At 39.1% G+C, this 237,285-nt stretch overlaps 1 long non-coding RNA gene and 1 pseudogene across 1 annotated transcript; both read right to left on the minus strand.

Moving 5' to 3' along the window:
* Positions 1 to 2,510: 2,510 nt before the first annotated feature.
* On the minus strand, positions 2,511 to 107,907 carry LOC116575525 (annotated as a pseudogene).
* Positions 107,908 to 193,524: 85,617 nt separating this feature from the next.
* LOC116575392 lies at positions 193,525 to 198,791 on the minus strand. The gene is made up of 3 exons (XR_004279752.1): positions 198,757 to 198,791; positions 196,324 to 196,446; positions 193,525 to 194,262 (listed from the first exon to the last, which is right to left on the minus strand). It is a non-coding gene; the product is annotated as an uncharacterized LOC116575392 (long non-coding RNA).
* Between the last annotated feature and the right edge of the window lie 38,494 nt (positions 198,792 to 237,285).

Genomic DNA, 237,285 nt, shown 5'->3' on the forward strand with positions numbered 1-237,285 from the left:
CCTATGAATGGGGGAGAACCTTGAGTACTCTGAAGTATCTATAATGAGAAATATACACAAATTAAGAAATAATCAATAAGATACTAACACAAAAGCATGGTGCTTGCTAGAGACTCTCCCCATTGCAAATGCAAGAATCTTTTAATATTGAAACATGAGCTATGTGACTGTAGTATTGACTCTCCTCAAATATTTAAAAGGGTAAACCATGAGTGTATCTTAGATTAATACTTTAGAAAGAACTTTCTTTTATTTAAGAACTGGCTTAAGAAAAAAGAAAAAGAAAGGATTGGCTCCATATCTGAAAAGTCAAGACCTTCACTCACATGGTCTGATCCAAGGACTCAAATGATGTCAGTAAGGTTATCTTTCTTTCTTGGCTCTGCTTCTGTGTATTGGCCCCAGTTTTTGAGCAGGCGCCTCCCTCATGGTGATAAAATAGCTATCAGTAGTTCTAGGTTGAGGTCCTATTGTGCCAACAATTCAAGTGTAAGAGATTTTTTTTTTTTCCCGGTAGTTCCAATCAAAGTGTAAGGATTGAGTTTCAGTGGCTCTGGTTTATCTGTCTTGGGTCACATGCCCATCCATGGAGCTGGTTAGTGTCAGTCTCATCCAAACTACATGAGGATGAGGAATATCAGACTTCTATTACTAGAAGGAGAAGGCAGTAAGACCATGTCCATTATCTTATTTTTAGCAATATGTAGTATCTAGAAAGAGCCTATCTGTTCTCTGCCTTACATCACAGCAGAGGATTCCACGGTCAGCTGCCTCTCTCTCACCCCAGTGCATTAATATTTCGCTATCTTACACATTTGGGTTTGCTCATTAGTCTCTTTATGAGACCATGGTTTACAACCAGGGATTTTCAGGACTGTGAAATCCTTAAGTAGAGAATGTTTCCATTTATAGAAGAAAAATTGGTCTGTGCTATTTGGCCATATGGACTGCCTTAGTGAAAGACATGTATTATGTCATCAAAATCCCTTGATATTGATATAAAATCAACTTATATAGAGCAGGATATATATTTTGCATCCTCTTTATAAAGAACATTTAATACTATGTATCCTCAAAGAAAAAGCATCATGAAGTTGTATAAACTACATTAGAAATCATTTTTCATTTGGAAATTAAATTTCGGGTCCAACTGGGTGGTTATACTTAATCTAAAGATTTCTGAGTGTTTAAAATAGTAACATCTGCCAGTAGACTCATAAAGGAATCTATACATCATAAGAATCAGAGCAGTATGAAACTTTTAAATTTAACTTCCCATGAGGATGCAAGATTGGTATACTCCATTAAATAATATATATAAGGAATTATTCAATGAAGTTTCATTATATTGGTGACCACCCACTACTATTTTATTTTTGCATGAGTTTCTGCAGTCTGAAAGATTAAAACTCTTTATTTAAACTAGCCCTTGTTATAATGTGAGACCCTCAGGATTAAAAAAACCCATTATTTAATATTAACTATAAAATGCTTATTGGGGGTAGTAGAAACTAAGCTAGATTCCTAGTATATCAATAAACCATTAACATACAGGAAGAAAAACTCAGGAGGACTTAAATAGAGCATAGGAAGCACAAAAACACCTCAAAATATATAACACAGGAATAGTTACAACACAATATAAAAGTAATACTCTTAGAGTGGTATGAATTCCATACTCTGAAATAAAGCTAAATTATCTGAAAGCATTCATACTACCTGAACTTTTAGAATTACTGGGGAGTATACTAGGGCTTGGAAGTAGGAGCCTCAGAAAGTTTACTATTGTTTATCAGAATATTTATTCTTAGCAAGCGGGTGGGTGGGTAAGTACCCTTTTTTTTGATTCTCACGTAGATTTGGGTTTTAGTTTAATCTCTCTAGCATGAAAAATGCTTTGAAGTAATCTGGACAACCTTACTATAAAAACTCCCTAAAACAAAGAAATTCTTTAAGCAACACAAATTCCAGAAGACTGCTTGGAACTTTCAGGAATGAGAACTGTGATTTAAGAAAAGCCATGAGTAACAACTTCACTAGGAAACTTAGATTTCATGAGTCTGAAGCTATGTCTTGCATTGGATTGTCTTACAGGGACAACTTTGTCAGCAGAATTTGTCTCAAATTCATTGTGATGTTTTCCATTTTGTTTTTCAATGGAGTTGATTTTAGGAAGTGACTGCTAGTTCTCATTATCATAAAGAATGATCAGTCATAGGATATTATTTCCATTTTCCAGTTTTATTTCCTATTTGTTTGACTTTTTAAAAATTATCTTGTGCTTTTTACAATGTGTGCTCTGTGTGTGTGTGTGTAGTGTGTGGTAATACTGCAGATATTCTGAGTTCTGGACTACGCAGCATTCCAACCAATAATGCAGAATTGATATATGATGAATATAAATTTTATTATTATTACATATGTAATAATTATTATTTTCACCATTTTTTCAGTATGAAAGTAGTCATTTATTAAATGACCATATTATAAAAATAATCATGGTAGATACTTTAGTTCATCCCTCTAATATGCCTATTGATCTGGTCTTCCCTGTTACCAGCATGTCTACCTTCTGTAAAAGGGGTGGTCTTTTTCCTTCATTCCCTTTTGAGGAGAAGATAACTTGAAGGTCAATAAAAAGTTGTTTGCTTCTTTGAAATATTTTCCAACAGTACAGATCTGCTGAATCAGATCCTCCATGCAGATGATGCCATACTTACCAAGATATTGAGCAATCACTGTGTCACCTGTCAGGGCAATTCACTTGTTGATTTTTGCCTTCACCACACTCTTAGATCAATTCATTTACCACTTCAGGCATGGGTCCCCCCATGCTATATATGGTTCCACAGTTCCGAGCATGTTAACCGAAGCTTTGTTGAGCTTAACAAAGGTGCCATTGAAGAAGCTGCAACACCTCTGGAACCTTTGGGCTCACACCACTGCTACCTCTGATCCTGATGACAAGCACCAATATGAGTTCTGTAGGTACATAGGAGTTGCCAACTTTTCTTGCCATCCTGACCCTTTGAATCTCAGTTCTCTAGATCTGCCTATATTCTTTGTGGTAATGCTTAGCTTTTTGATAAATAGGTTTTCTCCTTGCTTTTCTTTTCTTTTTTTCTCCTTTTCTCTCTCTCTGTCTCTCTCTCTCTTTCTTTTTCTTTTTCTTTTCTTTTTTTTTTTAAGATTTTGTTTATTTATTTGACAGAGAGAGAGACAGCGAGAGAGAGAACACAAGCACAGGGAGTGTGAAGGTGAAACAGGCTTCTTGATGAGCTGGAAGCCCAATGTGGGGCTATATCCCGGGACCCCAGGACCATGACCTGAGCCGAAGGCAGACACTTAACAATGGAGCCACCCAGGTGCCCCTCTCCTTGCTTTTCGAAGCATTTTTTGCGCAAACTATTTTCTCAGACATTTGATCTTCAACTCTGAGAAATTCCTTTGCTTTTTTCTTAAGGATTTCTGGCACCATAGAAATCTTCTTTTTCTTCTCTTCTGCATCCTCTGTGGTTCCAGCTGGAAAAGACTATTTTCACCATTTTAAAAAAGATTTTATTTATTTATTTAATTTTCAGAGAGAGAGAGAGAGAGAGCACACAAGCAGGCAGAGTGTCAGGCAGAGGCAGAGAGAGAAACAGGCTCCCTGCCAAGCAAGGAACCTCATGCGGGACTCGATCCCAGGACCCTGGGATCAGGACCTGAGCCGAAAGCAGCAGCTTAACCGACTGAGCCACCCAGGCATCCCTATTTTCACCATTCTTAATGCACTATGCTAATAACTTTAACTTTCATAATAAATCCAAAAGGCAAATATTTATATCCTCATTTTACAGACTAGATAATTAAGACTTGGATAATTTGGATTAAAACTTGGGTAAGTATTATGTTAGCTACAGATTTTTTGTAGATGTCCTTTATCAGGTAGAGGACATTCTCTTCTGTTCCCACTTTGCAGAGAATTTTTATCATGAGTGGATTTGACTCCTGTAAAAGTCTTCCTTTTTTCACTGAGATTATCTATGTTTAAAAAAATTCTTAATAATGAATTACATTGATTGATTTTAAATATTGAACCAGCTTTCTATTCCTTGAATAAATCCCAGTTTGTTTATAATGTATTATATTTTTATATGTTACTGAATATAATTTGTTAGAATTTTGTTGATGATTTAGGCATTTGTAGTCACATGGATATTGGTCTGTAGTTTCTTATAATGTCTTATTTCTAGTTTTGGTATCATTGTGATGCCAGCTCTTAAAATAAGTTGGGAAGTGTTTTCTCAATTCATTTTCTGGAAGAGATAACATAAAATTGATATTTTTTCCTAAAAATGTTTGATAAATATGTTAGGTAGAAATCTCCAGTGAAACCATCTGGGCCAGGAGTTTTCTTTGTGGGAAGGTTTTCAATTTATTTAATAATATAAGAATATTCAGGTTATTTATTTCTTTTTCAGTGATTTCTGTTCATTAAAGTCCTGGCCCATTTGATTTAAGCTCTTGAAATCACGAGCATAGAATTGTTTGTTGTATTTCCTTATTATCCTTTTAATGTCTGTAAGATCTCTTATGCCTGCTACTGGTCATTTATATCGTCTCTTTTTTCTTGGTCAGTCTGCCTAGAGGTTTACAAATATTATTGATCTTTTCAAAGAACCATGTTTTAGTTTCATCAAATTTCTTATTAAAATTTTGTTGATTTTTGTTCTCAGATTTGGCTTTTCCTAGTCTCTATTTGGTTTGGGTTTACTTTTTTCTTCCTTTTCCACTTTCATTATCGAGACCTTTTTGTTTCTTTCTTTTCAAAGACTTTATTTGGAAGAGAGAGATCACAAGCAGGCAGAGCGGCAGGCAGAGGGAGAGCGAGAAGCGGGTCCCCGCTCAGCTGGGAGCAGGTTCAATCCTAGGACCCCAGGATCATGACCTGAACAGAAGGCAGATGCTTAACCAACTAGACCACCCAGGTGCCCTGAGACCTTTTTTTTCTAACATAAGATTTAATGTTATAAATATCCCTTTAAGAACTTTTAGCTGCATGCTGTAAGTTTTGATATTTTATCTTTTCATTTTCATTCAGTCAAAATATTTTCTAATTTCCCCTGAGACTTCCTCTTTCACCCATCGTTTATTTAGAAGTGTGTTGTCTACATTTCACAAATTGAGGATTTTCTGTTTTTTAAAATTAAAATCCTATTTACTTATTTGTTGGAGGGGTGGGGAACAATCAGGGGGAGCCCCAGGCAGAGGAATAAGCAGGCTCCCCACTAAGTAAGGACTTCAGTGCAGGACTTTAATGTTAGAACCCTGTGATCACAACCTGAGCTGAATTCAGGCAGATGCTTAACGGACTGAACCACCCAGGAATTCCTATTTCTCTTTAGATTATACAGTTTAATATCTAGTTAATTATAGTTCAAGAACATACTTTGTAAGATTTCTATCCTTTTAAAGTTGTTATTGTTTTAGATTATCTTATTTTTTCTTTAGCTGAGAATGTACTTATTTTGTCATCATTCGTGAAGGGTATTTTTGCTGGATGTAGAACTCAACAGTTCTTTTCTTTCTATGCTTTAAAGATGTCCTGCTTTAAGGATGTCTTACTTCTTTGTCTTTTAAGGAGAATTCTGCAGTCAAAATTTTGTTCTCCCATATGTAATATGTCATTTTTCTGTGGCTGCTTTCAAGATTTTAAAATTTATCTTTGTCATACAGTTACTTGGTTGCTATTTGTGCAAGCTTTTCTTTGAGTTTATGCTGTTTAGGGTCTGCTGAGTTTCATGAATCTCTAAATTTATGGCTTTCAACAAATTTCTTCAAATTTTTTTTTCTGCATCAATCTCTTTCTTCTCTCCTCCACAGAGTTTAATGACATAAAACAAGAGAACAACAAGTAAGAATAAATGGGCGTCTCTCATACTCTTCAACTCACTGTGATCCCTTTTCTCAGTCTTCTCCCCAGAAAGATAGGTTTTCTCAGAGGTTTTGCTGCCTGTATCCAACCTCAGTTTTGCATTGGGGGTCACTCTTGGGTCAAAGCTGGATGATAAAGGAGGAAATAAGATGGCAAAACTTACTCCTATTATAGATCATTCTTTAAGCCTTGGTTCCCTTGTATAATTTTTCACAGTTCCCTTGTAGTTGCTTTTTAATTCGTATAGAGTTTTTAGTTACACTAGTGGGAGAGAGAGCTGTAGTAGGGTTACTCCATTTTGGCTGGAGTTGTCATCTTTGATTTCTAAAAATGTACATCTTGCAGATGCTTCTATATCAACACATACCAGTTTGCTTATTTATTTTAAAGTGACAGAATACTCCAGTTTATAAATGTGTCATAGTTTATTTTTTATAAATGTGTCATAGTTTATTTAAGAAGTTGTTTATATATATTTTTTGTTATTAACAAAAATGAGACAACCTTTTATCCATGTGTTTTGGAATATTTTGGGGAGTATATCTGTAAGGTAAATTGCTAGTTAGGGAATACCTTCACCTTGACAAACAGCTGGAGAATGCCCATTTCTGCACAGTCATGCTCAACTAGAAACCTAAAAATTTTTGCAGTTTGATAAGTGAAAAAGCTATCTTGTTTTGATTTACATTTCTTTGTATAATGGTCCAAGTTGAACATTCTTTCATAAGAACAATAAAGCCACTGTGTACCTTTTTCTGATAACTGCTTGAGGTTTGTGTTTAGTTAGAAGGGTCAGTTCCTCCCCACCCTCAACCCCACCCAGATTTTAAATAAAGTCACTCAGACCTTCCCCTGGTTTATTTATGATTTTATTTAGTCTACATTCTTCACCATTGGCAGCCAATGCAAAAATGGTGTATTAAGGGTGTATTGGCTCATGTACCCTTCAGTAGAGTATTCCTACCTGTCTGACAGGACTAAGTATAATTCTGGAATAGAAAGAACTTGATTATGTAATTCCCAGACTTGAGCATGTTATTAAACTGTATAGAATATTCCATGAGGACTGACAAAGTGAGATGAAAAAAAAAAATCCCACATCACCTTAATTTCTGTGCATGCATGTAGTCACCTTTCAGTTCTGGGACTAAAAGAAGGGACACTGGGGGGTGTATTCTCAAGGCCATGCTGCTCTCTCCATTTGCTGACCTGAGGTGATTTCTGAACCTACTTGATGGCTACAGTGAATATTGGCTACACAAGCCATAGGTTGAAAAGTAAACTCTTATCTACATAAATTATCTACCATTAACCTTGAATGGTGAATTGAGGAAAGTAGAGAAGATGGGTTGTTTCTCCTTTCTGGTTCCTTCTGAAATGTTGGCTCAAGAGAAATGGGGAGAATAAATGTGTTCCCTTTAATAGACATGATTTTCTGTAGTGATGTCTATATAAAGGGTATATCCCTTTCTCTGATGAATGTAAGAAAACTTAGAAAGTTTTCTAAGATATTAGATTTATAAGTATACAGTATTTAACATTTCTTATTTTAAAATTTACATACAGTAGGTTGGTTTATTTACCTTAGACTTTTTGAGTGATTGCAGAATCTTGGCATTAAATATTCTTAACTGAAACTGAAGTCTCAGCCTCCAACAGAACTGCATTTCTTAGTTAACTTTTTATAGCAAAGATTTTTTTTGTTTGATTACTTTTGCCATCAAAATTGTCTTCAAAACTTGCTTCCTTTTGTATACTTCATTTTGATATTACCTATTTTTTCTTTTACCTTATATATTCTCTGTGTCAGGTATTCTTAATTTTTACTTCTTCTAAGAGTCCTATTTAGCTTTCATTTGTACATTTAATCAAAAAGAGTGCATTTCATTTGGCAGTTAGAGATTTGAGTTAACAATTAGAAAACAACATGGATTATCTTTATGTAATATTAGTAAGTTACTACTGATCTAACCAAGTCTTATCTTCTTGTCAGTTCTGTATGTCAACCCAGTTTATTCTAAAAATGATTAACTATTAATATTTTAGAAGTTTTACATACAATAAAATGAGCTCTTTTTGGTGCACAGCTCAAAGAGTTTGACAAATGTATGATTTGCATAACTATACATAGCTATAAGGTCAGCACTCCCTGACCTTATCACTTTCTCTTCTTTTACTCTGCTTTACTTTTTCTCATGGTATTAATAATCACCCAAAAAAGTATGTTCTATTCATTTGTTCATGTTTAGTTTCAGATTTCCCACATATGATATACACTCCATGACAGCAATGTGTCTTATTTCACCATTGTATTTCAATAACCTAGAAGAGTCCCTAACACATAAGTCTTAGATAAATATGTGATAGACAAACAAAAGTATGTGTCCTTTGTATGTAAAATTTCCAACTTTTACATCACTGTGTCCTCAGCACTCAGAACTAGTGTTACTGGCACAATGTATATATCTAATAAACATATGATGAATTAACAGAGATGGCCCTAATAACTCTTCTACCAAAAAGATATGTTAAATATGTATTATCTCATATATGAGGTGTGTGTGTGGTATGTCTGTAAGTTATGTAAAAAAGGGATGTGTTAAAAATTACTTAATACCAAGAAAAACAAACTTGTATTAGGAAATAAATAATGATGACTAGCACTTTTGTTTAAAAATCAGGTAATTTGGGCTTTAGGTAGGCACAATTCTAAAGATGTTCCTCAAGATTCTCATTCCCTGGCTATTCAATCACATACTATTCAAGGCACTGTTGTGAAAAGACACTGCAGATGTTACTTCAAGAAGCAAGAAAAACCTCAAATAAACAACCTAACCTTAAACCAAAAAAAAAAAAAAAAAAAAGCTAGAAAAAGAATAACAAATGAAGCCTAAAGCCAGCAGAAGGAAAGAAATAATAAAGATCAGCACAGAAATAAGTGATAATAGAAACTAAAAAACAGAACAACAGAACAGATTGAGGAAACCAGGAGCTGGTTCTTTGAAAAAAATAATAAAATTGATAAACTTCTAATCAGACTTATCAAAAAAAAAAAAGAGAAAGTACCTAAATAAATGAAGTCACAAATGAGAGAGGAGAAATAACAACCAATGCCACAGAAATATAAACTGTGGAAATATAAATATGAAAATATAAAATATGAAAACTATATGCCAACATAGTTGGACTTAGACAACCTGGAAGAAATGGACAAATTCTTAAACATGTGTACACTACCAAAACTGAAACAGGAAGAAATAGAAATTTTGAACAGACCAATAACCACCAAAGAAATTGAATCAGTAATCAAAAAATTCCCAAAAACTGTAAGTCCAAGGACACATAGCTTCACAGATGAAGTCTACCAAACATTTAAAGCTAACTATTCTTCTCAAACTATTCTAAAAAATAGAAAAGGATGGAAAACTTCCAAACTTATTCTGAGGCCTACATTAGCCTGATACCAAAACCAGATTAAGACTCTACCAAGAATGAGAACTATAAGCCAATATCCCTGATAAACATGGATGCAGAAACTATCAATAAAATACTAGTAAACCAAATCTAACAATACATTAAAAAAAATCACTCACCACAACAGCCTGGATTTATTCCTGGATTGCAAAAAGCAGTTCAATATTTACAAATCAATCAATGTGATATACCATATTACTAAAAGAAAGTGTTAAGAACCATATGATCATTTCAATAGATGCAGAGAAAATTTAACCAAATACAATATCATTCATGATAGAAACCCTTAACAAAATAGGTTTAGAAGGAATATACCTCAACATAATATAGGCCAGCTATGAAGAGCCCACAGCAAATATCATCCTGAATGGTCAAAAACTGAGGGCTTTTCCTCTACAATCAGGAACAAGACAGGGATGTCCAATCCCACCACTGTTATTTAACATAGTATTTACTGTAAGTCCTAACCTCAGCAATCACACAACAAAAAGAAATAAAAGGCATCCAAATGGTTAAGAAAGAAGTCAAATTTTCACTCTTTGTAGAAGACATGACACGCTATATAAAATATCCAAAAACTACTAAGAAGCTGCTAGAACCGATAAACAAATTCAGTAAAGGCTCAGGATTCAAAATTAACGTACAGAAATCTGCAGAATTTTTGTACAAGATAATGAAGAAGCAAAAAGAATTAAGAAAACAATCCTATTTATAGTCTCACCAAAAGCAGTAAGATACCTAGGAATAAACCTAACCAAAGAGGTGAGAAACCTGTACTCTAAAAACTATAAAATATTGATGATAGAAATTAAAGATGACACAAAGAGATGGAAAGACATTCCATGCTCATGAATTGGAAAAACAAATATTGTTAAAATGTCTATACTACCCAAAGCAGTCTACAGATTTAATGCAACCCCTATCAAAATATGAACAGCATTTTTTACACACCTAGAACAAGCAATCCTGAAGTTTGTTTGGAACCACAGAAGATCTCAAATAGTCAAAGCAAACTTGAGAATGAACAAGACTAAAAGTATTACAATCCTAGATTTCAAGATATACTACAAAGCTGTAGTAACCAAAATAGTATGATACTAACACAAAGGTAAACACACAGCTCAACACAACAGAATAGAAAACCCAGAAATGAACCCTCCAACCTATGTTGGAGGTTAAATGGTCAATTAACCTCCAACATAGCATGGAAGAGTACACAATAGGAAAAAGGCAATCTCTTCAACAAATGGTGTTGGAAAACCTGGACAGAAACATGCAAAAGAATGAAACTGGACCAAACACAAAACACTTTTTTACACTAAACACAAATTAGAAATTTAAGACGGATTAAAGATCTGAATGAACCCATAAAAATCCTAGAACAGAACACAGGCAGTAACCACTTTGATATGGGCCATAACAAATTCCTTCTATATACATCTCCAGAGGCAAGGGAAACAAAAGCAAAAATAAACTATTGGGACATTTAGGTGTGATTGGTGAAGGAAAGAAAGATTATATGGATTTAAAAACACAGATTTTAGAATTGTTATTATTATGAACTCCTTGAAGGCAATGAATGAAATCTTTCCATATCCCCAGTACCTAGTATTAAACCTGATGCCATAAAGATATTCAGTAACAGTTTACTGTATAAATGCATGACTAAGTACTCATTGAAGCAGTCTCCATACAAGGTACTTGAGAAATAGTTTATGTTCATTTCAGTGCCACAGAAAACTTTTGAAAAATGGGCCTCATCTACTTGCACCAAAATGTAGGTTTCACTTCAACTGGACCTCCAGAGATTAATAATATTACAAAAAATTAAGAGAAAATTATAAATAAATTACAAGACAATTGCCATTAAAAGTCAATTTTTAGTTATGCAATTTTCTGAAATAATAGCTTCCTTTTAACTCTGGCAGAAATTATTTTATAAATCTATTTTTAGCATTTAAGCTAATTCAAATAGTCAAATAAGATGAAGTTATATCAGAATATTATATTTTTGGCTAAGGGTCTGCAAAACTTACAAAGCAAAGAATAAATATGATATGATCTTTTAAATAAGTGATAAAGATCAAAACAGACTTAAGTTAGAGGTCGTGTTTACATATAAGAAAAAGCAACAACCATTCACAAATTATTACTGTGGTGCCTAAAGTAGATCTAGATATCAGTCACAGACAAGTAACTATTTCTATACTGTTCAAGAGTTGATACTAATGAGATTATGTCCCCCTCCCAACTTTGCTATGCTCATCAATATTTTCTACCTTTCTTCAGGGTACGTATGCTGCTGTGGAGACAAGAAGAGAAAGGGAAAGTGGAGAAAATGGGAGGAATTCTCCATATATGGGTACATTACTCTATAGAAAATCCTTAGTCATGGCAATGGGTATGGTGTCAGCCTAGACTGCCATAAAGGTATATCTGATTTTGGAAAAGCAATGTAAAATAGGAAGTGCAACCTATTCTATTAATGGTTTTTAACTGCTTCAACTTTTATACAAAACAGCATGATGACAATGCTTTGATCAAAGATCCAACATGGCTGACTTCTTGAGAAAGCATTTGAGTCCACAGAGATTGGCCAGAGATGAAACAATCTGTGGAACTCCAACTAGAAACCTTATAGGTCTCAGGTAGAGCATAGTGACTTTGATGGGAAATGGTGACTGAAACATGTTAGCATACTTCACATCTTAGTTTTTAAATGTTGCACATGATTCTGACAAAGGCAAAGCTGTAAGACAACAGATTATCAGTTGTTTAGGTTGAAAATGCGGAAAGGGTTGACAACTAAGGGACAGCACAGGGAAACTTGAGGGGGGTGACAGAACTACATCTTGATCGGTAGGATAGGTAGATAGGTAGATAGGATAGGTAGGATAGCAAGGGAAGATTTTTAAAGGTAGAGACTTGAGTCAAGTTAGAAAATTTTAGTGAAGACAGAAAATAGGCCAATGGGTGACCACACAGTGAGATAAATGCTAGGAGAGAAGTGAAGATATATATGAGAGAGTAGGGGCATGCAGGGCGCTAGCATCTACATCAGAGGCCAGGGAAGCCTGAAGGAGGAGTTGATACCTAGGTCAACAACTGAAAGATGGGTGTGAATTAGTAAGACTCTTGGATAGAGGAAAAGCATTTTCAAGGCAAGTGAGCAGCACATGGGAAAACATATATGTTAGAAGAGGCAGAAAGAAAATTGTATATGGTTCAGAATGACTGTGCTTGTAGAGGTTTTATAAGATTACTGGAAGCAGTGTGAAATATGAATATGCAAATGGAAAGACTAAAGGAAGGGGGAAGAACTACAGCCACACTATATGAAGACTAGACCAAGGTGGCTCTGATGGGGATAGAAGGAGGGGCAGAATCTTGAGATAATATGGGCATGCAATCAATAGGATTTAAAAGTCTTCTGGATGTGGACACTGAAAGGAATGGAATCAGTTGTCTGTCATGGGTGACTTGTTATAGTAATTCATGGAGATAGGAAATATTGGAGGAAGAATAGACTTGGGGTAAAAGTTAAGGAGTTTGGTTTTTGACATCTTGAATCTGGGTTCTCAAGGAATAAAATTTTTAAAAGATTTTATTTATTTATTTAATAGAGCAAGAGAGTGAGTGCACAAACAGGGTGGGTGGCAGAGGGAGAGGGAGAAGCAGATTCTCTGCTAAGTGAGGAGCCTGACATGGGACTCCATCCCAGGGGCCTGGGTTCATGACCTAAGCTGAAGGCAAACACTTAACCAACTGAGTCACCCAGGTGGCCCTCTCGAGGACTAATTTAATGAACATTTTCAACAGGCAATTGGATATTCTTGTTTGGAGCTCAGACTAAAAAATTAGAGATTGTCATCATATTAATGGTAGTTGAAACCACAGGCATAAATGAGATCACCCAGGGAAAATGAACAGAACAGGGAGAGAAAATGGGTTAAAAAGAGGGGTGAGGGATGAGACCCTGAAACGGAAGCTAAGAATTGACTTAAGAGGTAAGTAGTATCACAGAAGCCAAGAAAATTTCACTAATTCTTTCCTTTTAATACCTTAAAAAATCTACTATATCTTCTGACATGACAAAATACTTAAACAACAAAGATTAAGCAATTAAATGCAAGTAACAAAGAATACCATTCTTGCCCTGACTTCTCACTCCACTGTCCCAAAATAATATAGATCAGTGGAAAGTTTTGTAGCACACACAAAAAGTAAGAACTCATGGAAAATTAAAAATCACCAAAATGAATGTATCATGAGTGTTTTCTTAAGAGTGATAGAAGATCAATTGCATTACAACCAGTTGAGGTATCTGTGAAAGTGAACATTCCCAATATTTATCCCAAGTCTGCTGAGCCAGAATTTTTGCTGTGAACAAGAAGCATGCATTTTAATCAAGTTTCTCATGTGATGTTTATGTACATTTTTGTTTTTCAATTGAGAACCAATGGTCTTCAAGAAACAACTTTTCAAATGTTGAAAACCTTCTGGGGCACCTGAGTAGCTCAGTTGTTTAAACCTCCATCTCTTGATTTAGGTTCAGGTAATGAATTCAAGGTGATGAGATAAATCCCCTTGTGGGGCTCTGGGCTGTGTGCAGTCTGCTGGGGATTTTCTCTCTCCCTCTACCCTTCCCCCTCTCATGATCTGTCTCTGTCTCTCTCTCTAAATAAATAAAATCTTAAAAAAAAAAAAAATCTCAGAGAATAGAGGGAAAAACAAAATACATATTAAGGTCAGCTGCAATTGGTAATTATTAGAAGTAAGAACATCACTGAAGTGGAATATAAATCTGATATATAATTATATACCTAATAGGTTTATATAACAATGCATAATAATAACACATATTTTAGAAGAAGAAAAATCACATGGAATTTATGAAAAATGTAGGAGAGAAAAATTTCCAGTAATCAAAAAACTAATAACTACAGATAGAAGGGTCGTAGAATCTTTGTTCATACTATTTTTTTGCATTTTTTATTGAGTTCAGCATACATGAAAAACACTAATAACAAAGACACAACTCAATGAATTGTTACAAAGTGATACACCTGTTGTCAGATCATGAAAGAAAGATCAGGAAAGAAAATATTACCAGCTCCCAAATCTTCTACATAGGGTCATCCCTAGTCCCAAGTTTTTCTCCTCCACAAAGGTAACTACTTTGACTTCTAAAACCATGGGCTATTTTGCTTATTTTGCAACTGCATATAGATGGTATCATATAGTATGCATTCTTTTATTCTACATATTCTCTTATGTCTGTTTTCTGACATTCATCATTATTTTTGAATTTTATCTATGTTGTGTATAATAATAGTTTCATAGCTGATAGTATTACTTGTATCAGTATACTATAATTTATTATGCCGTTGGTAGACACATGAGTTTTTTTCAGTTTTCGATAACTATTACACTCTGACATTTAACAACATATTTTGGTGATCATATGTACATGTTTTTCTTGACATGTAAGAGGCAGTAGGAGTAGTGAATCATAGAATATACATGTATTTAGTTTTAGTAGATACTGACAATTTTTCAAAGTGGCTATACCAATTTATACTTCTATTAGTAATATATATAAATTCCAGTTGTTTTGGATACTAGTTAATATTTACAGGGGCGCCTGGGTGGCTCAGTGAGTTAAAGCCTCTGCCTTCAGCTCAGGTCATGATCTCGGGGTCCTAGGATCAAGCCCCGCATCAGGCTCTCTGCTCAGTGGGGGGCCTGCTTCCTCCCCTCTCTCTGCCTGCCTCTCTGCCTACTTGTGATCTCTGTCAAATAAATAAATAAAATCTTTAAGAAATTTTTTTTACATTGTCAGCCTTTTTTTTTTTTTTTAAGTGAGTGAGATGGAGGAGTGTGGGGAGAGGCAGAAAGAGGTGGACAGAGAATCTTAAGCCGACTTCATGCCTAATGTAGAACCTGATGCGGGGATTTGATCTCACAACCCTGAAATCATGAGCTGAGCCAAAGTCAAAAGTCAGACACTTAAACTACTGAGGCACCTAGGTGCCCCTACATTGTCAGTTTTTAATTTTAAGATCTGGTGGGTGGTATCTGTTCGGTTGGTATCTTATTGTGGCTTTGATTTTTGTTTCCCTTTTGATTTATGAGGTTTATTGGCCATTTGGATATCCTGTTTTGTGAAGTGGATTACACAAATCTTTTGCCCACTTTCTGTTGGATTGTTTTGCTTCTACTGATTTTTAGGAACTCTTTCTATGTTAGGAATATCTACCTTTGATTGGAAACATGTATTACAAATGTCTTATCTCATTTACTAGCTTGCCTTTTTACTATCTTAATGGTGTCTTTTAAGAAATCCTGGGGCACCTGGGTGGCTCACTGGTTTAAAGCCTCTGTCTTCGGCTCAGGTCATGATCCCAGGGTCCTGGGATAGAGCCCTGAATCAGGCTCTCTGCTCAGTGGGGAGTCGGCTTCCTCCTCTCTCTCTCTGCCTGCCTCTCTGCCTACTTGTTATCTGTCAAATAAATAAATAATAAAAAAATAAATAAAAAGAAATCCCAATTTCAATTAAGTCAAATTTATCAATCTTTTCTCTCATGGTTACTGTTTCTGTAACTAGTATAAAAAGTGTTTTCCTGTCTTGAGGACATGAAGGTATTTTCTAGTATTACCTTTTAAAAGACTGATTTTTATTGTCTTTTACACTATTCTACATTCCATTTAGAATTGGTTTTTCTGTATAGTGTGATGTAGGGATACTCATTTCTTTTTAAATGAATATTTAATTGATTTAGTGTCATTCACCATCCATTCTTTATTGCACCACAGCACCAGTTTAGAAAAATCAAGTGATTACATAGTTATGAGCTTTTTCTGTATTCTTTATTCTGTTCCCTTGATTTATTTTTTGAGCATGGATGGGAAACTGCCTGGGAATACCAAGTAGTGTAGGTTTAAAAATTGACTCTATTTTAATTATTGTAGCTTTATAATAAGCCTTGATATATGATAGTATAAATCCTCCAACATCATTTTCCTTCTTCAAGATTATCTTGGTTATCCTTGGCTTTTGGAATTTCTATAAAAATTTTAGAATCATTTCCACAAAATATCTTGTTGGATTTTGAATTGGCATTGTAGTCATTTAATAGATAAATTTGTTAACTAACCTTTTTTTTTTTTTAATAACATTGAGACTTCCAATCCATGAATGGGATATATCCTTCAATTTATTTAGATCTTTTTATTTCTTTCCTTCTTTCTTCCTTGCTTTCCTTCCTTTCTCCTTCTTTCCCTCCCTCTTCTCTTTCTTTTTATTTCTTTTTTAATTTAAGTATAATTAACTTTCGGAGTTACATTAGTTTCAGGTACAGAGTATAATGATTCAACAATCCTACACATTTCTCAAGGCTCAGCAAGATGAATGTACTCGTAACCCTCTTTTATTTCTTTCACTTATCCTCTCACCCACCTGCCCTCTGGCGAACACCAGTTTGTTCTCTGTAATTAAGTCTGTTTTTTTGTTTGTTCTCTCTTTTTTTTCATTTTTGTTTCTTAAAATTCCATATATGAGGGAAATCATATGTTATTTGTCTTTCTCAGACTGGCTTGTTTTCCTGAGCATTATACCCTGTAGCTCCATCCACTTTGTTGTAAATGGCATGATCTCATTCATTTTTATGGCTGAGTAATATTCCATTATATATTTATACAAATAAATCACATCTTGTTCATCCTTTCATCGATGGATAGGCACTTGTGTTTCTTCCACACCTTGGCTAATGTAAATAATGCTGCAATAAATATAGGGGTCCACATAACCTTTTTTTCAATTAGTCTTATTGTTTTCTTCGAGTAAATACTAGATAGTAGAATTTACTTGATCATATGGTAATTCTATGTTTAAGTTTTTGAGAAATATTTATGCTATTTGCTATGGTGATGTACCAATTTGCATTCACACCAGTCATGTATGAAGGTTCCTTTCTCTCTACATCCTTACCAACATTTGTTATTTCTTGTGTTTTTTTTTTTAATTTTAGCTATTCTGACAAGCATAAATTAATATCTCATTGTGCTTTCAATTTGCATTTCCCTGATGGCTAGTGATATTGAGCATCTTTCCAGATTTCTGTTGACCATCTGTATATCATTTTTGGAGAAATATCCTTTCAGGTCTTCTGCACAAGACCTGTGCAGATAAATAAATAATCTGGTTATTTATTTATTAAAATACTTTTTATTATTTATTTATTTTTATCTTTGCCATTTTGAGTAGTGTAAGTTATTTATATTTTGATGTTAACTTTAATTGTATATATCATTTGCCCACATCTTCTCCCATCCAGTAGATAGTCTTTTTTTTTTTCCTACACCGTACAAAAGCTTTATTTTGGTGTAGTCCTAATAGTTTAATTTTACTTTTTTTTTCCTTGCTAGAGGAGACATATCTAGAGAAAATGTTTCTATGGGTGATGTCAAAGAAGTTACGTTTTCTCCTAGGACTCATGGTTTCAGGTCTCATGTGTGGGTCTTTAATCCATTTTAAGTTTATTTTTGCATGTAGTGTAAGAAAGTGGTCCAGTTTCACTTTTTGCCTATAGCTGCCCAGTTTCCCCAGCACTACTTACTGAAGAGACTGTCATTTTCCCATTGTATATTCTTGCTTCCTTTGTCATAGATAAATTGACCATAAAAGTATGAGGTCATTTCTGGACTCTCTATTCTGTTCCATTGATCTATGTATCTATTTTTTTGTGCTAGTACCATACTGTTTTTTTTTTTTTAAAGATTTTATTTATTTATTTGACAGAGATCACAAGTAGGGAGAGAGGCAGGCAGAGAGAGACAGAGAAGCAGGCTCCCTGCCAAGCAGAGAGCCCGATGCGGGGCTCGATCCCAGGACCCCGGGATCATGACCTGAGCCGAAGGCAGAGGCTTTAACCCACTGAGCCACCCAGGCGCCCCAGTACCATACTGTTTTGATTACTACAGCTTTGTAGTGCATCTTGAAATCTGGGATTGTGATACCTCCAGCTTTGTTTTTCTTAAGATTTCTTTTGTTATTTGGGGTCTTTTGTGGTTGCATACAAATTTTAGTGTTATTCTAGTTTTATGAAAAATGTTGGTATTTTGATAGGGATTGCATTAAACTTGTAGATTGTTTTGGGTAGTATGGACTTTTTAACAATACTCGTTCTTCTAATCCATGAGAATGGAATATCTTTCCATTTATTAGTGTCATCTTTAGTTTCTTTCATCAATGTTTTATAGTTCTCAGAGTACAGATCTTTCACCTCTTTGCTTAAGTTTATTACTAGGTGTTTTATTATTTTTGGTGCAGTTGTAAGTGGGATTGTTTTCTTAATTTCCCTTTCTGCTACTTCATTATTAATGTATAGAAGTGTAACAAATATCTCTATATTAATTTTGTATCCTATGACTTTACTGAATTTATTTTTCAGTTTTGGTAATTTTTTGTTTCCTGTCTTGCTAATTTTGACCATTCTAACTGGTGTAAGGTGATATCTCAATGTGGTTTTTTAAAAATTTTTTTATTTTTATAAACATATATTTTTATCCCCAGGGGTACAGGTCTGTGAATTGCCAGGTTTACACACTTCACAGCACTCACCAAAGCACATACCCTCCCCAATGTCCATAATCCCACCCCCTTCTCCCAACCCCCCTCCCCCCAGCAACCCTCAGTTTGTTTTGTGAGATTAAGAGTCACTTAGGGTTTGTCTCCCTCCCAATTCCATCTTGTTTCATTGATTCTTCTTCTACCCACTTAAGCCCCCATGTTGCATCACCACTTCCTCATATCAGGGAGATCATATGATAGTTGTCTTTCTCTGCTTGACTTATTTCGCTAAGCATGATACGCTCTAGTTCCATCCATGTCGTCGCAAATGACAAGATTTCATTTCTTTTGATGGCTGCATAGTATTCCATTGTGTATATATACCACATCTTCTTGATCCATTCATCTGTTGATGGGCATCTAGGTTCTTTCCATAGTTTGGCTATTGTGGACATTGCTGCTATAAACATTCAGGTGCACGTGCCCCTTTGGATCACTACGTTTGTATCTTTAGGGTAAATACCCAATAGTGCAATTGCTGGGTCATAGGGCAGTTCTATTTTCAACATTTTGAGGAACCTCCATGCTGTTTTCCAGAGTGGCTGCACCAGCTTGCATTCCCACCAACAGTGTAGGAGGGTTCCCCTTTCTCCGCATCCTCGCCAGCATCTGTCATTTCCTGACTTGTTGATTTTAGCCATTCTGACTGGTGTGAGGTGATATCTCATTGTGGTTTTGAGTTGTATTTCCCTGATGCCGAGTGATATGGAGCACTTTTTCATGTGTCTGTTGGCCATCTGGATGTCTTCTTTGCAGAAATGTCTGTTCATGTCCTCTGCCCATTTCTTGATTGGATTATTTGTTCTTTGGGTGTTGAGTTTGCTAAGTTCTTTATAGATTCTGGACACTAGTCCTTTATCTGATATGTCGTTTGCAAATATCTTCTCCCATTCTGTCAGTTGTCTTTTGATTTTGTTAACTGTTTCCTTTGCTGTGCAAAAGCTTTTGATCTTGATGAAATCCCAATAGTTCATTTTTGCTCTTGCTTCCCTTGCCTTTGGCGTTGTTCCTAGGAAGATGTTGCTGCGGCTGAGGTCGAAGAGGTTGCTGCCTGTGTTCTCCTCAAGAATTTTGATGAATTCCTTTCGCACATTGAGGTCCTTCATCCATTTTGAGTCTATTTTTGTGTGTGGTGTAAGGAAATGGTCCAATTTCATTTTTCTGCACGTGGCTGTCCAATTTTCCCAACACCATTTATTGAAGAGGCTGTCTTTTTTCCATTGGACATTCTTTCCTGCTTTGTCGAAGATTAGTTGACTGTAGAGTTGAGGGTCTATTTCTGGGCTCTCTATTCTGTTCCATTGATCTATGTGTTTTTTTTGTGCCAGTACCATGCTGTCTTGATGATGACAGCTTTGTAATAGAGCTTGAAGTCCGGAATTGTGATGCCACCAACGTTGGCTTTCTTTTTCAATATTCCTTTGGCTATTCGAGGTCTTTTCTGGTTCCATATAAATTTTAGAATTATTTGTTCCATTTCTTTGAAAAAGATGGATGGTACTTTGATAGGAATTGCATTAAATGTGTAGATTGCTTTAGGTAGCATAGACATTTTCACAATATTTATTCTTCCAATCCAGGAGCATGGAACATTTTTTGATTTCTTTGTGTCTTCCTCAATTTCTTTCATGAGTACTTTATATTTTTCTGAGTATAGATTCTGTGCCTCTTTGGTTAGGTTTATTCCTAGGTATCTTATGGTTTTGGGTGCAATTGTAAATGGGATTGACTCCTTAATTTCTCTTTCTTCTGTCTTGCTGTTGGTGTAGAGAAATGCAACTGATTTCTGTGCATTGATTTTATATCCTGACACTTTACTGAATTCCTGTACAAGTTCTAGCAGTTTTGGAGTGGAGTCTTTTGGGTTTTCCACATATAGTATCATATCATCTGCGAAGAGTGATAATTTGACTTCTTCTTTGCCGATTTGGATGCCTTTAATTTCCTTTTGTTGTCTGATTGCTGAGGCTAGGACCTCTAGTACTATGTTGAATAGCAGTGGTGATAATGGTCATCCCTGCCGTGTTCCTGACCTTAGCGGAAAAGCTTTCAGTTTTTCTCCATTGAGAATGATATTTGCGGTGGGTTTTTCATAGATGGCTTTGATGATATTGAGGTACGTGCCCTCAATCCCTACACTTTGAAGAGTTTTGATCAGGAAGGGATGCTGTACTTTGTCAAATGCTTTTTCAGCATCTATGGAGAGTATCATATGGTTCTTGTTCTTTCTTTTATTGATGTGTTGTATCACATTGACTGATTTGCGGATGTTGAACCAACCTTGCAACCCTGGAATAAATCCCACTTGGTTGTGGTGAATAATCCTTTTAATGTACTGTTGAATCCTATTGGCTAGTATTTTGTTGAGTATTTTCGCATCTGTATTCATCAAGGATATTGGTCTATAGCTCTCTTTTTTGATGGGATCCCTGTCTGGTTTTGGGATCAAGGTGATGCTGGCCTCATAAAATGAGTCTGGAAGTTTTCCTTCCATGTCTATTTTTTGGAACAGTTTCAGGAGAATAGAAATTAGTTCTTCTTTAAATGTTTGGTAGAATTCCCCCGGGAAGCCGTCTGGCCCTGGGCTTTTGTTTGTTTGGAGATTTTTAATGACTGTTTCAATCTCCTTACTGGTTATGGGTCTGTTCAGGCTTTCTATTTCTTCCTGGTTCCGTGGTGGTAGTTTATATGTTTCTAGGAATGCATCCATTTCTTCCAGATTGTCTAGTTTATTGGCGTAGAGTGGCTCATAGTATGTTCTTATAATAGTTTGTATTTCTTTGGTGTTAGTTGTGATCTCTCCTCTTTCATTCATGATTTTATTTATTTGGGTCTTTTCTCTTTTCTTTTTGATAAGTCTAGCCAGGGGTTTATCAATTTTATTAATTCTTTCAAAGAACCAGCTCCTAGTTTCGTTGATTTGTTCTATTGTTTTTTTGGTTTCTATTTCATTGATTTCTGCTCTGATCTTTATTATTTCTCTTCTCCTGCTGGGCTTAGGGTTTCTTTCTTGTTCTTTCTCCAGCTCCTTTAGGTGTAGGGTTAGGTTGTGTACCTGAGACCTTTCTTGTTTCTTGAGAAAGGTTTGTACCGCTATATATTTTCCTCTCAGGACTGCCTTTGTTGTGTCCCACAGATTTTGAACCGTTGTATTTTCATTATCATTTGTTTCCATGATTTTTTTCAATTTTTCTTTAATTTCCCGGTTGACCCATTCATTCTTTAGAAGGATTCTGTTTAGTCTCCATGTATTTGGGTTCTTTCCAAACTTCCTTTTGTGGTTGAGTTCTAGCTTTAGAGCATTGTGGTCTGAAAATATGCAGGGAATGATCCCAATCTTTTGATACCGGTTGAGTCCTGATTTAGGACCGAGGATGTGATCTATTCTGGAGAATGTTCCATGTGCACTAGAGAAGAATGTGTATTCTGTTGCTTTGGGATGAAATGTTCTGAATATATCTGTGATGTCCATCTGGTCCAGTGTGTCGTTTAAGGCCTTTATTTCCTTGCTGATCTTTTGCTTGGATGATCTGTCCATTTCAGTGAGGGGAGTGTTAAAGTCCCCTACTATTATTGTATTATTGTTGATGTGTTTCTTTGATTTTGCTATTAATTGGTTTATATAGTTGGCTGCTCCCACGTTGGGGGCATAGATATTTAAAATTGTTAAATCTTCTTGTTGGACAGACCCTTTGAGTATGATATAGTGTCCTTCCTCATCTCTTATTATAGTCTTTGGCTTGAAATCTTATTGATCTGATATAAGGATTGCCACTCCTGCTTTCTTCTGATGTCTATTAGCATGGTAAATTGTTTTCCATCCCCTCACTTTAAATCTGGAGGTGTCTTCGGGCTTAATATGAGTTTCTTGAAGGCAACATATAGATGGGTTTTGTTTTTTTATCCATTCTGATACCCTGTGTCTTTTGACAGGGGCATTTAGCCCATTAACATTCAGGGTAACTATTGAGAGATATGAATTTAGTGCCATTGTATTGCCTGTAAGGTGACTGTTACTGTATATGGTCTCTGTTCCTTTCTGATCTACCACTTGTAGGCTCTCTCTTTGCTTAGAGGACCCCTTTCAATATTTCCTGTAGAGCTGGTTTGGTGTTTGCATATTCTTTCAGTTTTTGTTTGTCCTGGAAGCTTTTAATCTCTCCTTCTATTTTCAATGATAGCCTAGCTGGATATAGTATTCTTGGCTGCATGTTTTTCTTGTTTAGTGCTCTGAAAATATCATGCCAGCTCTTTCTGGCCTGCCAGGTCTCTGTGGATAAGTCAGCTGCCAATCTAATATTTTTACCATTGTATGTTACAGACTTCTTTTCCCGGGCTGCTTTCAGGATTTTCTCTTTGTCACTGAGACTTGTAAATTTTACTATTAGGTGACGGGGTGTGGGCCTATTCTTATTGATTTTGAGGGGCGTTCTCTGAACCTCCTGAATTTTGATGCTCGTTCCCTTTGCCATATTGGGGAAATTCTCCCCAATAATTCTCTCCAGTATACCTTCTGCTCCCCTCTCTCTTTCTTCTTCTTCTGGAATCCCAATTATTCTAATGTTGTTTCATCTTATGGTGTCACTTATCTCTCGAATTCTCCCCTCGTGGTCCAGTAGCTGTTTGTCCCTCTTTTGCTCAGCTTCTTTATTCTCTGTCATTTGGTCTTCTATATCACTAATTCTTTCTTCTGCCTCATTTATCCTAGCAGTGAGAGCCTCCATTTTTGATTGCACCTCATTAATAGCTTTTTTGATTTCAACTTGGTTAGATTTTAGTTCTTTTATTTCTCCAGAAAGGGCTTTTATATCTCCCGAAAGGGTTTCTCTAATATCTTCCATGCATTTTTCGAGCCCGGCTAGAACCTTGAGAATTGTCATTCTGAACTCTAGATCTGACATATTACCAATGTCTGTATTGATTAGGTCCCTAGCCTTCGGTACTGCCTCTTGTTCTTTTTTTTTGTGTTGAATTTTTCCTTCTTGTCATTTTGTGCAGATAAGAGTATATGAAGGAGCAAGTAAAATACGAAAAGGGTGGCAACAACCCCAGGAAAATATGCTTTAACCAAATTAGAAGAGATCCCAAATCGTGAGGGGGGAGAAAGGGGATAAAGAGGTTCAAAAAGGAAGGAAGAAAAAAAAAAAAGAAAAAAGAAAAGAAAAGATAAGAATTAAAAAAAAAGAAAACGAATGAAGAAAAATATAAAAAAGAAAAAATATATTTATTAGATAAACTAGTTCAAAAACGTTAAAAAAGAAAAGGGTAAAAGTTAAAAAAAAATTTTACCAGAAGGGAAGAAAAAAAAACAAAAAATGAAAAAGAAAAAAAAATTAAATTAACTGCAAGACTAAAAAAAAAAGTCACAGGGAGAAAGCCATGAGTTCCGTGCTTTGCTTTCTCCTCCTCTGGAATTCTGCTGCTCTCCTTGGTATTGAAACCGCACTCCTCAGTAGGTGAACTTGGTCTCAGCTGGATTTCTTGTTGATCTTCTGGGGGAGGGGCCTGGTGTAGTGATTCTCAAGTGTCTTTGCCCCAGGCGGAATTGCACTGCCCTAATCAGGGGCCGGGGTGAGTAATCCGCTCGGGTTTGCTTTCCGGAGCTTTTGTTTCCTGAGCGCTTTCCATAGAGTTCCGGAGGACGGGAATACAAATGGCGACCTCCTGGTCTCCGGCCCGGAGGAGCCGAGAGCCCGGGGCCCCACTCCTCAGTGCGCCCTCAGAGAACAGCGCCCAGTTACTCCCGTCTGCCTGACCTCCGGCCGCGCTCCGAGCTCACCGAGCCTGTGGCTGGTTCAAGGTAACACCGAGCTGTGAGCTTACTGTCGGCTCTGTCTCTGTAGCCGGCTTTCCTGTTCCAATACCTGCAAGCTCTGCGACACTCGGACACCCCCGATCCTTCTGTGACCCTGCGGGACCTGAGGCCACGCTGACCCTGCGTGGGCTTCGCCCCGGTTTAGCCCCTGGAGTGATGTCCCTCAGCGGAACAGACTTTTAAAAGTCCTGATTTTGTGCGCCGTTGCTCCGCCGCTTGCCGGGAGCTGGCCCCTCCCCCCGGGGTCTATCTTCCCGTCGCTTTGGATTCACTTCTCCGCTGGTCCTACCTTTCAGAAAGTGGTTGTTTTTCTGTTTCCAGAATTGCTGTTCTTCTTCTCTTCGATCTCCGATGGATTTTCAGGTGTTTGCAATCTTTAGATAAGCTATCTAGCTGTTCTCCTGCTAGCTGACGTAGTCTCAGCCTGCTACTTCTCCGCCATCTTGACTCCTCTTCCTGTTTCAATTTTTGAAAGTTCTATGTTTCTAGGAATGTATCCATTTCTTCTAGGTTATCCAATTTTTTTTGTATATAATTTTTCATAATATTATCTTATAATTCTTTGTATATCTATGGTGTCAGTTATTATCTCTCTTCCTTCACTTCTGATTTTATTTATTTTAGTCCTCTCTTTAATATTGGTTTATCAATTTTGTTGATCTTTCAAAGAACCAACTTCTGGTTTCATTGATCAGTTCTCTTGTTTTTTATGAGTCTGTATTTCATTTATTTCTGTTCTAATCTCTATTATTTCCTTTTTTCTGCTGGTTTTGGTTTTGTTTGTTCTTCTTTTTCTAGGTCCTTTAGGTGTAAAGTTAGGTTGTTCATTTGAGATTTTTCTTGCTTCTTGAGGTAGGCCTGCATTGTTACAATCTTCCTTCTTAGAACAGCTTTTGCTGCATCCCAAAATTTTTGGACCATTGTATTTTAATTTCAATTTGTTGCTATGTATTTTTTATTCCTCTTTGATTCTTTGGTTGAACTATTCATTGTTTAGTAGCATGTTATTTAACCTCCATGTATTTGTGTCCTTTCCAGATTTTTTCTTGTGACTATTTCCAGTTTCATACCCATTCTAAAAGCATTATATTTCCCCCCACCATGTTTCAGGTATATGATAGCATATTTTACAACTTTTAATTTTGTGAATCCCTTTACTGATTCAATAGGTATAATTGATTTTGCTGCTTTTGTGCTTTAATCTCCATACTGGTTTTATATCTACTATTTTTATTATGTTTGTATTTACCCGTGAAATTTTTGCCTTCCATAATTTTCTTACTGCTGATAATAGCCTTTTCTTTCCAGTCCAGGAATGCCCTTTAATGTTCTTTGTAAGACTGGTTTAGTGTTGATGAACTACTTAGATTTTATTTATCTGGGAAACTCTTTATCTTTTCTTCTATTCCTAATGATAGACTTGCTGGATAGAGTATTCTCAGTTATAGGTTTTTTTCCTTTCAGCATTTTGAATACGTCACGCCACTCTCTCCTGGCTTACAAAATTTCTGCTAAAAATGAGCTGATATCACTTCTATGTAACTATTTTCTTTTCTATCATGCCTTTAAAAATTCTTTCATTACTTTTTGCCATTTTAATTATTATGTGTCTTGGTGTGGACCTCTTTGGGTTGATTTTATTGGGAGCTGTCTGTGCATCCTGGATTTGGATGACTGTTTCCTTCCCTGAATTAGGGAAGTTTTCAGCTGTTTTTCTTTTTTTTTTTTTTTAATTTTTAACTTAATTCTTAATTTTTTTTAAAGATTTTATTTATTTATTTGACATAGATCACAGGTAGGCAGAGAGGCAGGCAGAGAGAGGGAGAAGCAGGCAGAAAGCCCAGTGTGGGGCTTGATCCCAGGACCCTGAGATCATGATCTGAGCTGAAGGCAGAGGCTTAACCCACTGAGCCACCCAGGCCTCTCTGTTTTTTTTTTTTTTAAATAAACTTTCTATCCCTTTTTCTCTCTCTTCTTCTGGGATCTCTATAATGTGAATGTTATTATGTTTGATGATGTCACTGAGTTCCTCTAACCTATTTTCATTTCTTATTATTCTTTTTTAGTTTTGCTGTTCAGCTCTGTCTTCCAGGTCTTTAGCTTCCTCTAAACTACTATTGATTCCCCCTAGTGCATTTTTAATTTTAATTTTAAATTGAATTCTTTATCACTGATTTGTTCTTTTTTATATTTTCTGTGTCTTTGTTGAAGGTCTCACTGAGATCCTCCAATCTTTTCTCAAGTCCAGTAAATATCTTTATGACCATTACTTTGGATTCTTTATCAGGCATATAGTTTATCTTCATTTCATTTAAATTTTATGCTATGGTTTTGTCCTGTTCTTTCATTTGAGATATATTCCTTTGTCTCCTCATTTTGTCTAAGATGCTATGTTTATTTCTACTTATTATGAAAGTCAGCTATGTCTCCTGTTCTTGAAAGTAGTGGCCTTATGAATAAGAAGTCCTGTGCTGCCTTGCAGTGCAATGTCTCCTCTTCACCAGAACCAGGTGCTTCAGGGGTATCTCCCCTATGTGGGTTGTGTGCACCCCAGTGTTGTGGCTGAGCCTTGTTGCCTTCAGTTCAGTCAGCTGCAGTGGCCCACTTTGCATTTTGTGGGTGCACCAGGCAGAATTTGGTCCCTGTGCTGTTAAAGGGCTAGTCTGGGGCTGTGTGGGCTTATATTTGAGTGGTATCAGCAGTCAGATCAGATGCCTACTCTTAGCCATGGTCACACACATCAATCTACAGATATTCTCCCTGTGCGCCCCCTGAGAGATTTTTGTTGGTGGGCAGGGCCAGCAGTCAGATCGTATGTTTGCTCCCAGTTTGTCTTCTGGGACTTCAGTGGAACTGGTATGTGTGGTTATCTTTCCTCTCTCAGGACAAGGTTTCTTTGGAGTAGGTGCTTGTCCCTAAGGGGCTGCTTATAGAATGTGACATGGCAGGAACCCCTTTGGGGGGGGGACTCACTCCTGCTAAGTGGTTGGATCTGCAGGAGAATGTGAGTACAGATAATGCAGTGTTAGCAAGGTAGGTGGAGGGTCTTCATACTGGTTCCAGCAAGTGTTCCACTATCTAGGCTAGGGGTAGGGAAGAGATATGCTAATAACTCCATTTTTTGGGAGAAGTTTCCTAAAGGTTCCAGCCTCTGCAGCACATGTTCTGAAATTAATAAATAAATCTTCTCATATATCCCAGGCACTTTTTAAACTTTTGTTTCTATACATATCTCTGGCAGGGTTATTTGTTATACTGCTTTGTTAAGGACATGGACTCAGTTTCCTGTCACCCTCTGGTTCTCCTAGAATGAAGACTGTTGATTTTTAAAGTACCCAGAGTTAAACCCTGCTGATTGGAAAACCTCCTGAAGTTAAGACCCACTCATTTTAAAAGCAAAATGCTAAGGCACTCATCTTCCCAGTGTAGGTCCCCCATGTCTGGGATGCCTGGCATAGATTCTGCTCCTCTCCCTTCTCTGTGCTTGTGGTATCCCTCCTGTTTGTGGTTAGTCTCTCCGTGAGTTTGGTTCTGACCACATCTCCACCCCTCCTACCCTTTGCTATGTGGCTTCCTCTTTACAATTAACTGCGGAAATCCGTTCTGCAAGTCCTTGGGTATTTTCTGGGTTGGTTGCACTAATGTGGCTGTTACCTAGTTGTGTCTGCGGGATGGGGGGAGCTTAGGGTCCTTCTTTTCCACCATCTTCCCAGAAATCCAGGCCTATTTAGGTCTTTCTTAATTTCCTTCAGTAACAGTTTACAGTTTCCTGTGAAGGAATTTGTTCATCTTTCATGAGACTTGTTCTTAGGTATTTGATGTTTTGGTATTACTAAACATTTTTATTTTATTTTATTTTAATTATATATAACATATTTATATATACATTTATTTACACGTATATTATATAAATATATAATATATAATATTATATGATATATAAATAATATGTAATATATAAATAGAGTAGATATATTTATATATCTATGTTCATTTTTGTGTGTGTGTTACCCTTATGTCCAGAAGTCTTGCTAAATCCATTTAACTCTGACCATTAATTTGTAACTTCTCTGGGATTTTTTATTTCTGCAATAGTATCATCTGTAAATAATGACAGTTTTATTTCTCTTTTTTCCCATATAAACTTTAATTTCTTTACCTTGTCCTATTTGCTTTGGTTAAGATTTAAATATACTGTTAAATGATGCTAGAGGGTCTTCTTATTTTGATGTAGATCTCAGGAGGTTTCCAACATTTCACCATTAAAGGTGATGCTTGTTACAAATTTTTTTGTAGATATACTTTATCAGATTAAGGTAATTTTATTTTAATTTTAGTTTGCTGAGAGGTTTGGAATTTTATCAGATTTCCTCTTCTTCATCTATACAAGAATTATATTTTTTTCTTCTTTTCTTCTTTTAATATAAGAAATTACATTGATTGATTTTCAAATGTTAGGCTATCTTTGAATTCCTGAAATGTAACCAGTTTTATTATGATATAATTGTCTATTTACACAATACTGGCTTCAGTTTTCATATACATACATACATATATATTTTACCATATATACATTTAGGATTGTTTATGAAAGAGATTAGATCATAAATTTTAAAATTTCAGTTATGATATTAAGGTTATAGTGGTCTCTTTGCTTGGCTTTGTGTCTTTTTTGTGTCATATTATTCCCCTTTTTGAAACTCTCTGACCTGTATTTCGCTGTCATTTTTACTTAGATGCATAAGAAGAGAGATAGTAGAGCATTCTTTGATGTTCTGATTAAGCATCAGTTTTATGCAGACACTGAGAACATAGGTTTTAGGGGTATGGCCTTCACTGGTATTCTACAACTTCTGTAGATGTGGTATTGGATGGAATCCTCTCCCCACTCCCAGGCATAGAGCTTCTTAGCCCCCACTCTCCTTGTTTCTGTCTCTTAGATGCAGTGGGTTTCTACCAATGGTCTCTGGCCAGTGTTTATGCTCTTTCCCTTGATGTTTAAAGCTTCTGTTCTATAGGGGAGAACAGGGAGATCTGGGAGGTCTGGATGTTTTGGCAGTAGCTGTTATTCCCTTCTCCAGAAATGAATATGAAGAATCAAAGGTCTCTCTCTCTCTCTCCTTCCCTCTCTCCCATGTAAGGATAAAGTGAGAAGGCAAGCTGTTTGCAAGGACCCAGCCATGCTGGCAACTTGATGTTGGATTTCTAGCTTCCAGAACTGTGAGAAAATAAGTTTCTGTTCATCAAACCACTCAGGCTATGGCATTTTGTTATTGAAATCCAAGATGACTAATACAGTGGCTCATATGATTATTACTTGTGTCTGCTCCAGATAAGCAAATGCTCAGCTCCAGGTACTCCCTGCAGGTGCCAGTTCTCTTACTTTGAAATTAGTTGTTCTCTGACCTCAGTTCTAGGACAGGTTCAAGAAAAATAATTAATTTTCAACTTGTCCGTCTTTTTTTCTTCTTTTAGGTGTAGGAGTGATGCTCTTTCAAGCTTCTTACTCTCTGAGCTAAACCATTAATGTTAATTAATGACCTCCCTGCCATGTTGCCCTAACCCAGTTCAGCAAGAGGCTACAATAGAAATTTATTTCAGATACAGTACTCAAATAGTAGCATTCTGCTCAAGAGATCTGCACAAGGGCAACCCATAACAGGAAGATAAAAGAAAGTAAATAGAGACTGAACTGGTCTTCTCTCTCCTCTTCAATTATATGCATCACAAACATCTTTCTTTCTTTTTTTCTTTGTTTCTATTTTGGGAGAGAGAGAAAAAGAAAGAGCATGAATGGGAGGAGAGAAGGAGGGGGAGAGACAGAATCTTAACCAGGCTCCACACCCTAACAAGGGGCTCTATCTCAGGATCCTGAGATCATAATCTGAGCCCAAATCAAGAGTCAGCCACTTAACTGACTGAGCCACCCAGATGCCCCCCTGAACTAATAATGGGAATCTATTTTCTGATACATGGTATATAATGTCACCAAATATTTGTAAAGGGGCTGTCTTGGAAAATTTGTGAGGTATACGAGACATAAAGTAGAATTGTGGAGGATACTTTGCTTAAGTGCCCCTTTAAGGATGGACTTGATGCTTAGCTGTGGAGAATGTCATCAGTAGGTTGCACTCAGACATCAGTTTTTAAAGAATCTGCTTCAACTACTGAGGGCTGCCTTGCTACAAGTCACATCCTTCCCAGGCACCTTGTGTCCTATGACTAAGAGTTGGAGGTTATTTCTGAGCAGTACTCATTCCAGGGTTCCCTACCAGGTTGGCCAAAGATTAGTCATCTTGAAATTGAAGTTCAAATTCTTCATCTTCCCAGTCCTGCTTCCTCCTCTTTTCTTTCATGGTGTGGATCCTTAATAAATATCTAGCCCTCCAAATTCCTCATCAGTATCTGCTTCCGGAGAATCTAACCTGAAAAAGTGATGCATTTTAATTTTTTCCTTTGTAGTTTTGCATCTTCATATCATTCACAGAACTTAACACACTGTAATGCCCCAAAATGTGTTCATTTTTGTTAACTAATTTGGTTGGTTAGAATCAATAAAAAATGGGATAGATGTCAGAAACTTATTTTGTTGTAGGATGCAGTGCACCATAGTGTTTTTTTTTTTAATCCTTGATTCCATCCTTGATACTCCCTTTTCCCTTATTCCCCACATCTAATCCATCCTGATGTATTTTGAAGTCCTACCTTCATATATCTAACTATTTTTTTACATATTGTGTTCAGCACCTTAGTCCAAGTCATTGTTATCATTTGCCTGGACAACAGCTGGAGACTCCCTACTGTTCTCCCTGCTTCCATTCTTTCCTATCACCAACCAATCCTTTATTAAATTTGTCTTATCGAGATATAATTGAATCTTTTAAAATATTTTCCCAGTCTATCCACTTTTTACAAAGAAACCAAAGAGATCCTTTAAGATCCCTTACACAAAACTCTTTGATGGTTTTTCATTGCTATTTGAATAAAGTCCAGACTTTAATGTGGCCAGCCACACTTTTGCATGAATTATCTAGGCTCACTTCTTTGGTTTTACCTTCTATTCTTTTTCCCTTCACTTCATGTTTTTCTGTTCCTTAACCCGACCTGTTCTGCTGCTGGACATTATCCTTACAAGCCTCTAACTAGAATGTTTCACGAGACCTTTGGCTGGGTCAGGGTTAACTTTCAGTTCAAATAACACCTTTTCTGAAGGACTTTCCCTGATCATTCTATCAAAAATAGATTTCCTCCTTTAATCATATTTCCCTTATATCATTTTTTATTATTTGAAATTTCCTGATTTGTTATTTGCCTATGTAGTATATCAGCTATAGGAGGTCAGAGCCCTTATCTATCTTGTTCACTTCTTGTCTATTTCCTAGAATATTATAGTTCTTTTTTTTCTTTAAAAGATTTTATTTATTTATTTGACAGAGAGAGATCACAAGTAGACAGGCAGGCAGAGAGATAGAGGGAAGCAGGCTCCCTGCTGATCAGAGAGCGTGATGTGGACCTCAATCCCAGGACCCTGAGATCATGACCTGAGCCGAAGGTAGTGGCTTAACCCACTGAGCTACCCAGGCGCCCAGAATATTATACTTCTTATTTTTAAATTTTATTATCATTATTTTAAAAGATTTTTTAAAATTTATTTGAGAGTGAGAGAGAGAGAGAGCATGAGCAGGGGTTTGGGGAGCAAAAAGAGAGGGAGAAGCAGACTCTCTTCTGAGCAGGGAGCTTCATGTGGGGCTTGATCCCAGGACTCTGAGATCATTACCTGAGCCAAAGGCAGACACTTAACTGACTGAGCCATCCAGGCACCCCTATAATTTCTGGCTTTATACATATTTATTCAAAGAATGAACAAATGGCATAGTTGAATCTGTCACATTTTTCCAAATGTTAGCATCTTGTAAATTTAGATTATCATAATCTTTAAAAGCATAGCAGTTTAACATATGGGCTTTTAAGCTAGATTGCTTGGATTCAAATACTAGCTTTATGGTGTGATATTGAGCAAGTTACACATCTCTCTATAAGCCTCTTTCCTCACCCTCCTCCCCTCATGGGGATAATAGTAGCTACTATCTACCTCAAGGTTTATGACTAGGATTATATCAGATAATCCCTGCAACATACTTAGAGCAAAGCCAAGTATGTAGTAAGTGTTTTACTTGTGATCTCTCTCTGTCAAATAAATAAATAAAATCTTTAAAAAAAAAGTTTAAAAACATTAGTTATTAATTGTAGTATAGGGAGTTACATGGAGATCTTGCCTTAAATGTAAGTAGAACCAGCAGTCTTCTTAGGGACGGTGGGAAAGTTTTCTTGCTTCAGAATCTTCTAGATGCCTGCTAAATTGCTTGACACTTCACCTTTGGGAAGTTTTTCCTTTGGATTTAGTCAGTTTGTCCCTACCAAGCAGTTAGGCAGATTGGGCAAGAAATGATTGAGAGAAGACAGAGTACCCAGAGACTGGGAGAGAACAGTGTAGAAGGAAACCAAAAAAGATGGGTGCAGGTAGTAGATAGACTGTATTAGGGAGATTCAGGGAAGGTGAGAACATAGGTGAAGGACTGTACATAAGAAGGAGGGCTCCTGTCCTTGGAAAGACTTGGAGGAAATAAAGCCCTCAGATACAAAGGAACTGAATCTAAGAACCAAGTCAGAGATTAAGGCATAGATGATCTCTAGTTTCCAGACTGGAGTATATAAGATACTTAACACAACCAGGGAACAACTGAGTCCCAACCAAAAGGTCTTAGAGACCTCTTGTAAAAAGAGCAGTACTGGTCTCAGATTTAGTCATTCTATTATAATAAAAGTAGAAGTATGTAAGGGCCAGCATCCAAATAGAGCATGGGATCTTTAGGGTGGAAGCATGGTTGGTACAGTAACAAGGCCTTAGGCTAGAGTCAGACACTTACATTTCAGCTCTGCTGTTTACACCATCTGTCTTAATTTGAGTGGGTTACTGAACTCTTCTGAGCCTCATATTCTTTACCTAATGAAAAAGAATGTAATATGTTTCTAATAGAAGCTTTTGGGGAGGATTAAGTTAGCTAACATGTGAAAACATTCTTCAGAGTTCCAGGTACAGCATAGAAGTTCAATAAATGATAATTTCTCTTCCACTTACTGGTCATCTATGTGTTGGGATATTTTTACATTTGGTCTATTAATAATAGTTCTTTTTGTCTGCCAAAGGCAAAACATTTGTAGCATGAATGATTTGATTAGGGGAAGGTGGGGGAAAAGAAAGGAAGAAGAAATAATATTAAATGTCAGGCCTGGATGGAGTATCCAGTGGGGTATCACTTATAGGCTTTAGGGTAATTCCAGGGCAGTCCTTTAGCAACGTGGGAAGAATGGATTGCATATGCTTCAGTTAATTCTGCTCATTTTACCCTTTGCTTCCACAAGGAAGTATTCTCTCTTTTTATTTCCTTCCTATATTAACAGTGATTACAGAGTATACCTTTATTCTTGCAATTGCTTGCCAGCTGTCTTCCTCACTGAGCTGTTTCCTTCATGCGGTCCAGCAAAGCATTTGTATGGAGTGTGCCCACAGTATGCAAAATAACCATGATAGAACTTAGCAGGTAGGCGGGAGGGGGATACTGGGATTAGGAAGAGGAACATTCAAATACTGAAAGTGTTGAGATAATGGAACTTTTCTTTCTTTATGGTTTTTTTCTAGGACTTTCAGAATTGTTAAAATGCTGTATGGATATTATGATTCACTTGAGAGATGTTGGAGATTTACAAACTCTTATTATTATCCACATCATGGGTACCACTTTCTTTCTGGAAGATCTTGATATAGTTACTTATAAAATGTCTGCTGGTATCGACAAGAATCCCATCAAAAAAGAGAATTACAGACCAATACCTCTGATCAACACAGATGTGAAAATTCTCACCAAAATACTAACCAATAAGATCCAACAATACATTAAAAGGATTATTCACCACGAAAAAGTGGGATTTATTCCAGGGCTGCAATGTTGGTTCAATATCCGCATATCAATCAATGTGATACAATACACTAATAAAAGAAAGAAAGAAAAACCATATGATACTCTCAGTAGATGCTGAAAAAGCATTTGACAAAGTACAGCATCCCTTCCTGATCAAAACTCTTCAAAGTGTAGGGATAGAGGGCAGATACCTCAATATCATCAAAGCCATCTATGAAAAACCCACCGCAAATATCATTCTCAATGGAGAAAAACAGAGCTTTTCCGCTAAGGTCAGGAACATGACAAGGATGTCCGTTATCACCACTGCTATTCAACATAGTACTAGAAGTCCTAGCCTCATCAATCAGACAACAAAAAGAAATTAAAGGCATCCAAATCAGCAAAGAAGAAGTCAAACTATCACTCTTTGCAGATGATATGATACTATATGTGGAAAACCCAAAAAGCTCCACTCCATATCTGCTAGAACTTGCACAGGAATTCAGTAAAGTGTCAGGATATAAAATCAATGCACAGAAATCAGTTGCATTTCTTTATACCAACAACAAGACAGAAGAAAGAGAAATTAAGGAGTCAATCCCATTTACAATTGTACCCAAAACCATAAGATACCTAGGAATAAACCTTACCAAAGAGGCAAATAATCTATACTCAGAAAACTATAAAGTACTCATGACAGAAATTGAGGAAGTCACAAAGAAATGGAAAAATGTTCCATGCTCTTGGACTGAAAAAACAAATATTGTGAAAACGTCTATGCTACCTAAAGCTTTCTACACATTTAATGCAATCCCTATCAAAATCCCATCCATTTTTTCAAAGAAATGGAACAAATAATCCTAAAATTTATATGGAACCAGAAAAGACCTTGAATAGCCAAAAGAATATTGAAAAAGAAAGCCAAAGTTGGTGGCATCACAATTCTGGACTCTATTACAAAGCTGTCATCATCAAGACAGCATGGTACTGGCACAAAAACAGACACATAGATCAATGGAACAGAATAGAGAGCCCAGAAATAGACCCTCAACTCTATGGTCAACTAATCTTTGACAAAGCAGGAAAGAATGTCCAATGGAAAAAAGACAGCCTCTTCAATAAATGGTGTTGGGAAAATTGGACAGCCACATGCAGAAAAATGAAATTGGACCATTTCCTTACACCACACACAAAAATAGACTCAAAATGGATGAAGGACCTCAATGTGAGAAAGGAATCCATCAAAATCCTTGAGGAGAACACAGGCAGCAACCTCATCGACCTCAGCCACAGCAACATCTTCCTAGGAACATCGCCAAAGCCAAGGGAAGCAAGGGCAAAAATGAACTATTGGGATTTCATCAAGATCAAAAGCTTTTGCACAGCAAAGGAAACAGTTCTAACAAAACCAAAAGACAACTGACAGAATGGGAGAAGATATTTGCAAATGACATATCAGATAAAGGGCTAGTATCCAAAATCTATAAAGAACTTAGCAAACTCAACACCCAAAGAACAAATAATCCAATCAAGAAATGGGCAGAAGACATGAACAGACATTTCTGCAAAGAAGACATCCAGGGGCGCCTGGGTGGCTCAGTGGGTTAAGCCTCTGCCTTCGGCTCAGGTCATGATCTCGGGGTCCTGGGATCGAGTCCCGCATCCGGCTCTCTGCTTGGCAGGGAGCCTGCTTCCTCCTCTCTCTCTCTCTCTGCCTGCTTCTCTGCCTACTTGTGATCTCTCTCTGTCAAATAAATAAATAAAATCTTAAAAAAAAAAAAAATCCAGATGGCCAACAGACACATGGAAAAGTGCTCCATATCACTTGGCATCAGGAAAATACAAATGAAAACCACCTCACACCAGTCAGAATGGCTAAAATTAACAAGTCAGGAAATGACAGATGCTTGCAAGGGTTCAGAGAAAGGGGAACCCTCCTACACTATTGGTGGGAATGCAAGCTGGTGCAACTACTCTGGAAAACAGCATGGAGGTTCCTCAAAATGTTGAAAATAGAGCTACCCAATGACCCAGCAATTGCACTACTGGGTGTTTACCCTAAAGATACAAACATAGTGATCTAAAGGGGCACATGCACTCGAATGTTTATTGCAGCAATGTCTACAATAGCCAAACTATGGAAAGAACCTAGATGTCCATCAACAGATGAATGGATCAAGAAGATGTGGTATATATACACAATGGAATACTATGCAGCCATCAAAATAAATGAAATCTTGTCATTTGCGACGACATGGATGGAACTAGAAGGTATCATGCTTAGCGAAATAAGTCAATCGGAGGAAGACAACTATCATATGATCTCCCTGATATGAGGAAGTGGAGATGCAACATGGGGGTGTGAAGGGGGTAGGAGAAGAATAAATGAAACAAGATGGGATTGGGAGGGAGGCAAACCATAAGTGACTCGTAATCTCACAAAACAAACTGAGGGGGAGGAGGGTTGGGAGAGGGTGGTGGGGTTATGGACATTGGGGAGGGTATGTGCTCTGGTGAGTGCTGTGAAGTGTATAAACCTGGTGATTCAAAGACCTGTACCCCTGGGGATAAAAATATATTATATGTTTATAAAAAATAAATATTTAAAAAAAAAGAAATTACATTGAACCTTAAAAAAAAAAAAGAAATGAAATTCCGCCATTTGTGACGACATGTATGGAATTAGAGGGTATTATGCTTAGTGAAATAAGTCAATCGGAGAAAGACAACTATCATATGATCTCCCTGATATGAGGAAGTGGAGATGCAACGTGGGGGGTTTGGGGGGTAGGAAAAGAATAAATGAAATAAGATGGGATCGGGAGGGAGACAAACCATAATAGACTCTTAATGTCACAAAACAAACTGAGGGTTGCTGGGGGGAGGGCATACGGGAGAGGGTGGTGGGGATATGGACATTGGGGAGGGTATGTGCTCTGGTGAGTGCTGTGAAGTGGGTAAACCTGGCGATTCACAGGTCTGTACCCCTGGGGCTAATAATACATTATATGTTTATAAAAAAGTAAAAAAAATTATTTAAAAAAATGTCTGCTGGTATCAGCATCAGTGCGTGTAATGCCTATGAGGCAACAACTATTTATTATGGCTGTTTCAGGTGTTTCAAAGAAGAGAATTAATTATTAAGATTATTTATTTATTATATTTATTTATTATGTATTTGTAAATTTTTGGAAAATATATATTAATAATAATTATTTTCCCCACCTATTTTTAGGAATACATGTGGATTTTTTCCCCATTAATGAAAAAATGTTCATTACAGTAAGTAAGAGTGGAATTTCATTGTGAAATTACATTAATGTTAAATATTACACTAATGGTGGATATTACATTAATGATAAAATTTTGTCTTAAAATATTAAGTATGAGACATTGAAAAATGAAAAGATAAATTCCCACATAAAAAGTATACTGACAATAAATTATGTTCCCATATTAAATTTTATTAATTTATTTGATCATGAAAAATAATCTGAATGTTAAACAACACTTTACATACCAGAACTTTTTTTTTGGCATTTGCACAAAAATGAAGGTTGTTAAACTTGAATAGCTGAAGGTTTTTCTTGGAGAGTGGATATGAAATATGACATCTTCTTTTTTGGTAGAACACCAAAAATAATGATGTGGAATTAAATGAGTTCACTAGTTTTCAAATGAAAATAATTTAGAGAAAAGAATGCATGAGAGGTTGTCACTTAAGGAAAATTTTTGCACCTATCTTTCTCAATTGTTAGGATATGATTGTGATGTTTTCCTAGTAAGCTGTCTACATTTTTGAGTAATTGTTTCCATTATTTTGAAGAGAAGCAAGCAAGAAAAAATATTTAACTTCTCTTACCAGATTAAATGAAATAAGCATTTTCTACGTGCTTTCCTTAGCTACCATTTCTTGACCCTCTACTGTGCATCAGGCATTGGCCAAGTCCTTTAAATACGTTCCCACTGTCTTCACAACAGTTCCAGATATTATTATTCCTATTTTTATATTGCAAAAAATGATGCTTGCCCAAGCTCACCAACTGAGTAGGAACAGCCTGAATTTTTCACTCAGATCTAAGTTTCCATTAAAATACATTATATCCTCCAAATAAAGATTCTAAAAATGTTAACATGAAAAATACAACTTTCATTACTAAACAGAAATCAAAGAATCCAATAAAACCAAGCAACTTCTTTTCAAAGCTGTTCAATTAGTAATAGTGGCTTATATGAAAAGATTTTTATATAAATCTTTTTATATCAATCTCAGATAATGAGTCAGTATAGATAATATTACAGATTTCTAATCCCCTTATTGGGAATAATTACCTATTGAGGAAATCATAGTGATGACATTTTTTCTTGAATAGAAAGGAGAATGAATACATTTATCAATGTAAACCTTTATCCATTTAAAATCTTTCCCCAGTGGATTATGGGGTATTATTTTTGTCGATGTAATAAAGAGGCCGAGTTAAATACATTCCCCCCACCACCACCACTATGCAGGCTGCTAGGTGAATAAATATCTTATGTGTCAGAGAGAGGATATGCAGTCCCTCAAACCAACAATGACTGGATACTCTCAGGGACAGCAGGCTCTCTCTCTCCCCTCTTGCCTTGCGTTGCACATGACAAACAGTAGTGAAAAATTAGCAATTATTGGCATTTGTCAAGTCTGGTTCTGTGGCAGGAAAACGGAAACAGCAGCAATCATGCTCAATTTAATTCTCCCGTGATGTCAGGCTTTTCACGGACTCACATGGACATCTGAAGAGACTCGAAAAGGTTTACAGATGTGCAGTCAGCTATGACAGTGATGCTGCCAACGTGGCTCATGGATCAACTAACGATTAAGATATCAAAAGCGATCCCTGTAGCTTGCTGACAGCTAGTTCAATTGTTTGCACCTGTTTCCCCTGCATTACACATGTGTCTGGAATGGATTATTCTGGTTTGTGTTAGAAACATTTCACCTTTCCTCACTGTGACTGTCTTCCAGGACCATCACTGCTGGAGACCAGGTGTCTCTCTACAAGGGTCCACAGAGGGAAGAAATCTGTGTACTTCTGAAAAGGGCTCTGAGATGTTGGGCCTGACAAGGTTATCAGTTAAGGTTAGTCCTTGTTAACAGTTAACAATGATAATATAAACAATTTTTGTTTCCAACAGGAATAAAGGAGAGAGCTCTGTGATCTCACAGGGATAGACAACCCCCATCTCTTCAGATAATAGCGTCACCATCCATCCAGCCATCTTGAATCTGTGGTAGAACCAGGCAGGAGAACAAGTAAGTAAATCAATGAGCCATTCCCCAGGTCCCCTGGTCTTCCTGTTGCCCAGGATACCTCCTTCACTCTCAGAGCCAAACTTTCCGTGAAGCTGAGGAAGCTCCGGCTTCAAATTCTTGCAGTTGCATGGGCTCTTTTCCAGGTTCTGAGAGGTGCCCTCACAAGGGGTTCACATGGTTACATATTTTTGTAAAATGTGCAAAAGTAAGACATTTTAACCACAGTGGGTTCAGACTGCTATTTGTTTCCACTTTGACTTCTCCTCTGACATACTTCCCATCATGTGATGTGGTGTTGGGATGGTTGTGGGCACTTTTAGTGTCTGGCTAAGGGGAAGCTGAGTTGGGGACACATTTAGTTTGGGTTTAGTGGGATATTTTTATGTGGTTTGCAGTCACTTCCATGTATACTTAAGTTATTGCTGACTTCCAGGAATACTCCTATTGTCCATTATTTATGCCTAATTTTGAATTCATAATTCTATATTCATAAGGAGGATCCTCTATATTATAAAAGTTGCTAGCCCCCCAAACCCTGATATCTCCCACTTGCTCCTCATATCTAGTCACTAAGTCCTGTCTGTTCCATCTAGCGGTATGCTGGTCTACTGGTTCTCAAAAAATAAAAAGCCCTGATCTATAGGGTGTGCTAATTTCTGTGGCCAATGTCTATCACAGCTACCAAGCTGCCAATGGTTTAACAATCAGCTCATGGTATTTCTTTTCTTTTCTTCTTTTAGATTTTAGATTTATTTATTTATTTATTTATTTATTTTCAGAAAGAGAGAGAGAATGTGTGAGTGAACAGGGCAGGGGAGGGGCAGAGGCAGCTGGAGAGAGAATCCTCAAGCAGATTCCCCACTGAGAAGAGCTTGTTGTGAGTATCCATCTAAGGCCCTGAAATCATAACCTGAGCCAAATTCAAGAGCAGGATGTTTACCCACAGAGCCACCCAGGTGCCTCACGGTATTTCTGAATGTGTAACTACTGACCATTGCAAGCTGGTACAACATGGCTCCAAGTGCCTCTTATACTCCCTCAGAAATAATTTTATGAACTGGACTCTCTTCTTCATTTTGAATTACTTTAGTTCAGACTTTCATCTTTCCTCAACCTCATCATCCCAAGACCATGCTTAACAGCTTCTTATCCTGTTTTCACTTACCTGGCTATTGTGAATGCAGTCTACCTTCTAGAATACTACAGATTTACTTCTTAAAATGCAAATTTGACCATGTGACCCTCTCACTTTAATCCTCTTCTGGCTTCTCCATTATCGACAGGGGAAAAATTTAAATTCCCAAGCTTGTTTACAAGTTCCTTCATGTTCTGGCTCTTACACATCATCTGGCCTCATCTCCCACCATAGCACTGGAGCTTCCTGAGTGAACTCAACAATTCCCAAACATGCTGAAACCATCACTTTTCTGGGCTTTTGTTCACGCTGTGTCTCTGCTTGGATTCTGCTTCTTTCCTTTCTCTGCTTGGCAAATTCTTATGCATGCACACGTCTATCCACTGGTCTGTTTTTCAGACTGTGCGAAAGTCTGTCTGCATGATGGCTACCTCAAGAATGTCCTCTGCAGAGACTTGTTAAATTCACAAAAGTTCACTTGAAGACCCGGGACAGAAGGAGGAAAAAAAGAATGAAATATCTCCCTATCAGAAGTTACATTTTCCCAAATTCCCTATGTATCTCACCAAACAATACCAAACATAGCATTGTCCCACTAAATGAGACCACTCTTTCATTGTTGACTCTAAAACATACCATTTACTATTTTAGGGTCAAAGAAAAGGAATTTGGATTTAGGAATCCCAGACCAGGAGTGTGAAAAGCTAACTTTGGGTTTTCTGCCCACGCCAGCTTCCAGAGATAGTCATTAAAATAATATTCTCTGCCTGTTGAACTGATAACCTGTATCATATTGTCACATTCCAAAACCATTCTGTATCTCTTGTACTTCCAGTTGCATTCCCTGTGAAGGTTACTCAACTTCATAAGGTTCTTGGGTCCTCCAGCAGGATTCTTTCCATACTTTTTATAGCACTCATGAGGATATACATAACCATCTGTTTATATGCCTATCTCCTATGGCTTGACTACACACCCTTCAAGAATAGGAACCAGATCTTGTTAAACCTGATATCCTCAATGCCTGACAAAATGGACCCTCAACAGCATGTGGAAATTCTCAAAAAGTATGTGCTGAATAAAAAAATGGATGGATGGATATTTGAATGAAAGGATGAAGTAGGCGAGGCAGTGGTCAACGTAGGAGAGATAAATTTTTCCATGTTCATATGAGTGGCATCTGGGGAAATTGAAATACACCCAACATGATAGAATCAAATGCCAACTCTGGAAATAAATATTGGAAGCTCTTGATTTTGTGGCTATTAATGTTTACAAGTATAATGTTTTTATGAAATTAATCCTTCTTCTTGATATAATAATTCCTTTTAAATGTTTTATTTATTTATTTGAGAAAAAGAGTATGTGGAAAAGAGTGAGCATGAGTGGGGGTGAAGGGCAGAGGGAGAAGGAGAAGCAGGCTCCCTGCTGAGCAGGAAGTCCAACTCTGCTCAATCCCAGGGCCCTGAGATCGTGATCTGAGCCAAAGGCAGACGTTGAATGGACTGAGCCACCCAAGAACCCCTTGATATGATAAATTTTAAGCATTAAAAAAAGATATTTAATTAGGGGGGCCCTGGATGGCTCTGTCAATTGAATGTTCAACTCTTGATTTCAGCTCAGGTCATGATCTCAGGGTCATGAGGTTGGGTTCCATGCTAAGAGCAGAGTCTGGCTTGAAATTCTCTCTCCCTCCAACTCTGTTCCTCCCCCTGCTCACACACACTCTCTCTCAAATAAATAAATAAATAAATAAATAAATAAATAAATAAAATCTATTAAAAATTAGAAAAAAAAAGATATATAGTTGGGATAATAAGAGAAACTACTAGACTTAAAGCTCAGCTCATGCCTGTAGTGAGTACATGATGAACACTTAATGAATACGAGTGTTGTTTAAGAAAAGGGGATACACAGGACCAACAGGGGGAAGAGATGGTAAGCCAAGAGAGGAGAGACCAAAAAGCAGCATGGAAAAGAAATGCAGAGGAAGCTATCATGATAATAAAGAAACTTGCTATTGGCTTTCTAGGAGGAATATAGGAAGGAACAAATACCTTAGACAGAACAGTATCTACTACACTAAGTGAAAAAAAAATGATAGGAATTTCTGAAGTGGGAGAGTAGATGGCTTCAGACACCAATTTCAATAGAGCACTTTCTCATACATTATAAATACACATCATATAATTGATGTTTCTAAACTTTATGACAGCGTTTCCCAAACTATGTTTTGTGGAACACTAATGTGTTCCACAACAGAGATCATTGTTGTCTCATTGGAAAAATACTCCACATAGCTTATAATCAATCTTTGCTCTCTTCGATATTAAAGGCTCTGGGAATTAAACAAAAAAAATTTATCAGCCCCCTTGTTTGTTTTAATTTATCTCCTTTGTAACCCAACTTTTCCCAAATAGTTCTAACCACTAAACACTTCTTTCATAAAACATCCACTGAGACAGCAAAGGATGAGTTTTCTTCAGAACATAGTTTAATAAATATACATGTTTCATCTAATTCACTTTAAGGAGGCCCCGGAGTATGACATTGAGGGAAATTGTTTATTTCAACCAATCTTAATTTTTAGTAACCACAGCAATAAAATATGCACAAGTAACTTATTATTTGAAGCTCAGTTTTCTTCTCTGTGGTATTTTCTTCTCTACCCCACCAACTCATGAAGATGATGGGAACAGCACCTTTGAAAATGCTTTGGAAAGGTTTAGAACAGCTGCTGGAAGGCAGCATGACCAGACCACTGGACTAGGAGTCGGGAGACCTGGCATGACTGGCTTTGGCAGTTAATCTTCCATTAAGTGTGTGGGTTTACAAAAGTTATATGAACTGCCAGGATTTTCCTTTCACATGTATATTGCATACATGTATGCAAAGGACTTGGTCTAAAAGCTAAAAGTTCCTGAGCTGAGATTGTTTGACAGTAAGCTGAAAACAAGATGGCACACAGGGTAAGTGTCCAGTCCAGGTTGAGAACTAGTAACAGCTGGGAGTGCTACAAGATAGACATGGGAGTTAGCAAAGGGGAAAGGAAGGATAGATCAGCTTTTGCTGAGTGAGGAACGTCTCTGATGCTTGGCAACAAAACCAGGGGTGGAGGGCCATCAACTCATACCTCCTTTCCTGGCTCTATCCGTGTACTTACCGTTCCTATGTCAGCTTGAGCCTATCTTGGGTGTCTGTGATATCTATACCTTCTGCCTTAGGCCATGGGCCAATGGATGCTGGATGTGTGGGGTACATAGGAAATCCTCTCTACTCTTTTACAAGAATGGTCTGGGAATGGTCTAGAAATCATCTGCTATCCACCTGAGAGCTCCTTCCAGAAATTAGCACCCAGCAAAGATAGTTATACTTTATTGAGGGGTTGAGCTGAGCTTTAAAAACTTGAAAAATAATTTTCAAGCCTTTCAAACAGAAGCATCAACTTATGTGGTGGAAATAGTAAACCTATATTTTCATAATTTTATATGTATTTTTATTTTGAATAAACTGAAAGAAGTTAAAAAAAAAAAAAAAAAAAAGCCTGCCCTGAGTGGCAGGGCCCATTTGAACCTGGAGCTATAGACTTCCTGACCCTTAATACATGTTTGTGGCCTTCTGTGCACTATGTATAGGTATAGAGCCCTGATTTCATCTGTTGTACATAGTTTCTCTACTTCCCTCTCTTCCCAGGGTCCTGGTATGTGGTTTTCCTTCCATCTCCCTGGAAGGAGTTGAGTCTAAATTTGGCCTTTTGTCTAATTCCTCTATTTTCCTGTTCTCCCAGGGCTTAAATGAAATTCCGATTTCCAGGTTTCTATTAGGACATTTTGGCATTTCACTGTGTAGTCTTCCCACAGCCTTGGGGACATTCTTAAGCATACCCATGGGATGAAGTCAGCTGTTGCAAAATTTTTTAATAAGGCTTAAAATGTGAGTTTTGTTGTTGTTATTCATGAACTGTATGTAAATGAGAAAAATGTCTGATACAATACTGACAAAAATCTTATCACATTTTAAGAAAACAATTTTGTGGCCTACAATTTACACTTTGATGGATATCTAGAATCACTGCTGCCTCAAAGCCTGGGTGCTCTTCCTTTGTCTATGTCTCAGTATTATCCCTACACCATTAGCCCAGGTCGTACCTCCCTGACTTGGTCTTACATTGCCAAAGTATGCTTCCTGCCAAGCTGGTCAGACTCCAAAATCAGTCCCAGCTGTTCTTGTTCCCAGATGACCCAGACATGTGATTGCTGGCCTGGTATCAAGAGGGAGTAGGACGGGTCTTGGAATGACATCATGTGCACATTTAACTAAAACATGTCCAACTATAGGAGTTCAGTGGGATTGGGTGGAGATAATAGCATAGGTTCTACCCACCCATTTTACAAATTGATTATGCATCTGGGCACGAGCAGGAAATGGAAGGCAGAAATCAATTTCCCTTGATCAGTTTTAGTTCCCTTTTGTTTCTCCATGGTGTGAGTGTCTCATTGGGCTGAGTATGATTACAGTATTAAAGTTATGAATTTTACTTACCACATGGTCCTTTAGTTCAACCCTATTATATTATTTGCTGCTCAAAAAAATAAATAGTCATTTGGGCCAAAGCTGTAAGAAAACTGGTTCTTTTGGATCTTCTAGAGCAATGCTGTCCAATAGACCTATAGGCAATGCTGGAAAAGTTCTACAGTTTATAGTGTCCAATATGGAAGCAAGTAGCAACATGTGGCTATGGAGTACATGTGGCTTGTGTGACAGAGAAATTGGAGCTAATAAAAGTTCATTTCAATAGAATAGCCTCATGCTACAGTATTGAATGGTATTAGTTTTCTATTTCTGTATAGCGGATTGTCACAATCTGAGCAGTTTACTTACCCTTTGATCACCTCACAGTTCTTTAGGTTAAAAGTCTGGGATACTTTGAGTTCCCAGTTAGAAGCTCAAAGGACTGAAATGAAGGTATTGGCAGGGCTGGGCTCTTACCTGGAGACTTGGGACAAATCTGAATATAGGCCCGTTTAGTTTCTGATCGTTATAGGTCCAAGGCTCTTGTTTTCTGGCTGGCTGTTGTCCAGGAGTCCCTCTCAGCAGCTAGTTAGTGGCCAGACTCTGTTCTTTCCATGTGGTGCCTTTCATCTGCAAGCCAGCAAATGGCTTATCGATTTCTTTCAGTGTTTTTGAATCACTCTGACTTCTCCTTTTGCTACCAGCCTGAGAAAACCGTCTGCTTTTAAAGTGCTCACTTGATAGGGTCAGCCTCATCAAGTTAATCTTCCATCTATTTTATTTTAAGGCCAACAGACTAGGGACTTTACATCTGTGAAATCCCTTCACAGTGGTACTTAGATTTGAGTTTGACTGAATAACCGGGATGGGAATCTCAGGAGACCCACTTTAGAATTCTGCCTACCACAGTCACCTTCTTCTTAAGATTTCTAATGCTAATTTTCACCAGGCTTGATTTTTGTATTTCACATTAACTTTAGAACCCAACTTCCAAGTAAAATATGATCTCACAATAGACAGAGTGACCTTCATTGCTTGGGGTTTTAAATTCTTTTTTAGGGGCACCTGAGTGGCTCAGTTGGTTGGATGTCTGTCTCTGGCTCAGGTCATGGTCTCAGATCCTGGGATCTAGCCCCATGTTGGGCTTCCTGCTCAGCGGGGAGTCTGTTTCTTCCTCTACCCCTCCCTTCCACTCATGATCTCTCTCATGTTTTCATCCTCTCTCAAATAAAATAAATAAATTATTTTCTGTTCTTGAGAATTACTTTAAAAATGTAGAAACCTAGGACACCTGGGTGGCTCAGATGGTTAAGCGACTGCTTTGGCTCAGATTATGATCCTGGCATCTCAGGATCGAGTGCTGCATCAGCCTCCCTGCTCAGCAGGGAAGTCTGTTTCTCCCTCTCCCCCTTCTCATGCTCTAACTCTCTCAAATAAATAAATAAAATCTTTAAAAAAAAATTTAGAAACCTAGAAGTTAGTGGCTGGAAGTTGTTGGGGGAGTGGTAGAATAGGAGAATATGTGCCTGGATCTACTAAGATTTTAGCTTTTTTTTTTTTTTTAAGTTTTATTTATTTATTTTTTTGACACGTACACACAGAGAACAAACTAGGGGTGTGGCAGGCAGAGGGAGAAGCGGAGTCCCTGCTGAGCAGTGAGCCCAGTGCGGGACTTGATCCCAGGAACCTGGGGTCATGACCCCAGGTGAAGGCAGATGCTTAACTGACTGAGCCACCCAAGTGTCCCTAAGACTTTAACTTTTAAGTCTTGTTAAGATGAGGTAATGTATGAATGAGATGCACTAGGTGAATTGTGGGGAAGGAGGATGGTGGACCAACTGAGGTGGGCCTGGAGGAGGGGGCAAATGGAAGGACTTAATGACTACTGAAGGCCAACGTCATTTCTCTCAAAATCATCTACCACTTTGGCATTTGAGCTATAGGTTGCCACTCCATCACTTAGCAGAATTTGAGAGCTGTCAAGGTCAACAAAACAGCATGAGAAGTTAAAAAAGAAAAGATCTCTCAAATCCTATCAGAGTGATATCAGTCTGTGTTAATGGAAGCATTATGTTCTAAACCAGCAAAAAAAAAAAAAAAAAAAAAAAATTATTTCCAGTGACTTGGCACTAGTCTTGCCTGAACATATTTCAACTGCTTTTAGTTTGGGATACCACATGTTGAAAAAGAGACAAATTAGAGAAAATTCAGACAGCAGCAACCAACATGATAAAATGTCTAGCTAAAGGTCCATGGTGTGGCTCAGGGGACTGGTAATGGGATGTAAATCCTCTCTCGTCAGCACTTCATTTTTAGCAATGTCTATCTAATGGCTGTCGTCACTGCTTATATTCAGAGACCAGCATGGGAGGACCTGATGGTTGGTATATGGTTCAGAATGTTGTAGTTCATGTTCCCAGTAGCATCGCTGTTAGAGCCTTTGTCACCTTTCTAGTGAAGAAGTGAAGAGTTTAAACGCAAATGCCAAATCAGGTATTCACTCTGACTTGAGCCAGTTGGTTCCGAATTTGGTGGGATGTGCACTAATTACTTTGAGCAGGAGACTTTGCTGTATTTGAACTAGGAGTGAGAGAGGTTTTTTTCTTCAGTTTAAATAAATATCCACAGTAATTGAACTATTTCCAAGAAGTTTGCAATCTGCTTCAAGTTTAAGTTAAGAAAACAAATGTCAATTTACTTAACTACAATGAGAGATAAAGCAATAATCTAGACTAGAGTGCTCGTGTAGATGAGATCTGTGCATTCTCTACTTCTAAGAAGACCTCCAGTGGAAGCCAGGTCATAATCTGAAGGCTGTTCTGTGTCAGCACAGTGTTCTTTAGACGATTCTAAAATACCTGGATGGGTCTGTCCTTCTATGGCTTTTGATCAAGTCTGCGTGACTGTCCAGATTGCTTGGTGGGATGAGGTCTAGAATTCAGGATACTTCTGTTTTAGTCATGGATCTGATACTAACTCACTGAGTGATGCTTGGTAAGTTGGTAAAATAAGAAACTGGAAATACATGGCCTCAAAGACCTTCTTAATTATAAAATTCTTTAATTTTATATATATTCTCTATAGGCAGCTAGGTAGATAGATAATTAACTGTCATATTCCATTTGCTAAAGACCTCAAGGCATTTTACAACTATCAGTCCATTTAATAAACATTTGTTGGAGTACCTGGGCAGCTCAGTTGGTCTGACTCTTGATTTCAGCTTAGGCCATGATCTCATAACCAGCCCTGAGAACCAAGTGTTGGGCTCCATGCTGGGTATGGAACATACTTAATATTTTTTCTCTCCCTCTCCCTCAGCTCTTCGTCTCCTCCTCTTTCTCTCTCTCTCCCTCTCTAAAAAACAAAGAAATAGCAGCACCTGGGTGGATCAGTCAGTTAAGTGTCTGCCTTCAGCTCAGGTTATGACCTCAGGGTCCTGGGATCGAGCCTGGTTTTGGGCTCCCTGCTCAGCAGGGAGTCTGTTTCTCTCTCTCTCAAATAAATAAATAAAATCTTAAAATAAACAAATAAAGACAAGTGAATAAACATTTGTTGATGGCTTCCTATGTACAAATATTGTATCAGACATGGAATTAGACATGGTTGCTTCCCACAGGGAATTTAAACGATCAATTAAAATAGGAATGTTATCTTACAAATTAATGTAAATATTAATGAATATGAATGATAACATGAATATGACAAAATAATATGAATAATGACTGATAACAATATAAGAGAATTGAACAGTGCCAGCAAAAGAGGTACAGAAAGAACACTTGTGGCATAGGATATGGGGTAGGGAAAATATATATTTAAAGTACAGAGATTAGAGAAGAGCATGCTATTTGAACTGGATTTTTAAGCATGGGTGCATTCAACACAATGAAAACCACTGGTGTGGAGTCAGCGTGGGAACTGCTGTAATGGTGATACGAAATTCAGTTTGGCTGGTAGGAGAGGAGGATACAGGGAGAGCTTGAGGGCCTCTCAACTGCATGGATCACTTCTGTAGAATTCTACTAGGGCTGCCATAACAAAATTTGTCAGACTGGGTGGTTTAGTATATGTGCTGCCGAAGCGAGCCTAGACTGGGTGGTTTAACAGAAATTGATTTTCTCACAGTTTGGGAAGTTGGAAATCCAAGATCCAGGTGTCAGCAGGGCTGATTTCTCCTGAGGCCCCTGTCCTTGTCTTGTAATCGGCCACCTTTCCTCTGTGCCCTCACATGGGCTTTTTTTCCTGTGTATGTACATCCCTGGTTTCTCTGTTGATTTTTAGAAGGACACTAGTTGTATTGGATCAGGGCCCTACCCTTATGACCACATTAAACCTTAATGATCCCGTAAAAGGCCCTATCTTCAATTACAGTCACACTGGGGATTGGGGCTTTAACATATGAATTGGGGCAAGAGGACACAAAATAATTTATAACGATTCTAAGGATCTTAGAGGGGACCTGGCCTTGGACTCATGTGATATCCCAAATAGGACAGGCTTTAGGCCCCATGAAACGTGTGTCCACCTTCTGCCGAGAGCAAGATATTCATTAGGTCCTCTGTTCAGCAGCAGAGGTAGACCTGAGATGTGATGTTGTGTGGGGGAAGCGGACAAGCGCGAGATTCCTCCATCATTTGACATGGAGGACATGGGAGCTGATGTGAAAATCCCAGGTTCCGATGGAGGTATGGAAACTTTCAGACCAGGGGATCAATATGTAGGAATTAAATATGCAGGTCTACAGCAATCATTTTAATCTTGCAATCCTATACCACTAGTGTCGAAAGGAATCAACACGAACAGGAATCCAAAGGAACAAAACCTAATGGAGCATGAAGGACATTTAGGGCTTGGAGGAATGTGCTGTTACAGTCGGGAGGAAATGTAGTCCGAGTCAGTGGAGATGAAGTGAGAGACCCATTCTGATTCTTTTTTTTCCCCCGGCATGACATAAATACAAATTAGATTTAGGAGACGATCTCTTGGTCTGAGAGTCAGATAAAAAGTTAATGTTAGTAGAAGAGTGAAGAACTTTCAGGATGGGGGGGTCATGAACTGTATTCTTCTCTCCTTCCTTCTGCTACTTCCCAAGGCCCTTTGCTGTTCCCCCGTCTCCAGCTTCTTGTCACAATCACTTGGGGTGCTTGTGAAAAACGAAGATTCCCAGTTACCATCCCTACTCCCAGATGGAATGACTCAGAATCTTTGGTGGGGGGGGGATGGAATCCCCAGCTCTTCATTTTGAAAGTTTAGATTTGACTTTTTTCCTCTCTAGAGATTGGGATTTACAGCCCTAAGGATAGAGCAGAGTACCGCTCTTGGATCTTGCACCATTAATATCTATGGATTACAACAAGAAACTCCTATTTTTGGAGCAGTTATTTTAAGCTATGCAGTTTTCTAAACAACATAGTCACTTGATTTTCACAGTAAACCTTTATGGTCATACTATTACTCCCATCATGCGGATGAGAAACCAAAGCTCAGAAAAGTTAAAGCAGATTTTCCAAGGCCATGGAAAGCAGCAGTGTCCAGAAGAGTGAAGGGGAAAGAGGAGAAGGAAGATTTGGTAAGCATATTAATTTGCACATTTTTCTGTTACGTAAAAAAAACGACGTTAGTGTTACAGAGTCCTTTAATTGTGTGGATGGTGTAATAAACATGAATTCCTCAGACTCCAGCCTGCTCGGGCGCTGCTGAGCTATACTGCTCAGCTGACACTCCGATGAAATGGAATGCCAGGAAATTCCAGGCACTTGCGGTAGAAGAAATAGATTTCATGCACTTTTCTTGCCAATACTAACATCCCTCTATGACACGAGGCTGTGGAGACTCGTGTGCTTGGCTAATGTTCACATTTTTGGTTTGATAAGAAATTTTGGCAGCTTTAGAAATAAGGTGTGTGGCTTTGGAGAATAGAAACTGTGTGAAAATATTACTGTGTGATAATCTCTTTTCTTTCAGTAGGCTCTGAATTGGTAAATAGGTGTTTTTATTTTTGTTTTTAATGAAGCAAAATGAAACAACTCCTAATCAAAATACTTATTGGAAACATAGTAATATTTCATCCCTTAGTTCTCCACAGTTTCATTTAGAAGAAGATAATTCGCATTCATTGGACTCAACAACATAATAAAGCTTCTTGAGGCAACTCTTGCAATAGCCAGGGGAATTTATAACACAAGCAATGTGTGTATTCCTTCAACAAATTTACTTTTAAAGTATACAGAAAGAAATAAAATATCCATGTTTGTTATATTTAGACTGACTGGATATCAGCTATAAGAGATGGCAATGGAAGAGAGTCCAAGTTGATACAACTCATTTTAACAAATGTAGTTCTTTTGAAATTATGAGGTTAATTATTTCACAGATGCTTTATTTCTGCAGATGATAAGAATAAATATTGACTTCTTTTAATATTTAAATATAGGTTTCTGGTTTCTAAACAGTTTTAGAGTTTAAACATTTTTGAAATACACTTCAAAATCAAAATAAATAGAATTCACCTGTTGTCTATGTTTGGCTTTTATTAAATAAGGAGCTAAAGACCCCTTCTATCCATACATTTTCTCCTCTCAGGGTTAAAAACAATCAGCAAGCTATTTGATGTATATTCTTTCTTTTTCCTAGGTTTATACTTTATGTGCATTTATACACTGGATACCCTAAATTAGAATATTACTAAATATGCTTATCTAGAATCAGTTTTATTTACTAGAATATAAACATTTTTCCAGGTCACTTCATGCAGGATTTTTTTTTTTAAATATTTTAATGTCTGTATTGTTACTATTGAACCATTCCCCTATTTAATTTTTAAATTTTTGCCCCTTGTTTAGGCTTTTTTTCCCTTCTTTTTCCTATTGTAAACAATTTTTCAATGAATAGTCTTGCCAGGTATGAACGTTTCAAATTTCAATAGATATTGCCAACCAGATTACTTTCCACAAAATTTGTATATTTTCCCCATGATTTATATTTGTATATTTATATTTGTATACTCTCCCCATGGTTGCTGGAACTGGCTGTTAGCCGTCTTTTAGATCACTGACAATTTGGGGAGGGCAAATTGTATTTTGTTTTACTTTGCAATGAAGAACTGGTTGATTCTGAATGTTGCATATGCTTAAATTTTTTCCGGTATAATTCTAAAAGGTAGATTTACTCTAGAGTTAAGAATAAGAAAAATAGGTGCTTAGTTGGGACTAAATACCACTTAAAATGATTACTATTCACATCATTAGTCTCAGATTTAAAACACTTTTTATTTGCCAGGATGGGTAATTAATTCAAAATGTTTTCCAACATTAGCCTCAATTTTTGCTCCTTCTTTAAGGGAACTAGATGAGGAATAAGCAATTCTGCTTGTTTGAGACATTCAGACAGTTTTTTGTTTTGTTTTTCCCATCTCTACTTTGTTATTGGGAATAATCTTCATGTTTATTGCCCCATGTTACAAATTATATTTTTCACTTTGAAATCTGTACAAAACACCAAAGTTTATGATCTTGGAAAGTTTCTGACCAGTGTTAATTTTTTGGAGTCTTTTCTCTATGCATTCTCATAAATTAAAACTTTCTTTTTCTTTAAAATAAGTTATTGGATCTTGGTGGATAAGAAACTGAAATGAGACGCCTTTTCCTCAATCAAACCAGCAAATACCTCTGCAGGCTTAGTCATAAAACCCAGCACGGAAATAATACTTGTCTCACAGTCAGGTCAGAAATGATAACTGAAACCATGGACGCCTCGAGATAAGCTACCTGTGTAAGCAGGGAAAATGGCTGGAAGACTAATAGAAGGCTTTGTGTTGGAGGACAGTGATTGAAGTTCGAAAGGCTTAGCAGAGGTCAAGTTGGCAATGTCAGGTATTTCCCCAAGTTTACTTCATTCAATTAAGTTGAAACAATCTGCTCCTGTGAGAGTTAGTGACTTTCCTTACACTGGGGGGCCCAGGCAAAGGGATGCTCGGTTTCCTCTGCACCAGAAGCCATGTCTGGCGTAATTTTTAGAAAGAGATTGAGTCGATTTTCAGGAACTCTCTGCAGGGAACTTGTGCTGTACAATGCTGGTAAATCTGGTGAATTTACCGGATACATTTGAAAGGGATGAACGAGGCAGTTATTTATCTGCTTGTACTGGCCAACTCTCAGCAACCCAGTTCTTCTCAAACTTCCCTTGTTCCTAAATGGGATGACTCTTCCTGTGTCTGTCACATTAATTGAGCTGGTTTTCTTCCTTGGTCTAAACTACTGTTGATTGCCTTGACCTCTGCCCAGCTGAGGGACTAAATGCCTCAGACGAGGGCTTTCTTAGGAGTGCCTGTACTCTCTGCTCAAGGCTGCTGGATGCCGGCAGATTTTAGGGTAGCAAAGTGCCCAAAACTGCTTTTCTAAAAAACTTAATTTCACTGCTTAGGATTTTGTCTTTTTCCCGGGTATGTTACTTTTCTTGCTCTTTTTGAAATATACTGTCTAATTTCTTAGTTTGAGTAATTATTTTACAAACATGAGTGAACTTTGTGGAGGACTAGAAATGGGACATACCCTGACTGCAGCAAATGATCAGATTACAGAGATAAATTGATATATGAGAGGTTCCGGAATACTGGGTAATTACTGCACATACCTCCAGGAAATTCACACACACACACACACACACACACACACACACACACACCACATTAACCTCCTGCATATGTGTGTGTATGTGACTATATAGATTTTAACTATAAGAAAAACTTAGGAGATTTTTAAGTTGAATGCCACCGAATGTCATTATCAATTGGTTTCTTACCATTTAAGATATATTTCTAAAAGCTCATAAGCCCTGTAAGTTTTCATTAGATACTGGGAAAAGCAAATGTCAGCAAACTGATTTTATCCAGTAGTTCCTACACCTGGCTAATTGTTAAATTCACTTGAGGCCACCCAGGCCTCCATGATTAGAATCTCCAAAATGGAGATGCAGCAGTCTGGCTTAACAAGGTCCTCAGATGAATCTGCTAGTCATCCAAGCTTGGGAAGCCTAAACAGTCTAGAATAATAAGTCATGTCGTTCACATCAGTTTGCTGTTGAGGGTATTGTGCAGTTTACCAAAGAACCACTAATGCCTGGTTTTGGTAATGCACATAACCACAGTAGTTGTAGACCGCCTCATGGGAGCTTTCCTATGGTAACCCTGACTTAGAGACGGAGTTCCATTTTACAGGTGAGGAAACTGATATAATTAATATTATTAATTAATAATTATTATTAATTATTAATTAATAAAGTTAATTAATATAATTAATTAATAAAGTTAATAACTAGAAAAACTGAGTTTCAGTCCGTAGCCTTCTGGTTACATGCCTACTGACTGTCCATAGCTTTAAGGTGAAAATCAATAAAGGCTTTGTCCTGTGGTATCTCTAGTTTAGACCTAGCATTTTGTATGCCATCCTAAAATGACTTTGAGGTCAGTGTTATTTCAGTTGAGAACACATTTATGGGGTTGCTTTAGGCCGAACTTTGTATTGAATGAGGGGTTAGGCCTCAGAGGGGCAGGGTTTATGCTTACGGAATTCTGTTGTGGGGTGAGGTTTACTTGGGACAAGAGGAGAAAGCAGTAAGTTACAGGGACAAAATACACCATGTGGACTGTCTGTGCTAGCAGCAAAGAGACAATCATTTTGGGCTACGGTTTTGAGGGAACATGCCAGGAGAAGCAGGATTCCGTTTGTGTCTTGAAGAGAGGGATTTGGAAAGTTAGGAGAAGACATTCCAGGTGTGGGAACAGCATGAGCCCAGGTGTGAGTGTGTGTCTGTGTGTGTGTGTTTCCAGGTATTTAGTCAATGCTCAAGAGAGGGCTGGTCTAGCCGGCAGCAATGAAAGAGAGGGAATAGGGTGTAAAATCTGGGGCCATGCCCTGTCCTTCCAAGTGGATGGACTCCACAGGGCACTGACATTGCGTACCTTTTGGAATCAGTCCACACTGCTTCTGTGTGTTTATTATTCTCTCATGTATGTGCTCCCAACCCCCAGGAAATACTTTAACCTAATGCTTCAAAAGCCTCTGCCATTGTCCAGAATCAAATTAAGTGCAGAGAAAATGACCATCGCTCTGAGACACATGGGATTTGGGATGTCAAAAGACACAAAAGCCCTAGCATGATAGAGAGAATCGGCAGGTTCCTGGGATATGACTAATTTTTCTCTGCTGTTTAGTAACAGGTGGTATTTATCTAAGCAGACTGCCCTGGGCAGCTGGTTGATGGGTTCTTCCAGCTGGACATCTTCTCCCCATTTAGTCCAACCACACCTGCTTCAGACAGCAAACAAGAGGCTTTCTCATCTCCAGTATCTACATATTGGGGGCTGGGGGTATAGATGAACCATTCAGCTTCCAGCTGTAGTGTTTCATGACGTCTGTTTCAGGATTCCATCTGGCCTTCTACCAGAGAAAAAAAAGAAGTTTTAGGTTTAGAGGTGGGTTTCCCCTAACCCCCTTCTCTTTTTCCCGGGGGAGTGGTTTTGTCCTGTTAGGTTGCTTTCTTTTAAAAAAGAGATTTTTATCATCGGCTGCTATCATGTGATCAGATTTATCTCCCATGAAAACTTCCTTTCCTTGAAGCATGCCCTGACACGAGGGTGTCTGTCCCTTCAAGCTCTTATCGTATTGCATTGAGGAATAGTAGAATAGTCTCATGAAAGATTAATCACTTCCTGTAAGCATCTCGTACCTGCAGACAGGCTATTACTGAAATATGTCTGAAAGAAAACAAGGAAGGATGTTAAAATGTATCAGCCAGGTATTTTTTGGCTGTGCGACTACAAACCTTGTTTGAGTGCCAGAGTTTTTGGAGCCAAAAAGGACTTCTGTGCTGAGTTAATGGATTATAGTTTGTTTTGTACATGAGTAGCAATGTTTTCTTTGTAATGATAGCCAAAACTTTGACATTGCACAGGTATTACTCGAGAGGCTGTACTAGTGTGTGCCTTCTTATTTTTTTCCCTGTCTAAACTGAATGATGAATCAACCATTTGGACTAAATTAAGTCCTGGAAGTTTAGAGAACTGTATCCCCACTGCTGGGCCTGCCAGGTAATAGATGTTCAGTAAATGTTTGATGACTGACAACCTCTGTTTTTAGCAGTCAAGGGGTTTACAACAGAAGAGTGAGAATTTAGAGGATGGCAAGGCCTCCATCCTGAAAATTTTACTGACAAGTAGAGTAGGGATCCACTACCACCCTGACTCAAACCTTCCTATTTACCAGCTGTGTTCTAGGCTTTGTAGTAGAGGCTGGTTATTTAAAAAAAAAAGTATGGTCCTTGCTCTTAAGAAGCTGAGAATCCCTGATAAGGGAAATAGTAACACAACATTTACTGAGCACTTGCTGTATTGTCGACCCTTAAGCACTTTGTAGGTATTAATTCATTTGATCCAGAATTATTATTCATATTGTTTTAGTTTTTCAGATGTGTCAGCCAAAGCACAGAGAGGCAGACCCCTTTGTGTAATTTACCCAAGGCTAGTAAATGATGGAACTGGGATATAAATAGAGATTCACAAGCAAACATTGAATATGTGGAGTGCTCTGAGAGGAGTGCAGGGCACACAGAGGAGGCTCTCTCATCTTAATATAATGGGGATTGTGATGGCTGGGCCTTTTTCTCCTCATCTCTGCTTCTGGCCCTGAGACCTGGGATCTGGGATCTGAGACTTCGGTTCCTCTCCAGATCTGGTCCTAGTTTTTTCCATGGCCTTTGTCACCAACGGGGAGCAGCCTTGCGCTCTACTTTATGACATTTCTTCACTGATGTCTCAGTAAGTTATTCAACTTCCAGCAGCTATAATGATGTCCTTTGTGACTGACAGCCTGCTGTTGTGGCAAGAATGTGGGCTCTGGAGTCAGACACACTTAGATTTGAATCTCATTTCTTCCATTTGTAAGTTGTGCAATATTGAGCAACTTACTTAACTGTAAAGGATTCATTATACTCATCTCTTTGGTATGTTTAAAGAATTAGTTGAAATAATGTATGTAAAATATCCATCATTTAGAAGGTGCTCAAGAAACTGTAGCTTTATTTCTCTTGTAAGACCGTGCCCTTTTTTAGGGGGGGGTATGTTTCTCCCTGTACATAGCATGGTTCTCACAAATAATAGATAATTAATACATGTTTATTAATTTGATTTTATGGGTGAGGAGAAATATTTATGTCTGTACTATGAGATCATCATACACACATCCTCCTGAGACATTTTTCTCTTCCCTTTTCTTTCCCTACCCACATCTGTCTTCCCACTTAGTTTAAAGCCTACTTGACTTTCAGGTCTTGGCTTAGCTGTCATCCTCTCCAAAAAGGGTTCAGTGACTGAGTTAGGCTGCCCCTCTCTCTGCTTCTGTGGGACCTTGGGCTCTAGGAGCTCTAGGTGTCTGACAAGCTTTGTTGCTATTTTTTGTGTTGAAGTAAAATACATACAACATAAAATTATCCATTTTGAACATTACAATTTAGCGGCATTCAGTATATTCACAGGGTTGGCAACTCCTTCCTGTCTAGCTCTGAAAGCGTTCAACACCTTAGAATAGAACTCCATATCCATTAGCAGTTAGTTCCTATCCTCTTCCTACTATGTTTTGCCAACCACCAATCTGCTTTCTGTTTGGTCTGCAAGTCCTGGATATTTCCTGTAAATGGAATCATATAATATGTGATCTTTCGTGTCAGACTTCTTTCACTTGGAATAATGTTTTCAAGGTTATAGCATGTATCAGGCCTTCACTCCTTTTTATGGCTGAGTAATATTCCATTGTAAGGCTATAACACGTTTTGTTTATTCATTCATCCATGATGGAAATTTGGGTTGTTTGACCTTCTGGTTACTAAAAACCATGGTATTATGAATATTGGTGTACAAGTATTTGTGTATGGGTTTTCAGTTATTTTAGGTATATACTTAGGACTGGAGTTGCTAAGTTGTTTTTGTTGTTGTTGTTTTTTATTTTTTTATTTTTATTTTTTTTTTAATTCTATGTTTCACTTTTTGGGCAACCATCAGCTTTATTATTTTTCAATTTCAAAATGTTTCCCAAGTCAAACCTAAAGACCAGCCTGGGATCTGAAGTTCATTGTACTTAGAAAAAGCACAATTCTAGAAAGTCTTGACAACTTCGGTTCAGGGAAAGAAAGATACCAAAGGTTGTACATACAAATCTCTTTTGTAAAGATAATAATTTTGTTTGTGTGAAAGAAAAACCAGGTACAACAATCCATGAGACTGTCTATGGTGGGAGAGAAGAGTAACTAATTTTAACCTAGCTTCCCAGAGTCCTCTCACAACCTCTGGGTTAACTTTCAGCAGCTGGGCTCTCTGAGATCTCACCGTTTATTTCCACTCTTCAGGTGGTATTTCACAAGACTGTCCACATAAGCCTAGTACCTCTAGCACCATGAGCTATCCAGAGTGTAGAGGACTCAGGTTCTGACTCACTGAGCAGTTACTGTGTGGAAGGTACCGTGCTGGGTGCTGATGCAGGTGCTTTAAGGAAGATTTCGATGGCTTTGGTCCTATGTTAGTTCCTTCATGGTAAAGACTGATAGTTTTAGTGAAATTATGATTTAAACACAAAAAGATTATTAACCATTTCAGGAAATGTATGATTGTGCCACATGAGTGCTACAGAGGAAGAAGCAAACACTTTCTGTGAGGATTATCAGAGGAAGCTTCAACAGTAAAAGGGATACTTGAGCTGTATTTAAAGACATATCTTTATATCTAAAGAGAAGATGAGGGTTGATTTCCAGGTAAGGTATGGCCTGACTTAGGCTAATGAGTTCAGTTCTAAGCAGGCTTATCATTTCAATAAAACTTAAAAGAAAACACACAGGTTACAGTCACTCTGGAGAAAGCCCATGGAAACAGTACATCTGAAGAGGGGAATGGATTTCCTTAAGGAAACAACAAGTACAATTCCAGTTGGAAATTGTGGCTAATCCAACCTGCTGAGGGGGAGTTCACTGTTAAGGAACCCTGGATGAAGGAACAGAGTTTCTTTAGAAAATGTCTCAGGTCTTAAAACTAGATGTGGAGGGGTGCCTGGGTGGCTCAGTTGGTTAAGAGTCTGCCTTCAGTTCAGATCATGATCCTAGGGACCAGGGAGGGAGCCTCACCTCAGCAGGGAGCCAGCTCTTACCTTTCCCTCTGCAGCTCCCCCTGCTTGTACACGTGCTCTCTCTCTGTCAAATAAACGAGTAAATAAATAAATAAAATCCTTAAATAACTAACAAACAAACAAAAAACATACAAAAATCCAGATGTGGCATGGCTCTGATAATAGTCCAAAAACTTCTACATCCTTCCTACGTACATAATAATAGTCATTGTGAGGCTACTCTGATGAAAGCATTCTCCATCTCTGTGGACTTGGTATGAATTTCCTTTTGAAAAGTTGCTTAACTGCAAAAAGAATAGACACTTCTGTTTCATGAGCTGCTTCTGCTCATGATGATTAGATATTTACTTTGTTTTTATTGGAAGAGTGACCCGGAGAAATACAGCTATACAGATGGCAGACTGGAAATAACAATGTGCTTGCTGAGAAAGAAATGATACTCTCTTCCAAAGCCTCCAACTTCCCCCCTAGATAAGGAATCATACACCTACTACTGTCAGATCATGATTTCTGTCTCTGAAAAGGGGTTTTATCTTTTCCATTTGGGTAATGTGCTTATTGAACAGTTATATTTTCATTTATGATTCTGCCTAGTTTCTGTGGAAGGTAAGAAAGTGTTGTAAGCTGTAACAGTTGGATCAGTCTAGTCCGAGGGTAATAGAGATACAAGATGCTTCCTTGTATCCTAGAAATCCTTCACCTTGCAGCTAGTTTGAAAGTGATCATAGTTGACAACTATATTTGACTTTTGTGGTTCCCCAGGATCTCTTCTGTGATCTCCCTGGATAATATGTAGATTTAGGTTAGAGGGACCTTTATAACATTCTGTTTTATGAGAGCCTTGACATTAATCTCTTACTTACCCTCCTTGGCAACCAAAAAACAGCTCACGAGCAAAGACGGGAGCAATTGTCCATGGAGCAGGGTGGGCTGGGAAAATCCTCTTAGGGAGAAGTGACTGCTTGTTTATATTAATAATATCAAAGGTTTTCCCCACTGCTGTTTCATTTAGGAATGCTTAAGAGTACCAGCTTTGGACATACATAGTGCTGAGGTTTAAACTAGGGCTCACCTTACCAACTGTGTAACCCGGGGTCACTTATTCAAACTTTCTGAATTTTGGTTTGTAACGCTGCAAAATGGGGATACAAGTATTACCTCCTAGGGTTTTCATGAGGATTAAATGAAATAAGGTATATGGTACACAGAGCACAATATCTAGCACATAAGTCTTAGTACCATTTGTCAGTTCTAGGATCAAATTCTGTGGCCAACTTATAAGTCTTACCTACTTTTTACTGGTATATTCCCATTTTAAATGGAAATTTTCATTTTGCTAATATTTTCCATACTTTTTAGTAAACATATGCATTATTTCAAAGTCTGGAGAAATTTACATTTCAAAAATGGTTTATATAGAGAACATGAGGCTTTATAAAAGAGCATAGGAAATGCATGAAAATTGTATTTATATTGGCCAAATTAATACTTGGAGGAAAGAAAGTCTCTCTCTGGTGTTTGGATAAAGTTTTCTTTTTCTTTCTCTTTTTCTCCCCCCAGTTTTATTGAGATATATCTGACTACAACACTGTATAAATTTAAGGTTTAGAGCAAGGGTTGAATTTTTAGTTCTTACTAATAGAGTTTAAAAACCTGTTTAAGTAATATCTGGTTGTTTTTAAGTTGTCCCCTACTTATAATTCACTTAATCACTTATTTTTTAAAGTATTTCTTAAAGATCTAAAGTGTTCAGGATCATAATAAATACTCAGTTTTCCAAATTCATAATTTCATAGTTATTAGTCAAATACAATTTAATAATTAAATGACAAAACCTGGAAATTAATTAAGGTTTTTTTATCTGCCAAATAATCTTCTAAAACAAAATGTTGAAGAATTGGGAGAGATAAACTAGGAACATATGGATTTCATTTTTCTTAAAATACATTTTGATGCAAAAATTAAGGGAAAACTGGGTAAAATTTTTTTGAAGCCGTTTTTAAAAAGGTAAATATTTGGCTAAATACTAAGTAATACCAAACTCAAATATTTAAATTTCAGGCACCACTGCCAACTGCCAAAATATTTTTTTAAAAGATTTTATTTATTTATTTGGCAGAGAGAGAAAGAGGGAAAGAGAGAATAAGCAGGGGGAGTGGGAGGGGGAGAATCAATCCCAGGACCCCATGATCATGAGCTGAGCAAAAGGCAAATGATTAACTTACTGAGCCACCCAGGTGCCCCCAAAATATTTTTTTTAAGTGACAATGAAATAATAGGTATCTCTTTATCAAAATCCTGTTTCTTCATTTCTTTTCTGTATGTTAACAGACCTTGGGGAAAGAAATTCCAAGTAAATCTCCATTGTTCACATAAGTAGACTGGGAGCTTGGAGAGTTGGGTACCACATTTCTAGATGAAGACTTATGAAATTTCCAGGGATCAGGAACCATGGACTTTTAAATTAAAATCTAATTTTAAAATTGATAATTTGGTCACTGTAATGAATGCCATCTTCAGATTTTATCTTTTCTCATAATAGGAAAAATATTTTTAATAAAGTCATATTCTGCTTAAATTTCTTATTAAGTAGTACACATCAGTAATTTTAAGAATTCAGGCTTGTGCATCTGAGTATTTCCTGAAAGGAATAAATAAAAACCTTTCATCATTGTCTTAACTTCCAGTGATTCATAAAACTAACATGGTTCTCTGAGTGTTTTGGGCAGAATGTTCAAGTCCATCTTCCATGCATACATCAGGCAGACTTGTACTTCTCAGAGGCTGAGAGAATCATTTTCCCCCAAAGAGTTGTATTACATCTCAGAGACCTGCACCCAAACCAGATTTTCATCTGAGGAAGGAGCTGTTTCAGAGTGTTAAAAAGAGAATAAATCCATCTTTAGAAGCAAGTGATATCTCAGTTGCCAGTGGAAAAAATATACGTAATTGCCTTAGCCCAAGAGAAAAACAACTGGGTTTTTCTAGAGAAGAAGAATTTTGCCAAACGTGGGGGAACTCTTTGAGTAAAAACAAAAACAAAAACCTAAACATAATCTTCTTTAGAGTGTGAAGGAAATGAAGTTACGAGAGGAAAACTACCTAGAAAGGAGTCTTATCTGAGTTTCCAGTTCGGAGTGTGGGTATGGGGTGTGGGTATGGGGTCTTATCTGAGTTTCCAGTTCGTACTCCAGATGGGGAAAATTCACCACAGCAATGGATCATCTCTGTGAAGACCATTCCTCATCTTTTCTCTGGTCTCCATTCCCCATGAATCTCAGTTTACATCCTATAGCAGCTGGGGTTGAATGAAGAATTTCCTTTCTCTCAGCAGCAGGCAAGTCTCTGCCTAGGAGTCCCCTTCTCTGTGAAGGGGTGACCAGTTCGTCGCAACAAGCGAGGAAGGGTTTGAGGAGAGAAGACACATTTGGAATGTTCACTTACCATGAGCTTCACAAGAAAGGGATTAGGCTCTCCCTTTATATTCCAACCCCCTGGCATATAACATATACCCAGAAATCTCTTGTAAAATTGCCCCCTGGGTCCATGTTTTCAGGCCGTCTTACAGTTGAGCCTGTCTTGTAATGAAAGAGGTTTTCTGATACTGCAGGAAATAGCAAATGCAGGGCCACCTACGGTGGATGGTCTATTATTAAATCCTGACCAGCAGGGAATACAACATTAGGCAAACCAAACAATGCAGTAAGAAAAAAAAAAAATTACCTGTCAGCATGGCATGGAGTCAGATTATTTTCCTAAGGAATATTAATGATTAAACACAGTTCTAGGGCTGTTTTGGTATAATTCATATGATAATACTTTACCATTGCTAATTTGCATAGGTTCAATCTCTCTAGCTATACACTGTGTTCATTATGGGTATAAGCATGAATCTCTCTGTGTTTTGTTATGAGTATTTACTTAACTGATAAAGGTTTGTAGTAGGTAGTACATGGGAAAATAATTAATGGCAAGACCTTGGGCATGAGTCAGTGTGCTTAAAGCCTGAAAACATATGATGATCAGTGGGTACTGACTTTGTCTTTTAATGCTGAGTAAAGTCTCATAGAATTACACTAAATGAGAAATGAAACATGACACTTCTGGCTTCAAAATTTAATTTCGAAAAAGGGGATCATGGCATCCCCCAAATGGCACATGTCTGCTGACTAAGCAGTGCAAGTTGCTGTAACTAAATACTAAAAGTGAAGGCCGAAAATAGAAATAATTGAAGAAAAGGAGAGAAAATTGTGTTAGTAAATTCAGTAACCACTAATCCCTGTTTTTTGATCAAAAGCGTCTAGACACTACCTAACTCCATCCGACCTTTTATGACTGCTGCAAAGGAGTGTGTGTTCTTATTTTCTTATTTACAGTGTTAGAAGATGTCTGTGTAAACAAACATCTCTTGAGCACTTGTCCATTTGTCAGAGTTGCCTGGTCTGTGGGCTTATTTAGAAATCTGATTTGGTGTTAACTAGCATTCTTTTGGAAGGCTATCCCCGGCAGCCCAGGGACTTACTTCAACCGAAAAACTGACATAGTGTTTTGCACTCCAGATGTGTTGCCTCTGTGGATTTCTCGGAGACATTTCTGACCTGAAATATTTTTATCCTTTTCTCTCCCCATATCATTTACCCTTTTCATGTCCCAAATACATAGTTTTTGGAACAAAAAATATGATCTTCATAAATACAAGTGCCTCCTTCTTTCCCTTGGAGAGAATAATGCCAAACTTATCTGAGAACTTATAGTCCCACTTACCCTGTATCCATATTCCTAACAACCATCCTTTGGAATAAAATACTACTAAACTTTTTTTACAAAGAGGCAAACTGAGAATTTAGGAAGGTTAAGTAGCTTGTCCAAGACCACACGGCTAGTAAACCAAGACATCAGGATTAAGTGAGGTCTGATTATGTAGCCCCTGTTCTTCTTTTCACATAACTCTAGGAAGTGTCACTGGTTCAGGCCGATCTTGGAAGTACATCAAGTGGAAGACCTCTGTGATACGATTTGCCTGTGAATATCTCTTGCTTCCAAGTTTCTCCTTTGTCCAGCTAGGTACGAGAAACTCCTTTGATATGAAACATCGTAGCACTGGGGGAGGGATAGAAACTCCCATTCACAACTTATTTTGAATTAGTTGACTGCATTACCTAGCAAGACTCTGAGAACAGGATACAGCACGATGGGTTTTAATCTGGAGTGGTTGAGGAAGGAAACTTTTCAGCTCTGAGGGGCTTCATTGCCGCGCAAGAGGCTTTGCAGGGTCTAGTTGCCGCCACCAGGGGTCAGTGTGCAGGTGCCAGAAATCTAGGCACGAGGCAGCTTTGGGAAAACAAACTTGCATCAAAATGGAAAATGGAAATGAAAACTGTATTTCTGTTAGTAAGATTTGGCAAAGAGCCCCTGTGAGGTTAAACTCCAAACTGAAACTATAAATAAGAAGTTACTTATGATTGGATCTGTCTGAAGACCTGAAAGCGTATCCTGACTAGGTGAAGGCAAAATGTACCTATTGTTATAATTGCTAATAAACGATGCTCTTAGATGATCATGTGATTAGGTTATAGTACACAGAGAGCTACTGACAGCAGTCTTTTCAAATTTATTAAAAATTCCTTTGTTGATTGCATTTCAGGGTGATCACATGACAAGGAGGATAGAGAAAGAAAAAGGCACAAAGGTGTATTTTGTAAATTATCAAGATGTAAGCAAAAGCATCTCGTTTTTTTTTTTTAAATGAAAAAGTACTCTGTAATGTGTTAGATCATTCTTCAAGGGCTCTTCAATTTTTTATCACTTCATTCTTTTAGGCACAACGAAATATGCAATAAAATATCCAAGTGATGTTAAATATTTAAGGAACTACATTCCCTAAAAAAATGTCATATTCAGTTTCATTGCGTCTTCCCCAAATATTTTATTTTTATCCCAGCCCCTTTGCGAACTGTTTTGCTTGGTTGTATCAGGACTGTTTTGCAACAGATACTCATCTCCTTTTTTTCAAAGTTTTTTTGTATTTGTTGATTTAAGGAATCTCTGCACCTAGTGGGGGGGCTCAAACTCATGACCCCCAAGATCAAGACTCACATGCTCCTCCGACTGGGCCAGCCAGGTGCCCCCTCATATTCTTTTCTTTCGATATAGCTATTTGGATATTTTTAAATATGGTTTGAGAATCAGAGGGTTTAAAATTTTTATATTCAAATAATTACTCCAGAAAACTGTAAGGTATTTAGTTCTCTTCTTATTTTCCTAAATATAAATACATTCATCTAGGACTTGGGAAAACATATTCAAAATGAGAGTTTGCATCCTTCATGATTTAATACAAGTATGTGTCTGCTGACAAGCACAGTGAAAGTTAATTGCCGTCTGCTTGGAGAGCTCTGAGCAGCAGAGTTCGCCCCTGGCAAGATGATTTTACAAAAGCGGGAACAAATAATGAGCCAGGCTGTCTCTCAGCCATTACTGTGTCAGATGAAAGCTTCTCTCTCTCTCTCTCTCTGTCCACACACACACACACACACACACACACACACATGCCCCAAACTTAAGAGACACATATTCAAAATAACTGTTGATGATCCAAGCAGCAAAAACCAGAACACAACACACAGTTTCATAAAAGGCTTCAGCTGGGCCAGTGAATTTTGAGTGATGTATTTCTAGAGTTTAAAAGCACAAATTATCTTCTGGCTTAAAATACCTGCCTGCATTCACTTTGACTTACCTCATGTAGGTCTTTCAGCACTGGGACTTAACATTCTGACCTAACATTTAATGTATTAATCCTAATTTTAATCCGATTCCAAGACTCTCCGTTGTATTGAATCAATTCAGGTTAATTCAGAATTATGTCGCTCCCACCCAGAATCAATAGGCCCACTGTTGGTTCTCTCCAAAGCTGACCACCCAGTTTTGTGAGAACCTGCAGTGAATTAGAAAATCTGTCATTGCTGAGGAGACTGGGCAGCTCAGATATGGCGTGTCATTCTCTCTGGTCTATACAATACCCGCCCTTTGTCTACCGTCTCCGGAGCTAACCTGACGTGACTGAGCCTGCCAGTCAATGAGATCTTTATTCTTCTAGAAGGAATGCCTTGCACACCAGTGTTATTAAGAAATTTCTGGACAATGTTTAGTGGCTGAAGAATAATCCAAGGTTCTATTAAAAAGCCATCTGGGTAATTAATAGCACATTTGTTCTCAGCCTCCTCCCAATTTGTCCATTAGTGGAATAAAAGCTCAGGACAAAGGGTAATGTGGTTCAGTTATATTTTACAAGAATTCTTCAGGAAGTTGAAAACACATGATAGTTTTCCAAAGATACATATGTTTATGGGCTCTTAGAGCGGCAAATGGGAAAATCCATGAGCTTTAAACTGAATTTTTTTGTTGCCACCGGCTGTTTAAATTAAGAAAAAGGATACGTAGTTGGCAGTCTGTCTTCACAATTGAGGAGCATACCGCTAGCACGCTCCATAAACATGCCTGGCCTGGGATGTCTCCATCATAGTAAAATTAAAAATGTTTTTTCCTTGAATATTTTCAAATTTGGAAAAAGAAAATCAGAACTTTTACATATTTACCTGGTCGTCAAAGGCTTTTCTGGGATCTCCTTCTAGTGTATTTTCATGAGTCGTAGCCTCAGGCAGCCCATTTTTGCACCATTGCCAAATACACTGTTTTTCTTTTTGATGCTTTCTCTCTTAGGCTGACTCTTTCTTCCCCTCTTCACGACATGTACAGAGAAAATTTGCAGTTCTAGATATTTGTGGATAAAAGTGAAAAAACACCTCTGCAAAGTTAAATGAGGATGTTTTTCTCTCTTCTAGGTTTATTTTAAGGCAGTGGCCAGCTAAACAGCACAGGAACCTAGAATTCCTGGGGATTACATTGCCACAGAGAATGTCTCTGCATGTCTGTGGATGCAGGTATTGGCGGATGTGGTGAAGTTGGGATGGGGTCTGTGTCAGGGTCACAGCAGTATATCTGTAAATACAAATACACTCCAGTATGGTGGAGGTGATCAGGTTCAGGTAGAGGAGGTGGCCTGTGATCACCTCTTGCTCAGTTTACCCTGCTAGCTGCCTCTCTCTTCCTGGAACACAGAGCCTTTGGAATGAGAGTCTTCCTTGAGTGTTCTTCCCCTATCTTTTTATATGACTGGGTTTTCCCCTTTCCAGTAAATGTTCTAAGACAACATGCTTTGGAGGGGACAGGCCTGAGAGAAGACCTAGCTTCATTCATTCCCATTCACTCATTCATTTGATACTTACTAAAGGCCTGTTATGCCCCAGGCACCAAGAGCTAAAATACTTCCAAGTCTTGTCTTTGTAAGCTTACTGTTTTGTCAAGGGAGAGAAACAACCAAATACCATCACAGGTGCACATGCTGTCACCATGACAAGTGTAGCTAGGAGAGGTGGTGGATACCCCAACAGCCTCCACTCAGGGACTGGAACTGGACCAGAGATCAGGGAAGCTTCCTGAGGAACTGACTCATGGGCCGAACACTGAGGGATGATAAGGCATTATCTAGTGGAGAGGGGAAAGAAAGAGAGGTGCAGGCAGAAGACAGCAAAGACCTGGTTCCGGGAAGGAGTATGGTGAGCATGACTGGATGAAAGAGCAAGGGGAAAATGAGCAGGATGGTACAATGCGGTACACAGCCTTAGAGGACAAACATGAGCTCTATCTTTAGAACAGTGGGAGTCCATTGAAGGGATGTGATATTTTGTGGGAAGTAGAAAAGCTTGTGGAAAACTCTTCCCTTCCCTTCCTTACCTCTCCTCCACCTTGGCCTCCCTTTCTCTTCTTTCGGCCCGGACTGAGGTCATTCAGGAAAGTAACTCGGTCATTTCTTTGCATCAGGAGATTTCATTGTGACTTTTGCGGCACCCTTACTGCCCTCTTCAGGATGCCTTCAGCATCACGTGTTCAGAAGAGCGTCTGAAGGGCTCAGCAAACATGATCACTGCTATGCTAGGACAGCTTCAGGTATGGGCTGCTCTGACCCGGCAAACACATGAAGGAAAGTACCATTTTATTCCTAAACTAAGTTCTGTTTTAGAAACACAGACTCTGAGATAAGCCAAGGAATGAAACTGTTTAAATATCCATTGATGACTAAGTGTTTTTTTAATTTCACTGAGTTAGGAGGTCAGCTGTCTTGGCTGCCAAAGTGTGAGGGGAACTCAGAGCTAGCGACCTGGGGCCCTCATGGAGGCTGTTCTTGGCTGGCCTCAGAGCCCGCTGGGCCTCTCCCCAGCAGAACAAATATTTGTTAGCACTTTACACAAGAATACTCTTGAGCTCATCGTATTTACATTGCAAATGCTCTGCAAATAGCAAAGCAGTTATGTGTACCTGAAATGTGTTATTTGTTTGAGGATACTATATTCATAGAAGATTCAGAAAAACTAAATTTGGAAGGGAGAGGAGGGCCACGAAAAAGCAAACAAATGCAAACCTTCAGCAGAACCTCTTTTTGCCAGGGTGGATACTTAAAAGGCCACCCCAAAATGAATCCCAAGTGAATGCTCCCTCCAAGTCTCTCCCTTGACAGGTTACATAGACCTAGAATTATAAATCCAACTGTCAGTACAATCTCTCTCAGAAGAGGAGGGGACAGCCATGCCCTGGCTCCTGAAGATGGCCACGTGAGAGCATCATGGGTTTATTTTCTAACTTTAGGACTTCCCAATGTCCAGTACCTATAGAAAGAACACTCTCCTATATGTTTTGTGATCACGCTTTTCTTTGTTTCTTTCTTTCTTCTTTTTTTTTTTTTAACATATAATGTATTATTTGTTTCAGGGGTACAGGTTTGTGAATCATCAGTCTTAGGCAATTCACAGCACTCTCCATAGCACATACCCTCCCTAATGTCCAGAACCCAGCCATCCTATCCCTCCCCCTGCTCCTAAAAACCCCCAGTCTATTTTCTGAGATAAAGAGTCTCTTACAGTTTGTCTCCTTCCCTGGTCCCATCCTGTTTCATTTTTCTGTCCCTTCCCCCTATGAGCCCCTACCCTTCCTCTCAAATTCCTTGTATCAGAGAGATCATATGATAATTGTCTTTCTCTGATTGACTTATTTCGTCTAGCATAATATCCTCTAGTTCCACCGACGTCATCGCAAATGGCAAGATTTTGTTTTTATGATGGCTGCATAATATTCCACATCTTCTTTATCCATTCATCTGTTGATGGACATCTAGGCTCTTTCCATAGTTTGGCTATTGTGGACATTGCTGCTATAAATATTCAGGTGCATGTGCCCTTTCAGATCACTACATTTGTATCTTTAGGGTAAATACCCAGTAGTGCAATTGTTGGGTTGCAGGGTAACTCTATTTTTAACATCTTGAGGAACCTCCATGCTGTTTTCCAGAGCGGCGGCACCAGCTTGAATTCCCACCAATAATGTAAGAGGGTTCCCCTTTCTCCGCATCCTCACCAACACCTGTGGTTTCCTGACTGGTTAATTTGGCCATTCTGACTGGTGTGAGGTAGTATCTCACTGCGGTTTTGAATTGTATTTCCCTGATGCCGAGTGATGTGGAGCACTTTTTCATGTGTCTGTTGGCCATTTGGATGTCTTCTTTGCAGGAATGTCTGTTCATGTGATCTTGCTTTTCTATTATAAGATGAAAACCCAAAACCACAGGAACACATTTTAAATAAAGAAGAGTTGGTTTGAGAGAGAGAAAAATAAAAAAATGCTTCCACAAAACAAAGACACTGCTCTTCATTTTGTGAAGGAAATTTAATCCGGTCTTTTTGTCTATGCAGTTTAAATTTTTTTATGTATATTCTACACAAGGATTATCCGTACATGGTGTGACGCTTCTGGAAGTATCTTCAGCACTCTCCCTGAACTATTGCCTAACTGAAGCATCTCATTTATAATAATATATATAATTACATGCTGATATTCCTACTTGTTTGAAAAGCTTTCTTGACATATAATTAACAAACATAATTCATCCATTTAAATTATACAGTTCAGTGTTCTCTGCTAGATTCACAGGGTGATGCAATCATCATCACAATTTAGCTTTTTTTCATCACAATTTAATTTTTGGTCCTTTTTGTCTCTCCCAAAACAAAAAGCCCATGCCCATTAGAAGTCACTCCTCATTTCCCTCAGCCCACTTCACCCCAACTTCTAGGCAACCCCTAACCTACTATCAATCTCTGGAGACTTGCCAAGGCTGGACATTTTATATAAATGGGATCATGTCATACATGGTCTTTTCTGCCTGACTTTTGTCATTTGGTGTGTTTTCAAGTTTCATTCATGTTGCAGCATGTATCAGCACTTGATTTCTTTTTGCTGCTGAAGAGTATTCCATTTTATGATGACATATTTTATTTCTCCATTCACCAATGAATGGGCTTTTGGATTATTTCTACTTTGTGGCTGTTATAAATAATGATGTTTTAAACATTCGTGTGTGTGTGTGTGTGTGTGTGTGTAGATGTTTTTATATTTCTTGGGTAGATATCTCAACATAGAGTTTCTAAGTCCTAAGGAAACTCTATGCCTAACATCTTGAAGAAATGCCAGACTGTTTTCCAAAGAGCTACACCACTTTATGTTCCCACTAGCAGTGCGTGAGGGTTCCGGTTTCTTCCCATTCTCACCCAGACTTTTGCAACTGTCTAACATTTCTTTATAGGAAGGATTATTCTTCCTTTGCTACTATTTTGCAATTCAAAGCCCATCTTTATCCCCTCCCCTTCCCTCTTCCTACCAAGTCCCTAACATGGTAGCATGAATTAGTTTATTGAATGGTTTTCTTACAAAAGTAGGTTTCTCTTTAGTGCCCCTCTGTGCCAGGTTGGGCTGAAGAGAAAATGTGGGGAGCTAGAGGGAATAGGCACCAGAAGGATCATAGCACTCAGGGATTGTTCAGCCATAGGCCTGGGTTGGAGACATGGTCATGGGTTGGAAGCACACCCGTGGTTCCTTGAACACACATGGGTAGAGGTGTATCCCTTGTCTGTAAGGTAAGTGCACTTTCACATAGTTGGAACTCAGAGCAATCCAGCCTGGTAGAGCTCTGTTCATGAACTCTGGCTGATCGCTACCCACTACTCAAAGTGTGGGCTGAGAACTCTTGTTGCTGCTGGTCCATGACAACAATTGAGAACAAGTGTCTAGAAACATTTTTAACAATATGACATTGCTGTTACCTCCTGTGTGATGGACTCATGATTGCTGAACTCATCTCATTAAACGGGGTTTAACTTGTTCACTCATCAAATTCACAGAGCATGCTGCATGTGGCAGGAGCTACTTTCTAGACCTATGCAACATGACCAGTTCAGATTGGATATCGAAGATGAGATTGGTCTTTGGCCACAGTGTGAGAACCACCACAACCAACTTACGCTTTCCAACATTTTCCTCCTTTCAACTACATTTGACTTTTTTTAAATAAAGATTTTATTTATTTATTTGAGAGAGAGAGAGTATGAGTTGGGGGAGGGGCAGAGGGAGGGAGAGAAGTAGGCTCTCCCCTGAGCAGGGAACCCCATCCCAGGATCCCAGGATCAAGGCCTGAGCAGAAGGAAGAAACTTAACTGACTGAGCCACCCAGGTGCCCCTACATTCAACTTTGATACGGGAATGGGGGAGGTTCAGGGTGAAGGGGAATAGTGATGATAATAGATACTAACGAACACTCACTAAAGGCTAGGCTCTGTGTTAGGCATTTTATTCATATCAACAATTTATTATTTATTTAATTTTTTATTTTTTAAAAGATTCTTTTTATTTGTCTGAGAGTGAGAGAGAGTGTGGTGGGGGGCGTAGAGGGAGAAACAGGCTCTCCACTGAGCAGGGAGCCCAAGGCAGTACTTGATCCCAGAACCCTGGGATCATAACCTGAGCTGAAGGCAGACATTTAACAACTAAGCCACCTAGGCATCCATCATATCAGCGATTTAATTTATGCTATTACTGTTTTCACTCTGTTGCATTATTATTATTTCCATTCTGGCAAGTGGGGGACAGCTCTGTGAGTAAGTTTACATCCTGATGGGTGAGCGGGGTGGGTCCTGCCTCAGCTTCAAGCCTTTCTAGTTTCTGAGGGTCTGCTCTTCTCACTGATTTGGATACTGGTCCCTCCCTTCCTTTTCGGCCCCAGCTCTGCCTGTTCCTCTTTGCTGACTGATTTACTGGATCGTAGTGATGTGGGCAAGTCCTTTGAGGCAATGTAGTGATGTGGGCAAGTCCTTTGAGGCAATGGGGTGGGAATGTAAATAGGAAGAATCAAAGCAGGAAAGGAAGCTGAGAAAGAGCCCAGAGGAGTGAAGGAGAGCTTGACTGGCTGTGTTCTGGGGGGGGGGGGGGAGAGTTACAAGTTACAGCAGCTGCTGTGGAAAGTGGAAATCTGGGGGAAAGAAAGAGGGGTTTAGAGATCTAAGTGTGAGGTATTCACTTCCTCTGTTTATCCACAACTTTGGGACAAATCCGTGGAACTTCCTGTGCTTTGGAGTGAGGTGGGTATTTTCCTTTTGCAAACCGAGTCCTGAGTGAGAGCTGGGCAGGCTGCCTGGCCACATTTGGATTACATTTGGACAACTCAGAGCCCCTTAACTCCCATTCCCAGTTAGTGCAGCCGGGGCCATGTGTTTACACCAAAGGGAGAGAAGAATTGTAGTTCTCTCTGGTCTTTTAGAAGAGCCGGGGTTAGGGATGGGGAGGGTCAGCCTGCCCACCAAGTAGCCACGCAGGTGTGGAACCGTCCCTTCCTTCCTCACTCCGTCTGCATGACGGCCAAAGGTTACTCCGCTGAGGTATGTTTCTTAGCCAGCATTACCTTGCTTTGATGCAGATTTCCTATGGTGGATTTGTGCTAAACTCTTTCGCACTGTGTTTCATCAAAACACTTATTTTACGGATTTGTAAAGTTGTCTTATTATTTGGGGATCTGAGGTTAGTGACCCTTTAGGAAGAACGGCTAACCTCGCCGAGTGGATGTTCAAAGGCTCTACCCTCAAGTTCATTTCCGTTAAGGGAGAGTCATGAGGCCCCTCCTACAGCTCTCACAAAGATATATTGGTCATTTAGGTTCACATGCCGCATGACTGGTTTTAGCGGGAAACCTTATACACAAAGCCTTACATGTTTGCAGGCCAGAGAGCAGTACTACTCTTGACCAGCCTTTCAGATAAGTTGATAGAGCCAAGATGTACTACGTGGAATATTTAGGAGACTTTCCCCAGAGATTCCCTGAGATGCATTACTTGGCGGCTGAAGACGACATCCATCTTTGGTAAGTTGGAGATTTTTCAATTGGAAAATGAAATATTTTGCTTCTGGGGACTCCTCTCCATGGAATTGTAAAGTGCCCTTGTGTCATTGTGTAATTATTCAACAAGAGCTTTACCTTGGGAGCATTGCAGTGGCTGGAAATTAGGAAACTTCTGTTTCAATTCCACGGCACCAGTGACTTCTGTGTGACCTTAGGGAAATTAGTTAACCTCCTTGGGTTTTATGTGTTTCAAAATGAGAATCAGACTATTACCTCATAGTCTGGACTTAAGACTCAATGAGGCGCTGAAGCCCAATGAGCTCCCCAAGTGAAAACTGCTAACACTAGCCTAGTGCCCCCATATGAAGGGTCCTCCCCACCCCACAGTCAGAAGCACTATTAGTAACCCTGTCAGCCCGGTCCTTTGGAAGGCTTAGTATATACTAACAATACATTATATTTGAGGTGTGTCCCCCGAGTTTTAAAAGAATATTATGTATTTAGTCTTCTAATTTGATTTTCTCTCTCGGGGAAGGCAGGATTTACTGTCACCTGAATTCTATAACTTCAGTTTAGGCAGGGAACTGAAAAGGGATATTACAAGTTAATTTAAAGACTCAGTAACATAGAGGGCGATGCATATCCTTCCACAGGCTAGCCCCATGGAAAGAAATTTTCTACGGCAATATTTATGTTTGTCATGTAAGTTACTCCTCGATAGTACACTAGATCCGAGGTCAGAATGGATGTATTGAAATCTCTCTCTATCAGTGAGGAGCCTTAGGCAATTTACTTAGCTTCTTGTGGCTTCATTCTTCTCATTATAAACTAGGGATAAGGGGTGCTGGATGGCTCAGTCGGTTAAGCCTCTGACTCTTGATTTTGGCTCGGGTCATGATCTCAGGGTTGATGGAGCCAGGTAGTGGGCTCTGCACTCAGCAGGGATTCGGCTTCAGATTCTCTCTCTTGAGCCTCTGCTGTTGCCCCTTCCCTTGCCCCCGATTTCATGTGCTCTCCCTTCAATCAATCAATCAATCTTTAAAAATAAAATAAGGATAATAAAAGTACTCATCTCATAATCTCAATCCTCAATCATAAGGGTTACATGAAATAATATACATGCATATATAAAGTGTGTTCTGATTACTACATTGTGTTTATTCTTATTTTCTTATGTACCATCAAGTTATTCTTCTTTGAAGTATACACTTTAAGATGTTTAACACACACTAGTCTTTTTGTAAATCAGAACAGAAGAAAGAAGAAAATATAAAAACGATTTGTGTTCATCCCACTTAATCCCTGTTGACATTTTAAAGAATAAAATAACACATTTATAATGTTAGAAACATCAACTTGTAGAGAAGTGTATACCTTGGAAAAATAAGGATATTCTTTTTTCTTTTTGCAAGGTAATCCCTTTTAACTGTTCGATTATTTTCAGGTAAATACGGATATTTTCACATATATGCATCGACCTTTTTTCTGTTCACACGTGAGATTTCCTATAAAGTATACTGTTCTGTACTTGTTTTTCTCCACTTCTATATCTGAAAGCTTTTCCACATACAGATCTACTTAAGTCTCTTTAATGTTCTAGTGTTCTGTTAGGTGGATGCATCGTAGCTCATTTGCCCTATTATTTGTTGAGGGACACTGGGTTGGTTTCTGTTTTAGTTGGTTTGTTTGCAATTTCATTATGCTACAGTGAGTATCTCTGTACTTTTGTCTTGGGGGAATTTCTGCAGGTAGACCAGTAACGTAATTCCTAGCTTAGGGTCACTGAGTCATGCATTTTAGTTTTGAGTTGATAGATCATTTTCTACCAGTTTATACCAACACAAAACTTCTACTAAAAGCAGTTTCCTATACCTTTGTATGTACTAGGTATCTTCCAACCATAAGCATTTTCAAGATTAAAAAATAGCATCTTGTGATTTATATTGTTGATCAGTGAAAAACATTATCTCTTTCTTATTGTGATTTTTCCTATGAGTGTGGTGGATCAGCTTTTCCTATGTTTGTCTTTTTCACCGTAAACTCCATGTTTATATACTTTGCCTATTTTTTGATGAAGTTGTTTATGTTTTTTCTTATTTATTTATATCACCTCTTAAAAATAAATTTGTGGTTTCAAGAGATATGTTAAGTCATATGTAATTTTATGTATATCTTGGGATAAAATAAATTTGCTTGGGAGCTATTGTAGACAAAATTTGGATTGTTGTTTCAGCATCTGTTTCCCCTTCCACAAACACTATCCACATTTTCCTTTTGGATAACAGTGAGTTTTTGCTCCATGCATTTTGGGTTTCTGTAGGTGTAGACACATGACCTAGACTTGCTCACCAGAGCCCTTCAGCCCTCTGGTCACAGGAGAGAGACAGAGACCCACACCTGACCCATAGGAACATTTCCTGTGACTCTGCTGCATTCATTTGACAAGAGGAGATCTTTCATTCTGCTGAAGTAGCAGAGAAGGACAGATAGGATGCTGTGGAAAATACAGCAAAGTGGAACCTCAAGTCAGGAAATAGGAGTAGGCAAACATTTAATCCATAATTGCTTCTCTACTTTGGCCATATGGGTGAGGTTGACTTGACTTGGAAATGTGATATGAAAGGATGCCCTGAATATGCAAGGACAGGTGGGAGAAATGCTATTAGGATGACTTGAAATTCAAAATAATCCTGATAGGACAATGAATGCCAGGCAACAGTTTACGCAAGGAGGGGAAATTGAGGCTCGTCTTGAGTCATTGCACCATGACCTCTGCATTGTGAAATGGCCTTCTTCACAAGAGCCTGGTTTAATAAATAGGAGTCAGGCTATAGCCTGCAGCCTGGGGGACAAACTTCCTGTACGTATGATTTAATGTGCTTGAGTCTCATTTTGGTAAAATCACACACACTGATAGCTACAGAAGCATATGAAATGAAGGATATCTCTTGTTCTTGTTTCTTTCATTCTTTCTTTCCCTCCCTTTCTGTATTAATGGGGATCCGGGGATTTGTGCATCCCTCTATGTCAGAGGTTCAGGCACCATCACATCTCACGTATTTTAATAGCCAGAGTTCAGGTTTAAAAACATGGAAAGCTAGGACTTAGGAGTACAATTTCATAATGCTGCTTACTTTTGGCATTGAGTACCAGTTTATGACCATATTCCTTTTGGCAAGCCAGAGTTTAACTTCCAATAAGAAGAGTTAAGTGGTGAAAACGTGTAAGATAAACTCATAAAGTTAAGCTTCTAAAATAAGAATTAGCTAAGTGAAAAAAGCATAAACTCAGCTCTGCTCATAGTGAGTAAAGCTAGTAATTTATCTCCACTTAGAAAATGTTTTTTTTTTGTTTTTGTTTTTTGTTTTTTTAATAGTGTGATAGGAGCAGGAATGACAGATCGGCAAAATTCAAACCATGTAACAAAACCAGCCATACTGATGACATAGTTTACTAAATGTAGATTGAAATGATTTTCTCTCTTCAGGGAGAGCTCATTAGGAAAGTCAGACTGGAACCACAAGGGCTACATTTCAGCCAATGAGCCATGGACTGAATCGAGGGGGTAGAGCTGCAGGGCCTTTCCCCCTTTGGCCTCCTTGTGATTTGATGGGGGAGATGTGAGGCTGGGAACCAAGAGGGGCACATATCCACTGGTTTTTGTAAGTTCATTTATTGTGATGAAAACTATTTCCCCAAATTCTCCTTTCTCCCTTTTCAGATTTTTTTAATAGTTGTATATAATATGGCTATATTATAATCTAGCATTATTAAGAGTGAGAGAGTTTAAATATGTGAATTGTCTTTTTTTTCTTCCAAAGAATGTATTTATTTTCTTGAGAGAGAGAGAGTGAGCAAGAAAGCACAAGTCGGGGGAATGGCAGAGGGAGAGAGGGAAGCAGGCTTTCCGCTTTCCACTGAGCAGAGAGCCTGATGTGGGGCTTGATCCCAGGACCCTGAAGATCAGATGCTTAACTGACTGAGCCACCCAGGCATCCTGAATGCTTGGTTCTTAAGTTGAACATAATCCCTGACTCACCAGCTAGGGTGAAGGCCATCCATCAGGCCATCCTAATAATCACATCAGGAACAAAATGGTGATTTTGTTTATCTCCAGAAAAATAGCTCTATTCTCTAAGTTGTTGTCCTGCCTTGCTAGTTGTCGGACCTTAAAACTTATTCTGGGATCTCCCTTCTCTTTCCTTGATGTGCCAAGAATCTAGAAGGCTCTGTGGTTGGTATCTGGAGAAATGGGAGGGTCCTCTTTCTCTTAACCCTTTGAAGCCACTTGCTTTCTCCCTTCTCTTCTGGTCCTATCATCTTAACTAGTTCTTGAACACACAGGCTGTAAAACACGAGACAGGAAGATGGTGAGCTCTCGCAGTTTCTCCTATCTGAGTCACAATACAAATGCCCCAGAGGAGAAGGTGCCCAAAGGCTTAACTGCTTGGAGTGTGAAATGAGAAAGAACAAAACATAAATTAATAACAATCAACGATGATGGACTGAATTGCACCTCACCAAAATTCATATGCTGAAGCCCTAACCCATAACATAATCATATGTGGAGATAGGGTGTTTAGGAAGTAATTAAAGTCATAAATGTGGAGCCCTAATCCAATAGATTAATGTCTTCATAGAAAGAGGAAGAGCGACCAGAGCTCTCTCTCTCTCTCTCTGCCGTAAAAAGATACAGTAAGAAGGCAACAGTCTGCAGACCAACAGAAGACTCTCATCAGGAACAGAATCTGTGAAACATTGATCTTGGTTTTCCAGCCTCCAGAACTGTGAGAATATAAATTTCTTTTGTTTAAGACACTCAGTCTGTAGTACTTTGTTATGCAGCCTGAGCTAAGATGTATAATTAGTGTTGACTTCCTGCCCCCATCCTACATCACTGGGATGCCAAGCAGAACTGATCTATACATTAGGCACTCCTGTATGAAATCATGTCCACTTCATTAAATGATAAATCTGGGATCCATAACAACTTTATTACATGTGAAAATAATTTATAGGTTGGATTTTTTCTCACTTCTCAAGATTTCCCAAGTATCACAATTGCTGAGAAGGTATTATTAATAATAAATGAATTATTTATAGATAATTTTTCAAAAATCAGCTAATTGTTTCAAAAATAAAATTGTAAAAAGCTTTTTGTTCTCTCAAAGAAAAATTATGTTTAATTTGGTAATGTGAGAACATTTTAATATGCTTAATATGGTGTAAGATGAAATCTTTGAATTCTCAACTTCCTAAAATTTGCCTGTGCCTCCAGCTTCCTCACTTTCCTCCTAGTGTCCTGCTGATTTCTGCTTTGAGAGCATAGTATAATTGTGATGCAAACTACTCCAGGTTAGCTCAGGCTTCACAGGTTAAGGACATTCTCCTGCAAGATTGCTGTCACTTTTGACACCAACCACAAACGTAGGGATCTCCACATCACCTCTACTTCCAACCCACTGACTACAAATATGGGAGTTCCCACTACCCATCTCAGGTTTGATAATTTGCTAGAAGGACTCCTAGACTTCAGGAAAGTATGATAATTATGATTTCTCCTGGTACATCAGTATGTATCAACAAGCAGGAAGCTCACCTGAGCTTCTTGTGTCCAGAATTTCCACTGGGGTTTCATTGCGTATACATATTAGGTTTTTCTGGCATGGCCAGCCCCCTCACCCTCTCTGCAAAGCTCAGATATGGTCCTTGGGGCTCACCATAAATAACAAAGACATTTCCATCACTTGGGAAATTCCAAGGATTTAGGGGTCACCTCCCAGGAACCAGGAAGTCAAAGGCCAGCCAAACTCTTTATTACACTTCAGAGAGCTATGGTTGTCATACTCATTGAAATGAGTGAAGGCTATATTCCCCGCTTGTGTCACAATTATTTTCTTAGATTCCCCAAAGAGTAAGCTAACTTTCAAAATTTTATTAAAATCCTCTCTCTTAAGAAACTTGAGCTAATTTCTTTCAAATCTTGGCTGGAAAACTCTTCTATGCCAAGCATCAACTTCCTTTCCTCCTTAGAGACCAAGCTTCTAAATTTTCTTCTCCTTTTTTGTTGGGAAGTCCAACGGATCTTGAAAACTGGATTTTTGATGGACTTTCTCCAGTTTGCTAGAGCTTCTGAGATGATTGTAGAGAAAGCATCCTGCCTTCCACTGACATAACAGAAATGAGACACATATTTCCAAGGGCATCTTTTTGTTTTAATCAAGGTATAAAATTTGCATTATTAAAGCATGAATTGCCTCCATCTATAAGCCAACTGGATAAAATGCACAGGAGCCTAGAATAGGATGAAATAGATTTATTTAGAAAATGTTTGCCTTGATTTGACTGAAAACCTGTTTTTTGTTTGTTTGTTTGTTTTTCTTGATACAGAAAATGGAAATGACTGAAAATTTTAATCAATGATTCCAATTTTGCTTTAAAATCACCCAATGTACTCTGTTGTATAATATAGTGTTATTTTAATTTTGTGTGTCAACATAGTTAGATTATGGTGCCCAGTTGTTTGGCCAAATACTAGATGTTGCTGTAAATGTATTTTGTAGATGTGATTAACATGTACACTCAGTTGACTTTAGGTAAAGGACATTAACCTCAATAATGTGGGTGGGTCTCATCTAATCAGTTGAAGGCTTTAGACGCCAAAAAAAAAAAAGAAGGAATTCTGCCTTCTGCTCAAGGCTGTAACATAGAAGTCCTGCTTGAAGTTTCCAGCCTGGTAGCCTGCCCTACAAATGTATAGATTTTGGACTTGCAAGCCCCCACAAACACATGAGCCAATTCCTTAAAATTTACTGTCACCAATCTATCATCTCTCTGTCTACCCTGGAGAACACTGACTGATACAGATGAAATAGATACATTTTGATTTTCTTTCATTAGCATTCAGTTCTCATGTAGAAAGGTTAAAAAGAAAACAGTAATTGCTGAATAAGCAGAGCTGCCAATGGCATGTTTCAGTGTTGCTATCTCTTTCCCATCTCCTTCTGGAAATATCATGAGATAAGAAAACATAGGTATCTGCCTTTAAGCCATGCAGTCTGTTTTTAAGATATCACTGAATTTATTATCACCTACTTGGCTCATGATTAATTTGAATATGGCGGAGAGAATCTTGAGAAAACTTCCTTTCATGTTCAACTACAGTAGAAGTTCTCTTGGCTAATCCCTACTTACCTGACTCTTTGGATTAATGGAAACTTGCCATTCCCTCCATGAATAAATAATGCTTCACTGTTACTTTTGATACATTGAAATCTAACTGTAGGTTTTATGCTTCTTCCTAGTATGCCTGGGGACATCTACTTCCATATTCCATATTTACCTAGTTCCATATTTACGTATAGCCAGGTTAGTTTATCTGAAATATCTCCATGCCAGTGCTATTGTTATTGTTATTATGTTATTTAATTAAATATTATGTAGACCAATGAAATGGAAGTGCTAAGACCAAGTTGAATGCTTTCAAAAGGCTCAATAAAGGTGTTTGCTGAAACAGGCATGACACCATTATAAAACATAGAAAATGGGTGACAAAATTCTAAAAAGATTCTGCCCTTAGATTGCTGTGCAAAATTTCTTAAGTATTCACTTAAAGAAATTGCAAAGGAAAATCATAGGCAATGCATAAGTGCATTATAGATGTGATTATGTAAGAATGGAGATTTGGAACTCTAATTCAGTAGGCCCATTCTCAGAGAAAATTTTGGTCCAACAGTGACCAAAAAAAAAGTGAATTTGCATAGATTTAGATATATTACGAAAAAATATAATTGTAGTAATTTTTTATGTTGTGTATTTTAATTAGATTTTTCTGTTTACCAACCAGCTACTGGTTCTGTTTTCAGTGAGTAAGAGGACTTCTATTTTAATTACTAGCTAGGTGCCAACTGAAGGTGTGATGTTGAACAGGTCTCATAATATTAATGGGGCTATGTTTCCTCAACTATAAAGTGAAGAGTGTTATTTAGGTGCTCTGGAAGTTCCCTGTCAGTTTAAAATTCTAGGCTAGATCTGAGAGGGAGCTGAAATTTCCTTCAGAGCGTTCAGATTGGATAGCTTTCACAGGAATCTGATTAAGCAGTTCCCTGAGTAGTGTCCCAACAGTGGGTTTTAGACTGCATCTAATTTTCTATTATCACAAACAAGACTGAAGTGGACAATTCTTGTCCATCGTATTTGAACAGTAACTGTAGCATTTCTGAGAACTAGTTCATTTTCAAGGAGTGTTCTTAACCTCTAAGCTGTGTGAGGGAAATATGTGTCTCTTTTCCTTTCTCTCCACACCTCTCCCCCATTTTTTTTCTTTCTAAATTGCTCTTCTGTAGAAAATTGAAAAATACAACACCAAGAGGGAATATGGAAAGAGTGCCTTTTTTTTTTTTTTTTAAAAGCTGTCATTTTATGCCTTTTCTGGAGAACACTGTAGACAGCATGCACAAATATCATGTAAAAAATGAAATGAAATAATGAAAATTATCTATAAATTCTTCTTCCCAAGTAGACATTTTTTGAGAGAAAATGTATTTTTATTTATTGTTTTTGATTTATAGCTACTTTTGAAAACGTATTTTTATTTATTGTTTTTGATTTGTAGCTACTCTTTTGTTAAAGTTGATGTTCATTTTAAAGTCATATTAATATTGAAGTCTAGTAGATAGGCAACAGAAGATTAGAAAGGAAAAGTAGTTAATATGGGAGCTGTTCCTTATATCAAATAGTAAACAAAATTCATTACAGACCAAGTAAAAATTCAGGTCACAATTCAATTCTTATGGAGCTGCCTGAGTAACTGTCAGTTAAGCTTCTGACACTTGATTTCAGCCCAGGTCATGATCTCAGCGTTGTGGGATTGAACCCTCCATTGGGCTCTGGGCTCAGCGTGGAGTATGCTTGTCCCTCTCTCCACATCCCTCTCATATAAATAAATAAAATATTCTCAAAAACCTCGAAAACCAATAGTGGCGACTGGGTGGCTCAGATGATTGGGTGTCTGTCTTCGACTTAGTTGTGATTCTGTGGTCCTGTGGTCAAGTCCCATATTGGGCTCCCTGCTCCTTAGGGAGCCTGCTTCTCCCTCTGCCTCTCTCTCACTCTCTCTCATAAATAAATAAAGTCATAAAAAACCAATAGAATTCTTATGTTTTGCAAAGTTATAGAAATGTGAACTCATGTTAAGTAATTAATAGGGAGACAATATAGAGAAAATAGTGATTTTGGAGCTAACAGAATTAAAATGAAGTGCTTATTCTGCCATTTACTCTCACTGAAGCATGGACAATTCAATCTTTCTTTGCCTTAGTTTCTTCATCCGTACAAGAGCAACAAAACCACCAACTTTGCAGAGCACTAAAAGGTAAATTATAAATCCTGTTTCCCCACTGTGTATTATGGTATTGGAGATACGTTCTGGTGAAAACTTTTTCACTCTGCCTAGTGGAATGGTAAAGATCTCATATATATAAGGGTTAAAAAATAAAAATCTGTGCCTGGACAGGTCAAGGCACCCTTGACCTGTCCAGAGCAAGGGACATCTTTGCATGTTGTAGAAGCTAGCTGGCAGTGAATTAACTTCTCTCTCTCAAGAATTCAAACTAGAGACAGAGGTTTGCAGACAGCAGGCTTTCCAACAGAAAGTGGGCAGAGAAGGCAGCTATCTTGTTGAGTCAACTGGAAGCTAATTAATAAGCAGAGGAAAATAGATTATAGGTAAAAGAACTATGCAAAATACTAAGATGACTCCATTCTGGATATTGTTTTAAACACTTCACTTTGTTGGCCCTCTTATAGGTGATGAAATTGAAGAAACTGAGTTAGTAAGAGAGAGATCTAACTTCACCCAGTCTCAGTTGGAGTCTAAATTTAAACCACCAACCTGTAGCGTACAGAGCAGGCTAGGAGAGGAGCCTTAATTCTTGTCCACCTCCCGTGAGACCATGTTGGGCAAGGCCCCCCAATCATGGATTTCTGCAGTACTTCTTGTACTCTTTCAATGAACTTCCATTTTCTTGAGAAGATCTCTGTTCCTTTTCTTTCTTTTTTTTTCTTTAAATAAATATTTTATTTATTTATTTGACAGAGATTACAAGGAGGCAGAGAGGCAGGGGCTGGGCAGAGGAGGAAGCAGGCTCCTCGCTGAGCAGAGAGCTGGGGCTTGATCCCAGGACCCTGAGACCATATCTGAGCTGATGGCAGAGGCTTAACCCACTGAGCCACCCAGGCACCCCAGATCTCTGTTCTTTAAAAAAATTATTCCTGACTAAAATAGCCAGGAAGTTCTAAAATTCCACCATGCATGATAAGGAACAAACAATAAGGAACAATAACATCTTTTCAAAGTAGGCATGTTAATTGCCCTTGGGTTGCTCAATATTGAACAGCACCTTTACATATTGGTCCTGGAGTCTTTGCATGAGCACATAGCCTGTGGTATGTGATGAAGACAAGAAAGATGCTTCAGTGAAATTAAACACTGGCTTCCTTCATGTCTGACTCTTGTTTTGGAATCAAGAAATGTGAAGCCTTTACCTTTGTTCTTCTTTTTCAAGATTGTTTTGGCTATTTGAGCTCTCTTGAAGTTCCATGTAAATTTTAGGATTTTATTTTTATTTCTGAAAAAAAATGCTATTGGAATTTTTCTAGGGATTGCATTGAATCTATAGATCACGTTGGGTAGTAAGAATATTTTAACAATATTAAGTCTTCTAATCCATGAGTGCAAGATATCTTGCCTGTAATTTGTATCTTCTTTGATTTCTTTAAAGTAGCAAGAAATATTACAGAAGTTTTATAGTCTTTTTTTAAAAAGACCTTATTTATTTGACAGAGAGAGAGAGAGACCACAAGTAGACAGAGAGGCAGGCGGTGGGGGTGGGGAGCAGGCTCCCTGCTGAGCAGAAAACCTGATGTGGCGCTTGATCCCAGGACCCTGAGATCATGACCTGAGCCGAAGGCAGAGGCTTAACCCACTGAGCCACCCAGGCACCCCTGATGTTTTGTAGTCTTAAGTGTACAAATCTTTCACTCCATTAGTTAAGGTTATTCTTAAGTTCTGGGTCTTTTTTTTTTTTTTTTGATGCTATAGTGAATGAGGCTGTTTTCTTAATTTCCTTTTGAATCGATCATTTTTATTTTTATTTTTTTGAATCGATCATTTTTAGTGCATAGAAACACAACTGATTTTTCTGTGTTGATTTTTGTATTCTGAAACTTTGATAAAATCATTTATTATTTCTGACAATTTTTTTGGTAGAGTTTTAAGGGTTTTCCACATACAAAATCATGTCATCTGTGAACAGAGATAATTTTACTTCTTTTCCAATTTGAGTGCCTCTTATTTATTTTTCTTGTCTAATTGTTTTGAATAGAACTTCCAGCACTGTGTTGAATAGTAGTAGCAAGAGTAGGCATCCTTGCCTTATTCTGATCTTAGAAAACATAGCTTTTAATTTTTTACCATTGAGTGTGATGTTAGCTGTGGCTGTTTTATGTTTATTATTTTTAAAAGAGATTTATTTATTTGTTTGAGAGTGTGTGTGTGTGTGTGTGTGTGTGCAGGGGGAGGGGCAGAGGATCTCAAGCAGATTCCCCACTGAGCACCGAGCCTCTGACTTGGGACTTGATCTCAAGACTCTGAGATCATGATCTGAGCTGAAAGCAAGAATCAGACAGTCAACGGATTGAACCACCTTGGCGCCCCAGGTGTGGCCTTTTATCTATGGCCCTTATTGAGATGGGTTCCTTGTATTCTTAGTTTCTTGCCCACTACCTGAATGTGCTTGATCTTGCCTTATGGATTACAGACTGTATTGGGCACTGACTTACTGAATTTCAGGTACAAATCTTGAAAGTGCCTGTCTTGGGCTGGATTCCAACACCTGCTCTAGCCATGACTTACATGTTTTTTCTTTCTTTCTTTTCCTAAATTAAAAATAATTTAATAATTAATTAATTATAAATGATTAATTTATAATTAATAATAATAATTATTAAAAATAATTATTAAAAATAATTTATAATTTATAATAAAATTCCTTATATTGTTCTATTTTAGAGGGAATGATCTCTAAATTTTGACACCTGAACTGAGTTTTAAACTTATCATGTAGCTACTACATCTAAGTTTATGTGACGATTATTCTGTCTTTTGCCAGACTGCCATCTCCATAAAAAAAGGAATAGTTTTACTCACATATTTTTAGTGCTACACATAAAACATGCTCAGTAAACATGTCTTCGCATTTTTTTCTGTCACTAAAACCTTCTGTTTTCACTAGCATCTTTAATAATCAATGCAATAAATATTTATCAAGGAAAGTAATAAATGAATTACATATTCTTTAATAGAAAGGGATAATTAACCATCTATTCTCTGTTTCTCTCTCCTAATGATGCAAACTTGCCCGAGATCTTTATGGGGTTTTGTAGCTGACAGAAATTAGGTAGTATCTATAAAGTGAATTTGTGAATTTATAGATTATTATTGTTGGAACATTTTGTTGCATTCTTGGTGTCTCTCCCCCAGTGAGGATTCTTAAAACCTCAAATCAGTCATGTTGAAAGTGGCAGATGATTGATAGATGTATTTGGACAATAGCCAACAGCCAGAATTCAGACGATTTTATATGGAAACTAGTATTCTGTTGATTGCAGTTATAGAGTCTAAGGCGAAAGCATGGAACTCTCCAAATTATTTAATAAATTATATGATAATTTTATTTATATTAAAGAATCCAACATTAATGTTTACTCTTTTAAGAGCCCAGTTATTAAGACATAATTTATGTTTTTTATTCCCTTTTAAAGATAAATTTACAAATGTATTTAAGTTTATTATGCAAGGAGTATCTTTAATTTTTTAAAGATTTTTTAATACAATAAAATTCTTTATAAATAATTTTCAGCATATTGGGTGCCTGGGTGACTCAGATGGTTAAGCATCTGCCTGATCCCAGGGTTCTGGGATGGAGCCCTGCATAGGGCTCCCTCCTCAGTGGGGAGCCTGCTTCTCCCTCTCCCTCTGCTGCTCCCATGGTTGTGCTCTCTCACTCTGTCAAATAAATAAATAAAATCTTAAAAAAAATTTTCAGCACAGAAATGTCATTTTATGATTCTTTAACATTAAAAGTGCTTTACTCCTTTTTCTAAGTGTCTGCTTAAGACTTCACTTGCTGAGTTGATGATAGTATTTGGCTGTGAATCTGAGCCACAGCAGACCTCCAGGTGGGACAGTGAATGAATAAGAGAAGAACACAGGATCTGGAGTTAGATTAGATGCCCTGGATTTAAGTCATCCTTGTCTCTTATCCCTGTGTGTTCCAGGACAAGCCATGTAATGTCTCTCAGTCTCTGCCTTTCTGTGCAAAACAGAGATGATGATAATAGTACCTGTTTAACTTCATGGGCTATTTGGATAACCAAATGAAACCATATCACTGAATATATTTTATAAGCTGTAAATTGCTATATTAATGCTAGTTACTCTAATTTTAACAACTCTGTGTATTCCTTTTCTTTCTCTCTCTCTCTCTCTCTCTCTCTCCCTTTCTTTCTTTTAAAGATTTTACTTATTTATTTATTTACTTGAGAGAGTGAGGGAGAGAGAGTCAGGGAGGGCAGAGGGAGAGGGGCAGGGAGACTCTGCACCGAGCATGAAGCCTGACAGAGGGCTCCATCTCATGACCCTGAGATCATGACCTGAGCCAAAATCAAGAGTCAGACACTCAACTGATTGAGCCACCCAGGTGCCCCTCTTTTACATATTTCTTATAGCAGAGATCTTGTTCTCGCTGACATAAATTCTCAGATCACACAGTGCTTCTTCTCTGATTTGAAAATAGGGTGATCAGTCTTCCAATGATGTCTGGAGCTTGAGGTGGTATCTGAAATTAAAATATAAAACTGGAATTCATTTATTTTAATACAATCTTACCAAAAAAAAAAGACTTTTAACTTACTGAAATCAAATTTAGCTTGCCTGCATTCCATAAAAGCAGAGTTATATTTGTCATTCTTAGATGATAGGGCTTTCAAAATTTCTGAAATGTTATTCTGCCACTTAATATTTCCTAAAAGTTTGCCACTTAAGTTCAGTTCCATGAAACTACATTCCATTTTAACCCAAATTACAAGTTTGCTTTCCAACCCTTTAACAGAAGGTGATAATAGCCAAGAGCAAGTTTTGTAAGAAAGAGAGAGAGAGAGACAGGAAGAGAAGAAGAGACGGAAGGAGGGAAGCAGAGAGACCGTACATGTGTATTTAATGCATTTACAAAGCACCATCTGGGAACTTTCAGAAACTCGGGATCATTTTATAGTTTGCTTTCAAAATAGGTCTAGGGAGAGCCCTCGCTTTCCTCAAACAATCAGGTGGAGTAAAATGACCTTGGAATATGTTAAAATTGCCTTGTGTGAGAGATGTGCTTATCTAAGTTCAGAATACATCAATAGGTATTTCATCTTCTTAAAGAGGTCCATTTTTGATTTTAGCCAAATTATGTTTAGGTTGGGGGACCAGAAATTCTGATTTAGTAAATCCTTATTTGTCCCTAATTTTTTTTCCCAAATGGTCACCAATTTTGGGAAAGTAAGCTGCCTATAAGCAATTGTATTGTGTCTCCCTAGAGGTAAATATTCTATGTGAGTTGTGTAGGTCCCATCCAGAAATGCTGAGGGCCCAGTAAGTCAGCCTGCTAAGGGGAGTGTTGCTTAACTGGACCATCTCTGGCATCAGAGTCTTGCCTGCAAGTCATAGTTTGAAACCATCATATCTGGACATTTTTAAAAGAAGACATCTAGAGAGGTTTTACATTTTGATTTTATTAAGACAACCAAGGATGAAAAGAAATAAGTTTATTCTATAAGATGGGGAATTATACACTTTTTACAAAGAATATATAGCAATGTGTTGCAAACTGTTTTCTGAAAACAAAACAAAACAAAACAAAACAAAACCAAAAAACATTCAGGGAGAAGCTTATTGAAAGCAGGCTTCTCAGTTGAAATAAATGGAGGATACACTGAGTTGAAGGTAAGCATTTCTCTTTACAGCAAGGCTCTCCTGCCATTTAATGTGCTGATATAATCCTGAAGGGCCCGACAGACCACGGAAGACTTTCCTTTTAGGGAGTACATCTTAGAGCCATAGGCCCCTCTTGAAACCACATTTGTCTAGCACTAGCTTGGGAGCCATGCCATTACACTTAATTTAAACAAATATTAATAGCTGCCAGTCCTATACTATGGGATGGTGACATTAAGTTTATTTTATTTTTTTTAGTTTAATACGTGCACTTAAATTTTTTATTTTATTCTTTTGAGTTTGATGTTAACTTTGGATTCTTCTATGGTGATAGGTAGAATGCTTAGCCTGATGAAGAGGAGCTACTTCTGTCCTTGTTAGATTTGGTTGTCTCTGTGCTTTGTCTTTTCCACGTGTCCCCAGATCGCATGTCCCTGTCTGCCCTGCATTTGCTGTGCCCTTTTTCAGAGCCTTTAACATTAATTGCAGAGGACTCTTGCTATGTCAGTCTGTAATTGATCCAAAGCCAATTTTTTAGTACAGAATTCCAATGACTTTCTTTTTTTTCTTTTTTCCTTTTTTTCTTTTTTAAGACAGAGTGAGTGAGTGAGCATGCAAGGTGAGGCATAGGGAGAGAGAGAGAGAGAATCTTAAGTAGGCTCCATGCCCAATGTGGAGCCTGATGCAGGGCTCGATCTCATGATCCCGACATCATGACCTGAGCCGAAATCAAAAGTTGGACACTTAACAGGCTGAGCCACCCAGGTGTCCCTCCAGTGCCTATTTCTAAGGAGATTTTCCTTTCTTCTCATATGCTCTGCAAAATGCCCATCACCAGTTACTTAGGAATGAACTCTATTAGTATTTAATTCTGCAAATTTATGCTTGCTCATTGACCTCTGTGTTCCATATACTTGGAGCCATACACTGAGTGGGTGAAGTATTGTATCATTTTTAGACTTTCCTCCAAAAACTATTACTGAGCCAACCTCTTAAGTTAAAAAAAAAAGTCAGAATATTTTTGCCACCTTTTTAGAAACTATGAGAAGTAGCTATCTTTTATGAGATCCTTAGGAAGTGGCTATTCCTGGTCTTCTGGAGTTCCCATGTTCCCTTGTTTGGTCACTGGGCAACTAAAACACCTTGCTTTTTTCCAAGCAACCCAATTTCCTCTGGATGATTCCTTCAATCAGTGTGTTGGTCTTGGTGGAATGACGTATCAGTGATTAAGTCTGTCAGCTCTCCTTCATGTTGCTATACCTGGCTTGTGAAATTGGGGCTGGGATTATGCAAATTCCCATGTCTCCCTTGCTAGCTGATTTCCTGTTTATAGAGGGCCTTAGGTGGAGACTAGGAGGCTTACTTGCTCTTCCTGTCCTCAATGCCCCAGGAATGGTGTTTCACCCCTACAACTGCTGGTCATTCTAGTGTGCACCTTCTTGCAGCACTTTGTTACCTGGGTTTAAGCCTATCAGCAAGAACCTGGCAGAACGCTCCTTCTCAGAGGTCTGAGTCTAGATTTACAGCCCTTCTTCATTTTTTTTTTTCAAATTAACATACACTGCATTATTTGTTTCATGGGTACAGCTCTGTGATTCATCAGTCTTACACAATTCACAGGACTCACCATAACACATACCTTCCCCAATGTTCATCACCCAGCTACCCCATCTCTCCTACCCCCCTCCACTCCAGCAACCCTCAGTTTGTTTCCTGAGATTAAGAGTATCTTATGGTTTGTTTCCTTCTCTGATTTCATCTTGTTTTGTTTTTCCCTCCCTTTCCCTATGGTCCTCTGTCTTGTTTATCAAATTTCTCATATCAGTGAGATCATATGATAATTGCCTTTCTCTGATAGATTTATTTCACTTAACATAATACCTGCTAGTTTCATCCATGTCATTGCAAATGGCAAGATTTTGTGTTTTTTGATGGCTGCATAGTATTCCATTGCATATATATATACCACATCTTCTTTATCCATTTTTCTGCTGATGGACATCTAGACTCTTTCCATAGTTTGTGCAAGACCTTCCTTTGAGCTCTGAAGAGAACAGCAGCAGCTGGCCCTTGCTTTCTTTCTTAGAAGTTGGACTTCAGCAGTGCAGTTTCTCTAAGCTTTTGGATTTGCATAACCCAACCTCTTCTCTTTGCTCTGGCAGCTCTGGGAAGGAAAATGTTTCCTTCACTTATTACCTCTGTTTCTCTTCAGCATTTTTGTTTGACTTTTCAGTCCTTCAATATCCTATATGAAAATCTCTCTGTTGAAACAACGTGTGGGGTGCTTGTGTGGCTCAGTCAGTTGAGTGTCTGCCTTCGGCTCAGGTCATGATCCCAGGGTCCTGGGGTTGAGTCCCACATTAAGCTCCTTGCTCTGTGGGGGGCCTGCTTCTCCCTCACCCTGTCAAATATATAAATAAAATCTTGAAAATAACTAGTGTGACTTTTGTTTTCCTGAATGACTCTAAGAGAGAGCTAGTCTTTGCCCTCTAATAAAGGTCAGAAACCCTAGAGTCCAGGCTGTCCTTCTCCACCCCCTCACAGCTAGTGTGTGTCCAGGAACTAAACACAGGCAATCAAACACTTTTTTTTGGAGGTTTTGGATCTTAAGAAGGCTGAAAATAAATAATAGTTGGAGTATGTTCATCACAGCAGGGGAAAATTGACTTTACTCTTTTTGTTCTGAAGCAGTTCCTATTTCCTAGCTCTCTGGAGCTCCCTTGAGGAATCCTGTTGCCAAGGTGGGTTCTCTAGCCTTAATTCAAGCCTACAATTTCTCTGATGTTCTTCCCAAAATGTCCCACATTAGCCGGAGTCATATTTAGATGCCTGCAGCCAAGAAATCCAGACCCTAAGCATGTTAAAATGTACTTAAAATTCAGATGCTTCCCTGCCATCTTTACTGTGATAATGATGAAAAACTCCAAGTTTTTTAAGACTTATCCAGGATGGCTTTTTTTTTTCTCAAAAGGTAGGGTCATAGAATTGTAAAGTTTCAAGTAATTTTCAAGGCCATTTTTCCCCCTATCTCTCTCCCTTTTTTTGTCCAATGAAGGATTCAGTCTACAGTATCATTTCCAGTCATCTTTCAGCCTGTGCTTGAAAAATTCTACTCTTGAAGGGATTACTACCTTCCAAGAAGTGCACCCTTTTTGGACAGCTCTAATGCCCAGGAAGTGTATCTTTTTGTTAACCTGAATTTACTTTTCTGTAGCTCCTAATTATTTGTGATACTACTGTACTCAGGAACAATGAAGAGTATGCCTGATTCTTCTTTTTATTTCTTTTTAAGATTTTTAGTTATTTATCCAAGAGAGAGAAAGTGCATGAGCACAAGCAGGAGGGAAGGATAGAGGGGGAGGGATTCTCAGGCAAACTCTTCACTGAGCGAGGAACGCCATATGGGGCTTAAGCCTGACACGGGACCCTGAGATCATGACCTGAGTTAAAACCAGGAGTCAGATGATTAACTACTGAGCCACCCAGGCACTCCTATTCCTGGTTCTTCTTTGACAAGATATCTTCACATATTTTTCTGTTCTCTACCATGGTACCCTTCCCTGCTCCTCCACCCCTAATCACACACATATGTACACATGAACCTTCTCTTTTCTGGATTATATAGTTCGCTTCTATCTTTCACTTCTTGTATTGAATTATATTTCAGCCACCTTAGGCAAATAATTGTTTCCAATTTTAATTATTATTTTTTAATTGATCTAAGTCCAAGTAACCCTATAATACTTCACATATAGTACCTTATAAAAGAGTAGTCTCAATTTTTCCTTCCCATCTCTCTGACAACGCTGTCATTCATTTGACTTATCCATATGGTATAATCACCCAACACATTGTTGCCATTATTACTTTACACAGTTATATTCTAGAAAAATTAGAAATAAGGTAATTAGATTTTATTTTAACTTCATTTATCTTCCACAGTGCCCTTCCTTTCTTTTCACTGATACAAGTTTCTGACCTTGAGAAATAGATCCCTGTTTTCTTCTCCTTGAAAAATTCTTTTAACATTTCTTATAGGACAGTTCTGCTATTGATGAGGTCCTTTAGGTTTTGCTTATCTGAGAAAATCTATTTCTCCTTCACTATTGGAGGCTACATTTGCTGGGTGTAGAATCCTAGGCTGGTGACTTAAAAAAAAAAAAAAACCCTACTTTAAATATATCATCTTATTCTCTTTTTGCTTGCATGGTTTCTGCTATAATTCTTATCCTTGTTCCTCTAGAAATAAGGTATTTGTTGTTGTTTCCTAAACTCTGTTTTCTGTCAAGATTTTATCTTTGTCTTGATTGTGTTCAGTTGAATGAGATATAGTAAGGGTAGGGTTTTCAACATGTAACTTGTTTGATGTTACATGAGTTTTTTGTATCTGTTGTTTGGTGTCTCATTAATTTTGGAAAATTCTTAGCCATTATTATTTTGAATATTCTGTTATGTTCTCTCTCTTTTCTCCTTCTGGTATTCTATATATATACATATATATTATGTATATATATGTAATATATATATGTAAGCATATATATGCATATATGCATATATATACATATATGCATATGTATATAGTGTGTGTATATATATACACATATACATATGTATATATGTATACTTATGTTTTCCTTTTGAAATTACTGCACAGTTCTTAGATGTTCTGTACTTTTTTTTTTCATTTTGTTTTTCTCTTTGCATTTTAGTTTGGGAATTCTAGTGATATAGCATTTTAAAAAAAATTTAGGTGAAATTCACAAACATAAAATTAACCATTTTAAAGTGCACAATTCAGGGGCATTTAGTACCTTCATGGTATTGTGCAACCACCATCTATAGCTAGTTCCAAAATATTTTTGTCACCTCAAAAGAAAAAACTACTTGTTCAGTAAGCAGTTACTCCATACTTCCCTCTGCTATAAGTTGTTGGTAACTACTAGTTTATATTCTGTCTGTTTGGACTTCTCTACTCTGGGTATTTCACACAAGTAGAATCAAAATATGGGAAATTTTGTGTCTGGCTTCTTTCACTTAACATACTTTTGAGATTCATTTCAGTTATAGCAAGTATCAGTACTCCACTCCTTTTTTGTGGCTGCATAATATTTTATTGTAAGTTTGGACCACATTTTATTTGCCCATGTATCTGCTGATAGACACTGTGGGATCACAGAAGGACTGGGTGTGTCTGAGTGTTGCAGAGCTTGCGGGTATTAGAGCAGGGAAGTCAGCTACAGCGAGAAAGCTGAGGAGTGAGCTCTCAGCTCAGAGTTACCTTGAACCGGGCACAGGCTGAGTGAGCTCGGAGCACAGCCAGAGGCCAGGGAGACAGAGTGACTGAGCACTTTTCTCCAAGCGCACGGCTGGAGGCCAGGGAGATGGAAGCAACCAAACACTTTTCTCCAAGTGTGATCGATTGAGTGCTTTTCTCCAAGCGAGACCAGAGGCCAGGGAGATGGGAGCGGTTGGGTGCTTTTCTCTGAGGGTGCACTGAGTAATGGGACCCCGAGCTCTCAGCTGCTCCGGGCCAGAGATTAGGAGGCCGCCATCTTCACTCCCATCCTCCGGAACTATACAGAAAGTGCTCAGGGAACAAAAGCTCCCAGAAACAAACCCGAGTAGATTACTTAGCCCGGCCCCTGGTAAGGGCGGTGCAATTCCGCCTGGGGCAAAGACACTTGAGAATCACTACAACAGGCCCCTCCCCCAGAAGACTGACAAGAAATCCAGCCAAGACCAACTTCACTCACCAAGGAGAACAGTGGAATTCCAGAGGAGGAGAAAGCAAATATTATCTGGACAAAATGACAAGGCGGGAAAACTCACCACAAAAAAAAGAACAAGAGGCAGTACTGAAGGCTGGGGACATAATCAATACGGACATTGGTAATATGACAGATCTAGAGTTCAGAATGATGATTCGCAAGGTTCTAGCCGGGCTCAAAAAAGATATGGAAGATATTAGAGAAACCCTCTCCAGAGAGATAAAAGCCCTTTCTGGAGAAATAAAAGAACTGAAATCTAACCAAGTTGAAATGAAAAAAGCTATTAATGAGGTGGAAGCTCTTACTGCTAGGATAAATGAGGCAGAAGAAAGAATTAGTGACATAGAAGACCAAATGACAGAGAATAAAGAAGCTGAGCAAAAGAGAGACAAATGAATACTGGACCATGAGGAGAGAATTTGAGAGATAAGTGACACCATAAGGTGACACAACATTAGTATAATTGGGATTCCAGAAGAAGAAGAAAGAGAGAGGGGAGCAGAAGGTATATTGGAGAGAATTATTATAGAGAATTTCCCTAATATGGCAAAGGGCACAAACATCAAAATCCAGGAGATGCAAAGAACACCCCTCAAAATCAGTAAAAATAGGTCCACACCCCATCACCTGATAGTAAAATTTACAAGCCTTAGCGACGAAGAGAAAATCCTGAAAGCAGCCCAGGAAAAGAAGGGCTGTAACAAGGAAGGTCTGTAACATACAAGGGTAAAAACATTAGATTGGCAGCAGACTTATCCACAGAGACCTGGCAGGCCAGAAAGAACTGGCATGATATATTCAGAGTACTAAACAAGAAAAACATGCTGCCAAGAATACTATATCCAGCTAGGCTATCCTTGAAAATAGAAGGAGAGATAAAAAGCTTCCAGGACAAACAAAAACTGAAAGAATTTGCAAACACCAAATCAGCTCTACAGGAAATATTGAAAGGGGTCCTCTAAGCAAAGAGAGACCCTAAAAAGAGTAGATCAGAAAGAAACAGAGACAATATACAGTAATAGTCACCTTACAGGCAATACGATGGCAGTAAATTCATATCTCTCGATAGTTACCCTGAATGTTAATGGGCTAAATGCCCAATCAAAAGACACAGGGTATCAGAATGGATAAAAAAACAAAACCCACCAATATGCTGCCTACAAGAAACTCATTTTAGACCCGAAGACACCTCCAGATTTAAAGTGAGGGGGTGGAAAACAATTTATCATGCTAATGAACATCAGAAGAAAGCTGAGGTGGCAATCCTTATATCAGATCAATTAGATTTTAAGCCAAAGACTATAATAAGAGATGAGGAAGGACACTATATCATCATCAAAGGATCTGTCCAACAAGAAGATCTAACAATTTAAAATATCTAGGCCCCTAACATGGGAGCAACCAACTATATAAGCCAATGAATAACAAAATCAAAGAAACACATCGACAATAATACAATTATAGTAGGGGACTTTAATACTCCCCTCACTGAAATGGACAGATCATCCAAGCAAAAGGTCAACAAGGAAATAAAGTCCTTAAATGACACACTGGACCAGATGGACATCACAGATATATTCAGAACATTCCATCCAAAAATAACAGAATACACATTCTTCTCTAGTGCATATGGAACATTCTCCAGAATAGACCACATCCTCGGTCATAAATCAGGTCTCAACTGGTATCAAAAGATTGGGATCATTCCCTGCATATTGTCAGACCACAATGTGCTGAAGCTAGAACTCAATCACAAGAGGAAATTTGGAAAGAACCCAAATACATGGAGACTAAACAGCATCCTTCTAAAAAATGAATTGGTCAACCAGGAAATTAAAGAAGAATTGAAAAAATTCATGGAAACAAATGATAATGAAAACACAATGGTTCAAAATCTGTGGGACACAACAAAGGCAGTCCTGAGAGGAAAATATATAGTGGTACAAGCCTTTCTCAAGAAACAAGAAAGGTCTCAGGTACACAACCTAACCCTACACCTAAAGGAGCTGGAGAAAGAACAAGAAAGAAAGCCTAAGCCCAGCAGGAGAAGAGAAATTGTAAAGATCAGAGCAGAAATCAATGAAATAAAAACCAAAAAAAACAATAGAACAAATCAACAAAACTAGGAGCTGGTTCTTTGAAAGAATTAATAAGATTGATAAACCCCTGGCTAGACTTATCAAAAAGAAAAGAGAAAGGACCCAAATAAATAAAATCATGAATGAAAGAGGAGATATCACAACCAACACCTAAGAAATACAAACAATTATAAGAACATAATATGAGCAACTCTACGCCAACAAATTCGACAATCTGGAAGAAATGGATACATTTCTAGAGACATATAAACTACCACAATGGAACCAGGAAGAAATAGAAAACCTGAACAGACCCATAACCAGTAAGGAGATTGAAACAGTCATCAAAAATCTCTGAACAAACAAAAGTCCAGGGCCAGACGGCTTCCCAGGGGAATTCTACCAAACATTTAAAGAAGAATTAATTCCTATTCTTCTAAAACTGTTCCAAAAAATGGAAATGGAAGGAAAACTTCCAAACTCATTTTATAATAACCAGACAAGGATACCATCAAAAAAGAGAATTACAGACCAATATCCTTGATGAATACAGATGTGAAAATTCTCACTAAAATACTGGCCAATAGGATCCAACAGTACATTAAAAGGATTATTCACCACAACCAAGTGGGATTTATTCCAGATTTGCAAGGTTGTTTCAACATCTGCAAATCAATCAACGTGATACAATACACTAATAAAAGAAAGAACAAGAACCATATGATACTCTCAATAGATGCTGAAAAAGCATTTGACAAAGTACAGCATCCCTTCCTGATCAAAACTCTTCAAAGTGTACGGATAGAGGGCACATACCTCAATATTATCAAAGCCATCTATGAAAAACCCACCACAAATATCATTCTCCATGGAGTAAAACTGAAATCTTTTCCCCTAAGGTCAGGAACATGGCAGGGATGTCCGTTATCACCACTGCTATTCAACATAGTACTAGAAGTCCTAGCCTCATCAATCAGACAACGAAAAGAAATTAAAGGCATCCAAATCAGCAAAAAAGAAGTCAAACTATCACTCTTTGAAGTTGATATGATACTATATGTGGAAAACCCAAAAGACTCCACTCCAAAACTGCTAGAACTTGTACAGGAATTCAGTAAAGTGTCAGGATATAAAGTCAATGCACAGAAATCAGTTGCATTTCTTTATACCAACAAGACAGAAGAAAGAGAAATTAAGGAGACAATCCCATTTACAATTGCACCCAAAAGCATAAGATACCTAGGAATAAACCTAACCAAAGAGGCACAGAATCTATACTCAGAAACTATAAAGTACTCATGAAAGAAATTGAGGAAGACACAAAGAAATGGAAAAATGTTCCATGCTCCTGGATTGGAAGAACAAATACTGTGAAAATGTCTATGCTACCTAAAGCAATCTACACATTTAATGCAATCCCTATCAAAATACCATCCTTTTTTCCCAAAGAAATAGAACAAATAATCCTAAAATTTATATGGAACCAGAAAAGACCTCGAATAGCCAAAGGAATATTGAAAAAGAAAGCCAAAGTTGGTGGCATCACAATTCTGGACTTCAAGCTTTATTACAAAGCTGTCATCATCAAGACAGTATGGTACTGGCACAAAAACAGACACATAGATCAATGGAACAGAGAAGAGAGAATAGAGAATGGAGAGCCCAGAAATAGACCCTCAACTCTATGGTCAACTAATCTTCGACAAAGCAGGAAGGAATGTCCAATGGAAAAACGACAGCCTCTTCAGTAAATGGTGCTGGGAAAATTGGACAGCCACATGCAAAAAAATGAAATTGGACCATTTCCTTACACCCCACATGAAAATAGACTCAAAATGGATGAAGGACCTCAATGTGCGAAAGGAATCCATCAAAATCCTTGAGGAGAACACAGGCAGCAACCTCTTCAACCTCAGCCACAGCAACTTCTTCCTAGGAACATCGCCAAAGGCAAGGGAAGCAAGGGCAAGAATGAACTATTGGGATTTCATCAAGATCAAAAGCTTTTGCACAGCAAAGGAAACAGTCAACAAAACCAAAAGACAACTGACAGAATGGGAGACGATATTTGCAAACAACATATCAGATAAAGGACTGGTATCCAAAATCTATAAAGAGCTTAGCAAACTCAACACCCAAAGAACAAATAATCCAATCAAGAAATGGGCAGAGGACATGAACAGACATTTCTGCAAAGAAGACCTCCAGATGGCCAAAATACACATGAAAAAATGTTCCACATCACTCGGATTCAGGGAAATACAAATCAAAACCACAATGAGATACCACCTCACACCAGTCAGAATGGCTAAAATAAAAAAGTCAAGAAATGACAGATGCTGGTGAGGATGCAGAGAGAGGGGAGCCCTCTTACACTGTTGGTGGGAATGCAAGCTGGTGCAACCACTCTGGAAAACAGTGTGGAGGTTCCTCAAAAAACTGAAAGTAGAGCTACCCTATTACCTAGTGATTGCACTACTGGATATATATCCTAAAGATACAAACATGGTGCTCCGAAGGGGCACGTGCACCCAAATATTTATAGCAGCAATGTCCACAATAGCCAAACTATGGAAAGAACCTAGATTTCATCAACAGATGAATGGATCAAGAAGATGTGGTATATATATACAATGGAATACTATGTAGCCATCAAAAGAAATGAAATCTTGCCATTTGCAATGACGTGGATGGAACTAGAGGGTATCATGCTTAGCAAAATAAGTCAAGAAAGACAAATATCATATGATCTCCCTGATATGAGGAAGTGGAGATGCAACATGAGGGGGTGAAGGGGGTAGGAGAAGAATAAATGAAACAAGATGGGATTGGGAGGGAGACAAATCATAAGTGACTCTTAATCTCACAAAACAAACTAAGGGTTGCTGGGGGGAGGGGGGTTGGGAGGAGAGGGGTGGGGTTATGGATACTGGGGAGGGTATGTGCTATGGTGAGTGCTGTGAAGTGTGTAAACCTGGCGATTCACAGACCTGTAACCCTGGGGATAAAAATATATTATATGTTTATAAAAAATAAAAAATTAAAAAAAAAAGAAAGAAAGAAAAGAAAACATGTTTTCAAAGAAGCCAGTCACAAGAGACCATATATTGTATGACTGCTTTTTTGAAATGTCCAGAAGAGGCAAATCTATAGAGATAAAAGACGATTAGTAGTTGCTTAGGGTTAGAGTATGTGGGAAATATGGGGGCAATAATTAATGGATACAGGGTTTATTTTTGAGGTGATGAAAATGTTTTAAATTGATTATGGTAGTGGTTGACTACTCTATGAATATACTAAAAAATCATTGAGTTATACACTTTAAATAGGTGAATTATATGGTATATGAATTATATCTTAATAAAGATGTATCAGTGACAAAAAAAAGATGTAGTATATATATACAGTGGAATACTATGTAGCCATCAAAAGAAATGAAATCTTGCCATTTGCAACGACATGGATGGAACTAGTGGGTATTATGCTGAGTGAAATAAGTGAATCAGAGAAAGACATCTATCATATGATCTCCCTGATATGAGGAAGTGGAGATGCAATATGGGGATTTGGGGGGTAGGAAAAGAAAAAATGAAAGAAGATGGGATCGGGAGGGAGACAAACCACAAAAGACTCAATCTCAAAAAACAGATGAGGATTGCTGGGGGGAGGGGGTACGGGAGAGGGTGGTGGGGATATGGACATTGGGGAGGGTGTGTGCTATGATGAGGGCTGTGAAATGTATAAACCTGGTGATTCACAGACCTGTACCCCTGGGGATAAAAATACATTATATGTTTATTAAAAAAATAAAAATAAAAATAAAGATGAAAGAATGACTTTCAAAAAAAAAAAACCCAAAACAAAAAAAAGTAAAAAAAAAAAAATAAACATAGGGGAAATCCACTGTTAAGTACAGTGGAGGTTGTAGTAAGAGTGATCAAGGAGTTTTGCATTAATATTTATTTCTTAATATCCAAGAGTGGACTGGGCAGGGGTACAATAGTGTGGGGAAGGCTAGCATGAAAATGAGAACACTCTCCCTTCATAGATTCTTACGCCTGAACTGTGTCTTCTCTTGGTTATTTATGATTTCTCCATCTACTTCACCCCCCCCTTCCATCTACTTTTGATCTTTATATTGTGGAAGAGATTTCTCTTATTATGTCACCTGGCTGTAATTTTTACAAGAAGAAAGGACAGAAAAAACTTTTTTGCTATTATCTTGAAAAACACAATCTCTAAAATAGGCAGTTTAAATATTACCTCGGTAAATATTTACAAGCACCCTCTGAAGCGAGGATTAACCGTTTCTGTAGATGAGAAAATTGGACACGAATTAGGCAGCTGGTAAGCATTAGAGCAAAAATACAAACTCAACTCTATTTGACTCTTAAAGCTCATGTCCCTAAAGTCTAGGCTCATGTCCCTAAAGTCTATGTGTGTAGTTCTATCATTTCTGTTCAAACATCTTCAGTGACAGGGCGCCTAGGTGGCTTAGTCAGTTGAGTGACTGACTCTTGATTTCAGCTCAGGTCATGATCTCAGGGTTGTGAGATTAAACCTTGTTTGAAGTTCCCTGCTGACTGGGGTGTCTTCTTGGGATTCTCTCTCTCCCTCTGCTCTGCCCCTGCTCATTCACGCGCGTGCGCGTGCGCGTGCGTGCGTGCGTGTGTGTGAGCAGACACATGTGTGTTCTCCCTCTCTGTCTCAAAAACAAAAACAAAAACAAAACCTCCTCAGTGGCTTCCCATCTTTCTCATAGGATAAACCAAGTCTTTGAAATGGACTGCAAGGATCTACATGGTCTGGCATTCCCTCCCTGTGACTCTTCTAATATCCTTCCATTCCTCCTTAGCTCCTGCCACTTCTGCATTGACCTCTCTGTGTTCCTTGTACCAATTAGACTTTCTTGCTGTGTGAAGCATTCTTTTCCATAAATGTCTGTTTTTTTAAGGACCTCACCTCCTTCAAGTCTGTGCTCAAACTTTTACCTTCTTATTTGGGACTATCCTGAAAATCCTATTTACACTGTGACCTGTCTCCCCACCCTCTCACTCCCAAACCCTATTGCTCTGCTCTATTTTTTTCCACAGCACTAATCACAGTCTTATATATTGCATAATTCACTTTTTAAATTATTTTTATTCTTTTTTTTGAGTAGCATGGAGGCACAATTTTTGACTCTTTTTTGCTGTTCACTGAAGTATGTCAAGTATGTAGAAAACGCCATCTAGAAACATAGTAGTCATTTTTAAAAAATCACTGAATGTATTATTTTTCTTGCTTTTGTATATTCTATAGCTCATCCTAAAACTACTGGGAGTGTTATAAAAATCACGTTATAGTTAAAACATGTCTTTATGTATTCTCCTGGGAAGACATTAAAGAATATTCGTATAAGTTGTAGCAATAGGCTGGATTCCTTCCTTTCAGATGTGAAATTAAGATATGAGGTATATGGTCTATCTGTTACTCAGGTATTCTTTATTGCAAGTTCAAGAAAAAATTATTAGGTCCTGAAAGTTTGATAGCTGTTTTTTGATCATCTGAGCAAATTTTAATTGCCTGAGAGTTTTTATCTCTCAATATTGTGCACTGATTCTATATCCAATGATTTAAGTGAGAAAACAAAATAGCGTTGTCTCCCCCATTAGAAACAAACACAATATAATGTCACAGCTTTCCAGAACTGGTACCTTTGAATGTGTGCATTGCAGGATGGGGGGTTGGTTGGGGTTATTGCTCAAAATGGCATTTCTGAAATATATCTTTATTCATTTGGTAAGCAGTAATCCCATTTCTTCCACCACCATTAAATCCATGTTAAGAGCCTATGTTATTTGTAACTAAGTTATTTTTATTTAAAAAAAAAAGTTAGATTAAACAATAGTCACCAAATCCAAGATGCTACTTCCGTTAAAGTAGCATTAAAGATGCACTTTAGGGGCGCCTGGGTGTCTCGGTGGGTTAAGCCTCTGCCTTTGGCTCCTCAGGTCATGATCTCAGGGTCCTGGGATCGAGCCCCGCATCAGGCTTTCTGCTCTGCAGGGAGCCTGCTTCCCACTCTCTCTCTGCCTGCCTCTTTGCCTACTTGTGATCTTTCTCTGTCAAATAAATAAATAAAATCTTAAGAAAAAAAAAAGATGCACTCTAGACTTCAGACTTCAAAAGAGTTCTTTTTTTCATACTTAGCAATAACAAATGTTTCTGTACACAGCCTTTTAGCACTCTGTATATTTCTTAGTACCTCATAGATCTCCAAATTTAATTGAACATGCACTCTCTAATTATCCATTTCTACATGAAGCATGCCTCTACTGAGGGGCTCCTACAGACCTGCGGGCATTTCTCTGTGCTCTTTGCACGGAGAGGTGCTTCCCCTCCAAGTGATTACCTCCGAGTGGTTAGCAGTCTTGACTTTAACCATCTCGAGGAGCACAGGGACTCTGCTTTTAAGTCCTCCAATGGTCCTGATGGTTTGTCACCCTGCCCCCACCTTATCATGCTTTCTATCTGAAATGGAAAATGAATACTTCCTATCAAGCTTAAGATGTACATCAACATTTAGTTCCTGGTCGGAGTCAGAAGCAAGCATCTTGTTCTCCTTTATGGACTAGAGATAGTATGAAAAACTTTGGGTTCATTTTGAGTCCACTTGCCCTCAGATTTTCCTGTGAAAGTTGTATGAAGAGTGTGTTAAAGTGTAGATTTCTGGACTCCCATCTACAGAGATTGTGATTCCCTCAGGGTGGAGAGGAATTTGTGTGTTTAACAAGCGCCTGAGGGATTCACATGCAGGTGTGTTTTGAGCAATGGGACAGCTTTCTTGTGGGACAAGCATCAAATTGCGTGGTATTTGAAAAGGTCGAGGACCACTCCCGTGTGTAATACCATGGGTGTAGCTGTTGGTGCATCTTTCCCCCCATTTGCTCTCTTTTTCTGTATTGGGACTGCCTGATGGTTAGTACGCACACATGACAATGACTAATATTGTTACAACAATATCACTGTGATAAAACAGATTACATTCAATAGTGTCAGAGTGAGAAACTTATTTTTTTTTCTAAATTTTAAGGATTTCCTCCAAAGACCACTTTTTCTTTTATTTCTTTATTCAAAGATACCACAGCCTCGTTGTTTGCAACTTGCTATAGCTCATACAGAAATGAGCCTGCTCCTAGTCCTTTTCTTGTTTCTGCAATGCCATGAGATCTGTATGTCACTCTTAATTTAAAATTTTTATTATGACCAAAGTCACTGAGTTCTTCTAGCCTACTGCTGGCATTTTAGACAGGAGGTTAAAAATAGTAATATAATCATGAGCCTAGAAAGAAGTAAAATACCAGTATTCCACCAAGTAGATTAGTAATTATACTAGCAGAAATAAAGGACAGACATGGCTTCAGGGAGTCCTTTTGATCTGTTTTTCATGGTGGAAAACAACTTAATGTGTTCATACATGATTCTCAGTGACTTCTAGAAAATGCCTTTGTCACTGAAAGACAGAACAACCACAAAGTAACAGGAATCAGACAATTTTGTTCTTGTAGTAGCTGTTTCATGTCATTTACAAATTCGGTCCATTGAAACTGTCAAAGTAATTTAGTGACAAAGTGGTCAGTTTCAAACTCCAGTGCTCCTTCTTTTTCAGGAAGTAACATTCTAACCCCCCACAGAACACCTTTTTAAAAATAACCATTGCATTCATTTCCTATTATATATTTTACAAAATATACATGTCACTGCAGTAGCTTATATTGGTAGCTGCTAAGAAGCATTTCAGTTTCCCTCGAACATGGCATCTTTTCTCCAATTAAAAATAATCATCTATTAAACCAATTGCTCTCTCTTTTTTCACTAACTTCCTTCCAAGAAAAAAAGGTGATGTTAACTTTATTTTTAGTGCTCCTGAATTTGGTGCACAGTTTATTAACCTCAGAAGTTGTGGGGAAATTTCAGGCTATTTCACATTAAATTAGAAATTCTCTACAGACAGTTGTTAATTGACTCTAGATAGGGAAAATGGAAGTGCCTTAATTCACTATAAGAAAGTTATAGAGATAACATCATTATCGTTATTAAATGAAATAAACCCAGCTGTCTCATTCTGTTGAGGAAAAAAAAAAGGGCAGTTTTTAATCTAACTGATCTGGGTAGGGACAAGTCTAAGGTGATTTTTTTTTTTAAAGGCATATGGTAAATGGGCACATTGCCTCTGAACAAGATAAGAGTTCTGTTAGTGAGGGTTAGATGAAGTGGTCTGTGTTACAAGGACACAGGTCTGACTAAAAGTCAGAAAATAATTTTTTTTAATTGAGGTTTAATTGACATATGACATTACATTAGTTTCAGGCATACCAAATAATGATTTGGCATTTGTAAATATGATAAAATGATCATAACAAAAATCTAAGTAACATCTGATCAGAAATTAAATAGCTTTTAGGTTATTTAAATTTAAGCTGGAAAGGATAGAGTCTAAATTTAAAAAACTGGATTAAATAAAGTTCACCCTCCTGTTTATTTTTCCCCCCTTTGTATAGGCTCAGAAATCAAAAGTAGGTGTTTTAGTCATGATTAAAACGTAAGTTGGAATCAGAATCAGTATTGTACTTTGTGTCCCTATGCAAAGTCCCCTCCTTAGTTTCTTGTTGGACTGACAGAACTCTCTGCCTCCTTTGTGTCCCATTTTTGTGTTTGTCAAGATTGGGTTTATCATATGGTCAGCGGTGCACAGATCTGAGCCTGTCACAGGAAGATGAGCCCTTGGAAGCGAGAGGCAGTACCTTAAATGCAGAAACGAGAAGGCTGCCTCTTGGAGGCCCGGCAAGAGGAATGAGACTGGTAGTGACTGGGACCCTACTGAGTTTCACTTTTCACATTAACAAAATGGGAAAGCTATTCACCCCATACAGTTTTCACTTGGATCCAGTGACACCGTTAAAAAAAAAAAAAAAAACCTAACAGTGTGTAGATTAACAATTACTGAAAAAATATGCTTGACGACGTAGTGTTGTCAAGGGCAAAGGAAATGGGACCAAAAGGCCTGGTCCCAATACCAGCTCGACCACTATTTTACTTCTGTGTACGTATCATTTAATTCCTCTCATCTCTAGAATAAGGATATTTATAGCTGGTATGCCTACTTGAATGAAATTACTCATATAAAAATAGTTAGTGTTTAACTGCCCCAGGCAGGAGGGATAAAGCCCTGAATAAGACAACTGGGTCCTGCTTTGCTGGAACTTACAGCCTCGTGGAAGATAGGATGTATGTAAAACTACTTTATGAATTGTAAAGTGGCAAGCAAATGTGTGGTGTTATGGTTATTGTTCATGTTACAAGAGAAGAAGGGCATTCTAGATAAACTCAAAGTAATAACCACATATGTTGTTCTGTGGTTCCCAATGTTCCAAATAGAAGCGAACTCTGAGCAGTTTTTGAACTGGTGTTCAGAGCTACCTGAGATCAGTTTTTAAAAAGCTGGGTTAGTTTGGGTTTCCATGTTCAACTGTTAAAGGTAAAAATATGTAGCAGAACACTTCAAATGCTTAAGGAAACATGGATATGACGACACCAGATCAGATACTTTAATTCAATACTGGATATCATGAGGTCCTAAGAATTCTGCTACTTTTTTTTTTTTAATTTCAGCTCTATGGGCTACCACATAAGGAATTCCCTATCTTTTTAGTAAATTTGGTCCTGATAGGCTCTCTCTCAGTGCTTATACTGCCACGTTCATGCCAGGGAGGTTGTGGCTGACCATTGTTTACAGGTCATGAGGAACAGGTTGATTGGTCTTGGTGAGAGTTTGTTTGAAATGATTTTAATTTAATTCAATGTCTAGGGTAAGGGATAACATTCTGGTAAGTTTTTGGCTTTTTAAAACTTCTTTCTTTCTTTCTTTTTTTTTTTTTGGTTAAGGATTTTATATATTTATTTGGCAGAGAGAGACACACAGAGACACACACACTGGGAACACAAGAGAGGGAACACAAGCAGGGGGAGTGGGAGAGAGAGAAGCACACCTCCCCCCGAACAGGGAGCTTGATCCCAGCACCCTGGGATCATGAGTTGAGTTGAAGGTAGACACTTAACGACTGAGCCACCCAGGCGCCCCATATTTTGGCTTTTTAAAAAATAGTTCACATTGTATTTATTTATTTTTGTTTTCAGTATGTTCCATCCCTGTACTGAAAGTGTACAAAATTAGTTCTCTGATTCTGTTTGTTGTGTCTTTTGAGTGAATGTAGGTGAAAAGAACTAAAATAAAAGACAAAGCATTTTCACTGAATAGGCAATATAGTTTTACATAGTTTCCCTTTTTATTCTTTTTTCTTGATGACTGTAACTGCAGTAAAACAAAACAAAACAAAACAAAACAAAACAAAACAACGTACTCGCCTTTACATGAGCAGCTGGATGGAGTGTCATCGCCCTGGAAAGCACAGGTAAGTGAGAAGGCTGAAGCTCACGCTTTGAGGGATAAATGTGGACAACGAGCAGCTTCACGTCCCGAGCACCTAGGCCAGGAGACACGCAGGCACAGAAGCAGGAACTAGAGGAGAGCAGTCTGATTGGACTGCCACATGGCTCAGATGCTTTTTCCCATGGAAACATCTTTGCATTTGGTCCAGTGAAGCTCCTGCCTGGGTGGCAGGAGATGAATTCCTCATTTAGGACTGTGTTAGGCTGTCCAAAGTGGAGGGTCGTGTGGGGTGAGGGTTTTCCTTTGGCACCAGTTCTGTCGGCTGTGAGGGGACGGTGTTTGGCATCCATGGGCTGTGCTCTGCCGTGTACTTCAAACCTCTTCAGCCATTTCCAAGCTAGGGAGCACATCACACTCAAGTCCTGTCCAGTGCTTTGCAAAGCATTGCTGTGTTTTGCATGTGACTTCTTTCACACAAGGCTGATTTTCAGGTCATCAAGGGAATCAAGGCTCAGAAACTCCATACAATGCTGGGCGCTTGCATCCTGGCTTCAGAAGTCAATTGGCCTGATCCTCTCCTGCACAGCATAAAGGTCTCGCAGCAGGAGGCTTCAAAGTCAAAGTCTCCCAAAGAAAATAGTAGGAAAAAAAAATCTCATGAAATAGTGAACAGTTCTTCAACAGTTCGTCTTTTAACTGTAAATGACACCTGTCATTTAGCCAAGTGAGGCAAAGCTAGAGAAGGAGAGTGCAGTATTTTCCTGGTTAAAATTGGTTTGGGTTCTTTTTTTCAACCCAAAGCTTATTTGTGCGTCACTTTTCTGCAAATTCTCTGGTAAAATAATGGGGCTAAGGTCTAACTAACTCCCGCTAGTGTTTTGCTGAGGGGACTCTCCTGTAAAGGCTCTTTGTTATTTTCTCTCTCAGGCCATGGGCCCCTGGCTTTCGGCTCTATCCCCAGCACCTGGGGCCGTGGGTAGCACGCATTAGGGGTTTGATAACTACCGGCTGAATAAATAAATACGTATGTCCCTCTGTCTCCATTGAAGATATAGCTAGGGAAGATAAAGGTATCAGCTTTACCTAAAGTTGGTGGTTTGCATTTCTGGGGACCCACAGACTTGGTACAATAGCTTATTAAGCCTCTGACCTTTCCAGGAATTAATACCCTTATTAAAAAAAGAGATGAATACCCTCAGAGGTGCTTCTTCAGAGACAAAACTTGTAAACAAATAATAACATTACCAAACCTTATGGGAACTCATAGAAGGGAGCATGAATTATATGTATGGAGGAGAATTATTTAACATGATGTTGAGTCTGATGAGTTTACTAGATGAAGATGAGGAAGGTCATCATGGGTAGAGAAAACAGTGCATTGCAAAGGAAACACAGCATCAATGAACTTGGCCCTGGGGGTGGTGGCAGGGGGCAGGAAAGGCTGGGGAGGAAATAGGCCAGTGGTGTTGGCTTGGGAAGGACCACGTTATCACATCTGAGCTTCCTTAAGGTACTAGGAAGGAGGTTGTAGAACAGTTGTTGGTGGTGAGGAGATGGAATCAGATACTGAGTGATTTCTGTGTAATTGCTATGAGGCCTGGGAATGTGCTGCTGCTCGGAGAGGCAGACAGCTAGTGGACTTCTGTTTCCAACTTAACGAGAACCAATAACACGGCCACATGCAAGGAACTTATGAGCAGCTCCTTTGCCTCCATAGAGAGAAAGAATATGACATAAAGGACATTATTTTAATAATGTGTGAGTGATGTTGCGTTTTGGGCATATAAAGATGACTAAAATGGAAAGACAAATAATTATGAATGAAGACAGAAGGGCTGCCTTTGAAAGGCTTATGGTTTAATTAGGAGCTAGACTTGTAAGCAGCTCCTTACGAGATCCTGGAGGAGAAATAAGTGCAGCAGTACCAGAGAATCTTATTTCTGTGTTGTCTCCTTCCTTTAATAGGATGTAGGTGGCTATTTCTAAAATATTAAACTTACAAAGCAGTCATTTTGTGGGCTCTAGACCCTATAAGGGACATTCATGCCCACATTAACTTATCTTTGGTTTTCTTAATAAAGAGGTAGAGTTGGGGAGACTCAGATACTAAAGCGTTCTCAGAACTGTGCTTAAATAAATGATGTTCACATTGTTGATAGTAGTTTGGAGACAAGTGGATGTAGGATTCCAAAATCTTCGTTGAGGAGCCAGTCACAATGACTCTGTTCATGGAGTATCATTGGAAGTTCAATATCATAGGGTCCTTGTTCAAATAGGAGACGTTTTACCTGAGACTCTTCCCTGAGTGAAGCTTCCTTCTCTCCTCTGCACTGTGTTATGAAGCAACCCATTCTTTCCAAATGCCTGTGATTGTACATGCCATATACATTATAAATGTTGGATCATGTCACTCCTATTTGTGGGGTTGGAGGAGATGTGGACGGAAGTCACATTGCTTTAGTGGCCCAACTGTGCTGCCTGCCTGAGTAAAATTATTATAATCCTGGCTTTCCTTACTTGCTTCAAACAAATGTTAATGATTTACAGTGATTCAGCTTTGAGAGGGGATATGATCTGTATTATGAGGAACTTGAAGGACTGTTGCCGTGTGAGTCGTCAACAGTTCTATGTGGGGAATCTTTCTGTGGGTCATTCATAGCCACAGAATGAGAAAATTTGAAAAAATAAAACCTCTTAAGTAAAAACAAGCAAAGCCAATGAAAAACTCAATTAAAGTAATAACAAGGACTATACTTAAAATCTGGAATGAACATAAATAGTATGAGAAAACTATTAAAAAGCTAACCATGTGTCACGTTAACGAAAACCGAAATATGACGTAGACAGTAAAACCAAGAGGTTGAAGGTGAGAAAGCTAAGCCAGAGAATTAGAAAAAGGACAATACATAGTTAAAGGACATACATAGTTAAAAAGGATAAAAATAGGCAAACTAAGGAAATTTAGAATATTTTGCCAGGACAATAGTATGGAAATGTATACATAGGTGTCATGTGTGATTATCTTTGGGTGAGTGGGAGTATGATTTTTTAAAATTTTTTTTTGTTATTTTTAAATTATTCATTTTGCTTGTTTGTGATATGTGCTTTCTCTGATACGGTCTTATATTGTATACATAATAAAAAATTAAAAGTTAAACTGCCCGTGAGATACGTGAAATTAAAATAAGCAGACAATGAAGAAGCAAAAAGGTAGTTGGATGAATCTGGTAAAAACTAAAACAAAGAAAGCAGAGAAAATAAATATTCCACAAAAGAGTACAAATCAGAAATTAAAAGAATAAAAAAATGTGCAACACATGTAAATATTTACAAAATTTCAGAGGCTAAGGGATTTTAAAAAATTAAAACGCCTAAGGAATGTTCTTTCTTGGGGCTAAACCAGGGCACCCCCTCGGGTTGAGGTCCCCACACGTCCTCAGGGAGGAGGGCCAAGGACAAAGAGTGAATCTCTGACCTCTCCGGCTCTCCTCACATTAAGGGTCCTGCCTCCTGAGTCCCTCTTTAAGTGTCCAGCAAGTGTGTGGCAGAATCAAAATTCCCTCACTCTGTACCCAAGTGGTAAAGTGATCAGGAGGGAAGGCACACGGACCGTTTCTGAAACATGCCTTGAACATGGCCGTTAGGAGACTGCTGTCTTTCTTCACTGTCTCAGCAACTGCGCACAGTCCCAGAGAAGAAAGAAGAGGATGAATTTGTACTGGGCATCTACCCTGGGCTGGGAATCATCTGTTCTGCAGGAAGCATATTACTGGGCTCTTTCTTTTGGTCTTGACCATGTCTTATAAGGTAAATATTTTAATGCCAGTTTTGAGACTGAGGAATCAGAGGTATATAATTTGCTCAAAACTACATCCTGCAGTGGAAGCCGAACTCTAAGATCCTTGGAGCTTCTACCATGCCACACTGAGAAAATGCTCTTAAGCAGAGCTATTCCAAGCTCCCTTCGGGAGTAAAGAGGAAGCCTGTGAGATTGGAGGCTTTTCAAGGAAACCAAGCCAGAACATATGGGGTCAGAACACACCTGCCTGGTGGTCCTGGTGAGCACGAGGGCCAGGCTGACAGGGGCTGTGACCCAGCTCTTTGCCTGCCAGAGACGAGCAGGGCCTCTGGTAGTGAGTAGCAGAGAGCCTACAAGTCCGGTTGGCAGTGGTTCTCAAAGGGTGGCCTCTAGACCAGCAGCACTGGCATCACCTGTGAGCCTGTCAGAGAAGAGCAGAGCCTCAAGTCCCACCCTGACCTACTGAACCGAGTCTCTGGGGATGGGCAGAGGAGACTGGGCAAGCTCTTCAGGTGATTTTCAAGCACAATAAGGTTTGCGAACCCTTGCTGTAGGGGGACCAAGGAGTTGGACGGGAGATTTGGGGGCAGAATAAGGGAGCTCAGATATAGTGGGGGAGGGGATGGTAGGTAGATGAGACTCTGAGCTCATCAACTGTATTAGAGATGAGGTTGTGGTGGGCAGAATAAGAAACAGGTGCAGGGGTGATGGGGGCAGGTGTGGAGGTGGGAAATAGCCTGTGGTCAACACATGTTTGACCCGAACTCAGTCGCCAAAAGCAATCCCTTTCCTGAACCTCACTTCAGGCCTAGGTGATGGTAGGGCTGTTGTCACCCTTCCCATGGGATAGTTGGAAGGTTGCAAAACAAATTAATAAAAGTGTTTATGCCTGACATACAGTCAGCGCTCAAAAAACAGTACTTGAATTTGGATTTAAAAGAGGCGCTGAGTGGATGGGGAAAGAGTTGGGGGGGCAGCAGTCCCCTTCACTCTCGTGGTGACCCTGTCCCGCTCAGGCATCTCTTGCGGTCGAAACATTCCCCTCCGGCATCCAGACAGCCTGAAGTTACCTGGAAAGGTAAGTTCTCAACTTGAACGTATTTGAACAGTGAAGTAAATATTTTGCCTGTCTTCTGTGGAAGCAAAGGCTAAGTACATCCCTCAAAAGACAAAAGGGATAGGTTTTCTCCAAGTTATAAATTTTGTGCAGGGCGGGGGAGCCGTGTGGCCTGAAGAAGGGCATCAGGCACTCAGAGGGGAAGACCCGGAGCGGAATCAGTCCTGGTCTGCAACCCAGCTGGGCAACCTCAGCGGGCGAATTGTAGGCTCTTCATTTCCAAAGCGGGCTAACTCTCCACCTCCGAGTATTGCGAGGATTGGAGAAAACAGCCCGGGTCGTGCCGGGCACATGCCGGCAGGTAAGAACTGCTTTCTGAATCTCAAATCTATACCTTGCCATTGCCCTGACGAGAGCCCGGGAAGCTCCTCCGCGGCTGCACTTGCGCAATCCGACCTTGGCAGGGTTTGCGAACCTGGGCTCTCTTGGGGAAGCCGTGTCTGTCGTGGCGCCGACTGATCAGCTTCCGTGGGCAACGTAAGCTGTTCTGGGCACCGTCTCTTTCTCCTGACTCTTCCAGAGTCAGGGCAGCCCTGCCGCTTTCTACTCTCTCGTATTTGGAGACCTTCCAGCTGGGAATGGGGTCTCTTTCTGGCTGAAGTGAACGAGACTAAGACAAGAAGCTGTTGGGAAACAGCATCATTTCATGGGCACTGATTTTATGGTAAGGTCGGGGGGTTGTGGGGGACGACTGCAAATAAGGGACATTTTTAGTTTCATTAATAGTCTCCTCTAGAGGCATGGGGAGAAAGAAAGAAAAAATCAAACACTCCGTCTGCTCTCTTGCCCCAGGCTCCATAATTTGCCTTTTACTTTCTGCATTTTCATATTGGAGTTTGAAAAGCAGAGGACCCAAACAATCAGCAACAGATGTCCTCATGTAATCTGCACGGTACATGACTTCAGTTAGCATGCAAATTGCCATCCTAGGGCGGTTCCAGGGGACTGCTGAAAAGACAGCGGGCCTGCTTTGCAAAGATAGAGAGGGGGCATGATTAAAATGTCTGGCTCCAATCATATGTTTAATTACGATCCCTTTTTTATCTCAACTGCAATGACTGGTAGCTATTATGACACAATATTGAAAATGTGTATGACGCATGGAGGCTGAGAGGTGGTCTGTGTCTGATCAAAATGATCAAAGCTCCTTGCCATGGAGAGCCCCCTCTCCTTCTGCCTCGTCTGATCCACTTAGAGGAGCAAAATATGATTTGTAGGAGGCAGTTTATGTGATTTTCATTACCCGAGAGCAGGGCATCATTTTTGCACCACCGTTTCCCCTAGAAACAATGGGAGCTTGATAATTGCTTATAAAGGCACAGTAACACACCCTGCTCCATGGTGGAATACAAGGCCTCTCTCAGGCTTCAACTCTAATTTACTCTATGTTCAAACACTATTGAGGCGCCTGGGTGGTTCAATGGGTTAAGCCTCTGCCTTTGGCTCAGGTCATGATCTCAGGGTCCTGGGATTGAGCCCCACATCAGGCTCTCTGCTCAACGGGGAGCCTGTTCCCCATTCCCCTACCGCGCCTACCTCTCTGTCTACTTGTGATCTTTTTCTGTCAAATAAATAAATAAATAAAATCTTTAAAAATAAAACAAAACAAAATAAAACACTGTTGAATTGTATTATTGGTGTAATCAGAAAAAGACCAAAAACCGATCTTAAGAGCTCAGAGAGGAGAAGGTCTTCATTATTTCAGTCTATTCATCCATCCAGTTTGTCCTTTGTCCCCCAAAGTTAGTTTTGATAAAACTAAAAGTGATTTTTTTTCACAAGATGATAGGAGGTTTACTACTTGATTGAGATAAAGACTGAGTTTCACTACGTAAACTGGTGGAAGGGGTATCAGTAGAGAAAGCTGCTATGTCCCTTCTAAGAACGATGTATATTGTTTGTTTTGCTTTTGTGGTTTTGTCTTTTAGCTGAAACTCTGGAAGGCAGAGAAAGAGCTAAGACTAACTTGGTTGGCATGCCTCATCATGGGTATTTTATTTTATTTTATTTTATTATTTTAGTTTATTTTTTTCTTTTGGGTCCCCGTTGAGCAGGGAGGCTGATGTGGGGCCCAATTCCAGGAGCCCGAGACCAGAACCCGAGCTGCCCAGGTGCCCCTCATCATGGGTATTTTAAACCCATAACCAGCATTAGGGGAAGAGTTAAGTTTGCTAATGCCTGGATGAAAAAATTCTCATTCAGGTTCAATTTTATCAGACAAAATTCTTGCACACATTTCATAGCTGGATAGAAGTATATTTTTCACATCTCAAAGACTTTTGGTGAGGACTTCATACAAAATTTGGGTTGTGGTTTCACATATACTTCTCTCTTTTGGAGGTGTCCTGCCTACCTTGTTTTTTAACCTTGATTATTGTATAAAGAAAACAAAAATATTCTTAACTAGCAATAAGAAATTGAATCAAGTATTTATTTATTGTGCGGCTGTCCGCCACTCAGCACTATGCTGGGGGTAGCGTGGGGTCTCAGCTGAAATGTTAAGGCTTGAATCCCATCCTCAAGGACTTGATAGCTTAGTGCAAGGTCTACAGTGAGTCCTATCTAAGAAGCTAAGATAAAGGGATGGATGGAAAGACAGAGAAATTGGGTGTTGGAGACAGAGGGAGGAAAAAATGTGAGCAGAGAAAAGGAAATTGCTAGAGTCCTCTAATCCTTTATCAGCTATGTCCTGCTAATACAGGTTCCCAAGGAAAGGGAGGAAGGAACATTCCATGGAAGAGCACACAGTTTTTTGCCATGAGGGCTTGGCGGCAGACGCTTTTGTTGAAATCCCAGCCATGATTGGCTCAGATGCACCCTGGGTGAATCACAAACACTACTTTTGGATCTGTGACCTAAGGTTTACCCTAAAAACAGGCTGAATGGCCTATTGAGCTCTTCCCTTAGTGCAGTCCTTTAGGTCCTATACCAACAACTAACTTTTATGGAGTTCTTGTGGTATGCAGTGCATTGTAGGGATGCCATAATGGGTGTTTTCTCAGTTAGTCCTCACAAAACTCTTTTTTGAGGTAAATACCATTTCTCCCCCCAGTGGTTTAGGGAAAGCAAGTGAAACACAGAGAAACTAAGTGACTTACCCATGGTAAGGGCTCAAGTAGTCAACATTCAGAACCTGTTTGTTTAACTAGCAATAAGAAATATTGAATTATCAAAGACATGGTTGAAAGATAAACTCACAGAGAGATGGACAAACTTCACAGGAGAAAAAGATGATGTTTACCCAATACAATCTTACCATATTCCTGCCCCTGAAACTCCATGCATTACTCCAATGAACAAGCGAGCCTGTTTGGCTTAGTTGGGAAGGCATAAGACTCTTGATCTTGGGGTCATGAGTCCAAGCCCCACATTGGGTGTTACTTTAAAAAAAAAAAAAAATGGCAACGAACCAGTTTTATTCCAGTCTCTGCTTGCACCCAATCTCACTCTCCTCTTTGGGAGAAGGATAGAGGTGGGGTGTGTGGGTGAGAGAAATGCCCTTTGCTGCAAAGTGTGAACTGTTAGGATAGGATAAAAGTTTGAAGTTTGACAATCTGGAGCTGAGCTTAAGCTGGTCTTTGAAGAATGAGGAGAAACTGAATAGGCAGTCAGGAAGGGGAGGACACACTCAATTTGTGAAGGCAGGCATCTAGAAGGACGGACGGAGCAGTGTGAATGAAACGGAGGGGCCTCGGATAACCCCCAGTGGGACAGATACCGGGATCGCCAAGGCGACAGAAGGGAGTCTTCAGAATACAGTCTGTTTCCAAGCTTGTCCTGGTGTCCCAAGAAGCCTCCAGGATTGCTGCTGGGCAGTAGTAGGTCATAAGGAAGCCTTAAAAAAAGACAACTAACAAAAATAGTTGGCAGGAGCTAGCAAGAATGTCTGGATCACCGCAGCTGCATCAACGTGTTAAAAAATACCAGCCACTTGTATTTCCTAAGAAATATCTTTGTGTTTCATCCCTTGCTCCTCCTGGTGCAGTGGTGGGAATGGCCACTAAATGTCACTGCTGTAGGAGGGTCAGAGCCCCTTGTGCATTCAGAAGGACTAGATCCAGACCCCCAGAGCCAGCTACATGTATGCAGTGACTCTGATGCTCTCTCCAAACTCAGCTACCTCATGATTAAGAGAAAGACTTGAATTTCCTGGTGTTTTTTACTTTATTAGTGTGCTGCCCGTGTGTGTGGTCGGTATGAGGAGATTACCCCACCATGAGTTGGACTGAATTTTGCATTGTTTTGTAGGGCTGAAGATCCCCTCTTCTCCTCCCCAGCCCACTCCCATGCACCTGTTCTCTCTCCTGCCCATCGACCTTGGCTGCGAATTTAGGCTCTGGGCGATTACTGTGACTCTGGACTTTTCACAAGGCCATTAGCAACACAAACCATGGGACTCTTCCAGGCATAACGAGAAACACACCTTTTCACATCAAGGTTCATCTAGAACCTTTTCCAAAAGGAAGTCTGAATATTTTCTTGGGTGAAGTAACTCACAAAGCATTTAATTTAGTGCACATTTTTAAAATGCTAACATACTGAAAAGTCAAACTGGGTAATAAAAGAAATTTATTCTCTCCCTGTTCTGGAGGACAGAAGTCTGAAATCAAAATGTTTCCAGGGCCATGCTCCCTCCAAAGGCTCCAGGAAGAATTCTTCCTTGCCTCTTACAGTTTCTGGTGGCTCCAGGCCTTCCTGGCTTGTGGCCACATGACTCTGATCTCTGCCTTGTCTTCACGTGGGCTTCTCTGTGTGTGTGTGTGTGTGTTTCTATCGCTCATAAGGATACTTGTCATTGGATTTAAGGCCCACTTGGATAAACCAGGATGATCTCATCTCAAAGACCCTTTTTCCAAATAAGGTCACATTCACAGTTTCCAGGGGTACAACGTGAACATATATTTTTTGGGGGTCACCATTCAATCCATTGCAAACATTTTCCCTAAATAGGCTACCTGGAAGAAAGACAAAGTTAGCAACTGTAAGATATAGCAAATTTTTACATACACTAGTAATTTTTAATTTTTTTAAAAATATTTTTACTTTACTAAATACACTAGTAATTTTTAAGACTTTAAATGGTTTAAGAATATTCCTGGTCAGAGACTAGGAAAGATGTTGGCATTTCCCTACATTAAAAAACCCTGGGTTTGAGACCTGGTCCACTGTTTACAAGTTGCAGTCTGGTCTGTCCTCTGGCCCAGCCTCAGCTTCTTCCTCTGCCATAGGAGGTGATCACTTTGGATGTTAGGAGGATAAAATGCCATGTGACTCACTGTGCAGACTGAGGAGTAGTTGGCAGACAAAGACAAGGGAGTTTGATGCTGTTAAAGGGATGTGAAAACTTGCAAAGTAGATCACTTTTGGGGGGGCATCCTACCAAGAGGCTTCTTTTTTTAAGATTTTATTAATTTATTTGAGAGAGAGAGAGAGCACAAGCAGGGGGAGTGGCAAAAGGAGAGGGAGCAGCAGACTCCCCTCGGGAGCACAACATGGGCCTTGATCCCAGGACCCTGAGATCATGACCTGAGCCAAAGGCAGATGCTTAGCCTACTGAGTCACCTAGGTGTCCCCCCAACATGCTTCTAAGTCCATGAAGCCATCCAGGTTTGTATTATGCCACTTGAATTAAACACTTTTGGCACAAAGCAAATAACTTTGAATTAGGAAGATTTCTTCAAAATGTATATGGACATGTACTCTATCAAAGAACATCTAATGGTAAGAGGTTAGATAACCAAGACTTCCTTTGGTAATCCTCTGCACATCCTTTGACCTCAGAAAATCACTCTACATCAAGAAAACTATAGTAACAAAAGAGGAATCAGCAGGAAATGAAGGCAACAGACTTAAGGGAGGTCAGCTTTGTTGGGTGAACACCTTTAACTGCAAGGTTTTTAATCACTGCAAAATCATACACGAGAGAAATTTTCACTCACAGAGGTCATCTTTAAAGTGTAAGAGCAGATTTTAAAAGCCATTTGTTTTCATGGTGCCTCATCAGCTCTTAAAAAACCCTTTTGAGTCACTATTTTATCTTACAAATGTTAAGTATTCTTTGTAGACAGGAACTGTCTGTTAAAGTAATATTTGACATCTAGTGAATCAAAAATACTTTACAATGAAAGGCTGACATCTGTTTACTATATAAAAAAGAGTGCTGTGTATTTTTACTAGAAGAATTTTCCTTTAATAAGGCAGCCAAAAGTCATCTACACATACCAAACCCATTTATAGCCCAAACCTGTTGAATACCAACACAGCATCATGGGTGCTTAGCAATTCATTTCTTACCCCCTCCCCCACCCAACCCAACCCCAGTATTTCCCTGGTTTGGGATTGGATTTGTATAGGAAATATTATATATATATATATATATATATATATATATATATATATATATATATATATTTTTTTTTTTTAGGAAAGGGTATAATAATTAAAAGGTCTGGGTTAATTATTGACTTGGTGAGCGCCAATCTTTTCAGTGCTCTCAACTTTCACTCCATTACACCGGAAGTAGATCTTCTTTATTTAAGGAGAGCAAAGGCAGCTGAGCTCTTTTTATATTTTTCAATGTATGTAGTAGCAAACAAAGTCTGTATGTTTGACCAGTTGCATCTGAGATCTGTCTAAGTCACTACAATTAGGAAGAGATCAGACAGAAGGCAGTCAACTCGGTAAAGAGTTTAAATCTGTGTGTAATCTCATACAGGTGCTGCTTCCTGTGCTCTGGAAAATCCCTCATCACAAAACAGGCCAACTGAGCCACACCTGGGTTTAAGCAGAACATCTGGACCTACTCTTTCCGACTCACTCATGTTCTTCAAATCTTCCCTAAACAAATGGTGCTTTAGCACAAGTCTGACACCAGAGATTTGTAAGCCCGATGTGCACTGCCAAATCCAGTTTGATACAAAACACAGCTACCCTTCCTGAATCAAATACATTACAGATATGATACCCCAGTCATATATTTCAATTAGTCAAGCCTCACGTAATTTATGGAGGTCATTTCCACCAGTAGTAATAAATTTCATAACAGCATTAACAATTAAACAGGGAATTTGGGGGAAGGTCAGAATCCAACATCTATTAAATGCTCTAGCATTCATTGGTCGTGTGCTCTTTGTTTGCTAGTCATACAACCACTGGCTGAGAAAGTCCTGAAAAGTAAAAGTGGGTGTGGGTATAATTAATGGAATGCCAGCGGGTCTCAGTTTCCTTAAGAAAAACACACATACCTATTGAGCTCCTAAATGTCTGACTTTTACATACTGAGGCCTCTTAATTTTTAGATACACAATTCTGGGAGAGTTTTGTGGCTGATTAATAACTATGTGTTATGGGTATGCACCAGGGTTAGCGTTAAGCTGGAATAACGGAATTTAAAAGTGATCCAACGCCCTATCAGGAAACTATCAATGTAATTTGTGTGGCCTTACATGTGGCTTTTTAGTAAGTGTTTTATGTGGAATTTTGGCATTTCAGTTTAGGTGGATGCCAGGGAATAGGAATGGTCAGCATGAAGAATGAACGGTACAGAGTAGGTATGCCTTTCATGGCTCCCGTAAAATATGCAGGAATGATGGGGATTGTGTGATGCAGATCATGAATATTTGTGTACATTTGAGAGAACACATCGAAATATATCTTCCAGTATTAACATTTTGAATTGCTAACCAGTTCCCAATGGAAAATTTATTATACATGTGAAGCTGTCCTGTTTTTTGTTTGAATTATTTGGATTCACTTGGTACCTGTCAAGTTCATCATCTCTGCGAGAACTTGGGGATTGAGAGCAAAGGGGGATGGAGTGAGTGATGGAAAAAGAGGAGCATTAAGAGCACTTTTCACTCATAACCAACAGGTAATAAACCAGAAGGCAGGTTCTGGAATGTTCAGAAAGCAATCTCAACTGTAAGGGATTATAGCTAGTCTAGTAGATAGCTCTGAAACACCAAGGGATACCATCCCGAGAATCGAGAGACTCCCCAGAGTATCCCTTGGATTTCAGGGTAACTTGGGTCTGGTCCAGATGTTCCCAAAGAAGGGGTAGTGAGAAAGGCCTCCTGGATGAGCGGGTACATCTGCCTTGACTTGGCAATGATGTGACTTGACAATGAACTGAACTTTAGTGCTTCTTGGTAATGTGGCCTGGTCATTCAAATAATGGAAGGTCTTGATTTTATTTCCCCAAAAGTTCTCTGCAGCATGGTTTGTTTTTGGTTGGGTAGAGACAAGGTTATGGTACTAAATGTGCGAACTAAATACCCATTCATTTTGGAGAAATCTCAAGTTGTTTGTAAAAACTCAAGTGTTTGTAAAAACTTACTTTTCTTTCAAAGTAATTGGACCCATAATAGGTCCTCCGCCCCCTCCCTGCTGATCCTCATATTTTGTGATGGGAATGGAAAACACCTGTATCAAAGTTTAAGTTTTCTTGTGTCAACTTCTTGTATCTAGAAGTGAAGGACAATTAGAAACAAGAAGAATTGCAGATAGCGTGGGCAGTGGAAGAGAAGAACACAAGTTCTTATAAAGAAAAAAAACAGAGCATGAGTTCTCACAAATGAAACCTGAAGTGTTCTGAAACATTGGCATAAAGATGGCCTTTATTGGGGCAACTGGGTGGCTCAGTGAGTTAAGCCTCTGCCTTCAGCTCAGGTCATGATCTCAGGGTCCAGGGATCAAGCCCCGCATCTGGCTCTCCGCTCATCGGGGAGCCTGCTTTCGCCCACTCTTTCTGCCTGCCTCTCTGCCTACTTGTGATCTCTCTCTCTGTCAAATAACTAAATAAAATTTTTAAAAAACCTTAGAAAAAAGATGGCCTTTATAAAATTTCCAAGAAATGTACAGGGTTGGAAAGTGAAACTGATGCCCAAATGCTCCCCATTTTGGGGGAGAAATGGCTCTCCAAGAGGAAGATGCGATGTATTCTGAACATCGATACCTGTCCTAAAATTGTGTGAGGGTCAAACAATTTTTGGCAGGGAGGAGCAAAATCCAAACTGGATACCTAATGGAGAATCTGTGGGAACTTCCAGAGGTATAAAGAAAGTCAGTGGAGTAACCTAGGTAATAAATAATGGGGACCCTGCATTATCTGAGTAGGAGGAAATGAGTTTTATGGAGGCAGAGATCATGGCAGGAAATATCTGATTTCCCGGCACTGGCATAAGGCTTGGCACAGAGTAGATAATCAGTGTTTAAAAATGAGCACAGCTGAAAAGGTGTAAAAATCAGCCAAAATGAGTAAGGATGAGAAAGTATTTGTTAGGCCATAAGATAAGAACTGGAGATAGGGGATGATTTTCTGAATTAAAAAAAAAAAAAACCTGCAAAAGATAACACAAATTAGTCATTTTATGAATGAAATCTAGGTAGAAGATGTTAATCCTAAAAATCTTTCTTGTAAAAAGAGCCAAGTTTCAGATCATGTTTTCCACACAAAACATACCCACATAAACCTAAGATAAAACTGCATGGCCCTGTCAAATAGCTCATGAACAAAAAGGCAGAGAAAAAGTGGAATGTCATTCAGATCTGTGATTGACAGCCACATTCACAGAGTTCTGCTATCTCCAGAGTAGAGGGAGCCCAGCACACCTGCTGTCTTGCTGCTCAGTAGTATCTGGTTGATTTCCAGTTGGCTGAATACCTAAATTATTTTGGTAAAGCTACCCAATGCTTTCTTCCTGCACCTATTTTCTAAAAATGAGAAAAAAAATGATCTGAGATATATAATTTTTTTCTTACATGAGATCCAAGTGAGAAATGCCCTCTTTCTTCTTTTTTTAATGACGGTCTATACCTCCAGGTGCTGTCAATAAAGAATTTAATAGATGGAAGAATCTGATTGGTTAAGAGACCTGAGGTTTGTGGAATTTTAGTGAAATACTTGGAAATATTTCACCATGGTCTTTGTTCAGGAGTCAAGGCAGGAAAAAGAGCCTGAATGGGAACACTAAGGAAATCTAGAGTTTACTGAAAGGGCCAATCTAGAGGTGTTAGGACGACCACAACATTCAGGATTTCAGTCTTTATTCCTTCACAAGCTGTACAAACGCTGCCTGGGAAACTTTTCCTCTCTGGCGGGGCTGGGGGAGGCTCACACCTGCAGGTCGGTTGAGGCGCTGCCTCTCGGTGCTGGAGCCAATAAGGAGATCAACCTCTTCACTTTCCCTTAGAGTCTTTAGAAGAACACAGGTTGGTCTCAGAGCTTTTTTTTTTTTAATGCTTTTGTTAAATCTCTAAGGTTGAGGTTGATTAACTTTTAAATTAAGGCACACTCTGAAATGAAGTTTAAAATGTCTTAACCTTGAGATAGGAGTGGAATTCTCACCATTCATTATTAGAGCTCACTGACGTTACAAATTTGTGGACGGATGTTATCCATTAAGGTGAAGGCAGAAAGGGGCTATAAAGTTGACTCAGAAGGCTAAGTGCTTTACCTTCAGGGAAGCATATATAAAAACGTGTCCTGAACTGTATATAGAGTAATAGTTAAAGCTTTGAGCACCTGGTTCTTAAACTGGCCAGGCAAAGTCATATAAAATACTGACATACCTTCTACTTACTGTTATTTTGATCTTTAGGCAGGTTACTCTTTTTATTATACATGCTTAGGAATTTAGCTTCAGTGATCAGTCAACCCAGAGGGCATTTTTTGAATACCAACCATGTGCCAGTATAAACCTGAGATAACATTTTAAGTCAGGACTAGATTTCTCAGTACCTGCCCTGGTCTAATTCCTGGACTAATGGAAATAATGGTTATGTTCAGTAGTTCTTAACACCCTTTCACAGTGATTTGACAAGTTGACATTTTTCAGAGAGTTCACAATCTGCGAGGTACTGTGTGCCTGGCTTAGTTAGCTGAGCTGCTTGGAAACATGGCACTAATGAGGCCAAGGTTCAATTCCCATATGGCCCAGGTTGTTTTGAAGGCTAACACCGCCTAGCTTCTTGGTTTCCCAACAATAGCCATGTTCAAAAGGAGGACCACTCAAGACAGGATGGGGCTCTGGGAAAATTCTTTAGTGCTCCTGGAAAAATTACTTAAAGTTCATGAACTGTGATGAATTAATTCAGTAGTATCACCTCTGTCAACAAACATCATTTTAGTTAAGGTGGCCAAGACAAATGGGAGAGAGTGGAACCCAAGATTATTATTATGAAAACCAAATTTCTGTGTGTGCAGTAAAATATCCAGAAAACAATCATCAATATTTTTTAGCATTTCCTACCTATCCGCCAGTGTTCTAAGCTTTTTGATATGCTTCAGTGATCAGTCAACCCAGAGGGCATTAACTAATATTCCTAAGAGTCCTATGAAGTAGGTGCTTTCACTAGCCCTATTTTATTCATAAGTAAATTGAGGCAAAAAGACCCTAATTTTCCCCAAGGTCATGCAGGCTGACTGATTCCAGAGTTCCTATATTAACCACTATGGTCAATGCAGGCACTGTCTAGAGAGAAAATGCACTGAAATAGACAAGAGCTATCAAAGGGCTAACTCCCAGTTCACTGGTGACTAGTAGCCACATAATTGATTGATTATTTTGACTATTGCTAGACCAAGTACTTCATCAGTTAGTTGAAATCAGCAAAGTTTCATCCTTTTGACACTGCTAATACCTTAAACCTAAGAAAATGTGCATGTGAATATTCCTTTGCAATTGTTCCTGAGTGTTTTTTAAAAAGTCTTCTACATCAACAGCTGTCTTTATTGTTCATTCAATGAAGCACCATATAAGTTCCCGTGAAAAATTGAACTAGACATTCAAAATCAAAATGAAAGACTTGGATGTTGTTGTCTTCTTTTCATGAACCTCACAAACAAATGCAAGTCTCCCTCATGGAAGGAAGCCTCCTGTCGGCCCTAGCTTGCCAGCAGATGGCTCACATCAGAATGGCCTTACTCTTCAGCTGGACTTCTGAAAATCATTCTCATTCTTTAATGCATTGCAGTGAGCCTTCTTGCTCTATTCTATTGCAACAAGAAATTTAAACATTAGCAGTCCTCTCTTGTAAGTTAACTGTGTCTTTACTTGGTCCTTTTATGTCTCCTGCCTTTTTCACCATGTTTGATCTCACTTCCCAACCCTGCCTTCCTGTTCATTATGCTATGTCATTTCATGCTTTTGGAGTTTCTCCTACCTTTCCTTTCTGGGTGCTGATTCAGCCTGACTCCAACACTTGCTGTGCCTTAAGTTCTTGTCCTTGGTCCTCTCCTCTTCTTACCCTCTGTTCTCATCCTGGGTGATCTCATTTCTATCCAAGTCTTCAACAGTCCTTCTACATAGTCAATGCCAAAAATCTAATCTGTAGAGTCCTGACTTCTCTTCCAAGCACCAGACCTATTTTCCCATCTATTTGCTAGTTATTTTTCTTCTGGTTATCCTACCAATATTTCAGACTTAATTTGTCCAAATTATGTCCCTGCCTCCAAACTATTCTCAGATTTATGCCTTACCAAACTGGAAATCTGAGTTATCTTTGGTTTTTCCCTGCCCCTTATTCCCTCCTTCCAAGGATTTGCCACGTCTTATTGATTCTGCTTCTAAACACTTTTTGAAATCAATGTTTTCTAAGTCTACTTCTATGCTAATAATTGACTTTTCATCCAAAATTACTGAGCACCTACTAGGTGTCAGGCATTGGTCAAAGGATACAAAATAGATAAGGCTGCCCTCCAACATAAGAGAGAGGACAGAAGGAAACAAGTGTGGCAGGTGTTATAATGGAAGGAAGGATGTACAATGTGGTCTGTGAATGTAAAAGTGGGAGAACAATGTGTTACTGGCACAGGGAACAGAATTGGCCAAACATGTTGGCTGTACACAGCAAACAACTTCTCTCTGAGCACTGAATAAATACAATTACATAAGCAGTGTTTCCTTAACATGTTTTACCACATTAACTCAGAGGTTTTTTTTTTTTTCTTTATGATATTATTCTGTCTCTCTTTTCTGGTAGTGGAAGTTGGAGTGTTATGAAAGTCTATCTGTTCTGTGGTATGCGACCTATGTGAAATTTAAGAGTTGCCCTGTGATTTTGTGTCACTGACAGAAAAGTACAGGAAATTCTACTGACAAAGAACCACTCAAAATTGTCACTGTTGCTCTTACTAGAACCAGAAATGAAAGAAATGTATAACAACATGGAAAATGTCTTTTTAATACTATTTTTCATTTAAAAAGTGTTTAGAAACTTACTTAGTGGTAAAAGTATAGTTTATTAGCTCAAAATTTCATGTTTAATCTGAACGTTCAAGTATAGTTTATTAGCTCAAAATTTCATGTTTAATCTGAACGTTCTTGTCTTTGGGGTTTTACATTATTAAAATTATTATTGTACATTAAAAGGTTAAAATGGCAATTTTATATGGTTCAACCTAAGAAGTCTATAACTGGTCTTTTTTTTTTTTTTTTAATTATTGGGATCAGTAGAATTGAGAGTGTGTATTATGGTTCTTAAGGTAATCAAGGAGAGGTCATTTCTATGGCTCAATTATCAACATTTGCATTCTTATTTGATCCTCTGATTTTCTTATTCTAGTAGAGATTTTTGAATGTTTAGCACGTTACTCTCTGTGATATGAATAGATACAGGGGGAGGATGGTCTCAAACCAAGCACCACTTAGAAGATCTCACATAGGTAGGTCTTGGATTTGGAGCATGCTAAAATAACTATGGATGTTAGATCTCTCTATTTAAAGACAAAGCATCTGAGAATCAGGATTGTTAATATACTTAACCCTATGCAGTTAAGGATTGGATAGGACTGGAATTAGAGCTCTTTTTGTTTGAAGAGACTAGGGATATATTCAAGAGTTGGAAGAGAAAGACAGAGAGAAGAATAAGAAATATTTAAGACAGTGTTAAAGCATCAACTTTGTCTCCAGACAACCATGACTTTCAAGATTTCCATTAATCCATAATCCTATAATCATAAACCTCCTTACATGATTCTTCCCACCAGATCTATTGCTTTTGCATTGGTCTAAATATCACCAGATGAACTGTTTGGTGGCAGGAGGAATAAGTTCTTCTGGTTCCGGAGTGAGGACAAAATCTAGTCTTTGGTTCTGTCGATTGGGAAATGTAAAAACATTTATTTAAAGAAAATCAGTTTTCTAATGTAAAATGTTCAGTTACTTTGACATATGTACTATTGCTCTTATTCCTAAAGAGCCAGATACAAGATTTAATGGAACAAACATTTCAGCTCCTTTCTGGTTCAATTTCGGAAGGGTATTCAAGGAAATTAATTTTGAAGAAATTTGCAGATTACCAATTATACTCAATGTGAGTTTTATTTACGTATTAATCAATGAAACTCAGTTTTCTGGCCTGCCAAAGTGTGTACTCTGAAGTAGAGGGTATTATTTTTTAATGCAATACTGTGTTCTAGAGTCTCCAGACATAGATGATATTTCAGAGTTGTCTTAATTAAAAATAAAAAACTATTTTGAAAGCCTAAGATTGTCAATAGACCAAAGATATTCTAAAATTATTATTATTATTACTTTAAAGATTTTGTTTATTTTCTTGACAGAGAGAGAGAGAGAGAGATCGCAAGTAGGCAGAGAGGCAGGCGGGTGGTGGGGCGGGGAACAGGCTCCCCGTTGAGCAGAGAACCCGATGCGAGGCTCGATCCCAGGATCCTGGGATCATTATCCGAGCTGAAGGCAGAGGCTTTAACCCACTGAGCCACCCAGGTGCTAAAATTATTATTTTATTTTCAGGGTAGGCATACTTAAAAAGTTTCATTTAAGGAAACCCAACTATTGAAAACATGACCCTATTCTTCTGTAAAACCTATAAAATACTATGGAACTAAAATGTCTTTTGCTGAAAAAAGTCACTAGTCATCTTGGTGCACTGACAAAGTACTCATAGTTCTCCTTGAACATTTAAAAGTCTGTTGTATCATGCTCTAGACAAGCTTTTAGATTTTGTGAAAGTTGGCTAAATGACCTCTTTTAAACTCTTCTCACTGTGCCCCAAGCCTGAGGACAAGAGGACTCTTCTAAGAACTGGATTTTTTATGAGGTGTTAAATCAGCACATTGCCAAATGTGACTTTGTGGAGCTCTCTTCAACCCTGTAATAGTAGACTGATGCAGATGACGCGATCATTTGCAGATCTCTAATAGTCTACAATTAACCCTTCTTATAAGGAAATGTGTGGGATGTTTTGATTATATATAAATCATTATAAATAAAATACATTGTATTTATATGGGATGGAGGCCAGGAATCCCTCCACGTATCCATTTATATTTGTTCTGCAGGCTTAGAAATATTGGTAAGACAGGCTGTGCTCACAGTATCTTGAGTAAAGATGCATTCTTGATACACTGATAAAGAAAAAATGGGTAAACCAGCTTGGGTTTCCTAGATATATTCTGGGGAACAAGAGGAATTTGTTTCCAGAGCACATAATAATCTCTTAGCTCCATAGGGTGCTCTCTAGGTCATAGTGCGTATTATCTCATATCCTTTGTGTTACAGGGGCCTCACAGCTACCCTGACTGCTGAGTAGAATGGGTGATACCCTCAATTCAAAGTTGAGGAGGCCATCCTCCAGGAGGATTTGCTTGAAAAGACAGTGAACGTCTTCAAGTTCAACTTCTGTTCTGGTACTTTCACCACAGGAGCCTCACGGTTTGGTCCCAGGAAGTTTGAACAGATGAAGCTTTGGAAATATACATGCAGCATTTGGTTGCTCAGGCTTTAGACTAAGCTGGTGGTTCATGTTTCCAAAATTAGGACTTCAATGATAGAATTATCAGTCTACTTGAAAATGTACTTTTAGTATGCTAAGGGAATGCACAGTAAAGGTGAAGAGGCAATTTAGGTATCTGACCCTTGTGTAAATGGGTGGAGAAGAAAAGGAAAGAGAACTCAAGCAACTATTTTAATGATTCCCAAGGAACTTTTTAAAGAGTGTGGATTCTAAATACATTGAAGCCTCATTGTAACATTGTTTTTGAAGTTTATACTTTAGAATGATCTTAGAGGTGAAATCTTGACACTCTTTGGATAAAGTCCTAATTTCCCTAATTTAATGAAAAATGGTATAATCATAGCCTGATATTAAGGCTATACCTACTTTCCTTCTTTCTTTTTTCTTTATAATGTAGTGTTCTTTATGTCGATTCTTTTTTCTTTTTTTTAAGGATTATTTATTTATTTATTTATTTGACACACAGGGGGACAGTGAGGGGGATCAGCAGTCAGGCAGGCAGAGAGAGAAGGAGAAGCAGGCTCCCCACCGAGCAAGGAGCCTAATGTGGGGCTCCATCCCCGGGCCCTGGAATCATGACCTGAGCTGCTTAACCAAATGAGCCTCCCAGGTGACCCATACTTTCTTGATAAAATATCAATTTCTTCTCTTTGATTGTGTTAGCCAAATAAAGAGGAATAGATTCTTTCCTTTCTCTTCTTGTTATTTGGGTATTTATGTGGATTTTACCCTTCCAAACTAAATCATAAATTCTAAAAAATGGGAACCAGATACTCTATATATTAGTTGTACAATAAATATTCATTGAATTAAATTACCTGTATAAAATTTGCTAGGTCCCTTTCAGACAAATACTTATTATATATTCCGTGTCTCTATGCCAATGATCTTTCATGTAATTTTTTCACCATTTTTATTGAGAAATAATTGACATACCTCACTGTATAAGTTTAAGGCATAGAACATGGTTTGGTTTACATATAGTATGAAATCACCACAATGGATTTAGCTAACATCAATCTTCCCATATAGATACAATAAAAAAAAAAAGAGGAAAAAGGAAAGAAATTTTTCTTTGTGATGATAACTTTTAGGATTTACTCTCTTAACAACTTCGTTGTATATAGTGTAGCAGTATTACCAATAATCGTTATGTACATTACACTTCTTATTGTAATTGCTTATTTTTCTTATATCTGGAAGTTTGTGTTGTTTTGACTACCTTCTTCCAATTCCCTCTCGTCCCACCTTGTGACTTTGGTAATCACAAGTCTGAATTCTTTTTCTATGGTTTTTTGTTTGTTTGTTTGTTTGTTTTTAGATTTCACAAATAAGTGAGATCATACAGGGAGTGTTGAGGTGGCTCAGTCAGTTAAGCATCGAGCTTCAACTCAGGTTATGATCTCAGGGTCATGGGATGGAGCTTTGTGCTGGGTACTCTGATTAGCAGGGAGTCCACTTCCCCCTCTCTCTCTGTTCCCCTACGTGCTCGTGCTCTCTCTCTGAAATAAATAAATAAATAAATAAATAAATAAATAAATTTTAAAAAATAAGTGAGATCATGCAGTATTTGTCTTTCTCTGTTTTACTTATTTCTCTTACCTTCAGAGTTCATCCGGTAGGGTTTCCTTGTTTTTTTTTTTTTTTATGGCTGAATAATACTCCGGGGTGTGTGTGTGTGTGTACACCACAACTTCTTTATTCATTCACCCTTTGATGGACACTTAGGTTGTGTCTTGGCTATTGTAAATAAGGCTGCTATGAGCATGGAGGTGCAGGTATCCTTTTGACTTATTGTTTTCATTTCCTTTGGATATATTCCCAGGAGTGGACTTGCTAGAACATATGGTATTTCTATTTCCAATTTTTGAGGAAATTCCATACTGTTTTCCATAGTGCCTGCACCAACTTACAACCTTACCAATGGTTCATAAGTGTTCCTTTTCCTCCACCTCACTAGTGTTTATCTCTTGTCTTTTGATGATGTCAGGCAATTTTTAGTACTTTTTTTATAACGGCTCTGAGTCCCCTGTGCATATATAAAATATCTACCTACTTAAATAAGGTAGATTTTGACCTCAAGTTCCATAACTATTAAATATTATGTATATGAATGTGCAGAATGTAATGATGACATAGCCTTCAGTAGTATGAAAATCACTGTAGTATCATTTCTTTTTTTTAACACTGTACTCGATTCACCTTTGAGTTCTGAAATGTCTTGGCTGTGAAACTCTGAACAAATGACTATTGTGTTCTAGGTCTCAGTGCCCTCATCTGTAAGATGACAAAGAGAGCTCATATGAGTGTTATAAGGATTGAATGAGGTGATGCACAGTACTTGGCATACAGAAAATTGTACTATAGATTATTTAGATCCTATTGAATTGAATTGAATATATTTAGTGATGGGTAGACAAATGCTTGTTCCAAATACAATTTTAAGATGAATGATATCCTTGACTTGCTTTCCCAGTTCTTTCCAATCTGAATAAAATGTTAACAGATTTTTTGGTTTATGTTTGGAAACTGAAATCACAACCATTCACATTTCTAATTGATTTTTTTTTTTTTTCATCACAACTCTGGCTATGAAGTCCTGCTTGAAATTATCCTTTAAGTAGTAAATACATAGTAACTATTTGTTTCCTTTGACCTGTACAGCCACTAATATTTGGCTCTTGTGGCTTATTCTTACTGCTATGTTGTCTTTTCCAAAGATGACAATGTCTCCCGTCCCACATGTCTGCTGCCTTATCTGAAAACACAGCCAAAGTTACTAGAACTCTAAGAGGGTAAATTACGTTTTAGGGCTGCCAGGAATCCTTTTCGTTATCAGATGTTTACCAGCCTTTAAGAGGCGAGTACTTCCTTGTTACATAAAATCACTAGTTACACGGTTGAGTGGTTTCTTTTGAGTAGTTCCTGACAGCTGCAGCAAAGAGAAGGAAAAAGAAAAGCCCAACGGATTTGAGAGAACTCAAACCATTAATATACCATAGAGTAGTGACTCCTAACTTGGCTTTTATAAGTGTTTACTAAAAACGCAATTACCTAGGCCCCCTTCCCTGGAGATTCTAAGTCAGCTGGTCTGGGTGGGGATTCAAACCTGTCTTTTTAACAAGTAGGTCAGACAGAGCTTCTGATCTGGCCACTTTGGAAAACACTGCATGTAGAAACCTAGGAGAGTACCAAAAACGCCTCAAGGAAACTCTCATTTATTCCACGCCCCCCGCCCGCATTTCAGAAATATCAATAAGAAAAGAGAAACAGGAAGAAAAAATAGCCTATAATATTATTTCTTAGGATTATTGTCCTGTTAATAACCATTATGAATGAGGAAACCAGACTGTCTGCGTTCAAACCCAGACTCCCCCACGATAAGTGGAAACTCGGGGAAGTTATTAACTTCTTTGCATGGTGATTCTTTATTTGTAAGAAAGCAATGATAATATTGCCTCCTAGGGCTACTTTGAAAGTTAAGTGAGTCCATACATGTAAAAGTCTTAGAATAGTCACTGGAACTCATAGGAAGTACTCAACAAACATTAGCCATCATTAAAAATAATTTCAGCACTATTAACATAGCAAACTACCACATTGTAGTTCATTGTATTTTCCAAAGATAACAATACTTCCCATCTCACGTATTCTCCATAGTGCAATCTTGCTACTCCTCACGTCAAGAGGAGAGTCTAATTCCTTTTTCCTTGAATATGGGTGGACCTAACTGCTTTGGCTCATAGATTGTGGTAGGACTTCCAAGGTGTGGTCATAAAAAGTGATGCCACTTGTTGGAATACTTATGCTTGGAGTCTTGGGTTGACACGTGAGAGCTCTGATTATGCTGAAGGTGCCATGCTGGGGGTGAGTGGGTTGGGGGAACCAAATCACATGGAGAAGCTACATGTAGGTGCTCTCGTTGACCATCCTAGTCTTTGATTCATCAAAGGCCCCGACATATGAACAAGGGAGGCTCTGGGTAATTCCAAACTTCTGTTGTGGAGTCATCTCTAGCTTTATCCTCTTCCCAGCTGAGGTCCCAGACATTGTGGAGAAGAGATACACCATTTCTTCATGCCCTGTCCAAATTTCTCACCCACAGAATCTGTAAGCATAATAACATAGTTGCTATTTTAAGCTACAAAGTATTGGAGTAGTTTGTCGAGCAGCAATGGTGGCTGGAACATACGTCTTTCCAACCCCATAAATGTAATGACCATATGTCTTGTTCACTACTCAGTCTTCATCACCCAGCACATAGTAGCCCTCAACTATTTGTTGAATGATCTACTATATTTTAAACAATTCCTCATTTTTGGGCAACTGGATAGATTTCCATTATTCTCAGTGATTCTACTTTTCAGAATAAATACCTGGAAGTGGAACTTGCTGAGTCATAGATTCTTGAAAATGGTTTTTATATGGAGATATTAAAACATTCGATTGCTATTACTCACAACGAATTGCGTAGAGAGAGCCTGCCAAAGTTAAACCGTCAATGTGCACCTTAAAGAACTAACAGGTGCTAATGAAATGCACATGACTGACTTGTAAACCAGAACAGTGACTTTTGAACAGAATGCCAATGTATTAACTTTAAAATAGCTAGCTTATGGTTTTCTACTTGATGTCTAAAAAATAGTTAAAAAGGGCCCGTAAGCTGTGTCAAGTATTTCTGCAAATCTGACTTATCTTCTGTGCTCTAGAATTAAGGCCAGATGCTAACAAGCATAATGAGTTTGATTTCTTTTGGTCAGACCTGTGAGTGAGCCTTTGTTGCTGAAGCGCTCTGATGTTGAAGTCCTAAGGATTTTGAGGCATAGTTGCTAAAGCCCATACTATTAGCAGAGCCACAGGTGACTTTCTGATTTGAACACCCCGCGTCTGTTATCTGACCAACTTTGACAAGCTACAGTGTGGTAGCCAAAATTAAGGACCCAGTCACAGTAAACAGTGCTTACATGTCTAACCCCTTATTTAGATGAATTGCTTATTAGCATCACGGCTACATTAATAGTTTATATGCTTTCATCATATTATTGTGAACACTCAATATTTGGGATCTTTTGGTAAAATCCAGATTTTGTAACAGAGCACACATTACTTAATGTAACTTGTTCAGTTATCAAAAACCTTTCAAATCATGTAATCTATGTGGACAAAACAATATATAACCATAGAAGCAGATATTTGAAAAATACAGTTATGTGCATAGAGATTATCATTTGCAATTGCTCTAACACCGAGGAACATGTTGTCTATAAGCATGACCTTATAACAAAGGGATCACTTTTTTTTTTTTCAGATCTAAGGTAGTTAGAAAAATCTTACTTTTTTCTATTCATTGAAGAGTAAACATAATAGATTAAAAAACATTGGGTTTTGAGGTCAGAGGGGTCAGACTCTAGGTAGGTGACCTGGGACAGTCCCTGGAATTTTTTTTCTTTCTTTCTTTCTTTTTAAAGATTTTATTTATTTATTTGACGGACAGAAATCACAAGTAGGCAGAGAGGCAGGCAGAGAGAGGAGGAAGCAGGCTCCCTGCTGAGCAGAGAGCCCAATGTAGGGTTCGATTCCAGGACCCTGGGATCATGACCTGAGCTGAAGGCAGAGGCTTTAACCCACTGAGCCACCCAGGCGCCGCAGTCCCTGTAATTCTATGCACCTCATCTGTAATACTGGGATAATATTATCTCATAGAGTTTTGTGAGGACTAAATGAGGTAATATATGAAAGATCAAGTCACAATGGATGGCACACTGGTGTTTAATGAATGTTAGTAGAATTTATCTTTCTACATATCTGTCACTGGCTTTCATAACTGGGGCATCCTCTTCCTTGGAAAGTACTGTAAACATAATAATTCTGATTATTTTCTAGCCACTAGATAGTTCAGCCTATGGTGATCTGCAATTTCGTCAAACTGTCAGGTGAGATTTTATCTTGTGCTATCGATAACCCAGGGAACACCATGTTTGAAAACTGCCTCGTAGCAGGAGATACTAGGTAGATGAGGAATTGTGTATGTTTTGTCTTATTTTAGTGTCAGTTCCAGAAGGCGACTTTTCTGATTCTTTTTTTTTTTTTCTTTTTTAAGAGACTGTAGCAGGGAGGATAGAGGGAGAAGGAGAGAGAATCTTAAGTAGGCTCCATGCCCAGGGTGGAGCCTGATTCAGGGCTCAATCCCACAACACTGAGATGATGTTCTCAGCTGAAATCAGGAGTTGGTGGCTTAACTGACTGAGCCACCAAGGCTCCCTCTGATTCTATTATTAACCTCTGACATTATATCATATACTTTAGAACTGGTAGATAATTATGCATCAATAATATCCTTGAATGAATAAAAATATTATCAGAAGTCAACTTGGAATTTGGTTTTGTTATAATTTTCATTTTACTGGTTAGGAAACTGAAGTCCAAATATGTCAAATGCCTACAGAATGAAGCAGAAGCAAACTCTGTAATCACGCAACAAGATTCTTTCATTCTATGTATTTGGAGGGCTAGAGAGTCACTGTGGTAAAACAAAGAGACCAGCTCTTGGGGATCATGTTTCCTATTCCAATGCATTTCTCAACATCTTGCCTCTGATTTTATGAGGCACACATTCGATATCACCAAATTAATGATAAAACATACATCCCTATGAAAAACAATCTGAGGGTTTTGAAGGGACGGGGGGTGGGAGGTTGGGGTACCAGGTGGTGGGTATTATAGAGGGCACGGATTGCATGGAGCACGGGGTGTGGTGCAAAAATAATGAATACTGTTATGCTGGAAATAAAAAAAAAACAAAAAAACAAAAAAACAAAAAAAAAAAACATACATCCCTAACTGCTAATGAGAAAATACCTCTCACTAGGTTGGAACAAGGTCCCTATGAAAACATGGGGCAAGATTTACTGAGTCCTCTTGCTATAAAATGAATTACGAAGGAAGACATTTTAAGTTCGAACACAAGGCAACTTTACAATGACAGGTCTTCAGGTGACTGCAATAATCCTAGTGTCCTTTGTATACATTTTTATTTTGTCTTGAGTCTGAAATCCCAACAAAGTCACTGTAATAACAATAGAATGAAGTCAGTTCCTGGATAGGCATGAAGCTCAATTTGACTCCTTATATGGACAAAGCATAGTAATGCCCACATCTGTCTTTGGACAACAGGAGCATAAAAAAGTACATTAAAGTCAATAAAAGTCAATTTTTTTTACTTTCACAAGAAAGTTTTAATATTGTCTTGCTTATATAGACACTGAAAACAAGTAGGTATTTACATGTGAAGTGTTTATACATTTTCTCTTTTTTCTTGAAGTGAATTATTATGTTTTTTAAAAAGATTATTCATTTGAGAGAGAGGGAGAGAAAATGAGCACATGTAGGGGTAGGGCAGAGAGAGAGAGAGACAAGCAGACTTCTGGCTGAGCATGGAGCCTGCCGCTGGGCTTGAGCCCAGGACCCTGAGATCGTGACCTGAGCTGAAATCAAGAATTAGACATTTAACTAACTGAGCCACCCAGGTCCCCTGAAAGTGAATTATTTTTAAAGATTTCTTTTTTTCCTGAGCTCCCTCAATGAAATGCTATCGGATCAGAACAACTTACCAGTTAATCTTTGTCAACTCAGTAGGAAGAAGGACAGAATGTACTGTGACCTTAGTGCTGAGCCCTCACCCTGGGCTAAAATCAACTGGTTCCTTTAATCATTTTTCTCTATTTATTATTCTTTTTTGGTTATAGAAACTTATCATAAAACAGAGGAAACTTGCATTGTTTTACTCCCATAGTTCTCATGAAGTGTTTTCCTAGCTTGCCTCCTATTTTACAAAGTGAGCGAGGCAAGGATCCCCTTTCTGGATACTAATTTTAAACAACTCTAACTGTGCAGAAGGCCAAGGTGGAAGTGAGAATTTTATGAAGGTGATTAAACACAGTTATATATTTATTCTTTGTAGTAAAGGGACTAAAAAAGGAAAAAGAAAAAAGAAAAAGTAGATTATTTGCCAAAAAGTGTTTGTCCGATTGTTGCCAAAGAACTGCCTATAATATTGAAAATACTGTTCAACTGTTTTGAATCTGTTCCAAGCCTCCTGATGTCAATCCACACCTCTGCCCCCCATCCCGCAACCCCATCGTGGTCCAGGTGACCCATGGTTTTGTGTTTGTTAATTGCCTGGGAGTAGGAAAGGGGATAGTGATGAGAAAAAGGGATAGAAATAAAAATGTTTTATTTGCAAAATAGTGAGCTTCCATTCAATATTTCCTGCATTATGTATATGAAAGCAAATACATTGTAAGACTACAATAAATGATCTCAGGATATTGAAAAGGAAGGTTATTTTTAATAAAACTATAGCCTTTAAATCCTCTCGTAGTTTTCTCTTTAGGTGGCCAGGTGTTGGAAGCAACTTATTATCTAGTGACTATTATTGCTAGATCTCACATAATGATATACAAACAAAGCCTAAGAATCACCAGCTTCTCTGGTTGGAGCCCTGAAATATGGTTATGTGATGACAGCAACATGGGAAAAAGTTGGCTATGGGTATTTTTATTTTTTGGCAATATTGTGTCAAACATCCTGTTGGATTTTCTTTAGGCTGAGTACTTGACCACTAAGGGCTGGAAGGGAGGGAAAGTGAGAGTGAGGATGAGAGAGAAAGAGAGAGAGAGAGGGACAGTTAGAAGGTACAGATTATTTCATCCTGATCTTGAGCAATGGGTGATGGTAGAGGCTCATTGGCTGTATTTGGTTGAATCCTAAGAAATTGCTGTTTTTCTTTGCCACAATTCTTAGGTATCGGCAGTTTCATATAGTGCATTGTATTAGGTAACAATGAACATGTGTGCTGTCATTCTTTATTGATTTAAACAACTACTTACTGAGTCCCACTTTATATAAGAGAGTGTGCAGGACCAAAGTCTCTTCCACAGCCCCTTGGCCTGGGCGAATGCATTTATTTCTTGCCTTTTTGATTCAGTCCTGCCAGTCTCTAAGACTGGGCTCCAAATCACTTTCTCTGGGAGTTAGTGTTTTGTTTCCTTATTTATTTATTTATTTTTTTGCTCTGCAGGGTTCCTGATTTTTATATAAGGGTGATTAACTCATATGCATGATTTCTGTCTTACTTTTCCATTTAACCTGAGAAAAGTATTCCATGTCATAAAATTTTCATAACTATATTTCAAAGGCTATAAAGTATTCCTTTAAGTGGATAGTTTGTTAGCCATTCCTGTATTTGGAGAATGTTTAGGTAGTTGGGTTACTGTCTTTGTGCATAAAGTTTTTTTTCCCCTCTTACTTCGGATTATTTTCCTAGGATAGAGTCCCCAAAGTGGAATTACTTGGTCAAAGGGCATGAACATAGAAAAATCTCTTGATACATGTCAACTGGAAATAGCTGTATTTTTAATACTGCTTGATATATGAAGTTTGACTCCTCATCAGTCACAGGATATGTTAAAAAACAGCTTAAAACGACCTGCAGACATGGTGGTCCAAAACTGTATTCAATGACAATGTCATAGTCTGGATAAAGGAAAAGGTTTGGAGTTGCTGGTATCAAGAGAACCACTAGCTTTTCTCAAAGGGAATAACCTCTGAATAAGTTGATACCAAAAAGAAAGACCCAGTTCCCAATGCATGCAAGATTGCTTCAAGTTCTGTTTGTAATTATTTTGCCTTGAGGAAAGAAGAAAATGGAGACCAAGTGTCAACCTATGTTTAGGTAATTTTCTAAAGAACAAGTTGCAACTTTCACACGTTGGGAAAGAAGAAGTAAAAGACAGAATATGTTAGGTTTAGGTACTGTGTTTTGGCCTAAAACAGATGGTAAATCAGAGATAATTTAAGACCTGTCAATAATATCTATCAAGCATAATTTTAAATTGCCATGCATTTACTATAATGTGTCTCCCTAAATAAGATAAAACAATGGAACTAATGCTAATTAGGCTCTAACTTCTTTGGGTTTGGGAGAAAATGAGCCAGTGAGAAAAAGTTTCTACAACTGATGTCATAGCATTTGGTGAGATGGGCAGTGGGCAACTTGGGGAGAGACATGATAGCCAGTAATCAAGGACTGGCTGCTGTGTGTGTTGGCTATTGCTTGCCCAGATGATGCTCTGAGACCGTTTACACTAAAATCCAGAAATAGGGTCCCGCAATAATCAAACTATGGTTTGAGGAGGGTCATTAACATCACGTGGCTCACAGCCACATCCAGCAAGGGGAAATGCCTGAGCCATGAGAATAGCCTGTCATGGGGCTAGAGTAAAACATCAGAAGACAGGTGGTGGTCAAGACCTCTCAGAACCACTTTTGTAGCAAGAAGTATAGTGGTTTTGAGCATGGACTCTAGATCTAGATAGTTTAGATTAGAAACGGGGGGCCACCCTTTGCTAACTGTGTGACCTTGGACAAGTCTACGCTTTAGTTTACTCATCTGCAATGTGCGGATAATCATAGTCCTTGTGCTGGGAAAATTGGACAGCTATGTATGTATAGAGGAATAAAACTTGACCATTCTCTTACACAATACACAAAGATAAACTCGAAATGGATAAAATACCTCAACATGAGGTAGGAAACTATCAAAATCCAGAGGAGAACATAGGCAATAACCTCTTTGATGTCGGCCACAGCGACTTCTTTCAAGACATGTCCCTTAAGGCAAAGGAAACAAGAGTGAAAATGAACTTTTGGGCCTTCATCAAGATCAAAAGCTGCTGCACAGCAAAGGAAACAGTTAACAAAACAAATAATAAATTAAATAAATGTCTTTTAAAAAATTAGCGGATATTGAGAGTGTCCCAATCAACTGCACCATCTGTTGGACAAGGGAGCAACTTTGGTAAAGTGTCTCTGCCTCCCCAACTTTTCAAGCTGTTCCAGAGTAGCCATTTCAAGCAGAAATTTGAACATATAGTTGAGGGTCTGTGCATCAGCACTCTTGAGATCTGGATGACTAAGTGGTGTAGAGTGTTGAGTTCAGAACCAGGGAGAAGAGCAGTCAAACTGGGCTCATTTGTGGATAATTCAGGGTTCCTCCGGTGCCCTGACACTGTGTGGTTGAATGGAAGACCAGACCCTGTTATAGGAAATAATGCAGAACGAGAAGACAAATGATATCTTTTGTTTCTATTTTGGTTGGAGGAAATTGAAGAATCCAAGACTTATTACCAGGTACCCCATGTTTTGGAAGGCAATCTAGAGAACTTGTGCTTGAAAATTTCCCCTTCTGGGTTAAAAGTAGGAGATATTACAGGTGCTTCTTTGGAATTTATAATATTTGAAATAATATTATAAAACCGCCTACCTGTTTATAAGGCCTTTGCAGAGCTCTTGGTCAAATATGCAAAGATCTTTGTGTATTAAGAAGAGAAGTGACTGAAACAGGGCCCAAGAAATGCTGTGCATTTTTGATATTCCAGGGACCAGATATCAAGGAAGGGTGTGTTATTTCATCTCCGAAACATGAACACCTAGAGTTGTAACAAAGAATTGTTGTTGACTTTAGGTCATTTGTATGTGACTATAGTAAACTTAAGCACCTTTACCTCTCTTGACAATTCCATTTAACCATTATGTAAGCCCTTGTCATAGCTTCTTCCCCTCTTGGATAATCATTTTTCCTTGTTTATCAGTATCAGTGTCTCACAATAAAACATCAAATTATGAGATGCCAAAAGCATCACTGACATTCTGTTTTTCTTTAATATACACTGGTACATTCAAAAAACAAATTTATAAACAATGTTCATTTTTACTTAGTTTTTGACAGTAAAATAGACTCTAAAATAGACCTGCAAGGTGTAATTACTTTCAAAATGACTGAAGGTCGAGTTAAAAATTTAACTGTCTGATTCGTGTGCTATTAATTATATGTGAAAAGAAGAAAGTACAAAATGTGAGTTAAGACGATTCAATTAAAATTCATGGGAAAACTCACTGGGAGTGAGTCAAATTGGAAAATATTGTTGAAGCCTAGCAGATTGTGCATTATGCCTCTAGGCGTCGTTCATTTGAAATTTTTCTCTCACACACATGCCATATACATAGATGTTTATCTGTTCCAAGTATATTTGAGCTCCTAGAAAGGTGTGTGAAATCTCCTCAAAAGAGAATTTCTTCATTGTTCTTGAGGGTTGTTTCTGCTTTGGTCTCACATGTGCTCCTGCCAGGTAGTGCTTTCAGCTGTTGAGATCACTCAGTTGGTGTGCTGCTTTGTGTCTGACAGGAGGAGTAACAAAACAGCCTCAGAGATAAGGACTAGTTGGAGCCATCATGGAAGATGCAGGAAAAGATTAAAGACAACTGGAGAATTTGCTGGAAGAGCATGAAAAATAAATTGCCTGAGTGAAGTAATGATTAATGAAGCCACTCCTAGAAACCAGTTAAAATTGTTAAAGACTATTCTTAAATACTTTTAGGAGTGCTTCTTTTTTTGAAATTTGTGCATGCAGGGAAATTATATTGTAATATTACTGCTACTTTAAATTTAACTGAGAAATACATTTTTTTTATTAGGCTTAAAAGAAATTGGAATACTCTCTCACTGTTGCAAGATTCTGACTTCATTCTTTGTGTCTTGCCAGCAGCCTTCCAAACTGTGAAAGTTACATAGTAATCTGAAGAATAACTTAGTGTATTGTCAAGAATTATCCTCGAAGTTAATAATTAACCTACATCAGCATGCATTAATTAACTTTTCTTCATGGGCTATATTATTTCCACAAATACAACCAGGATTTTTTAACAGCTGATCAACAGAAAGCTTCATTCATGGGAACATGTAAGCACAAGCTCTGTAGGCTAGAAATATTTAACTTGAGCATATCTATAGAATATTGAAATTTCTGAGATAAAGGTCTTATGTCAATATATACTTTAATTTAGGTGTGGGCAAAGGGAACAGAAGGTGGCTAAATTTAAATGTATAAGTTGATATATGTGTAATTTCAGATGCAAGGAGAAGGAATAAATAGAATTTTAAGAAAATGGATACTCTTCTACTTCTAAACACTGTGTTTCATATGCAGCAAATTTATCAAGAAACTATAAGTTATAAATCTTTAGCTTATGGCTACAAGAGCCTCAGCTAAAACCCTAACTTATACCTCTGAGATTCCAGCATATCTAATAGGCTTGTCCTGTGCCTCCCTGGGGACTATTTGAAAAAAGTCCGGGAGGCCTCCTGAGAAGAAGTGAGTCATCCTATGGAAGAGTCATCCTCAAGGAGAGGAAGGGTTGAGGAACAAAGACCTTTATGAACAAGGGGGTAGTTTTGTGTGTGTGTTACTCATCTTTGTCTTCCATGGGTCCTTATTTTTCTTGCAGAGTGTGCCAGATCTCACGTGTAAGATTCAAAGTGAAACCAGTAAGAGAGATTTCTCACTCAAGTGTCTGAGATACTAGCGAGTGTAATGTGGCACCATTTTGTGATGCGGTAGCAAAGCGTGTGAGGGAACGAGGCCTCTGCGTTGAGAAGGTCATGTGCAGTGCACAGCTCTGGGATGGGGTCAATCATATATCAACTCAGAGGCAAGGGCCCTCAGAGGAAGTATTCTCTCTGCTTCAGTAGGGAGACCCTCGGTGTAGGAGGGACAACATGAGCTCTTGAGACTCTCACCACTTGGGCAGGAGGCAGATTTGATTGATGCATGTGTTGTGGCGTGGAGGGCTTGAGATGTTGGGGTGGTTTTGGAAGCACAGTCTGAGGCTGTCACCTGTGTCAGTCGTGGGAGAAGCAGGAGCAGGCAGGGTGCTGTGTGGAGCAAGGAGGGGTTGGATGGGCATCCGCTGAAGATATCCAGCAGGGCCTCTAGACCGGAAGCTGGAAAATTGAACTGAGGGTGAGACGAAGAAACTAAAGAAGAAAATGTTTTGTGACTTGAACCCTTACACGTACACTTCCAGCTCATGTGGCTTTTGGAAAAGTGGACGTTTTGCATTATAATCATTTTATATTTCAGAAATAAAAACCAAGAACTTATTATTTGGTAATAAAGAATACAATGATGACTATATATTGAATGGTCAGTAAGTGTTGGGGCTTATCAACATTTCCTTCCATGCCAGTCCCTAGACTTCTAGCGTAGTTTCCTCCGAAGGGCTGATCGGAGTCCAAGTCTGAAAGGCTGGTGGGGAAGGGATGGCTGAGATTCTCAAAGCTGCTGTATAGACAGTTTTCAGACAGCTGTGTCTGTTCTGTGCATACATGTCCACTCTGTGTGGACACCTTATTTCTACTACAACTACTTTTCAAATCAGGGACTTAACCTGTTTTCAGAATGGATGTGTGTTGTCCCTTCCCTGTAATCTGTAACCACCTGGAATGATTCAATAGGTGCCCTTTTACCTGTTTGATAGATAGCAAAGTTGAGGTTCATAGGAGTCAAATTGCAACTGTGATTCAGTGAAGGAACAGCCACATGACCGAATCATCCGTCCAAGATCTCTGATGTGGCAAATCTTCAAGCTGTGGTTGATTCTCTTGACTCATCCTCACATCTAGCTTTGAACAAATGCTCTGAAGATGACTCTTCAGTCCTGAGAAAGGACATGGCCTCAACTGAGGGCTGTTTCTTTATGAAGCAAGATGACATGGGATTTACCACAAACATGGAGAAATGGGAACTCGAGTTTGGTTTCTCTCTATGTCCATCTATTAGGATAATTACTTTGTTCTTGTTGTTATATGTGTCTATATACAAACAAATGGAAAAGCTTTATAAGAATTCTATGTGGGCATTATCTCTTATGCAAACACATCATTAACAGGAAAAATTATGGGAAAGAAGATTGGTTAAGAATACAAAGTGATTCATACTTGGCTTTGGAAAAGCTAGAGATCCTAGCATATAAATAAATACTGCTCTATTTTGTTATTTAGCGGTCACATGTGTGATTTTCATTGTCTAATTAAATTATAGACTCCCTGAACATCATCATCACTTATTCTTTGTTTGTACTCTTTGCAGTGCCTTAGTACAGGGCAAACAGAGTGGAAATGGTGAAATTGTTTTTGTATTGAAATAAATACTTAAAAATGAATCTGAGTCTTAATTCCTGATAAGGCATATGTTCTAAAACCACTTCCTCTGCATCCATGTATTTGACCTCGAAAGTGATCACAGGCAGGACATGAAGTTGTCCCCTTGTCCTGCATGGTTTGACCCAAATGTCAGCTTTTCCAGGAAGCCTTTCCAGGCTGCTCACTTTGAGGTGGATGCATTCTCTCTGTGTTCTGTACATACTGAATTTGAAGCATTTATCTCACCATTTTAATACTGCACTCCCAGTGCTTTCCCCAAGTCTGCTACTTGCTACATAGTAGGTGCTCAGTAAACTTAAGTGTGAATGACTGGTCCTCACAGTCCTTTTATAAATGACAATTTATTTGTATCTGGAAATATACTCACTTCCCAGTGGAAAAATTTATTTTCAAATGGCCAAACCCGCTCTGCACTAATATGGAGTCACTAAAATCCATTAACTCTGATTTAAATACATTAAATACATTTAAATACATTAACTCTGATTTAAATACAATGTGAGACAGCTCTTAAAGAGGGAACCCAAGAATTAAACCCAAGTCTTCAGTATGACCATACTGCTGAAATATTGTATATTCTCATCTCCATTGGCTTCTTCCATTCTAGATGGCTTGCGGGAGGCTCTCGCATTCTGTGTGCATGGGAGTGACTGACGGAAAATGAGAAGTCAACAGTTCTGTGATGTATAAATGTGACATTATTTATTTGAATCTCATATAGAGCTGTTATGGAAAGGAACTGCTGCTGTTTGACTTTTGTTTTTATACCTTACAATTGATAAGACTGCTCGAAGTTGTATTTCTTCTCTTTCTCCCTCCTGTCCAGCATCCTCAGTGTCTATGGTTTTCCATTCGTTGCCATGACATATTGATTAAGGTTGAGCTTCCCTGAGACCTTGAAATGTCGGTTCTCTCCTCTCCTTTTTCATTTCTGAGGTAATAGAAATCTATCTCTCAATAATATTTATTAATAATTACATTTTAAACAAAAATGTTTAGATAATTCCTATGCAGCATGTTTGCTGATGTATAAAAGTAACCTCAAATGGGTCTATTGCTTGGTTCTCTTTTTAACAGTTATGAGATACTTGATAACTACATTATCATGGCTGTATTCTCAAGTATTTGGGTGTTACCTTTGAATTGTCAGAATGGTTTCCTGAATTTGTATGTGTGGTTTGACCTCAGGCCTATAAAGCACAATATAGCCATATGATTTTGGTTCTTAGGATAAGTAAAAAATGGGCTTCTATGTCAAGATTCTATGCATTGAGACGAGGGATTTTTCTTCTTCATTTATAAGAGCTAATGATTATAATTGGTAGTATTTTCTTAAAGCATAACAATAGGATGAATGCTAAAGAGTTGTGTTGGTGCAGCTTGCTGTAGCTAAGTTTATGAGTTCTAGCTCTTAATCCCAATGAAATACAATTTTATTTGAGGTAGATCTGCAAGGGGGAGAATGACTATTAATTCTGCAATTCCAAAATAACTAATGTACTTGGTTTGAAGCCAGGTACACTGTGAGTTCTGCATTTAAGTGCTCTTGTGGGAAATACAGAAAGAGATTTTAACATATGGATTCTCAGAAGAAAATGCAACTGTTCCGTACAAGAAATATTGAGTTATTCTTAGTACTTTTTAATGTGTGGTTGACTGTATATTTTTGAGTGGTGCCATTTTTAACACTTGGCAATTCAAGCCAAAGGTCTTCATTTCCTGGGGTAATTTTAATAACTTACCCATTCATACAGTAAACATTTAGTAGGGATTGATGGTAATTCCCTGGCTTAATTTGATGAGAAATGCAAGGAAGGTAGAAGCAGGATCTGTCTTCATTGGATTTACAGTACTGTTGCAAAATAAAACTGACACATGCTTTTGTATGTGTGTGTGTGTGTGTGTGTACAAAATGGTACTGAATCTTCATGTATTAAAAAATTTGCAGCAACTCCCTACTGTGTTGTGATATAGGCAGAGGTCTTGTAACATGTGCCTGGGAGGAGTTCACAATCTGAAGGTATATATGTGGGGCAGGAAGCCTGGAAGGGTGATAATCGAGAGATGAGCCAACCATCTGAGCTGGCATGAAAACACTGTGCACCCAGCTACACAGTCTGCCTGTGAGAACTGAGGGGAGGCTTCAGAGAAGAATGGGAGTTTGATGAGGTTCTTGAAAGACACTATAGCCAAGTTGGGTAGGTACACACATGTGCTGAGAGAGGGCAAAAAAGAAAAGAGGTTCCTGTGGGGTCAGAAAGGCTCCTTTGAGAACTGAGCTACATCTTGCAAGAAGTTTATATATCACAATGATAAATATTTATAATTTCTATTATTGAATATATGCATGACCAGGAGAGAAAAATGGCAAGGGAGCCCAGGCAAGAAAATTCTCAGCAGCAAAGGTGTAAGACGTGGATAAATGTACACAGAAGGAGAGTGGTCCACTGAAATGCAGGTCCTTTTACTAGAAAGAGATCTACTTAGATGGATTTGAGAATAAACAGGATCTGACTGAAGGGTTGGGTCAAATGAGCAATGAGCAAAGCTGTGTAAAAAATACAAAACATTGCATGTGTGCTAGTTATTCTAGGGTGAAATATTGTGAATGTTTTAACCAAACTATCAATATACATTGGTTAAATGCATACAGTGGGTTTGAATCAAGACTGTTGCTCCCTGGTTGTGTGACCTTGGGCAAATTACCAATCCTCTGTCTGCCTCAGTGTCCTTATCTATAAAAAAAAAGGGTTAAGTCACAGTTCTTACCTCATAGGGTTGTTATGAGGACTAAAAGAGTTGATATTTTTGAGTGCTTAAAAAAAGCCAGCACATTAGTACATATATTAAGTAAAAAGATATTCAGTCGGCAATAGAAACTATTATGGGGTCTTAATCAGGGAATGATATAATAAAATAATGTATGAGGCAGTTCATCCTGGTAATGATAGACAGGACGGACTCGAGTTAGGGAAATTTCTGGAGGCTGGAAGATGAGATGGGAGAGATTTCATGGATATCTGGATAAAGACTGTGGGGGCTTGGAGCAGGGTAGAGAAAAACTAAGATCTGAACGAGGACATATTTCAAAGAAAGAAAGAGCTGTTAGAACTTGGGGGAGGGGGTGGACATAGGGATGTGCACTGTTGTAGCCAAAGATGACTCCAGTGTTGAGGTTTTGAGAGACTGGGAAAAGCGTGGTGCCATAGACAACAAATGGGGGGAGTTATGCATGGATGGACCTCAAAGCTTAGTAAATGCAATCTACTGCACTTAGCCTAAATTTGCTCAAATAATAATAATCATTAGCTAGAATTTCATCTTCCTTTGTGCTTTTGTGCAATTCTTTTGCCATCTGTTCTAGAAAAAATTCAGGATGTCATTGCTCCTTGAATGGAAAACAAATTCTAAAAGGAGAGATTCCTTAAAATCTGTATATTCCAAGCATTTAACTAAATTAAAAATAAGACAAAGATAAGGAAGAATTTAACTTTGCAACTGCTTGGAGTTTTACAGAATAAAATTGAAAAAATTATTATTGAAAAATTATTTTTAGTTGGGAATTTTAAAAAAAATGAATGAAACAAAATAAAACAAAATAAAAACTAGGTCAAGAAATGACCCCGAGGCAAAGTCTTAAATCTTAAAGGTCAACAGGTCACTATACTTTAAAAACTGTAATTATAGCTCTTAATTCTTCCACAGGCTTACCGTGTCATGTTAAGGTTATTCACTCCCATATACCATGCCCCATAATGTCACTCGAGGTATTCTTATGGCTTCTCCAGGTATTAAAGAAGCTTGATATGTTTTTGTTTCATTAATCTTTTCTCAGAGGCCAGTGATGAGTTCATCTGACTCTTTTCCATCAAGTTGAAAATTCTTTTCAATTAAAAGCTCATCTCTACAGATGGTATTAGCATTAGAAGAGGCCTATTCTGTCTAAAATAACAAATATTGGGATATTTCAAGAATAGTTCTATAAATCATTGGAAATAGAGGGGTGTGTGTGTGTGTGTGTGTGTGTGTGTGTGTGTGTGTTTAAAATGAGTAAAAGTTGCATGGATGAGAATCTGGCCCCTATGTTTTATTGTTGCTAGAATGGATCAGTTTCATCTCAGGGTCTGGGCAATTCTGTTGCACATTAATGTGAAATATTGTGAATGTTTTAACCAAACTATCAACTATGAAACACTTTATCTAAAACATTGTTATTACAAAGGCGATAATAGAAACAGTTTAAACCAGAAGAGAATGCTCTGTTAAAGAGGACTAGAAAGACCATTTATTGAATAGTATGGATTTCTTCCAAGGCCCTGTGTGCAGAAAGCATGCAATGCGTGAATAATTCATCTAGAAATTCTATCGTGAAGTTGTATCAGTTTCCACAGTAAAACCTGGCCATGGAGGAGGAAAATACATCAACATCTGTGACAAGCTCTATGAAGAGACAGTGGCAAAGCCTTTCAGGCACCAGGAGCAAAGCAAAATATAATAAATTCACTTAAGTGTCAAATTTGTGTCGGCTGAATAATGACACCATATGTCTGGGTTGCTATGTCACCGTAGGCTGCTCTGAAAAAAACACATGGCTTTATAGAAACGGCTGTCAGCCTGGGGAAGAAACCTTGCTGGATACTGCCTTTCTGTCCAGGAAAATGGAGTCTGCCCAGTAAGTGCAGGGTCCGATGATCAGAAATGATTGAGCTTGTTTTGTTTTGTTTTGTTTTAAATAGTTTGTCTGCATCTAGACTGAACATGCTTTTAGACTGGGTGTGTATAGTTAGAGAGGCTGTGGCTAGGTCTGTTCCTTCACATCCTTCCAGTGAGTTGGAGCAAGGTTTTGAAACTCAGTTGGCCTCCGTGATACACAGTATCTTTGCATAGCTCCTGGAGCAACTTTCCTTCTGGAACGTTATAGGCATTGTTTCACTAATTGCCTCACAGTATTCCTAGGAGGAATCAAGGACTCAGATATTAGTTTGCTCCTGGGCAACTGAGGCACAGAAATATTAGGGTCACATTCGCTCTTAGGAGACACGATTCTGGAGACAACTCAACATTCTCGATGCCAGCCAGTCCATCAGACATGGCGGCCACTGGAAAGGGGGTTTGTCCTTCCCTTCTGGGCCTCTGCTTCCATTCTTCTGTCATACTCGGTGCTGGCCGGATGCCCACTTCATGGCTGCTTCACCAGCCCAGAGCTCCTGCTCAGCAGCTATGTGAGTGGGGACTCCACAGAGTGCACAATAGGATGCCATTACCAGAGTCTGTGTGCTTGGACACAGACCCTGATGTCTGGCAGGTATGTTCTGGGTCACAGCTCTGACCAGCCTGGGGCTGTCCTGAGCCCACAGGGTCACTACGACACACACCAGCATTTGCAGCCCCATCTAAGTTGCATACAGTGGCTTTGTCAGTGCCTTGATTTTCTACCACTATTAGTCCAATGGTACTTAAAGTAGGTTGTGACAAAAAGAAAGCACTTGGAATGGGTGTTTTAATCACAAGGGCATAGGCTGAACCTGTGAATGGATCTGTTATAAGGAACATTGCATGTGTATTCATTCTCCATGGAAGAGCCTTCCCCACTCCCAAAGAATTTAAAAACGCTAAATTAACTTTTAAACAGTGATGATTTTAGGAGTGGTTCTCCCCCAAATGGGGACTATCTGAATCACTTGGTAAGCTTGTGTGTGTGTGTGTGTGTATACCCTTGGAGACACTAATTTGTTGGATCTAGGGCCATAGCTGGGGATTAAAACACAAAAAGCAAGAAAACCCCTTCCCCAGGTGAATCTGATGTGAAGTTAATGATTCTTCTGAGGCTTGCACATGCCCTAGTTCTTCTCGCCTTGCCCCTCAGGAGCATAAAACCTCAAGTGCAACGTGAAACAGATAAAAAGGATTTGCGGTTTCCTGACCAGACAGAGGTGTTTCCCATTCAGCAGGACAGGTAAAGAAATGGAGAAGATCGTATAAATGCAGGGGTTTAGACCCAACTGGAAAAGCGAAGTTTCAGGTACGTAAGCCTGGGAGACACCGTAGCTAGGATGGCTCTGAGTGGTTCCCTCCGTCCACCACCATCCCAGGCATTTGCGGTGACAACCCAGTTCCCTGTTGGCTGCTTTACCCTCTCTTGAAATCAAAGAGCAGAGCTTGTGCTGAGGCAAGATAGCCACAAATTCAGAAGGGGAGGCCTGTTTCTCTACCACCTGGAATCAGGCTGAACCTGTGACTGGATATGTCAGAAGCAATGTGGTCTTAGGTCTTAGTCGACACGTTTAAAAAGACTGGTTGCTTACACTTCTCTCTTCCAATACTAACTCTGAGTTTCTCCCTCTTCAAACCCAACTGCTCCCTTGACAAGAAGCCTGAATTACAAGGAGAGGCTGTATCTATAGCGTTTTGTTCAATGGTCTTAGCCAAGCTGCTGGCCAAGAACCAGAATCGGTGGTCAGTTGTGAGAGTGAAGCATCCTGGGCGTTCTAGCTCTGCCGAGCCCCAGGTAACTGCAGCCCAGTCAACACTGCATGGAGCCGAGGTCCCACACAGGTGAGCCCGGTCAACCCCCAGGATCACAAGAATTAATAAGACAGTCCGTGTTATTGCTGTCAAGTATTGGGGCAGATTGTCAGGCAGCCACAGACAACTGAATGAAGGATCAGTGTGTTCTCCAGTCCACAGACAACTGAAGGGAAAAAAAAAAAATTGATCAAAATTCAAATTCCCACACAGTATTTCTGGTCATACTTTCACCTACCATGTGGCAACTCCATGCCCCTGGAATTCTTCCCAGGTAATTTCTCTAAGGGATATCTGGAGCATATGATCTGTGAACCGGACCATTTGGCCACTGTGTGGTCCTGGGGTTATGTTTTTTATTCTTACTCTGATGACACGTCTGCTCTCAGGTGACATCACTTTACTGTGATGACACTGAGTGGTAGCCCGGCCCCTGTGTCCCTAAAAGCAGCATTGCTGTTGATGGCCGTGATGATGAAAGATGACCACGGGCCTGTCGACGCCCAGAGGGGAAGGCCCTGGGATCCATATCAAGGTGCCATCTCCATCAGTAATGTGGCCACTGGTGCCACCGTGGCTGATACTCTGGGTTCGTAAGGTCCCCTGGGGATTTCAGGAAACAGGTCATGATTGTAATTGGTGATGTAAGTGCTCATATCTTCATACTTAATAATTGTTTGTTCAATTAAAATAAAGAGTTGAGTCATTCTGTTTAGATATTTTATTACCTAATTTTATTTATCTAAATGAAGAACTCTGTATCAGTGTTGCTGAAGTTGGAACATTTAGCCTTCAGAGAGACTGACAAGACTGATTGCTATAATAGGATGAGGATACTTCTCAGTCAGGTTTTCCTGACTGAGGAATGAATGCTTTATTTGGGTGAGCTAAAGTATTTGTGTCGCTTTTTATTTTCAATAATTTGAGTAAGGGAAGAAAGATTTTCCTCTTCAGACTCTACTGATAACCATAACAACATCCCAGCCTCACAAATAGGAAATATGTAAGACATGATGAGTGGAAACCCAGAGGAGAATTGATTTGAATCCCTAACATAGTAATTAGGTAAATGTTTGATATCACACTTAAACACCAATATCTTGGAATTATTTCTGGCAGATGGTTTTATGTACTCTCTTTTTGTCTCTTCCAAAGGGACCGTGTCTCCCTTCAGGACTGAGGTTGGAACAGATGGAAGATATTTGAAATGTAGGATCATTAATTGAAAATATGCAGATAAATACAAATTTAATGAGATAGGAAAATGGGGGAGCAGGAGGGAATGAAGAAACCCTGAGTAAGAAGGTATCAAGGCGGAATTGTCTTCTAGTTTATGTTGTAGGACAGCTTGATTCTCATGCTTGTGGTTTTGGGAAATTGAAGGAAAGGAGACAGTCCATGTTTCCTGGGCATCTAGGCATCAAGAGATTAATGGGGAAATAAAGGGGGACATTTATGCCTGAAATAGAACCCTCTTTTGATGTTCTCCCTTGAGATACTAAGAGAAACCAGATCAGAAAATGATTCTCCTGACTGATTAGGGTACTTCCTATAGTAATGTGATGATTGGACAGTGATTAATCCCCTGTGCCACTGATGCATTTTCAGTGTCACGAAACATCTTAGAAAAGCCAAAAAGTCAGAAATAAGTGACTTCCACACATTTTTTTAAACGAAAAAATAAAGTTTTGGGGTCCATGTTCAGAAAGTCAAACACTAATGTTGGAGAATCATTGCTAAATATTTCTTGAAAGTAAATTGAGTTCCTCTGAGTTATGTTAAACTTGGTAATGTTCATAGTAGAGTATAAATAGGTCCTCACTTAGTTAACTTGGCTGTTTTTCCTCATAATGAACATCTGGTTAAATTCTTATATACAAATGTGAAAGAATTATATTTTTTGGAGATACTGTTCTAGGAATCCATTTGACACTTGGAACTCTCTTTAACCTGCCCAAGATGTTCTGATAACTCTCAAATTTTGAGACTCACTTTGTCAGACACATTGGCAAGAGGCCCATGCTTGAGGAGTAGACCTTTTAGATGCAGGACCCCTTAGCCAATTTGGAAGATTTTGAATTTTTGTTGGAACAATGAAGTCGAGTTCTAAACCCTTTCCCCACATGTTATAAATATTAACAATGAAGGTAATGTGGGTGGTGGAGACTTTTTTTTCGAAATGTGGATTTCAGTATTGGCTGAGATGATAATAAAGTCATTCACTGAGAAACAGAAGAGGAGGTTGTTCTAATTTTACATTTGCCTTATTTCTCAAGAAGGGAAAAGGAATAAGAAACAGCTTCTGCATAGTAATCAAGTTTATAGAGTCAATACTAATGGGTATAATGGGTTAGGCCAAATTACACAAGTATTTATAGTTTGAAATTTTAAGAAGGTACATTGCTTAGTCGTTAAGGAGGCAGGCTTTATGGTCAGAGTCCCTGGGCTTAAGCAATGCCTGGCCACTTCCAAGCTCTGTGAACCGGAGACCTACAGAAGAGAAGCAACTTGTCCAATTTTTTCTTTTTAATGCCAGATAAGTTAATAATAATACTTAACTCATGAAATAGTTGTGAAGATTTATTTTAGTTCTTGGTTTCATATCTTGAGCAAAATAATAAGTGCTCAATAAATACTAGTGGTTGCTAGCATTATGCCTGAGTAGAGAAAAGTACCTATAAGCAAATTTATGCAGTCATGGAGAAAAAGAAAAATAATTCTTTGTTCACATTTTCTAATCTCTTTTAGATACTAAAAAGGAGGATGAAGGAATAAGGAGAATCTCCATCATTATGCAGGTAACTTTAATGAATTATTCCTTAAATGAGAATCTTACTTATAATCCTTAATATGCTGGCTAATGGTGTAACTGCTTTTATACCATTCCTTGAATAGACACTGTGCTAGAACACCTCTTTTAGTCTGCCCAACATGGAAGGTTCCCTACCATCCCTTTCCTTTTAGTAAAGAGCAAACATTATTGTGATAGGGAAGATGTTCTGTGCACACTGAAAACATTTGTGGCTACAGAGTATCTTGCCTCTGCTACTTGGCTGGGATCACAGAAGCACGGTATGAAGCAATCAGGCACAGCAGAATGCACTCCCAAATTTGGCAGAAAATGTGTCACTTCTCAAAGCAAAAATAAGAAGAGAAAACATCACGGATGAACCTGTTGTCTGCACATCTGCAGAAGTGAGTCCTCTGACTGGAGCCTAATTGTGCCCTGCCAGTGAAGTCAGTGTGTTTCCAAATTGCTTTGTAGAGGAGATGCAGGAGGTCTCCCAACCTCACTCAAGCCCTGGACTGTCTTCCTGAGTCCTGGCAAAGTCATCAGGATGGTTTGTTATTGTTGTTGGCCAGCGATGCTGCTGTAATCTGGATATTGCTCTATCATTTAGGGATGATGGTGATTTACCTAAATTAAAAAAAAAAAAAGATTGGGAGTCTCATTTATCAGAGTGCCAACACTGACCAAAAGACTGTTCTTCCTGCTGTTTTTGAGAAGTATTCCTGGAAATGAAGTTGGGTGGTACAGGTCATCGCAACTTGACAGTACCCATTAGCGTCACTTTAAAAAAAATTTATTTATTTATTTATTTGACAGAATGAGAGAGAGATCACAAGTAGGTAGAAAGGCAGGGAGAGAGAGAGGGGAAGCGGGCTCTCTGCTGAGCAGAGAGCCTGATGTGGAGCTCGATCCCAGAACCCTGGGATCATGACCTGAGACAAAGGCAGAGGCTTAACCCACTGAACCATGCAGGCACCCCCCATTAGCATCACATTAAGACTGCATTCACTAAACTGTCTTTTCAGTGTAATTTAGATTCCCATGCAACTCTTCTTCTGGAGGCAAGAATGATCTGATCACACTCAAGAACCACTTTGACCCTTTGGAATTTCCATTTATCACTGTGAATGAATACACTGGTGTTTTGAATCAGTCTCATAGGTATTTGGCTAATGTCCGTTTTTAGAAGTTCATTACTCTGGGTTGAGAGGAAATACACACACGCACACACTATATCATGTTGCCCAGCTGGACCTAGCATGGGCTACACTGGACCTTTTCAAGATGCAGCCAAGCAGGGTCAACCTGGGACCTGCATCTGTCTTCAATCTTTCTCCCCTTGCTGCTAAAGACTGGATCAGGGAAATAAAACCTACCTTTCTTGTACCCGCTAACTATAGGGTTATACCCCACTCCCACTGGGCCAGGCAATGTTCTGATTCTTCATAAATTGGCAGAGAATGGGAAGAAAGTAATTCTAGGGACTGAGGAATTAGAGAGATCCTGCGAGGCTTCCTACGCTCAGCTCTAATTATGATGTCATTGGCACAACGTCATTGGAAAAGCCACTTGATTTGTGCTGTATTTTTTTGGCTCTAATCCAATTCCATTAAAAGCTGGAGATGAATTTTTATTTCTCACATCTCAGATTCTTGGCAAATATCCAGAGACATACACTATCAACACATAGTCACTATGTTTGTTTAAAGTCTGTCTTATTCAGTGTGGTGATACAGGGCTGACTGCTAAGGAAATAGGTCTGATAACTATAGAAAGGGAAAGCATATAATAAAAATACGGCTAAAATTTCAACTCCTCCTCATCTCCATGCCATTTGTTACTTAACATTTCGAATCTTAACGTGGTTATAAAAATTCGTATACTAGAAGAAATAAACCAGCTGCCAAAGTCGTTGGGGCCCAGATAATAGAAAGTCTTAATTAGACATATCCTGTTTGTTCTCAAAATCTAAAGTAAATATCAACTATTTTTGACTTTCCTGTTTGGCTTAATTCATTGAGAAATACTGTCAAAGGAAGTCCATATACTTTTTGAGAACCAGGTTTAAATGAGTAACACTTTTCCTTGCCTTAAAAAAAAGCGCCAACCAAAACACAGCCGTGCAATGTCAAGCTTTGCTGACAGAAGCTGCCCTCTGCTTTACCTGTGAAAAACAGCCTCTGATCGTCCCAGCCAGCCCCCAAAACGCCCTCAGGCACCAAACCTGCAGTCCCAGAAACCACTAACAAGGTGATTTCTCTTCACTGACACTCCCTTCCCCTCTGCCAGAAATGTAAAGAGGATGAGCTACCTCCTAAACTCCTGGCTGCCTTTGCTCCCCCTGAAGTCACAAGTTCTTTGTTTATCTTTTCTTTTTGAACCCTGGGAAAAGTCTATCAAAGTGGTCTGCTCTGCCAAAAGTCTGTGCACTTAGGACCTGGCGCTGTGACAAGTGCCTGCAGAGAAGAGAAAAGATTTCAGTGTTTCTTAGTGTTATTTTCTCCCTTGAGATGTTTCCAGAGACTTGAAAGGAGGGCTGAGCTGAAGAGCCGATTAAACTTGCTCCTATTAAAAGTGAAAGTCGATGGGAATGACCAGCTCTCTCCGCCTCCACCCCCGACGCAGCGACCCAGGTGACGGAGATCACTTATCGCAGAAATGAGAGCCGGGCAAGACCCGTCCAGCCCTCTCTCCGCCCTTTCCCCTTGCAAGGGCAGCACTGTTTCCTGGGGTCTCTCTCACTGAGTCTGGTTGAATTTTAAAACATGGTTCAGGAAGACAGTGCCCCAAATTTCCTTTGGGAGTTCTCTCCACAGAGGAAAACTTGGCTAATATGTTAAGGATTTCTTTGAGTTAGGCTCATCCCATTATTTTGAGACAGTCCTTGCCTCCTCTGTGCTTTGTGGTCTTATGAGATGATTCAGTTCTCCACTTTCTCCACATCTGAGGAGGAGAACTGTATCATCATCAAAATACTGTTTGGAAAGACTAGAAGGCTGGGGCCAGAGAGAGTGTTTACACCACCCACTCCGTGTAGCTTCGACGTTTCTTCAGAAAGCTCCACTTTTTCCAAAAATCTAGAGAAAGCATTTGCGAAACTTGAAGTTGGCTTGTTCTGTTGTGGAGATGCCGTGGCCCAGAACCTAGAGAAAAATCTGGGCTCTGTAGCCTGTGCTGGGCCCCGAGCCTAATGGGACTGTCTGACATGAATCCTTGACCAAATTGAGAAGGTCAGGAACGTTTTCCAGAACACTCATCTCTACTTCTGAGGCCTTTCTCCCACTTCCAGACTCCCACAGGTGGTGTTTGCATCACTCTGTGGCTCCTCTGTCTGGTGTCCTTACCTTCGCTCATTCTTTCTAAAATTGTCACCTTGGAAAGCATTTGCTGGGCCACCAGAAATGCTGAGCTATTGAGGGGATCCCCCTCCTCCCTGGGCACCTCAGGTTATTTACCTTTAATAGCGAACACCGCCTTTCAACCGCAGGAGTACTTTTCCAACTCCAAGATTCCAGATGCCTGGAATAGAAATGCCATTTGTGGATCATTTTTTTTTTTTTTTCCTCTGTGGAGGCACTGAGAAGAGGACTTATCAGAAATCTTCCAATGTCACGCCGTATTAAGAAAATGATAGACAACATCTGAGAGCCAAGGGATGTATTTATTTAACGGAATCTTTACTTCTGCCTGTTAGGTGGCTGATGTTATGGTTCATACTTTATGGGAAGCAAACTAAGTCTTGTGGAGTCTAAGACACTTGCCCCAGATAACACAGTCAGAAATGGAATTGGGTTTGAACTTATGTGGTCAGACTCCAAAAGCCGTCTTTCCAAATCACCATGTAATTTTTAGTAGTGGGAATGGTAGTGAAGCTAATGATAGCGGCAAACACTGATGGAGGGCTCATGCACCAGGCCTTGTGGCAAACCCTTCATGTGTGTTATTCTATTGCATCCCGAGAGGTATCCCATGAGGTAGGTAGTTTTAATATATCTCCTTCCTATATACAAGGACAATGGAGCACAGAGAGGCAAAGGTTATGTTCATTTGATATCCTATATCTCACTTAGGGGTGTATTCTAGGTTACATAACTATTCAGTTGCGCGGCTGCGGATTTGGACCCAAGCAAAGTGACTCTAGAATCTGTACTCTTCCCTGCCTTCCTTGATGACTGTATCTTTATCTCCACAGAGACAGAGGTAGCCCTGCCATCCCAGTAACCATTCACATGTAGGCCTTCACACATGGCTTTAGAAACTGGGCTACTCATAATTTACCGCAGAACTCCCTTACCCGATAAAGACGCAGCACCCACAGGAGGCAGCAAGAGGACAGAGTGGAGTTCCAGTCTTACCCATCAATTTTCAGGACCATCCAACCCGTCATTTCTGTGTTCTCTTATGTAATTACATATGTTCCCGCTGCAGCCAAATCTCTCTCTGAAGTTTATTGTCCTCCACTCTATGGAAAACAATGATCTGACAGTCAAGCAAATGCTGCGTTTCAAAAGGCCGTCTGAATAGACACAACATTGGTCAGTGCTAAAGAAAGAAGGTTTAGATGTTTTAAGCAGAGAGAGGCAGAGAGCAAGACAGAGAGAGCCAGGGATAGAGAGAAAGAGAGATTGTGGCAGAGTGAGGGACTCTAGCTTGAAAGTCAGCTGGAATATAGATGCCAGATGTCTATCTCCCAAGGGACGGAGAAGCCACCCAGGAGAAACACTGACCCGAGGGAAGAAGGAACCAGGCAAGGTGCTCGTCCAGAACAAAATCTGGTCACTAGTTGAGAAGACGAGATGGCCATTCTGAGTATGGCCTGGTGTGTTTAGAAGGCTGCGAGTAAAAATTTAAAGAACATTCCGCATAGTCTGCAACACTGTAGCATAAATAACACTGTTTGATTAATCACGCATAGAGACAGGGGAAAAAAAAAAATTCTTCCTCATTTCCCCACTTCCCCAGCATTTAGCATTCCTGAGTTCATTGTGTTGCCCTTGACCAAAGTAGTCAGTTCGTGGATGATCGAACAATCCAACGGGAACCACTACTTGGTCTTTTTGTGAAAGCAACCAGTAGGAAGGAGAGCTTATTACCTCAGGGACTGAAATCTGGGAGGGGATTCCCTCTTGCTGCTGGTAGCCATTTCATTCACCGAGAAGGATGTCTGAGAGAGACATCATTTGAGCCTTTGGATTAATATCCCTTCCAGCTTCCATCAGTCTGATTTGGATTTTCTGAACTTGCCACCCAGAGTTTTCACAGTGAGGTTGCTAGTGATGGATTGGGTCATCTTTCAAGCTAGATTTGTCAGGGAAAACCTCTTTAAGCATCTGGAAGTCTATGGATCGAGGTGATAATAGTGTTCCATTTCCCAGGGAGGAGGTTAGAGGTGAATACATTTGTTTTTAAGATTTTATTTTATTTATTTGACAGAGAGAGAAATCACAAGTAGGCAGAGAGGCAGGCAGAGAGGGAGAAGCAGGCTCCCTGCTGAGCAGAGAGCCCAATGTGGGGCTCGATCCCAGGACCCTGAGATCATGACCCGAGCCAAAGGCAGAGGCTTAACCCACTGAGCCACCCAGGTGCCCTGAGGTGAATACACTTTTAAAGAAACAATTATTTCTTTGTTAATAGGAAAATAGTATGTATACAATGTCAACTTTTCCTAAAATTGTGAAACAGTCAGCTGATCACACTGCTTCTTTGTCTCCAGCCACTCAGTATTTGAGGTGTAGCATTTGCTCCTCTAAACTCCCAGGGATAATTTGTGAGAGATCTCGCAGATGGGCTTTTGAACTTACACACACCTCATTTGTCTTCCTCCTATGAGGTGGGGTTTCCCATCTCTTCTAACCCAATGTATTTCCAAATTCTCTCATCTTATGGGGTCAATTGCAGAAGTATTTGTCAAATAAAATAAAGAATTTATTGTGGTATCTGCAAAGTAGGAGGTGATGGGGACTAATAGCTTCCAGAGGCAAGAAGGTGTTCTCCAGAGACAGGAGTGAGGAGAATCTGAGTGTGGGACCAGATCCGTTTTCCTGGCGTATTTACCTCCTGCTCTCAAACACACTCGGGCCATTCATGGGAGAGGTAAAACGGGAAGCTTTTCTTTGAATGAAAGCCCCTCAGGTAGGCTGGAGGCTCCCCTTCCACCCAAGTCCTCTTTGTCCACTCTCTGGCTGCTGTACTTCTGGAGAGCAGCAAGAACTGCCTTTGAGAGGGAGAGAAGGGGGTAGAACGGGGCCCTTAAAATGACTGAATTTACTAGCTACTCTGAATTGGCTTCCTGTATTTCATCCTGGGGGAAAAAAAATTCAGAGCAAGTGACAAAAAGCTACTTCTGCCTTTTTGAATACCCTCAGGGGGGCAGGTTTCTAACCTTTCAAAAACTCTTTCAAACTGAAGCTTAAAGAGAATGTATATGTGCTCTTGTGTGCTTTCCACACAAATTCTGCTTTTAATGTTAGTTGCATGTGGATTCAGTTCTCCTGAAGGTGCATCTTTGTGTTTATTGTGGGTCAGAAAATGAGTAATGCTGGCTATTGAAATCAAACTGTCCACCGCCTAGCACCGTCCCTGGTGTTAGCAATACTGTGTTGTGTACTTAAACATTTACCAATGTTGGTTTTGGTGTTTGGTTGGGCTCTTATCGCACACACACACAAAAGCCCCAATAATAAATAAGAGTGTGGAAGGAAAGTTTGGAAGATGGTGGGTAGGTTTATGGAACAGATGATGGTCATGGCTTCATGGGTGTATCCTTTACCTTATCTACCAAATAATCAAGTTGGATTCATCAATTACATACAGCATTTTGTATGTCAAAAAAGATCTAACAGACCTATTCTACTCAAAATGGAATTCTTATTTTTTTTTAATTCTAAAAATAGTGATGGTTGCTTCAAATTTACTGATCAATGTGTACTCCTAGCAGCTGAAATTGGAAAAATGTGGTGTGTTTCTCTGAACAGATATATACGCATCTTTTCTCTGTGTTCCTCTCAGGTGGGCTATTCATGTAATACTAAATAGCCACATTCTATTAAATAATGCACTATTGGGGCACCTGGGTGGCTCAGTGGGTTAAAGCCTCTGCCTTTGGCTCAGGTCATGATCCCAGGGTCCTGGGATTGAGTCCGGCATCGGGCTCTCTGCTCAGCAGGGAGCCTGCTTCCCTTCCTCTCTCTCTCTCTGCCTGCCTCTCTGCCTACTTGTGATCTCTCTCTGTAAACACAATAAATAAAATCTTTAAAAATAAATAAATAAATAAATAAATAAATAAATAAATATTGCACTATTAATATTTTGGCCCTAAGATTTTGGTAACTTTGTCTTTTATTCTTCTTATAAATTTTTAGACATATCTCAAAACATAAAATCTATAGAGATTAAAGAACAGAAAATAGTATAATGAACTATCATATACATAAATGAGATTTAATATATAATTTGCTCCGTTTTTTTATATGAAAGTTCATTACAGACCTATAACCTGTTACATTCCAAACCTCAATATTTACTTCCATTTGAATCCCTAAAATAATTCTTTTTCCATAATAATGCTAGTGTCATCACACCTATAAAAATGAACAATTCTTACCAACAAATATAACCGATAAAAGTATTTTTAATTTTATGAAACAGTAAAAATATTTGAACATGTTCAGTTTTTATGTTCATACCCAGAATCATCTAGAAATGCCTATCTCCATCATTAGAGAGTAGTTTTGTTTTTGATATTTGGTAAGACTTCGATACCATATTATGGCCTAAAACATTTCTTGTGTTTTGTCTTAGAAGTTTCATTGAAAAGCTCATTGAATGAATCTGCATCAGGTTTTTCGCTCACATTCTTTAACATAATGTTTTCTTGTTCAAAATACATGTGTTTTGGCACCGTGAATAATCATTTATTCCTTTACAATTTTTTTTTTTTTTTTTTTTTTGTAGGAATTGATGGCTTACTGTGGGAACAGCTGAATCCTCTCTCAAGCCATAGTCCCGGTGCACATGAGAACAGATGACACATTAAACTGTTTCCATTCTGTGGGGTTTAAGTCACTTATGTATTAGATGGTTAAGTATAAGAGTTACAGGGTTAGACTTTCATAGGTCTCTCTAAGGACTTTGTTAGAAGCCATTTGTTTTCACAGTGTCTGTAGATGCTTTATAAGGACAATGACTAACAAGTGACCAACACAGAAAGTCATCTTGGACACGGAGGGAGCTCTAGAATCCATATGGAGGATGTGCTGACTTCTGGATTGCATTTTACTCTATGAACTTGGGCAAATCAATTGACTTCTCTGAGCCTCAGTTTCTCAATTTGTTAAATGGAGCAAATCGCAAATCGCAAAATTATTGCATTACAAAAAATACAAAAATTATTCTGCAAATAGTACTCTCTATTGGCATAAGGTGATGGCAGGTGTGCTATGGGCTGAATTATATCCTCTCAAAACTCATATGTTAAAGCCCTAACCCTCAACGTGGCTGTGTCTGGAGATAGGGCTTTTAGGAAGTAATTGAGGCAAATAAGTTCATAAAGTGGGGTCATCATCTAATAGGATTGGTGACCTTAACTCTCTTTTTTTCCTGTACAGAAACACTGAGGGAAGGCAAGTGACACCACAGCAAGTTGGTGGTCTCCTGAGAGCCAAGAAGAGCACTTTTGTCAAAATCCAACAAATGCTGATGTCCTGATCTCAGACTTCTAGCTTCCAGAACCAGGAGAAAACAGATTTCTGGTGTTTAAGAAACAAAGTCTAAGGTATTTTGTTATGGTAGCCTGAGCTGACGATACAAGGTGTGAGGGAAGAATGCATCCTATGGGTGGTAGCTTCCCCTGTCTTTCAACTCAAAGAAGATCAGGAGAATGGGTTTACTTTTTAGTAAGAGGAAAAGTTAGATTAGACATTGCATAGCACATAGAGGAAGAACACTGATCAAGAATGATGAGCTTCTTGGGATGCCTCGGTAGCTTAGTGGGTTAAGCCTCTGCCTTTGGCTCAGGTCATGATCTCAGGGTCCTGGGATAGGGTCCTGAATGGGGCTCTCTGCTCAGCAGGGAACCTGCTTCCCTCTCTCTCTGCCTGCCTCTCTGCCTACTTGTGGATCTGTCTGTCAAATAAATAAATATGCTCTTAAAAAGTTATTAAAGAATGATGAGCTTCTAATTGAGTTTCTAATCTTGCCTCAGTCAAGATATGTGAGGGCATGCAAATAAAGATGAAAGTCTTTGGGATCTCAGTTTCCTCACTTCTAAAACAGGGAGATTTTAACAAAATGACTTTCAATGTCTTTCTTTTTTTTCTTAGAGGTTCATTTGAGCTCCATGATCTTTATTGCCTTCCTGTGATGAAATAATGAAATGCTTGAGAGCTATTTGGGAAGACTGTGGAGGTGTGTACCTTCTAAATCACACTGAAGCTCCCCGGCTTTGTATCATACGTACTACATAGCTGGAGGTAAACATGCTAATTTCTCTTTGGAGTTCTCTCCCACCATCAGGGTTTTCAATTCCTGGTCTTTATTTATTATTTTTTTTATTTTATTTTTTCAGTGTTTCAAGATTCATTGTTTATGCACCACACCCAGTGCTCCATGCAATACGTGCCCTCCTTGATACCCACCACCAGGCTCACCCAACCCCCAACCCCTCCCCTCCAAAACCTTCAGTTTGTTTCTCAGAGTCCGAAGCATGAGAGACTATGGTCTTTATTGTAAATAACAGATAGAATTTATAGATAAACACAATGGATTTCTAAATTCGAAAGACAGAAGTTGTCAGGAAACTATTGATCCAAGTAAACGTATGATAAATTTTATTTAACACTTTGTTTTGCTTATTTTGAGCCAAACTTTGTCACAGTGATTGTGAACACACACACACACACACATACACACTGCCGTGGGTTGAGTGGTGGCCTCTCAGAAGATCTATCCACCTGAAACATGTGAATGTGACCTTATTGATAAAAATGGCCTTTGCATATGTAATTAATTAAGGGTCTTGAGACGATAGTACTTTAGATCACTCAGGAGGGCCCTACGTCCAGAGACAAGTGTCTTATAAGATACAAAAGAGAAGACACAAAAGGACAGAAGGCCATGTGACCATACAGCCAGAGACTGGAATGATGTGGTCCTAAGCCAAAGAAAACTTAGAGCCATGAGAGGCCAAGGGAGCATTTTTCTCCGGAGCCATCCGAGGGAGTATGGCCCCGCTGACGCCTTGATTTCATACTTCTGGTCTCCAGAGCTGTGAGAATAAACTTCTCTTGTTTTAAGCCACTTAGTTTCTGGCAATTTGTGGTGGCAGCTCTAGGAAACTCATACACATACTCTTTATTACTCCTAACTTCTATTATATACCATTTCCCAGCAAATACATGAACTAGATTTGAAGAATTGTTTTAAAGATTTTACTGATTTGAGAAAGAGGGAGCAGAAGGTGAGGGAGAGGGAGAAGCAGACATGCTAATGAGCAGGGAGCCTGCCATGGAGCTCGATTCCAGGACCCTGAGATCATGACCTGAGCAGAAGGCAGAGGCTTAACTGACTGAGGCACCCGGGTATCTGTGGATCTAAACAATGTTTGCATCTTACAGAAGACAAGTATATTTCTAGAGTTAAATACCTAAGCTATAGATGATTCTGGCACTGAAGGGTGAAGAGCTATCAGCATGTCAATGCGCTTTTGGTTGATTATTGATTATTGAGAGTCTCCTAAATAATCAGACTGAACTCAGTTTTGAAAGTTGGAAGGGGGGCATGAAAGTTGAGTGAGGGAACAGCTTTTAGTGTAAGCAGAATTTTTCAGTCTCCGCACTACTGGTATGTTGGGCCTGGTAGGTCCTCATTGTGTCGTGTTGTGGGGGCTGTCCTGTGCCTTGCAGACTTCACGCATCTCTGGCTTCACGCAGGCCAGTGGTACTCCCCCACCCAGCAACTGGGATGACCAAAAATGTCTCTACACATTGCCAAGTGTCCGCTGGGGGAAATGTCACCCCTGTGGGACAATTATTGGCTTAGGAGATGACCAAAGTATAGGCTCTGTGATAAGGATGAAAAAAGTACCTGTGGAAAATACTACCAGAATATTAAAATCCATAGGATTTTCCCTGGAAAGCCATTTTCCTAGCAATAGTAAATGACTCTCTTTAACCCAAAATAAGCTTAGATCTATATGAGAAAAGACCCATCATATCTAAGATTATTACCATCCCTGATCATTTGTAACATCAAAGACGATCTTCTTGTGACTGAAGAGAATTTTCTCAAGGTGCAAAATGATATATATGTACAAATATGTGTATGTATACACACATACATTCCTGTGTTTATACATATATTGTATACAGATATAGGAATATACCTATAGACACATGTGTATGCATGCATGTGTATACTAGATGCTTATTAACAGAGGGGTACAAGAGTTTCATATACTGCACTGTCTAGCTTGGGTATTCTGAAGTTTCAGAGTAGAACGAATCGTTTCTAAAGATGATGAAGTAGAATAAAAGCTTTCGAGAAAGCTCTGTCGGAAAGGGCTACAAGTCACCTTGGTATAAGTGGACTGAATGGGAACAGTAGTGTTGCTATAGTTTTCAAAAAGCCCTCATTTCTCACAAATCTAAGATTCACCCAGCTAATATGAAAACAGAATTATGTTATTTTGTTCTCTACAAAGTGCTTATTACCTATTTGGAACTCTGTGATCTTTACCATGAACTTGTGTGAGTCACACAGTGAGAGTCCTCTGTTTGCTTCTACACAGTCGCCTGATGGGCTTTAGAAGTCATGCATAATTATAGTGAAGGGAGCTTTCTCAAGATACGCTTGTGGTAAGCTTGGCTTCTTCTACTTCTAGAAAAATGTTCACAATGCAGGAAGAAAGTTTCCTTTGACAATATCTGAAGTCTTCTTTAGATTAGAGAAATATTTGTCTTTACCTTTAAAATATACATTTCAAAGGATGCAGACAGACCAAAAGTTGCTAAGGGCAGTTTCCTGGCTTGGGAGTTGGACTGAACTGGCTGATCTAAGGGTTCACTGAGATCCCATTAGAATGACACCACTTCCCAGAGACAACAGGAATCATGAGGTAAGTTCTGGAAACAAATCAAAGATTTTTGTGGAGAAACTCCTGTGGTCCCACCAAGCAAGAAAAATTGTAGGGAGTATCTTTTTGAAACTGATTTGTTAAGTGGAGGGTCATAAATCATAAGTGTTTCCACAATAGTCTACAGATTTTATGAATACTTAGATTTTAATTAACAAGAAGGCGACGAGCATAGAGATGTAGGAGAAGCACATCAGGTCAACAAACAGCTAAAAGGTTTTCTTGCCCAGGGTTATTTCCCTTTTGAGAGAAACATATTTTTTCTCAGAGAATTCTTTTTCTGCTAGTAGCACCATTCTTATTTTTGGTATTATTAGCAACTTGCCTGGAGTGGGAGAAGGGCAGTCACCTGAGACTGTGGTCCCACTTGGAGCCGCCTTTCACATACATGTAGTTCGAGAAAAACGTCTGTTGCCTGAAACAATTCTTCAGAGGTCCAGTTCTGGTTACAAAATGCAGCAGCATGATTTTGAGGGAACCGGCACCTGCTTCTTGGCCTGAGGCCCTAGGCAACATGGCGGAGCCCCTTCATTGCCAGCGTGGCGACCGCAGTGTGGATGTTGGTGGCGTGGGCTGGGTTTTTCCACAGTTCAGTGGGACGGAGATCTCATTCCTTACGTATACTTTTGCTTGTACAAGTGCTGGGTTTTGCCCACATGAGCAGCTCCAAACCCAAAAATGCAAGTCTCATTTGTGGTTCCTCTGATGGAACCTGATGGAAAACTTGACCATAAGTACGAAAGAGTCATGTGAAGAAGAAGAAAAAAAAAAGCCTCTGGCACAGAAATCAGGAAATAACTTAAAAGATACATTGCACAACCAACACTTGCTTCCCTGACTTTCACAGCAGCCGGCCATGGTCCATTCAGGGATGTGTGACTGGCAACAGCAGCCACCATCATCACTCTCTGACCTCAATCCCCATCCAGCAATCACTGGTCTCTCAGGCTCTCCTTGCCAGGGTCTGGGGGAGTCTCCCCCTCTCTCTGCCCACCAGGGTCTGGGGGAGTGCTCCTTTATGTCTTTGCCCACCTTGGATCCTCTCCTGAAGCAGCCTGAGACCCTTTTCTGCCCAGGCAGCTCATGTCACTGGTCCTTTCTACTTTGCTAACATTGGGGCAGGACCCTGCTTTCACCACAGCATTATAAGTTCTTATATCCCCTGAAGCAGAATGGCCTTGTTCCTTTCCCATGGAAGCACCATAAAGCCTCTCAAAACTCTTCTGTTGCCCGCCAGTTATACAGGACTAAGAGTAGCAGTACATTTTTTTAGATATAGATAATTATTGTTTCTCCTATCTTATAGAAGATTACTATGATATTTATGATGATACCGTCCCTCTTCATAGTATTGAAATTGTGCATGGACTCCTCTTTAGAAAACTAAGCTATTGTTTTCAAAGTAACAAAGCCTAAAGCAAAAGGGTGTGTTTAGACTACGAACTTAATACTCCAACCAGAAGGCTCTTCTGAAAAATCTGGAGCATGTTTCTTTCAGGGTGGCTGGTGTTCAGTTTCTGTTTTCAACTTCTGGCAAGCCCTCCTTTAGGGGAAGTTGTAACTGATTTCTTGGGAAGTGGGTCACTGGACCATAAGAGTACCTCCCACCACCTCCTCTCTCATTTAATCATAAGTCTGGAACTTAAACCCAAGTCTCTCACCCCAGAGTCTGTGCTACATTTGCTTCCAAAGTCACCTTCTATTGAACCTGCCTGTGTCAACGGTCTCTACTTTGGAAATAAAATCAATCTGCTTTTCACTTCCCTTTCCTTCTTGCCTTCTACATTTTGAAATAGAAAGCTCATCTATAAGATTCTAGGGGCATATAGGGTTGTAGGATGAAGCTGGTGGAGCTTGGCCTCTGGAGACCAACTCGCGGCTTTAAATCTCTACTGTCCACTCTAACTCTTCCCACTCTAACTATCCACTTAATCTCTAGGTCTTAGAGTGAAGAGGATTATGTTACCCTGTCATTGTGGGGGTGAACATATTTTATACACAATCCAAGCTAGACTAAGAGCAAGGCACTACGTCTCACCATCATGGTCACCATTAGAGAATGAATTTGCATTTTGTTGTCAAGACTGGTAAAGGGCTTTACAGAGTCAGTGGGGATGGGAAGAGGAGGAGCAAGGTGGGAAGTGTGCCCCTTCCACGCAAGGCATCTCTCCCTCTACATTTGGTCTTCCTTGAACTGGAAGGTCTCCCTACACCTGTCTGTCATTGACACAGCAACTGTCATAGAGTAAATTGAGCCAGATCCAACCAGTTTGTTATTTCCTTTTTGAGTGCACAAATGCTATGAGACAGTGAATTGGAGCTGCCTCCATCATCTTCCTTATTTCTAGACGTAAATGATTTTTAAAATGGAACCTTAGAGAATTAAAAAAAAAAATCATTTAATTACTTTACAATCCCTTCTCTTTTCCTTTTAATTTCTCTTATTTTATATAAAGTCTGCATGGAAATTCATGCTTTAAATATTCCATTAAAATGCTCCATAACGCTTTAAAATCCTCCTAAAATCCCAACAAGAATTTCATCCATTTGTCTTTTCTTCTGTCTCTTCCCATTACAGAACATGGTTCTGTGGGGTCGGGAGCTCTAATCAACTCTACAGTTGTGTCTATCCACAGCTATTTTTCAAATAAAAAATTTTTTTTCTGGATGTAATCATAAGAAAGAAATATTGGAAAGATTTAGATTCTTAACTAGTTGATTTTCCCAAAATATTGGAGAATTTCTGAGCAGTAATCATAAAAGTTAGTAGTAATTTCTGAATAGCGCCTGGCCCAGCATACCACTTCACTGTGGAATGCCCTCCACAGTGCTCTTAAAATTATTATTTTCATTCATTCCATTGGATAAATGGTTAGCATTGGGAGTAAAGGGATCAGATAGTTATTTACTTCTAGGTACTTTAAGGTGATCCTGCCAGGACCTTTTTACATTTTAAACATTTGAGCTTCATAAGCCAAAGGAATCACCCTCTAGCTGTGGAATGGGACAGGAAATGTCTAACACACACCCCAGTCTCTGCGCAAGTGAGGAGCGACATTGCTGTAAGTAATAGGGACCTGTACCCTTCACCCCCTTCCCCTCAAAAAGCCCCAACATTTTAGACAAATCAGGGGTCATTTTCATCTTGTGCAAGGGGAGAATGGAATCTTCTACTTTAGGGCTGGCATGGCCAACTTCATGACAAATGAAGAATTTGGGCTTCTACTTTGCCATCTTTCCAATGTGTCTCGAATCCTCATGGTCCTAAGGTGGTATCTGAGTCCAAGCCAACCTGTGCATGTATCAGGGGAAGAAAGGAAATGGTAAAAGGAGCATGGCTCAGTTGCATCAATAGCCCTTAAAGATATTTTGAAGCCTGTTTTGTCCCTTTTGTTCCTACATCACTTCCTGAACTGTACCTTGTGAGCACCCCTAACAAAAGGAAGCTGGAAAGTGCAATAGTTTCTCTAGTTCTTGGTCAATGAGCACATTGAAACTCTGAAAAAAAAATGGGGTTCTACTGGAAGGGAAGAAGGGGAGAATGCATCAGCATTTGGAGAGATATTAGCAGCTCTGCCCTGTCCTTATCAACATAACAAGTATACAGATATCCCAATTAGAAAAACATCTTATAGAATAGAATCAATTCCTCAACTTCAGTAAGGACTTTTTTTTTCTTTTCTAAATTGTGTTCAATTAACCACTGTATAGGACATCATTAGTTTTTGATGTAGTTTTTGATTCTTGTGCTCACCACAATATGTGCCTTCCTTAATACCTATCACCGTGTTGCCCCTTCCCCACCTCCCCTCTCCCCTCTGAGACCCTCAGTTCTTTTCTGGGGGTCTATAGTCTCTCATGGTTCATCTCCCTCCCTGATTTCCCCCCCTTCAGATTTCTCTCTTTTCCTCTGTGGTCTTCTGCCCTATTACTTATGTTCCACATATGAGTGAAGCCATATGATAATTGTCTTTCTCTGCTTGACTTACTTCAATTAGCACAATCCCCTCCAGTTTCATCCATGTCAGGGCAAATGGTGGGTATTCAGCCTTTCTGATGGCTGAATAATATTCCATTGTATATATGGACCACATATTCTTTATTCATTCATCTGTTGAAGGGCATCTCTGCTCCTTCTACAGTTTGGCTATTGTGGATGTGCTATGAACACAAGGGTACATGTGCCCTTCTTTTCACTACATTTGTATCTTTGAGGTAAATACCTAGTAGCACAATTGTTGGGTTGTAGGGTAGCTCTATTTTTAATATCTTGAGGAACCTCCATACTGTTGTCCAGAGTGGCTGTACCAGCCTGCATTACCACCAACAGTGTAAGAGGGTTCCGCTTTCCCCACATCCTTGCCAACATTTGATGTTTCCTGTTTTGTTAATTTTTGCCAATCTAACTGGTGTGAGGTGGTATCTCATTGTGGTTTTGATTTGTACCTCCCTGATGGCCACTGATGTTGAATCTTTTTTCATGTGTCTGTTGGCCATTTGTATGTCTTCCCTCAACTCTACGGTCAACTAATCTTTGACAAATCAGGAAAAAATATCTAATGGAAAAAGACAGTCTCTTCAATAAGTGGTTCTGGGAAAACTGGACAGCTATATATAGAAGAATGAAACTGGACCATTCCCTTATGCCATACACAAAGATAAACTCTTATGGATGTAAGAACTCAATGTGAGACAGGAACCCAGCAAAATCCTAGAGGAGAACATAGGCCATAACTTCTTCGACATTGGCCACAGCAACTTTTTTCAAGACACATCTCCAAAGGCAAGGGAAACAAAACCAAAAATGAACTTTTGGGACTTCATCAAGATGAAAAGCTTCTGCACAGCAAAGGAAAGAGTCAACGGAACTAAGAGGCAACCCATGGAATGGGAGAAGATACTTGCAAATGACATTAAAGTTAAAGGGCTGATGTCCAAGATCTATAAAGAACATCTCAAAATCAACATTCAAAAAACAAATAACTCAGTCAAAAAATGGTCAGAAGACACGAAAAAACACTTCTCCAAGGAAGACGTACAAACAGTAAGAACTTTTCCATTTGCCCTTTCTTCTGTCTGTCTGCACTGCAGAACACATTTCTGTGGTGTTGGGATGTCTCACAATAAACTTTTCAGTTTTGTCTATCCTCAGCTATTTCTGAAGCATTTCTCATTATTGGGGCCATTTATATTTAAACTCATACCTACTGGTAAAATAGCTCATCTAACAATCCTGGGCATTAAACACCTCTTTAAAATTACTTGTATGGTTTACTCTTTAGCTTGCAAAATGGTTTACACCGTCCTCCCCAAGAGGCAATCAAGTTGATCATAGCCACCTGTTCCCCCACCCCCAGCCAATCCTGAGGAAGAAACACACAGCACCAGCCTCTCAACCACTCCTGCACCCACTTGAAATTCACAAATTGGTAAGCCATCCTAGTAGAAGCAGCAACAACTGTGGATTTTTAAGTTAATGTATTTTGACACTGACCTGGTTTGGGGCTTTGATTTTCTTCATTTAAAATTTGTGGTCTTAGCTCCTTAGAAATTCCCTGAACTAGTTTTTCATGATAAATGATGCTACCTTTTCATTGTAAACCCTTGACTGTTGTCTTTACTATCCTGTTGCCTGCAAAAAAATATGGTAAAGTGTTTTTCCTGCCACATCAACTATAAGGTAAATCATTCCTTTATTCTTACCGTTGCTAAATTATCTGCCCTTGGCAAGAGATCACAGGGAAACTACAAACAGGGGTATAACCACATTGCCTGCGGTCCCACAGGTTTGGCCAGAAATACTTTCTCTTCCAGAAGCTATCCCCTTTCATGTAGTTCTCATCTCGGGGAGGTTTCACTCTCCTATCATCTGCATTGTGAATTTCTCCCTTCTCTCCACCTGACTAGTGTCTTCCCCTTCACTCATATCATGTCACTGGAGTTATCTTAAATAATGAAGAGAATAATATGAAGAGAAGTCATGAGCAAAGTGTAAAAATGATTTTATCGAAAAAAACCATTTAATGTATTGGATGTATTTTAACCATGTAAACCTTTTTTTTTTTTTTAAATACAGCTCTTGTATCCACAAATTTGTTATAGATCCCATAATTACATCTTTTATACCAAATACATTTAAAGTTTATTAAATTGTTCCAGCTTTGATGGAGAATTGAGCTCCGAAACGTGAATGTTTTGAGTGAGGCAAAGATTAGCAAAATGATTTCCTTTTCTCTACGCATGGAAAAAATTATGCCACATTTAGTAAGTACCTACTGGAATTCTTAACTGCAGTTAAATCATGTTAGTATTTTCCTTGGGGTAGAGGCAGAGTGGTTAGACCTGCCGAATGATCCCATGTAGGTGAAAATTTGGCGTGGAGCCTTGTAACCTCAGGCTGTGAATCTGAGCTTAGCCACACATTTCCACACATTCCCCAGCATCCTGTATAATGCATAAAAGCAACAAAGTTTTAAAGAGGTAGTGGAATTATTCCTATTTATCCAAGAACTGAACAGAGCTAATAGGAAGCCATCTCCAAGTCCTCTGTGGGATAAAACTAATTCTCCCACTGCTGTGAGACCGTGATGGAAGTTTTGTGAACCAAGCGGAAAGCAGCTGAAAAGAGCTCGAAAAAGCATTATGGGTGATTTCCCACTCTTCAAAGTCATTAAAATTGGCTTCAAATAGCGAAAGTTATTTTTTTATTGTTGTTCCAATGGCTCCTCCAACAAAACCTGTCAACATAATGATTCTTGTTCTTTCTTGATTTTTAAAAATATGGTAGTTTCTTCAGAAACTGTTTGGTGCTGATGTTTCTGGAAGAGTTAACCCTCTTGGACGTTCTTTTTCCTGGTGGTGTAGTTTAAAGGGAACCAGTTTTGAGGAAAAGTCTTGGCATTTGATTCTGTGTTTATCAACTATGACCCTGCACCAGGTACATACCCTCTTTAAGCTTTAGTTTTCTGAAAAAAATTGGGGAAAATCATCCGAGTTGCAGGCTGGTTGAAGGGGTTATGCTAAATCCCCAGCAAAATGCTTGGCACACTAGGGGCTTACTAAGTGTTAATTGCCTCCTCGATGCTAGTGATATTGTATTACATTGTTAATAATTATTATATTACTACATGTATTACATTATTAGTATTACATTACATGATTTCTATACTATATAAAGAACTAGAAGCAAGGAAGTTAGATGAGAGCAACAGAGTTTCTTAGCAGAGAGTCTTTATTTTGGCAGTACCCATACTACTGGCCTATATTGGCAGGTGTAGGATGTCTGCAGAGTTAATGCTAAGTAGTGAAATTATTGAGTCAAAAGGAAAGTGAATTTTTTATTCGGTAATTACTAGCAAATTCTTCTCCAAAAAGCCTACTGCAATTTTGATGCCCCCTAAAAGTGTATGCAAGCATCCAATTCTCCATGCCTTAATTAGAGCTGGATGTTTTAAAATTTTTATTGGGGGGGGCACCTGGGTGGCCCAGTCGGTTAAGCATCTGCCTTCTGCCCACGTCATGATCTTGGAGCCCCAGGATGGAGCCCTGCATCGGGCTTCCTGCTCAGCGGGGAGTCTGCTTCTCCGTCTGTCCCTCACCCTGTTTGTGTTCTCACTCTCTCTGTCTCTCAAATAAATAAAATCTTTAAAAAAAAGTTTTTATTTGGGGCTACTGTAAAATGTGGATCATCTAGCAATAATTAAATTAATAATAATTAATTATGGCAAATAATTAGTACAAGGTTTAAACCTAAAAGTTCTGAGGCACTACCAGGAGCCTAAGTCATGGCATGCTCAATGTATTTTACTACCATGACCTACCTGTTTTCTTCTATAGACCTGTGCTTCTTCTTACTGTGTAATTGCTGGGTGAAGACACCCTTCCATTTTCTTTTACCCTCACTCCCCAGCTTCTTACCTTTTTTTTTTTCCAGGCTTCTGCAGCCATATTTCTTAGACCAAAGTCACGGAAACAAAGGGATGAGCAGACCCTCTATAAACACAACCCCTAATTGGTAGAGAAACGTCTCTAGGCTAGTCCCATACAAAATCATCTGAGACCACAATACTTAAATTGAGTCTGTTTAAAAATCAGAGCATTGCAAAAATAAAGATTTGTGGGTTGTCCTCAAAGAGTCTGGTTCTTGAGATCTGGGATGGAGACAATGTTTTAACAACACCATAGGTGATGGGGCAGCTCCCAAACCACACTGTTTTAGGAAAGAGCTAGGCTTTCCCAACCAGACTCAGTCTCTATGAAGATATCCTTTATACTCATGAGTGACAATTAGGCCCAGACAGGCAACTGAATTCCCCAGTTACCACATGCTCTTGGCTTTGGGGCTGTGATGAATCTTTGGGAGTTGTGGCCAACAGACCAACACCTGGTGGTAGTGAAGAATCTACTTTACTGACCTCGTGCTCACTCCTTAGCCTGAAAGCAGCTCAACAGAAGCTCCTTGGCATGGCGACATCATAGAAGGACCGTAACTGTGGTGTGGAATATGGCTTGGGATAGGGGGCAGGGAAACGGGGCACGAGAATTAGCTCTTATTGGTTTAAGAGTTTTCGAGGTCTTTTTTCAAGTTGGTAGATATTGATATTAATTGATTCAGCAGGCATGGCTCTGATGGCTTCTGATTCCATTCATCTGCCTAATCAGTACTGAGCACAGCTCTCTGTGCGTGCGATGTAATCAATAAATATTTTTTGAATGCTCATACATGCACACGTTCCTTCGACACATTGCTTTTTTCCCCACCCCCACCCCCACCTTTGACAAATTTCTATCAAGAATCTGACTCTGGGCAGGCATTTGGGTCCTAGGGATATGATGGTGAACAAGATGGACCTGGTCCTTGCCCTCATGGGGCTTACATTGTAGGTGTCAAGTTCACCTCAAACTGAAAGTTCTATTAAGTGCTACAAAGAAGAATGAATGAGCTTAAGCAGACATGGGCACTCTAACTGGGAGGACAGACTTAGACAAATATTCTTTCAGAGCATACAAAGCCAAAAAGAAACAAAAAAAGGTGATGAATCTTCTTGGTCAATGCGAACATCTATTTCAGCCTATTTTAAGTCGAATTGTTTTGCCGGAGATCTTCCCAGGATTGACAGGTTGACCTTCGAGAATAGTTCTGTGATGTCTAGGGCTTCTTAACCACAGCTGCTTGCTTCATTCTCACGGGCAAGCAGGTGTTTTTTTGCCTCTATTCGCCCAATATCCCAGGCCTGGGCTAAGTGCCCTATCCAGGATCAGAGCAAATTTAGGCCCCAGCCATGGCTTCCCGCCAGAATGTTCACGTGACCAGCTGCCGAATGTGCTTGGGAAGGATAACTACTGTATGGAAAGACGATGCTATCTCTCTGAGCAGTGTGCTTCACAGACAGACGGATGGCTCGTGAATAGCTTGCACATCCGTCTGTGGTTGCTTTTGTGGATCTCCCTTCCTCACCATATTTAGAGACATCTGCTGTTGGGGGTCCTGTAAAATAAATTAATTTGTGATTTGGTCAGTCTGCCCAGTGAAACCTGGATACCCTTTTTCTTTGCTCTTCCTACGCAAATGTGTAGTTGCTAATACCCATAAAGGACTCCAGTGCTGCTGACACAGTGACCTAGTTAAGAATGCTCCCTTATCCTCAAGGAAGAGGTTTATAATATGCTTCTTACCTCTACTATTGTAAGGTTATGGGCTTAGGAGTGATTATAGAATTGCTAAATTAAACTTCTCTGGGCTAATCCCATTCAGAATCCGTAAAATCCGGCAATGCTCAAGTCTGAGTACGTATAAAAATTAGAGTGTGTGTAAGGAATTGATGCCTTCTGGCACCATAGGTGAAAATATTAAGATGCAGTGGTTTGCATGAATCTAAATCTGACATCTGTTTGGTATTTTGGAGGTGGCCTCAAGCTGCCTTAGCATTCCCGAAGTGACTCGGCAGTGGTCCGGATGAACTCAACTCCTACTTTGTAAGCACCTAATCTGTTCCAGGGACCCTGTGCTGGATATGGAGAGGTACCAACAGAATGAATAAGGTGATGTTTCCATCCTCAATATTTCACTAATCTGGGGACTTTGTGGGATATAAGCTGCAAGGTTGACCAGTATTGAGATAGTTTAGCCTACTCTTGCCTTTCACATGGGACACCAGGGGTTATGTGTGGCTCATTCCAAAGTGGTGAATAACACAATGACACCAGCCTTGATGTGATGACCAAGACCTCATCCTACCTCTTTCCTAAACCATCCATGCCTAATACAACAAAGCAGTTGGGAACGGAGGGAAATCTCTCTGCAAGTTATTTTCACTTTTTAACATTCAGTGCAACTGTTGGCTCTCTTGTGTGGCCACCCTGCCTGACTTCTCACTTTTATTCCTTATGTCTCTCTCACACTGTGCCTTCTAATTTTCCCACAGCTAAAAAGTCTAAAAAGAACTTTGCCTTCTGAGAATCAGCACTTTTTGACTATTTAAAAAAAAAAAAAAGCAACAGAATGTCCCCCCCGGTAGTCTCTGAAGAACCATTTGGAGCCAGTTAGTTATTTCACTAATCTACTAAAAAACAGAAAGGTACCTTTTGCACCAGGGAATGTGGGTGGGGCAGGGAAGGTGGGACACAACAAAATAGGTTGTCCTGGTGTCACCACTTGAGACAACTAGCGTTAAGTAGACTTAGAGAGGATTATGCTGTGGTATAATGGAGAGGTGAGGATGTACAGTGTAGGGTGACTTCCTTTTTTTTTTTTTTAATTTTATGTATTTATTTGACAGATAGAGATCACAAGTAGGCAGAGAGGCAGGCAGAGAGAGAGGAGGAAGCAGGTCCCCCGCTGAGCAGAGAGCCTGATGCGGAGCTCCATCCCAGGACCCTGAGATCATGACCTGAGCCAAAGGCAGAGGCTTTAACCCACTGAGCCACCCAGGAGCCCCTGTAGGGTGACTTCTTATCGGGAGTGGGAAAGAACAACCTGAACCAATACTCATACGAATGTCCAAACCATTTTCTGCCTGAAGGATAACCCTTGACAAACACACCCACAGGAGGCTGCCGATGCCTCTACTGCAGATGCTTTAACCGAGCCACTTCTGGAAGGAAGCAAAATTTGAGTTCTTTGGCCAAGGAGGTAAGTGGATGTAGGATGTTGGGGTGGAAAAAGATAGGATGTTGTTTCAGGCTGAGTTAGTAAACATGGCTGCTGAAGGCCAGAGATGTCATCCTGAAGGGTTTTGTTCACCTGGTCAATATGATTTTCCTGGGGATAAAAGAAGAAGCAGGGGCACCTGATTGGCTCAGTGGGTTAAGCCTCTGCCTTCGGCTCAGGTCATGATCCCAGAGCCCCACATCTGGCTTTCTGCTCAGCGGGGAGCCTGCTCCCCGCCCCCCGCCCCCGGCCGGCCTCTCTGTCTCCTTGTGATCTCTGTCTGATAAATAAATAAAATCTTTTAAAAAAAAAAAAAGAAGAAGCACTTGTTTGGCAGGTGGATAGAGAATAATAAAATATTAAAAACTTACTTGGGACCAAAAACCAAGCGTCTGCTCTATAGGGATTATGTCATTCATTCTTAGAGGGGTGCGAGTTGAGGAATGGACTTAACTGGTCTGCTTACATGGCACAGCTAGTAAAGGGTGGCATTGTGATTTGAGCTCAGCCTGACTCAGAATTCCAGTTCCTGCTCACTGCGTCGTTATCCAGCTGGAGAGCATTTCAGGGCTTCTCTGCTGCATGCGTACTTACGATCACCCAAGGTCAGGTGTTTGTGCGTGCTTACGTTTCTAGACTTTGTTTAAATGAATGGATGTCGTATTTTCTCAAGATGACTCTTCCTGTTTTAGAATCTGTGTCTCATAAAGGAAATCTGATGAAATGTAAAGAGTAGAGGCTTTGGAGTCAGGTGGACTCCAAAGTGAGATTTGCTTTTCAATCCCAGTGAGGGCTTTTGATACAGGTGTAAATTTGGGGCAAGTTACCAAACCTTATTAAGTCTGTTTCTTTGTCTTTCGGGTTGAGAGGAAGATGCTTACTTGTAGAGATATAGTGAAGATTAACAATAGTGTGTATAAGGCACCGAATACAATGTCTAGCCAAGAGCAGGCACTGGATAAATTATTGTAATTATTATTAATTTCCTTGATCTGCTGGCAGGGCTTTGGTCTAATTCTTTATAAGTCAGTTGTCCAAACTGAGCTACAGATGCAGCAGAGAACACCTTTCCCTTATTTCCATGAACTTCTGGGTGAGGTCCCTCTCCCTGGGTGGTGGCAAGAATATTGTTCAGAAGATGCTCTTTTCATTACTGTGATAAATGCTTAAAAAAAACCAACTATTACAAATGCCCATTTTAAAAAAAGAAGCTCCTCACACAACAACTTCCCATGCCCTCTTAGACTCTCCCAAGGAGTGCTGCAGTTGGTTGCTTTAGCAGGAAAGAATACCTTCTCCTGGTCGCACTTCTCCTTGTGAAAGTTAAGTCTCTGTATTGTGACTGAAGCCTTTTAATAATGGTGCGAGCTGGTCAGATGGCTTGGCACCAGATGAAGCAGGGTTTTATGTGATCTCATTTGGGCCATATAGACCAGCATACTAGACCTGTTTCATACAGGACCTTCTGTTCTGTTTTTTGAAAAACAAGCAGAACAATTTGTGGGATATGACTGGCAGGAAGAGTACAATTATTAGCACTACTTGATGGTGAACTCACACTATCTACCACGGCCCTGCTTTCTTTCCTATTTTCATCACTTCGGTACTGATTGATTATAAAGGGGCCAGCAGCTTCAGGGAATGCCAAGGTGACTAAGGGCTCCCCACCTCTGTGTCTAGATCTTGTAGGAGGGCACTGAGGGGTCCATCCCAAGGGTACAAATAGCTATTGTACAAAACATTGAGCAAGAAATGCGTTAAGAGATAATAGGCAAATGCCATGAAGATGCCAAAAAAAAAAGGCAATGCTAGATTCAGGGATGGTGAGTTGAAAAAGTTTCATGAAGAACAGCTCCTTCCTTGTGGTTAGAAGATAAAATATTAGGTGTCAGTAAAATGGATCAGAGGCATGTAGGTCTTAAATAAAACCATAGTCTGGCATTGCAAAAACAATCCTGGACGAACCCACCCCTCAATCACGTCAGCATGTAACAGAACAGGAAGCAGTGAACTAGGGCTCCTTAAGAAAAACAGCACAGACTTTGTTCCAGGAGGCGAAATGGGATTTCTAAAGCACAAAGTTAGTTACAGCTTATTTACCAAACACACGGGATCTAAAAGCCAAACCAAATGAACAATCAAACGAACAAACAAAAAGCAGAAATAGAGAACAGCAAACTGACGGGTGCTGGGGGGTGGGGAGGGATGGGCAAAATGAGTAAAGGGGAATGGAAGGTATAGGCTTCCAGTTACGGAATGAGTAGGTCATGGGGACAAGAGCTCAAGCACTGGGGATACAGTCAATGGTACTGGGATAGAGTTTGTATGGTGACCGACGGCAGCTACACTTGCGGGGAGTCCAGCGAAGTGTAATGTATAGACTTGCTGAATCACTACATTTTACACTTGAAACTAAGGTAATGTCATGTGTCAACTATCCTTCAAGAAACAAAACCAAACAAGACCCCCCACACAGTGGGTGCACAATTTCTGAAGACCAGTGTATTGTCTGGAGGGAGGATGGTGGTTTTCCTGGAGATGTTACTTGTGTCAATGAATCCATAAACCCACCACTCTGCGTTTAGCTCATAACAAGTTCAACTCTAAAATAAAGCAAATCAGGTTTTATGGGCACATTGACCTGGTGTTGACTGTCTTAAAAGGAACACCTTTTGTACTTTCTCTCAAGGAAGGACCTACTTTTTCCTTCTCAAATTATTTGTTGCAGAAGCATGGACATACAAATTAAACTAGGAACCACATCCCCAATTTATCCCAGTTTTATTGTTGGGCCTGGACTGGTCTTTATGATTCTCCTCGGGGCTTTGATTTCTTCTGGCTTGGCTGGAATTTTATAATGGAAAAATTTTCCATCTGACTTTGGCCCTTCAAGTAAATACTGTATAAGCTTTTCATTTTAAATCATGGTGAGTTTGAAGGGAGTCAAAGCAGATGTGCAGTTCCCGTTTCGCCAGGAGCCTCATGCCAGGAACAAATCTCAGCTGCTCCTGTTCCTGATCTGTGGTGATGGATCTAGAAAAAAAGTGATTTTGTGACTGTTTCATTCAGCGCCTTCCCATGTTACCCCAATGACCCACCATCTACCAGGACATCCCCTCAAACCATCAGAGATTAGTCTTTCAGTGTAAACATGGAATGGACCCAGCTTGGTTCTTCTTCGCCTCTGCTGTTGTCCCAAGATGTCTTTCCTCTTCTTCTCCCCATTCTCGCTGAAACCTCATTTGCTGTCTAGAGTGCTCGTGACCCCACTCTCCAAGGTGACTTTTCCCAATGTCTTGTATTCCCCAGCCCCATCACATTTCCTCTTTCTCTCTTGTATTTGCACTCTTTCCCTCTCCCCCTGGTGTATCCTTTACTTCTGTTTATAAACATCTTGTGTCCTCATGTCTTAAAAGGAACAAAGACTAAAATCAAACAAAATGAACAAAGAAACAGCAACAAGGAAACCCTTTTCTTGGCATGCTGGAGTCATTTCTGATTCCTGGGATGTCCAGACTCCTTATGAGATGAGGCTGTATTTCTAAGTTGTTACTTCTTCCACGAAATTCTGCTTTCTTCAACCACTCTAGAAAAACTGCTCTCCCGAAGGTTACCAGGCACTTCCTATGATCAAATGCTGTTGCAGTTTCTTTTCTCTCATGTTAATTGACTTTATATTGAACCCAACACTGTTGACCCCCTCCTTTTACCCCCTGGTCTCCCTGCCCTTTCGAGATTCTCCTGGCTCCTTCTCTCCTATCTGCCCCTCAAAGGCAAGGGTGTCTCCAGGTTCCATCCCTGATCTTTCTGTTAGATAATATTTTCTCCTGGGCCATCTCATTTAAATCCAAATCTTCTGATATCCCATCTATGTTCATGATGCCCAAATCCAGGTTTCTAGCCCAATTTCTCTACTGATTTTTGAAGGCTACTGAAAAAAAAAAAAATCTGCATGTGGTTATGCATTCAGACTCCTTAAACTCAGTGGTACCTACCTCCAATTTATCCTTCCATTTTATTTTCCCAGCTAAACTCTCTTCTTTCCCTGCATTCCTCATCTTTGTGAATTATATCAATCTTAATACTAGATAAGCTGGATCCTTTTGACATGTTGCCCTCCCTGACTCTCATCCAATTGATCCAAAGTACTGTCAGTGTCACTGTCAAATGTTTCCTAAATTACACCTTTTCTGTTTTTACAACATTACTGTAATGAATGCTTGGATTATTCCATTGGTTTTAGATTCTAATCTCTTGTTTCCCCAAATCATCATTTTTACTGATATTAAAACTATCTTCTTAAATCGTAATTCAAGCCATCTCTCTTCTTACTGCTTGCTGTCAACAGCTTTTTATTGCCCAAATGATTAAATTACCACTCTCAACCATGGCATTCAGTATCTTCCATTATGTGATATATCTTTGTAGGTTTCTCTCCCACAGTATAGCCTGTACACACCTTATGTGCAGTTGAGGACACATGAGAAGACACAGCAAACACCTTCAGGTCCCCTGACCTTTGCTCTTGCAATTGTTCATGTCATAACGGCCCTGTGGCCTCCCTGCTGTCCCTCGCTCAGACACCACACCTTTCTTGAAGTCTGTCTTAATGCTCCAGACAGAACTGCCTACTCTGACTTCTAAAACGTGTTGTAATGGACACAGTAGGATAAGAGGGAAAGAGCCCTGATTTTTGCAGTGAACAATCTGAATTGGATTTTTTCGCCACTTAAGCTTTGCAGCTTGCGGGTGGCTTACAGGTGACCTGGAGAGGCTTTGCCAGCCCCACGCCCATACTCTCAGGAAATGGCGACTCCATTCTTCCAGTCACTCAGGTTGCAATCTTGTAAGTCATTGGTGACTCCTCTTTTCCCCATGCCCTACATCTAATCATTACCAAATTATGCTGGCTCTGCTTTCTACGTAATCCAGAATCTGACCACTTCTCCCCACCACCCCTCTTCCAACCCAGGGCCAAGCTACTCCCTGCCTCCCTGGAGGTCCGGGAACCTTCTCCTCTGCTCCACCAGCCTCCACCCTTAACCTGCCTGTGTCAGACCCTCTCACTCCTTTGCTCTAAACTCTTCAATGATTTTCTCCCTCACTCACAGGTTTACAGAGATAAAGAGACGAAGGCCTCACCTACAGGTGCCCATAACTTGCCTGCGCATACACTTATTTTTCTCCTCATCTCATGCTACTTCTTCTTTTCCTCACGTCCCCTTGTACTTCCTCAGGCATGCCAAGGACCATCCAACCTTGTGGCCTTGAATTTACCCTCATCTCTACTTGAAAGGCTCTTCCCCAGATATCCACTCTCCTCAGAAAAATCCTCCTAGGTCGAAACCTTCATGAAATCTGTCAGTAATATATACAATGGGCCACACTGTCTATTGCCCAGGATAGTTACCCCACAAGCATGCAAAGGGGGAGCTAACTCACATTTACTGGCCTCGCTAATCTAGGTGTTGCATTAGAATGATTTCATTGTGTGATTTAATTCTCACAGTAATCATGTATGCCCATTTTATAGGAAAAGAGAGCAAGCCTCGGAGAAATTAAGTAATTTAGCTGTATAGAGAAGAGCTGAAATTTGAAATGGTCTGACTTCAAAGCCCATATGCTGCTCCTTCCATTATGTTATATCGACACCACCATTACCATCTGTATCTACCATTGACCAGGCATCATGTAAGATGCTCCAGATACAATAATGTAAAGAAAATGGAATTTTGCTCAGCAAGCTCCATGTAGTGGGAGAGCCATCCTGGCCCGCATTTCTGAGCAGTGGGTCACTGTGCTGGGACGGAAAGTCGGTGTGTTGGTGGCAACCCAGAGTGCTCTGGAGGGAGCCACCTGTCCTTCCTGTGGGAGGTGCTGTTGGGATATGTGCAGTCCATCGCTGGAGACAATGTGGTGAGAGATGGAGAGGGCCTCCCACACAAAGGGAGCAGAGCTGTTTGAGTCCCTGCTGAGAATGAGCGGCCACTCTGTGGTCCACTAAAACCGGTGTTTGAGAAAACAGATGTTCTAAATAGATGCCTGTGATGTCAGTATCCTTACAAGTGACTTGGCAACAGTCAAAATGATTGCCTCTCCAAGAGCCCAGTGATGCCAGATCATCCATTCTCCCAGGCCCCCGCCCTCCCAAAGGATCTGGAAATATTTGTGTGATGTTCCCCAATAGGGTCAAATGTTGGCAATCAGGTTCTTTATATTAGAATATATATATATATAGAAAATATATTATTATATTACATTATATATTGCATTATATGTAATATAATATATATTATATACCTATATGTCTATATTATATATATTATATATCTAATATTATATATATAATATGATGTATATCTAGATATATTTAGAATCTATATTATATATAGAATATTTGTAGATATAATATATAGACAATATATGTATATGTTATATGTATATATAATGTATATGTATATTTTATATCTATATATATTCTATATATAATATAGATTCTGCATCTATTATATATCTACATATATTATGTAATATTATAGATAGATTATATATCTATCTCTATATAGATAGATTAGAATATCTGCTTGTCAAACAACATAGGTCTGCTGCCAAAGTTGGTCCCCATGTCCCCCAGTTTGTCAGCCTTGAGCTGGGGGAGGATAGAAGAGTATACAGTTGAGCTAATCTGAAAGGTTTGGAGAGGGGGTGACCTAAACCTGAACAACCTAGAACCCAGCACTAACCTAGGGAGTGAAAGTTGAGGGCGGCGTTGTCTGCTCTGTAGCTCCTATCCCCTGGCCCAGCACACCAGCTCTTTCCCTCAGTGCTTTCCTTTTTGGAGCGCTGAGTCTGACCTAAGGAACTGGGAAGGCTCCCAGAGCCCCACCCCACGGACCAGTATGTAGGCTGCACGAGGACCCTGGGCCACTAAAAGGGGATAGAGTGTGTGTTTGGGACACTTTGGACATTGCCCCAGAGAGACATGCCATCAGCAGAGCTTGTGGGCACAGAGATTTGCAAAGGGGCTGCAGGCAAGGGTCTCAGGCAGTTCAGGAAGTGGGTGCAGACTGCGGTTCTGCGCCTCCACCTCTGAAGGCAGGTTTTCCCCAAACTCTCAGAAAGGCTCCATCCCCTCTTCTGTGAATGTTTCTTAAAACGCACAGTTTTGCAAAAATACAGAGTTAAAAAATGGAGCAAAGTCAACTAGAAAGATTCTTTTGACCATCAGTTGGTTCTCATCGCTCAGCAGCACGCTGATCTTTCTAAAACCCGGATCTGGGGACGAATTCACCTACTTAAAGTCCTATGGTGGCTCCCTTCGTCCTTTAGGATGAGGTTCACTATGGCCCCACCCAGGGTGCCTGAGAATCCACTCTTACCTCCTCTCAAGCATCTCCCATCTTCCCCCACAGGGCCAGGTGGACCTCAGCACAAGAAACAGCTGGAGCTCCTACACATCAGGACACTGCACACCTCAGTGCCCTCCCTGTGCTGTGCCCTGACCTCTTCCTGCTTCCCCACCCCCACCCCCACTTCTAGCAACTTGGCCGGCCTCTTAGTCCTTTGGAGCTCAGTTCAAACACCTCTTCCAGGACGTCTTCCTAGCTCTCTCTGGCCTGATTCCGCTGTGTTTCTCTGCTGCTTTTATGTGTCCTATCTGCTTCCATCTCAGTCCTTTCAAATTGACAGTATTTGTAGATTTTTCTATCCCTCCCCCATCCCGCCCCAAACCTTAGACTCCAAACCCTTCTGAAAATAGGGGGCGTTTCTTCTTGGAGTTTGTACCCTCAGTCATCACCAGCACACTCTGGGAATGACCACGCCATTCTCCATTTGTGACCCCTGTCTTTTTTTGTGCACCTCCCTCTGCTTTGGCTCGCTTTCTATGGAACATAGCCTATCGCTTCTCCGCTGCCCTCATCCCAGGACAGATGCGCAGAACTTCCTTGGGGGTTCTGCTCTGAGTTACCAACCCAGGCCCTGATCTGGGCTCTTCTGCGATGCCCGAAGCTTCTTTTACACAAAGATCCACAGAAATAGATCCACATCACACACCGATGTGGATACGTGTGTCTATTGCTGAGGAATTGTAGAGCTGCCACTTCTAGGGGCTTTAAATCTATTGCTGCTAATCCGCACAACAGCCCTGAGTGCCCGCATTTTAGATGAGGAAGGCTCATCTCAGGCTGCTGGGGATTCAAGCCCTAGTTTAGTACCAGGTGTTTGCAGAACAGTGGCTCTGGCTCTGTGGACTGCAGGGGGGTTATGGTTGTTCCTCCACCTGAGGTGGGCACGGAGGCGGGGAATCTGGGGGTTTAAAACATCAGTAGGGGGAGGTTGTGGGGATTGGAAGGTTGGGCAGAGAGCCAAATGTCCCCACGTCCAGAAACAGGGGTTGAGCAACCTGGGTTTGACTTGGGGCGGGGGAATGTGAGGGGAGTACTGGGATGTGAGGGGTGGGGGGAGAAACAGGTAGCCCTGGGGTTTCCTTTCTTTCGTGCTTTTCCTGTTCAGTTTCTTCCTTCCTTCTTCCTTCCTTTCTTCTTTTTTAAGATTTATTTATTTATTTGAGAGAGAGTGGTGGAGAGGGGCAGAGGAAGAGGGGGAGAGTGTCTTAAGCAGATTCCCCACCGAGCTGGATCTCAGGACCCAGGGATCATGACCCTGAGCCCACACCAAGAGCTGAATGCTAACCTACTGGGCCACCCAGGTGCCCCTCACTTTAATTTTCTGCCATTGCAGACCTTGTTTGTTTTTTAAATTTCAATAGAATTGTTATGAATTAGTGCAGGTTTACCTGCGGTTGTAAGAAATAAGAGATCTCATGAATACTTTGTTCCATTTCCCCCAGTGGTAACATTTTTTTTTTTTTAAAGATTTTATTTATTTATTTGACAGACAGAGATTACAAGTAGGCAGAGAGGCAGGCAGAGAGAGGAGGAAGCAGGCTCCCCGCCGAGCAGAGAGCCCGACGCGGGGCTCGATCCCAGGACACTGGGATCATGACCTGAGCCGAAGGCAGAGGCTTTAACCCACTGAGCCACCCAGGCGTCCCCAGTGGTAACATTTTGTAAAACCCAGGCTATCGACGTTGAACACTCTACCAATCTTAATTCAGATCTCCCATTTTACTTATATTCATGTACTCATGTGTGGTGGTGGGGTGTGTGTTTAGTTCCATGTAATTTATCCCGTGTAGGTTTGCATCTCCAGCACCACGTGGAGTCAAGCTGAGCATTTCCACGGTCAAGCATCCCCACGGTCATTTTTTCATATCCACACTGCTTCCCTGGGAAGGGGGGACAACTTTAATCACTAATCTGTTCCCTCTTAATAAAATTTTGTTATTTCAAAATGTTATATAAATGGAATGATTCAGTATTTAACTTTTCAGGATTTTCTTTTTTTTCTCAGCATAATTTCCTAAAGATTCACCTAGGTTGAACCTATTTTTGACCATGCTGTTGAGGTGGGAATCAGCAGGCTGATGCAGTATAAGCATTTGCTCCAAGAGGGAGCAAGTGTGTGGGTGGCTGGTCCAGAAGTCATTCATTAACCAGCTTGTGCCTACCTTGGGATGACCTGTACTTCCATCAGGTATCTAGTTAGCCCTGAGAAGTGATTCTGCATTTTCATTTGTTACTTATTTTCTTACAGTTGAAATTCTCAAATGCTAGGGAAGCCATAACTTTTCTGCCTTGTGGTATATTGAAAAGCATCCAAATATCTAAAGTCTCGTGGTCTTTGGGTATTTTAAAAAGATACCGAGGACATTGTAGTGATTTTAAGTTCATTTGAGACTCCGTAGCACCTGGTGGTTAAAAAATAAGCCAAAGAAAAGAAAGTGTTTGAAAATTCATGCTATCCTTATTAAATTCCTTAAATATCCTTAGGATTGGTTTTCATGAAATGTTCAATGTTTGGTAAGATTTGAAATTTTAAAAGGATGCAAATTTGAATTAGATTTATGATTTTAAAGTTTTATCTTAAAAACACATAAAAAGCTGAAAAACCTGTTTTTTACATTTTACAAATTCATATTAGTTCATACAATCTTTCCTTCTTAATTTTGTCTTAGGAAAAAAGCAATGTGTTTTTGTTTTTTAAAGGTGTATTTATTTATTAGAGAAAGAGAGCAGGCGAGGAGGGGGTTGGGGGGGCAAACTCCCTGCTGAGCAGGTGGCTGACTCCAGGACGCTGGGATCACGGCCCCAGCCTAACACAGCTGCTTAACAGACTGAGCCACCCAGGTGCCCCCAAAGCAATGTGTTTTTAAAATAAAGGACTTAAATATGAGATAATGGAAAGTATTAGTATGAACTAAGAATGGGTTAAGATTCTAACTAGGCTCTATGACTAACTGAATCAAAGCAATGACTCCATCCTAAATATGGATCATAATTATATATCCATATGTAACTACGGATAGGAATTTAAGAATAATTATAACACATGTACCTTCTATAAAACCCAAATGAAAAATTCTTTCTTTGTAAATGATATTCAAAATTATGTGTCCATGATGGCATATGGCTAAGAGGTTGGGCTCTGAAGTCATACTGCTGGAATTCAAATTCTAGATGTGCCACTTATTAGCTGTGTGGCTTTTGCAAGTTTCCAAACTTCTTGGCCTCAGTTTATTCATCTTTAAAATGGGGATAATCAGAACAGTTACCCATTGGGAGCATTTAGTATAAATCAGGACTCTTTAAGATGTTTTACATATATCATTGCAATTAATTTTCATGAACGCTCCTATTTTGGTGATGAGAATCACAGAATCACAGAAAAGTTAGTGACTTGCCTGAGGTTGTGTATTAGTTAGGGCTGAACCCGATACCAGCACAGTCTCTCTCCTGCCTCCATGAGCTTCACGGTCTAACCACTTAGCTAAATTCTCCAAACAAATATCTTAGCGTATCTACCTGGTGGGTTTGTGACGATGATTAAATAGAAAATCCACGTAAATGAGATTGTCCCTTCATTTGGATGATCTATTTAAAGCCACAGTGTTTGGCCCTTAAGTGTTCAATAAATGCTAGCAGGTGAATTATTATCATCAACATCATTATCATTATTCAGCTTTTAACTTGACTGTCAGGGTGTATTTCAAATACACGGATTCCTGATTGTCTTTAGCTTTAAATCCTCAGATGGTCCATTCCAAAGGACGCAGTTGTTTCTAATTAAAAAATTTCTCTCTGGCATTCCCAAACACGACGCTTTCCAGTAATAGGTACTTTGATGTGTGTTGTTTCTAAGCTCTGTCTCAAAAAAGTTCTCTTGGTCAATTTTTAAAATTTTTTAAATTTTTAATTAATTTATTTTTTTAAAACATTTATTTAAAAAAATAAATTTAAAAATTTAATTTTTTAAATTTAAAATTTAATTTTTAAAATAAATAGTCTGGCACTATTTATTTTTTCATTTCCCTCCTTCATCTCTAAAGTGGATTAGGAATGAAAATATCTTAAGAATTTAAGAAATCAGTTTTAAAAGTTAACGTGAAGTAGTGTTGGTAATAAGAATGTGCATAAATGTGACGGTCTAGAAAAGGAGTGCTCTCCATCAAGATTGACACATTTAAAACTTGTGTCAGGGCTGAATGCTTCTTCAGCAACAGCTGCAAGTGGCCTAGCCCAGCAGCAACAGGGAACTCGGTGGGGGGTGTGGGGAGTGTGGGGGGTGTGGGGGGGTATGGGGGGCGGGTGTTGGAATACTTTGCGTTGCCTCCCCCACCTGGTCTTTTTCCTGTTAGCTCCATGCTGGGTAGCAGGTCCTGTGCAGGCTATCTTAGGGGTCTCGGTTGCTTAAATCAACATCTCAGTTGTCCTAAACTTGATTTTGTCCTATAACGCACCCTACCAAGACCTTTGCTGGTGAGATTTTTGGATGACTGAGCTTCCCTGTGATATGAAAAACATCTTTCATGTTTGGCGATTTTCCGACTTCCAAATCCGCAGCTCCATTCTGAAATCTGAGTTTCTTCCCTAGCAAAGCTTTTATTTTTCTTCTTTATAGTTGGCTTTCTCTTTTCTAATATCACCACACCTGTGTCATATTAGCCTATAAATGCATATTGAGTGCAAATGTATTTTTCTCTTTGAGGGATATAAAGTAACATGTATTCAGAAATATGAATCCATTTCTACGGAGTATATGCAATCAATCATTTCATGAATGAATGAAACTTTGGTACTCTTCTGGTGCTTTCAAACAGCTTCTTTATAATAATTCTGGATATTGATAAATTAGTATGCCATCAAACTGTATGTATATGCTTCCCTTATGTAACAAGGATGTGTTTTATAACCGTTCCCCCCGCAAAGAATTTAAATGCAATTAAGAGAATGAAATAGGTATGTGCGGATAAATAAATATCTTAGAATGAATGGCTACTATGAATGAGAATCAGAAATGAATTCTACAACTGGCGAATATAATTTCTAAAGCTGTTAGTTCAGGGGACTTGAGTTTTTGCCTTGCAAAGATGAACCAGCTGTTCCTCACCTCTGTGAGCAACTGGGAGCATATGGTGAAACTCAATAATTTTAGTATATAGCACCTTTCACTCAGGCATGTCTAAAGACCTAATAGATGTTAAGCTCCTGCTAGACACCAACTCAATGGCACTTTTCAGAAAATGAGCCATGCTCAACCGGTTACGTTGGAAGATTTTGGTGGTAATAGGTCTGCCAAGTAATCTTGGCAATCCTTCATTTCATTAGCTATTCTCTGGGGTGAAAATGAACTAACTGCTGCATAAATAGTATCTTGAGGATCTCCTGATGTTAGGGGCGTGTGTACAGCACACTCATTCCACTGCTGAGAACTGGAAGCCTCTGTCTACATCTGGGTTAAAAAAAGAAAGGCGGCGGGGAGGCTGAGACCCACAGTCCAAGTTCCACCTCAGGTTCCCACTTAAACATAGTTTGAGCTTTTCCTGTCTTATTCTGAACCTGTTCAACAGTGCTTCTCCCTACTATTGAAATCCTCCCTCTCCCCACTCCTGTTTCCAGACTCTGGCTCGATCACCATTGTTCCTCCTCATCCTGGGAAGTGTGCACTGTGTAATGATAGCACATTTTTTTTCCATACTTCTCGTCTACCAAAGACTAAATTGCACTCATTACTCAAGGAGACCCTTCTTTCATTTAAGAAGTATTTGTTGCAGGTCGGCTGTGATAGCACCAGAGAAAAGAGAGAGGTTATGCCCCCTGCTCTGGTGAGTTGGCAGTCTAGGTTGTTCACTCATCTTTATCTGTGTTCCCTTGGATTCAACTGGTTGTGACTTTCACATGGTCACCCCTGCCTGTGCACGCACAAGTGTTCCATGGTCATAAAAAACATATTTAATTTTAAAATGTTGACACTGAGTGACAGGTCTTGACTGTTTATTAAAATGACATGGAGGTTTGAGTCTGTAAAGGAGCACACATTTGAGAATCGGCTCTTACCTTCTGAAAGCTTTACTTCGTCGTAGATAATATGTTGTTCTGTCCCTCTTTGGGCTTTTTAAGAATTGCATTTCAGAATAAAATTGTTAGTCATGTTTTTAATAACTACAGCAATGATCTAGAAGTGATAATTCTTTATTAGCCATTACGATGTGCCAAAATGATGTGTGTGTATAAAGGAAAATTCCAGGGCTCAAGGAGAATGTATGAAGCACAGCTGGCCTAGTGTGGGAGTCAGGCCCTGGTCCCTGTGTGAATGACATGGCAATATAGATTAGCTCTAGGGCAGCAAGTCAGAGGCAAGCCAAAGTGATTCTGTCAGAGGGAGCAGAACATAAAAGGGGACATTTGCTGTCTTGTAAGAAGGCCCATGGGACCTGACTGCAGAGAGCAAGGGGAATGGTTTGAGATGAGTCTGAAGAGGTGGGCTGAGGTTGGGTCATCAGGCCTTTGGAGCCACCTTGAGGACTCTGGCCTTTATCATACTGAGTTACCCATTGCCCAGTCTCTTTCGCCTCTCACCATTATTCTCAAGGGCCTCCCAAATCCCATTTGTTGATCATTCTTGAGCACTAACCTTGTGATTTCTTAGCCTCTCTCATTATTCTTTCACAGCTGCTGGCAATAGAGCAGATAGCGTAAAAATTGTTACTCTGTTCCATATGAAATCTGCAGAGGGTGCTAAGGAAGGGGCCAAATAGGAAAAGCCTTAAAGAGCTGACATTTGTCCATCAGGAATTTTTTTTTTTTTTTTTAAGACTTTTTTTTTTTTTTTTAAAGATTTTATTTATTTATTTGACAGAGAGAGATTACATGTACGCAGAGAGGCAGGCAGAGAGAAAGAGGAGGAAGCAGGCTCCCTGCTGAGCAGAGAGCCCGACGTGGGACTCGATCCCAGGACCCTGGGATCATGACCTGAGCTGAAGGCAGTGGCTTAACCCACTGAGCCACCCAGGCGCCCTTCATCAGGAATTTTTTTTAAAAGACTTTATTTATGGGGTGCCTGGGTGGCTCAGTGGGTTAAAGCCTCTGCCTTCGGCTCAGGTCATGATCCCAGGGTCCTGGGATCTAGCCCCGCGTCGGGCTCTCTGCTCGGCAGGGAGCCTGCTTCCTCCTCTCTCTGCCTGCCTCTCTGCCTACTTGTAATCTCTGTCTGTCAAATAAATAAATAAAATCTTTAGGAAAAAAAAAAGACTTTATTTATTTATTTTATTTAAGGGAGAGGAGGGACAGAAGGAGAAGAAGAGAATCTTCAGCAAGCTCCGCAAGTCTGATGTGGGACCTGATCTCACGACCCTGAAGATCCTGATCTGAGCCAAAGCCAAGAGTTGGATGCTTAACCCACTGAGCCACCCAGGTGTCCCTGTCCATCAGCATTTCAGTAGGCAGACATGGGCATTGTAAAGCCATACCCAGATATTAATGTCATTCTGTGCAAAGTTGGCCAGCAGAGGTTTTAATTAACATAGGGGTGGGGATGTGCTCAATTTGATCTCTTAGATACTTTTCAGAGATAATTTGGAGAATGAACTAGAGCAGGGAGGTACTTAGGTCAGACATAAGGAGGACCTCAGACCCATGAACAGATTGGCAAAAAGAATGCTACATGGAAGAGATTTCCAAGGAGAAGGATCTGTAAGATTTAAGGAAAAGGAAAGCTAAGGGTGACTTACAAGAGTTCCTTCTTGGCTGAGAATATAAATAACGAGGCCAGCATAAGTGGTGGCAGAAGAAGGATCCATCTGGGGGTGAAAAAGGATAATTAAATTGGTGAGGAAGAAGAAAGAAGGTTCAGTGGGCTTTGGGATAGATTGAGTTCAAGGTGTCTGATTAACAGGAAATCAACTCTAATTTCCCAACCCTCCTTTCTTCTCATATTTCTCTCTCTAATATTTCACCATTAACTCATTTCAGTCAGTTGTAGGACTTTGGCTGGCATTTCTAGTTTCGATCTCTCTTCTGAACTCCAGATAATGCCTTTCCGGGTTCCTGCTGCACATCTACAACTTGAGACCTCAAGTTCAACCTATTTTATTGAAACACTTCAGTCGTTCCCAAATCCATTTCTTCACCAAACACCTTTCTCTCAGCTACTGTATCCTCTTTTATCTGCTCCCTCAGACCCAAAGCCAAGGTGTTAGTTTCAGTGCCTCTTCTATCACCACATCTAAACCACAGACAAATTCAGACGATGACGTTTCCATGAGTGGTTTCACTCTGGTTCCCTTCTTCCCCATTTAGGCCACTATTGTCTTAGATTGTGCCTTCATTAGATCTCAGCTGTCCCCCCTACCACCACTCTCTCCTACTTTATTTCCTCCTGCATGTGGATGGCCAACCCATTCTCCCAGTGCTCAGATCTAATCATGCTTCTGCTGGGCAAACAGCCACAACGAAACCGCACATACATACACCTTTGACAATTCTCCTGTGTCTCATAAATTTTCCTGTTTTCACAGACTGTGTTCTTTCATGCTTTCGCTCCAGCCTACTTTCCCCTCTCTTTTTCCATCATAGTATTTCTTACACCCAGTGCTCCATGCAAAATCAACTCCTTATAGTTTTTCTCTCTGATTAAATGATCCGACCTCTGGAACTTACATGATACTTGGATCACTGCTCAGAGCACCATGGCACGGTGCAAGTACATTTGTGTTTTGAACTAAGGTGAAAAGAGCTATGTCATAGTGGATAGGGGACGTAGTCTTTTTTTTTTCTTAGAGGTGAAACAAAACAGAATGAAATAGATGCAAGATTTAGAATTTTTTTATAGACTCACTAACATTTAAAAATAGATTTTTGAAAGATACTATTATGACATATGTCCCTCATCAGAGAGAAGGAAAAGTTTTACCGTGAGGCTCAAGTTAAAATAGAGTAGAACCCTCAGGTTCTAATCATTTTCTTTGTTTATAAGTAGCTCTGTAGATTTGAACACATTTGTTTATAGGGAAACATGGGCAGCTGAAGGAATGTATTACTCTGGAAACTATTATTTGTTATTCTAATCATTCAGTTTTCTTTTCTTCTTTTTTAAACTGTAATATATAGAAATCTACTCTGTTTCTTTTATGAGGAAGTCAAAATTATTAATTAGATCATGCCAAATATGTGCTTTGATCACTTAAGAAATGCAATATGTACAAATACAATTTTATGTGTCCTCAGATAGATGAGGTAAAAATTCAGAGAAGGGGAATGCTAGATCTCCAAACCCCATTTTAGGACATTTAGCTTCAACTTTTCTTCCACGCTAAATATTGTATTTCTATCATAACATTTCTATTGTAACAGTGGAATGATACCTTTCATTTTTTAACCTCTTTTCCTCTCAGAGTAAGGTAAATATACAGCTATAAAAGAAAATTAGAAATAATGACAGCAACAAAGATCATCAGTATTATAAAAATTAGATATTCAGATATTGATCAAGTTGATTTTAAATACCATCTTCCATTTAAACAAATATTTTGGCTCATTTTCCTCATTTCTATTGAGGGATATTTCTTTAGAATTGGGATATTCAGGATCTTCATGTCTTGGCTGCATAAAAAGTGGAAAAGTGGAGTGACTTATCCAATATCCCATCCAATATCTGGTAGCATTGCTGTAGTGTCACAGACAGGTACCTGGGTGAGTAGTAATGTCTAACTTAGTTGGGGCGGGGGGGGGACATGTGAGTTTCCCTTGAATAGTCTGGTTTGGGTCCAGGATGGGGAGGGAGTTCATTAATGATCATGATGCGTCTCATACTGCTGCCTGGTTTAGATTGCCCCAAATGCCCCTCTTTTGACGTTCTTCTCTGAGCTCCTGCATTGATGATGGAGGCAGAGATGGTAGTGAGTTTCTCACCAGAGTTTGTGATCCCCCTGAAGTTCCAGAGAACAGCCTTTCATCCATGATATAATTCCGATTATATTTAAAAACCAAAGTTTGGCTGAATGAATAAGTCAGAGTCTAAAGATCCTTTGTCTTTTTTAATCTCCTGAGGATAGTCAGTTCGTTATCTTAGGAAAAGTCAATATTTTGCATTTTTTTTTCTTTTTTAAGGATTAGTCTAAGGAGTGTGATGAACTTCTCATATAGCTAAAGCTATATATTCGTGTAACAAGAGACTCTTATTAAAAACTGCCTTGAAACTAGTTCTTAGTAAAAATGTATACTTGTTTAGGAAAATAAATTAATCATACACACTGACTTTAATATTGTAATTAGGTGTATAGATAGATGGGTCATCGACGTGATACTCACACTTATTGGTAATGAATACATCATTCATGATCACTGATACTGTGAGGATCTCACTCCGTTCTTATTAATGCTTTATTGTGGAAAGGTGGAAAGTTCATTAGACCCTGTGTGTGTGTGTGTGTGTGTGTGTGTGTGTGTGTGTGTCTATTTTTTGTAGGTTAAGTTAATATTTCTACATTTTCTTTCTCAGTTGTTTTCTCAACATACAACCGAGTTCTTTTACAGGTCTAGAAAGGGTAAGGGATGGTGCTGGCAGGAGAAACTGAATTGCAAGAGGGAGCCTTGGGGTCATGTGAGGGAAAGGGGCAGGGAACAGAGAGAAGGGAAGCTCACTGGATATGAGGATGAGACCTGAGAGCACCCTGAGGGGCATTTGAGGTCATTACCTTACCAGTTACCTCTCATCACTTCTTCAGTATCATTACAAAAAATTCAAAATTTAGTAGCAAGCAAGGTCAAACAGGACTAGAGATGGATGCTGTTTTCTTTCCATCACAGGAAGATCTTCTTTCCTTCACTCAGCCCTTTATTGCTTTTCTTACTCTTCCCCTTTTCAGCTCTGTTTCATCTTTCCATTGCTCGAAGCTATTGTTTGTGTTGTCTGTGGGGTGGAAACAATGACTCTGATTTGAGAACCGGAGCCCTGGTCATATACGAGTGAGCACAAAAGTGGCTATATCCCTGGCTTCGAGAACAATTAATCTGGCAGGCGAACACCCATGGAAGAATCTTTCAAAAGAAGAAAAAAGAAAGAAAAGAAGAAAAACAGAATAACGGCTTTGTTTCGATATATTATCTAACTTCAAGGGTGATTTACTAAATCAACGAAACCAGTCAAAATGAGACTTCTATAACATCTCATTTTGTTCTGATCAATTTAAGGAAAAAAATCACTGATTTCTACAGCACTTCTTTCTCCAACAGATTATTTGTGTGCAAAATTCACAAGTATATATTAAGTTGTTCAGGACCGTTGAGTATTTGGTAGGGGGGTGGGCAATGTGGATTTTATCTTGCCCTGCTGTTTAGTTTTAATGCCAAATTGTTTTATGGAAATCACGTTGTCCCAACTCACTCATGCAGAATCTATTTGGTTGGAGGTCACATTGGTTTACATTAATATTATTTTCATTTTTGAATAAATCAGGATCTTTTCAGTGGTTTAATAGCCCATCTCAAGGAAGCATCGTTCTGTATACCTCAAAGGCTCATAGGACTATTATTTTTCATGTGTGATATGTTTATTTGTGTTGGTTTGCATGGATATAGCAACGATTTGCCTGGGGAAATGAGGAGATTTGTTAAAGCATTCATCTCTGGTTAGCATGGTAATGAATGTTTTCTCCTTAGTAAACATAAATTCCTATGAAGAAATTCAGTGGATGGTATTGGTCATATCTTCAATTTTGAATATGCTCATTTCCTGCCATATTTCTCTCAGTTATGTTCTGACTGTTCAATTCCCCTCTGCCAAAAGCATTCTTAAAGATGGAATCCTCTTGAGCCTACGAAAGCAAACATAAGGTGTCTTTTCTTTAAAACATAAGAGCAAAGCAATTTAGATAAAGGATCTGTGAGAATAGAAAATGAATCTTTAAAATTAATCTAGAAGCAGGAGATAGATCAAATGTTTCCAATTTATCCTGGAATTTGACATATGGCCTATTTACAATAAAAGATAATTGGGGTCAAACCCAATGGCCTTGTGGATTCTTTTGGCCACCCACCTCGCTTGGGGTCGACTTCACAGTGTCAGGTAGCAGGTGTTACAGATGGGCAACTAGAACCAAACTCATGATTTTAACTCATTTTCTGTAGGACACATCCATGCTTTTTTTTTTTTTTTTTTTTAACTTTCTGTATTGCTTAGTCTAAACACTATAAGAGTTTCATACCACTATCACTAGGATCATGAACCCCTACTTGCTTCCACCTCCTATTTGAATTTAAATATACCTCACTAGGTAGAATCCTTTACCACTTGTGTTAAGTATTAAGGTTTTTGTGAGATATTGAAGGGGACAGAAATGTAAAATTCTGATCTCTGAAAAATTTCCTTTATTTGAAAGATGCTACTGGATGAATAAATATTTTTGCTAAGCTGTTCTTGGTGAAAGGTTGCCTCGAGTACTAAGTCCTGCATTCCCCTCTTCCATTAGGCAAAATAAAAACAACAAAAAAATCTAGTGCCACCTTTATCTTATCATTAAATAGGATATTCAAAGAGCTACTGACAATGGGAAAATTGACTTTCCTTGAAACTTTTATACATCATAGAGATAGGCTGTTCATATAGCTATGGTTTAGAGGTATACAAGACAGGGGAAATGTGTGCAGTGTGTGTGTGTGTGTGTGTGTGTGTGTGTGTGTGTGTGTGTGTGATTGGGGGGGTGTTGTATGTAATTACTAGAACTGCTACCAGCCACTGAGGCAAGAAGGACTCCAAAGGATATTTGGGGCTAGTAAACATTAATCTTTCTCTCTTTTTAAAAGATTCTATTTATTTATTTATTTGTCAGAGAGAGAGAGAGAGAGAGAGCGCCACACACAAGCAGGCAGAGGTGGAGACAGAAGCAGGCTCCCTGCTGAGCAAGGAACCTGATGTGGGACTTGATCCCAGGACCCTGGGATCATGACCTGAGCCAAAGGCAGTGGCTTAACCAACTAAGCCACCCAGACATCCCAGTAGACATTAATTTCATCACAACCTCTGCCCTTTCAAAGCAGTACCATTGGGCTAGCCTTTAGTTGTGGTGATGCTACCCTGTGCCCATTTGTAGAAGTGCTTACCCCTTGATCCAGCCTCAATGTGTTTACTTCTGTGTATACATATTTAGTTCTGAGAATTCTTGGCTTTGCCATTTCCTAATAGAGGTGTGAAGATTTTAAGTGAGTTAGCTTTAAATACAAGATCTGAAAGAAAAGATCTGATATGAATACAAAGTATCTCCCACGATATTTTAAGCTAGTTGCTTTTCCTTTGAACTTCAAAGTTTATTGATTCCATGCTTAATAATGAACTTACATATGGTGTAATTTTTATTGAATGTGAATGAACACTCAATAGGAAAGTTTAGCTGGCATCATCCTTTTCTTCCTGTTTACATTTTAATTCATTTAACACGTTTAAAGAATGTCTACTAGTGAGTTGGAAAAATAGATGGCTTTCATGCTGCTACCTCCTTCCTTTAACCTCAGAGCAGACATTACCAATCAGTCACCTGCAGTCTCTCTTGGTGGAGTCTAATTGTGAATTCATAAACTTTCTCAGTGTGCTTCCCCAGGCAGACACTGCCGCTAATGTGGAGGTAGGAAATAAGACTTATTTGTCATTCCTAATCTGTTATTTACTCAGCACTGTGCAAGGTATTATAGAGAAACATGAGTATAAAGAAGAATTCTTTAAGGAACTTATAATCTACTTAAGGAAAACCAAAAACAGATGAAACAATTAGAAAGCAGCATAAGGCTTCAAAATTAAATTTAAAATGAATTGTAATTAGAAGAAGGAAATATTTTAATCATCTGGCATATATGTAACCTAATAGCATGATAATATTTTGTTTATTCTGATCTAGTGGTTCTACATTTGATCGGTCCATTTCTTCAATTTATCGACAACACAGGACATTCAGAACATCTCTGTGTCCTAGCACACAATTTTTTATGCATTTTGAAGATGATTTTATTTTCTTGGTTTCTTTGTGTTTGTTTCATTTCAGGATTACCTTGGCTGGAGATCAGAAGATAGCCTAATCAAACACTGCAATGTGTTGATCAATATCAAGGACTTCAAGTGTTAATGTTCAGAGATGTCTGAGAAGAGCTAGCTAATGAGAAGTTGAACTTAAAATCTCCTTAAATCAGATTAATTTGGAATTTGTAATAATTTAATCAGGCCCTGGGTGGATGGTTACCAGTATTTTAAGTATCTGAGAGGACTTAGAAAGGACTTAGTAAATAAAGTTATAAGATAAATTCCTTAATTACATAAGAGAAATATTTCAAACAATTTCAGAAGTATCTACATTACATTTTACAGAATAATTGCACATAATCAGAGACTTTCCTTTTAAATACTCTCTTGATATGGTAATTATAAGTTTTTCTACTCATCAGCAGACTATGCGCTTCTCCAGGCATTTTTTTCTTGGCCTCATTCAAATTCTCTTTGTACTTAGAAACAATATCACATTTCATTAAAAAATTTGTAACTCAGAAATTATGTAAATTCATTGACTTCGTATATACTGTGAGATACTACTTTGGTGTTGGTGGAGTTTTTTCCTTTAAAAAATTAATTTCCCCATCATGCTTTAAGCTCCAAGAAGAGGCACTGAATCTTAAAGGTCCTTTGGAACCTTTTCCAGTGTTCTGGTTGACCTGTGTATATACTGATTTCACCTGGAAATCAGGTGTCTTCAAATTGGAAATCCAGCTGTGGGGGTGCCTGGGTGGCGAGGTAGGTTGGTGTCTGTGTGCCTTCAGCTCAGGTCATGATCCAGGGTCTTGGTATTGAGCCCCCATCAGACTCCTTTCTCTGTGGGGAGCCTGCTTCTCCCTCCTCCTCTATCATGTCCCTCCCCACCAGTCATGCTCTCTAACTCGCAAATAAATAAAAAATAAATAAATAATCTTTAAAAAAATCAATCAATCAATCAATCAATCAATCAGTCTAGTTGGAGTTATGGTCCTAGCTCCATTTCCTTCTGGAGTGAAGTTGTAGAAAAAGTAGGAACTTTGAAGTCAATCAGACCTGAGACCAAATTTCTGGCTGGCCACTTACCCTCTAGGTATGTAAATGTAGGAACTTCATTTACTTCCTCATTTATGAGAAGAAGATGATTCCCATATCATGGGGAGTTAAGATTTAGTGTAATTACTTTTCTAAAGAATTTCACATTGGGCTTGTATATTGGTTAATATATATTGATTGTGTTAACATATATTTGGTTAATATATATTGATTTAGTTAATATTGAATTGGTTAATAAATATAGATCTATATACATATATATATTCGTTTCCTTATTTACAAAATGAGGATAATACCTATGTCACAGCATTCCAAAAACCAACACAATGCTTAGCATAAGACTAAGTAAATATTAATTCCTTTTCTCTTATTTTACCTACCACTTTATCACTAAACTAGATCCAATTAAGAGGAAATGTAGCATTAATGGAAACAATATTGTGAAATATTAGTACTTTTTCAATTACCAGTATCTGGGCCTTGAAATCATTTTCTTTTCTGATCTCATATATAAAACCAGAAGAAATAGATGATTAACTACAAAATTATATTTTAAGATACATGTTCATATGATAGCAGTCAGGAGTCTAGAATCTAGTATAGTAGAAAGCTAAGAGTCAGAGAGTTCTATATTTAAATCTCGAGTATGAATGACTTAAATTCTGATTCCATTCTTTGGCTTTTTCACTTGATAACTGGGTGAGCCTCCTAAGTCCCTCTGAATCTGAGTCCTCATCTATAAATGTCAGGATAATGCCCTATCTTACAAAGTTGCTACTAGGAGTAAATGAAAAAGTTATATAAAATATCTAGAGCACTACTGTTCAGTGTAGAACTCACCTCAATGATGCAAATGTTCTCTCTGTTCTGACCAATATGGTAGACACTAGATACATAGGGTAATTAAGCACTTGAAATGTCGCTAGGGCAACCGAGAAACTCAATTTTAAATTTTATTTAATTTTAATTAATTTAAATTTAAAGTACTAATTATTTAATAAATGCTTATGAGTCTCCCTTTTGTGGTCTTTTGTATCTTATATTTACTTATTGGTATAAAGTTTTAGAAGTCTTATACTTGAACATAAATGCTATAGATTGAAAGACTGTGCCTCTCCCATTCGCCCCCATCAATACATATGTTGAAACATAATCTGCAGTGTCATGGTGTTAGGAGGTAGGGCCTTCATGTGGTGATGGGGTCTGAGAATGGATCCTTCATGAATGAGATTAGTGCTCTTATAAAAGAGAATCCAGACAGATCCCTCACCCTTTCCATCAAGTGAAGACAGAGTGAAGAAATCACTGTCTATGAACCAGGAAGTGGGCTCCCTCTAGACACCAAATCTCATGGTTCTTTGCTCTTGGACTGGTCAGGCTCCAGAATCACCAGAAATAGATTTCTGTTTTTTATAAGCCATGCAATATGTGGTATTCTGCTATAGAGGCCAAAGGAACAAAGACAGTAGAGAATAAATAACGCATAATCCATAGATTATTTTCTGTTTGATCCTTCTCCCATACTCAAAGCAGGAGCCTAGAGGAGTTTAATGTGGCTGAAAAGGCTGATTAAGTAGGCAATGCCCAGGGCAGAAAACGAAGGTAACAATGGGCAGGTCATGCAAGTATGTTAATCCGAAGAGGCAGAGTCCAATAATGAGTGGAGGAGTACAAACCAGGGACAAAAATGAACATGGAGGAATTCCTTAATCACAGGGCTTTTTATGGTTGAATGTGGAATTAGGAAGACCAGGTCTTCCTAGGTGGGGCATTCACTGATTTGGGGACTCAGGAACAGACACCAGCAAGAACTGAGAACAGGATAAATTTTCATTAACAAGAGCCTAGAAAATTGAAAATATTTCTCCAAAGTCACACAAGTAAGTGGTCACCGATAGATCAAGAGTTAGCATTTCTTTCAAATGAACTGTTATTGGACAGACATAAAAATAGGCCCTTGGTTTTTACTGATGATCACCATGTTCACAAAAGTCATTCCAAGGAGCAATGCAAAAGCAGTGACATCAGCAAATAACAAAGGAAGTTCTTTATGGAATAATTAATTTCAGAAATTGTAGCCATGCAATGGCTCAAACTTCCCTAATCCCCAAATCTAATTTTTATAATCCTATCAGCAGTATCATCTTACATTTCCAGTGAACAATCTAATAGTAAAGAATGATAGTCAGATATAAAATTATCAAAACTTGACTGCCTTTACAAAAAGCATTAGAAAGCATTTACTGGCATGTTACAAAATATCATAAATAATTAAAATACATCTACTTATTAAAATATCAGAATGGATAGTGATGGTATCGCCTAGTTGTTTATTTCCTCATGGTCATTTTTAAAATTCAATAACTTCCAGAAGTTAATTGTCATTAATGCAAAATGGAAAAACATATGTGATTAATGGGTTGAAGAAAGAAAAAACTGGGCATTGATTGTATATTTTACTGAAAGACGGGAATACCAATTAAAGTCTTCTTAAGAAAAACACCATTCAGGAATGAGTCAACATTTTGCTACCACTCCTTCTAGAGACAGTTACTTAAGTTCTACTTTTGAGTGAATTACAGTTGTCTTCAACTTCGAAATGTTAGCTGAATCTAAGTCTCTGTGAAAAACCACCAACGTGAAATTTAAACTTGGAACTTCAAATACCTTTTCACTTGTTTTAAAATTAGTAGCTTCAATCAACACAGAACATGTAATCCAACCCTGACAAGCTGTGAATCAAGAAACTCTGATGGATTTGCAAATTATTTCTCCCGACTATGGATAACATGCAGCATTTGATTTTGAGCATGTATGAACATGTTAAACACCTGTGTATTTGAAGTCACGAGTACATGTACATAGAATTTTAAGTTGAAAGAGACACTTAATATCACCCAGGCCAGCTTTCAAAGTTCACTGATAAGACCTAGAGCCATGTCTCTCAAAATTTAGCGTGCATATAAATCACCTTGAGATCTTGTTAACATGCAGGTTATGATGCTGGGGTTCTAATAAGCTCCCAGGTGATGCAAATACTGCTCTTGGTAGAACCAGACATAGAACAGCAGAAGCCTAGAGAACTGAAGGACTTGTCCAAAGTCACAGGAGCCAGAAGAATGAGGATTAATGTTTCTGTCCCTTTCCTTCCCTCTTAAACTCCCCTCCCCCCACTTTTAAAAAAATTTTAGTATGTGTGGCACAATAATTAAGAGTACAAACTTTTAAGCAACCTAGCTTCAAATCCTAACTTCACCACTTACCTTGCTGTGATCTGGCACGAGTCATCTAACCTTTCTTTTCCCTCTGTTTCTTCTTTTGTAAAATGGAGGAAAAAATAATAAAACACAACTTATTAGGTGACATTAAGAACAAAACGATTCATGTATGGTAATTAGAATAATGCTGGTAAATAATAGGCATTTAATGAATGTTAGCTTCTGTAATTATGATTATGATCAGTATCCCATTCTTTCTACCATCTGGCACTCCCTCACTCCAGCAACCTAGGAAAGAGACTGTGTAGGAATAATATTAGTTGGTTGTCTTCTTGGTGGAGAAGATCAGAAGCATGGATAACAATCTAAATTATTTTTGGCTGAGGTGACTGTTTTGATAATGCAATTATATTTGAGTGGGACAGTGTTTGAAGTATTAGGAATTCATTTCAGATGATCAGGAGCTGATTCTGGTGAATGGAAATGCTGGCCAGTATTTCTGCAAAGTCACTCCATCTTTCTCCATCCTGAGAAGAGATGGCCCCTTTTGACTGATGTAAAGAACTTTTTTTTTTGTCTTTTATTAAATAGAGGTAGTGATTACGTTTTCGAGGGCATTTGACAGTATGTAAACTAGAGTCAGAGGAGCTGTCAATCTATCTAAATAACGTATTTACTGCTACTGAAGTTCAGGACACGCCACCCCAAACATGCCACTTTGACATGTTGATTATTTTGAGGAGAAACACAGATGTTTAGGAGCCACCGATGCAGGAAGGACTCTGTGACCTACACTTTTCTACCTAGAAACAGGCCATAAATTTTCCCATAAGAAAGGCGTCACCCTCCCCCACCCCACCACATACCAGAAAGAAAACATCCTTATCCCCAGCGGCAGGGACCAGATGCCGAAATGGATCTATACATTTACTAACATAACCCTTGTCTTCACTAGTAGTCCCTACCCCACATGTCTCCTAGTCACTTCCTTGTCATTGACTATCCCCAGCCCAACCCCTTTGACTTGTCAATTCTTCACAGTGGTATTGCTTTTTCCTCTAAAAGATGAATACTTCCTGCTCTGGTCACTTCTTCAGGTCTTCATTCTCTTGTAATACTTCCTGCTCTGGTCACTTCTTCAGGTCTTCATTCTCTTGTGAAAGCTCTCATGTACGTGTAAGAATTTAATAAAATGTGTATGCATTCCTCCTGTTAATCTGTCTTTTGTCAGTTTAATTCTTAGGCCCAGCTAGAGAGGGTAGCTAAGAGGGTAGAGGAGAATTTGTCCTTCCCTGCACTGCTGTGGTATAAGTTGAAAGCAAGCTTTGGTATGGATAAATCAAAGCAGAGAAATGACTGTGAAGAGGAGTCATTGAGAAAGCCTTGGAGAACCAGTTTTGTTTTGTTTTTAGATTGATTTTGGAATTTGATTTGGACTCAGCTCTCCTGGGTTCTTCAGAATGGGGAGAGAATTAATGGGGCACCATACTGTTTTTCATTGTTTCCTGATGGGAGTGTCTTCCAACAACTTAATTGCTCCTATTTTGCTTTCCCCCAGCCACCTAATTTTTACCCATGTCCTTAATTGCTCCTGCCGCTGGCACCATATGTGTCAGCCCACAAGGAACAATGTCAGTATCACTTGCTGCAAGACGATCCTCACTCCAGGTGGCTTCACGGCAAGATGAACAAAGGTAAATGAGAAAGTCATCTATTTTTTGAAAAGCCAAATGCCAATTCACTAATGGACGATTAAAACGATAACTGTCACACCTACTCACATACCTATCAGTCAGAATTGTGCAGATATAGACAATCTGGTCTATGTGACAGTTTCAATTGTTACTGTAACAATTGTTACAGTAATTGTTACTGTAACTTAGAATTTGTTAGACTTAGATGTTAGAATTTGTTAGAGACTGATATATAAGGAATGCCACATCATTTCCAAAGAATGCTTGGTGTGCAAAGGTTCAGAACAAGAGAAGTTTTCCATTTGAACACGAGGAGTAATAGAACCTAGGGCTCCAAGTGGGGGAGCCTGTTATGATTTAGAGTAGTATTATTGTGGACCTGAAAATGAAGAGTGTCATTTAATCACATTAGGTCAAAGATAACCCTAACTTCGTAGGGGATGATCACAATAATATTCTAGCATATCTAGTTATTCATTCAAGGACATAGCTCCTGAATCATAGGGACGTTAAAACTAAAATTAAGGGACGCCTGGGTGGCTCAGTTGGTTGAGCAGCTGCCTTCGGCTCAGATCATGATCCCAGCGTCCTGGGATCGAGTCCCGCATCGGGCTCCTTGCTCGGCAGGAAGCCTGCTTCTCCCTCTGCCTCTGCCTGCCATTCTGTCTGCCTGTGCTCGTTCTCTCTCCCTCTCTCTCTCTGATAAATAAATAAAATCTTAAAAAAACCAAACAAACAAACTAAAATTAATACTTTCAGTCCTGGAATAGAATACTCAGCCAAGGTGGTGTGCAAAACATTGAAACTCTACTCAAATTAATTTGATGATACATCTTTGGGATAAAGGAATTTACATTTCACTTTGTGTTAAAAGCAGATAGTAACACTTCTACACTGACAATTTCTGTGCTTGAATCTCTATTTTATAATTTTAGTCAGCTCAACAAATTCTTATTGATTTTATAACATAATCCAGAATCTAAACTAATAGTATTTATTTAAATTACCGTGGTATTTACACTAACATTTTATTGTGTGCTTGAAAGACCACATGCAAACATGTATTAGTAATTTGAATCCATTTGTGAAACTGACTTAGATTTGACTATATTTGAATGGCCAGGATTTTATTTATGATATTGCTAATATCTTATTTTCCTAGATTTTGGAAAACATTCATAAATGTTGAGAAGTTTGATGTTGTATAATTGAACATAAATGTGATTTTTGGAAGAAGATGATAAGGAATATATGGTTTTCCAGTAAAATGCACATACACAGACATACACAATTTTTCTGTTTCAGACATATAAAGAAATTATTGTCAGGGGAATAAGCAAGATGGCAAAGTAATTTTGAATGATACCATGTCTTTTAAAACAAATCATTAAGTCATGTCAGCAAGCAAGAAGTCTATATACTAAAAAGCAAGAAGTCTATATACTAAAAAAAGCAGTGCAACTGAGCCCTCCATCAGTAATTCATCTAACAGTAATTCATTCATTTATGCCTTCACCCACCCACCAACCTATGAACCAGGCTCTGTACTGGCTCTACACAAGTTTCTATGAATGAAACTTGGTCCCCACTATTGACAAGTAGATTCAAGACAGGAATAGAATATTGTTTAATAAGTTCAGCAATAAATATTTCCTTAGTACATTGGGCTTAGCTTATTCTTATATTATTATGTAGTTTGATCCTTCAACTTCACTTTTTGTTTACCATAGCTCTAATTCTTTAGCTAATGCTTTGCATTCCTTCACTGTATCATCACTTCTTGCCATATTTCTCTAGACACATTCCTTGATAGGAAATCAAGACTCTTCTTAGTTATACTCTTTAATTTTTTCTGGTTATTTTAACTCCTTAATTCAGTTATGTGTTTCTACCATCTCTCTCTCTTTTTTAAAAATGAGATCCAGTTGACATAGAATTTCGTATTAGTTTTAGTTGTACAATGTAATGATTCAATATATGTATATATTGTGAAGTGATCATACTAAGTCTTGCTAACATCCGTCACCTCACATGCTATCATTAGTTTTACTTGTGATGAGAATTTTTAAGATCTCTTTCCCTTTGGGGCATCTGGGTGACTCAGTGGGTTAAAGGCTCTGCCTTCAGCTCAGGTCATGATCCCAGATTCCTGGGATGGAGCCCTGCATCATAGGACTCTGCTCAGCAGGGAGCCTTCTTCCCCCCACACCGCATCTGCCTGCCTCTGCCTGCTTGTGATCTCTGTCTCTGTCAAATAAATAAATAAAATCTTAAAAAAAAATCTCTTTCCCTTTGCTTTCAAATATACAGTCCGATATTGTTAACAACAGTCACCCTGCTACACCTTACATTCTCAGGTCCTGTTTATCATATAACTGCAAGTTTGTACCTTTTGTACTTTTGCTGTTTCTTAATTGTTCTCTTTTGGAGCTCACCCCTGCAAAAGAGCACATGGGTAACTAAGTAACTAAGCTGCCCACTGCTTACTTAGTTATCCATGTGCTCTTAAGCTTCCTGCCTCTGGAAGGCATACCATACAGAGTATGGAAGGCATACCATACAGAGTATGCAAAATGCCAAAGGGGCTTGGGTTCAGGTAAAGATGGTGAGCAGGCAGTCATAACCATCACCATAAGCTGAGGTTTCCCTCAGTAGGAGAGTTTTCAGAAGTCACAGTTTTAAAGGATTAGTGAAAAATGTCAAAAGGGAGAAAAAAGGAGGGTGGGAGAGAGAATTCAAGATTATTCTGGCAATGGTTTCGGAGTGTAACTTTCGGATAAAAATGTTAAAAAATTTTATTTTTCAAAGATTTTATTTATTTGTTTGCCAGAGAGAGACAGCGAGAGAGGGAACACGAACAGGGGAAGAGGGAACGAGAGAAGAAGGCTTCCTGCTGAGCAGGGAGCCCCATGCGGGGCTCCATCCCAGGACTGACCTGAGCCAAAAGAAGATGCTTAACGACTGAGCCATGCAGGCGCCCTAAAAAAGTTTTTTTTTTAAATCAGATTTTGCTTTAACTTCCTTTTTCTCAGTACAACTTAATTAAGGGGCTCTACTCCTCTTTGAGGCTTTGGAGTCAGATTTATTTGGCTGGAGAAGAGTACTGTGAAGGACTTTAAAGGGAGAGAAAGAGGCTGATGGTATTCAGAAAAACTAACCATGCCACATGTCGTCTGGGTGAACTCAGATTGGCTTCCTGACCCTACTTCTGACGTGATAAATCCTAGCTACCATTAATAGTTAATGGAATGGTGCTTCATTTTTTTTTTTTTTTTGGATGTTGGAATCCTTCAGGGTAAATGTTGCTGAACTCCTGATCACACCGTTTGTCAGGATTCAAAACTTTTGGGGCACACGCAATTATCCATTACCTCCAAAAAATATAGATTGTGGACAGGGCCTCACACCAGACCTCCTGAACTCACTTCTCCCTGTGGGACCCACACATACACATTTCCCGTAAACCCGGTAAGTATTTCTGATGTTCCAGAGAGGATAAAGTCTGTAGAAGTTGAAAGAATGTGACTGTGTGATTGTCAAGAAGCCCAGGAACACCTGAGAAAAGTAATGGCATGCTAGTAATTTCCATAGGTTTATGGGAAAGGTGATTAGGGGGAGTTTAAACTTCTGTAGACTTTCAGGTCTATTAACAAGTTACAAAGCTTCTATAATTCTCCACAAAGATGGCCATTGATTCCGAACAATGATTTTTCATCACACTAGAGTGTTGAGAGACGCTTCTTTATGGTCTCAAAGAAAGTTACTTTTTCCCTCGAAAATGATTGATTTTTCATTTTAGTGGAGTTCCTTTCTCTTGCATTAAACGCCAGGAAATGTGGGGTGGGGGGAGGGTGGTGTGTATTCAGCACGTGTTGCAAGTAAATCATGAAAGCCCTTGCAAACACACCTTATAGCTGTCAGCTGGCTTAGTCTCAAAGAATGGCTCTTTGGCAATACGTGTTTAAGCTGGTGACAATGAATACGAAAAATGGTGTTGAATTCTAACATATGTCATGCACAGACCATAGCTTATTTTACTTGACTACTATTCGTTCTCCTTTACTAGGTGCAGCAAACATAAACTTTCAAAGAAAATGATCTATTGATTAACACGTGATTTCTAATAACAGCTAGGGCAACGTGGAGTCTTGTTTACCATGTTTATTTACTCTTTTCCACTTGGGGACAGGCAGGTGGAGGCGATCACACCCGTCTCCTCTTTGTCCCATGACGTTCTGCTCAGGGGCTAAGAACAGTAGGCGAGCTTATTGAAACTAATGATTTCAGAATTAGGCTACCTGAGCAGTAAATTTTGTTCGATTCTCTTCTCCTTTTTCAATTGTCGCATTTTCTAAAATAAAATAAAAAACAATGAAGGCCTTTAAGAATATGCAAAATGGACACATAATTAATTGTATGTGCTAGTTGGTGACTGCATAGTTTTTTTGTTTTTTTTATTTTTAAAAAAATTTTATTTATTTATTTGACAGAGAGAGAGATCATAAGTAGGCAGAGAGGCAGGGAAGCAGGCTCTCCGCTGAGCAGGGAGCCCGTTGCGGGACTCGATCCCAGGACCCTGGGATCATGACCTGAGCCGAAGGCAAAGGCTTAACCCACTGAGCCACCCAGATGCCCCTGTTTTTTTAAACTAGGGTCCAGGAGTGTCTGGGTGGCTCAGTCCTTAAGCCATTTGCCTTCGGCTCAAGTCATGATCCTGGAGTCCTGGGATTGAGCCCCATGTCGGGCTCCCTACTCAGCGGGAAGCCTGCTTCTCCCTCTCTCACTACCCCTGCTTCTGTTCCTTCTCTCGCTATGTCTTTCTCTGTCATAGATAAATAAAATCTTAAAACTTGGGTCCAGAAGGGCGAACTCATGGAATTTCTTCTGGGGCTTATACTCATTGGGGAGAATGAGGTCAGACTTCTTACAGGTGCCTCCAATGTCAAGGGCTTTCTGTTTAAATGCTGGTGGATGCATTCGATTTCCAGTAACTTCCAGAGGTTCCCTTGTGGTTATTTTAGAAGTGACTCTTGTGAAGGGTTTCTAGTCCCCCCCAAATTTTGAAGACTTTATTACTATTTAAATAATTTTTAGAAGTTTACTTATTCTACAACTATTTTGAGTGCCCTCTGCTTCTGTGCCAGGTACCAAGAGAGGCAATGAACTTACAGAAAGTATCCTGACTGCAAAGAAATAGCAGCCTAGTAGAGGAGGCTGGCCTGCCAATGACACCAGATTAATAATTAATGATTTAGAAATATTTTTCTATATGCACGTTGGAAAGGAGACCTATACCTTCCATGCTGGTATGGCCAGTTAATATTGGCTTGGCAATCTCTGCGAATCAATCCAGAACTATAAAATACTCGTTGAAAATGAGGGAAAGGGAAATGCCTTCCTCTGTGAGGTAATTATTAAGCCCCAGGTGCGACAGCCCAAAGCGGGTGGCAACCTCCGGCCCCAAGAACAGCTCACCCTTCTTAAGAAGTTACCTGCCTCCCTCTACCTTCCTTTCAGGTATTTCCCTGTGATAGATCACTTCAGTGTGAACGAGAGAGGGTTTATCATTTCAAAAGCTCCTTGTAGGAGGAGTTCCTTGCGTGAAAACAAAATAAAACAAAACAAAACTGAACCTTGTGGAGAAGAAATGTGGGAAGAGAAGAAGCGTACGGGAGACTGACTTTTCTCCTTCAACAGCCAAAGTGGCGTTTGGAGATCGATATGCTCTTTGCACTGCTGCCAAAAGTGAGCAAATGTGCCAAATCATAAACTGTCAAAGGAATAATGACAGCAACGCCTGCCAGGGCTGAGTCGGCGTCCTGGCCAACCGGCTCCCTATTGACTGCGTCAGGGCACGGGCTGTAAATCTTTGCCTTGTCACCACCCCAGGGTGACTTGCCCTGGCGTCCTCCCCAGAGGCACTCACAGGTAGGTGAGTACTATATATCTTCAGAGGTGTAAGCTAGGGAGCCTCACTAACCTGGTGACTCCGTTCACACTCTTGAGTAAGAATTTAGATATGCCAAAAAGCTAAAAGTGTTCTCACTTGTAGATTAGTTTCCTTGGGAGAAATGGGCCCCCATACTCTACCATCCCTCAAGGACTCCTTGAATGGGTTTGGTGGTTTTGGTGGGGACCTCTGAGGGGCCCCAGTCTCTGCAGAGATATAAAATCCATGGGAATGATTTGCAGCTTATTTTGTAACGAGCTACAGATGGGGCTCCATTAAGCAAATGAAGTTATTAAGATGTTTTACATGGGTGTTCAGGGGAGGAGGACAGGGAGAAGAGAAACAGGGGTGTGTTTGTCTGAAAGGAAAACAGTCAATGGTTCTCAAAATGTCCTCCCAAGAAATGTGGTTATTTTGTGGATTTTGAGAGAAATATTATGGAAAGTAGTGGAAAAATGGCATGGGAATGATGGAAACAAACATGGAAATCAGCTAAGGAACCCGTGAACAAACCACAAAGAACTATTTTTCAACCCCAGAAAAAGTTGTTCAGTGTATTGCTTAGGATTCTCTGAAATGACAGCACTGGAAATAGAATCTGTGTTCTCATTTCAGGACCAGGCTGCTGGACTGGGGACAAGTGGTGTAGAATGTGGCCGAACAGGGCTTGGGCCCATCTTTCAACTCTACTGAATAAACCTTGTATGTTGGCATATCATTGACATGGATGGGGTTTGGGATTCCCAGGATAAAGAGTTTGTTTCAACTGCTGCATATACGTTCATTCATTCAGTCGTTCAAACTGTCTGCTGAGTGGTAAGCCCAGGGCTGAGGAAATAAATCTTAGTGAAAAATATCACAATCCCTGACCTTAAGGCACCTAGCGTCAAGTTAGTAGAAGATAAACTTATGTGTGTGGTTGATGAGGAAAGCAAGTGGTATGGGCAGAGTGGCTGAAAACAGAACAAAATTGGAAGAGCTCATTTGTGTCTAAGAATTTTATAGCTGTAGTTCTTACATTTTGGTAAGTTGTTCATTTTAAAATTTTTGCATATGGTGTGCGACGTGGTCCAACTTCATACTTTTGCATGCAAATAACCAGTTGTTTCAGCACAATTTGTTGGACAGAACACTCTTTACCCCATTGAATTGTTTTGGCACTTTTGTCAAAATCAATTGACCCTCAGTTTCAGAGCCTATTTCTGAATTCTCCATTCTATTCCATTGATCGATATGTTTGTCCTTATACTAGCACCACACCACCCTTGAATTCTGTAGCTTCATGCTCACTTCGGCATAGACATGCTCACTTCGTAGACTGAATTCTGTAGCTTCCTAGTAGTTTTTGAAATCAGGAAGCTTCTGCAAGGCTTTCTGCTATTCTGGGTCCCTCACATTTTCATATGAATCCTAGAATCAGCTCACCAATTTCCATCAAGAAGTCAGCTGGGATCTTGATAGGGACTGTATCAAATCCTTATCAAATCCTACATCCATTCAGGGAGTACTGCCACTTTAATAGTATGAAGTCTTCCAAATCATGAACAGGAGATGTATTTCTATTTGAGTCTTTAAATTTCTTTCAACAATTTTTTGCAGTTTGCAGAATGTTTTACATCTCTTTTCTTAAATTTATTCCTATGTATCTTTTTGACGCTACTGTAAATATTTTCTTATTTTTATTTTTGAATTGTGCATTGTTAGTATAAAGAAATAGAATTGATTTTTGTATATAACTTTTTTACTTTGCAATCTTGCTGAACTCATTTAATTTAATAGGTTTTTAGTGAATCCCTTAGGATTTTTCTATGTTTAAGATTATGTCCTCTGCAAAGACAGAATTTTACTGCTTTCTTTCCAAATTGGATGCCTTTTATTTCATTTTCTGATCTAATTACCCTGGCTAGACCTCTAGTACAATGTTGACTGGAAGTAGTAAAAATGGATATCTTTGTCTTGTTTCTAATATTAGTGATTAATCACTCAGTCTTTTACCTTAAGTATTAGATTTGCTGTGGAGGTTTCTTTTGTATATGTCCTTTATCAGGTTGAGGAAGTTTCCTTAGATTCCTAGTTTGAGTGTTGGAGTATTGGATTTTGTCAAGTTCTTTTTTTATGCAGGATCGTATGCTTTGTCCTTTATTTTACTGATATGGCATGTTATATAGGTTGACCTTCAAATGTTAAACAAAACTTGCATTCATGGGGTGAATCCCACTTGGTCATGATGTATAAATCTTTATTCCTGGGTCTAGTTTGCTAGGCTTTAGTTAAGAAGTTTTGCATCTATATTTATAAGAGATACTGGCTTTATTTTCTTCTTTTTGTGCATCTGGTTTGGTAACTAGACTACATAAAGAACTCTTACAAAACTCAAGAGTGAAAGACTAAAATTAGGTGAAGGATCTAAATGGACATTTCCCCATACAAGATACACAGGTGGCTAGTAAGAATGTGAAGATGCTCTACCCATCCCCCCATCATGGAAATGCAAATCAAAACCACAGTGAGACCACCCTTCATTCCCACTAGACGATCTAGAATCAAAAAATGTTGGTGAGAATGTGGTAAATATTCAGAAAGGCATTATAATAGTCCAAAACTGGAAACAACTGCAATTTCAGTTAACTGATGAATTGGGAGATGAAATGTACATGCACACATTGGAGTATTATTTCTCAATATAAAGGAACAAAGTACTCCTATATACTACGAATTGGATGAACTTGGAAAACCTTATTTTAAGTGCAAGAAACCAGTCACCAAAGACCACATATTATATGATTCCATTTATATAAATGTCCAGAGTAGGTGAATGTATAGAGATAGAAATTAGACTAGTTTTTGCCTAGGGCTGCAAGATGGTGGATGGTGGCTGGGGGAGAGGATTGTGGGTAAATACAGAGTGATTGCTAACAGAGACAGCTCTTTTTGATGACATTGTTTTAGAATTGATTGTGGTGGTGGTTGCATAACTCTGAATATATGAACATACTAAAAGACACTGGCGTGTGTACCTTAAAGGGCTGAATTATTTCAATAAAGTGGTTATGTATATATCTTTAAAAAAAAATTCTGTGAACTAGATAGCTTGCCAAGTCTCTCACGTGTTTTAATGACTACAGCAACCCTGAAAGGGGGATTGTTATTACCCTCACTTTACACATCAGAAAACAGGCTTAGAGAGGTTAAGTAACTTGTCCCAGGTCACATACCTTGTAAATAACAGATTTGGGATTCAAAGCAGGCAGTGTGCTTATAAAGCCCAAAGTTAACCACGGACCTCTCCTAGCTGAGAAGACATCTTATTTCAATTCAACTGACCTCTGTCTACCCCATTTTTTCCATCCTATGTCATACATTTTGTCTTAGCATAGGGAAAGAAAAATGGTGGCTAAAAGCTATTTAAATAACGTGAGTAGCCTTATAAATTTGTACCTACTAAAGAAGAACAGAATGATGGATTCTGGCAATTTAAGATGACAGTTCAACTCTCCATGTGTTTTTTCTGTATAGAAACATTCTTCAAGAGAATTCACATCTATGAACATTAAAAAAAAAAAAAAAAGACTGTGGGAGAGAAAAGCTAGTTTAAAAACACTGATTTGTGCTGCAATTAATTAAAGCAGGGACATCGGCCCTGTTTAACTTTTCAAAACCTTTTTGCCATCTGGTTTTCCGTGTCCCCTTAACATAGTTTTCAGGCTATGAAATTCTGTACATCTTTATGAAGCTCAAGAATTGACCTTTGAGAGGGAAAAGTCTCATTTTATTATGCCGACACCACACATCATAACTCTTATTTTGCTCAGAGATCTCATTCAATGTCATCACCAACATGTGCAACAAGAGATACGTCATGTTTATGGCTAGATTATTCCTTTTACTTCCAGTTATAGTTTTCCCATAAAATCTCTATTGAAAATAATCTCCATGCAGTCATTGAATGTTATTGCTTGGAACAGAAATGCTAAAACAATTTGCTTATTTAGGATCTTGAGTTTTTCCCAGCATTTTGAAGTGACTCGATCTCTCATGAAATATCTTTTCAGCCAGAGCAGTAGTAATGTAAGTCTGTGGCTTTTCTTGTTGCGTATTTTATGGGATTGTGTTACCTCTATAATATATTTTGTATTCCTCCCATGTGTATCAGAGTAGGTAAATAATTCTATTTGGACTATTTTCTTCCAGATATTTTATAGCTAAGATTGGCATTTTCTCAAGAGTTATTCATTAAAAAATAGAATAACTTTTTGGGATCAAAGGGTGGTAAAAGGCATCATACTAAGGTCCAAAAAAATACACCTCTTTTTGTACCAAAAAAGTACACCTCTTTACAATTAGATTTCATTGGTCATCCATCTGTCCTCTTTCTCTGCATATGTAAGCTCCCTCTTGAACTGGGTAAGCAGGCTGGGGGGCAGATGTTGACCCAGGAGGTCAAGGGCAGGAGAATCTGAAGGTCCCCAGAAAACTCTGAAGATCAAGTCTTGGCAACAAAATCCAAAGAGTTGGTGGTGGCGGGGGAAGGTTGCAGGGGAAGAAGTTAGCAGAACTAGCAGGATGGGGGGAGAGGAAGTGATTTGGGTGATTTCCATAAATGCAGATGAAATGTGTAAACTTAGTACATGTGATCTGGTGCACTGAAATGAATATGGTATTGGAGTTAGGTCTAGCTAGATTCAAATCTTGCTTAGAAAGCTGGCTTGGATAAGTTATCTAACCTCTCTACTTTCTAACCAATGAGAATCCTCTTCACATCAGTATCATTACAGTACTTGTCACTTTCCGAATGCCTGCAATATGCTAGATAGACATTTTACATAGATAATCTTGTTTAATCATCCATACATTCCAATGAGGTATTTTTTATTTTGCAGATGGGGGAAACTAACTCAGAGAAGTTAAGTAATTTGCTCAAGGTTTTCTACAGCTGGAAAGTGATAGAGCCAGGATTTTTATCCAGGCCTGTTGGACTCCAGAGCCCATTAGACTCCTGGATCAGAATGACCTGGAGCACATGTTATCAGGAGAATTCTAGACTCCACTGCAGACTTTCTGCATTAGCCTTTCTGGGATTAGGGCCCAGGAATATGCATTTGAATTCACCAGTTAGGTGACTCTTAGGCAGAGTCCTATGAAGAGTCTTACATTCTATGTAAGAGTCCTCTATACTCTTGCTACTCAAGGTCTGTGGTTCAGGACCAATAGCATCCACCTCACCTGGGAACTAGTTAGAAATGTTCATTCTCAGTCCCTACCCAAGCCCTGCTCAGTTTGGATCTGCATTAAGTCTATCAAGTTCTGGAGGTGATTCAGGTAAACATTAAGGTTTGGGAATGTCTCATCGATAGGGTTGTTGTGAGAATTGAAGGTAATAGATAGGAAGTGTCCATGAAATCACAGGTACTCAACAAATCCTCTTTGGTACCATTTTGGTTTTGATCAAGTAGAAGGTGGTGGTTTGGGAGGGCCCACAAGTGTAAGATTAGCATAACCAACTGTCTTATTCTCTCCTTCCTTTGGGTTCTATGTCCAGTGTTGTTATCCTTTCCAGCTTCCCAGCATATTCTACCTAACCCTTTTTTCTTGAAAGCACATCATGATGGTTTTCTTCTACCAATATATCAAAAGGTTGTTGTTGTTGTCCTCCCTACCAACACTTCAGGCTGCAATCAGGAGATATGGGTTTGACTCTTGGCTTGACTATTATCTGTGACCTTGGGTTAACCTTTTCGAGTCTCAATTATAAAAAGAAGATAATGATGAAAATGATGTATTTTATCATTCTAAAACCCAAGAGTCCTCCCTGCTCCTAATATCGTTGGGTTACCAATAAGATAGGTAAGCAGAGGATAATAGAGAATAAAGTATTAGAACCAATATTTTCTTTAAAATTTTAAACACTTCAAAAAAAGTAAATAAAATAAAATTTTAAATACTTCAATCCCGTGAGTAAATTTCATGAAATTACGTGCTCCAGTGACAAAATTCTGCTTTTAGAAAGAGGGTAGGGGCACCTGGGTGGTTCAGTGGGTTAAGCCTCTGCCTTCGGCTCAGGTCATGATCCCAGGGTCCTGGGATTGAGCCCCGCGTCGAGCTCTCTGCTCAGCAGGGATTCGGCTTCCTCCTCTCTCTCTGCCTGCCTCTCTGCCTACTTGTGATCTCCGTCTGTCAAACAAATAAATAAAATCTTAAAAAAAAAAAAAAAAGAAAGAGGGTATATGTAATCTATAATTAAAAAACAAAGGTAAGTGTAAAATCACAAAACTTTAAAATTTGCCAGGATCCTTAGGAAACCAGGCAGTCCAAATTCTTGATATTTTTTTCTTTAATGGCAACAGAAACAACTAAGTGTCTTTTAAAAACGATGCCAAGCTGGTGAATTGATGTGCTTGATTTTAATTGGCACAATCGTCTCTGCAAAAAGTTCTATTTCACGCTATGTTTCTTAAGTCAAAACATACCGCTCTTAATGAATGTTTAGCTCCCTACAGTACAATCTGTTCATTCATTAGTTCCAACATTTAACTGGCCAGAGCTAACAAGTCTAGAGTGAAATTTGATTCCATCAGTGGCAGGAAGGGCATTTTGCGATCATTTTCTCTTGGAAGGACGTTAGGAAGTTCATTATTCTCAAAGGTGTGCATGGCTGATGTTTTTGATGGCCTTTTCAGTGCCTTTTGCAGGATGCTCTTGGTCCTGGGTGGACTGTGTGCTAGAGTGGATGCAGAGAGCATTTTGAGGAAGAGACTGGCCCAGTCTGGGGTCTCTAGTTCGCTTCTCTGTGGAGTACCCTTTTTTTAAACCTGTTTCCTGTAATTTTTACACTTCACTTCCCCAAGAAGGCCTTTGTGGTCCCCCAGACTGGGATAACCCTCCTCTTTACATTCTCTCAGTAACCCCTACTTCCTCTCAGAATGGATTCATTGTAGTTTCTTGTGCTCAATTCTCTCTCATCACTGGGTTTGCAGGAGACATTTAGCAGTATCTGGAGACACTTTTGCTTGTCACAACTGGTAAAGTTGCTACTGGTTTATGGTAGATAGTGGCCAGGGATGCTGTCAACCCCCCCCCCCCCCCCAGGATGCATAGGACAGCCCCAACATAGAGTTATCCAGCCCCAAATGTATAGAGCTACAGTTGAGAAACCCTGTTCTAGATTGTATGGTGGCCTCCTTGAGGACCATAGTGGTTAAGGCTGCCTTGGTCACCTCTGTTTTCCTAGCACATGAACAAACCTCCAGGAAATAAGAAGCTTCTAGTACTTGTTTGTTGAATTTTTTAACTCATTGCTTGAGTGAATGAATGGAGAAGGATAGCAACCTTTCATTGAGTACACTAACTGTGAAAATACACAAATTTGCTTCCAGCTGCAAATATTGGTATCAGGAACTATTGTATCAAGTTTACTGCAGCACTCTGCTTTTTCAAGGTTTGGTTGGCAGAATTCATAATGGAGTATTTAAAAAGATACTCAGTTTGTGCATTCCTACATATAAAAGATTTATCTTAAGCTTAAGCAAAATCATTGAGCTGTGAACCTGGACCACTATGGTCACTTCTCTACCTTCTGAGTTACTTAAATAAATTGTGAATTGGGATGTCCATTTCAGCCAATATTGTGAATCATTGTAGGAAATGGCTCCATTAACTTGAATGTCCTGAAGGGGATCTTGTTGAAAATTTTGCTTATTTCATCACATAGTTGTTCTCATGAGGGATTCATGGGATAAAGTATCCTTTGGCTTCTGCTGTGATTCTAACTTGTCTTTATCTTAGAAATATTATGAATTACAGAATTATTGTGTTTTGTTGGTGGCACTGGCTACTAAGAAGCTTAAATACAAATTTCTGGCTCATTTTTATCAAGTGTGTAGGGCATCATGGTATGCTAATCTCACCCCTGAATGTCTTATTTATTTTCTTTTCTTTTTTCTTTTTTTAAAAATATTTTTATTCCTTCTCCTCCCTCTCTTCCCTTTCCCCTTTTTTCTTGTTCTTTCTAAACCTGTTTTATAAGTAGTGTTTTTTCTCTTCAAAAAGGACATTTTGAGAAATAACTAATTTAGTCCATATATATTTGAATGCTTATTTTATTATAACTATAGCTTTTTGACAATGAAATTTACAACATGCCTAAGACACATAAAACTTTACCCAAATGGTCATCACAAATAATTGCAACCAGCATTTCTATAAAGTTAAGACCATGATACATTCATGGCATTCTGTACTAGCTGTTTCTGGACCCTAGTCCCAGAAAGCAGTCCAAGAGACGTCCTGCAGACATCTGAGAAGAGAAAAAATGAGGGGAGCAGTAGGTCTACAGTAATCAAATTGTCTCACAAGTAACACAACCAATTTCCTGTCAACTCAGCACATACCATGGTTTGCCACACATTTTAACTCCTTTCTAACCTTTTGAAGTTTTGTTAAATACAGCTGCTTTGGCCGTCCTGTCCTTACATTGTATGTCAATGTGCCTCTTGCCAGTATTTCAGGATTCTCCTTGCCTCTGCTAAAAAATAATAATAATAAAAATTACTATTGAAAAATAACAGATTTTTACTTTATCTTTTTTTTTTTTTTTTTTTTGAGAGAGCAAGTGAAGAGGGAGGATAAGCAGAGGGAGAAGCAAACAGAGGTGGAAGCAAGCTCCGGGCTGAGCAGGGAGCCTGATGCAGGACTCGAACCTGAGCCAACGGCAACGCTTAGCCAACTGAGCGACCCTGGTGTCCCGAAAAATAACAGATTTTTAAAGGCAGCACATTCAGGGAGTCCGGGTGGCTCAGTTGTTAAGCGGCTACCTTCCTCTCAGGTCATGATCCCAGGGTCCTGGGATCAAGCCTGGCATGGGGGCTCAGCAGGAAGTCTGCTTTTCTCTCCCCCACTCCCCCTGCTTGTGTTCCCTCTCTTGCTATCTCTCTCTTTGTCAAACAAATAAATAAAATCTTTAAAAAAAAAATGCCGCACATTCTTTGTAAAATTTGGGAATGGGCATGGGAAGGTGCAAGCAAAAAACTAACAAAGTAAAAATCATTCACCAAATAACTGAGCTGTATCAACTACTATTATTCTGATAAATTTTTCAGCTGTTTTATCAGATGCTTGTGTAAGGACACCTGTTTTGCTGTTGTTGTTGTTGTTGCTTTTTGTTTTTAGTGGAAATGGAATAATTTACATGTTCCTTCGCAATATGGGTATTCTCGTGTCTGGTATTTTCTTTTCATGTCACTGAACATCACTTCCGTCTACATTTTTGGTCTTGATGACTGGATGGTATTCTGTTGTATGGATATGTCCCAGTTTATTAACCAATCCAACATAGCTAGACATTTGTTTCCATTGCAAATATTATTACGGGATTTGTTTACATAAATCCCATGCTTTTTAACAGCTTGATTCTGTAATCTAAAGTCAAAACATTTAACAACTTTAATTGAAAATGTACTTGAGACAAAACACAGGATTAGTCCCAAAGCAGGCTGATACAACAGGGTAGCTTTATAATGTACATTTGCGTTAATAGTCAAATACTTCATATTTAGTTGGAGAAATAATTGTTTAAGGAAATCGAGGGAATTGAAGGAAATCAAACAATGTATGTAGCCTAATTCATCTTTGTATATAGCTGTTTCTCTCTGGACTAGGAGCATGAAGTAAATGCTAAATCTTAATTTAGAGCAACATTAGCATCGTAGCTTATAGACTAAGAATTTCAGAGGGATGTTTTTCTTTTTAAAGTAGAATGTGGGGAAAATATCTTCGAGATTGAATTTCAGTGAGCAAATTGATCAAAATTAATGTGCCACTTTCGGGGCATAACAACCCAATCTTCTTTCACATAAAAGAATTAAGAGGACTATTTTATTTTCACAAATAACCGAAAAAGAGGTAGAGATAAAAGAGATGGGGAGGGAAAAGACCGACAAATCCCTGTAGACATCCCTGATTTACAGGTGGGATTCAAAAGTGCCTGCTGTGTGAAAAAGGCACCATTATGAAGAAACTCTCCTCAAATTACTCAGTCAGAAAAAATAAAAAAGGACTCTGAGTCCACCCTTTCAGTATTGTCACATCGCCACCGCAAATTAAATTCATTCGGGTTGACTTCATGGTATGCATCACTTAAAAAACTTTTTCTTGCCTCTGTCTCCGCCCCTCAACCCCATGAACTGGTTGCCTTGGAAACGTGGGAAGAAGAAAGTAACCGATTCAAGTGCAGTATTCCTAAACAGCCTAGCTAAAATACAATAGAGGAACATTCCAGGTTACTCTGCTTCTGTCTTGGTTTCAGGGTCTGTTTCCAGCTTTGCAACATTTGGTAACTATTTTACTTCTTACATTCCGATATGAAGAGTGAATAAGAACAGTAGGAATCAGAAAGTATTGTTTCAATGCTACATTAAGATTGGATTTTGACTGACACGTGGGTTAGCTTGAATGGGTTTTAGGACCAGGTGTTAAAAATATTTCCCTATAGGACCAGGAGCTCAGGAAGGACCATTTCTACCCCATGCTGAGATTTGTAAGCAAAGGCTCTAGGAGGTTCCTCTTGTTGGAGCCTTTACTGCTATTGATTTGCAACAGGAGAGTGAGGTCAACATATGGGCCTCGTTCTGGAAGCTCTGAGTCATTTGGTCTGCCCTCTTCTGTACCTTTTCAACTTTAGTAGCATTTTTCCTGCAGTGTGGTGATTAGAACTGCATATCTTTGCCTGAAAGTGAGTTCAGTGGTGCCTATGCAGGATACTAGAACAGTCCCCGCTGCTTACCTTCTCCATCCTGGTCATTACCCTCTCACAGAGAAAGCTGGTGGCCTTGTAGAGCGCCTGCTCATAGGCTCCTCAGGCGGATGTTCATTGTTTTGGATGACACTGAAAGGCCTTGAGTGAACCAGGCATGCTGTGAAGGGGCTTAGCTGGCAGACTAATTTTTAAAAGGTCTTTCAGCACACTATACTCCTTAAAGCAAGTCCTGTGGCTTTTGGAAAGGCTATCAAGCCGTTTCAGCTTGGCCAGACAGGAAAATCAGTGTTCAATACAAGGAAAAGTCTGTGTTTCTGACCCGTAGTTGATTCAAGCTTTTCTTCAGTGAGCCTGAAATGTGGGGAAGTAGCCTGAAGGGAAGCGTTTGAAGACTGTGTTGTGTGTGTCTTTATACACATTGTGCGTGCGTGTGTGTGTGTGTGTGTGTGTGTGTGTGTGTGTGTTATCTGTCCCGGGGCCTGAGGGCAGGAGCGGGCCTTCCTGTGCCTCCCGGCTCCAGCTTCTGTTGGAGAGCAGGTACACAAAGCCTTCTTTAATTCGCCCTCCAGGAGCGGGGAGATGAAACGTGCCCGCTGATGGTTAACAGATCTGTCCCCTAAGACACCTCTCCTCAGAACTTGGCATTTGTTGACTCTGGGTGAAGCTTTTAGTATTTTCCGTCTGTGTGATTTGGCCCACTAGCCAGAAATGTCCGTAACCAGTTTGCTTTCTTCATCTGTTCATTAAGGCTTTTGTATATTTTTCTCTCTGATAGCCCAGGAATTAGCGATGACATATGTCATTTTCATATCCTTGAACTTACTTCAGGGGAGAAGGATACAATCCTTAGCGATTCTCAGCTAGGTAAGTAAGGTAAGCAAATCTCTGTGAGGGTATTGTTCCTTTTGAACTGAGAGCAAATGAAAATGGGTGAATTTATAGTATTGTTTAACTCATTGTACTCTTATTTATTATAGAAATAAGAACCAGAGTGGTTGTTTATAAGCAAAATAAACCCACAAGCTTATTTCCAAAAAGCTCATTATAGGCAATAAGTTTATCGTTTAGTGGTTTTGTTAGAGGTAATAAAATTGGATGACGTTTGTTTCCTATCTCCTGCTCCCATCAGAGAACGACAGCTCTGTGGGGAATCTTCTTCCATCTGTTAGGGTAATGAGAAAAAAAGGAGTCTGTAGGGAGGCAGAAAGCTAAGAACAAGTCGCCTAGGCCATCAACAGGCAGGGGGATCACTTTGTGATGAGTTATAAATAAGTTGTGGTTCAGGAAAGTTGTCACAGTCTTACTTCTACTGGATGGTTAGGCAGCGTGTCCGTGATTGTTTTCCCAGATGTCTCTAACGGCCCTAAATCTCAGCCTTGGGTCCCAGGAGGACTCCTTTCCGTAAGTGGTCCATTTTTGTGCCGCAGTCAGGTTGCCCGGTCTGTGGGTCTCCAGAGGCTTATATCCCATATCCCACAGATTCTCGTTTTCATAAAGGAGTTCTCAAACAGTTGCATTCTCCCCAGGGAAGAGTGGACCAAGGTCTCACCAGAATCTTCCTTTGTGATTTGGAGCCACAGAAGGACCTGAATGAAATAGGCTTGTTTGGAACCCCACATTGTATGTTTCAAAATTTTCCTCTGAGACCCGTCTTCAAAGAGACTACAGATCTCAAAATTTCATAGGGATCTGATTAGTGAAAATGTCCCACTCTGCTGCCCGTTGCTGACTTCCCTGTGCGCTGGGATCTTTAAGAGGCACTCTGTGTGAGTTTTCTCCTTCAGTTTCATAACCTCTTGAGGTAGAAAGACTTTTACTATTTTCTTTTTCTTTTATTTATTTATTTACTTACTTATTGATAAGGGACTCATCCTGAAATGCAGACCCATGCTGCCAATTCCCTGCCTCCACCAACTACTTCAAATTTAACAAGAGCAAAACCAAACTCCTCCACTTTTCCCTAAATTTCCATTTCCTTCTCCTTTGTTTCCTGTCTTGCTTGATGCAATCCCTGCCCATCCGGCAAGAACAGTGAGTGGTGTGCGATCTTGCCCTGCTTAGAAGCTATCAAATGAGCCTCCCCCAGTTTCCTGGATGCTGGCAGAAGTTGCAAGTCTCCTGGGTCAGAGACAGCGGTCTGGATTGCTCCTGGCTCAGCAAGCCGCATGAGCCTCCAGGTCCTGGAGCGTCCCCTTGCCTCCAGGGTCCCACAGAGGTGATGGGGAGCACCTCACTCTCTGTGCCTTGCTCTCCTCCTGACTTTTGTCTTCCTTCTCCTTTGGCTTCCTGTCTGACTAAAGAACTCTACTCATCCTTCAAAGCTTGGCATCGATGCTTGCCACCCATCTACCCATTCGACCGCTTTTCCTTTCACAGGGATCCTAAGAAATTCCACCTGTTCCTTTACCAGTGCTTCTTGCACGACAAGTGTTTATCCATTTGCCTTCTCATCCAGCTGGGAGCAGCGGAGGAACATGTCTGACATCTTTGTAGCCCTTACTGAGTGTGCTGGCAGGTGTCCAGTGGAGCTCCGTGTCGCCCAGAGATCTGCGCAGTTCACACCGGCCTTCCTCCACAGCACTTTCTCTCTTTGGAAAAACCAGTCCTTCTTTTCCTTCTAAAATGGTCTATAATGCTAATGAAGTCACCACGTCTATAGGGTCTGGAGTCACTCTGACATCACAGGACTACTCAATTGTGGGAGCAACTTTAGTTAGTTGTGAAAAAGATGGCAAAATAACCATTACTCTGTGTGTGTGTGTGTATGTGTGTGCGTGTGTGTGTACACACCTGGTATTAATTATCTGAGCTGATGCCAGGTAGAAAGTCTATTTCTATTGCTCCAAAGAGAGAAATTAATCTCAACCTTTTACCTGGTTTCAGTTATTTTGCTTTTCTGTCGATAATATTGGAGAATGTACACATTTTTATTATAAAGATTTAAAAGGATAAGTTTGGAGTTAACTGGTCTTTAATTGAGTTTGGGCTACTTCTTGAGAGATTTTGCAGCTGCCAAGAAGAGTACCTGGCAAACACATATACACAGAGATTTCAAAATAACATCCATCCCCATTTTTATTCCTTGAGCAGAATTCAAATTTGGTCAGGATTCTTTCCATTTCTGCCAATTCTAGAAATTTCCAAATCCTTTTGTTCTAACCTCGTTGGGAAAACCATGTAACTACTTTGGCAATGAATTGAGGACCAGTCCAATATTCTGCCATATCTTTTAAATAGAAAGATAAATCCCACCCACTGGAAGATTAATGAAGGAAAAGCATAAAACCATGCTAAATCCCAAACAATGGTGACTTTTATGAAATTGCTTTGGATTTCATAGAAATCTCCTATCAATCTGTTATTCATAAAGCATATTACCTGGGTTCTTACAGATACAATCACTTGAATGGTGTGTATTAGGCAGAGCATTTGAGTCAAGTTCCTGGAAAATTGCTTGACCACTATTAAAGCTTATTAAAACTAAGGTTTTGTTTTTAACCAAGAAAACGTATAAGAAATTGAATTTGTTTTATGCTTCACAGAGGGAGACATGAATATTAAAATCAATCCCTTGACAAAGGTACTACTTAAAAAGATAGTAAAAAATCCTACATGGGTTGAATTGTTTTTGTTGAGTGTACGAACACTTTTAAGGTTTCCTTAATGAAAGACATGCAATGAAGATAAATTTCAAACTTTGTCTCTTAGACTGAGTCTATGTGATCTGGGTGCCAGTTAATAAGAGGAAATTTAGGTTGCTCGGGTCTCTTCATGTGTTCGATATGCCATAATTTAGATAACTTTCTGATGAATCACGATTTGATTACGTTTTTTTGTTTTCCCTATACACAGATAAATAAACTATATAAATGCTACCACACATCTTAGAAATATTAGCTTTTGCTGTGACCTGTGTTTCTCACCCCAAATCCTGTGAACGGTGTTTAAGGTTTTTTTTTTTTTTTTTAAAAGATTTTTTTTTTAAATTTATTTATCAGAGAGAGAGAGGGGGAGAGAGCGAGCACAGGCAGACAGAATGGCAGGCAGAGGCAGAGGGAGAAGCAGTCTCCCTGCCGAGCAAGGAGCCCGATGTGGGACTCGATCCCAGGACGCTGGGACCATGACCTGAGCCGAAGGCAGCTGCTTAACCAACTGAGCCACCCAGGCGTCCCAGTGTTGAAGTTTTTTAAAACAACTCTGTGAATAAGTAAGTGAAAGAAGGAACAAAGGGAGGGGCAGAAAGGGAAGGAGGGTGGCGTATATCAGCTGGAAAACAGTCAAGACATTTTGCTTTTCTGAGTAGCATTCAGAAATATTTGATGTATGCTGTTTCTAGACTTTTCTTTGGTATTAAAAAAATAATTCCTCTGCTTTTACTCTTCTCTATTTTGAAAAGCCATATGTGTGTTTTGTAGAAAATTTGGTCAGTCTGTAATGAAATGGACAAAATTGCAAATCTTTGCTTCATTTAAATTTAAAGAAAAGTATCTTTTTAACCTCAACATACATTCGGAGATCCTGGTTATCTCTTGTTGACCCTGTCCTTGGAGACAGGTGTTCATAGCTTCAGGTTCCCTGTAGGTTTTTTTGTTTTCAGGCCCTGCCAAGAAGCTATTTTGAACATGTGCATTCTTATTCACTGGGGAGATTTACTTAGAAAACCTATAATGGATAAAAAGTGATCATGGCCATTTCTTAATTCAAAGACTCCTTTGATAGTGGATAAATAGTTTAATCCCAAACTATAAAGTTGATAGTACATTATCTTCTATGGTTCACATAATGGACTAAGTTTATTCCTTCTTTTATATGTCTGTCTGCAAAATTTGATGTCACATAAAGCCAGCTCAGTGGAAGACTGTTAACCCCCCTAAACATTTTAGCTGTAATTAAGGTGGTTACTTCTATATGTATGGTGCCATGGCTTAGAACGTGTGAGCAAAAAGGCTAGGATTTCCTCAGCTGTAGCCAGATGAGGGACTTAATAGAGCATCTAATCAGTTCCCATTTTGGTATAAAAATGGAATTCTCCATTAACAGATTTTAAATATTTAACCATTTATTATAATTAGAAACCTGGATACTACATAGATCCAGACCAAGAATGAAAGACATGCAAATGTCAAGGTACAACTTGGTTTATTTTTTCTTTCTGCCGGTGTAATCACTCTTAGTGTCCAGTTTGGGTCCTAGTTACAGTTCCTTGCCAGATAGTTGTAGTTCTCAGGTTAACTACTACCGTGGAGTTTTGCAGCTGGTTGGCTTTTTAATGCTACTTGTTGCTGATCCCAGCTAACTGGTCTCTTTGTGGCTAAGAAGGAATTGCTCTCTATAACAATTAGTGTCTCCTCTCTGTCTTTTTCCTCTCCCGAAAGCTAAAAATATGGATGCCATGATTCTCCCCGTTTTAACCAATAACTACCCACACTTAATTAGTGTGTTCTTCTAGCTTCCTCTTCCTTCTTCAGCAATATTCAATTAATGTTGAATAATTTATTCACATAGCTCCTGTAATTTTCTGATATCCCTTCTGTTTATTGAATCTGCAGTCTTTTTTTTTTTTTTTTGCTTTAATCTATCTTGTCTTTTTTTAAAATTACTTTTATTAACATATAATGCATTATTTGCCCCATGAGTACCGGTCTGTGAATCATCAGACTTACACATTTCAGAGCACTCACCATAGCACATATCCTCCCCAATGTCCATAACCCAGCCACCCTACCCCTACTCCCCGCCCCCTGCAGCAACCTTACCTTCAGTTTGTTTTGTGAGATTAAGAGTCTCTTATGGTTTGTCTCCTTCCCCAGTCCCATCTTGTTTCATTTTTTTCCTTCCCTATTTCCCACAACACCCCACCCTGTCTCTCAAATTCCTCATATTAGAGAGATCATATGATAATGGTCTTTCTCTGATTGACTTACTTTGCTCAGCATAATGCCCTCTAGTTCTATCCATGTCATTGCAAAATTTCATTTCTTTTGATGGCTCCATAGTATTCCATTGTGTGTGTGTGTGTGTGTGTGTGTGTGTAATCACATCTTCTTTATCCATTCATCATCATCCATTTTTCATAGATGGCTTTCTTTTTCAATATTCCTTTGGCTATTTGAGGTCTTTCTGGTTCCATATAAATTTTAGGATTATTTTTTCCATTTCTTTGAAAAAAATGGATGGGATTTTGATAGGGATTGCATTAAATGTGTTCTCAATTCTGTTCTATTGATCTATGTGTCTGTTTTTGTGCCAGTACCTTACTGTCTTGATGATGACAGCTTTGTAATAGAGCTTAAAGTCTGGAATTGTGATGCCACAACTTTGGCTTTTTTTTTTTTTTTTTCTTAAAAAAAAAAAAAACAAAACAGATGTTCATCTGTTGATGGACATCTAGATTCTTTCCATAGTTTGGCTATTGTGGACACTGCTGCTATAAACATTTAGGTGCAGGTGCCCCTTCAGATCAAGACATTTGTATCTTTAGGGTAAATACCCAGTAGTGTGATTGCTAGGTTGTAAGGTAGCTCTATTTTCAGCTTTCTGAGGAACCTGCATGCTGTTTTTGAGAGTGGCTGCACCAGCTTGCATTCCCACCAGCAGTGTAGGAGGGTTCCCCTTTCTCCACATCCTTGCCAGCATCTGTCATTTCCTGACTTGTTAATTTTAACCATTCTGACTGGTGTGAGGTGGTATCTCCTTGTGGTTTTGATTTGTATTTCCCTGAAGCTGAGTGATGTTAACCACTTTTTCATGTGTCTTTTGGACATTTGGATGTCCTCTTTGCAGAAATGTCTGTTCATGTCTTCTGCCCATTTCTTGATTAGACTATTTGTTCTTTGGGTGTTGAGATTGGTAAGTTCTTGATAGATTTTGGATACTAGCCCTTTATCTGATATGTCATTTGTGAATGTCTTCTCCCATTCTGTCAGTTGTCTTTTGGTTTTGTCAACTGTTTTCCTTTGCTATGCAAAAGGAAAAGTTTTTGATTTTGATGAAGTCCCAATAGTTCATTTTTGTCCTTGCTTCCCTTGCCTTTGGCTATGTTCCTAGGAAGAAGTTGCTGTGGCTGAGGACAAAGAGGTTGCTGCCTGAGTTCACCTCAAGGATTTTGATGGATTCCTGTCTCACATTGAGGTCTTTCATCCTTTTGAGTCTGTTTATATGTGTGGTGTAAGGAAATGGTCGAGTTTCATTTTTCTGCATGTGGCTGTTCAATTATCCCAATACCATTTGTTGAAGAGACTATCTTTTTTCCATTGGACATTCTTTCCTACTTTGTCGAAGATTAGTTGACCATAGAGCTGAGGGTCTATTTCTGGGCTTTCTATTCTGTTCCATTGATCTGTGTATGTTTTTGTGCCAGTACTATACTGTCTTGATGATGACAGCTTTGTAATAGAGCTTGAAGTCTGGAATTGTGATGCCACCAACTTTGGCTTTCTTTTTCAATATTCCTTTGGCTATTTGAGGTCTTTCTGGTTCCATATAAATTTTAGGATTATTTGTTCCATTTCTTTGAAAAAAATAGATGGGATTTTGATAGGGATTGCATTAAATGTGTTCTCCATTCTGTTCTATTGACCTATGTGTCTGTTTTTGTGCCAGTACCTTACTGTCTTGATGATGACAGCTTTGTAATAGAGCTTAAAGTCTGGAATTGTGATGCCACAACTTTGGCTTTTTTTTTTTTTAAACAAACAAAAAATCAAACATTCTTCGGGCTATTTGGGGTCTTTTGGGGTTCCACACAAATTTTAGGATTATTTTTTCCATTTCTTTGAAAAAAAAAAAAGGACGTTATTTTGATAAGGGATTGCATTAAATGTGTAGATTGCTTTAGGTAGCATAGACATTTTCACAATATTTGTTCTTCCAATCCATGAGCATGGAATGTTTTTCCATTTCTTTGTGTCTTCCTCAATTTCTTTAATGAGTACTTTCTAGTTTTCTGAGTACAGGTTCTTTGCCCCTTTGGTTAGGTTTATTCCAAGGTATCTTATGGTTTTGGGTGCAATTGTAAATGGGATTGACTCCTTAATTTCTCTTTCTTCTGTCTTGCTCTTGGTGTATAGAAATGCAACTGTTTCTGTGCATTGATTTTATATCCTGACACTTTACTGGATTCCTATATGAGTTCTAGCAGTTTTGGACTAGAGTCTTTTGGATTTTCCATGTAAAGTATCATCTCATCTGCAAAGAGTGAGAGTTTGACTTCTTCTTTGCCAAATCAGATGCCTTTTATTTCTTTTTGTTGTCTGATTGCTAAGGCTGGGATTTCTAGTACTATGCAGTGGTGATAGTGGACATCCCTACTATGTTCCTGACCTTAGCAGAGAAGCTCTCAGTTTTTCCCCATTGAGAATGATATTTGCTGTGGATTTTTCATAGATGGCTTTGATGGTATTGAGGTATGTACCCTGTCACCCTGCATTCTTAAGAGTTTTGATCAGGAAAGGATGCTGTACTTTGTCAAATGCTTTTTCAGCATCTATTGAGAGTATCATAAATTTCTTGTTCTTTCTTTTATTTATGTATTGTATCACATTGATTGATTTGTAGATGTTGAACCAACCTTGCAGCCCAGGAATAAATCCCACTTGGTTGTGGTGAAAAATCCCTTTAATGTACTGTTGGATTGTATTGGCTAGTATTTTGATGAGAATTTTTGCATCTGTGTTCATCAAGGATATTGGTCTGTAATTCCCCTTTTTGGTGGAGTCTTTGGTTTTGGGATCAGAGTAATGCTGGCCTCATAAAATGAGTTTGGAAGTTTTTCTTCCATTTCTATTTTTTGGAACAGTTTCAGGAGAATAGGTATTAATTCTTCTTTAAATATTTGGTAGAATTCCCCTGGGAGGCTGTCTGGCACTGGGCTCTTGTTTGTCAGGAGATTTTTGATGACTGCTTCAGTCTCCTTACTGGTTATGGCTTTGTTCAGGCTTTCTGTTTCTTTCTGGTTCAGTTTTGGTAGTTTATATGTCTGTAGGAATGCATCCATTTCTTCCAGATTGTCAAATTTGCTGGCGTGTAGTTGCTCATAGTATATTCTTATAATTGTATTTCTTTGGTGTTGGTTGTGATCTCTCTTCTTTCATTCATGATTTTATTAATTTGGGTCCTTTCTCTTTTCTTTTTGATAAGTCTGGCCAGGGGTTTATCAATCTTATTAATTCTTTCAACGAACCAGCTCCTAGTTTCATTGATTTGTTCTATTGTTTTTTTTTTGTTTCTATTTCATTGATTTCTGCTCTGATCTTTATGATCTCTTCTCCTTCTGGGTTTAAGCTTTCTTTGCTGTTCTTTTCTCCAGCTCCTTACGGTGTAGGGTTAGGTTGTGTTTTTGAGACCTTTCTTGTTTCTTGAGCAAGGCTTGTCTTGCTATATATTTTCTTCTCAGGACCGCTGTTGCTGTGTCCCAAAGATTTCGAACTGTTGGGTTTTTATTTTCATTTGTTTCCATGAATTTTTTCAATTCTTCTTTAGTTTCCTGGTTGACCCATCCATTCTTTAGTAGGATGCTCTTTAGTGTCCATGTATTTGAGTTCCTTCCAAATTTTCTCTTGTGTTTGAGTTCTAGTTTCAGAGCATTGTGGTCTGAAAATATGCAGGGAATGAACCCAGTCTTTTGGTACTGGTTGAGACCTGATTTGTGATCCAGGATGTGATCTATTCTGGAGAATGTTCCATATGCACTATTCTGTTGCATTAGGATGGAATGTTCTGAATACATTTGTGAAGTCCAACTGGTCCAGTGTGTCATTTAAAGCCTTTATTTCCTTTTTGATCTTTTGCTTAGATGATCTGTCCATTTCAGTGAGGGGGTATTAAAATTCCGTACTATTATCGTATTATTGCCAATGTGTTTCTTTGATTTTGTTATTAATTGGTTTATATAGTTGGCTGCTCCCATGTTAGGGGCATAAATACTTAAAATTTTTAGATCTTTTGTTGGACAGACCCTTTAAGTATGATATGGTATCCTTCCTCATCTCTTAGTATAGTCTTTGGCTTAGAATCTTATTTATCTGATATAAAGATTGCCACCCCAGGTTTCTTTTGATGTCCATTGGCATGGTAAATTGTTTTCTTCCCCCTCACTTTAAATCTGAAGGTGTCCTTGGGTCTAAAATGAGTTTCTTATAGACAGCATATCGATGGATCTTGTTTTTTTTATCCATTCTGATACCCTGTGTCTTTTGATTTGGGTATTTAGCCCATTTACATTCAGGGTAACTATTGAAAGATATGAATTTAGTGCCATTGTATTGCCTGTAAGGTGACTTTTACTGTATATTGTCTGTTCCTTTCTGGTCTACTACTTTTAGGCTCTCTGTTTGCTTAGAGGACCCCTTTCAACATTTCCTGTAGGACTGGTTTGGTTTTTCCTGGAAGGTTTTTAGCTTTCCTTCTATTTTCAATGATAGCCTAGCTGGATATTGTATTCTTGGCTGCATATTCTTCTCATTTAGCGCTCTGAATATATCATGCCAGTCCTTTCTGGCCTACCAGGTCTCTGTGGATAGATCTGATGCCAATCTAGTATTTCTACCATTGTATGTAACAGACCTCTTGTCCCAAGCTGCTCTCAGGATTTTCTCTTTGTCATTAAGACTTGTAAGTTTTACTATTGGTTGATGGGGTGTGGACCTATTTTTATTGATTTTGAGGGGGGATCTCTGTGCTTCTTGGATTCTAATGCTTGTTCCCTTTGCCATATTAGGGAAATTCTCTACTATAATTTACTCTAATATACCTTCTGCCCATCTCTCTCTTTCTTCTTCCTCTGGGATCCCAATTATTCTAATACTGATTCATCTAATGGTATTACTTATCTCACAAATTCTCCCCTCGTGGTCCAGTGGTTGTTTATCTCTCTTTTGCTCAGCTTCTTTATTCTCCATTACTTAGTCTTCTATATCACTAATTCTCTCTTCTGCCTCATTGATCCTAGCAGTAAGAGTTATGGATTGCACCTCATTAATAGCTTTTTTTATTTCAACTTGGTTAGACTTTAGTTCTTTTATTTCTACAGAAAGGGATTTTATTTCTCCAGAAAGGGATTCTCTAATATCTTCCATGCCTTTTTCAAGCCCAGCTAGCTTCTTGATAATTGTCATTCTGAACTCTAGTTCTGACATATTACAAATGTCCATATTGATTACGTCCTTAGCTATCGGTACCACCTCTTGTTCTTTTTCTTTGTGGTGAATTTTTCCATTTTGTCATTTTATCCAGATAAGAATAAATGAATGAGAGAGCAAAATACTAAAAGGGTGGCAAAGCCCCCCCCCCCAAAATATATGCTAACCAAATCAGAAGAGACCCAAACTGGGGGGAGAATAAATGGGGGGGGGAATAAAAAGTAAAAATATGTTATATATCAGACTGGTGAATAGAAAAAAGCCACCCACTTGATTTTTGTGTGTTCTGATCTCTTAGAAGAAACTACCTCCCAAAATTTTAAAGAAGAAAAACTTATATATATACAAAAATCAGGGTAAACAGGATGAAGGGATGGAATATGACTGATAAAAATTTTGAAAGATTGTAAAAAAGAATTGATAAGACAAGTTGGTTGGAAAAAAAAAGGAGGAGAAAATGTGATCAGGCTGGAGCTAGATTTAGGGTATATTTTGATCTATTAGAAGAAATTATATCCCAAAACTTTAAAGAAGAAAAACTATATGTATACAAAAAATAAGGTGAAATACAATGAAGGGATAAAATTTGACTATAACAATGAAAGTTTAAATTAAAAAATATATATTGATAAGAAAAACTAGTTAAAAATGTTAAAAGAAGAAAGAGGAAAAGTTAAAAAAAAAGAATAAGAAAAAAATAAAATTAAAAAAATTTAACTTTGCAAGGCTAAAGAAGCCATGAATTTTATATGCTGTATTCCCATAGCTCTGAAGTTTTGAATTTCTCATTGATCAGTGACCTTGGTCTTGGCTGGATGTACTTACTGATCTTCTGGGGGAGGGGTCTGTTTCAGTTATTCTCAAATGTCTTTGCCTGAGTCAGAATTGCACTGCTCTTGGCAGGGGCCTGGCTAAGTAATCTGCTCAGTTTCGCTTCTGGTAGCTTTTGTTCCCTGAACACTTTCCGTAGATCTTTGGAGGATGGGAATGAAAATGGCGGCCCCCAATCTCTAGGCCCGGGGGAGCTGAGAGCTCAGGGTCCCACTCCTAAGTGCGCCTGCAGAGAAAAGCAGTCAATCCCTCTCAGCTCCCTGGTCTCCAGCCATGCTCCATGCTCACCTGGCCTATGACCGAGTGTTTCTGTCTCTGTCACACAGCCCCATTTGGAGTCTCCAAACCCAGCAGATTCCAGCTGTACACTCCTGTGCTGCTCCTCCTGAGGAGGAAGGAGACGGTCTCTCTGGATCTTCCACTTGTGGGGCCCGTGCTGGAATAGCCACTACCATGCCTCAGATCACAGTTTAACCCTGACCTGAGAGCTCACTCCTCTGCTCCGTTTCTGCAGCTGGCTTCCCCGCTCCGATATCTGGCAGCTCTGCCACACTCAGACACCCTGGGTCTTTCTGTGACCCTGCGGTTCCTGAGATCACTCTGTCCCTGTGAGGGCTCCACCCCTGCTTAGCCCCTGGAGTGATGTCCCTCAGTAGAGCAGACTTCTAAAAGTTCTGTTCTTGTGTTCCGCTGCTCCACCACTTATAACCTTTGGTTTATCTTCTGGTCACTTTGGATTCACTTCTCTGCACGTCCTACCTTACAGGAAGTGGTCACTTTTCTGTTCCTAGAACTGCTGCTCTTCTTTTCTTCAATCTCCTGTTGAGTTTGTAAGTGTTTGGAATGGTTTGATAACTATCTAGCTGAACTCCTGGGACCTAATGCTATTTTGGTTTCTATTCCTCCACCATCTTGCTTCCTGTCCTTAATCCAAAGGGATTTCCAAAGGGACTTCTATCTATCTCTTCATCCACCACCCAACCCTCTTGAAAATAATTTAAGGCAGGGCATCTAGGTGGCTGAGTTGGCTAGGCATCCGATTCTTGTTTTCAGTTCAGGTCATGATCTCAGGGTTGTGAGGTTGAGCCCAGGCTCAGGCTTGGTGCTGGGCATAGAGCCTTCTTAAGATTCTCTCTCTCCCTCTGCCCCTACCTCCCCTACATATATGTTTTTCTCTCTCTCTCTCTCTCAAATATAAAAGAATTTAAGGCAGACTCTTAGGGGAGTATGACATTTTTATCCTGAAAGCTTTGAAATACTAGTTGAATTTAAATCAGATAGTAGCTTATTTATGACAAATTAACTACTTGCCTCATATTTTCAAGCAAAGTATGAAATGGGCTATTTAATGATTCAAAACATGAAGTAACATCCTTGTAAAGAATGTTTTTTGTTATGAGTAACAAGTCTGATTTTTTTTATTCAATAGGGAAATGACTAGCAGCCAAACAGAAAATATAGCACTTTTGTTATGTAAATGACAGATTCAAACATCGGCCTTTGATATTTGAAGGAAGTAGAAATTACAAAGTTAAAAAAAAAAAGGATTTGAGATCAGTAGATCAGAGAATAAAGTGATTAAAGAGGGAAAATGACAGCAGAATGGGGATTATTGCAAAGACAAGTGACCCTTATAAAAGGAAAATTTCAGTTCTCAGAAAGAAAAAGAATTCAGGCCATAGCAGCAGGAGCAGCGAAAAATGGATGTGTCAGACAATTGTACCTGGCATGTAGCAGCATAATAATGTTTAATCGTTCACTGTAAAAGTAAGCAAATACATCTGTCCTTGAAGAGCACATATTGATTAAGTGAAGGTACATAGTACCACTTGAGCTGAGTAGCTGTTTTCTTCTCTAATCTTACCAACACTGCTTTAGAAAATTCTATTAAAGGGATGAGTGTAGATTTTGACAGGTTGGAAACTGCTACTTTGCTGGGAATTTTCGCAGCTCTACCTAACCGGTATATATCACTTGTTAAAGCACAGTGTGAATAATTGTTTGGCACAGTTGATTAGTACCTTTAGAAGAATGCACAGTTTATTAAGAGGCATAATATAGAAAATTTATAATCTACATGCACATGCATAATATATAAAAGCACATATAGATTATTATCTAGGACATGTCCATATTTTTACCTTCCAGAAGGTTCCTTGTGAATTGCATTTTAATAGTTAAAAAAACAAAAGAATATTTACTTTTAGATAATACATATTTATCAGCTGTCACCAAGCTAGCATTTTTCCAGTCTGTTTCTAATAGAGTGATCTTACCTACACGATACAATGTCCTTCCTTCCTTCACCCAGAGGCACCAACAGCTATGTGTTTAGGGGAAGAAGACTGGAGGGGAAGATGAGGTGGTCCTAGGTTAATCATTTTTCCTGTTTCCAGTAACCCCAGATTATTTGCAGATCCAAAAGAGAGCCATTGGAGAAATGGAATCCGTCTAATTCCTGAGGCTGGTGCTATTCATCATTTCCTAGAACCATTTAATACTTAGCACCCATAAAATTACCCATTTAATTATGACAGAAAAGTAACTCCAGGACACCTGGGTGGCTCAGTTGGTTAAGCAACTGCCTTTGGCTCAGGGCATGATCCTGGAGTCCTGGGATCGAGTCCCACATTGGGCTCCTTGCTTGGCAGTGAGTCTGCTTCTCCCTCTGACCTCTCCCCTCTCATGCTCTATCTCTCAAATAAATAAATTAAATCTTTAAAAAAAAAAAAAAAGGAAAGAAAAGTAACTCCATACCCTCTCTTTCTAGTCACTTTAGCCCTGAATTTAGTCATTGGCACAGTAGAACATAAAATCAGGTCATCTGAGGCACATGAAAAACAGCAACCCTTCTGTGAGGATGACTCTCCTTGTCACTTCTTGAAATGGACATTTTCTTAATCATAAGGAAACCTTAAAGATTTATGGCAGGCAACCCAAGTAAATGTGAAATGACAACAATATGAGTTAATTTTTTTCTATTTAATGTTGTTCCAAAATTATGTGAAAATTATTGGATTTAAAATCAAAATGCCTACAGACAAAAGCTCTTCTTTGAGAGTCAGTAACTCTTGATTTTTCCTCAGATGCAATGTTCATTTTTGACCCCTGGGAAGAAAAAAAAGGGGATTCTTACACCTTCCAAAGTTCTTGACTCACTTCATTTATGTATCATTGGCAAGTCTTTTTACTGTAGTCTGTATATCCACCATTCTAATGTGCTTATGTTTACTTATATACCATGAATCGAAAAAATTTAGAATAAATTTCTGAAAGTTACCTGGTCAGAACATGTCTTCTTGAGAGCATGCTTATATTAGTGAAGGAAAGTAACCCTTAAACTTTGATTTTTTTCATGCTAAAGGAAAGCCTAGACATATAAAAAATTATTCTCTCCCCCCAGTTCTTGGTAAAGAGGAAACCAGTTGATTGATTTCATAATTGACAATGGATAAATATGTCACAAATGGGTAAAAACGACAGAGATGTCTAGAGTGGCATTAAAAGCAATAGGTTTGTGTTTCACTGCAAGGTTTTCTTGCTGTATATCTCACTAGGAAGTTGAAGGCACATGTGTGGAATGGGGGAAAGGAAAGTACTTCCCAAATCATAAGTTCAAATTTTTGAAAAACAATGAACAGAAGAAAAACTATGATTTGGGATTTACTTGGATTTTGCAATTTCCATCCTCAGATTTTTGCTGCATATTTTGCCATCCTGGCTACATCATGTTATTCAAGTCTGAATAGCTGGGACAGCTAAGAATTCTGCTTGTACAGTAGAACTAGGGGAGAAGCCCAAGACACTGTGCCAGTTTCATAGATGTTAAAACAAGTTTGCCTATAAAATAAGAAACCATAACTAATTAACACCAGGCAGGTGGTCTCGATGGAAACTTAAAATCCCAACTGGGTCAGCAGGGAATACAGACTTGGCAGTTGAAACTGAAGCTGAAGTGGTCCCCTCTGACTCGCCAAGCAAACCGTGAGCCAGCCGCCCTTTGAGAAACCTTCCTATGCCAGTCATTTCTGGGAAAACTGAGCCAAGGACAAATGACTATAGATCTTAAAATGAGTCGGATTATATTAGGGTTTCAGGGCCTCCACCCCCGCTCCCCTGCCCTGCACTCACACGGAGTTTTCTTAAATGCCAGTGTCATTTTGTGAGAGTTGAAATGGGACCAGAGTGGATGCTGGCCCCCATGCCTGGTTTAAGAGCAGAAGGACAGCCATAGGGAGACTTGGCAGACTAAGCTTTCAACAAAGGAGAGGGTGTGAAGTTTTGCTGGAATGAGCTGGAGTTGAGCAGAGGAACTATGTAGACCCCCAGTGACTGCCAGAGCAAAATCAGATACCAGACAGGATTGAGCTATCTGAGGAACAGCCAGGATAGCTCAAGTGTTGGGAGTGAAAAATAAGTTTTACAGCTACATGATTGGCAAGAGCAAGAAGGCTGAGTATGTAAGATGAAATAGAGTAATACAGAGAAAAGGGGATGCCGGAGGTGTGATTTCTATCACGATGCTGGGATAAGATGACTCAGCAATGCATCTCTGCTTTGCTTTCTTTTCCTTCCCGAAGGGACCCGTAAAATGGTGGGATGTCCATCCTAGATGGGCCCTTAGAGATGCTCTTGTTCACGGCCCCTGTTTTATAGCTGAAGAAGCTGTGGCCTGGAGGGGAAGTGTCTCACCAAAGGCCACACAGTGAATTCTTTAGCAGAGCTGCCTGGAAATCTGAGTCTTGAGTCTTTTCATTCGTTGCCCTTTCCATCTCAAGACTAGCACAAGCTATTATTGATACTTATTCATTCACTTTATTTGCTTTTACAGTTCACAGGCAAACAGATGTTCTGAAAACAAAACAACTAGAACCAGCATAGCCTTGAAACAACGGATGGAGAATTCCACAGGAAAGGATATTAATATGAAATTGTTAGTAACAGTTTTAAGTGGTCAGCACTATGTGAAACTGAGCATGGGCTTGGTGGAAAATGGCTCTTTTTCAGGAAGATTTTACTTGAAAAAATAATCAGCACACTTATTGGAGGAAATAGAAAATACAAGACTGCTGAAAATAAGCATCACTTGTTTTCCTACTACTGAGAAATATCCGCTGCTAATGGCTTGATAGTTCTTTCCAGTTTTTTTGAATGTATTGTGTCTTACAAGATTTAAAAAAAAATAAAAATAAAAATTTAGATCATAACACACATAACTTTTTAAGATCAACTTTATTGGGTTGTAACTTATATAGAATACAGTAAACCCATTCTCAGGGAGTACTTTAATGAGGCTCTGGCAGGTGCAGTTAAAACCCTGTCAGCTCTTCCTGTCTCCAAGAACTCGCTGCCTGTCCTGCTGTGCCCAGCTGTGCTGTCTCCAGGATCCTTCATGTATACTATCTCTTGTCTCCC

The sequence above is a fragment of the Mustela erminea genome, chromosome 16 (genome assembly GCF_009829155.1).
Source record: "Mustela erminea isolate mMusErm1 chromosome 16, mMusErm1.Pri, whole genome shotgun sequence".
In the NCBI taxonomy this organism is placed as follows: domain Eukaryota; kingdom Metazoa; phylum Chordata; class Mammalia; order Carnivora; family Mustelidae; genus Mustela; species Mustela erminea.